This window comes from Pogoniulus pusillus, chromosome 32 (genome assembly GCF_015220805.1).
Source record: "Pogoniulus pusillus isolate bPogPus1 chromosome 32, bPogPus1.pri, whole genome shotgun sequence".
NCBI lineage: Eukaryota > Metazoa > Chordata > Aves > Piciformes > Lybiidae > Pogoniulus > Pogoniulus pusillus.
In genome coordinates this window covers 13,201,912-13,487,240 of record NC_087295.1, presented here as the reverse complement: position 1 = coordinate 13,487,240, position 285,329 = coordinate 13,201,912, and the positions used below count along the sequence as shown (strand labels likewise).

General features: G+C 47.8%; 4 protein-coding genes across 6 annotated transcripts; 2 read left to right on the top strand and 2 right to left on the bottom strand.

Moving 5' to 3' along the window:
• Positions 1-85,557: 85,557 nt before the first annotated feature.
• EOMES (eomesodermin) lies at positions 85,558-90,417 on the top strand. 2 transcript variants are annotated; one of them, XM_064169701.1, is made up of 7 exons: positions 85,558-86,360; positions 86,674-86,828; positions 87,125-87,246; positions 87,734-87,892; positions 87,981-88,042; positions 88,635-88,786; positions 89,030-90,417. In XM_064169701.1, exons 1-7 carry the CDS (start codon positions 85,606-85,608, stop codon positions 89,365-89,367), a joined length of 1,743 nt encoding a protein of 580 aa, XP_064025771.1. In that variant the 5' UTR covers positions 85,558-85,605; the 3' UTR covers positions 89,368-90,417. The 2 variants fall into 2 exon arrangements, with proteins under 2 accessions (XP_064025771.1, XP_064025770.1); XM_064169700.1 differs by having other exon boundaries at positions 88,635-90,417.
• Positions 90,418-151,397: 60,980 nt separating this feature from the next.
• Positions 151,398-261,901, top strand: SLC4A7 (solute carrier family 4 member 7). Its single transcript, XM_064169811.1, has 26 exons — positions 151,398-151,588; positions 191,161-191,242; positions 202,803-202,946; positions 205,668-205,803; positions 207,804-207,964; positions 210,966-211,154; positions 215,764-216,132; positions 222,971-223,086; positions 224,970-225,127; positions 228,236-228,323; positions 231,554-231,700; positions 235,143-235,246; positions 237,327-237,501; positions 241,834-241,967; positions 242,460-242,705; positions 244,826-244,931; positions 245,902-246,063; positions 248,702-248,815; positions 250,113-250,274; positions 250,493-250,744; positions 251,296-251,364; positions 251,717-251,890; positions 252,734-252,865; positions 253,607-253,704; positions 255,200-255,307; positions 257,723-261,901. The coding sequence occupies exons 1-26, from the start codon at positions 151,541-151,543 to the stop codon at positions 257,802-257,804; spliced, it is 3,756 nt and encodes a 1,251-aa protein (XP_064025881.1). The 5' UTR covers positions 151,398-151,540; the 3' UTR covers positions 257,805-261,901.
• A 1,794-nt stretch (positions 261,902-263,695) lies between these two features.
• LOC135189362 (uncharacterized) lies at positions 263,696-272,265 on the bottom strand. Its single transcript, XM_064169620.1, has 12 exons — positions 272,091-272,265; positions 269,025-269,086; positions 267,920-268,076; positions 267,354-267,610; positions 266,638-266,717; positions 266,304-266,401; positions 266,101-266,221; positions 265,756-265,864; positions 265,151-265,270; positions 264,457-264,557; positions 263,988-264,113; positions 263,696-263,842 (listed from the first exon to the last, which is right to left on the bottom strand). The coding sequence occupies exons 1-12, from the start codon at positions 272,263-272,265 to the stop codon at positions 263,794-263,796; spliced, it is 1,455 nt and encodes a 484-aa protein (XP_064025690.1). The 3' UTR covers positions 263,696-263,793.
• A 3,516-nt stretch (positions 272,266-275,781) lies between these two features.
• HUS1 (HUS1 checkpoint clamp component) lies at positions 275,782-284,987 on the bottom strand. 2 transcript variants are annotated; one of them, XR_010308065.1, is made up of 9 exons: positions 284,846-284,987; positions 284,414-284,541; positions 283,252-283,428; positions 282,223-282,330; positions 281,220-281,294; positions 280,807-280,906; positions 279,806-279,937; positions 277,089-277,620; positions 275,782-276,276 (listed from the first exon to the last, which is right to left on the bottom strand). XR_010308065.1 is itself a non-coding variant. In XM_064169736.1 (8 exons), exons 1-8 carry the CDS (start codon positions 284,895-284,897, stop codon positions 277,538-277,540), a joined length of 855 nt encoding a protein of 284 aa, XP_064025806.1. In that variant the 5' UTR covers positions 284,898-284,987; the 3' UTR covers positions 275,782-277,537. The 2 variants fall into 2 exon arrangements, 1 of the variants encoding a protein (XP_064025806.1); XM_064169736.1 differs by having other exon boundaries at positions 275,782-277,620.
• Positions 284,988-285,329: the final 342 nt, after the last annotated feature.

Sequence of the window (285,329 nt, the reverse complement as noted above, 5' to 3'; positions counted from 1 at the left end):
CTTGACGATCTGTGAGGTCTCTTCCAATCCTTATGATACTGTGATACAGATTCACCCAAGCTGAGTTGGTTTCCCTTGTGTCTAGACCTCCACTTCTGTCTGAGAGAGGGCTGTATGCAGGCTACCTGAGTGCTCTTTCTCAATGCTGCCATCTCTGGAGAGGAGAGAAAGAATTTGATTTCAAGTGGTCTCTACTTGGCAGATGTGATTTCAGGCTAAAGATAATCCAATCCTTTGGGTCCAGACCTCCCAAGGCTTGCTCTCTGCAACTAAGGGATGATAGCATCCTACAGTAATGCAATCCAAACCTCCTCCTTCCACCCTTTCTGACCAGAGATGCTGAGACATGCCATACTGTGCCAAACACTTTATAGTGGGTTTGTGATGTGAGCTACTATCAGCTGAAGACGCCAAGCTGAGATGTGAACACATTTCAGAGTGGACTTGACCTGAATGCCCTGAAATGAGAGCCTAGTCCTTTTTACTCACTGAGCTCCCTCTTTTTGTGCTTAATCAAATCCTAAACCCTCCAAAGTGAAAAAATGCACTTTTTGTTTTCAATGACTTGCTGATGCTGAATGCTTCTCACAACCAACCAGGATTTATTCAGGATGAGTGATTTCTCACACTTATTCTCTTTCTATCCAAGACTGCCAGCTTGGTCCACCTGGGTTTCAGAACGTTTCTCACGTCTCATTCCTTCGAGTCCAACCCCCCTGCCAGAGCAGGACAATCCTATCTAACACAGATCACACAGGAACACATCCAGACAGGCCTGGAAAGGCTCCAGAGAAGGAGACCCCACAGCCTCTCTGGGCAGCCTGTGCCAGTGCTCTGGGACCCTTCCAGGAAAGAAGTTCCCCCTTGTGTTGAGGTGGAACCTCTTTTGCTGCAGCTTACACCCATTGCTGCTTGTCCTATCCCAGGGAGCAGTGAGCAGAGCCTGTCCCCCCGACTCCTGGCAGCCTTCAGACACTTCCAAGCATCTATCAAATCCCCTCTCAGTCTTCTCTTCTCCAGACTAAGCAGCCCCAGGTCCCTCAGCCTCTCCTCATCAGCCATGCCCTCCAGTCCCCTCATCATCCTCCTAGCCCTCTGCTGGACCCTCTCCAGCAGATCCCTGTCCCTCTTCATTCAATTGGGCAGCCCAAAACTGAACACAGTATTCAAGATGGGATAACACTTTAAAATGTTTCTGGTTAAATGTCCCGAGCACAAATCCAGGCTGGGCAGTGAGTGGCTGGAGAGCAGCCCTGAGGAGAGGGACTTGGGGGTGCTGCTGGAGGAGAAGCTCAACAGGAGCCAGCAGTGTGCACTTGCAGCACAGAAAGTCAACCAGAGCCTGGGCTGCAGCAGGAGAAGTGTGGCCAGCAGGACCAGGGAGGTGACTCTCCCCCTCTGCTGTGCTCTGCTGAGACCCCACCTGGAGTACTGCATCCAGTTCTGGAGCCCCCAGTACAAGAGGGCTGTGAAGATGCTGGAGTGTGTCTAGAGAAGGGCCAGGAGGATACTCAGAGGGCTGCAGCAGCTCTGCTGTGAGCACAGACTGAAAGAGTTGGGGCTGTGCAGGCTGGAGCAGAGGAGGCTCCCAGGTGACCTTCTAGTGGCCTTCCAGGATCTGAAGGGGCCTCCAAAAAAGCTGGGGAGGGACTTCTGAGGCTGTCAGGGAGTGACAGGACTGGGGGGAATGGAGCAAAGCTGGAGGTGGGGAGAGTCAGACTGGATGTGAAGAGGAAGTTGTTGAGCATGAGAGTGGTGAGAGGCTGGAATGGGTTGCCCAGGGAGGTGGTTGAGGCCCCATGGCTGGAGGTGTTTGAGGCCAGGCTGGCTGAGGCTGTGTGCAGCCTGCTCTAGGGTAGGGTGTCCCTGGGCATGGCAGGGGGGTTGGAACTGGCTGCTCCTTGTGGTCCCTTCCAACCCTGACTGATTCTGTGATTCTGAATGCACTGCAGCACTGGGAGCTAGTGTGGGGTTTTTTGTCTGCAGCATGTATCATCTATCAAAACATGCTGCATGGCAACATCTGGATCTTGTGTTCAAGGCTTCATAAGAGAACTGAACATTTAGACTGTCCTTTTCCATCAAATATGCCATTTAGCAGTGCAACATTGGATGAGTCTAGGACAGCCCCTGAACTGCAGATTTCTCTACTGGCCATCTGCAAAGTAAGAGGAAAAAACAATGACAGGCTGCTGGCAGGAAAATACAGCAAGACTACAATAAGTGTACCCCACAGTTCATTTGATGGGCAGCAGTGCCTGCTCCCATAGAAAAGAGCTGGATTCATGTGGATTAGTTCCTTGTGAGACATGCACAGAAATTCCAAGCTTCTCTTCTCAAACATGCTCTTTGCCATGCTGGGGTTGTTTTATTTCTGGCCACTTACTAATATCAGAAATGTAAGACTGTGAAACCAGAGCTGCAGAGCAGGCATTGTACATTTGTAAAGGTTTGAAGCCTGTATGGGTCCATCCTGCAAAGTTTCCTCCTGCAAAGCTTCCTCTAGTTTTGTGTGTCTGTGCTCATGGATGTGGACTCCTGCTTGTTACAAATGGATCTGTCCTTCTGTCCTCTGTCCCTGATCTAGGGTAGGCTGCCCCTGCCCATGGCAGGAGGTTGGAACTAGATAATCCAGAGAGGCCTGGACAGATTGGAGAGCTGGGCATAGAGGAACCAGATGAGGTTCAACAAGGACAAGTGCAGAGTCCTGCATCTGGGGAGGGATAACAAACTGCACCAGTACAGGCTGGGAGGTGACTGCTGGAGAGCAGCCCTGTGGAGAGGGAGCTGGGGGTGCTGGTGGCTAACAAGTTACCCATGGCACAGCAATGTGCCCTGGTGGCCAAGAAGGCCAATGGCATCCTGGGGTGTATTAGGCAGAGTGTGTCCAGCAGATCAAGGGAGGTTCTCCTCCCCCTCTACTCTGCCCTGCTGAGACCTCATCCTGAATACTGTGTTCAGTTTTGGGCTCCCCAGTTGAAGAGGGACAGGGACCTGCTGGAGAGGGTCCAGTGGAGGGCTAGGAGGATGATGAGGGGACAGGAGGGCATGGCTGATGAGGAGAGGCTGAGGGACCTGGGGCTGCTTAGTCTGGAGAAGAGAAGACTGAGAGGGGATTTGATCAATGTTTAGAAGTATCTGAGGGCTGCCAGGAGTGGGGGGACAGGCTCTGCTCACTGCTGCCTGGGATAGGACAAGGAGCAATGGGTGTAAGCTGCAGCAAAAGAGGTTCTGCCTCAACACAAGGGGGAACTTCTTGACTGCAAAGGTCCCAGAGCACTGGCACAGGCTGCCCAGAGAGGTTGTGGAGTCTCCTTCTCTGGAGCCTTTCAAGGCCTGTCTGGATGTGTTCCTCTGTGATCTGTGTTAGATAGGATTGTCCTGCTCTGGCAGGGGGGTTGGACTGGATGATCTCCTTGGGTCCCTTCCAACCCCTAACATCCTGTGAGCCTGTGAGCCTGTGATCCTGTGGTCCTGTGAGCCTTGTGGTCCCTTCCAACCCTGGCTGATTCTATGATTCTAAGATTCTATGATTCTGCTTAGGGATCTGTCAGAATGGGAGTCTGTACAATGTTCAACTCTGTGCTTGACTGAAAGCTTAAGAAGTTGGAAGCTTTTAGAAGAGTCCCAGAAAGCCCCAACTACATGCACAGATAACTGGAAACACATGAGAGATGAGAGAAAGAGAAACAGCACAGCAACATTTATTTGGAAACTTTATAGCTGTATCTGAGGTTCAGCAAGAGAGGGACCACCATAACCCACGGGGTGTCTGTCAGAAGACACAGCAACAGCTGAGCAGTGCATGAGGGATGAGGCTGCAGGGAAAACCTCCATGAAAAAGGAAGGGAAAGAAGAAAGGAGGAAAAAAAAAGCCCAACAAAACAGTGGTTTTTTAAAGCTCTTTACAGATGCTATGGCAATTTGATGAGTCCTTCTGCTGCTTTTGTTTGCAAGTTGGTATCCTGCTCTTGGGAAAGGTCTGCAGTGCTTGTGAGCATCTCCTTTTGTCTGATTGAAGTTACAAATTGACTGGAAAACGAAGCAAAACACCATTGTGGGAAAGAGAAAAGGTGTTTGGCAGTGTCAGGAATTAGAGGTTGCAGAAGGAAAAATCTCAGTATCCCAGTATCATCAAGGCTGGAAGAGACCTCACAGATCATCAAGTCCAACCCTTTAGCACAGAGCTCAAGGCCAGACCATGGCACCAAGTGCCACGTCCAGTCCTGCCTTGAACAGCTCCAGGGACGGCGACTCCACCACCTCCCTGGGCAGCCCATTCCAATGCCAATCACTCTCTCTGACAACAACTTCCTCCTAACATCCAGCCTAGACTTCCCCTGCCACAACTTGAGACTGTGTCCCCTTCTTCTGGTGCTGGTTGCCTGGCAGCAGAGCCCAACCCTACCCTAGAGCAGGCTGCACACAGCCTCAGCCAACCTGGCCTTAAACACCTCCAGCCATGGGGCCTCAACCACCTCCCTGGGCAACCCATTCCAGCCTCTCACCACTCTCATGCTCAACAACTTCCTCCTCACATCCAGCCTGAATCTCCTCACCTCCAGCTTTGCTCCATTCCCCCCAGTCCTGTCACTCCCTCACAGCCTCAAAAGTCCCTCCCCAGCTTTTTTGTATCCCACTTCAGATCCTGGAAGGCCACAAGAAGGTCACCTGGGAGCCTCCTCTTCTGCAGCCTGCACAGCCCCAACTCTTTCAGTCTGTGCTCACAGCAGAGCTGCTGCAGCCCTCTGAGCATCCTCCTGGCCCTGCTCTGGACACACTCCAGCATCTCCACATCCCTCTTGTACTGGGGGCTCCAGAACTGGATGCAGTACTCCAGGTGGGGTCTCAGCAGAGTGGAGTACAGGAGGAGAATCCCCTCCCTGGCCCTGCTGGCCACACTTCTCCTGCTGCAGCCCAGCATTTGATTGGCCCTGCAGGCTGCAGGTACACACTGCTCCTATTTAGGAGCAGGTGGCTGAAATGCCTGCTATTTTAATGGAAGGTGGTTTTGTTCTTCTTTTCACCTCTCACTCCAGCACAGCCAGCAGTGGAACAACTGGGTCTGCTGCTCTCATTTGGTGTCACCTTCTTTAGTGAGAATTCTTCTTGCTTCTGTCACTGTAAATCAGGGATCAGTTTATTCCATTCAGTTCCCTCTGCCTGATTCAGAAAAGCTACACCAACCACAGAGAAACCTGAAACTCTCTTTGCTCCTTTGGAGTGTGTCACCATAAATCAGCCCAGCTAAAAGGCCATATGCCACTTGCTGCTACATTCTCTCAGTTATAAAATGCATTACAGCTTAATGCCTTGGGGCAAAAAGATGAGTCCTATGGATCACAATTTATCTGCTTCAAGACACCAGGTAAGCTCATAGTTCTGCATAAACCAGGATTGTTTTACCTTAGCTCACACCAAGGAGCCACTTGTGCTAGTTTGAAGCTAGCTAGAGTGTTGTGGTGAGAAGAATTAGATGATAGGCTGTGAAAAGGAAACTATGGTGATGGCTGCTGCACTCATAGGCTTGCTGAGATGGATAAGAACAAGAACATAAATATAGATCATGCAGTCACTGTCTCTGGGGTTGCATGAACTCTCTAACCTAACCTGCCCTCTGGGTGACTAACCCATCTGCTTCCTAACCCCTCTGGCCAACCCTCCAAACTCTTCTTGAAGCATAAGGCAAAGCCTGGGGTAAGGTAGATGGGTGGGGAGAAGGTGGAAGGGTGGTTGGGAGCCCCTCCTGGGGACTCTGGTTTCTGGGAGGGCTGTGGTGTGTCTGTATTACTTTTTAACTTGTCTATTTCTGTCTCTAGCTGTCTAGATTGTAAATACCTGCTTGCATCTTGTGCTAAGCTGTAAATAGAAAGCTTCATTTAATTTCCAGAGCCAGCTGAGTCCAGTCTGGATGATTTTTTTAAGTGTGAGGGAGCAAGGAGCACCCAAACCATCACACCACTGAAGAAAGAGCTAAAATATTTTTGATTGCTATTTAATGCTTTCAGCCACTTGCTCGAGAATAGTCAACAAATGAGCATATTCAGCTAAAAAGCACTGTCTTTGGGAGATGCACAAGCAGATATATTGCACACACATGAACACAGACATATCTTTACATACAAGAAGAGATTGGATGAGGCACTTAGTGCCATGGTCTAGTTGACTGGCTAGGGCTGGGTGCTAGGTTGGCCTGGATGAGCTTGGAGGTCTCTTCCAACCTGCTTGATTCTATGATGCCTTGGAGGAATGTTTCCTTTGGGCTTTTTTATGCCTTTCCATTCACTTTTTCAAGCAAAAAGTTAAAAAGTAGTTTAATTGAAAAGAGCAAAAGAGGACCAAGATCTCCACTTAATCCCAAGATTCAGAAAATCAGTGTTTCACTGATGTTAGGCTCCCAGGGAGTGCCAGGACTGGGGGGAATGGAGCAAAGCTGGAGGTGGAGAGGTTCAGCCTGGATGTGAGGAGAAAGTTGTTGAGCATGAGAGTGGTGAGAGGCTGGAATGGGTTGCCCAGGGAGGTGGTTGAGGCCCCATGGCTGGAGGTGTTTAAGGCCAGGTTGGCTGAGGCTGTGTGCAGCCTGCTCTAGGGTAGGGTGTCCCTGGGCATGGCAGGGGGGTTGGAACAGAATGATCCTTGTGGTCCCTTCCAGCCCTGACTGATTCTATGGAGAGACAAGATGGACCCACAGTGTAAAGTGAGCTGCAGTCTCACTTGCAAGGATTGCTACTGCATTTTCCTTTGGAGCTGCCTGCTCATGCAAGGCTTGATCCAAGTGACTCTTGCTTGAGGTGCAGCACACAGGGGCTGTACCTACTGCTAAGCAGCTGGGTACCAAGGCAGCAAAGCCACCAAGTGAGCATCTAAGTCTTTGGGATGGTGACCAAAGCTCCTCTCATCAAACAGATGCTGGAACTGGATGATCCTTGTGGTCCCTTCCAACCCTGACTGATTCTCTGATTCTAACAACTAACTAAATAATAGCCCAAACTAAATAAATATGAAAGCCATGCTAAAATTGCAGGGTGTGTCAAAGTTGGTAACACAAATCATTGATGCATTTTCACTTTGAAAGACAATCATGGGAGCCCTCCTTTGTTGGATGCTACCTAAACATAAAAGAGGTCCATTGCTGCTTTAAAGCACTCTCCTAGGAGAGGTAGAAAATGCTTTCTTTGGTGTCATGTAAGGAAAAGTGGGAGCTCTCTATTAGCTCAAGCAAAGCTATCGAGGGTGCAGGAGTGTTCACAGATGACATTTCTCTTTTAGCTACACAGTAACACATAAAGCAAAGTGAAAATGAGTGTAGATTTCTTCTGACAGGAGTAAGCAGTAGGCTCGTTTTGTCCCTGAACCATTAGCTAAAATAAGTGACAGAGCACAATTAAAGCATTGCTCTCAATCTAGGATGCTAAAGCACACCCGTGGTCAGCAATGCTCAGAAGTTCTTCCTTCTCATCAGCATTCATTAAATGATTTAATGCTGCCTCTGGTCGCCAAGTGCAAAATGTGACTCTTCACACTTCTGACTCACTGATGTAACTAAACTGTGCTTTTTGGCATCAGAGAGCTTCCTGGGAGCAATGCAAGCTGGGGCCACGAAAACATCTGAGTCATGATTTCCAGGGTAATTCAAACCCACCCCTGTCAAAACTGAACAAACTCCCACATTCTTCCTCTTCACCTCGCCGGCAACCCCCGGCGGTTCCCTTCACCAGCAGCTGGGTGACTGATGCCTTGATCTGGGGCTTTTTGTGTGCCTGATGATTACTCACTGCTCCTACCTCTTCTGACAGCATCAACACCACCTTCCATAGAGGTGTTAAAACACATGTTTTCTTTAGCTAACCGTGCTCCTCTTTGCAGATGACACCAAGCTGGGGGCAGATGTGGCTGGGTTGGAGGGCAGAAGGGCTCTGCAGTGGGACCTTGATCACCTGCACAGATGGGCAGAGTCCAAGGGGATGGCTTCAATAGCTCCAAGTGCAGGGTGCTGCACTTTGGCCACAGCAACCCCATGCAGAGATACAGGCTGGGGTCGGAGTGGCTGGAGAGCAGCCAGACAGAGAGGGATCTGGGGGTGCTAATTGATACCCACCTGAACATGAGCCAGCAGTGTGCCCAGGTGGCCAAGAGAGCCAGTGGCATCCTGGCCTGCATCAGGAATGGTGTGGCCAGCAGGAGCAGGGAGGTCATTCTGCCCCTGGACTCTGCACTGCTTAGATCACACCTTGAGTGCTGTGTTCAGTTCTGGGCCCCCAGTTTAGGAGGGACATTGAGATGCTTGAGTGTGTCCAGAGAAGGGCGATGAGGCTGGGGAGAGGCCTTGAGCACAGCCCTACGAGGAGAGGCTGAGGGAGCTGGGATTGGTTAGCCTGGAGAAGAGGAGGCTCAGGGCAGACCTTATTGCTGTCTACAACTACCTGAGGGGTGGTTGTGTCCAGGAGGAGGTTGCTCTCTTCTCTCAGGTGGCCAGCACCAGAACAAGAGGACACAGCCTCAAGCTATGCCAGGGGAGATTTAGGCTGGAGGTGAGGAGAAAGTTCTTCCCTGAGAGAGTCATTGGACACTGGAATGGGCTGCCCGGGGAGGTGGTGGAGTCGCCGTCCCTGGAGCTGTTCAAGGCAGGACTGGACGTGGCACTTGGTGCCATGGTCTGGCCTTGAGCTCTGTGGTAAAGGGTTGGACTTGATGATCTGTGAGGTCTCTTCCAACCTTGGTGATACTGGGATACTGTGAGACTGTGACTGTGCATCCTCGACTGATGGCTGTACAGGTAAGGGGGAATGGGAGCAGGTACAGTTTCACTGCAGGTCTTTGGCCTGCTAGCTGTGAACATCTCGTGTCTCATGCTCCCCCAGCTAGATGTGCCACATAAAGAGCCATAGTTAAATGCTCAGCTAGACTTCTGTAAATAAGAAAATATGATAGCTGCGAATCTCTAGTCCCAAAATACTGTCTCTGGTGCCAGTGCAATGAGCTAACCACTCATTTTAACCCAATAACAGGGAGAAAGAGAAAGGGATATTTTGTCACATTGAAACTTCCAAACCAGCAACAGAACAAGGGGACACAGTCTCAAGTTGTGCCAGGGCAGGTCTAGGCTGGATGTTAGGAGGAAGTTGTTGGCAGAGAGAGTGATTGGCATTGGAATGGGCTGCCCAGGGAGGTGGTGGAGTCACCATCCCTGGAGGTGTTTAAGAAAAGCCTAGATGAGGCACTTAGTGCTATGGTTTAGTTGACTGGATAGAGCTGGGTGCTAGGTTGGCCTGGATGATCTTAGAGGTCTCTTCCAGCCTGGTTGATTCTATGATTCTATGATCCTTCATTTTTTTCCTCTGTCCTATTTTTCTCCCAGTCAAAAAGAAACAAAAAAAATGTGAAGTCAAAGGAAACAACTTTCCTTTGTTGAGCTTTGATTTTCTCAAGTCTCATCTTCTGGAGTCTTCTAGAATTGTCTGGGCTATCTACTTGACCATGACAGGTTTTTCTTTGCCTTAGAGATCTGGAAAACCATGGGAAGGGAGGAGGTAGGAAGTGAAGGTCCAAGGAAGTGGATGTTGTCCACCTAAGGATCTGTCAAACCTCACATTTCAGAGAATCATAGAATCAGTCAGGGTTGGAAGGGACCACAAGGATCATCTAGTTCTAGCCAATCTGGTGATTCCACAGTGCTGTGATGTGTTGTTTTACCTTGTTGTAACAACATAATGATCTGTTTAAGAAGAACATTTAGTGCCATGGTCTGGTTGACTGGACAGGGCTGGATGCTAAGTTGGACTGGATGAGCTTGAAGGTCTCTTCCAACCTGGTTGATTCTATGAGTCTATGATTCAAGCTGTTATTTAAGAACTGTCTTCTTCCCTGTTTAGCAGACACTTGAAATGTTTCCAATATAGCTGCAGTGTGCACAAAAACAAAGAGGACAAGAAAATATATAGAGTAAACTATGTTCCAGTTAAAAAGTCCACACATGCAGGTGATCCTATCTGTGCATTTAAAGGTATGGGTATATCTTAATATGTAAGCCACAAACTTATGTAGAGCAGATATTGCTGTGCTATACATACAGATACATCCCCATAGATGGGGAGGAATAGAGGGCAGATGGCAAAGAAAAACATTCCTGCTTAGAATCAGAATCATAGAATCAGTCAGGGTTGGAAGGGACCATAAGGATCAAGCAGTTCCAACCCCCCCTGCCATGCCCAGGGACACCCTACCCTAGAGCAGGCTGCCCACAGCCTCAGCCAGCCTGGCCTTAAACACCTCCAGCCATGGGGCCTCAACCACCTCCCTGGGCAACCCATTCCAGCCTCTCACCACTCTCATGCTCAACAACTTCCTCCTCACATCCAGTCTGATTCTCCTCACCTCCAGCTTTGCTCCATTCCCCCCAGTCCTGTCACTCCCTGAGAACCTAAGAAGTCCCTCCCCAGCTTTTTTGTAGCCCCCTTCAGATACTGGAAGGTCACAAGAAGGTCACTAAGGGCCACAATAAGGTCACAATAAGAGTCAACCTCCAAGATCATCCAGCCCAACCTAGCACCCAGCCCTAGCCAGTCAACCAGACCATGGCACCAAGTGCCTCAGCCAGGCTTGGCTTCAACACCTCCAGGGATGATGACTCCACCACCTCCCTGGGCTGCCCATTCCAATGCCAATCACTCTCTCTGACAACAACTTCCTCCTAACATCCAGCCTAGACCTCCTGTAAATAGACTAATAGCACAGGTAAAGTGATGGCACAGCTAAAAGAAGGCTAAGTATTAGTTCTGCCTAGGGTGCAGAGATGTTATTCAGAGTCTTCTGTGTACTTCAGGTGGGGCCCCAAATTTGATAGTTAAAAGTCAAAGTCTTGGCTTTTGGCTACCATCAAAAATGGTGCCAGGGAGCGCCTGGAGAACAGCGGCAGCAGCTTTACCTTAGATGGAGTTGGGCATTGACCTTTCAGAGTAGGATGAAATGGTCTTATGGAGAAAAAGAGGGAATCTTTATTCCTCTGAGACTTTCCTTGTGTTTTGCACTGAGAAACTGCACGGGAAGATACTTGCTTTCAGTGCTGCTGCTGGAAAACTAACTTAGGTATGGTGTCTTGGCTGATGCTGCTTTGTGCAGCAGTCCCTTGTGTGTGTGACCATGTCTTCTTGCTCAGGCTCCTCTTCCTTTTACATTTACTTGCACTTAAAGGCACTTAAATTGCTTTGAAATTCACAGGATCCCAGGATGTCAGGGGTTGGAAGGGACCCAAGGAGATCATCCAGTCCAACCCCCCTGCCAGAGCAGGACAATCCTATCTTACACAGATCACAGAGGAACACATCCAGACAGGCCTGGAATGGCTCCAGAGAAGGAGACTCCACAACCTCTCTGGGAGGCTGTGCCAGTGCTCTGGGACCCTTCCAGTCAATAACTTCCCCATTGTGTTGAGGCAGAGCCTCTTTAGCTGCAGCTTACACCCATTGCTGCTTGTCCTATCCCAGGCAGCAGTGAGCAGAGCCTGTCCCCCCCTCCTGGCAGCCCTCAAATATTTATAATCATTTATCAAATCCCCTCTCAGTCTTCTCTTTTCCAGACAAAAACATCCCAAGTCTCCCAGCCTTTCCTCATCAGCCATGCCCTCCAGTCCCCTCATCATCCTCCTAGCCCTCTGCTGGACTCTCCAGCAGATCCCTGTCCCTCTTCAACTGGGCAGCCCAAAACTTTTCCTGCAGCTTACACCCGTTAGTGTTTGAAGTTAGTATTTCTTTGAGGGCGATGAAGTGATGTACTTAGGTTGCCAATTGTTCTTTTGGTGGCAGTTATTTGCAAGACTGGCTTAGTGAGGAAATGGAATTCAGGCAGTTTCACATTGGCAGTGACTTCTGGAGTCTTCAAAGCCCTGTGCAAATAGGAGCTGCTTAATCACAGTGGCCAGCGTCTGATAGCACAGCTTCTGAAAAGAAAGTGGTTTGGGTTGCACTAAAGCAAATGCTAATGAGAAGCTATTACAAGCTCAATCCATTTACCCACCCAGTGTCTAAATATCTTCAAAGAAATGACAGGCAAAGCCAAAGGTGCATAAATCAGCGATTGAAGGATTGGGTTTTCCTCCTCCAAACTTTCTCATTGTCTTTACATTTCAGACAGTTTGGAAATTTAAAGTGTGGAAAGAAAACAACAAAGGCAGCAACAAAAGCTTCCAAAAAAAAAAAAACAAAAACCAAACCCACCCAAACCCAACAACAAAATTCAAACCCCACAGTCCAGGAATTCAACTCCTTATCCACCTGGCTGCTAAAGCAATCATTGCTAAAAGGCGCTGTTGTTCTGAGAGGAGAGGCAGACAGGCTGCAATAGTGGTGTGTATAAACCTTCCCCATTCACCTCAAAGGTTCTAACACCTCATTAGGATGGCTTAAATACTAAAGCTGCCCTTCTGCTGATTATCACATCAGAAACCTTCACCTAAGGTAATTAATTACTGCGGCTACTGGCTGGGGCTGCAAGCTCTGGCATGTCTTCATGAAGCAGGAGGTTTCACCTTTGAGCTAAAGTGCTGCTGAAGGATGGTGGTCCACATCTGGCTTTGTCAGGGCTTGTAGTCTTCCTCTCTTTTCTGCTTTTGACTTTGTGCTGTTGTTCCATAGAGCAAATTTCTGTTTATCTCATGTCAGATTTGTACCTACCTAACGTTTGTACCTACCTAATATATGAGGACAGACTGAAAGAGTTGAGGCTGTGCAGGCTGGAGAAGAGGAGGCTCCCAGGTGACCTTCTTGTGGCCCTCCAGTATCTGAAGGGGGCTACAAAAACCCTGGGGAGGGAGTTTTGAGGCTGTCAGGGAGTGACAGGACTGGGGGGAATGGAGCAAAGCTGGAGGTGGGGAGATTCAGACTGGATGTGAGGAGAAAGTTGTTGAGCATGAGAGTGGTGAGAGGCTGGAATGGGTTGCCCAGGGAGGTGGTTGAGGCCCCATGGCTGGAGGTGTTTGAGGCCAGGCTGGCTGAGGCTGTGGGCAGCCTGACCTAGGGTAGGGCATCCCTGCCTATGGCAGGGGGGTTGGAACTGCTTGATCCTTGTGGTCCCTTCCAACCCTGACTGATTCTATGATTCTATGTCATTAGCATCACAGCTGTAGCTGCAGCAGCAGTGAACATTTTCAGGCCATTAGGTGTGATGGGTAATTTTGAAGACTGATTTTTTTTTGCTCTTTGTTTTGCCCTCTCTGTCTTTCCTTCTGAAGACTCAAAGCTAGAGGTGCTGCCAAATTCTTCCTCCTCATCCTGTTAGTACAATTTCAGCTTGACAAAAAAAAAAAGAGGCTTTATTGGTGTGGCAAAGTGTGAAAGTGTCACCCAAAAAAATAAAATCAGGATGGAAAAGAAAGATGCTTCTCTGAGTATGAAGCAGCACTGTCAGGTGGGGAAAGATGAACCCTTGTCAGGCTCCAGCTCTATGGATTTAGAATCATAGAATCAAGCAGGTTGGAAGAGACCTCCAAGATCATCCAGGCCAACCTAGCACCCAGCCCTAGCCAGTCAACCAGACCATGGCACTAAGTGCCTCATCCAGGCTTTGCTTCAACACCTCCAGGGACGGTGCCTCCACCACCTCCCCGGGCAGCCCATTCCAATGCCAATCACTCTCTCTGCGATTTGCTGAGGACCAGCAAGAGGCAGCCCTTTGCGAGCGCTTAACTGTGCCCAGCAGTGCTGGGATCTAAGGTGAAGTGGGGAAAAAAAGATGTCCTGAGCAAGGAAAATGTCATGCCCATAACACCTGCGCTGCAGCTTGTGAATTCCCTGAGTCGCAGTCAGATACCATCGCTGTCACTGTGTTAGAAATGCCTAAGTGGACTGAAATTCATCAGTTGCCTTGAAATAACAGGATGGGCAGATAAGATCTCTACCCCATCGCTCCGCCCCTCCCGTAAGTGCTGTCTTTGGGCTTAGCCTGGGCCATCTGCATTTCTACACAACAGCACATCTAAGCTAGCATCTGGATGCTGTCTGAGACAAATTATATATGATAATACTAGACTTTTCCCCACAATGGCTTGCCCTTTTCACTGCTTGCATCCCCAGATTCTTTAGTTTGCATTCCAATGCCCGGAGTGCAGTCCCCTCCACCTGTAAATGGCATTTGAATTCACACGCATTCCCTCTGGCTCAGAGTCCCTGCATTGTGCCTTGCTGGAGGAAGGATGGCTGTTCTGTGGTGCCCAGACACTGCCTTAGGTAACCACCCCTCCCGCTATTGAAGGGGCTCAGCGGGCTTAGCTCTGAACTGGTCAGATCTCTGCTAGTTTGAAGCTAGCTAGAATGTCTTCATGGAATCATAGAATCAAACAGGTTGGAAGAGATCTCCAAGATCAGCCAGTCCGAATTATCACCCAGCCCTAGCCAGTCAACCAGACCATGGCACTAAGTGCCTCATCCAGGCTTTGCTTGAACACCTCCAGGGACGGTGCCTCCACCACCTCCCTGGGCAGCCCATTCCAATGCCAATCATTCTCTCTGTGAAGAACTTCCTCCTAACATCCAGCCTAGACCTCCCTCAGCACAACTTGAGACTGTGTCCTCTTGTTCTGTTGCTGGTTTCCTGGGAGAAGAGCCCAACCCCACCTGGCTACAGCCTCCCTTCAGGTAGCTGTAGAGAGCAATGAGGTCCCCCCTGAGCCTCCTCTTCTGCAGGCTGCACACCCCCAGCTCCCTCAGCCTCTCCTCACAGGGCTGTGCTCCAGGCCCCTCCCCAGCTTTGTTGCCCTTCTCTGGGCACCTTCCAGCACCTCAACATCTCTCTTGAATTGAGGGGCCCAGAACTGGACACAGCACTCAAGGTGTGGCCTGAGCAGTGCTGAGCACAGGGGCAGAATAACCTCCCTTGTCCTGCTGGCCACACTGCTCCTGAGCCAGCCCAGGATGCCATTGGCTCTCCTGCCCACCTGGGCACACTTCTGGCTCATCTTCAACTACTCTCTACCAGTACCCCCAGGTCCCTTTCTTCCTGACTGCTCTCAGCCACTCAGTCCCCAGCCTGTAGCACTGCTTGGGGTTGTTGTGGCCAAAGTGCAGAACCCTGCACCTGGCCTTGTTCAATCTCATCCCATTGGCCCATTTTGGTGAGAAGAATTAGATTCTAGGCTGTGAAAAGAAAATAATGATTATGTCTGCTGCACTCATAGGCTTGCTGAGATGTATAAGAACAAGAACACAAACATAGATATCAGAGTTGCTCTCTGTCTCTCTGGGGCTGAACTTACCTCTAACCTAACCTGCCATCTGTGTGACTAATCCATCTGCTTCCTACCCCACCCCAGCCAACCCTCCAAACTACCTTGAGTGTAAGGCCAAGTCTGGGGTAAGGTAGAGGGATGGGAGGAAGGTGGAAGGGTGGTTAGGAGCCCCTCCTGGGGACTCAGGTTTCTGGGAGGGCTGCTGTGTTTCTCTATGACTTTTTAACTTGCATATTTCTGTCTATATCTGTGTGTATTGTAAATACCTGCATCTGTATTGTGCTAAGCTGTAAATATAAAGCTTTATTCAATTTCCAGAGCCACTGAGTCTAGTCTGGGTGATTTTCTTTAGTGTGAAGGGCCAGGTAACACCCAAACCATCACAAGATCCTTCTTAAATGCTGTGCCAGGGTGACAAGCACAGACGAGCACTCCTGTCTTGCTTGCCACTGAGGTTAGTCGTGACCAGCTAATGCCATCTTGACCCTGTCAGCCCCTGCCTAGGCTGTGTGTTTGAAGTAATGCTGTCTAGCACAGCTTCTTGGGTCTGTGCTCTAGCACAAGCTTTCCCCCATCTACAGGCTCTGTGGCTACCTGTTGTTAGCAGTGGGTAGTATATCTAATGTAAACAGAAAGTAATTCTATTCACTTTACTTGCCAGCTCATCTGTTCACTGCTATCAGAGAGACCAAATGCTGCGAGTTACTCATCATATTTTAAGGGAGAGAAGTGGAAAGGGGAAGAATGAAGCATACATGGGAAGTTCTGACCACTTATGCCTCTGGAGTGTACACAAACCAAGCTTCAAATACAAATAAGCTTGTATGTACCCAGAAGATTGCTTCTCCACTGGGTTATACCATCTTCCTCTGCTCAAAAGGAAAAGCTGCCCATAGGTCATCTATTGTCATGGTCTCTGATTTCCATTTTTTTCCAGCTCACACTGGCTGGATCTGCTAGTTTGAAGCTAGCAGGAATGTTTTGGTGAGAAGGACTAGATTACAGGCTGTGAAAGGAAAACAAGGGTGATGTCTACTGCACTCATAGGCTTGCTGAGATGTATAAAAACAAGAATCAAAACATAGATATGGCTCTTCTGCTGCTGGGGAGCTCTGAGCTGCATCTCTCTCTCTAACCTCACCCTCCATTTCTCTGACTAATCCACTTTGCTTCCTCTGGCTGAACCTCCATTCTTCCTTGGCACTGGGGTAAGGTTGAGAGGGGTAGGGGGAAGCTGAAGGGGTGGTTGGGAGTCCCTCCTGGAGACTCAGGTTTCTGGGAGGGCTGTTGTGTGTCTGTATTACCTTTTACCTTGTCTATTTCTGTCTATAACTGTATATACTGTAACTATCTGCTTGCATATTGTGCTAGCTGTAAATATAAGCTTCATTCAATTTCCAGAGCTGGCTGAGTCTAGTCTGGGTGATTTCCAAAGTGTGGGGGAGGCAGGGAACACCCAAACCATCACACTGGAGTTTAAGCAGTTAAGCACACATACATCCACTAACCTGGCTGTGAAACCTGATCATTGACTCTCCTTTGAACTGAATGATGTAGTAGCTGCACTGCTGAAATGAGACCTGCTGAACTCACATCTTTTATTCTCATAACCAAAAATTATGAAACCTGCATCTATGAAATCTTCATCCATGAAATCTGCATCTACAAAATCTACAGCTATGAAATCTACATTTATGAAGTCTATACCTATGAAATCTATACCTACAAAATCTACATCTATGAAATCTGCATCTATGAAATCTACAGTTATGAATTCTAAATTTATGAAGTCTATACCTATGAAATCTATACCTACAAAATCTACATTTATGAAATCTGCATCTATGAAATCTACATCTACAAAATCTACATCTATGAAATCTACATTTATGAAGTCAACACCTATGAAATCTGCATCTGTGAAATCTACACTTATGAAATCTACATCTACAAAATCTACACCTATGAAATCTACATTTATAAAGTCTACATCTATGAAATCTGCATCTATGAAATCTACATTTACAAAGTCTACACCTATGAAATCTACATCTACAAAATCTACACCTACAAAATATACACCTACATCTATGAAATCTACATCTACAAAACCTACATCTATGCAATCTACATCTATGAAATCTACACCTACAAAATCAACACCTACAGAATCTAAACCTACAAAATCTACATCTACGAAATCTACACCTACAAAACCTACACCAACAAAATCTACATCTACAAAACCTACATCTGTGCAATCTACATCTATGAAATCTACACCTACAAAATCTACATTTATGAAGTCTATACCTATGAAACCTACATCTAAAAAAACTACACTACAAAATATACATCTATGAAACCTACATCTATGCAATATACATCTACAAAATCTACATCTGTGAAATCTACATTTATGAAGTCAACACCTATGAAATCTGCATCTGTGAAATCTACATATATGAAATCAACACCTCCGAAATCTACACCTACAAAATCTACACCTGTGAAATATACATTTATGAAGTCTACATCTATGAAATCTACATCTACAAAATCTACACCTACAAAACCTACACCAAAATCTACATTTACAAAACCTATGAAACCTATACCTACAAAATCTACATCTATGAAATCTGCATCTATGAAATCTACATCTACAAAATCTACATCTATGAAATCTACATTTATGAAGTCAACACCTATGAAATCTGCATCTGTGAAATCTACATCTATGAAATCTACACCTACAAAATCTACACCTATGAAATATACATTTATGAAGTCTACATCTATGAAATCTACATCTACAAAACCTACATCTATGCGATCTACATCTATGAAATCTACATCTACAAAATCTACATCTATGAAGTCTATACCTATGAAACCTACATCTACAAAAACTACACCTACAAAATAGACATCTATGAAACCTACATCTATGCAATCTACATCTATGCAATCTACATCTATGCAATCTACATCTATAAAATCTACACCTATGAAACCTACATCTACAAAAACTACATCTACAAAATATACATCTATGAAACCTACACCTACAAAATCTACATCTACAAAACCTACATTTATGCCATCTACATCTATGAAATCTACACCTACAAAATCTGCATCTACGAAACCTACATCTATGAAGTCTACATCTCTGAAATCTACACCTACAAACTCTACATCTATGCAATCTACATCTATGCAATCTACACCTACAAAACCTACATCTATGAAATCTACATCTATGAAGTCTACATCTATGAAATGTACATCTCTGAAATCTACACCTACAAAATCTACACCTACAAAATCTACATCTATGAAATCTACACCTACAAAATCTGCATTTATGAAGTCTATACCTATGAAACCTACATCTACAAAAACTACACCTACAAAATATACATCTACGAAACCTACACCTACAAAATCTACATTTACAAAATCTACATCTATGAAATCTACAAGTATGAACCCAACACCTATGAAATCCCATCTGCAGTGCAGTTTTCTCTGCACTGTGAGGTATCTTTTTACCACCTTAAGTACAGCAGTTCAAGGAGAGCAGCTGACTGCAAGCATAAAGCATATGTGGAAAAGCCTCAGTCCAGCCAAGAAACTTGGTTTCTTCAACCAGGTGCTGTCATATGGTTTAGAGTTCACCTATGACAGCAGTTGTTCAGGAATAATCCAGGAGGATTTTCCTTATTACTGTGTATGTTTTCACTTGATCCCTCTTTAAAAAACCCAAACAAGCTCTTTGGAATGAGTTCACAGGCTCACAGGATGTTAGGGGCTGGAAGGGACCCAAGCAGATCATTGAGCCCAACCCCCCTGCCAAAGCAGGACAATCCTATCTAACACAGATCACAGAGGAACACATCCAGACAGGCCTGGAAAGGCTCCAGAGAAGGAGACTCCACAACCTCTCTGGGCAGCCTGTGCCAGTGCTCTGGGACCCTTCCAGTCAAGAAGTTCCCCCTTGTGTTGAGGCAGAACCTATTTTGCTGCAGCTTACACCCATTGCTCCTTGTCCTATCCCAGGGAGCAGTGAGCAGAGCCTGTCCCCCCACTCCTGGCAACCCTCAGATACTTATAAACATTGATCAAATCCCCTCTCAGTCTTCTCTTCTCCAGACTAAGCAGCCCCAGGTCCCTCAGCCTCTCCTCATCAGCCATGCCCTCCTGTCCCCTCATCATCCTCCTAGCCCTCTGCTGGACCCTCTCCAGCAGATCCCTGTCCCTCTTCAACTGGGCAGCCCAAAACTGAACACAGTATTCCAAGATGAGGTCTCAGCAGGGCAGAGTAGAGGGGGAGGAGAACCTCCCTTGATCTGCTGGACACACTCTGCCTAATACACCCCAGGATCCCTTTGGCCTTCTTGGCCCCCAGGGCACATTGCTGTGCCATGGGTAACTTGTTAGCCACCAGCACCCCCAGCTCCCTCTCCACAGGGCTGCTCTCCAGCAGTCACCTCCCAGGCTGTGCTGGTGCAGTTTCTTATTCCTCCCCAGGTGCAGGACTCTGCACTTGTCCTTGTTGAACTCCATCTGGTTCCTCTGTGCCCAGCTCTCAGCCTGTCCGGGTCTCTCTGAATGGCCTCACAGCCTTTAGTTCCGTGCATGATGGGTTTTAGGGCTGATCCAAAGTATGGTTAAAGCCATGCTCAGACTAGTTCCTAATGATTAATACTTAAGGCAAAAATGTACAGTCCTTACTCATGGTAGGGAGCATCTGTGTAAGTACTAACCTTGTTTGACTAGAAGGGACTCTTGATTGGCTCAGTATTCATCAGTGTGACTAAGAGTTACAGTCAGGACCTCAAACCCTGAGGAAAGAGTCAAGTATTCTTTCTATCACAGTTGCACACACAACCTTCCTTGAATTTAAACTGACTGATTGCTCATCCTGTAACCAGAAGAGTTTCCACTGTGTAGAGTGACCTATAACAAATTGCTGCTCTGATGTGGAAGTGCCATTCCTCATGCAGTAACATATGGGTTTGTTAGACCAACTTGAGGGAAAACCTGTTCCAGGAGCATTCATATAAACATCAGTTTATAAGCTACTAATAAAGCAGGAGGAGCAGGAAAGTATAAAGCAGATAAAAGGAATTGAAGAGATCACTTTTATGGTCTAGAACATAATCAGTAAGTAGGATAATCCTGTAGATATGGTTTGGTGAGGAGTACACTCAGCAGAGAAGAAACTTCTTCTCCCTTCACCTTTTTTAAAGTAATGGCTTCTTGAAAAAGAGAGCAAAGAACTAAATCTGCAGAGAAACAAAAGAGAAACTAGACTGAGCAACGAGAGGAAGCAGAGCTTTGTGGTTTTAACACTCAACAAGGACCAGCTCACAAGACCTGAGTTCAGTTTCTTGATCTCCAGATGTTTCTTATCTCTGAGCAAGTCACATCTTTGTGCTTCTCTTTACACAAAAGAGTGTAACACTTCATTTGCACTGGAATCTCTCCCAGATTGGGCATGCCTCTTCATCTGTGTGTACCTGTCACATGTAGTGCAGCTATGTTGCAAATAATGCATCCTAATATTCTTAGAGAGTTTTGATAAGCCTGCATGGGCTCTTGTGGAATTCTGGCTCTTGATCTGCTGTCAGTCATCCAAGAACAGCCTGATGGTGTCATTCCTCCCAAGCCCTCAGTTCAAAGTCTCTTGTGAAAAAGGCAAACTTCCAAGGAAAAGGATGAGTCCTGAAACAAAACAGGAAATCACAGAAGCATAGAATGGTCTGGGTTGCAAGGGACCTAAAAAGGTCATCTAATCCAACACCCTCTGCAGTAAGCAGGAGCATCCTCAACTAGATCAGGTTGCTCTGAGCCCTGTTCATCCTCACACAAGGCAGAGCAAGGAATGGCTCATGTATGCCTCAGTCCTGTTCAACATCTTTATTGATGATCTGGACCAGGAGATTGAGTCCAGCATCACTAAGTTTGCAGATGACACCAAGCTAGGAGCAGCTGTGGATCTGTTGGAGGGTAGGACAGCCCTGTGAAGGGATCTTGACAGGTTGGATGGATGGGCAGAGGCCAATGGGATGAGATCTAACAAGGTCAAGTGCAGGGTTCTGCTCTTTGACCACTGGATGATCTTGGAGGTCTCTACCAACCTGGTTGATTCTGTGATTCTATGCTCATCCAGTCCAGCCTACCACTCAGCCCTGTCCAATCAACTAGACCATGGCACTTATGTTAGATCAAATCCTCTCTCAATGCTCTGTTTTTCCTGCCACTCTGTTTTTGCTAATGATTGATGAATTTTAAAGCAGTTTCACACAGTCAACATGTTTATAATTCCCAACTTGCAACAGAGCAGGTGAACATTCAGTGGAAAAAGAAACAAGCAAACAAAACCCACAACAACAAATATTTCAAGGTCTTTTCCTTCGCTTGCTCAGCAATTTGGGTTCAGAAGGTGTCTAAATGCGTGATAAATGGTGTATGTGATTTAAGGCTGTGTTGGTTAACACCACTGCTCTGCAGCAAAGAATATCTCCAAGGAAAAATGAATTATGCAATGGAAGTACTTACATAACTTAAAACATTGGCGTTCAATAGCCCCAAGTGCAGGGTGCTGAACTTTGGCCACAACAACCCCATGCAGAGATACAGGCTGGGGTCGGAGTGGCTGGAGAGCAGCCAGACAGAGAGGGATCTGGGGGTGCTGATTGATACCCACCTGAACATGAGCCAGCAGTGTGCCCAGGTGGCCAAGAGAGCCAGTGGCATCCTGGCCTGCATCAGGAATGGTGTGGCCAGTAGGAGCAGGGAGGTCATTCTGCCCATGTACTCTGCACTGGTTAGACCACACCTTGAGTGCTGTGTTCAGTTCTGGGCCCCCCAGTTTAGGAGGGACATTGAGATGCTTGAGCGTGTCCAGAGAAGGGCAACGAGGCTGGGGAGAGGCCTTGAGCACAGCCCTATGAGGAGAGGCTGAGGGAGCTGGGATTGGTTAGCCTGGAGAAGAGGAGGCTCAGGGGAGACCTTATTGCTGTCTACAACTACCTGAGGGGAGGTTGTGGCCAGGAGGAGGTTGCTCTCTTCTCTCAGGTGGCCAGCACCAGAACGAGAGGACACAGCTAGGCTAGGGCTGGGTGCTAGGTTGGCCTGGCTGATCTTGGAGGTCTCTTCCAACCTGGTTGGTTCTATGATTCCAGATGTGCAGAGGGCAGAGAATTTCAGAAGTCTTCTGAGTAGCCCTTTAGGACTGCCTTGACAAATCCCTGGCATTACAAACTCTCAGAGTCACACTTACAGAAGAAGCAACTAACAGATTCTTAGAGTCCCTTGCAGAAACAGTCCCAAAAGCCCCTAACAGAAGTATTGGCTAACAGACATCTCGAGCAGCATTCCTACATCAAAGCCCTAGCCAAGATCCCTTACCAAAGCATCCCTAACTGAGGTATCTACTGCCAGAAGTACCTGATTTTTATATACCTTCTTATCTTCCACCCCACCAGTAAAATCCAACCACATATATAAGCTAAAGCATGCTCCCAGTGAAAGGTGCTGGAGATCTGGCTCTGTAGCATGTTCCAAACAAAGGGTGCCTACAGGTAAGGATGTTGCTCTTGGCACACATGGAGTGTTACTGTCTTGCTCTTTACAACGTGTAATTGGTCAGCTAAGGAATCACACACTCTGCACTAGTCATAGAATCAATCAGGTTGGAAGAGACCTCCAAGATCATCCAGGCCAACCTAGCACCCAGCCTTAGCCAGCCAACCAGACCATGGCACTAAGTGCCTCAGCCAGGCTTTGCTTCAACACCTCCAGGGATGGTGACTCCAGCACCTCCCTGGGCAGCCCATTCCAATGCCAATCACTCTCTCTGCCAAGACCTTCCTCCTAACCTCCAGCCTAGACCTCCCTCAGCACAACTTGAGACTGTGTCCCCTTGTTCTATTGCTGGTTGTCTGGGAGAAGAGCCCAACCCCACCTGGCTGCAGCCTCCCTTCAGGTAGCTGTAGACAGCAATGAGCTCTGCCCTGAGCCTCCTCTTCTGCAGGCTGCACACCCCCAGCTCCCTCAGCCTCTCCTCATAGGGTTTATGTTCCAGGCCCCTCACCAGCTTCATTGCCCTTCTCTGGACACCTTCCAGCACCTCAACATAGTATAGGCCCTTAAATGGAAGCCTCCTTATACTTCCTGTTCTGTACTACACAAAGTGTGAGTTGTTCTGCTGTTATGATCCTTCTTGTGGCTCACAAGGAAAGCAAACTCCTAGCAAAGGCCACAAAGAAGGAAAATTACAATAATCAAGCCTGGAGAAGACAAATGTGTGAATAAGACTTTCAGCAGAAGTGTGACTGAGACAGTGTTGAATGCAGGGCAATATAGTGCAAGTGTTAATAAGCAGATTTAAGAAGGCTTGGAAGGTGAGAAGCAAAGGTAAGCTCAGGCTCAAAAAAAAGGCAGATTGATTTCTTTCTTCAGACACAAAATGGCAATCAAAGACTTTATAAGTTAACAACTTTTACACAGTGGCCACCACTAGTGTGAAAGGCAAAATGCAAATGTGGTGGTTTGGGTGTTCCCCACTGCCCCCCACACTTTGGAAAATCACCCAGACTAGACTCAGCTGTGCTGGAGATTAAAGAATGAGGCTTTATATTTACAGCTTAGCACAATATACAAGCAGGTAGTTACAATCTATTCAGGAATATACAAGGTAAAAGGTAATACAGAAACACAACAGCCCTCCCAGAAACCTGAGTCCCCAGGAGGGGCTCCCAACCACCCTTCCACCTTCTCCCACCCCTCTACCTTACCCAAGACTTTGGCTTATGCTCAAGGTAGCTTGGAGGGTTGGCCAGGGAGTTAGGAAGCAGATGGATTAGTCACACAGAGGGCAGGTTAGGTTAGAGAGAGATGCAGCCCACAAAGCCCAGAAAGCATCTCTGTTATCTACATTTATGTTCTTGTTGTTCTCCATCTCAGCAAGCCTAGGAGTGCAGCAGACAGCTTGGAGGGTGGGCCAGGGAGTTAGGAAGCAGATGGATTAGTCACACAGACAGCAGGTTAGGTTAGAGAGAGATGCAGCCCACAAAGCCCAGAAAGCATCTCTGTTATCTATATTTATGTTCTTGTTGTTCTCCATCTCAGCAAGCCTAGGAGTGCAGCAGACATCACCATTGTTTGCCTTTCACAGTCTGTAATCTAGTTCTTCTCACCAAAACATTCTAGCAAGGCTCAAACTAGCACAGTAAACTAGTCCAATAAGACTCATCTTTACAACAAGCTAGGCAGCACCTGCTTAGCTGCAATTAATTTATAGGTAATGGATATACACCTGCTGAAACAGCTAGGCAGCATCTGCTTAGCTGCTATTGATTTATAAGTAATGGATATACACCTGCTTGTAATAGAAACTGCTGAGGATGCTTGATAGATGAAGAGTAGAAAGTTTCACCAATGCAATAGGTCTCCAAAAATGTTTAGTGGCAAAAATTGGCATCCTATGGTGAGAGACATTTTCTTAGAATCAACCAGGTTGGAAGAGACCTCCAAGCTCAGCCAGTCCAACCTAGCACCCAGCCCTAGCCACTCAACCAGACCATGGCACTAAGTGCCTCATCCAGGCTTTGCTTCAACACCTGCAGGGATGGTGACTCCACCACCTCCCTGGGCAGCCCATTCCAGTGGCATTATTCCTTGTTTCTGGATTTTAAAGTGTGTTTTCTGGTCAATTCACACTGCTTCAGGTCGCAGTGAAGCAGCTGAGGTGCCTAACAGTGGTGCCAGGATCACCTTCAGCAACTGAGACATGAAAGCCATCACTGCCTTTGACACCTCATGGCTACTCCTGTGCTGCACTTGGGATTGCATTGGTATGGCTACTGTTGAAGAGCATAGTTACTTGGATGAGGTTCCCATACAGCCCTTCTTTTCTGCAGCCTGGTTCACTATGTCAGTAAGTGCGTTCAGGAAGCTGAGGAGAGTCAAGGAGCAGCATTTCTGAATTTCTAGCCTTTGTTTGAAGCAATTACTTCACCCAGCTACGTGCCTCACATTTCTATGGATGTTTCATAGAATCATAGAATCAACCAGGTTGGAAGAGACCTCCAAGATCATCCAGCCCAACCTAGCACCCAGCCCTAACCAGTCAACCAGACCATGGCACTAAGTGCCTCAGCCAGGCTTTGCTTCAACACCTCCAGGGATGGTGAGTCCACCACCTCCCTGGGCAGCCCATTCCAATGCCAATCACTCTCTCTGTGAAGAAATTCCTCCTAACATCCAGCCTAGACCTGCCCCAGCACAACTTGAGACTGTGTCCCCTTGTTCTATTGCTGCTTGCTTGGCAGAAGAGCCCAACCCCACCTGGCTACAGCCTCCCTTCAGGTAGTTGTAGACAGCCATGAGCTCTGCCCTGAGCCTCCTCTTCTGCAGGCTGCACACCCCCAGCTCCCTCAGCCTCTCCTCATAGGATTTGTGCTCCAGGCCCCTCCCCAGCTTTGTTGTCCTTCTCTGGACACCTTCCAGCACCTCAACATCTCTCTTGAATTGAGGGAAAGCATTCTTTGGTTCTATGTTTCTTCATTTACCAAGGAATATGTTGATTTTTTTCATCCAGCATCAGTGCCATCCACTGTGTTCAGGCCAACCAGAGATGATGTGCAGCCATTGCATTTAACAAGCCAAAAATGGTGCTTCAGGAGCTAGGACAGGCTGGCAGTATTTTGAGGTAATCAACAAACACTGCTGTAGAGAATCATTGTGAACAAAACCAGCCCTGAGTATCCAAACTGAATTTCCTGCCCAGTGTCTGTCATCATTCTCAGAAAGGAATCTATTCCCTGGGGGTCCTTTTAACTGTGGTCATGATGTGGCTATCAAATCACACTAATTGATTAGGACATCAAACACTCCTGGGATATCCCAGGTTTCCTTTAGCAGGGAGATTGTACAGGGAGAAGGAAAATCCAGAAGCCATTACAAGATGACAGGCAATCTTGCAGCTTGCTTTTGCCTTCTAAGTTTCACCTGTCAAGGCTAAGAGTTTGCCAGTCACATTTTCCTATTTTTATTACCTTTTTTTTTTCCCCTCCCTGATGCTGTGTGAAGCCACGTGAATAGTGGGCAAAGCAGCCAGAGCAGCCAGGGTGGAAGAACTTGCAATTGATAGGAGACAAAGTGCTGCCAGATGCACGGCATGCACGGATGGAAATGCTGCTTCTAACGGTTGCCCCCCACCGAGGCTAATAATATTCAGTATTGCCTTTCATTGCACCGAACAAAGACTTGCTTGACATGAAGCAAAGCTTCAAGCTTTCACACCACCTTTTTTTTTTTGCAAGCAGCTTAGGTGGGGATCACAGAGGAAGGATGCAGCCTCGGCGAGTCCTCTGACCTTGTTAACACAAGGTATCAACTCAGATAAAACCTAAGTAGAGCTGCACAGAGCCTCCCAAAATCATAGAATCATAGAACCATACTCCTCATACTTTCCCTCTCTCCCCTTCCTCATACTTTCCCTCTTCTCCCTCACCTCATACTTTCCCTCCTCTCCCCTCCCTCATACTTTCCCTCTTCTCCCTTTCCTCATACTTACCCTCTTCTCCCTCACCTCATACTTTCCCTCTTCTCCCTTTCCTCATACTTTCCCTCTTCTCCCTCACCTCATACTTTCCCTCCTCTCCCCTCCCTCATACTTTCCCTCTTTTCCCTTTCCTCATACTTTCCCTCTTCTCCCTCACCTCATACTTTCCCTATTCTCCCTCACCTCATACTTTCCCTCCTCTCCCCTCCCTCATACTTACCCTCTTCTCCCTCACCTCATACTTTCCCTCCTCTCCCCTCCCTCATACTTTCCCTCTTCTCCCTTTCCTCATACTTTTCCTCTTCTCCCCTTCCTCATCCTTCTCCTCCTCAGCTAGTAAATTTTGTCTATTCCCTACTGATCACAGAAAGCAGAAGGCACTGACTGCCTTCCCAGCTGTTCATACTCTACAGCAACACTGAAAGAATCATAGAATCATAGAATCAAGCAGGTTGGAAGAGACCTCCAAGCTCATCCAGTCCAACCTAGCACCCAGCCCTATCCAGTCAACCAGACCATGGCACTAAGTGCCTCACCCAGTCTTTTCTTGAAGACCTCCAGGGATGGCCCTCAAAGGGAACAAGGCTTCCAAATCCAGAAAGTGGAATTTCGGAGCAGGAGGAGATGAACAGGGAGCATTACTTCACCACAGCCACAAGTGCACTTTCTCATCCCTCAACTAACTGAGCAAAGAGGGACAGGTCCCTAGGTCCTAGGGCTGGGAAGTATTGGAGGAGTAACAGATAAATTGTGGTTGAAGAGAGCAAGGATGAGATAAAACTCTTAAGGGTGTTGGGTCAAGCTGTATTTGTCTTTCAGCTTTATGATGATGCTGGAGCTGATAGAACAAAAGGTCTGAGAAACATTTCCCTTTCTGAAGAGTCAAGGTGAGGCCAGTCCCACATCGGGTTTAGAGCTCAGTGCAAGAAGGGCAGCATCATTTGCTGCAGACTCACCTCGAAGTGTTGCAGCTTGAGGCTCAGCTCTGTACCCACCCAAACCGCAGCTACTCGTTAGTATCCTTGCCAGCCTCACAGTCAGAGGGGCAGAAGGAACCTGTGTTGCATCAGTCCACCTCGGACCAAACCCAGCTACATCTGGACGTGGCAGTTTGCCTAGGAAACAAATGCAGCTGCAAATGGTTGGTTTTCTGACTCTCTATGCTGGATTCTTCTCCTCATAGGATTTCAGCAACTATGTCTTAAAGTGACTATGACAAAAGAATTATTAACTGTGACAGTTAGGTGAGAACTAAAAAATGAAAGAGAAAACAAGCCCTAAGGTTCCTTGTGGAGGTCTTCTTTCTGAAGCCTCCCTCCCACCCTGAGCATCAAAACAACCCCACTTTGATAACTAAGACTTTGTAGCTGGTTCTGACTCTACAACAATGTCTAAATGTAAAGCAGCAGTGTGTTTTCCTGGTATGGTTTATACCTGCATATCACCTGCCTGTTCCTCTGCCCTGCTGAGACCTCATCTTGAATACTGTGTTCAGTTTTGGGCTCCCCAGTTTAGGAGGGGCAGGGATCTGCTGGAGAGGGTCCAGCAGAGGGCTAGGAGGATGACGAGGGGACTGGAGGGCACGGCTGATGAGGAGAGGCTGAGGGACCTGGGGCTGCTTAGCCTGGAGAAGAGAAGACTGAGAGGGGGTTTGATAACTGTTTGTAAGTGTCTGAAGGCTGCCAGGAGTGGGGGGACAGGCTCTGCTCACTGCTGCCTGGGATAGGACAAGCAGCAATGGGTGTAAGCTGCAGCACAGGAGGTTCCAGCTCAACACAAGGGGGAACTTCTTGACTGGAAGGGTCCCAGAGCACTGGCACAGGCTGCCCAGAGAGGTTGTGGAGTCTCCTTCTCTGGAGCCTTTCAAGTCCTGTCTGGACGTGTTCCTCTGTGATCTGTGTTAGATAGGATTGTCCTGCTGTGGCAGGGGGTTGGACTGGATGATCTCCTTGGGTCCCTTCCAACCCCTAACATCCTGTGAGCCTGTGTGATCCTGTGATCCTTCTGTCTAAATCAGCCTGCATTGATTTCCCATCAGTTTATCAGTTATTTCTGCACTGCAGCCGTGGGATAAGCACCCTGAGCCAACAGGCAAACATAAATGCTGTTTCCTGTTGAGTTTAGCTCAGCTATGATAAGTATGACCACAAAGATGTCTGCATTCTACTTCAAAATAGTAACACTGAGTTTCCTATGTAAGCCACAGAAGCCATGAAACTCATAACCTTGGTTCAGCATAAAAACATAAAAAGGGGATTAAGAAAAAAAAAGAAAACCAAAAGGAGAAGGGAAGGAGAGAAAAAGAGAAGGAGAAAAAATTAAAGGTAGTAATAGCAGCATCTGAGTGGCAGGATGGAAAAATAGCAAAAGTGCATTAAAATAACTATGGAGGGAGACAGAGAATAAGGGGAAGGGTCCCAAACAGTCATGGTAAAAAGAGAATGAGGGGAAGGGTCCCAAACAGTCATGCTAAAAAGAGAATGAGGGGAAGGGTCCCAAACAGTCATGGTAAAGAGAGAATGAGGGGAAGGGTCCCAAACAGTCATGGTAAAAAGAGAATGAGGGGAAGGGTCCCAAACAGTCATGGTAAAGAGAGAATGAGGGGAAGGGTCCCAAACAGTCATGGTAAAGAGAGAATGAGGGGAAGGGTCCCAAACAGTCATGGTAAAGAGAGAATAAGGAGAAGGGTCCCAAACAGTCATGGTAAAGAGAGAATAAGGAGAAGGGTCCCAAACAGTCATGGTAAAGAGAGAATGAGGGGAAGGGTCCCAAACAGTCATGGTAAAGAGAGAATGAGGGGAAGGGTCCCAAACAGTCATGGTAAAGAGAGAATAAGGAGAAGGGTCCCAAACAGTCATGGTAAAGAGAGAATAAGGAGAAGGGTCCCAAACAGTCATGGTAAAGAGAGAATAAGGAGAAGGGTCCCAAACAGTCATGGTAAAAAGAGAATAAGGGGAAGGGTCCCAAACAGTCATGGTAAAAAGAGAATGAGGGGAAGGGTCCCAAACAGTCATGGTAAAGAGAGAATAAGGAAAAGGGTCCCAAACAGTCATGGTAAAAAGAGAATAAGGGGAAGGGTCCCAAACAGTCATGGTAAAGAGAGAATGAGGGGAAGGGTCCCAAACAGTCATGGTAAAGAGAGAATAAGGAGAAGGGTCCCAAACAGTCATGGTAAAGAGAGACTAAGGGGAAGGGTCCCAAACAGTCATGGTAAAGAGAGAATAAGGAGAAGGGTCCCAAACAGTCATGGTAAAGAGAGAATAAGGAGAAGGGTCCCAAACAGTCATGGTAAAAAGAGAATAAGGAGAAGGGTCCCAAACAGTCATGGTAAAGAGAGAATAAGGGGAAGGGTCCCAAACAGTCATGCTAGAGAGAGAATAATGGGAAGGGTCCCAAACAGTCATGCTAGAGAGAGAATGAGGGGAAGGGTCCCAAACAGTCATGCTAAAGAGAGAATAAGGAGAAGGGTCCCAAACAGTCATGCTAAAAAGAGAATGAGGGAAAGGGTCCCAAACAGTCATGCTAAAATGAGAATAATGGGAAGGGTCTCAAACAGTCATGCAGCGATGCAGCAGCTGATGCCTCACTCAGGAGATCTCTGCAATCAGCCGCAGCATTGCTGGTGGGTGGATTGCAGGAACAAACTCCCTGACAAGTCCCAGGGTAGTCCCAGGCTGGACTGGGGCAGCCCCAGGGCGGCCTGGGACTGCTTTGTTTGCTGAACTCTTAACGAGTCCCAGTCAACACTTAGCTCCCACTTTTGTCTGGCATTTGTTTGGGTTTGACATTTTGTTGTTACAAGAGCTTAAAGAATTTTCTTCTATCTTCCCAATTGTTCCTGTGGGGCTGCTGACAGCCTTTGGTGCAGTCGCATTTCCATTGTTCCTCTCTGCTTAAGCTCTTAGTCAGAGCTGCCCATTTGCTTGTGGGTTCAGCAGCCAAAGATCATTGTAAGTCCTCTTCTTCAATGGAGGAAAATGTGATGCAAATCCACACAGGTTATTATGGGGGATTCGGGGGACAGGTGGAGTAAGTGGGGCTACCTGTTGGCATACTTTGGAAATGGCCTAGCCAAGTGGGGGTTGGGCTCTTCTGCCAGGCAACCAGCACCAGAACAAGGGGACACAGTCTCAAGTTGTGCCAGGGGAGGTCTAGGCTGGATGTTAGGAGGAAGTTGTTGGCAGAGAGAGTGATTGGCATTGGAATGGGCTGCCCAGGGAGGTGGTGGAGGCACTATCCCTGGAGGTGTTGAAGGAAAGCCTGGATGAGGCACTTAGTGCCATGGTCTGGTTGAGTGGATAGGGCTGGGTGCTAGGTTGGACTGGCTGAGCTTGGAGGTCTCTTCCAACCTGCTTGATTCTATGATTCTATGATTCTATGATTCTTTCAGTGTTGCTGTAGAGTATGAACAGCTGGGAAGGCAGTCAGTGCCTTCTGCTTTCTGTGATCAGTAGGGAATAGACAAAATTTACTAGCTGAGGAGGAAAAGGATGAGGAAGGGGAGAAGAGGAAAAGTATGAGGTGAGGGAGAAGAGGGAAAGTATGAGGAAGGGGAGAAGAAGGAAAGTATGAGGAAGGGGAGAAGAGGAAAAGTATGAGGAAGGGGAGAAGAAGGAAAGTATGAGGTGAGGGAGAAGAAGGAAAGTATGAGGTGAGGGAGAAGAGGGAAAGTATGAGGAAGGGGAGAAGAGGGAAAGTATGAGGAAGGGGAGAAGAGGGAAAGTATGAGGAAAGGGAGAAAAGGAAAAGTATGAGGAAGGAGAGAAGAGGGAAAGTATGAGGGAGGGGAGAAGAGGGAAAGTATGAGGTGAGGGAGAAGAAGGAAAGTATGAGGTGAGGGAGAAGAGGGAAAGTATGAGGAAAGGGAAAAGAGAAAAAGTATGAGGAAGGAGAGAAGAGGGAAAGTATGAGGTGAGGGAGAAGAGGAAAAGTATGAGGTGAGGGAGAAGAAGGAAAGTATGAGGAAAGGGAGAAGAGGAAAATTATGAGGAAAGGGAAAAGAGGAAAAGTATGAGGAAAGGGAGAAGAGGGAAAGTATGAGGAAGGGGAGAAGAAGGAAAGTATGGGGAAGGGGAGAAGAGGAAAAGTATGAGGAAAGGGAGAAGAGGGAAAGTATGAGGTGAGGGAGAAGAGGGAAAGACACCCCCTGCCCTTTCTTTCCGACAGAGATTCCCATGGAGGTAGCTCTTCCCACTCAGAGCCTTGCACAGGTTTGTCTGGGAGTGCTGAACATTGCCTGGGCTGATTCTATGCAGGCAGCACTGTTTGTTTTACGGTGGGATGGGTGCCTGGAGACACCTGCCAGTGCTGTTTAGAGGTAGGGCTGGGTGAACAGATCAGATCACCTTGGAATAAGACCACTCCTTCAACCTACACAAGTTGCCTGACCCTGCTGCGGGACACAGCCTTGCCCTGCATCTCCCTTGTCTTGCAGAGCTGCCTTTGTTGTCTGATCTGCCTGGCAGGGAGGAGCAGGTCACCATCACATGGAGCACCTTCATGCTGAGACTTCAGAAAGCATTGGATTGAGGTTGTTGGGTCTGCAGGGGGACAGCTGGAATATCCTTGGCAAGCGGTGCTGAGGTTGCCAGAAGGCAACGAGCATCTGGCCCAGAGATTCTGTGCAAAAGTGAGAGCAGGGCTCTGGAGCAATGGCAGAGGCAGGCAGCAGATTGCAAACTCTGACCATCTTATTGCAGGGAGATGGAAGAGCTGCTAGGATGACTTTGAGTGTGGCCTGTGTGCTAGTTTGAGCCTAGCTGGGATATTTTAGTGAGAAGAATTAGATGTTAGGCTGTGAAAAGGAAACAGTGCTGATGTCTGCTGCACTCATAGGCTTGCTGAGATGGATAAGAACAAGGACACAAACACAGATAACAGAGTTGCTCTCTGGCTCTGGCTGCCTGCACTTCTCTCCCTAACCTGCTGTCTGTATGACTAATCCCTCTGCTTCCTAACTCCCCTGGCCAAGTCTCCAAACTCACCTTGAACTTAAGGCAAAGTCTGGGATAAGATAGAGGGGTGGAAGGGAGGTGGAAGAAGTGGTTGGGAGCCCCTCCTGGGCACTCAGGTTTCTGGGAGGGCTGTTGTGCTTCTGTATTACTTTTTACCTTGCCTATTTCTGTCTGTAGCTGTCTGGATTGTAAATACCTGCTTGGATCTTGTGCTAAGCTGTAAATAGAAAGCTTCATTCTTTAATTTCCAGCTGCTGAGTCTAGTCTGAGTGATTTTCTGAAGTGGAGGGGAGGGGATGTAACACCCAAACCATCACACCCTGAATAGCCTTGCTTTTGATTCCTGGTTTTTAGGCTTCACAGACAGGCCAGAGTCTTGCTGTCAGGCTGCTGTCAGTGTGACTCCTCAGTTGTGCAGTACTCTCCATACTGATAGTGTTCAGGGAAGCACATGGTGAGAAGATCCATCTCTTTCATGCAGCTATATGCATGTAGTAACCTTAGTGTGTGTGAGTGTGGTGGTTTGGGTGTTCCCCACGCCCCACCACCCTCTCATGCACTCTCATGCTCAACAACTTCCCCCACTTCAGAAAATCACCCAGTTTAGGCTCAGTCGAGCTGGGAGTTGAATGAATGAAGCTTTATATTTACAGCTTAGCACAAGATACAAGCAGGTATTTACAATATAGACAGAAACAGACAAGTTAAAAGGTAATACAGACACACAGCAGCCCTCCCAGAAACCTGAGTGCCCAGGAGGGGCTCCCAAACACCCTTCCACCTTGTCCACACACCTCTACTTTACCTCAGACTTTGCCTTACACTCAAGGTAGTTTGGAGGCTTGTGCTAGTTTGAAGCAGGCTAGAATGATTTGGTGAGAAGAACTAGGTTAGAGGCTGTGAAAGGGAAACAAGGCTGATGTCTGCTGCACTCATAGGCTTGCTGAGATGGATAAGAATAAGAATCAAAACATAGATTAAGCTTCTTCTGCTGGGGAACTGGCTGAGCTGCATGTCCAACCTCACCCCTCTCTGCCATCTCTCTGACTAATCCACTTTGCTTCCTAACCCCCTGGCCAAACCTCCATTCTTCCTTGGGACTGGGGTAAGGTTGAGAGGGGTGGGAAGAAAGTGAAGGGGTGGTTGAGAGCCCCTCCTGGGCACTCAGGTTTCTGGGAGGGCTGTTGTGTTTCTGCATTACCTTTTCCCTTGTCTATTTCTGTCTATAACTGTATCTACTGTAACTATCTGCTTGTCTATTGTGTTAAGCTGTAAATATAAAGCTTAATTCAAATTTCCAGAGCTGCTGAGTCTAGTCTGGGTGATTTCCAAAGTGTGGGGGGCTGGGGAACACCCAAACCATCACAAGGGTCGGCCAGGGGGGTTAGGAAGCAGAAGGATTAGTCACACAGACGGCAGGTTAGGTTAGAGAAGTTGATGCAGCCTCAGAGACAGAGAGCATCTCCCTTATCTATGCTTATATTCTTGTTCTTGTACATCTCAACAAGCCTATGAGTGCAGCAAACATCACCATAGTTTTCTTTTCACAGCCTATAGTCTAATTCTTCTTATCAAAATATCCCAGCTAGCTTCAAACTAGCACGGTGAGGTACCACACAAACTTGTTGAGCCTCTAACACCACACATAGAATCATAGAATCAACCAGGTAGGAAGAGACCTCCAAGATCATCCAGTCCAACCTAGCACCCAGCCCTAACCAATCAACTAGACCATGGCACTGAGTGCCTCATCCAGTCTTTTCTTGAAGACCCCCAGGGACGGTGCCTCCACCCTACTGTATAGTTAAGGATTTAGGCTGGAGGTGAGGAGAAAGTTCTTCCCTGAGAGAGTCATTGGACACTGGAATGGGCTGCCCGGGGAGGTGGTGGAGTCGCCGTCCCTGGAGCTGTTCAAGGCAGGACTGGACGTGGCACTTGGTGCCATGGTCTGGCCTTGAGCTCTGTGGTAAAGGGTTGGACTTGATGATCTGTGAGGTCTCTTCCAACCCTGATGATACTGGGATACTGTGATACTGTGTGATACATATTGAGGAGAACTAGAGGGGAATGCCCAATTGTATGTCATATTGGACTTGCACATGCTGAACCAAAACCACATGCACAACCACATCCACTAGCAGAAGAAATAGCCACCTAAAGCAGCTGATCTTTGGGCAGCAGTGCTGGGTGCATGCCTACCAGCATCAGATGGAAAGCGCAGAGGGAATAAGCAGCAGAGGTACCAGGGGCATACACAGTCAAATGTTCCTCTTTTTAACCTCAGTCACCTCTTTTCTTCAACTGATAGCCCACATACCTCCACCCTCACTCTGAACAGCCAACGGGTTTGTGAAGTGAAAAGTGTATTTGTTAGTGACATGGCTCACGATGAGTAATGGAGACTTGCTTGAACAAACCAGAGGGCCTTTATTTTTGTCATGGGTGGTAAAAGTGAAGTGCTCCCAAAGTGCAAACAGGGACTCTTGGAGCTGCGTATCACAGAAATGAAGGGAATGGATGAGCCAAAAGGAGAATGGTCATTTAGGATGAGGTTTAATAATCAGAGTTTCATAGAAACAGTCAGGGTTGGAAGGGACCACAAGGAGCAGCCAGTTCCAAACCCCCTGCCATGCCCAGGGACACCCTACCCTAGAGCAGGCTGCACACAGCCTCAGCCAGCCTGGCCTTAAACACCTCCAGCCATGGGGCCTCAACCACCTCCCTGGGCAACCCATTCCAGCTTCTCACCACTCTCATGCTCAACAACTTCCTCCTCACATCCAGTCTCACTCTCCCCATCTCCAGCCTGACTCTCCCCACCTCCAGCTTTGCTCCATTCCCCCCAGTCCTGTCACTCCCTGACAGCCTAAAAAGTCCCTCCCCAACTTTTTTGTAGCCCCCTTCAGATCCTGGAAGGCCACAAGAAGGTCACCTGGGAGCCTCCTCTTCTGCAGCCTGCACAGCCCCAACTCTTTCAGTCTGTGCTCACAGCAGAGCTGCTGCAGCCCTCTCAGCATCCTCCTGACCCTGCTCTGGACATGCTCCTTCAGAGTCACCATTATTTCTTCCAATAAATTTGTGCTTTTTGCTGTTTATAAAACTCTGTAAAGTTGTCTTAGAAGGCAAGGTTCAAGCAGTGCATTGACTGTGTGAAAAAAAAACCATACTGGGTGGGCTGTTTAAAGAGCATCAGTGGATCGATTTGCTGTTCTGCCTGAAAAACAACCACCCCCCCCCCCCAAAAGACCCCAACCACCCAAAACCCAACCAACCAAAAAATAGCCAAGAACTTCTATGGAGCTTTGTGATTTTAGTCTGTGGGACTTTCAGAGAGGAGCTGTGATGTTTCCTGCCTCTCTCACAGCAACAGCACTGAAAAATCTTCTCTTCTGCCATCTTCATGTGTTGCTCAGAAGCTGTGAGAGATTGGAGTAGCCCTTTGGGCAAGTGTCCAAGTGCTCTAGCATGTAGCAAACCAACCTTAACTTCCCAATCCTGTGTGATGGTCCCAACAGCCAGGAGGAAAGGGACCTGGGGGTACTGATAGATAGTAAGCTGAAGATGAGCCAGCAGTGTGCCCAGGTGGCCAAGAGAGCCAATGGCATCCTGGCCTGCATCAGGAGCAGTGTGGCCAGCAGGACAAGGGAGGTTATTCTGCCCCTGTGCTCAGCACTGCTCAGGCCACACCTTGTGTGCTGTGTCCAGTTCTGGGCTCCTCAATTCAAGAGAGATGTTGAGGTGCTGGAAGGTGTCCAGAGAAGGGCAACAAAGCTGGTGAGGGGCCTGGAACACAAAGCCTGTGAGGAGAGGCTGAGGGAGCTGGGGGTGTGCAGCCTGCAGAAGAGGAGGCTCAGAGGTGATCTTATTACGTCTACAACTACCTGAAGGGACATTGCAGCCAGGTGGGGTTGGGCTCTTCTCCCAGGCAACCAGCAATAGAACAAGGAGACACAGTCTCAAGTTGTGGCAGGGCAGGTCTAGGCTGGATGTTAGGAGGAAGTTGTTAGCAGAGAGAGTGATTGGCATTGGAATGGGCTGCCCAGGGAGGTGGTGGAGGCACTGTCCCTGGAGGTGTTGAAGCAAAGCCTGGCTGAGGCACTTAGTGCCATGGTCTGGTTGCTTGGCTAGGGCTGGGTGCTAGGTTGGCCTGGATGATCTTGGAGGTCTCTTCCAACCTGGTTGATTCTATGATTCTATGATCACATCCTCATAGGTGAGAGAAGGGCAAATGTTTTTGCTTGGAAGCCCGAAGCTTGGTGTCCTTATCCTTTTGTGCTTAGCGAGATGCTGGCAGGGGAGGGCAGTGAGTGGGGAGGGTGAGCCTCAGAAACAAAAGCAGGCACTGAGGTTTGGCTTGCACTTTTCAGTATGCTTATGAGAGCAGTTCCTGGTGAATGAGTGCCATTAGTCGCCTAAGGTCATTCAGCTGAAGACCTTTGGTGAGTCGAATTGCTGTTGGTTAGAAAGTGATCTCAGGGTCTGTGATAGCCCTCTGGGGTGGTCTCTTTTAGCTGTGTGCTTTTCTGCTCTGGGGGCTCGGAGTCACATTTTGTTAAGCCTTCATCAGGCACTGGGGTGACCTGGAAACAGTTAAGTGTTTCTGGAAACTAGGTGGTGGCAGTGGGGGCAAGGGACTTGCTGACTCATTTCTGGGTACCAGGTGTTAACCCCCATGTCACTTCCAGCCCTGAGAGGCACTGCTGCTACCCAGGAAGCCTTGAAGTGCTTGTGCAGGACTTGGCACCAGAGGGTTGAGATTGCAGCTGGGAGAGGCACTGAACTCTTGGCAAGGGGCTGGGTGGTAGACACAGCTTTGGCATAAGTAGAGCAGTCTGCAGGCAAGGATAGGTTCGATACACGCGAGACAAAAGGTCTGGCTCTGCAAAGCAGCAGGATGTGCTTGTCCTTGTGGTGAGTGTCCTTGGCACAGTGCCCGGAGGGGCCCTGCCATTGTCAGCCTCCTCTTGATTGCCCTCCGGGCCTGGAGGGGGATCTGTTGTGTGGTTTTTTTTGGTCAGCTTTTGTTTGCAGCTTGAAGCAATCTGCAGAGGGTAATTGTTGGTTTGTTGCTGACAGCCCTAGCAGAGCATCCTCTGTTGTTCATCAGGCCTTGCTAGTGTGTGTGGGAAGCTGCGGTGCAAGGCCAAGCTGTCCACAGGTTCCTTTGCTCGGTGCATCCAAAGCCCAGCAGTGTGCCCAGACCAAGGGCAACTTGGGCAATGGCTGGCCTTGGCCACCCTGGCTGCCCGAACACTGCCCTGCAGCCCAGGCTGCTCCATCCCCTCAAACTGCCTTGCTGGGTGATCACAGGGGAAGGACAGGGAAGGAGGACCCTGGATGCAGATGAACATGAGCTGGGGACTGAGTGGCTGGAGAGCAGCCAGGAGGAAAGGGACCTGGGGGTACTGATAGAGAGTAGCTGAAGATGAGCCAGCAGTGTGCCCAGGTGGCCAAGAGAGCCAATGGCATCCTGGCCTGCATCAGGAGCAGTGTGGCCAGCAGGAGCAGGGAGGTTATTCTGCCCCTGTACTCAGCACTGGTCAGACCACACCTTGAGTGCTGTGTCCAGTTCTGGGCTCCTTAATTCAAGAAAGATGTTGAGGTGCTGGAAGGTGTCCAGAGAAGGGCAACAAAGCTGGTGAGGGGCCTGGAGCACAAATCCTATGAGGAGAGGCTGAGGGAGCTGGGGGTGTGCAGCCTGGAGAAGAGGCCAGGGTAGGTATAGGCTGGGTGTTAGGAGGAAGTTCTTCACAGAGAGAGTGATTGGCATTGGAATGGGCTGCCCAGGGAGGTGGTGGAGTCACCATCCCTGGAGGTGTTGAAGCAAAGCCTGGATGAGGCACTTAGTGCCATGGTCTAGTTGATTGGATAGGGCTGGGTGCTAGGTTGGACTGGATGATCTTGGAGGTCTCTTCCAACCTGGTTGATTCTATGATTCTATGATTCTATGACCTGTCCGTGGAGGGGTGACAGAGTAGCAGCAGCTCACCACCCTAAAGCTGCCACCAAATCCCAAACATCAAATTCCAGCCACATGAAGTGAAGCTGAGACCATGTTCTGAGTCACCTGCTGGGACTGAGCCTTTGTGGTGGCTCTGCCCATCCCCAGCTTATGTTCAGAGATGGGGCACACTTCTGCTGAGGAAGAAAAGCCAACACTTCCATACAGCCCAACAACACTTCCATACAGCCCAACACTTCCATACAGCCCAACACGTCCATACAGTCCAAATGGCACAATATTGCCACCCTGAACCTGCTGTGGGGGCATGCCCACTGCTGCATGCCCATGGGCTCTAATCATGCCCCAAACTTAACCCACCTCCTGAGCACCTCCTCACTGATGTGAAGGAGAGTTGCTGACAAGGCACTGTGCAGTTAGAAGCTCAAGCCAGGCTGCTGCATGTCACTGCAGACCCTCATACCATGGGGTGGCCACACTCAGTGCACTGAGTATAACAGGGTTGGTTTGTTTAGCTGAAGTACTATGTCTCCTTGATGAGGCTCATGGCAGAACAAAGGCTGTAGAACTTTTGTAGCAATGTAAATTCACATTTGCAGTTCAAGGTCTGCTCCTATCACTGTAGCTGCATTTGCTTATGAGATCTTTCCAATGTATCTGGCTGTGGCAAACAAGACTCCTCTACAGCATGGCTACCACTTCCAATTTAGAGCTTAAGAGGAACTGAGGGCTTCAGCCTGGCTTCATGAACAGATGCTGATCTACTTGTCACCATCTGTCACTAGATCCTGGTCATTTATCTATCAGATTTTGCTTTCTTTATCCTAACATGATTCATCCTTGTAAAAAATGGTTTCCAATAAGTGAGAAATCACTTCTGTTAAAACTATCACAGTATCCCAGTGTCCCAGTATCACCAGGGTTGGAAGAGACCTCACAGATCATCAAGTCCAACCCTTTACCACAGAGCTCAAGGCCAGACCATGGCACCAAGTGCCACGTCCAGTCCTGCCTTGAACAGCTCCAGGGACGGCGACTCCACCACCTCCCCGGGCAGCCCATTCCAGCGTCCAGTGACTCTCTCAGGGAAGAACTTTCTCCTCACCTCCAGCCTAAATCTCCCCTGGCACAGCCTGAGGCTGTGTCCTCTCGTTCTGGTGCTGGCCACCTGAGAGAAGAGAGCAACCTCCTCCTGGCCACAACCTCCCCTCAGGTAGTTGTAGACAGCAATAAGGTCTCCCCTGAGCCTCCTCTTCTCCAGGCTAACCAATCCCAGCTCCCTCAGCCTCTCCTCGTAGGGCTGTGCTCAAGGCCTCTCCCCAGCCTCGTTGCCCTTCTCTGGACACGCTCAAGCATCTCAATGTCCCTCCTAAACTGGGGGGCCCAGAACTGAACACAGCACTCAAGGTGTGGTCTAAGCAGTGCAGAGTACAGGGGCAGAATGACCTCCCTGCTCCTGCTGGCCACACCATTCCTGATGCAGGCCAGGATGCCACTGGCTCTCTTGGCCACCTGGGCACACTGCTGGCTCATGTTCAGGCAGGTATCAATCAGCACCCCCAGATCCCTCTCTGTCTGGCTGCTCTCAGCCACTCTGACCCCAGCCTGTATCTCTGCATGGGGTTGTTGTGGCCAAAGTGCAGCACCCTGCACTTGGAGCTATTGAATGCCATCCCCTTGGACTCTGCCCATCTGTGCAGGCGGTCAAGGTCCCGCTGCAGAGCCCTTCTGCCCTCCAACCCAGCCACATCTGCCCCCAGCTTGGTGTCCTCTGCAAACTTGCTGATGACTGACTCCATGCCCTCATCCAGAGCATCTATGAAGATGTTAAAGAGGATGGGGCCCAGCACAGATCCCTGAGGGACACCACTAGTGACAGCTGCCAGCTGGATGTGGCACCATTCACCACCACTCTCTGGGCTCAGCCCTCCAGCCAGTTCCTAACCCAGCACAGAGTGTTGCCATCCAAGCCATGGGCTGACAGCTTAGCCAGCAGTTTGCTGTGGGGGACAGTGTCAAAGGCCTTGCTGAAGTCCAGTGTCAGAAGTGGGATGTGAGAGCCTAGCACAGAGTCAGTTTGGTGATGTATTGTCTTCAGTGTAAACCATGTAAAGTAGCACCATCAATCCAGAGTTTAGATCTGCTGTGGCCTTAGTCCAGCTTGCCAGTGCTGATGGGCAATAAATGTGCCTTCCATAATCATTCCTTCTATTTAGGGCCACACTGCTGCACCTCTCCTGCTGTGGCTTTTCCTTTTATCCAAGACAATGGAGAGCTGCAGACAAAGGTAGGTTAAGGTGGTTAATACCCAGTTCCTAAAATATAACTGGTACTGGTAAAAGGGAGGCATAGATGCAGAGCTGTATGTGACTCTTGCCTGATAAATGTGCTAGCTGTGCTACTTTGAATGTTTTGGTGAAAGGAATTAGATGATAGGCTGTGAAAAGGAAGCAATGCTGGTGTCTGCTGCACTCATAGGCTTGCTGAGATGGATAAGAGCACAAACATAGATAACAGAGTCTCTATCTATTTTTGGGCTGTACTTTTGTCTCTAGCTTGCTGCCTGACTAATCCCTCTGCTTCCTAACCCCACTGGCCAAGCCTCCAAACTCACCTTGAACGTAAGGCAAAGTCTGGGATAAGGTAGAGGGGTGAGAAGAAGGTGGAAGGGTAGTTGGGAGCCCCTCCTGGGGACTCAGGTTTCTGGGAGGGCTGTTGTGTTTCTGTATTACTTTTTACCTTGTCTATTTCTGTCTCTAGCTGCATAGACTGTAAATACCTGCTTGGATATTGTGCTGAGCTGTTAATATAGAGCTTCATTCATTCAATTCCCAGATCGACTGAGCCCAGTCTGGATGATTTTCCTGTATGTGTGTGGGGCAGGGAACACTCAAACCATCACACAAGCTGTGCAGGGCAGATTACAGGAAGGGAACCCAAAGGAAGATCCCTGACATTGCTCACAAGCTCAGGACAGTAGTCTCCTGGACAATGTCAGCCTTCACATCCTTCTTTCATCTCTCTTTCAGGAGAGGGTAAATTGTTTAGAATGGCACAAAGACTACAACTACAATTCTGTGGTGGATTTGAGGACACAGCACATGGAGGGTTGCTTTCAGGTGTGCTATCCCAGAGGTGATTTTTCCTCTGAAATATGTCTGAATGATTGTGCTGGTTTGAAGCTAGTTAGAATATCTTGGTGAGAGGAATTAGATGCTAGGCTGTGAAAAGGAAACAATGCTGATGTCTGCTGCACTCATAGGCTTGCTGAGATGAATAAGAACTAGAACACAAACATAGACAACAGAGTCTCTGTCTGGGCTCTGGGGCTGCATGAACTTCTTTCTCTAACCTAACTAATCCCTCTGCTTCCTAACCCCTCTGGCCAAGCCTCCAAACTCACCTTGAACGTAAGGCAGAGTCTGGGGTAAGGTAGAGGGGTGAGAAGAAGGTGGAAGGGCAGTTGGGAGCCCCTCCTGGGGACTCAGGTTTCTGGGAGGGCTGCTGTGTTTCTGTATTACTTTTTACCTTGTCTATTTCTGTCTCTAGCTGCATAGATTGTAAATACCTGCTTGGATATTGTGCTAAGTGTAAATAGAAAGCTTCATTTTTATTTCCAGCTGCTGAGTCTAGTCTGGGTGATTTTCCTGAGTGTGGAGGAGCAGGGAACACCCAAACCATCACAATGGACTGGCTAGGGCTGGGTGCTAGGTTGGACTGGATGATCTTGGAGGTCTCTTCCAACCTGGTTGATTCTGTTGCCATGGTCCAGTTGAGTGAATAGGGCTGGGTGCTAGGTTGGACTGGATGATCTTGGAGGTCTCTTCCAACCTGGTTGATTCTATGATTCTAATGATGATGAGATCTGCCTCATCCACTCCAATATTAATAAATGGTAAAAGGAGCACTGCAAACAGTGAAGCAAAAGGAGTATGGAAGCAGAAGGAAACTCAAGAATACCTTAAACAGGGCTCATAGAATCATAGAATCATAGAATCGTGATGTTAGGCCAAACTCATTACTCTAGGTACACCAATGTGGCTGTGCCTATGCCTTTAAACCTCAGTTGAACCTGTAACTGTGTCCATGCGTTTCCAAGAGCACATCTTGCAGCAGGCAGTTAACTTTCCAGACAATGGAAGAGGGGCACTCCTCAAAAGAAAAATCTCAGCACCAACATGGCCTAATTCCTCTGTCTCCTGTAAGAAATCTGCACAAAGCAAGAGTCGTTAGGAAGCTGATTGGATCTGCTCCGCCTCCAGGACAATCCTGGGGCTGCTGCCGATGTGATTTGGTGGCCCCATCACTGTACAGCAGTGGGGATGGGAGAATCTATTTTGCTTGTGGCTTTTAAGTCATGACTCACTTGGGTTTGTGATAACTTTTCACAAGGTAGACAGTCAGGAGCCTGAGAAGCTCTGGGAGGCCCTCCAGCCCTGTGCTTCTTTTTACTCTCCTACACGCACATCTAATGGCCATCTCCCCCGGTGCAAGCTATAGCCTGTGCGTGAACCTTGGAGCCATTCCCTGTTAAACTCTGGGAAGAACTTTAGAGAGATGAGGAGATAGGGAAATGTGATGGTTTGGGTGTCCCCTGCCTCCCCAGCACTTAGGAAAATCATAGAATCAGTCAGGGTTGGAAGGGACTACAAGAATCAGCCAGTTCCAACCCCCCCTGCCATGCCCAGGGACACCCTACCCTAGAGCAGGCTGCACACAGCCTCAGCCAACCTGGCCTTAAACACCTCCAGCCATGGGGCCTCAACCACCTCCCTGGGCAACCCAGTCCAGCCTCTCACCACTCTCATGCTCAACAACTTCCTCCTCACCTCCAACCTGAACCTCCCCACCTCCAGGTTTGCTCCATTCCCCCCAGGCCTGTCACTCCCTGAGAGCCTCAAAAGTCCCTCCCCAGCATTGTTGTAGCCCCCTTCAGATCCTGGAAGACCACAAGAAGGTCACCTGGTTAGTTTAGAGAGAGAAGTTCATGCAGCCCCAAAGAGAAAGAGCAACTCCACTCTGTTACCCATGTTTATGTTCTTGTTCTTATACATCTCAGCAATCCTATGAGTGAAGCAGACATCAGCCTTACTTCCTTTTCACAGCCTATAGTCTAATCTTCCAACCAGAATATCCCAGCTAGGCTCAAAGCAGCACAGGAAAACAAAAGAGTGCAGGCATTGCACATGTGTGTGTGGCAACTGGACAAAAGAGTGCAGGTATTGCACATGTGTGTATGGCAACTGAACAAAAGAGTGCAGGCATTGCACATGTGTGTGTGGCAACTGAACAAAAGAGTGCAGGCATTGCACATGTGTGTATGGCAACTGAACAAAAGAGTGCAGGCATTGCACATGTGTGTATGGCAACTGAACAAAAGAGTGCAGGCATTGCACATGTGTGTATGGCAACTGGACAAAACAGTGCAGGCATTGCACATGTGTGTATGGCAACTGAACAAAAGAGTGCAGGTATTGCACATGTGTGTATGGCAAGTGAACAAAAATGTGCAGACATTGCACATGTGTGTATGGCAACTGGACAAAAGAGTGCAGGCATTGCACATGTGTGTATGGCAACTGGACAAAAGAGTGCAGGCATTGCACATGTGTGTATAGCAACTGAACAAAAGAGTGCAGGCATTGCACATGTGTGTATGGCAACTGGACAAAACAGTGCAGGCATTGCACATGTGTGTATGGCAACTGAACAAAAGAGTGCAGGTATTGCACATGTGTGTATGGCAAGTGAACAAAAATGTGCAGACATTGCACATGTGTGTATGGCAACTGAACAAAAGAGTGCAGGCATTGCACATGTGTGTATGGCAACTGGACAAAAGAGTGCAGGCATTGCACATGTGTGTATGGCAACTGGACAAAAGAGTGCATGTATTGCACATGTGTGTATAGCAACTGAACAAAAGAGTGCAGGCATTGCACATGTGTGTATGGCAAGTGAACAAAAGCATGCAGGCATTGCACATGTGTGTATGGCAACTGAACAAAAGAGTGCAGGCATTGCACATGTGTGTATGGCAACTGAACAAAAGAGTGCAGGCATTGCACATGTGTGTATGGCAAGTGAACAAAAGAGTGCAGGTATTGCACATGTGTGTATGGCAGCTGAAGAAAAGAGTGCAGGTATTGCACATGTGTGTATAGCAACTGAACAAAAGAGTTCAGGCATTGCACATGTGTGTGTGGCAACTGAACAAAAGAGTGCAGGCATTGCACATGTGTGTATGGCAACTGAACAAAAGAGTGCAGGCATTGCACATGTGTGTATGGCAACTGAACAAAAGAGTGCAGGCATTGCACATGTGCGTGTGGCAACTGAACAAAAGAGTGCAGGTACTGCACGTGTGTGTATGGCAAGTGAACAAAAGAGTGCAGGCATTGCACATGTGTGTATGGCAACTGGACAAAAGAGTGCAGGTATTGCACATGTGTGTATGGCAACTGAACAAAAGAGTGCAGGTATTGCACATGTGTGTATGGCAACTGAAGAAAAGAGTGCAGGCATTGCACATGTGTGTATGGCAACTGAACAAAAGAGTGCAGGCATTGCACATGTGTGTATGGCAACTGAACAAAAGAGTGCAGGCATTGCACATGTGTGTATGGCAACTGAACAAAAGAGTGCAGGCATTGCACATGTGTGTATGGCAAGTGAGGCGCTCCAGCTGTGTAAGTGCATAAAGCAGGTTTCTTGGAGAAAGCTCAGTGTTTCTATTTCCCCTAATGAGAAGAAATGTGTCCAGCTTGCCATTCCCCTCAAGTTTTCACTGTATGTTCCCCTGCAAAAACCAGAAGAGGAATGAAATGTGTCATTTCCCCTCGCATGCACAGAGGGGAGTGAGGGCCTGCTGAGAAGCTAAGGTGTCTGGGCTCAAGCTCTTATTTCAGCAGCAAAAAAAAAAAAATGAGGGCAGGAGGAAGGTGAGGAATCCTATTATCAAACAAGTGAGAACTCAGCACTTCCTCTGCACAACACTAAGCACAAGAAAACTTAGCTCCTTTTCACTGGTGTAGGCAGACTTTGAGGCTATGCAAAAATCACGTCTAACAACCTTCAGAGCAGAAGTGTAGCAGCTGTTTTGTGTTGGGAACGTGATGGTGATGCTGGTTTCCTATGTTCCAAACGGGTAACCACTTCTTGAGAGGGGAATCATTGCGTTCAGCAAGCATTCTTTAGCATGAGGCTCTTTAAAGATGCAGCGTTTATTACTGCGCTAAACTGTGAGTGCATCTCTGCAGCCCAGCTAAAAATTGTCCATGTGACACTGTCATTTAGCACTTGCAACAGTGCTGGTAATACAGCACATCTGTCATGATTTGTTTTCACACCTCAGTCACCTCTTAAATCTTTAACAATAACAAAAATCACAAACTGTGGGCAGAATGCAGAAGTGTTTCTAGTTTCTAACCGTTCCGAGTGTTTGGGGGCTTTGTAAAATCCTAGCCTGAGAGCAAGGCACCTGCCTAAAAAGTACCAGCCCTGAGTGGATTCTGATCTAATCAAATTTGATTTGGTCTGATCTAATCTAATCTCGTGTCCAAACAGTAAGACTTTGCTCTGTTATCTGCAGACATGATGCTCACACAAGGGCTTGGGAAGTTATCCCCTGCTTTAGCCATATAGCTACCTTGGTTAGTCCTCAGTCTCTGGCTTCAGGGATTGTGCCATGGAAAGAGAGGCTGATTGCTCTGACACTGGTACAGCTGAGAGAGTGATGGGACACTGGAATGGGCTGCCCGGGGAGGTGGTGGAGTCGCCGTCCCTGGAGCTGTTCAAGGCAGGATTGGACGTGGCACTTGGTGCCATGGTCTGGCCTTGAGCTCTGTGGTAAAGGGTTGGACTTGATGATCTGTGAGGTCTCCTCCAATCTTGATGATACTGTGATAATGCAGCCCTCTGTAGAGAGAGCAGGAGTAGTCTGAGTGGTAAAAGCTGGGCTGGCCTAAGGTAGCCAGCAAGAGTGACACAGTGCCTGTTACTAGCTCAAAGAACAGGGCAAAGGGATCAGCTTTTGGACACATCATTTTTTTTCCCTTCATTTTTAATTCTGTTGCTGCCAGCTGTCTTAGTCAGTCTAGTAATATCACCACTTGTCCCTGCAGAGCTTTCCTTGCCTACAACAGCTATGGAACACAAACCCTGTGAGGAGAGGCTGAGGGAGCTGGGGGTGTGCAGCCTGCAGAAGAGGAGGCTCAGGGCAGAGCTCATTACTGTCTGCAGCTACCTGAAGGGAGGCTGTAGCCAGGTGGGGTTGGGCTCTTCTCCCAGACAACCAGCAATAGAACATGGAGACACAGTCTCAAGTTGTGCTATGGGAGGTCTAGGCTGGATGTTAGGAGGAAGTTGTTGGCAGGGAGAGTGATTGGCATTGGAATGGTGTGACGGTTTGGGTGTTCCCTGCCCCCCCACACTTGGAAAGGACCCAGACTAGACTCATCCAGCTCTGGAAATTGAATGAAAGTATTTATTTACAGCTAGCAGAATATACAAGCAGATAGTTACAGTATAGACAGTTATAGACAGAAATAGACAAGGTAAAAGGTAATACAGACACACAACAGCCCTCCCAGAAACCTGAGTGCCCAGGAGGGGCTCCCAACCACCCTTCCACCTTCCCCCTGCCCCTCTCAACCTTACCCCAGTCCCAAGGAAGAATGGAGGTTCGGCCAAGTGGTTAAGAAGCAAAGTGGGTTAGGCCAAATGGAAGGGTGTGTTAGAGAGATGCAGCTCAGCCAGCAGCCCAAACAAGAGTGAGAGAAAAATGGCGAGAGTGTTATCTAATGGTTCTTCTCTCTTGTTCCCATACTCCTTAGCAAGACTCTGGGTGCAGCAGACATCACCCTTGTTTTCCTTTTACAGCCTGTAATCTAGTTCTTCTCACCAAAATATTCTAGCTAGCTTCAAACTAGCACAAATGTGCTGCCCAGGGAGGTGGTGGAGTCACTGTCCCTGGAGGTGTTGCAGCAGAGCCTGGAAGAGGCACTTAGTGCCATGGTCTGGTTGACTGGCTAGAGCTGGGTGCTAGATTGGCCTGGGTGATCTTGGAGGTCTCTTCCAACCTGGTTGATTCTATGATTCTATGAGATTGTTTGCTGACCTGAGCCTTATAGAGTCCTAATCCTTCTCGCAATAACCCAAGTGAAGATCTTCAGCTCGTGTTGCACTCAGTGCAGACATCTTCTCTGTGTCCATCCGAATCAAAAAGAGTAGCAGGGAGAATCCCCAGGATGGGAACTCAGGCAGTGCTGATATCCACTCCAAGCAGGCAGCAGCCCTCCCAGCAGGTTGTAGGCAGTACTTGGGAGCCAGCACAGGCTGTTCCCAGAGGAAGCCACATAGTTTTGGAAGAGCAGCTGATGCTGTAAATGCAGCCCATACTGTCCTGGCTGGCCTCAGTGGCCACCAGCAGTCCCCATCAGGTTTAATTTAAGCTTAACCTAAACTGTACCTGTACAGCTTTAAGGCTGGAGTGCCTTTGTGTGCCACTGAGATGGTGAATAGTTTCCTCATGCCAACTATTGATGAGTATTTAATATACACTTTGGGCACATGCTGTGACCAGGGAAGAGTGCCTACCGATGTTGTGTGAGTTGTGCTGATTCCTGCAGTGCTGTGCTGTGGTATGAGCACAACAGAGGAGAATCACAAGTGTAAAGTGCTTTAAGATCACACTCCAGCAACTCAGACCAGAAAAATACTCTTGATTAGAAGTGTGATTTTTTTTAACAGCATTTCTATACTAACAAAAGCCCTTTGTGGATGCAGTTACACTAAGGGAAAAGTAAAAGCTTTACCCAGCATAGCTTATTTAGCCTCAGGTATTTCTGTAAGCTGGACTGTTAAAAGCCTGATTCTGTAGACAGAAGTGGCTCTTAGAATCACTAAATCACAGAATCAACCAGGTTGGAAGAGACCTCCAAGATCATCCAGGCCAACCTAGCACCCAGCCCTAGCCAGTCAACTACACCATGGCACTAAGTGCCCCATCCAGGCTTTGTTTCAACACCTCCAGGGACAGTGCCTCCACCACCTCCCTGAGCAGCCCATTCCAATGCCAATCACTCTCTCTGACAACAACTTCCTCCTAACATCCAGCCTAGACCTCCCCTGGCACAACTAGAGACTGTGTCCCCTTGTTCTGGTGCTGGTTGCATAGGAGAAGAGCCCAACCCCACCTGGCTACAGCCTCCCTTCAGGTAGTTGTAAGCAGCAATGAGGTCCTCTCCAAGCCTCCTTCAGGCTGCACACCCCCAGCTCCCTCAACCTCTCCTCACAGGGCTGTGCTCCAGGCCCCTCACCAGCTTTGTCGCCCTTCTCTGGACACCTTCCAGCACCTCAACATCTCTCTTGAATTGAGGAGCCCAGAACTGGACACAGCACTCAAGGTGTGGCCTGAGCAGTGCTGAGTACAGGGGAAGAATAAAGGCATAGGTGCACCAGCCAAAGTTGCCTGAGGTTCTTCTGCCACCACTATTTGTCCATGTGCTGATATTCCTGTTCTCTGGCTCGATAGGATGAAATCACAGAAAGGCAGAGGTTGGAAAGGACCTCTGCAGATCATTTAGACCAACCCCCCTGCTAAAGCAGAGTTGCCTAGATCAGGCTGCACGGGAACTCGTCCAGACAGACCTTGAGTCTTCTCCAGAGAAAGAGACCTTTTCCAGTGCTCTATCACCCTCAAAGGACTTCCTTATGTTTAGATGGAACTTCTACCATCGTTAGCACATACTGCTTGCCAGAATGAGATCGAGGTAAAGTGATGTAGTCAATCTGCCAGGCTTCACCAGACTTGTACTTTGACCATCTCTCACCATACCATAAGGGCTTGATTCAAACTAGCACACCATGTTCCAGGTTGTTCCCATCACACCTTGTCTTGTCACTGGGCACCACTAAAAAGAGCCTGGTCCTGTGGGAATGCAAAGTGAAGAAGGATAATAACAAGTGGATGCTGGAGCATGTCCAGAGAAGGACAACAAAGCTGGTAAAGGGCCTGGAGCACAGCCCTGTGAGGAGAGGCTGAGGGAGCTGGGGGTGTGCAGCCTGCAGAAGAGGAGGCTCAGGGGTGACCTCATTGCTGTCTACAGCTACCTGAAGGGAGGCTGTAGCCAGGTGGGGTTGGGCTCTTCTCCCAGGCAAGCAGCAACAAAACAAGGGGACACAGTCTCAACTTGTGCCAGGGTAGGTCTAGGCTGGATGTTAGGAGGAAGTTGTTGTCAGAGAGAGTGATTGGCATTGGAATGGGCTGCCCAGGGAGGTGGTGGAGTCACCATCCCTGGAGGTGTTGAAGCAAAGCCTGGATGAGGCACTTAGTGCCATGGTCTGGTTGACTGGCTAGGGCTGGGTGCTAGGTTGGACTGGATGAACTTGGAGGTCTCTTCCAACCTGGTTGATTCTATGATAACCAGTTCTCAATCCACCTCACTGTCCACTCATCTAACCCACACTTCCTAAGCTTACCTATGAGGATGTTATGGGAGACAGTGTCAAAATCTCTCACTAATATTGCCCCCTGAGGGGTCAGTTGCCCTGAGTTTGCCTTGCAGCTAAATTGTGTTGCTTGATTTTCCTCTCTAAATTCAGGTGCAATAATTATTCTGAGAACAGGCTGAAGGGAAGACAAACGTTAAGGAAGCTAAGAGCATTTTCTTCAATAAATAAGGGTCTAGGCCATGATTTCTGAGTATTTGAATGAAAAGAAAGGTGTGAATTCCTGACTCCCTGAGGTGGCTCATTTAGCATGTGCCCTTGTAGCCTTAGGCAAGACATTCATTATGCTAATTGTTCAAGCCTTTTCTTTTAGCAAAGAAGGACTTTTTCACTCATGGTTGATGATGATGTATAGATGCTTGCATAGGTGTTTCTGTGAAGTGCTGATAACACACAGCACATTCTGCATCAGATAAACGTTCATCCAGGCCAGTTCCCCATCTGCCCAGCAGTAGATTCACCAGACAGCTTCCTTGTGGTGGAGTCGCCGTCCCTGGGGCACTTCAAGGCAAGGTTGGATGTGGCACTTGGTGCCATGGTCTGGCCTTGAGCTCTGTGGTAAAGGGTTGGACTTGATGATCTGTGAGGTCTCTTCCAACCCTGATGATACTGGGATACTGTGATACTGTGAATTGTGCCTCAGCCCCATCCCTAAGCCCAAGGCAGGGCTTTGGTATTTGGTTTGGGACATGTTTTACATTTATACAGAAATCATTTTAAAAAATGGATCAAATTCTCTTTTTATAATGTTCAGATTAAAAAGTTTTTACAGAATCAGTCAGGGTTGGAAGGGAGCACAAGGAGCAGCCAGTTCCAACCCCCCTGCCATGCCCAGGGACACCCTACCCTAGAGCAGGCTGCACACAGCCTCATCCAGCCTGGCCTTAAACACCTCCAGCCATGGGGCCTCAACCACCTCCCTGGGCAACCCATTCCAGCCTCTCACCACTCTCATGCTCAACAACTTCCTCCTCACCTCCAGCCTGAACCTTCCCACCTCCAGCTTTGCTCCATTCCCCCCAGTCCTGTCGCTACCTGACAGCCTAAAAAGTCCCTCCCCAGCTTTCTTGTAGGCTCCCTTCAGATCCTGGCAGACCACAACATGTAAACAGTTTCTTAAAACCTCCCACTACAACAGTTTGCTGCTTTCAGCTGCAGCACAGCAAACTATCTTCTGATTTATTCAAACCCTCGTTGGATGGAGGAGTTCAGTACATGTGGAAGTGACAGAGCTCAGCTGCAAGCCCATTGCCAGGGAGATATTCACTGTTGTGCCTTTATGATGGTTTGGGTGTTCCCTGCCCCCCCACACTTTGGAAATCACCCAGACTAGACTCAGCCAGCTCTGGAAATTGAATGAAGCTTATATTTACAGCTTAGCTCAATAGACAAGCAGATAGTTACAGTAGATACAGTTATAGACAGAAATAGACAAGGGAAAAGGTAATACAGACACACAACAGCCCTCCCAGAAACCTGAGTGCCCAGGAGGGGCTCCCAACTGCCCTTCCACCTCTCTCCCACCCCTCTCTACCTTACCCCAGTCCCAAAGAAAGAATGGAGGTTCAGCCAGGGGGTTAGGAAGCAAATCAGAGAGACAGCAGAGAGGCTAGAGAGAAATGCAGCTCAGAGCTCCCCAGCAGAAGTGCCTTATCTATGTTTGGATTCTTGTTCTTATACATCTCAGCAAGCCTATGAGTGAGGCAGACATCACCATTGTTTTCCTTTCACAGCCTGCAATCCAGTTCTTCTCACCAAAACCTCCTAGCTAGCTTCAGACTAGCCCAACGTGCAGGAATGTTTTACCTACCTGCTTGCCTAGCACTCTGCATTAAGCAGAGGGAGGAAAAACTGCAAAAGATGTAGGAAGAGGAGGGGGAATGAAAGAACTACAACAGTGAGAGGAGAAGAAATCAGAAGACAGGGATTTGAGAGATGTTTTTAAATGATTTAGTAGAGATGGACAGGAGAAGCAAAGATAAAATCTCTTTCATCCAAGTGCTGGGTCACAGCTCTGCCTCACGTCTGCCTGTGGGGTGCTGCTGAAAGGGAGGCTCCCTTTCCCACACTCCATCCCAGGTGACTGAGAGATGCCCTGCAGTGAAGGGTGCAGCAAGCATTTGAGCAGGAGTTCTGCTGGCTCTTGGCTCAGTTTAGCTGCAGCATCATGCTGCATCTTACTTATTTAGAGACAAATGAGTGAAAGCCAAATACCTCCGAGTGTCTGTGCAGTCTGTGAGAGAAATCACACCTCTCATGACAGAGTGAAACTGTCTCTCTCCCAGGGCAGCTTGGGAGTCTCAATCAGATGCCTAATATCAAGTACATCTATCCTTCTCCCTCTCCAAGGACACCCTGTGTGCAGTGGAAGAATTCCTTCTGGAAATGCACTACATGTAGTATAGGAAAAGAAAAAGACAAATCAAGAGGGACATGATGATATCAGAATCACAGAGTGACAGAAGCATCCAGGTGGGCAAAGCCCCTCAGGGCCACCAGGTCCAACCTAGAACCCTGCTCTACAGGATTCACCTTAAACCATAGCCCTAAGCACCACAGCCAAACGATCCTTAAGCACTTCCAGGCTGGGTGACTCCATCACCTCCCTGGGCAGCTCCTTCCAGTCCCTGACCACTCTCTCTGTGAAAAACCTTTTCTTAATGTCCAATCTAAACCTCCCCAGTCACAGTTTGAGGCCATTCCCCCCTGCTCTGACTCAAATTACCTGTGAGAAGAGCCCAGCAGCAGCCTCTCCACAATGTCCCTTCAGGTCGTTGCAGACAGCAATGAGGACTCTGCTCACCCTCCTCTGTTTCACACTGACCATCCCCAGCTCACTCATAAGATTTATTGTCCAGGCCCTTCCCCAGCTTCGTTGCCCTCCTCTGCACTGGCTCCAGCACCTCCACATCTCTTGTGTTGCAGTGCCCAAAACTGAACACAGCACTTGAGGTGTGGCCTCACCAGAGCTGAGTCCAAGGGGACAGTCACCTCCCTGCTCCTGCTGGCCACAGCATTTTTAATCCAAGCCAGGATGCCATTGGCCTTCTTGGCCAGCTGGGCACACTGCTGGCTCACATTCATCTCCTGTCTATTATCACCTCCAGATAGCCTAGCTGGGATATTTTAGTGAGAGGAGTTAGAAGATAGGCTGTGAAAAGGAACAATGCTGATGTCTGCTGCACTCATAGGCTTGCTGAGATGGATAAGAACAAGAACACAAACATAGATAACAGAGTTGCTCTCTGGCTCTGGCTGCCTCCCTTCTTTCTCTAACCTGCTGTCTGTGTAACTAATCCATTTGCTTCCTAACCCCCCTGGCCAATTCTCCAAACTCACTTCAAACATAAGGCAAAGTCTGGGATAAGGTAGAGGGGTGGGGAGAAGGTGGAAGGGTGGTTGGGAGCCCCTCCTGGGGCCTCAGGTTTCTGGGAGGGCTGCTGTGCTTCTGTGTTACCTTCTAGCTTGTCTATTTCTGTCTGTAGCTGTCTAGATTGTAAATACCTGCTTGTATGTTATGCTAAGCTATAAGTATAAAGCTTCATTCATTCAATTCCCAGATAGACTGAGCCCAGTCTGGGTGATTTTCTTAAGTGTGGGGGGGCAGGGAACACCCAAACCAGTTCAGAGGAACAGCATCAAAGGCTTTCCCAAAGTCTAGGAGTACATTGCCAGCCTTTCCCTCATCCAGTAGCCAGCTTTTGTCATAGAAGATCCGTGGGATGCTATATTCTGTTATGGATTGTGTTTACTCTGCAAGCATCATGAGTCTGCACACATCTACACCCCCTTCTGCCTCTGATATTAGCAACAGAAATTCAAATGCTCATACATATCCAAGCTAAAGCATAAGAGGGAAACTCTTGTGCAAGCAGATTTATGTGTTTGCATCCTGCGTTGATAATGCTGCAGGACTACAAACAGGTAGGTTAGCTCAGGAAGTAAAATAAGGTTAGTGTTAACATTTCATGTTTCTGAAAGTGCAAATTGGTGTGTGTGTGTGTCCCCATGCCAATACACCACTGCTCATGGGCAGGCAGATGCCTACTGTACATTCAGGAGATAGGGCACAGCAGGGAACTGCAGCACTGGCACTTAGCGGATTGCATGTCAGCCTCTTCTCAGTGGGCTTTGCAAGCCCATCAAGGCAGAGATAGAAGAGGGAGGATTTTGCCTCCTACTGAGAGGCTAAGAGAGCAAAACACAGCTACATGAATGCTTTTCTCCTCTGAAGTAAATATGTTGCATGAAAAAGGAATCTCAAGAGCAAAGGGTAATGGGAGCAGTTACTGGCCCCGTGTGATAGGTTTGCCCTGTGGTGTAACAAAGCACTTCAAAGAAAACTGGTTGAAATCATTCTCTTTTTATATGTGGTCCCTGTATGAGAGATAAGCTTGGTCTGTGCCCTGCACACGGGTTAGGGCTCTACATCAGCAGGCTGAGTTTCCCAGCAGAAAGTGAAACTCCTCATCTTGGAGAACTTGTGATCAGACAGATGGATGAGCAGCTCCAAACAGAGACATAACTCCTACCAATCAGTCAGAGAGAAGCAGAGAGTTAATAGTATAAGTGAGTGCTGGAAGACTAATGAACTTACTCATACTTATGCAGGACAAAAGCCATGAATCTCAGGAAGAAGAAGGTGCAAGTCTCAGGGCAGGCAGTGATAGGTATGGGGGGCAAGAAGCGCAACAGGAGCCAGCAGTGTGCACTTGCAGCACAGAAAGCCAAGCAGAGCCTGGGCTGCAGCAGCTGAAGTGTGGCCAGCAGGGCCAGGGAGGTGATTCTCCTCCTCTACTCTGCTCTGCTGAGACCTCACCTGGAGTACTGCATCCAGTTCTGGAGCCCCCATTACAAGAGGGATGTGGAGGTGTTGGAGTGTGTCCAGAGCAGGGCCAGGAGGATGCTCAGAGGCTGCAGCAGCTCTGCTGTGAGCACAGACTGAAAGAGTTGGGGCTGTGCAGGCTGGAGCAGAGGAGGCTCCCAGGTGACCTTCTTGTGGCCTTCCAGGATCTGAAAGGGGCTACAAAAAAGCTGAGGAGGGACTTTTGAGGCTATGAGGGAGTGACAGGAGTGGAGGGAGTGGAGCAAAGCTGGAGGTGGGGAGGTTCAGGTTGGAGGTGAGGAGGAAGTTGTTGAGCATGAGAGTGGTGAGAGGCTGGAATGGGTTGCCCAGGGAGGTGGTTGAGGCCCCATGGCTGGAGGTGTTTAAGGTCAGGCTGGCTGAGGCTGTGTGCAGCCTGCTCTAGGGTAGGGTGTCCCTGGGCATGGCAGGGGAGTTCGAACTGGATGATCCCTGTGGTGCCTTTCAACCCTGGCTGATTCTATGATTCCATGATTCTGTCGTGTAGTGGTCTCAGAGCTGCTGTGGGTGTGTCTCTGGCATGCCTCTGGGCATGGGGAGGGAACATGACTCCAGAGTAAGAGCTCACACCGTTGATGTAAAAACCTGGCATGGAACTTGTCAATGAGATTGCAAATTGGAGAAGGCATAGCTACAGCTCTAGCCTCATAGAAGGCTGCATGTCATAGAATCATAGAATCAACCAGGTTGGAAGAGACCTCCAAGCTCATCCAGTCCAACCTAGCACCCAGCCCTAACCAATCAACCAGACCATGGCACTAAGTGCCTCAGACAGGCTTTGCTTGAAGACCCCCAGGGACGGTGCCTCCACCACCTCCCTGGGCAGCCCATTCCAATGCCAATCACTCTCTCTGTGAAGAACTTCTTCCTAACATCCAGCCTATACCTACCCTGGCACAACTTGAGACTGTGTCCCCTTGTTCTATTGCTGGTTACCTGGGAGAAGAGGCCAACCCCACCTGGCTACAATGTCCTTTCACCCACATGGCTTCAAGCAGGTCGTGTAGAGCACTGAAGGACCTGCACAAGCCCCTGAAGGGCAAGGCTGCAGCAGTGCAAGAGCAGCCAGCTGTACTGCCTCTCACTTCTCCTGGCCACAAACCCCCATGGTCTGATTCCTCCGACTTTGCACTGTGCATATCATTAACTCCACTGCCAACAGTTTGGTTAGTGGCTGTAAAATGCTACCAATTAGGAAGGCATCGTTTTGCCACCACTTCACACCACTGTAAAACAAGAATGGAGGCAATGGAGCAGCAAAGAACCAGGCCCAAATGATTCAGTTCGTTTGAGGGTCACTTGCTGTATGAGTTGGAAATAACAAGAGCAAATCCATCCATGCTGGAATTGCACAGGCTGTCTAAGCTTGGACTCACAGGATCACAGGCTCACAGGATGTCAGGGGTTGGAAGGGACCCAAGCAGATCATCGAGTCCAAGCCCCCTGCCAGAGCAGGACAATCCTATCTAACACAGATCACACAGGAACACATCCAGACAGACCTTGAAAGGCTCCAGAGAAGGAGACCCCACAACATCCCTGGGCAGCCTGTGCCAGTGCTCTGGGACCCTTCCAGTCAAGAAGTTCCCCCTTGTGTTGAGGCAGAACCTCTTTTGCTGCAACTTACACCCATTGCTGCTTGTCCTATCTCAGGCAGCAGTGAGCAGAGCCTGTCCCTCCACTCCTGGCAGCCTTCAGATACTTCTAAACATTGATCCAATCCCCTCTCAGTCTTCTCTTCTCCAGACTAAGCAACCCCAGGTCCCTCAGCCTCTCCTCATCAGCCATGTCCCCCTGTCCCCTAATCATCCTCATAGCCCTCCACTGGACCCTCTCCAGCAGATCCCTGTCCCTCTTCAACTGGGGAGCCCAAAACTGAACACAGTATTCAAGATGAGGTCTCAGCAGGGCAGAGCAGAGGTGGAGGAGAACCTCCCTTGATCTGCTGGACACACTCTGCCTAATACACCCCAGGATCCCATTGGCCTTCTTGGCCCCCAGGGCACATTGCTGTGCCATGGGTATCTTTTTAGCCACCAGCACCCCCAGGTCCCTCTCCACAGGGCTGCTCTCCAGCAGAGGGTTCAATGGGCTAGAGGGTTCAATGGAAAAGGAGAGCAACTAAACAGCCACACAATGCCAGGGGGTTTGGAGCAAGAAGTGAATTTTACTTCCCATTTTCCTGCTCCTGTGTGAAACTCCAACCAAGACTCTGCTGCACTATGTATAAATATATAACTGATACACATACAAGCAGTACAAAGATAAGCTTGGAGATGGCATTGCCCTCATTACACCATTTCCAGGGTAATTTTGCTTGAAAGGGAAATTATTTTGACCTTCAATGTGGATTCTCACACTCTTTGCTTGCATCTTGACTGTGGAAGGTAGATACTTTTGTTGTTGTTGTTGGGTTTACTTTTTAGCTTGGTTTTAGGTGTTCTTTTTTTAGGTCTGCTTTGCCCTAGGCCCTGAAAACAATAATAACAAAATAATGTGGCAGTTCCTTCCATGTGGCTTGCCAAAGGGGTGTTAAGAAATTTTCCTGGTTGTTTTGTATGTGTGATCTGTGAAGAGGTGATAAATTGCTGAAGGAAATTAAAGCAAGAGGTTGAAGCTGAAGTTTTGTGCTCTTCTGATGCGGGCAGCCTTGGATTATAAGCTGTTGGTTGTGTGGGAAACCAAAAGGTTTGTTGTGCTCTCTGACTTAGCCAGGAGTGCTGCAAAGACACCTTAATAGCTAAAAACATCAGAGAGAGTGATTGGCATTGGAATGGGCTGCCCAGGGAGGTGGTGGAGTCTCCATCCCTGGAGGTGTTCAAGAAAAGGCTGGATGAGGCACTTAGTGCCATGCTCTGGTTGACTGGATGGGGTTGGGTGGTAGATTGGACTGGATGAGCTTGGAGGTCTCTTCCAACCTGCTTGATTCTATGATTCTATCATTCTATGAGCATCATTCAGCCTCTGGTGCAATCTGTGCTTGGTTTGCCCAGGTGCTGGAAAAAGAAAAGGCAGTTTGTCAGAGAGGAGCAGCAAAAGTGTTAACCATAATACTCTGGACAAGCAGTCATTTCTAACCACTGAGCTCCCCACAGAGCAGGGCTGCACAGTGCAGGGGCAGCCATCACCTGCACCCATCGGGCGTCGCAGCCTCCTGCTGGTGCCTGCTGGCTGATAGGGAAGGCTCAAAGGTTGAGCAGCTCAGCATCAGCAAAAAAGCTCTTTCTTGGGTTCTATCAGGGCCATGTTGCTTGGGCTCTTTCAGGGCCATGTTGCTTGGGTTCTTTCAGGACCATGTTCCTTGGGCTCTTTCAGGGCCATATTTCTGGGCTCTTTCAGGGCCATGTTGCTTGGGCTCTTTCAGGACCATGTTCCTTGGGCTCTTTCAGGGCCATGTTCCTTGGGCTCTTTCAGGACCATGTTCCTTGGGCTCTTTCAGGGCCATGTTCCTTGGGCTCTTTCAGGGCCATGTTCCTTGGGCTCTTTCAGGACCATGTTCCTTGGGCTCTTTCAGGACCATGTTCCTTGGGCTCTTTCAGGACCATGTTCCTTGGGCTCTTTCAGGACCATGTTCCTTGGGCTCTTTCAGGACCATGTTGCTTGGGCTCTTTCAGGGCCATGTTCCTTGGGCTCTTTCAGGGCCATGTTCCTTGGGCTCTTTCAGGGCCCTGTTGCTTGGGTTCTTTCAGGGCCATGTTCCTTGAGTTCTTTCAGGGCCATGTTCCTTGGGCTCTTTCATGGCCATGTTCCTTGAGTTCTTTCAGGGCCCTGTTGCTTGGGTTCTTTGAGGACCATGTCCCTTGGGCTCTTTCAGGACCACGTTCCCTGGGTTCTATCAGGGCCATGTTGCTTGGGCTCTTTCAGGGCCATGTTGCTTGGGCTCTTTCAGCAACCAGTGCCTCTCTGTGAGCAACGGTTTGCTCCAAATGGGAAGCTCTGGCTGCCAGAGTGGTTGTTTTGAAGTTATTTTGCTCTCGTTGCTGTCTACAACTGCCTATATTTGCCCTTGCTCATACCTTATTTCCACAATACATAAATATGTAACAGGGCCAAGTGCAGGGTTCTGCACTTTGGACACAACAACCCCCAGCAGCACTAATGGCTGGGGACAGAGTGGCTGAGAGCAGCCAGGAAGAAAGGGACCTGGAGGTGTTGGTGGCCACCCAGCTGAACATGAGCCAGCAGTGTGCCCAGGTGGCCAAGAAGGCCAACAGCATCCTGGCCTGGATCAGCAATGGTGTGACCAACAGGAGTAGGGAGGTGCTCATGCCCCTGTACTCAGCATGGTCAGGCCACATCTTGAGTGCTGTGTCCAGTTCTGGGCTCCTCAATTCAAGAGAGATGTTGGTGTGCTGGAATGTGTCCAAAGAAGGGTGACAAAGCTGGTGAGGGGCCTGGAGCACAAACCCTGTGAGGAGAGGATGAGGGAGCTGGGGGTGTGCAGCCTGCAGAAGAGGAGGCTCAGGGCAGAGCTCATTGCCTGAAGGGAGGCTGTAGCCAGGTGAGGTTGGTCTCTTCTGCCAGGCAGCCAGCAACAGAACAAGTGGACACAGTCTCAAGTTGTGCTGGGGGAGGTCTAGGCTGGATGTTAGGAGGAAGTTGTTGTCAGAGAGAGTGATTGGCATTGGAATGGGCTGCCCAGGGAGGTGGTGGAGTCACCGTCCCTGGAGGTGTTCAAGAACAGACTGGATGGGGTATTTAATGCCATGGTCTGGTTGATTGGTTAGGGCTGGGTGCTAGGTTGGCCTGGATGATCCTGGAGGTCTCTTCCAACCTGGTTGATTCTATGATTCTATGAAAGAAGAGAAGCTTTGTTCTCTTGATATATCACAGATACTGCTCCCTGTCCTTGCACAATGCAGTGTGAAATTGATTGTAATTTGTGCTGAAGGGGGGAACACAGTTCCATGTCTCTACTTCACTGTAAACTTACACTCAAAATCTTTTCCTTGCATCAATCCCAGCTTTGATATGCATTAGTAACCATTCCTGACACCAACATTAACCCAGAGCAATCTTAGGGTGATTTGTTACAGCAGATACCAAAGAGCAGCCATGATTTGACAATGTTATCTCAGCATTGTGCAGGGATGCAAGGTTGACTTGGTGACATATCATCCTTGACACATGACACAGAGCCCATGCTTCAATCAACACACCTCTGGGCAGCATGGTCACAGCCTCTGCAAAGGAATGCCACTGTGAGCAAAACTGCCTCTCTTGCAACTAGTGGGGATGGCAGAGGCTATGGAGACTGGGAAGCAAGAAACCCAGCCTGGTGTTCTGGTATCTGATACACCTAAATATAAGTTTCCTGCAAGATTTCATGGTGTTTCATTGTTTGCAGGCATATCTAAGCAGGTCAGAAGGTGGTTTACTTCTAATTATTTCTTCTTCACATAAATACAGGAGTGATGATCCTACTGGCTCATTTGGCATCATTTATGGTATTTCACTTTCCTTCTGCTTTGAATCACTCTGTTAATTTACAGAAGAGTGATCCTGATTTACTTGAGCATGGCAGGACCACCTGGTGTATCTCAAAAGATGTGATGGCAGTGAGCAAATGTATCAATGGGCTGATGGTGTGGTCCATAAAATCATACCAGGTAGGAAAAAAAACAGCATGACCATTATCATTTGCTTAGAAGTGGAGTCAGGATGTGTTTTCCTGGATGTGAGGAGGAAGTTGTTGGCAGAGAGAGTGATTGGCATTGGAATGGGCTGCCCAGGGAGGTGGTGGAGGCACCATCCCTGGAGGTGTTCAAGAAGAGACTGGATGAGGCACTTAGTGCCATGGTCTGGTTGACTGGACAGGGCTGGGTGCTAGGTTAGACTGGATGAGCTTGGAGATCTCTTCCAACCTGGTTGATTCTATGATTCTATGATTCATAAACAGTAGTTAGATTCATAGAATCACAGAATCAGTCAGAGTTGGAAGTCAGCAAGTTTGCTGAGGACACCAAGTTGGTGTGCTGTAGCAGCCAGGCTGGAGGGAAAGGATCATAGAATCATAGAATCATAGAATCAAGCAGGTTGGAAGAGACCTCTAAGATCATCCAGTCCAACCTAGCACCCAGCCCTAACCAGTCAACCAGACCATGGCACTAAGTGCCTCATCCATCCAGAGGAACCTGGACAGGCTGCAGAGGTGGGCCCAAGCCAACCTCAGAAGGTTCAACAAGACCAAGGGCAAGGTCCTGAGTTGGGTCGAGGCAATGCCAAGCACAAATCCAGGCTGGGCAGTGAGTGGCAGCAGGATCTGGCCTTAGCTGTCCATAGGCAAAGAAGCTGCAGGTTCGATTACCGCCCCACACGGATGTCTTCCTTCCAAGAGGAATGATAGGTTGGCAGAACCTTTCCTGGCAGCAAGTGCAACTGGTTGTAACACATCAGCCAAGCAAAAAATACTAGTAGAGGTGCTTCCTCACACAATGCCCAAGCTCTTTTGCAATGTTCTGAGGAGACAACATGTTTTGGTGCTATACACGTGCCTGTTGTGTGAGGTAAGCGCTGACTTTTGGCTACATCAGTGGTAATGAAGGGTTACAGAAGCACAGACACTCAAATATACAAAGACAAATCTCAGGCCTCCAGTCCACCCACTGGGCATTTCTAATTGTCAGGTGAATGGATGAGGACTGTTGTGATAAATGTCATGTATCTTCTGGGTTGTTGCACAACAGTAATGGGGGAAAAAAGGAAGATGCAGAAAGGAGAAAGCTGAGGCTGCCTGTGCCTGCTTGGTTCAAAACAAGCCTTCGATAAGAAGTGTCTTTTAAAATGCTTCCTGGTGTTTTTAAGAAGGTAGCTTTGGTCCTGAAAATGCAATGTTTTAATGCCCCACTGGTAAAGGATCACAGAGTCACAGACTTGCTTAGATTGGAAGAGACCTTCAGGCTCATCGAGTCCAAGCAGTAGTTTCACACTGACAAGTCCTTGACTAAACCAAACCCCTCAGCACAACATCTCATCACTGTGAATCACTATGGTTGCAAAGGACCACCAGCATCAGCCAGTCCAACCTTCATCCCAGCAGCCTTCATCACCAGACCATAGCCTCAAGCACCACAGCCACTCTCCTTTTAAACACCTCCAGGGATGGTGACTCCAGCACCTCCCTGGGCAGCCTGTCCCAGTGCCTGACCACCTGCTCAGGAAAGAACTTCCTCCCAACAGCCAACCTAAACCTGCCCTGATGCAACTTGAGGCCATTTCCTCTTGTCCTATCATTAGTAACTGGGGAGAAGAGACCAGCTCCAGCCTCACTGCAACCTCCTTTTAGATAGTTGTAGAGGGCAATAAGGTCCCCTCTCAGCCTGCTCTTCTCCAGACTAAACACCCCCAGCTCCCTCAGCTGCTCCTCACAGGCCATGTTTGCCAGACCTCTCCCCAGCCTCGTTGCCCTTCCCTGCACCTGCTCCAGCACCTCAATGTCTCTTCCATACCGTGATGACTCAAACTGGACACAGTACTGGAGGTGTGGTCTCATGAGTGCTGAGTACAGGGGCATGGGCACCTCCCTCCTCCTGCTGCTCACACCATTGCTGCTACAGGTTGCTACTAGGATTTTGGACACAGACTCTTTGGGCTCAATGGCAAATGAGCAGGAACACAGGTAAAAGCTGAGCAGGTGAGAAAGGTGCTTCTGAGTTCAGCCTGCACCAGTCACTGCTGGCAAAATACATTTGGTCCTGGCAGGCAGTCGTGGAGTCCCCTTCAGAGTCTCTGATATTTAACTCAAACATCTATGCACACTCAACAGGAGCCAGCAGTGTGCACTTGCAGCACAGAAAGCCAAGCAGAGCCTGAGCTGCAGCAGCAGAAGTGTGGCCAGCAGGGCTAGGGAGGTGATTCTCCCCCTCTGCTCTGCTCTGCTGAGACCCCACCTGGAGTACTGCATCCAGTTCTGGAGCCCTCATTACAAGAGGGATGTGGAGATGCGGGAGTGTGTCCAGAGCAGGGCCAGGAGGATGCTCAGAGGCTGCAGCAGCTCTGCTGTGAGCACAGACTGAAAGAGTTGGGACTGTGCAGGCTGGAGCAGGCTCCAGGGTGACCTCATTGTGGCCTTCGAGTATCTGAAGGGACCTACAAAAAAAGCTGGGGAGGGACTTTTGAGGCTATGAGGGAGTGACAGGACTGGAGGGAATGGAGCAAAGATGGAGGTTGGGAGATTCAGGCTGGAGGTGAGGAGGCAGCTCTTCAGCATGAGAGCAGTGAGAGGCTGGACTGGGTTGCCCAGGGAGGTGGTTGAGGCCCCATGGCTGGAGGTGTTTAAGGCCAGGCTGGATGAGGCTGTGGGCAGCCTGATTTAGGGTAGGGTGTCCCTAACAATGTCAGGGGGGCTGGAACTGGCTGCTCCTTGTGGTCCCTTCCAACCCTGACTGATTCTATGATTCTAACTGCCAAAGTTAAATATGCAAAGGTTTGTCCCTCTAAGCTTTGACCTTGTGTTAGAGACAGTGTTCTGCTGATGCACACTTGAAGAAAATGCATGAGCATGTCATGGCTTTGGTCATGTATTTAAACACAGTGCTTGCTTTGCAGTGGTGCCCTATGTATGTGAAAGATGCAAGGAGATAGAATAGAGTCATAGAATAAACCAGGTTGGAAGAGACCTCCAAGCTCATCCAGTCCAGCCCTATCCAGTCAACTAGCCCATGGCACTAAGTGCCTCATCCAGGCTTTTCCTGAACACCTCCAGGGATGGAAGACTCCTCATTGCTGACAAGTGTTTAAAAAGAAAAGCTGGGTTATTGTTTGAGAGAGAGAAAAGGCTGTGCAAAAGGTGCTTTTACTCAGTAAAAGAGAGGAGGTTTAGTTTCTAAATATGCAGAGACACTATATCAACGATCACAAATGTGTGCTCCTGATGCAGCCAACACTTCATTATCAGCTCTGCAGGAAAATTAAGTGAGAAAAATACTTGTCTTTTTGTACCTCTTTTACTTATACAAGAACCCAAAGACAATGACAATTGTCTCACTACAGTATGTTAGACAGAGCTGGCTTGTCTGTCTTTTCCCTTGGTTATGCAGAATGATGAACTCTTACAGTGCATGCAATTTAATTGGCATAGTCTCTTGCAAAGTGGGGCAGGGAGGGGGTTTGTGGTTTTGAAGGAAGTTGTTTTGGTAGAGATTAAGCAGTCTCTCTTTTTTTATAGTGTCTCAATATAGAAACATTTAGAATCAGAGAATCAGAGAATCAAGCAGGTTGGAAGAGACCTCCAAGATCATCCAGTCCAACCTAGCACCCAGCCCTATCCGATCAACCAGACCATGGCACTAAGTGCCTCATCCAGGCTTTTATTCAACACCTCCAGGGATGGGGACTCCACCGCCTCCCTGGGCAGCCCATTCCAATGCCATTCACTCTCTCTGACAACAACTTCCTCCTAACATCCAGCCTGGACCTCCCCTAGCACAACTTGAGACTTTGTCCCCTTGTTCTGTTGCTGGTTTCCTGGGACAAGAGCCCAACTCCACCTGGCTACAGCCTCCCTTCAGGTAGTTGTAGACAGCAATGAGCTCTGCCCTGAGTATCCTCTTCTGCAGGCTGCACACCCCCAGCTCCCTCAGCCTCTCCTCATAATTAGCAGCAGAACAAGGGGAAGAGCAACCAGCACCAGAACATGTGGCAAATTTTAAGCTAGATTTTAATATGGCAGCCTTTAAAACCACTGGAACCCACCTCAGCATTTGTTCTTCCTGCTTTCTTTTGCTTGCTGAGATAAAACATGCAAGAAACTTAAGTAGGAAGAGGATAGAGAGGCTGAGCTCCCTCTCTCCTCCATCACACTTGGAGGCAGCAGCTGAGATTCAAATGCAAATTACTCTCCAGTAACTTTTGAGTCTTGGTGTCTTACACCTATGTGACAACTTTTAAAGCTAAATTAAAAATCAAAGAGATTTCCCCTGGAGTGAGGTAATTGTTGTTAAGAGTAAGGATATCATAATCAGAGCTGCCAAGAGGAGTATGAGCTCCACTTGCTGAAGGATGCTTCGGGACTGCAAAGCACCAATATCTGTATTTGCTGCCTGGAGCCATCCCAGCCCATCCAGAACCAACAAATGTGCTTCAGATACAATTTCAATGCCAATACACCTCTCTCTTTTGTGTGAGCTTGATGGATGTGAGGGGCTGAGATTATGCACAATCTCCCACCCTGGTGCTGTGGAATAAGATAAGTTCTATGTGCAGGTGCACACTGTAAGGGCTTACAAGAAATCTCTTGTCACATCTCTCCTGATTTGACCTGTATGATGTGACAGATCAATGTCTCAACTGTAGTGGCCAGTTTGTGCACTTGAAAGCTTTGATTTCTCCCCTGGCTTTCCCTTCTGCACTGTCCCCTAAGCCAGCACAAGGTTCTAAGTTGGGAAACAAAGACCTCAGATGGGGCATTCAAAGTCAGTAGCCACACTGCTGGAAACACAGGATGTGTTTAAATCCAAGGTGACCTTCTTGTGGCCTTCCAGGATCTGAAGGGGGGCTACAAAAAAAGCGGGGAGGGACTTTTTAGGCTCTCAGGGAGTGACAGGACTGGGGGAAATGAAGCAAAGGAGAGATTCAGACTGGACATGAGGGTGAAGTTATTCTGCATGAGAGCAGTGAGAGGCTGGAATAGGTTGTCCAGGGAGGTGGTTAGGGTTCTTCTCACTTGCTCCCTGGGATAGGACAAGCAGCAATGGGTGTAAGTTGCAGCAAAAGAGGTTCTGCCTCAACACAAGGGGGAACTTCTTGACTGGAAGGTTCCCAGAGCACTGGCACAGGCTGCCCAGAGAGGTTGTGGAGTCTCCTTCTGTGGAGCCTTTCCAGCCCTGTCTGGATGTGTTCCTGTGTGCTCTGTGTTAGATAGGATTGTCCTGCTCTGGCAGGGGGTTGGACTGGATGATCTCCTTGGGTCCTTTCCAACCCCTGACATCCTGTGAGCCTGTGTTTGAGGCCCCATGGCTGGAGGTGTTTGAGGCCAGGCTGGCTGAGGCTGTGTGCAGCCTGCTCTAGGGTAGGGTGTCCCTGGGCATGGCATGGCAGGGGGGTTGGAACTGGCTGCTCCTTGTGGTCCCTTCCAACCCTGACTGATTCTATGACTCTATAATTCTTCTCCATTTTCCATCAAGCTCCCACTGTTGGCACTCCAGCACCCCTGCACTGTCCCCCATGACTCTCAGGAGTGCCAGCATGTCCAAATACACTCTCTCCTGTTTCCACACAGTAACTTCTGAATGAACATGTGGTTACAGATCTGTCTCTATTACTGCTAAAACATTCTGTGGAGTTTGAGGAGTTGTATATCTGCTTTGAAGAGAGAAAGCAGCCTTTAGAAGTATGTGGTCAGTTTCAGTCCAATGCCACAAGGTTTAATTTTCAGATCTCACTGGAAAAGGATATTGGTGCTTGTGTTGTCCAGTTCCATGGGAGCATCCTCATTTATAGGGACATGGTGGGTTGCCTTTCAATCCACAGGCTAAAACTTAAGTAAGCAGAGGTTAATGTCTCTTTACTGGCTTAATTAACAGCAGATACACGTCTAAAGATAAGGAAATTCCAGTTAAAAGCCATCTCCTTCAACTTCAGATCAGCTGAGAACAGTTCAAATTAGTTTTAGGGTAGGGTCAAAGACTAAAGTTTCAGGGGGGGTCGAAGTTTTTCAGCTGAGCAGATCAACACTGTCCGCTGAGGCAGAATCCACATCGAAGTGAAAAGGAGGAGGTTGGAATTTCCATCTGCATGGAAGTGGATTGTTCGAGGGCTTTAAACAAACGACTTAACGAGGTGCCGCTGATGCGCGCATCTGTCCTCTCCGGCGTATCGCAAGTACAGCGCATGGTCCATTGGAGTCTCGCCGAAGCTGTTAAGTAGGGACTTTAAGATCATTTGCCCTCTTACAAATCTGTTCAACCAGTGGAAGAGGCAACGTTTGGAAAACAAGAGGAAACGCGAAGGGAAACTAATAAAGAGCAGGGCAAACCTGAACGGGTGGTGCTGTTTGCCAAGCAGCAAGGAGGTCATAGAATCATAGAATCAAGCAGGTTGGAAGAGAGCTCCAAGATCATCCAGGCCAACCTAGCACCCAGCCCTAGACAATCAACCAGACCATGGCACTAAGTGCCTCATCCAGACTTTGCTTCAACAGCTCCAGGGATGGCAACTCCACCACCTCCCTGGGCAGCCCATTCCAATGCCAATCACTCTCTCTGACAACAACTTCCTCCTAACATCCAGCCTAGACCTCCCTCAGCACAACTTGAGACTGTGTCCCCTTGTTCTGGTGCTGGTTGCATAGGAGAAGAGCCCAACCCCACCTGGCTACAGCCTCCCTCAGGTAGTTGCAGACAGCAATGAGGTCTGCCCTGAGCCTCCTCTTCTGCAGGCTGCACACCCCCAGCTCCCTCAGCCTCTCCTCATAGGGTTTGTGCTCCAGGCCCCTCACCAGCTTCATTGCCCTTCTCTGGACACCTTCCAGCACCTCAACATCTCTCTTGAATTGAGGAGCCCAGAACTGGACACAGCACTCAAGGTGTGGCCTGAGCAGTGCTGAGCACAGGGGCAGAAGAACCTCCCTTGTCCTGCTGGCCACACTGCTCCTGAGCCAGGCCAGGATGTCATTGGCTCTCCTGCCCACCTGGGCACACTGCTGCCTCATCTTCAGCCTACTATCCACCAGTATCCCCAGCTCCCTCTCTGCCTGGTTGCTCTCAGCCACTCTGTCCCCAGCCTGTAGCACTGCTTGGGGTTGTTGTGACCAAAGTGCAGAACCCTGCACTTGGCCTTGTTCAGTCTCATCCCACTGGCCTCTGCTCACACATCCAGCCTGGCCAGGTCCCTCTGCAGGGCTCTCCTACCTTCCAACAGCAGTCATTGATGGTGGCAGCCCTGAGCAGAGAGGACTGCTTGGGGCAGTCTTTTGGAACCCTCCAGTAAGGACTCATTTCAAAAAAAAAAGGTGCAAATCCTCACTGCCATTTGAGTTTCCTTTGTTGCAGACAGGATCCAGCAGCCACAGCACCTGTGCATCTACAGGGCACGGTGAGTGCCAGGCAGCTGCTGGCCTGGCACTGCAGCCTGTGCTGGCTGAAGACCTCCCAGCAGGGAAGCCACTTGCCAGCAGGGCAGCTGAGCTACACAGGGCTCTCTGCTTGGGCTGAACCAAGCAGCTCACACACTGCCTGAAGATCTGTAGGAACTGAATCCCACAGCTGCATCCCTAACTTGCCCCACAGAGCAATGAGACAGGAATCTTGGCTTCCTCAAGATGCCCTCTGTGCTCTCCTCTGGAGTTGATCTCAAGGCCCAGGGTCCACAAACATTTGTAACCCCTGCAACAGATATTTCTGGAGATGCTTCTTCAAGGAGTGATCTTGAACCCAGGCCAGAGATCCTACCTGCATAACTATGGACCAAGCTGTGCAGGAACTATCATCATGACTCTTCTACCCTATGTTTGTGCTGCTTCTGGCTTATGGGCTTGCAAAGAGGCCAAAGTGATGCTGAAAGGCTCACCCCACTTTTTTGTAGGCAATTGGGTCCAAAGCTTTGAAAGTCTTCAGCTCCAAAAAGTACCTTTTTCAATGTTGTGCTTGATCATTTTGCATGCCCTGTTATCATGCTGTGCTCCTCTTCTCGGTAGCACTGCTCACAGACCTTTGCTGCTGTCCTCCTCTTCTCAGTAGCACTGCTCACAGACCTCTGCTGCTGTCTTCTTCTCAGTAGCACTGCTCACAGACCTCTGCTGCTGTCTTCTTGTCAGTAGCACTGCTCACAGACCTCTGCTGCTGTCTTCTTCTCAGTAGCACTGCTCACAGACCTCTGCTGCTGTCCTCCTCTCAGTAGCACTGCTCACAGACCTTTGCTGCTGTCCTCCTCTCAGTAGCACTGCTCACAGACCTTTGCTGCTGTCCTCCTCTTCTCAGTAGCACTGCTCACAGACCTTTGCTGCTGTCCTCCTCTTCTCAGTAGCACTGCTCACAGACCTCTGCTGCTGTCCTCCTCTCAGTAGCACTGCTCACAGACCTTTGCTGCTGTCCTCCTCAGTAGCACTGCTCACAGACCTTTGCTGCTGTCCTCCTCAGTAGCACTGCTCACAGACCTTTGCTGCTGTCCTCCTCTTCTCAGTAGCACTGCTCACAGACCTCTGCTGCTGTCTTCTTCTCAGTAGCACTGCTCACAGACCTTTGCTGCTGTCCTCCTCTTCTCAGTAGCACTGCTCACAGACCTTTGCTGCTGTCCTCTTCTCAGTAGCACTGCTCACAGACCTCTGCTGCTGTCCTCCTCTTCTCAGTAGCACTGCTCACAGACCTTTGCTGCTGTCCTCCTCTTCTCAGTAGCACTGCTCACAGACCTTTGCTGCTGTCCTCCTCTTCTCAGTAGCACTGCTCACAGACCTTTGCTGCTGTCCTCCTCTTCTCAGTAGCACTGCTCACAGACCTCTGCTGCTGTCCTCCTCTTCTCAGTAGCACTGCTCACAGACCTTTGCTGCTGTCCTCTTCTCAGTAGCACTGCTCACAGACCTTTGCTGCTGTCCTCTTCTTCTCAGTAGCACTGCTCACAAACCTCTGCTGCTGTCCTCCTCTTCTCAGTAGCACTGCTTACAGACATTTGCTGCCTCATGGGTCAGGGAAGAGGTTATGCCATGACACAGAGCCCTCTTGATGCCAGACACCTCGCAGAGATAAGGGAAGTACACAGTCTGACTCTGATAAACTGAAGTCTTTAATGATTTCATTTGGCCAGCTACTGGTTTCTAAAGTACTCCTTGATTAAGTGACACCCTGGGACAGGGATGGGCAGCTCACTGTCAGCTGCTTCAGTCCAGCAAACACTATCACATGAGGACATGGATTCTGAATCTTTCAATGCAGTACTTTGGCTTCACCAAAATCTGCCTTAGACAACTGTGAACTGTCTGTGCCACTCCTCCTGGAGAAATACTCCCTGCAGGGTCACTTGTACTTTGCTTGAGTGTATGTGGACCTTAGCTCCTGAGTCAAGGAGCTAAAGACATTATCATCTTTCCTGGCCATGCTTTTTCACACTCTAAGGCCTGCAGAAAGTAGCATTGGAGATGTTTCTTGGCCTTTTGTCCACCCCTGCTTAGAAAAAACACCTGCAAGATTTTGTCTCCTTTTTTCCTCAGTTGTGTGGAGCAAAGCCACAGACAAATAACTATGATGAGTGAAGGGGCAGGATACAGTTTCATGGCCACTTCTTCCTCTAAGCACTGCCCCATTCTTTGGAGCTATCTCAGACCAAATTTACCCTCTGAAAGCAAACCCTGGGGGTTGCAGTGGAGATGTTGCAGATTCCACGACCCATTTTCATGTGCAGAGCTGAGTTAGTGTACAGCAAAAGGAAAGGAGTTCTTTTTCCATCTCTTCAAGTTAAGCTTGACCGTTGTCTGATGCTGTTCAGTGAAAACCTTGCGCTGGGCAGGGAAGCAGCAACCGAATACTCTAACAAGTGGCTTCTTAGTGAGGAATGTCCTGTGATAAGTATGGAGCAGCCTTGTCACTTCTCAGCCAATCCTCTGAGGACAATAAGGAAGGAGGACAAAATGAGTGCAGCCCTCCTGGGCCTCCCCTCTTAAGAGTTTAAAAGCAAAATATTGATTTTGAGTTACACTGCTTCAACTCAGCTTCGCTCTCCTGATATTTTTATTCCCTTGTAGATTCCTGACTCCATCTGTTTTTTTGAAGAACTCACTGGTGAAATCGTGGTGTGTCCATGTAACATTCTTGGGCCTAAAATATGGGCAATTGACACCTCGAAGGTTTCCAGGCAGCTCTAACCATTTGTGACATCTTCAGCTGCCTTTCCAGTTCAGAACAGATGAAGTGAACGAATTGATTTTAGCTGTATGAAGCCCTTTGCAAAAATCTCTTTGTGGTCATCCAGTTGGTCTCTTGATGATTTGTAGGGTATTTGCTTATGCATGAACTTCATCCTGACCACCTCTCTGCTTGGGTTTGTTGTTTTTTTTCCAGCTTGTTCTGCTGTGGATTCCCATCCTGAGTGCATTGCAGTTGGCAAAGCAAGGCTCACCGTTGTACCCTCAGCCATGGTGTCTGGATGTGTTCCTTTGTGATCTGTGTTAGATAGGATGGTCCTGCTCTGGCAAGGGGGTTGGACTGGATGATCTCCTTGGGCCATAGAATCATAGAATCACAGAATCAACCAGGTTGGAAGAGACCTCCAAGATCATCCAGTCCAACCTATCCCCCAGCCCTAGCCAGTCAACCAGACCATGGCACTGAGTGCCTCATCCAGGCTTTGCTTCAACACCTCCAGGGACAGCAACTCCACCACCTCCCTGGGCAGCCCATTCCAATGCCAATCACTCTCTCTGTGAAGAACTTCCTCCTAACATCCAGCCTAGACCTACCCCAGCACAACTTGAGACTGTGTCCCCTTGTTCTATTGCTGGTTGCCTGGGAGAAGAGGCCACCCCCCACTTGGCTACAAGTGCCTCTAAGTGCCTCAACCAGTTAGGGGTCCCTTCCAATCCCTAACATCCTATGAGCCTGTGAGCCTGTGATCAGGTCAGACCCCATCATTATATATGCCATAATAGATGTGCTAGTCTGAAGCTAGCTAGAATGTTTTGGTGAGAAGAATTAGATGTTAGGCTGTGAAAAGGAAACAGTGCTGATGTCTGCTGCACTCATAGGCTTGCTGAGATGAATAAGAACTAGAACACAAACATAGACAACAGAGTCTCTGTCTGGGCTCTGGGGCTGCATGAACTTCTTTCTCTAACCTAACTAATCCATCTGCTTCCTAACCCCCCTGGCCAACCCTCCAAACTCACCTCGAACATAAGGCAAAGTCTGGGGTAAGGTAGAGGGGTGGGAGGAAAATGGAAGGGTAGTTGGGAGCCCCTGCTGGGGACTCAGGTTTCTGGGAGGGCTGCTGTGTTTCTGTATTACTTTTAACTTGTATATTCCTTCATAGATTATAAATACCTGTTTGTATAATGTGCTAAGCTGTAAGTATAAAGCTTCATTCAGTTTCCAGTTCGACTGAGCCTAGTCTGGGTGATTTTCACAGATGGGGGAAGCAAGGAACACCCAAACCATCACAATGTACCATACAAACAATGCTGGATGGTAGCAAGAAAACATGAAGCAACTTTATCAAGTTGTGCCAGGGGAAGTATAGGCTGGATGCTAGGAGGAAGTTGTTGGCTGAGAGAGTGATTGGCATTGGAATGGGCTGCCCAGGGAGGTGGTGGAGGCACCATTCCTGGAGGTGTTCAGGAAATGACTGGATGAGGCACTTAGTGCCATGGTCTGGTTGACTGGCTAGGGCTGGGTGCTAGGTTGGCCTGGATGAGCTTGGAGGTCTCTTCCAACCTGGTTGATTCTTTGATTCTATGATTCTATTAGATGTCTTAAATTACTGCAACACCCACTTTGGCCAATGAAAGCAGGAGACATGTGTAACCTAATTCAAAACCCTGGTAAAGTCAACATCATTCTTCAGCTTGCTTGAGGAGATAGTTATTGTGTTTGTTGTGCTGATGCAGCTGTTGTTAAGGCTGCATGCTGAACCTGGTCACTGAAGTAAGCAGGATTAAACCCAGGCTTTTTGTGGAGGGAGTCGTTATTAAACAGTCGTTTAAGTATTCACACAGACTGACCTGAGGGGCAAAGATCTGAGCCACAGAGGTGGAGAGGTAACTGGCACAGAACTAGCAGGGAACTCATGGTCTGGTTTTGTCCATAAAGCCAATGCCTGGTGGAACTGCATCCTGAGTCCTTTCACTGCAACTTGCAACAGCAAAGCTGGAGGTGGGTAGGTTCAGGCTGGAGGTGAGGAGGAAGTTGTTCAGCATGAGAGTGGTGAGAGGCTGGAATGGGTTGCCCAGGGAAGTGGTTGAGGCCCCATGGCTGGAGGTGTTTAAGGCCAGGCTGGATGGGGCTGTGGGCAGCCCCTGGGCATGGCAGGGGGGTTGGAACAGGTTGATCCTTGTGGTCCCTTCCAACCTGACTGATTCCACGACTCTATGATTCTCCCCAGCACACTGCACTTGAACCATGAGCCTTTCATGGGATGCAGGACCCATGCATGTACTTCATATTCTTTGTCTAAGCTACATGTACCATTTTGACTCCCTCCTCCCACGGGACAGGGATTTATTGGCTTACAGATTGCATTCTCTCTGACACGGATTTCTTGCATGCAAATCAAGAAGTTGAGAGGAAGGCAAAGTAATAAATATGCTAAGCACAGGAAAGTGATACATTGTTATGGGTATGTTACAGTGCATTTAAAGCAGAAGACAATCAAATAGAACCAAACCCCATCAATTCTGCATTGAAACATAGGAGAATAAAGACAGAATCACAGAAAAGAATCACAGAAATAACCAGGCTGGAAAAGACCTTCAAGATCATCAAGCCCAACCTATCACCTAATGCCTTATAATTAAATAGACCATGGCACAAAGTACCTCATCCAGCCTCCTTTTAAATATCTCCAGGGACGGTGACTCCACCATCTCCACTGGCAGCCCATTCCAATGGCAAATCACTCTCTCTGGGAAGAACTTCCTCTTACCATCTGGCCTAAACCTGCCTCAGTGCAGCTTGAGGCTCTGTCCTCTTGTTCTGTTACTGGTTGCTTGGGAGAAGAGACCAATTCCCACCTGGCTACAACCTCCTTTCAGGTAATTGTGGAGAACAATGAGGTCTCCTCTGAGCCTCTTCTCCAGGATGAGCAATCCCAGCTCCCTCAGCCTCTCCTCGTAGGGCTGTGCTCCAGTCCTCTCACCAGCCTTATTGCCCTTTTCTGGACATGTTCAAGCATCTCAACATCTTTCTGAAATTGAGGGGCTCAGAACTGGGCACTGTACTCTAGATGTGGCTTTGCCAGTGCTGAGCACAGGGGCATAATTACTTCCCTGATCCTGCTGGTCACACTATTTCTGACACAGGTCAGGATGCCATTGGCCTTCTTGGCCACCTGGGAACACTGCTGGCTCATGTTCAGTCAGCTGTCAACCAACACCCTCAGGTCACTCTCTGCCTGGCTGCTCTCTAGCCACTTAGTACCCAGCCTGTAGCACTGCATGGGGTTGTTGTGGCCAGAGTGAGAACCTGGCACGACTTAGACTTAACCAGTGTAGGATTTCAAGTTCTACTGAAAAGAAGTGGTCATGGTTTAAAATCTTTGATGAAAACAAGTTTCTATGATATGAAGATTGGTTAGGAAAAACAAAAAAAAAAAAGGTTTTCCATGTTTTGACCATTTCTGCTTTGTTGAAGATTCCTTCTTTAGGATGAGGAGAAAAGTGATATTATGTGGCCAGGTGAAAGGACATAAAGAGGTGGGAATTTCACAATAAAGCTGCAGGAAAGGTTGTGTTTAGTGATCCTGTCGAGTCATTAAATAAAGGCATAGGCACAGGGGCTTATCCATTGGGTCAGCACAGGATTTCCACATCTCTCACTGCCTTGCAGTGAACATCAGTTATGTAAGTCTATTATTGCCTTCTTTATTCCTGACTGCACACCTGGACTAGTTCAAATGGACTATTGTCTGAGTTAGAATCATAGGATCACAGAATCAGTGGTTGGAAGGGACCACAAGGATCATCTAGTTCCAACCCCCCTGCCATGCCCAGGGACACCCTACCCTAGATTAGGTTCTTAAGGGGTTGCTGGTGGTTTTTCAGTATTCCCTCTTACAATTTATGAGATGTCACTGTCCACAACTATCTGAAGGGAGGCTGTAGCCAGGTGGGGTTGGTCTCTTCTGCCAGGCAACCAGCAACAGAACAAGGGGACACAGTGTGAAGTTGTGGCAGGGGAGGTCTGGGCTGGATGTTAGGAGGAAGTTGTTGTCAGAGAGAGTGATTGGCATTGGAATGGGCTGCCCAGGGAGGTGGTGGAGGCACTGTCCCTGGAGGTGTTTAAGAGGAGGGTGGATGAGGCACTCAGTGCCATGGTCTGGTTGACTGGCTAGGGCTGGGTGCTAGGTTGGACTGGCTGAGCTTGGAGGTCTCTTCCAACCTGGTTGATTCTATAGTTCTAAGGCAGACATAACCAGGGAGTCACTCGCTGCCCAGCCATGATTTTGACTGAAGGTTTTCCTGTTTCTCCAAGACACAGGAGAAAGAGGGAGCAGGGCTTGTCAGCAAAGCAACCTTGGTGGTTTGGTACTACAAGGATCCCACCTGGGTCACACTCCCTGGGGGAAGAAAAGGAAGCTCATAACTCTGGAAGCGAGACAGCAACCTGCTGAGCCCACTCAGCTCAGTATCTAAATACAAACAGACAAGGAACTGGGCTTAGGAAAGCAGCTGGGGTGTGAGGAGCTAAGGGGGCTGAGGAGAACTTCTGTTCATCATGGAGCCTATGTTCTTCCACAGAGCCATTGTGGAAATGACAGTTTCCATCTGACTGCAGTGCTAGATGCCACCACTTTGTCTCCTGTATTTCCTTAGTGTGCCTCCTTTTCTGTTCTCTCAGCATTTCAGAATTTCAGGAAGAAAAGGAAGGCTGTTAAAAAAAAATCACATTCAAAAATGCAGCTTCCATTTTGAGCTTTATATGGCAGGAGCAGTAGAGTGATTCTCTTCTGCAACATAACCTGCACCACCAAGGAACCACATTCTGCAAGGTCACACCATGCATATGTGCTTTGTATCTAAGAAATGCTTTCTAACTAAAATTGAGTCATGCAATCATTAAAACAACTTAAAAGGCAGCAGCACAGTCAAGTGGAACCTAACAAATGTAGCAACCTGACCTTCTCTTCACTGTGACCTTTCAAACAGAGGTGTGCAAGACACAGATTATTGCTTTCTCTTTAATCTTTCCTCAGCACACTCCTAATTATTTCTGGTTTTTTGAAGCTGAGTCTCTTCTTGCATTTGGTAACTAAATTAACTTACAAAGTGCTTCCTACCACATCAAAACTGATAGCAAAACTGCACTTCAGTGGGAATTTTACCTGAGTAGGAACTTAGAGGGTTTTGCCCACTCTGTTTTGAAAGACAGTATGTAGGTCATAGAGTCACAGACCAGGTTGGAAGAGACCTCCAAGATCATCCAGGCCAACCTAGCACCCAGCCCTATCCAGTCAATCAGACCATGGCACTAAGTGCCTCATCCAGGTTTTGCTTCAACACCTCCAGGGATGGTGCCTCCACCACCTCCCTGGGCAGCCCATTCCAATGCCAATCACTCTCTCTGACAACAACTCCCTCCTAACATCCAGCCTAGACCTTCTCCAGCACAACTTGAGACTGTGTCCCCTTGATCTACTGCTGGTTGCATAGGAGAAGAGCCCAACCCCACCTGACTACAGCCTCCCTTCAAGTAGTTGTAGACAGCAATGAGGTCTGCCCTGAGCCTCCTCTTCTGCAGGCTGCACACCCCCAGCTCCCTCAGCCTCTCCTCACAGGGCTGTGCTCCAGGCCCCTCACCAGCTTCATCACCCTTCTCTGGACACATTCCAGTATCTGAGCATCTCTCCTGAATTGAGGTGGGTGTGTGTGTAAATGCCTGTGTGTATGTTGCACATGTACATATGTGTGTGTATATACATAAGACTCTGTGGAAGTGCATCATTTCTTGGCTCTCATTCTAACCTTTGCAACTGGGTGCTGGGCTCTGGATATTCGGTGTGCTTGTAAGCACTTTTTAATGAAGAAGGTGTTTTCTCCCTTGGAGCTGTCATTCTCTACTACATCACAGACTCTTTCAGACAGAAAAATAATTGGCCACTTTCTCGGAGCATAGAATCCAAGAGCCCCAGGGACAAGCAGAGTGATGAGCAAACCGGGACAGTAGCTCACATGGGCACACACTAGTGTCCCCTAACCTAGGCTGGTGCCACTCCCCAGGCAGGTCCTGCCTCCTAGAGCACCACCTAAGCATTTGAATGAGGTGTGATAGACAGTGCCATGAATTGTGGCATGCAAGACCCAAAACCTCGGGTGCTATGAAATGAGACATGCAAGACCCCAGAAGGAGAAAGGTGAAATCAAGTAGACAAGTTATTTCCAGAGCTGTTCTGCTACCAGATGGAAATGCAGATTTACTTTGCTTCCTTGTTTTGAAACCTTGCTAGTTGCTGCATGGTGGGATGTTTTTCCTCATCTGCAGCAGGCTTTATTATTTTGCTTCAAAGGTGGATTTGTAGCAGCATTTATTCTACTCAGGGCTCCCTAGCACCCACCTTTCATCAAATATTCCCCAGTGTTGCTAATATTCAGAAATGCAGTAAAAATTCCTCCCTTGGGAATTCCCACCTTCCACATCACATGTAGAAAAATGATCAAGCAAAATGGTCAAGGCAGACCTCGAGCTCCAGGTGGATATTAAGAACACTTGCCTGGCAGAAGCATGCCAGTCCTCCAAGCCAACTAAATGCTCAAACACAACTACAACACAGTTTACTCTGCTAGTCTGGGTCAAGCACTGGGCTTGGTCTGACAGTGCAGACCATGATCCTGTGACATCCTGCTCCTTTTTCCCAAGGCTGGCAACAGCTCAGGTGCTGGTTGCCATCTCTCTCATCTGTAGCTGCCTCGACCAAAGGAGAGGCTCTCATTCAGCTCACAGGCTGGCTGCTCAGCTCTGACTCTCGTGTCATTTAGGAGGAAAGGCTGGACAGCAAGCTAGAGCGGCAGAGGCAGGAATGCCTCCCAGGAGCCAAGGACGGCCGTTCTGCAGATTCCAGGCTGTGTCATGGTTTACATCTGTTCTGTGATGTTGTCTGTTCTCATCTGTAGACCTCAGACTCCTCAAACTAAAAATTTCCTCATTAATGCGATAGGAACCAACACAATCATCTGTGCCAGGAAAAAATAACATCCATAAACCACAAAAATAACAAAACCAAACCCACCCATGCTCATATTTCAGCCGGAGAAAAGTGGTGCAGGGATCTTTTCACACCCGTCACTGTGTCACAGCAAAGGAAATTCTGATGGCAAAGCAGCAGCAGCCGGTTCTGTTGCAAGGGCTGGTCCGGGGGTTTCTTTCTGCTTTTGTTTGTGTTCGAGGAGGAGTGCATAAGTCACATTATTTTAGTTCTTCACATTATTTTAGTTCTTCATAAAATGCAACTTCCTTCTGCTGTCCTGAGCATGTCTGCTTATAAATAAATAATCGGGTGGACAATTATGCAAGACTGATAGCAGTGGCAAAACCTCTTTCCGTCCCAAGTGAGGGAGCATCTCGCCAGGGTGTCCATAGTCGTTTCCTCCTCAGATAATGTTTTTTCTGGTTGAAGTTTTTTGGGTGGGATGTGGTTTTTGATTGCTTTTGTTTCTTTCTGGTCATTTCACTAGGCAGGGCAGGGTGCCAGCGCCGGTGCCGGTCACAGTGTTGGTGTAGGTCTCGGTCCCAGCTTCCCGGCCCCACCAGCCCCCCGGAGCGGCAATAGCCGCAGCCTGGATTCCACTCCCCGAAGGGCTAAGGCTCCGCAGGTGCGGGCGCCTTTGAAACTGCCGCTGCTGCCGACGGGCTTCCGAGCCGAAATTCACGTGGCAAAGAAAGTGCCCATTTGCTTCGATTGCTTTCTAACGACTCTGCTCGCCTTTGGTCTTACCAGTACCCAGATGGGTGATTTTGGAGCTATTTGCGTGCATAAACTTGTTTTGAAGGCGCGGAGGTCTGCTAGCTCAGGTACTTAAAAACGCTTAGTAGGAATTAGCAACAGAATGAGGAGCTCCGAGCACCCCGACGCGGGATCACATGAGGCACAGGGACTTCAAAGCGGCCGGCGTTAATCTGTCCGGATCGCTCCGGGACTAGGCTGGAGCTGCCACCGCAGCGCCCGCCTCGGCCTCCGCCCGTCGGCCCTCACTCCCCTGGCGTGGGCGAGCCCTCACCGAGGGCTTTGACTCGGGCGGCAGCCGTCGTGGTGCGTGTGCCCGGTCGTTCCGCAGGTCGGAAGATTTGGTGGCGATGTTTCGAAAACGCGTGTTAAAAAAAGAGAAGGGTGGAAGGGGGGGGCGAGCATTTAGCCTGAAACAGCCTGAGAGGCAGCGGGGGATGGTCTGCGGCAGCGCCGGCAGCCAGGCTCGCTCCCGCCGCCCGCCCCGTCCAGGCGGCCTCTTGCCGGCCCTCGCAGCCGGGAGGGGAGCGGTGCGGTGTGGAGCTGTTCCCGCCGCCCTCGCCGCAGACACCCCCCTTCTACACCCGCTTGCGGGGGCATCGCAGGAGTGCAGTCCTCCTGCGGTCCGTTCCCCCGCGCTGCGCTTCCTCTCGCCCTGGTCACCTTGCTCGGCCCTGGCCCTCCCTCCGGATGGTCCTGGCCCCGCTGACAGCAAAGATGCCGGCTGCATCCCGCCCCGGTAGCAACGGGCTGCTGGTGGAATCCGGGGCGAGCAGCTAGTGAGCCAGACACCCCCCCCCCCACCCCGCCCTCCCCAGGAAGGGAAACCCGCAGCCATCCTCTCACATCCCCAGAGAATACATATTTTATTCCTGGCCCGCTTGTTGCTTATTTTTATAGCAAACTCGGCCATCACGGCGGCTATTTAATATGTGGTTCCCTGCTAGGCCTGGCTGTTTGATGGCTGTCACAAATAATAACAGGTGAAATTCCTCGTTGCTGCTGTAAATACACAGCAGCCCACAGCTACTCCTCCTTTCTGCCCCTCGAGTTATTTTTTTCCCCACTCTAAGCCTCATATTGCATGCAAACAGAGCAAACAACCCCCCCAGACCCTCCCAAATGTGTATTTCCCCACCCTAAGCCTCATATTGCATGCAAACAGAGCAAACAAACCCCCCAGACCCTCCCAAACGTGTATTTCCCCACCCTAAGCCTCATATTGCATGCAAACAGAGCAAACAAACCCCCCCAGACCCTCCCAAACGTGTATTTCTCAGCTATTATGTTGTCGGCAGGAAATATCTCACGGTTCTGACATCATAAGCCCCAAGCAGCATGAAGTTTATCACGGCCTTCACATGATGAAATTGTACTTTTTAAAGTGTTAGAAGGAAAAACAGAAGACCTTTTTTATGGGATTCGAGCTGCTAGTTTTGATTGCTGCTATTCAAACAGCCTATTCGAATCCAGGTTCTTTCAATACATAGTTTCTGTTGCGAGGCAGGTGAGGAAGCCAGAATTAGCTGTTTAAAACTGGCTGGAATAGATCTGTAAATACAAATGGGACCAAAACGGCCAAATCACACCCAGCTCATAGATCCTGTTGCATTCTAACACCTCTGTTGCATGACTGTCAGGCTGACAATGGGCACAAATATATAAACCACTAAGTGATCTTGCTTTAAAAACAGGGAAAACCCTGCTAGGCATCACTCAGTGGAGGGTGAAAAGGCAAGCGTTTAAGAAAGGCTGCTTGGGGATCCTTCTGCATGAATAATACAAACTATCAAATGTTGCTTGTGGTTATGGTTGAGTTTGTGATCCTGATTTTAGTCTCTTCCCTAAGTTGATACAATTCCATCGGGATCAAGGAAAGTCACCTGGAAACTAAAGAGAATTTAATTCTCTTTTTCAGCTGCCTTTTTGTAACTCTCTTTAGAAAGAAGTAACACTCTCCTACAGACTTGGGTGTTTTCTGAGGTTGTGTTAGAGGTTTGGGGTTTTTTAGTTGGTCGGTTGGGTTTTGCTTGGGTTCTTTGTTTGTTTGTTGACTGGTTTATTGTTGTTGTTGTTGTGTTTGAGCCAGTAGGGTATCATAGGCCCAAGGACAAAAAGATGTCTTGTAGTCTTCCCTAGCAAACTCATCCATATTCACTCCAAGCACTGAATATTTTCATCCCTCCCTCTGCTTATGTAGCAATCTTTTTATTCTGATTAGGACCAGACCCTGATCATTTTTTTTACTAAACACTGCATTTCCTTTTATTTAAAAATCACAGATAAGGAACTATTTTAGGTGTTGTTTTCATTTGAAGGAGGAGAAAGTGATCTATAAGGCCATTTTGAATACCACTTTCTTTCCAAATACTGAGCTGTTTCTTCCAGCTCTTGATTCCTTGACTCGACTCTGTCCTTTTCATTTTGTATATCTGGGTCAGAAAAAGGCTTTTCTTTGTTTGCTCAGTTTTGCAAAGTAGCCCCACACTTAATATGTGGCTTGAACATTAGTGTGTCCACTTTGTTAATGTATATATCTCTACACTGCTTTTAAAATTGGCTTTGATAGTTAAAAGAGAGGGAGGTAAATGAAATTAATTACCAAGGGGTAACATTGCTTTAATGTCATACCATCCCCAGTCAGTATTAAAGGCATTAGTTCTTTGGATGTGTAGCTCTACTGATCTCTTCTGTTTAAAGTCCACATATATCTGTTTCAACAGTTGCTCCTTTAACCCTCTTAGATTTGAATTCTCACAAACCAAAAGTAGATTTTAAGCTATACTTCTTGAGGGTTGTGTATATCTGCACACTGAAAATCCCAGTTGGCCCAAACTGAAATAGATTGATGTCCTCTGCAGCTCCAGCAGAAATGCCTTTTGTCAGAACATAAGGATAGTTTTCAGTGAATTTAGTCTAACATTCCCATAAAAGAGATGCCTTTGGTCTGCATTTGACAGATGAAGCAGAGCAAGGACTGAACTGAATGTGAGTGGCTTCTTCATAAAAATAGGCACTGAAGTTAAGTGCCAAGCTGAAACGCCAAGGCCTGCACAGATAGATTCATTTCTTCTTGATTTTTCAGAGGGCTGCACAGACTCAACAGCCTGGGAAAGAAAAGCATTGAGATTTTTAATAGGAGGTGCTTGTGTATGGCTTGCCACATCTGAAAAAAGTCTGTTTCAGTGATTAAAAAAAAATAAGACACTGAAAGATGATGGAAGGGTGGAAACCCTACAAATGTATTTAAAAGTATCCTCCTTCATCTGCCTAGTCAGATACTCTCTATCTAGTTGAAAGTGGGGGGGGGGGGGGGAAGACTGCATGACTAGGGCAAAAAAAGGAAAATCTGTAAAATCCCAGCAGAAATTTGAGATGAAGGTGAAATTATTGAAGCCCGTTGGGAATCAAGGGCTAGCAAATAGTGAGGATGGCCAGAAATTGACATCTAGTCTTCAAACAAAGTCAGACGAGGATGAAAGCTGCGTCACAGGTAGCGTTCATTAAACACCTTTCAATCCTGCCACGGTGGCAGCAGAACTTCAGGAAAAGAATGCCACGATGGAACAGCAGGGCAGGTGGTAGGGAAATGTTTTCAAGGTGTCCATGTAGACCCAGTGGGGGGTGGGGGTGTATCCATATCCACATAGGGATAAGACATATATAGGGACATATCCACATAGGGATAGGACATATCCACATAGGGATAGGACATATGTAGGGACAAAGGACATATATAACTATAAACAGTAACATATGGCTTGACACGTATGTCTATGTGTGTGTATTTCTTATGACAGCCTGACAGAATAGAGGTTAAGGTTCCCAACTTCTTTTCCCTTCTTGGGCCCTGCAGACCAGAGTACTTCAGTTCAACAGTTTCAGTTCTGTGAGTTCAAGTGACTTGTAGGAGAGCAGGCTTTTTTCCTACACGCTCTAACTCCAATGAAGGATTAAAGGGCTCAATCCCAGCTCAGAAATAAAGCACAAACTATTTTAGTGCGCTGTGGCTTCACTATAACTTGGGTTGTTCCTCTGGAACAGCTTTTTTAGTCCGAAATGCTCCTTATTTGAATAAACCCCAGGGGTATATTTGAATAAAGCCCAACTAGATTAGATCATCTGTAACCCTTCAATTACTTGCCTTTCCCCCTCCCCCCCCCCCCCTCAAGATTCTTTTTGTGGTTTGAAGGTTATTTTAGCGGATTTAAGAACCTAACATGCTCCTTTCTGTTTCAGCAGACTCCACTGTTTCTGCAGTGCTATCTCTAAGATAATATCTAAAGGGTTGTGGAACGCATTCAGAGATCTCCGATCCCACACATGACTGAAACACTCCTCAGCCACGTACTGGAGAGATCAGGGGCAGCGAGCAAGGCTAAAGCCGGCATGCACGGGGCCGGAGCAATCCCGTGGCTGCTTCCCCAAACCCTTGGGAAGGGAGATTTGTGGGCTAGGGGAATGACAAATACTGCGGTGGCTGCGGTGGTAACTTTAATTTGTGGTCTGTGGAGGGGAGATTACAGAGCGTGGAACGAATGAACGATCTCGCGTTAGAGGCGGGTTCCTCAAGCCCTCGCACGGCCGCAACACCTCTTCAGGGCTCCGGAAAGCCTTGCTCGACGGGGCTCCAGGCGAAAGCACCGCCGGCTCACTCTGCCACCAGCGCCGGGGCCCTGAATCGGCAGGAGCTGCGGGTGCGAGGCAGAGATGAAGGCCAGTTTGCTGCTCTCCCTAACCGGGCTGAAAATAACCGTGAGTATGGAAAGAGCCAGGTGAATCTCTTTGTTCGTTAGGGAGAGCCTCACCTAGGTGTAAACTGAAAAGCTTCCCTTTCCCGGGGCGGCCACGGGTTTTTTCCGCCCCACTTCAGAAACGGTGCAATTCGCAGAAAACCTGAGCAACATCCACACATTTCAGCCTCTCTGTTTAAGAGAGATCTTAGCCCGGTTTAGAAAGAAACAAAAAACAAAACCTCGCAGCACCGTTAAACTAAGCGGCACCTGTCATGTGATGACGTTTTTAATCATGGGGCATTTTCAGTTGCAACACTGTGGTAGAAGGAGTAGCTCTGTAAAATATCGTTCCATCTCTGCCCTGACCGAGGAAAGGTAGAGTCCGAGACTGCCGGAGAGGAGCATCGGGCGGGTGCTGGCCCCGTCGAGAGCCACACCGGGGCTCGCTGGGCTCGGGATGGGATACGAGGTTCAGCCTTCGCGGCGCCGGGCGAACTGCTGCTCGTTCGGTTTTGCATTCAAAGCAGGGCTGCCCGGTCGAGCTTCGCGCCCCGCACCCGCACCCCGCGCTGAATGCAAACACCTTGCGAGAAGCAGTCGAGGGAAAACGCAGCAGCGACCTGTGGCCGGTTCATTTCGAGCCGGAGTGTCGAGCTTCTCTGATACATTTTTTTTCTCATCTTCTGTCGGACGGAAGAACCTGAGTCAAACGCTGTCACACGGAGAGAACCGGTGGCTAGGGCAGGCGGCATCTCAGTGCCGGCTACGATCAGCCTTTCTTAAGCTTCCGCCTGTGTGACCAGAGGTGGACACAGCAGGAGACGGTTTCCCTGTCTCTCGTCTGCAGTCAGGGGCTGGAGTTGAGCCTCGGCTGACCTCAGAACAGCTGGTGCCTCAGCAGGCACCGCCAGGCACCCACCCCCCTCTACCCTCCGCCCTGGCTTGGAGGCCGCGGTCGGTTGTTGGCGATTTATTTCGGTTGCCCCAGTGCGGCACGGCCGGGAGGAAGCAGGGGGCGAGCGGGCCGGGGAGTGGGGCCAGGCGGGTAGTAAAACCAGGCTGCTACAGCCCCAGCCAGGTCTTTCCTTCAGACAACGAAATCCTCGCCTCTCGGTGGGTCTGGTTTAAAATTCATCAGGGAGAAGAAGGCAGGTTCTGCAGTGCTCTCTGCGATCTGCCTGGCGATGAGCAGAGGGCGAGGGGCTGCGGGTTTGTAGCTGCAAATCGTTCACGCAGGCTGTGCCCGCTCCGCAAAGGCATATGGGCATCTACACCTTCCTAGGTGCTGCTTGTTTCCTTACCCTGTGGAGCAAAAGGCTCCTGGGTTTGCGCTGAGCGAAGGCGCACAGCAGACCTGCCTTCCCGGCGATGGATGCTCAGCGGGAGCGTGGGTGGCGAGTGACCGGCCGCCGAGTTCCTGAAAACCCGAGCTGCGAACCCAGCCCGCTGCGAACCCAGCCCGCCGCTCCCCGCAGAGGCGTCGCCGGAAAGGTGAAACATGTCACCCTCGTGATAACGACGCTGCCCACTGAGCGGGGAGGAGGGAAGGCTGTTGTTGGTCTCCGATGAGGCACAAGCCCAACTGTTTGTAAGGCGAGACGGCCAGCGGGAGGGTGGCGGGGGGCTAGTGTCACCCGCCCTGTTTCGCGGCCAGGGGATGGCCGCCCTCCCGCTCTGCTGGGTGTCTGCGCTGAGATGGACTCATCCTCCCTGTTTTCCTCACTCCTCCCTGCATCCTCACCCCTCGCTGGCAGCTGCGGGCCTTCCCCTCTGTCCCGAGCGGTTGCGCACCCAGGGGAGTGATGCCACCTCGGCAAAGGTATTTTTGGGGGGCTAGGGAAAGTCGAGCCCTACACTGAGGCCACCGTGGGGTGATACAGCCGCGTCCCTCGCTCTGAGAGTCGAGGGGCAGGAGGCAGGCCTAGGCCCTCCAGTAGCCGGCTGGGGAGGGGACACACACCCCAGAGTCACAGGTGACTTGTTCCAATTAGTAGCTGTCTAATTAAATTAGTGTCATGCGGCCCAGCCAATGGGCCGGCGGGGGTGGAGGGCGCGATGAGACAGCCCAGCGCAAGCCCCTCCCCGGCGGCCCGCGGGGCCCAGCACGCCGGTATAAATTGCCTCGGCGGAGGCTCGCCGCCGATCTTGGTGGTGGTGGTTCGGTATCGGTTCGCGAGTTCTGTCCCGTCCCCTGCTCCTGCCGAGGATGCAGCTGGGCGAGCCGCCGCTACTGCTGGCGGCTGCAGGGACCCTGCCGGCCCCTCCGTTCTACCCGCTGGAGGGCGGCGGCGGCGGGGCAGGGGCGGGAACTGGGGCGGTCGCTGGCGGCAGCTCTCGTGGGCCGCCCGGGCCGGGGTCGCCTCCGCGCCTTGACCTGGACAAGACGACCAAGAAGTTTGGAGCAGCCCCGGCCATGCTGGGAGAAGCGGAGGCAGGCGAGCCGCCCTTCGCCGCTCCCAAGCCGGACGGCCGCAAGGCCACCCCCTGCGGCGAGGAGGAGCTGCCCCCGGCCGCCGCTGCCCGATACTCCATGGACAGCCTGAGTCCCGAGCGTTACTACCTGCAGTCCCCCGGGCCACCAGGAGCCGAGCTGGGGGGGCCGTGTGCCCTGTTCCCTTACCCGCCAGCCGCTCAACATGGCACCGTCTACCAGACGCCCGGCGGCTCTCGCTATCCCTACGGCTCAGTGCTGTCGCCGGGCAGCTTCACGGGCACCGTCTGTCCGCCCGGTAGCCGGCCGCAGTTCGGCGGCGGCAGCGGGTACCAGTACGGGCAGGCAGCGCCCGGAGGACCTCTCTACGGCCCGTATTCGGCGGCGTCGGGCTCCTGCGGCGGGCTGGGGACGCTAGGGGTGCCTACCGCCGGCCCAGGGTTGAGGGCGCAGGTTTTTCTCTGCAACCGCCCGCTTTGGCTCAAGTTCCACCGACATCAGACGGAGATGATCATAACGAAGCAAGGCCGGTAAGTGGGTAGGGGGTGGTTCGGAACGGGGAGAAGTGGTGGCGGGCAGGGGGTGAGCCGCTCCGTGCTGGCCAGCTTAGCCCGCTCCCTCGTGAGCGTCTCTGGCCGTGAGACGAGTTCCTCAAAAAGCAGCATTTCTGATTTCCCCGCAAGAGCGGGGCCGAGAGACGAGACGCGGGTCGGCTGAGGGCTGCCGCGTGGGTCTGTTTGCTGCCGGGACGAAGGATACTGCGGCCGGCTCCGAACTGCCGCCGGAGCCCCGAGCCGTCTTCCGCTGCCCGCCTCACGTGTTCGCTTTCCCCCTCTTCCCCAGGAGGATGTTTCCTTTCTTGAGCTTTAATATCACTGGCCTCAATCCCACCGCCCACTACAATGTCTTCGTGGAAGTGGTGTTGGCAGACCCCAACCACTGGCGTTTCCAAGGGGGCAAGTGGGTGACTTGCGGCAAGGCAGACAGCAACATGCAAGGTAAGCGATGCTCTTCTAGGCTCATCTCTCTGCTTTTCCCCGCGGGCTTGCTTCCAAGAAAGGGTTCTTTCTTCCACCCCTGCAGAGTCTTCCAGACCCTCGGCATCCCACTGTGGGCAGAGCTATAGTTTAAGGGCGTAGTGCAAGTCTTTGTTGGGTGTTTTTTTCCCCTCCACGGTGTGTGAGGCTGTACGGGAGAAGGAACATTGCGGGGGCTGAGGCGCTGCCTCCGCGCTGACAACGACGGAGCAAAACGGCTGTGCCTGACGGCCGCCTGAACGGCTTCTCTTCCACAGGCAACAAGGTGTACGTCCATCCCGAGTCGCCCAACACCGGGGCTCACTGGATGAGGCAGGAAATTTCTTTCGGGAAGCTGAAGCTAACGAATAATAAAGGTGCTAACAACAACAACGCGCAGGTAAATGAGCGGGGAAGGCAGGCTTTTGAGGGACCCTGATGCTCTGCCAGGGGGTTCGATAGCATTTCACCGACCTGCCCGAGGGTTGTTCTTGCGACTTGTTCCCTTCTTCAGTTGGATCGTAGATAGTTTCCTTGTTTTCCCTTAGAAACATTGGCTTCTCATTAAGAAGCTTGTTTCTAATCTCTGACAACTAGAGATGTCAGGAATAGATGTGTGAATTTCTTTGGGTTTAGCCAATGTATTTGTTTCTGGAGCTAATAAAAAAGTGGGAACGTAGGTGATAGCTCTTGAGTTCCTGCGTTTACAGATTTTCAGCATATTAGTAGTAGTGAAATGGGGCTTCAAACTGAATCTTAACAGTTAAAATCGTTCCATTTCCAAATGCAAAGATTACAATTTACAGAAAGAATGTCAGTCTTTAAAATAAACCTTATGTTACATGGAGTTTATCTAAAGATCTTGCCTTTTCTGTGGTTCCCTTTAGATGATAGTACTGCAATCTCTACATAAATACCAGCCCCGGCTTCACATTGTGGAAGTGACTGAAGATGGTGTTGAAGATCTGAATGATTCCTCCAAGACCCAAACATTTATTTTCCCTGAAACGCAGTTCATAGCAGTTACAGCATATCAAAACACTGATGTAAGCATGGACATACTAGAAATGACAAGAATAAAATTGTGTTGTGAGCCCAGCATCTCCTCTTACTATGTTCTGTTTTTACTTTCAGATTACTCAGCTGAAAATCGACCATAATCCTTTTGCAAAAGGCTTCAGAGACAACTATGACTCGTAAGTACACTTCACTCTTCTCTTACAGCTGTCGATCTGGGTGACTTGATTCTGGCCTGAAACACGTGGAAGAGTTTTGTTTAGATGTTATCTCCGTTATTCAAAAGCAGTAATACTTCCACCGCCAGTTTTTGCTGGCTGATATGCTCCTTTGTCTGTTTAAATAGTTACTATATTATCTCGATCTGCTTTCCAGGAGGCTTCTGAAATTTGGTAATGGGTAGTGGCAGAACCTAGCTGGCCTACAGGTTGGCAGCAGTGTACGGGGAAGCAGGCAGCAGATTTGCCTAATGTTCCTTCTGGTATCGAATGGTCTTTGATAAACTTGAGCAACTGGGAGAAAAGCTCTGTATTCCCATTTAATCTGGTGGGCTGGCAGAGAACAATGTATATTTGTAGCAATAGTGCTAAAATTTTTACTTCACTGGTTTAGGCAAAACAAGCAACTCCTAAAGTGGTCATGAAATGAATAGTGGTCTAGTTAAGCTTACTTGTGACACTTAGTAACTGTTTCTTCCTGCTTGTGCTTTTGTGTTGTCTCGCTGCGATGCTGGAATTGCAAAGCAAACAGTATTTCTCTTTTGTGTTGTAGCATGTACACAGCCTCAGAAAACGACAGATTAACTCCATCTCCCACGGATTCTCCTCGATCCCATCAGATAGTGCCTGGTGCCCGATATAGTGTGCAACCATTCTTCCAAGAACAGTTTGTCAACAACCTGCCCCCATCCAGATTTTACAATGGTGAGAGAACCGTCCCTCAGACAAATGGCTTGCTCTCCCCACAGCAGAACGAAGAGGTGGCCAGCCCTCAGAGGTGGTTTGTAACACCTGTTCAGCAACCCAGTACCAACAAACTGGACATGAACTCCTATGAGTCTGATTATTCTCCCAGCACCTTGCTCCCTTATGGCATTAAATCCCTCCCTCTTCAGACATCCCATGCTCTGGGATACTACCCTGACCCAACATTTCCATCCATGGCAGGCTGGGGCAGCAGGGCCTCTTACCAGCGAAAAATGACAACAGGGTTACCTTGGACCTCCAGAACAAGCCCTCCAGGTTTCTCTGAAGACCATCTTTCCAAGGAGAAGGTGAAAGAAGAGATCGGTTCATCCTGGATAGAGACTCCACCCTCCATAAAGTCTCTAGATTCAAACGATTCTGGTGTCTACACGGGTGCTTGTAAGAGAAGGCGGTTTTCCCCTAGCACTTCCAGCAATGAAAATTCTCCAACCATGAAATGTGAGGACATTAATGCTGATGACTATAGCAAAGACACTTCAAAAGGCATGGGCTACTATGCATTCTATACTAGCTCTTAAAGCATACTTCTGTTCCAATTGGCTTTTTATTTCAGGGTGGCCTTGGGTTTTCTACAGTTGCCAAAAAGACTCTTACCTTCCACCTTGAATTGTTGTGTGCAATTCTAAAGAAGGTACCAAAGCTTTTTGACTGTTGCAGGTGACAAAGTAAGGAAAGAGGGAACTGCAGTAGAATTCATACCCTATTTTAGAAGAAACTATCCATGGAAGCTAGATGGAGCCTAGATTTTTACCATGTGGTTTATTTACTGAATGCAAGTGTGGTTTGTCTTGGCTCACAGGCCTGATCAAATGTATGCACTTCTGGGCAAGGTAATGAGCGGGGGAGGGGGAGGAAAGGAGGGATAGGATCCCAAACTTTCTTCCTTTCTGCTCCTCTAGTAAGAGGGCTGGAGTTTAGGGAGCTGCACAAAAAAAAGCTTTGCTTCACATTGAGTTTTCTTCAACCTTTACCTGCAGCATAGCTGGCTGAGTCGAGTATCATTCAGCTAAGGTTTTCCTTGGGAGAAGATAGCCAAAATAAAGTCTCTTCACCAGGCAGGTTTTTGACTTCATGATGGGATTACAATGACCAAATCTTGACTTGTATTAGTTTAGAAGGTGTATTTAAAAAAACAACAAGCAAACAAAAACCCCACCTCCACCCCAAAAGCCTAACCTTTTTATTCAGGTTTATTCAACAAAGTGTACAGTTGTGTTTTTATCTAGGCACACTATAGAATATTGTGGAATAATGTATAATAGTTGTTCTATAGCTGTTCAATCGGAAGGACCTCTGGTAATACTTTGAAGTTGAAAAGATTTTTGTTTTTAATCAAGCTCAGCAGATGCAACACGTGAAAAACCTGAACAGATTTGTATTTGTGTATGTAAAGTGACTTTTTCAGCTGCCCTGTACAAAACTGGAAGTGATGTAACTTACCTACTCCTCTTGCCTCTACTTTCAGTCTTTTCAATTGATCAGCTCTAGAGCACTGGCACACAAACTTGACTCTGCTTTTCTTTTCTATGTACATAGTCATTTTTAATAAATGTGGTGGTGGTGCCAGGGCTAGGAGTGAGAGTGGTTCTCTGCCTCTTTAACTCTACTGGGTGTCCCAGCTTGGGGAAGGAGTGAGCACCGTCCTTGGGGGGGGCTAAGTTGTCTCTAAATCTAGCTCTCCCTTGCAAGTTTCTCCTTGTTGCTTTATCCTTTGCACCGTGCTTGTCTGGACACTGCTATTTGTGTGGAAGAGCTACCTGGGTTTGGAGGGGGGAGGACACGACACTTTTCATTGGTTTTTGTTTGTTGTAGTTTTAAGGTTTGGTTTTGGGTTTAGTTTGCTTGTTTGTTTTTTTCTTTTGTATCTTCTGCTGGATTGCCACCGTTCTCCCCAAACTCTGAGCCCATGGCTTCTTGGTCAAAAAAATCCGATGATGCCGCCTCTTCCGTGCAACTCCCCCAGTCTAGGGGAGGCAAGTTGTGAGCTCAGCCCTTGTCTCGGGGAGTGCTTTGTGAATTCGCCCACCCCAGCAGCGGCGGGGCTGCCCCTGCCGGCCTCTGCTTACCCTCTCCGTTTCCAGGAATAGGGTTAAGAAATTCCCCTGCCCGCTTATCTGGCGAGAAAGAGCCGCCTGGCAGAGCGGCTGAATCCTGCATGCGGTGGCAGCGGAACCTTTCCTGAGGATATGCAGGCAGTAATGGGATTAAACTGTTTGCGATGCCCAGCTGCAAACAAAATCAACCAGGGGCTCAAGCCACGGCCTTCCCTGGAGGAGGTAAAGGCAGCGGAGAGCACTGGCAGCGGCCCCGAGCGGCCACCCCCACTTTGGGGCGGAAAGCAGCAGATCTCCGACAAGATTCGATCAAATCGTTCCTCCGTGTGAGACTCCGTCTCTGAGCCTTGGCAAACGAAAGAAAGGGGAGGGGGGAGGGGGGAAGAGGTGTCCTAGCAGCTCTCCCCCTGCTCAGAAAGCCTCAGCCCCTCCCGAGAGGACTCGCAGTAATTTTTAAGCCAGTAGGGATGGAATAATTTTTTTATTTTCCAGGCGTTTTTTGGGTCGGTTTGTTTGTTTTGCTTTGGGATTTTTTTTTTTAATGGATAATAGCCCATCCCAGAAAAGCTCTCTGGAAAGGCAGCAGGTCTCGTCTCCATCTCGGCGCATCCTCTTCTTCCCCCGTTCTTCCCTGACTGCAAACACCGATCGCTAAACAGAGCGCTCAGCAGCACGGCTCCGTTGCGCTGCGTTATTAAAAGCGGTGTAATTTCTCACGGGGGCGGTTCAAACAAACACAAATAAGCAAAACGAAACAACAAATAAAACATAAATCGACCACCCCACTCCCCCCCCCCCAAAAAAAAAAAAATCAAAGCCTCAAAACAAAAAGCAGAAAAAAAAACCTCTCACAAAGCAACAACAACGAAACCTCCTTAATACTTGTGAAAAGTCCTCGCACTGTTTAATAGAAACATAAGTGCCTGACTGGCCCCAATTAACACCTTGTGATTTAATGCATTCCTTAAACGGGGTGTCAGACGCCAAATTGTGAATAAAAGTATCTAATTAATCTTCATAGGATGGCACCGATAAACAATTCTATATTTAAATGAAGCTCAAGGAACTGAATGCTTCTTCTTTGTTTACATCAACAGAAGATAAAGTTAAGTACCCTTGCGCTTTGCTTCGTAATGTGATTTACAGCAGGCTCCCGGGAAAGGGCCCCGCCTCGCCTCGGCGGGCTTTTTATCGCGGGTGTGGAGGGGAGGGGGCGACCCCGCGGCTGCCAGCCCCTTCCTCCGCAGCGCTGGCACCCGCGGGCGATGCGGGCGTGTGCCGGGAAACGCAGCACCTCCGCCTTGCAGCTGGCGGGCACAGAACGCTGCAAGAAATGCAGCCGTTGGCCTCCCCCTTGCCATTTCGGGGACGGTCGCCTGAAAACTGTGAGCCTGTGCAACGCACCGAGCGCTCCTCAGGGATGGCAGCGAGCAGGGGCGAAAGAAAAACGTTTCAAGTAGTTATATTGCGGTAGTGAGCAGCGAGAGGTGGGCTGCGAGCTTGCCCGCACAAGCTGCAAACCTGAGCTCTCGGTGAGGGAAAATCCAGCCCTCGGCTGCCGGCTGGAGCCAGCCCGCTTGTGCTCCGTTCCTCAGGGATGGCAGCGAGCAGGGGCGAAAGAAAAACGTTTCAGATAGTTCTATGTGCCATTGCGGTAGTGAGCAGCGAGAGGTGGGCTGCGAGCTTGCCCGCACAAGCTGCAAACCTGAGCTCTCGGTGAGGGAAAATCCAGCCCTCGGCTGCCGGCTGGAGCCAGCCCGCTTGTGCTCCGCTCCTCAGGGATGGCAGCGAGCAGGGGCGAAAGAAAAACGTTTCAGATAGTTCTATGTGCCATTGCGGTAGTGAGCAGCGAGAGGTGGGCTGCGAGCTTGCCCGCACAAGCTGCAAACCTGAGCTCTCGGTGAGGGAAAATCCAGCCCTCGGCTGCCGGCTGGAGCCAGCCCGCTTGTGCTCCGCTCCTCAGGGATGGCAGCGAGCAGGGGCGAAAGAAAAACGTTTCAGATAGTTCTATGTGCCATTGCGGTAGTGAGCAGCGAGAGGTGGGCTGCGAGCTTGCCCGCACAAGCTGCAAACCTGAGCTCTCGGTGAGGGAAAATCCAGCCCTCGGCTGCCGGCTGGAGCCAGCCCGCTTGTGCTCCGCTCCGTGCAGACAAAGGCGTCGCTGGCTCCGGGGGCTCCGCGCCGTACCCCCAGCGCCTCGTCCTACCCTTGGGCCCCGGGAAACCGTGTAACCAGCTGAGGCCGTTGCCCGTGAATTAGCACTTCTGTGGCTTATTTCCCTACCGAGCCGAGAGAGCGTTTCGGTTCCCGGCGTGCATGGGCACCCGGCGGGGCAAATGGAGACGGGCTCGCCTGAGAGATTAGGACTGTTTCTCACTAAGGGTTCTTGGGTTTGTGTGTGTGTGGGGTATTTACTTTCCCCCTTTCCTTACAGCCGATCCGACAGCCTATCTCCTCTCCCGCCTATGCTGTTCGCAGCGGCACGTCGAGGGCAAGCATCTGATATTGTTTTTCCAACGAAACTTTGCTCTTTGTTGTTCGCCCCAAACTGTACCGCCGGTACTTCATAGCAGGGCAATAAAACGAAGCGACCCCCAAAGCCTTCTTCCTCTGATAGCGTCTTCCTGAAGCCCTCGGGAGAAAAGGCTTCTTCCTCGTTGCTCCGGGGAGGAAGGAGCAAATAGTTTCCCCTTGTGTTTTCTCTTCGAGTAATGCGATGGGCTTTTACTTTCGCTCTGAATTTCTTCCTTCTCGCAGCCTCTTCACCACCTACTTGTTTGTTTCTACATCCTTCTGTCTTAGGGGAGCGCGGACTTAACGGGGGGCGGGGGTGGTGGTTATTTTTTCAGCCTTTTTCAGCCGCCGCCGTCCTTCTTTTGGGCCGAACGGGAGGGCTCGGGGGCGGTCGAGACGGGAATAGGGCCCCGCTGTCTCTTGCGGCACCGTTATGCATCAGACGTGCCCCGTTCCTCATCAGACGTGCCCCGTTCCTCCGGCACTACCGGCTCGGGTTGCTGGTGATCCCGGTGAAAAAATGGAGGCGAGGTCAAGGAGATGGGACCTGCTGCTGACACTTCCCCAGTGCCTATTGCACCATTGGTACTGCTGTTGTTGTTGTTCATAGAATCATAGCATCAAGCAGGTTGGAAGAGACCTCCAAGCTCAGCCAGCCCAACCTAGCACCCAGCCCTAGCCAGTCAACCAGACCATGGCACTAAGTGCCTCATACAGGCTTTGCTTCAACACCTCCAGGGACGGTGACTCCACCACCTCCCTGGGCAGCCCATTCCAATGCCAATCACTCTCTCTGCCAACAACTTCCTCCTAACAGCCAGCCTAGACTTCCCCTGGCACAGCTTGAGACTGTGTCCCCTTGTTCTGTTGCTGGTTGCCTGGCAAAAGAGATCAACCCCACCTGGCTACAGCAACGGTGTCCCCCCTGATCCTCCTCTTCTGCAGGCTGCACACTCCCAGCTCCCTCAGCCTCTCCTCATAGGATTTGTTATTGTTATTATTATTATTACTAATAATATTTTGTCACTGTTTGCTTTTTTGTTTGTCATTGTTGGGATTTTTTTTTGGTACATACAATCCCAATTCCCCAGCCCACTCTCTTCCCCTCCCCAAATCTCCATATCTCTGTTCATAATATTATGAGCATGGCTGATATAAATATTAACCTAATCCTTATTGGAAGGATTTTGGTACTTGCTGGATCTCCCAAATATGTAATCCAGAGGAGAATGACATTAGACTGCAAGTGTGGAGTGCAAAATACGATTTGAATAAAATGATGGGGTGGTATCTAGTATTTCCTTTAGGGACTACTATACTCTCAGCTGTCACAACCAATTGTATAAATAGACAAGACTGAGAGATGTGATCCTAATCATATTGATGAAACATTCATCTGAAAGAGTGAGTGCAGCCAGAAGGGACTTACTAGGAATATAATTAAATCCTAATCTGAGGAGGGGGGAATTGTCTAGAGGCTTTCTTCCACCCTGCTGTCCTCTTTCCCATTTTCATTTTGGAGTAAAAAAAAACCAGTAAGGTAGGAGGAGAAAGTAAAGGAGAATGGAGTACTGGGTCATTCACCTGCTTGGAGGAATGCATTAGGAGTTCTTGGTGGGAAGGAGGGAAATCTGCAGCCTTAATCCCACTAATAATGAAGCGTAAAGGTCTAACTTCAGTCACAAGGATAATTAGCTGCTTACAGAGGGTTTCCACCTGTGAGTGGTGTTAATCAGGTGTAAGAGGCCTATGTGTCTGCATGAAGAGTTGCTCTCCTATGAGGACAGACTGAAAGAGTTGGGGCTGTGCAGGCTGGAGAAGAGGAGGCTCCCAGGTGACCTTCTTGTGGCCTTCCAGGATCTGAAGGGGGCTACAAAAAAGCTGGGGAGGGACTTTTGAGGCTTGTCAGGGAGTGACAGGACTGGGGGGAATGGTGCAAAGCTGGAGATGGGCAAGTTCATACTGGCCATGAGGAGGAAGTTGTTGAGCATGAGAGTGGTGAGAGGCTGGAATGGGTTGCCCAGGGAGGTGGTTGAGGCCCCATGGCTGAGGTGTTTCAGGCCAGGCTGGCTGAGGCTGTGGGCAGCCTGCTCTAGGGTAGGGTGTCCCTGGGCATGGCGGAGGGGTTGGAACTGGCTGATCCTTGTGGTCCTTTCAATTGTGCTAGTTTGAAGCTAGCTGGAATGTTTTGGTGAGAAGAACTAGATTGCAGGCTGTGAAAAGGAAAGCAGAATGACATCTGCTTCACTCATAGGCTTACTGAGAGAACAAGCATCCAAACATAGATAAGGCACTTCTGCTGGGGAGCTTGGAGCTGCTCCCATGGCTGGAGTTGTTTAAGGCCTTTATTCTATGATTCTACCACCTGGGCTTTAAACACCAGCTCAGTCCCATGACTTGTGAGCAAAATTTAATCTTCTATCTGTTGCATGTTGTTTAGTTTTCATCTACAGCAGATAACTGTTTCTTGCTGATAAGAGTTGTTAAGAAAGAGGTCGTTTTCTAACCTTCCAGCAGCTGGTTCTTGTCATCATTGCCACAGTCTCATACTGCCTTTCAGTAGCAAAGTGGCATTGTGCAGTTTGTTCCTGTAGTAGTCATCTCCAATAATGCAAACAAAATAGGTTAGCTACAGCTATACAGGGCCTAACCTCTTCTGATTACTGTACCTCAAAAGATGGCCTGAGGATATGGATGGAACAAACTTTTTGTCATGGGTCCTGTGACAGTGATAAAACCAGCCTGGCTACTTTTAATCTCTTCTTTCTTTTGGAGAAGGCATCAAACAAGGACATTTTCCTAGTTCAGACCAGCTTTTACTTTATAGCACTGAAATGAGTTTGAGTTATAAATACCTGACTTCACATGATGATGCTTGAAGCCTGAAAAGCAGCCTGTCTTTGTGCTGCCACTGTCTAAAGTCAGTCTGCCTTTGAGTGCCTAAGTCTTAAGAGTGATCTGATTGTTTATTTATTTATTTAGCTCTTTCAAAGCAGCTAGGCTGTTCTCAGCAAGCTCAGGCAAAGAGCAAGGCGAGTTCTTTCTGCCTGGAGTGCCTAACATGGAAAGAAAGACCCCAAGGACAATGTTCAGGTCTCTTTTACCAGGGTATATTGTCTGCAAAGGAAGAAAGAATACACAGAGAAAGACTTCAGTTAACAAATCTGAACCAGGAGCTCCATGTCCCAGGATATCAGTGCAACCTCAGGCACAGATGCAGGTTGGGTGGCAAATGGCTGAGAGCAGCCCTGAGGAAGAGGACCTGGGAGTCTGTCTTGATGAAAAGCTCGACATGAGCTGACAGTGTGCACATGAAGCCCAGACAGCCAACTGCATCCTGGGCTGCAGCAAGAGAAGTGTGGCAGCAGAGCAAGGGAGGTGATTCTGCCCCTTGGCTTTGCTCTTGTCAAACCCCACTTGGAGTACTATGCACAGTTCTGGAGCCTCCAACACAGGAGGGGCATGGAACTGTTGGAGTGAGTCCAGAGGAGGCCATGAAGATGCTCAGAGGGCTGCAGTAGCTCTGCTATGGGGACAGGCTACAAGAGTTGGGGCTTTTCAGCCTGGAGAGGAGAAGGCTTTGAGGAGACCTTGGAGTGGCCTTCGAGTATCTGAAGGGGACCTACAGGAAGGCAGGGGAGGGACTATTGACAAGGTCTTGTAATGACAGGATGAGGAGTAATAGGTTTGAACTGGCAGAGGGGAGATTTAGACTAGATGTTAGGAAGAAGTTCTTTGCAGTGAGGGTGGTGAGACACTGGCACAGGCTGCCCAGGGAGGTTGTGTCTGCTCCCTTCCTGGAGGTGTTTAAGACCAAGTTGAATGAGGTCTTGAGCAACCTGTTCTAGTGGGAGGTGTCCCTGCCTACAGCAGGGGGCTGGAGCTGGGTGATCCTTGAGGATCCTTCCAACCTAAGCCATTCTATGATTCTATATTCAAGTTCATCTTCTCTTGTACTGCATTATTCTGCTGATCTAGTGTGAGGTGTCCCTGCCCATGGCAGGGGAGTTGGAGCTCAATATCCCTTGAGATCCCTTACAGACTTGACAATTCTATGATTAACTCTGCAGTTTTATAACTTACAAGTCTCCTATGGTTGAAGCAAGCACTACTAAAGTGGCTGTGATATGAAGTAGTACTATTTTAACGGGTTTGGGAATGAAACTTGGTGTTAGGTTTCCTCTGTACTGTGATCCTACATACTGAGGGCAAAAGAGTCAGTTCTGTTGACCCAGTTTTCTTACAGCAGGATTAGACTTTTGTAGTGTGAGTAAGGCAATAATGGCTAAAGTTTTTCAAGCAGTTAGAATCCCACTTGTCCATAAAGCAACACAGTGTTTGTAAATTCTTTGGGCTTACAGGCTCACAGGATGTTAGGGGTTGGAAAGGACTCAAGCAGATCATCCAGTCCAACCCCCCTGCCAGAGCAGGACAATCCTATCTAACACAGATCACACAGGAACACATCCAGACAGGCCTTGAAAGGCTCCACAGAAGGAGACTCCACAACCTCTCTGGGCAGCCTGTGCCAGTGCTCTGGGACTCTTCCAGTCAAGAAGTTCCCCCTTGTGTTGAGGCAGAACCTCCTGTGCTGCAACTTACACCCATTGCTCCTTGTCCTATCCCAGGGAACAGTGAGCAGAGCCTGTCCCCCCCTCCTGGCAGCCCTCAGACACTTATAAACATTGGTCCAATCCCCTCTCAGTCTTCTCTTCTCCAGACTAAGCAGCCCTAGGTCCCTCAGCCTCTCCTCGTCAGCCATGCCCTCCTGTCCCCTCATCGTCCTCCTAGCCCTCCACTGGACCCTCTCCAGCAGATCCCTGCCCCTCTGAAACTGGGGAGCCCAAAACTGAATACAGTATTCAAGATGCATCATTGCAAATATCCTTTGAGGAAGGGAAGAAAAAAAAAAAGAAAAAGTGGGTTTGGGTTTTTTGTTTTGTTTTGTATTCCTGGAAACTAAGTGTTTTGTAAGGTATTAGCACTTGCTTGTTCTCAGGGATATGTTCTCTTACTACATTTTCTCTCTTTACTTTCTATACTGAACCAGAATATAAGAACACTATTTCTGCCTAATAAATATGTAATGTGAGCAAAAAGAGACCTTAAACTCTTCAGAGAACATGTTAAAACAAAGACTTCAGGATCTATTCACAACAGCAGGTAAATTTTATTCTATCTCTTATTCTGGATAGGTCATCTCTTATTTTTTGATAGGTTGATGCTTATTCTAGATGGGGCATTTCTTATTCTGGCTAGGATGTCTCTTATCTGGATAGGGCATCTCTTATTCTGGATAGGGCATCTCCTATCTATATAGGGTGCCTGTTATTCTGGATAGGGTGTCTCTTATCCGGGATAGGGCATCCCTTATTTGGATAGGACATTTCTTATTCTGGACAGAGCATCTCTTATTTGGATAGGGCATCTCTTATTTGGATAGGGCATCTCTTATCTGGATAGAGCATCTTTTATCTGGACAGAGCATCTCTTATTCTGGATAGGGCATCTCTTATTTTTGGATAGTTTGTTGCTTATTCTAGATAGGGCATTTCATATTCTGGCTAGGATGTCTCTTATCTGGATAGAACATCTCTTATTCTGGATAGAGCATCTCTTATTCTGTATAGGGCATCTCTTATCTGGATAGAGCATCTCTTATCTGGACAGAGCATCTCTTATCTGGATAGAGCATTTCTTATCCTGTATAGGGCACCTCCTATCTGGATAGGGCATCTCTTATCTGGATAGAGCATCTCTTACTCTGTATAGGGCATCTCTTATCTGGATAGAGCATTTCTTATTCTGTATAGGGCATCTTTTATCTGGATAGAGTATCTCTTATTCTGTATAGGGCATCTCTTATCTGGATAGAGCATCTCTTATCTGGATAGAGCATCTCTTATTCTGTATAGGGCATCTCTTATCTAGATAGGACATTTCTTATTCTGGATAGGGCATCTCTTATCTGGATAGGGCATCTCTTATTCTGGACAGGGCATCTCTTATTCTGTATAGGGCATCTCCTATCTGGATAGAGCATCTCTTATTCTGGATAGGGCATCTCTTATCTGGATAGGGCATCTCTTATCTGGCTAGGGCGTCTCTTATCCTGGATAGGGTATGTCCTATTCTGGATAGCTCTTCGTATCCACTGATACATCAAGCAGGTTATTTTCCAGTAGCTCTGTGTATTATGTCTCAATATTGTTATTAACCCAGCTCTTCTGTTATTTCTTTCAGGAAAAACAGGATTTGCTCTGCTGCTTTTACATTGCAACTCCACGAGAGGAAAGATTAGGTAAATGTCTTATTTTGGATGGGAATGACTTTGATCCAGAAGAAAAGTGATGGCAAAAATCTGTGACATTTGAATGGGTTTGATTTCACTCACAGAATGACCAAGATTGCTAAAGTTTGTGCCAGCAGCAATTTGAAGAGCAGGTAAGGCTGCATTGTAAGTCTCCATTTCAGATATGCAATGTATTTCTTTGCTTAGTCTGCTTTAATGATATGTACACAGTAAACCTCTGGAAATACCTGCTGCCAAGCTGGGCCAGAAGTAAGAATCATTTTGGGTTTGTTTTTCAGTCAGATCAGATCTCTAATTCAGTTCACTGTGCAGCAGAACTGCTTGTGCTGGCACTGATCAGAAAGAACAAAACCCCATTTCTGACAGGGTTGCTGGTGACTGCTTTCATCTGTTTAAGCAGCAGTAGCTGTGATTAAAAAAACCCTCTAAAATCTCTTTTTCTACAATAACAGCTTGGGTAGTGAAGTCAGTACCCAAGGTCCTGTCCACTTGAGGTATTAGTCTTCAAAAGGAGTTAAGCAGCTTAAATGCTCTACCTAGAAAACGATGAGTGGACTTTTTGATCAGGTAGAGATGCTACAGTGGAACAATCACAGCATTTAGGTAGCTGTTGGAGTACAACGAACTCCACAACAACTGACCACAGGCATGCTCCATAGTTTACTTCTCAGCCTCCCCCACCTATGGTTCTGTCTAGTGCTTTCAGCCGTGAGAAGAGAAAGCCATTGGAAAACAGGGGCTCCTGTTTTAGCTTTGCCACAAAAGCTTACTCGTTGTGTAATAGAATGTGTCTAAGAGCCTCACTGTCGTTTCTGCTTCCAACAGTTATTTTTATGTGGGGTCTCTTCTTGCTTCTGACATTCCCACTGAATGCAGCTCCCCTGTCAATGGTCTGAAATGTTAGGAGTTGCAGGGCAGCCGCAGGAGCTGCAGGAGGGATGCTCTGGTGGGGTGTGTTCCACTTCACATTTGGAGAGATTGTCTAGAAGAAAATCAACAAGACAAGACCAGACAAGAAGTATTTCACCTGAGAGCTAAAAACCCCCACCCAATCAACCCCACAAGCATTGGGATTGCCCTGAATTGTGCACTAACGACTGAGCCCCCATTACAAGGAGGATGTGGAGATGCTGGAGCGTGTCCAGAGAAGGGCCACGAGGATGATCAAAGGGCTGCAGCAGCTCTGCTGTGAGCACAGACTGAAAGAGTTGGGGCTGTGCAGCCTGCAAAAGAGGAGGCTCCCAGGTGACCTTCTTGTGGCCTTCCAGGATCTGAAGGGGGCTACAAAAAAGCTGGGGAGGGACTTTTGAGGCTGTCAGGGAGTGACAGGACTGGGGGGAATGGAGCAAAGCTGGAGGTGGAGAGGTTCAGCCTGGATGTGAGGAGGAAGTTGTTGAGCATGAGAGTGGTGAGAGGCTGGAATGGGTTGCCCAGGGAGGTGGTTGAGGCCCCATGGCTGGAGGTGTTTCAGGCCAGGCTGGCTGAGGCTGTGTGCAGCCTGCTATAGGGTAGGGTGTCCCTGGGCATGGCAGGGGGGTTGGATCTGGATGATCCTTGTGCTCCCTTCCAACCCTGACTGACTGTGCTATGATTCTGTGACTGATTTATGCTAGGCTGAATCGTGGGTGGGTTTGATAAGTGGCTATGGTCTTTCCTCTGCTGGGAGTGGTACTGAGTCCTGGGTCTCTGTAGGAAAGCATGAAGAATACAAGACGAGAGGCAATGCCCTTATGGTCCTTTCTCAATCTAATCAGGAACTGAAAAATTTAAATCCAAACCAAGCAAAAAAAAAAAAAAACCAACCCAAAACTAAACCCAAGCAACAACAGAAAAAAAACCCCAAACCAACACTGAAAAAAAACCCAAACCCACAAATAACCAAACCCAACAGGCAGCTTTTCTTGTTGGGGAGGTATTCTCCGAAGGAAGAGACACAGTGAGAACTAAAGCATTAGCAAACAAGGCAAACTGTGTCCCTCCACCCTATCCACTTCAATTGGATCATTCTCCACCCTGATATTAATATTGTCATGCTGAGAAGTGCTAATGGTCGCCCATAATGTTTGAAGGTCACTGAAGTATAGGGCGAAAACACTACCAAAAGCTTTAAAGATTGGCCATAACCACACCTAAAAAAAGTCCTGATGGAGACTAAGTGGATTATCTCCCTCTTTTGTCTATCAGATAAGGCTTTCAATATCCTCTATTATAACAGCTACAGAGGTTAACAGCCAGGGCAAAGCCGCTCAAGTCTTATGGTATAGCTTCATTGAAGAGGAAGGATGAAGCTGTGGGAGGAGAGCTGAGCTGTTTTAGGGTTCCAGGACTGACCTGGAACCTGCTGCCTCCTCCAAGTAAGAATCAGTCTGAGACCTCCTAGAGCTGTGCACCAAACTTGCCAGCATTTGTCGAAGTAGCTTGTGAGTGGTGCCTGCCCAGCTGCAGAGACAGCACTCTGTGCTCTGAGGAGGAGGAGGGGAAAAACCCAAAAGAAGAAAGGGGAACCCGAAGTAAATAGATAAGCCAACAGTGCTAGGTGGAAGAAAACAACTTTGGAGCTCAATTATGCGACACTAAATTGTAAAGGGAATTTTGCAGGAGTGGAAACCTCTGCAGTTGGTTTCTGACATGAGGAGATTGTTAGGCAAATCCCATTTTATTAACCCTCTACTTCTGTGTGTCCTCGGACACAGATATTCTCACCCTTGCTGTTTTCTGAGACCATTGCATCTATAGGTAGGGCTAATGTAATGAAAAACAGATTTACTGCTGAACTATACCTTGCATGTGAGAAAAGGAGGACAAGGAGCAATGGGTGTAAGTTGCAGCAAAAGAGGTTCTGCCTCCAACACAAGGGGGAACTTCTTGACTGGAAGGGTCCCAGAGCACTGGCACAGGCTGCCCAGAGAGGCTGTGGGGTCTCCATCTCTGGAGCCTTTCAAGGCCTGTCTGGATGTGTTCCTGTGTGATCTGTGTTAGATAGGATTGTCCTGCTCTTCTGGCAGGGGGGTTGGACTGGATGATCTCCTTGGGTCCCTTCCAACCCCTAAAATCCTGTGAGCCTACAGTTGGATTATGACATGATGAGACTATTATTTAAATTCCATTTTACTTACCCTCTACCTCTCTGGGTAGGGGGAAATTGCCTCTGGCACAGATATTCTCACTCTTTCTGTTTTCTGAGACCAACGTATCTATAGGTAGGACAAATGTCATTAAGAAATTAATTTACTGGCCAGGAGGATGCTCAGAGGGCTGCAGCAGCTCTGCTGTGAGCACAGACTGAAAGAGTTGGGGCTGTGCAGGCTGCAGAAGAGGAGGCTCCCAGGTGATCTTCTTGTGGCTTTCCAGGATCTGAAGTGGGCTACAAAAAAGCTGGGGAGGGACTTTTTAGGCTGTCAGGGAGTGACAGGACTGGGGGGAATGGAGCAAAGCTGGAGGTGGGGAGATGCAGCCTGGAGGTGAGGAGGAAATTGTTGAGCATGAGAGTGGTGAGAGGCTGGAATGGGTTGCCCAGGGAGGTGGCTGAGGCCCCATGGCTGGAGGTAGTTTAAGGCCAGGCTGGCTGAGGCTGTGTGCAGCCTGCTCTAGGGTAGGGTGTCCCTGGGCATGGCAGGGGGGCTGGAACTGACTGCTCCTTGTGGTCCCTTCCAACCCTGACTGATTAAGCTAGTTTGAAGCTGATAATTCTGTGGCTGAAGAGTGAGCAAGACTTCTTGAAAATGGAATCACAATTCCATAAAACTCTAAGTCTGGATTTAGGGCACCTGACATCAGATTTCAGAAGGTGATACAAACACATGACATAAACCACTAAGTTTCCATTAAATTATTTTTCTTGATCAGATCTCTTCTGGCCATGTTCTTACAGAAGGCTTCATTTCATGGGTACCACATCTTTACATTGCTCTGAAAATGACCTTGCTCAGTCATCTCAGAATTTTACTCAGTACCTTTCCCCCTCCCAGTACTCAATAATGTGTGCCTGATGTGCCATCCAATGCTCATCCATGCTTCTAAATTTTCTCTCTTCCTTGGCTGTAGCTGAAGATGAGGCAGCAGTGTGCCTGGGCGGCCAAGAGAGCCAATGGCATCCTGGCCTGCATCAGGAGCAGTGTGGCCAGCAGGACAAGGGAGGTTCTTCTGCCCCTGTACTCAGCACTGGGCAGGCCACACCTTGAGTGCTGTGTCCAGTTCTGGGCTCCTCAACTCAAGAAAGATGTTGAGGTGCTGGAAGGTGTCCAGAGAAGGGCAGCAAGGCTGGTGAGGGGCCTGGAACACAAACCCTATGAGGAGAGGCTGAGGGAGCTGGGGGTGTGCAGCCTGGACAAGAGGAGGCTCAGGGCAGAGCTCATTGCTGTCTACAGCTACCTGAAGGGAGGCTGTAGCCAGGTGGGGTTGGGCTCTTCTCTCAGGCAAGCAGCAACAGAACAAGGGGACACAGTCTCAAGTTGTGCCAGGGAAGTCTAGGCTGGGTGTTAGGAGGAAGTTGTTGTCAGAGAGAGTGATTGGCATTGGAATGGGCTGCCCAGGGAGGTGGTGGAGTCACCATCCCTGGAGGTGTTGAAGCCAAGCCTGTATGAGGCACTTAGTGCCATGGTCTGGTTGACTGGCTAGGGCTGGGTGCTAGGTTGGACTGGATGATCTTGGAGGTCTCTTCCAACCTGGTTGAGTTGGTGACTCTGTGATGATTCTATATGCAAGCAGCACAACTACCTAGCATGCAGTGCTCAAGATGCAATCTGGAGAAGGCAAATAACAGGGTGAGAGTAGGAGAAAGACACATGCTCTGCAAATACAAGTAGGAAAACTTTTCCTGTAGAAGCAGGATAATGACTGGAATCAGGAACTTTCCAAAGCCAGGATGCCTTCTGGGTAGGCAAGAGAGACACTGTCACAAAGGCTCAGATGTGGCAGCCTGCACACTGAATAGCACTTCACAGCACCAGGAGTCTCCCTGAATGCTCTTTATTCGTGCATCCCTAGTGAAGTTAATATGAGTAGAATACACTGAATTTGGCCTCAGGTTAGTAACATAAAATGGTATTTCTTTAAAATGCATCTGAGCAGAGAGATATGGTCCCATGCCACACAGGCTTGGAGGGAATTTGGTGGTTTTGTTTTGGCAGGGTTTTCTTTTCAGAGGTGGGGGATGCTTGAGAGAAGAGCAACATCATTGTATTTCTTACTAATGAAATACAAAACCCAGTTAGCCTAGGGGAGGGGGAGAAAAAGCAATCTGCTCACTTAGCTGTTGCCTAAGATGCTGCCTTATTCCTGGAAGAAATGGAGCTTTTATGTGTTATATGACATAGCAGCCCCCCCCCCCTCCCCTCCCCCAAGATGCATATCTCTTGCCTGGGGTGAGCAACTCCTGAGGTTTCTGAAGTCAGGCTAGTACATTAACACCTTAGATTTAGGTAGTGCAGGGCTACAAGCAAATGTCTTTGGATGACAGAAGCAAATCAGACACTGCTTTTTTATGTCACAAGGGATTACTCTATTTTAGTGCTATGCCCTTTGGCTTTACAAATGCACCTGTAGTGCTCCAGATGTTAGTGGCAAAGAATCTTGGCAGAATTCATTTACTGGAGTTGTTTTGTCCTTGTAAATAAGAAATGTTAGAACTGGCTATACACAAATAGCTTCTCAAACCTTACAGGAATTGTTTGCAGCAGTTCCTAGATAGGGAGGTTTTTTGGGGGGGGGGGTTAATGGTAGCCCTGAATTCAGCAGTGTACTTTTTCCATTCACAAAAGGCAGTTTATGTAGGAGCAGGAGAAATCTGTGGCTGTGCTTGGGCACAGGGAAGGTGGGAAGCAATTTTTTAGGCAAGATCACCTTACACCAATTTCAGTTGTTCCTTTGTGAACCTGAAAAACCCTCTCCTGTCATTTCCTGTAATCTCCTGTATTGTTTGTTGTTAGAACAAATGCTTTGGAGAGCTCAGGGTGTTTAAATGCTGCTCTGATCATGTAGTATTGAGATACTAACCAGTATGTGCTGCCTCGGAAATAGAAGTGCTGCCTACAAAGCACTGTGGCAAATCATTTTCACTTGGAATCAGGTCCATGTCCTTACTATACTGAGGGCTCCAGATCTGAACACAGTACTGCAGGACCTCACCAGTGCAGAATAAAGTGGCAGAATCACCTCTCTGGATCTGCTGACAATGAATCTTTTGAGGTAGCCCAGGATATGATTTGGCTTAGAGTCACAGAATCAGTCAGGGTTGGAAGGGACCACAAGGAGCAGCCAGTTCCAACTCCCCCTGCCATGCCCAGGGACACCCTACCCTAGAGCAGGCTGCACACAGCCTCAGCCAGCCTGGCCTTAAACACCTCCAGCCATGGGGCCTCAACCACCTCCCTGGGCAACCCATTCCAGCCTCTCACCACTCTCAGGCTCAACAACTTCCTCCTCACATCCACTCTGACTCTCCCCATCTCCAGCTTTGCTCCATTCCCTCCAGTCCTGTCACTCCCTGACAGCCTCGAAAGTCCCTCCCCAGCTTTTTTGTAGCCCCCTTCAGATCCTGGAAGGCCACAAGAAGGTCACCTGGGAGCCTCCTCTGCTCCAGCCTGCACAGCCCCAACTCTTTCAGTCTGTGCTCACAGCAGAGCTGCTGCAGCCCTCTGAGCATCCTCCTGGCCCTGCTCTGGACAAGCTCCAGCATCTCCACATCCTCCTTGTAATGGGGGCTCCAGAACTGGATGCAGTACTCCAGGTGGGGTCTCAGCAGAGCAGAGTAGAGGGGGAGAGTCACCTCCCTGGCCCTGCTGGCCACACTTCTCCTGTTGTCCAGTATGCTGCCTCTGATAACAGAGCATGCAAAGAGGATATGTTACAGGTTGGTAGTTCTCCTGAAAGCATCCAGCAATCAGCTTTATGGATTTCCTGAGCTGTTTCTAGACTATCATGCTTAACACTTCTTTGATGTGGTTTAATCCTTTAAGTGAACCTCATTCCTCTAGGAACCCCTTGAATTATGCAACCAGACATTGCAATGGTTTGATTGCAGACTTCCCCACTGGAACTCTCAACCCGTGTAGAGATTTGTTCTTTTCAGACCATTTCTCCTAATCATCAGTGCCAAAAGAAAGTCACTCTAAAGCTGCAAGTGGGATCTACAACTCCCTGAAGGGAGGCTGTAGCCAGGTGGGGTTGGGCTCTTCTGCCAGGCAAGCAGCACCAGAACATGGGGACACAGTCTCAAGTTGTGTCAGGGTAGGTCTAGGCTGGATGTTAGGAGGAAGTTGTTGTCAGAGAGAGTGATTGGCATTGGAATGGGCTGCCCAGGGAGGTGGTGGAGTCGCTGTCCCTGGAGGTGTTGAAGCAAAGCCCGGCTGAGGCACTTAGTGCCATGGTCTGGTTGATTGGCCAGGGCTTGGTGCTAGGTTGGACTGGCTAAGCTTAGAGGTCTTTTCCAACTTGGTTGATTCTATGATTCTAAAGATAGGTAACTGGAGAGGCTAAAGTTAGGCACCTGACAAACAAATTGTGTCAGTAATAGGCTGATATTTTAGGGTGCATTGTGCCTTTTACTCATATCTGAATTAGTGGAAATTGTGAACGCTCTGATTAGGTCATTTCTTGGGCAGCACAAACGTGCACACAAGTGGGCAGATGTGATAATAAGCTTTTGATACCTGCCATGAACTCTTTTGCAGTTGTCATCTGAATATCTCTGAGCTTTCTCTTTATCAGCATAACCTAAATATTCCTATTACTATAAGCACAGAAAGGTTTTTTCTTTCAACAACAGGAACAGAGATTTAATGTTTTAAACCAAACCAACCAAAACCACTCCCAAACCAGCAAAACACACAAAACAGCCCCCAAAATAACGAAACAAACAAAACCAACCCCCAAAACACACAAAACAAAGAAAAACAACCCCCAAAATAACAAAGCAAACAAAACCAACCCCCAAAATAGCAAAACAAAGAAAAACAACTCCCAAAACAAGAAAACAAACAAAACCAACCCCCAAAATATCAAAACTAATAGAATCATAGAATCAACCAGGTTGGAAGAGACCTCCAACATCATCCAGTCCAACCTAGCACCCAGCCCTAACCAATCAACCAGACCATGGCACTAAGTGCCTCATCCAGGCTTTTCTTGAAGACCCCCAGGGACGGTGCCTCCACCACCTCCCTGGGCAGCCCATTCCAATGCCAATCACTCTCTCTGTGAAGAACTTCTTCCTAACATCCAGCCTAGACCTACCCTGGCACAACTTGAGACTGTGTCCCCTTGTTCTATTGCTGGTTACCTGGGAGAAGAGGCCACCCCCCACCTGGCTACAATGCCCCTTCAGGTAGTTGTAGACAGTAATAAGATCACCCCTGAGCCTCCTCTTCTCCAGGCTAAACAGGCCCAGCTCCCTCAACGTCTCCTCATAGGGTTTGTGTTCCAGGCCCCTCACCAGCCTTGTTGCCCTTCTCTGGACATGTTCCAGCACCTCAACATCCTTCTTGAATTGAGGAGCCCAGAACTGGACACAGCACTCAAGCTGTGGCCTGAGCAGTGCTGAGCACAGGGGCAGAATAACCTCCCTTGTCCTGCTGGCCACACTGCTCCTGATGCAGCCCAGGATGCCATTGGCTCTCTTGGCCACCTGGGCACACTGCTGCCTCATCTTCAGCTTACTATCTATCAGCACCCCCAGGTCCCTTTCCTACTGGCTGCTCTCAGCCACTCTGTCCCCAGCCTGTAGTGCTGCTTGGGGTTGTTGTGGCCAAAATGCAGAACCCTGCACTTGGCCTTGTTCAGTCTCATCCCATTGGCCTCTGCCCACCCATCCAGCCTGGCCAGGTCCCTCTGCAGGGCTCTGCTACCTTCCAACAGCTCCACAGCTGCTCCTAGCTTGGTGTCATCTGCAAACTTACTGATGCTGGACTCAATGCCCTCGTCCAGATCATCAATAAAGATATTGAACAGGACTGGGCCCAGCACTGATCCTTGGGGCACACCACTAGTGACAGCTGCCAACTGGCTGTGGCACCATTCACTACCACTCTCTGAGCTCTGCCATCCAGCCAGTTCTTGATCCAGCACAGAGTGAATCTGTCCATGCCATGAGCTGCCAGCTTGGCCAGGAGCTTCTTGTGGCAGACAGTGTCAAAGGCTTTGCTGAAGTCCAAATAAAAACAACCCCCAAAATAACAAAGCAAAAAACCCCCACAAACCAAAATAGCAAACAAAGAAAAACAACTCCCAAAACAACAAAAAAAAACCCCAAAACCAATCCCCAAAATAACAAAACTAAGAAAAACAACCCCCAAAACAACAAAAGAAACAAAACCAACCCCCCAAAATAGCAAAACAAACATAAACAACCCCCAAAATACCAAAACAAAGAAAATTAACTCCGAAAACAAAGAAAATCAACCTCCAAAACAACAAAACAGACAAAGCCACCACCAAAACACACCCCCCCCCAAAATCAACAACAGACTAAACCCAACAAAGAACCCCAACCTAAGCCAAGAAACAAACCTAAAGTTGTGTTGCTTTCCCTGACCTTAGCTCTCTGAGCATGCAGGCAAAGAGCAACCCTCACATTTTAGACCTTAGCTCTCTGAGCATGCAGGCAAACAGCAGCCCTCACATTTTAGACCTTAGCTCTCTGAGCATGCAGGCAAACAGCAGCCCTCACATTTTAGACCTTAGCTCTCTGAGCATGCAGGCAAACAGCAACCCTCACATTTTAGACCTTAGCTCTCTGAGCATGCAGGCAAACAGCAACCCTCACATTTTAGACCTTAGCTCTCTGAGCATGCAGGCAAACAGCAGCCCTCACATTTTAGACCTTAGCTCTCTGAGCATGCAGGCAAACAGCAGCCCTCACATTTTAGACCTTAGCTCTCTGAGCATGCAGGCAAACAGCAACCCTCACATTTTAGACCTTAGCTCTCTGAGCATGCAGGCAAACAGCAACCCTCACATTTTAGACCTTAGCTCTCTGAGCATGCAGGCAAACAGCAACCCTCACATTTTAGACCTTAGCTCTCTGAGCATGCAGGCAAACAGCATCCCTCACATTTTAGACCTTAGCTCTCTGAGCATGCAGGCAAACAGCAACCCTCACATTTTAGACCTTAGCTCTCTGAGCATGCAGGCAAACAGCAACCCTCACATTTCAGACCTTAGCTCTCTGAGCATGCAGGCAAACAGCAGCCCTCACATTTTAGACCTTAGCTCTCTGAGCATGCAGGCAAACAGCAACCCTCACATTTTAGACCTTAGCTCTCTGAGCATGCAGGCAAACAGCAGCCCTCACATTTTAGACCTTAGCTCTCTGAGCATGCAGGCAAACAGCAACCCTCACATTTCAGACCTTAGCTCTCTGAGCATGCAGGCAAACAGCAGCCCTTACATCTTAGACCTTAGTTCTCTGAGCATGCAGGCAAACAGCAGCCCTTACATCTTAGACCTTAGCTCTCTGAGCATGCAGGCAAACAGCAGCCCTTACATCTTAGACCTTAGCTCTCTGAGCATGCAGGCAAACAGCAGCCCTCACATCTTAGACCTTAGCTCTCTGAGCATGCAGGCAAACAGCAGCCCTTACATCTTAGACCTTAGCTCTCTGAGCATGCAGGCAAACAGCAACCCTCACATTTTAGACTTCATCTCTCTGAGCATGCAGGCAAACAGCAACCCTCACATTTTAGACCTTAGCTCTCTGAGCATGCAGGCAAAGAGCAACCCTCACATTTTATTCGAGTTTGGAACTGGTATAAACTCTGCCAGGTGTATTTTTACCCCCACCTGCACAAGGTGTGTGACAGCAATGTGTCAGCACATAGTGCGTGTTTGCTACCAGCCCGGGAAGATGTGGGCTCTTAATTCACAAGGCGCTGTTTGAAGTCCGTTCTTGCAGATGAGCATCTTGTTGGGCTGAGACTCTGTCCTGATGTGTGTGGCTGCAGTGCCCTCTTGTGTGAGTCAGCGCCGCTGAAGAGTGGCTGATGCTGAAAGGTTTCCCTTCAACACCTGGTTGCCAGAGAAAGAAGGAAGCCAAGTACAAAATCCTCCTCCATCTGTGGCCTTTTGCAGCTGTGTTTCAGTCACCAGCGGTTTGTCTGGTTCTGTGATATAATGCAGCTATAAGGGCAGCTGTGATGGTTTGGGTGTGCCCTGCCCTCCCACACTTAAGAAAAATCACCCAGACTGGACACAGGGGCTCTGGAAATCGAATGAAGCTTTATATTTACAGCTTAGCACAAGATACAAGCAGGTATTTACAATCTAGACAGCTAGAGACAGAAATAGACAAGTTAAAGAGTAATAGAGAAACACAACAGCCCTCCCAGAAACCTGAGTCCCCAGGAGGGGCTCCTAACCACCCTTCCACCTTCCTCCCACACCTCTACCTTACCCAAGATCTTGCCTTATGCTTAAGGTAGTTTGGAGGGTTGGCATGGGGGGGTTAGGAAGCAGATGGATTAGTCACATAGATGGCAGGTTAGGTTAGAGAGAGAGAGATGCAGCCCACAAAGCCCAGAGTGACTCTGTTATCTGCACAGGGATTCACAGTGATGAGATGTTGTGCTGAGGGATTTGGTTTGGTCAAGGACTTGTCAGTGTGAAACTCCTGCTTGGACTCGATGAGCTTGAAGGGCTTTGCCAGTCTAAGCAAGTCTGTGAGTCTGTAAGATAGCAATGGTATGTGTGATTTTCACAGTCTGTGGTGGGTGAAAATATTAGAAGATGAATATATCTATGACCATATGTATGACTGTATCTATGACCATATCTATGTTGCACATAGGCAGCCAGTGGGGAGCTCAGGAGAAAAGGAAGACACAAGTATCTGTATCAGTTTAGTGCTTGCTGCAGGATCTTGACTAAACCAGCATCTGCCTTCCTGCACAGACTCTAGGTCTGTGCGCAACCAGTGATGCCCTTTTGGTAGGTGGAGTGTTTGAACGTTGCTCTATAGCACTGGATAAAATGAATTATTCGAGGAGAACACACATAATGTAAAGAAGTCATTGTTTATGTACAAAAAAAGTCTAAATGATCCCTTTCAGATTGTACTTGGGGTAGGGTATTTTGGGTGGGTTGTTTCTTGTACTTCCAGCAGAGGGCAGATGTGGGTCACAAACCCTATTTGTCCATGGCTGATTCTGTGATTCTCTGATGCTGTGTTGGGAGATGCCAGTGTGAAGTTTGTCAGCCTGTTCAGTCCTACTCAGAAGAAAAAAAAAATGAAGAAAAAGTTGTATTCTGTGGTAAATTTCATTGAAAATTACATCAGGTGTATATATCACAGAGTCACAGAATTGCTCAGATTGGCAAAGCCCTTCAGGCTCATCAAGTCCAAGCAGTAGTTTCACACTGACAAGCCCTTGACTAAACCAAACCCCTCAGCACAACATCTCATCACTGTGAATCACTATGGTTGCAAAGGACCACCAGCATCAGCCAGTCCAACCTTCATCCCAGCAGCCTTCATCACCAGACCATAGCCTCAGGCACCACAGCCACTCTCCTTTTAAACACCTCCAGGGATGGTGACTCCAGCACCTCCCTGGGCAGCCTGTGCCAGTGCCTGACCACCTGCTCAGGAAAGAACTTCCTCCCAACAGCCAACCTAAACCTCCCCTGATGCAACTTGAGGCCATGTCCTCTTGTCCTATCCTTAGTAATTGGGGAGAAGAGACCAGCTCCAGCCTCACTGCAACCTCCTTTCAGGTGGTTGTAGAGGGCAATAAGGTCCCCTCTCAGCCTCCTCTTCTCCAGACTAAACACCCCCAGCTCCCTCAGCTGCTCCTCACAGGCCATGTTTGCCAGACCTCTCCCCAGCCTCATCACCCTTCTCTGCACCTGCTCCAGCACCTCAATGTCCCTCCTGTACTGTGGTGACTCAAACTGGACCCAGTACTGGAGGTGTGGTCTCATGAGTGCTGAGTACAGGGGCATGAGCATCTCCCTCCTCCTGCTGCTCACACCATTGCTGATCCAGGCCAGGATGCTGTTGGCCTTCTTGGCCACCTGGGCACACTGCTGGCTCATGTTCAGCCAGCTGGCCACCAACATCCCCATGTCCCTTTCCACCAGACAGCTCTGCAGCCACTCCTCCCTCAGTCTGTAGGGCTGCTGTTGTGGCCAAAATTCATGACCTGGCACTTGGCCTTGTTAAACCTCATGCCACTGGCCTCAGCCCATGGCCCCAGCCTGTCCAAATCCCTCTGCAGGGCCTTCCTACCCTCCAGTAGATTGACACTTCTGCTTCATCTGGTGTCACCTGCAAACCTGCTAAGGGTGCATTCGATTCCCTCCTCCAGGTCACTGATGAAGAGATTAAACAAGACTGGCCCCAAGCCCTGAGGGACTCCACTTGTGACTGGTCACCAGCTGGATTTAACCCCATTGACCACAACTCTCTAGGCTTGGCCATATACATATATATAACAAAATAAGAACCTAGACAAGATCCTTCAGGTGGCCTCCAAACACTCCTCTTGTTTTCTGAAATGGCCATTGGTTCATTTCTCCCAGTATATATCTTCTCTGTTCCTATCATTTGAGAGAGATGTTGAGATACTGGAATGTGTCCAGAGAAGGGCAACAAAGCTGGTGAGGGGCCTGGAGCACAGCCCTGTGAGGAGAGGCTGAGGGAGCTGGGGGTGTGCAGCCTGCAGCAGAGGAGGCTCAGGGCAGACCTTGTTGCTGTCTGTAACTACCTGAAGTTGCTGTAGTCAGGTGGGGTTGGTCTCTTCTCCCAGGCAACCAGCAACAGAACACGAGGACACAGTCTCAAGTCGTGGCAGGGCAGGTCTAGGCTGGATGTTAGGAGGAAGTTGTTGTCAGAGAGAGTGATTGGCATTGGAATGGGCTGCCCAGGGAGGTGGTGGAGTCACCATCCCTGGGGGTGTTGAAGAGGAGGCTGTATGGGGCACTTAGTACCATGGTCTGGTTGATTGTCTAGGGCTGGGTGCTAGGTTGGACTGGATGATCTTGGAGGTCTCTTCCAATCTGGCTGATTCTATGATTCTATGATTTCAAAAGATCTAGGATGTTTTTAGCACCAGCTTCCTTTGAAGACAATCAGGTTTTACTGCTGCAGAGGTGAGAAAAGGCCATGTTCTCTTAGGTAGCATACAGCTGTACCAGCAGAATGCAAACATAATTAAAGCCCAGTGGCTAAAAATGGTTAAACTTTTATAATCCTGGCATGCAAAAGACTGAGGGAAAAAAGAATCAGGTGGTTACATCATGGTAACAAGTCTCAGCAAGGTTTAACCACATGGCTGGGGTTTGTGTAACTCTTCTCAGTGGGATTTTGGTTTCAAAGTGACATGTTGTGGCAATGCCAGAGTGGGATGTTCTGAAGCCAAGGAGGTAAATGCCTTTCTCATTCATGTGTCATCTCCAGCAGTCCTGTTCTTTCTGCTGCAGCTACTTTACCCAGTGGTGCATGCGTGTGAATCAACACAAGAGTTTGAACGCATCAGTGGATGCTTTTACTTCTGCAGCCTTAGTGACTCAGCAAAGCTCTTTTTGTCTTCTGTGTGAGCTTGTGTCTTGGATTTTACTTCTGTATTAGTTTAGTTGGCTTCTTCTTGTTGTTGTTTTGAGGTTTTGTTTTCATTTGGTTTGGTCCAAAAGAAGAAGGAAGGCCAATGCCACTTTGGGGTGTATTAGAAGAGTTGTGCTTAGTAGGCTGAGGGAGGTTCTCCTGCCCCTCTACTCTGCTCTGGTGAGGCCACATCTGGAGTATTGTGTCCAGTTTTAGGCCACTCCATTCAAAAAGGAGGGAGAGAGTCCAGCACAGAGCCACAAAGATGATGAAGCTGAACATCTTCCTTATGAGGAGAGCCTGAGGGAGCTGGGGCTTTTGAGCTTGGAGAGCAGGACACTAAGGGGTGACCTCGTTAATGGTCATAAATATGTAATGAGTGAGTGCCAGGAGGCTGGAGCCAGGCTCTGCTGGGTGATGCCCAGTGACAGCCCAAGGGGCAATGGGTGGAAGTTGAGGCATAGGAGGTTCCATGTGAACCTGAGGAAGAATTTTTTCCCTGTGAGGGTGACAGAGCACTGGAACAGGCTGCCCAGGGCGGGTGTGGAGTCTCCCTCTCTGGAGATATTCAAGAACCATCTGGATGCATTGCGGTGTGATCTGCTCTGGGTGATCCTGCTCTGGCAGGGGGGGCTGGACCAGATGATCTTAGGAGATCCCTTCCAGCCCCTGACACTCTATGATTCTATGGTCTTTTGTTTGTTATGTTTTTTCAACTTTCACTTTGCACCCTGTGCCCCCAAATGACACTGTGATGAAAACACACCTCTGCTGCAGGTGTCTACACCCATCAGCCAGCGTTGCTCTTCAACACACACACACACTAATGTCTTCTCTTAAAAACTGCACTGCTTTTGGTGTGCTTTTGAGAAGTGTGGACTGACACAAGAGTAACATAACTGTGATGGTTTGGGTGTTCCCTGCCCCCACACACTTTGGAAATCACCCAAACTAGGCTCAGCCAGCTCTGGAAATTGAATGAAGCTTAGATTTACAGCTTAGCTCAATATACATGCAGATAGTTGCAGTATATACAGTTATAGACAGGAATAGACAAGGTAAAAGGTAATACAGACACACAGCAGCCCTCCCAGAAACCTGAGTCCCCAGGAGGGGCTCCCAACTACCCTTCCACCTTCTCCCACCCCTCTACCTTACCCCAGATGTTGGCTTGTGCCCCAAGGAGAATGGAGGGTCAGGCAGGGGGGTTAGGAAGCAAGTGGATTAATCAGAGAGACAGAGAGTGAGGTTAGAGAGAAATGCAGCTCAGAGCTCAGATGAAGAGCGACTCCCTTACCTATGTTTGGATTCTTCCTCTTATGCTCCTCAGCAAGCCTATGAGTTAAGTAAACATCACCATTTGTTTCTCTTTGACAGCCTGTGATCTAATCCTTCTCATCAAAACATTTGAGCTAGCTTCAAGCTAGCACACATACTTGTCCAGCTAATCATAGAATCATAGAATCAACCAGGTTGGAAGAGACCTCCAAGATCATCCAGTCCAACCTAGCACCCAGCCCTAGCCACTCAACTAGACCATGGCACTAAGTGCCTCATCCAGTCCCAGGTATAATCTACTGCAAAGAAGCTGTGCACTGCTGCATTAGGAATCATAGAATCAGTCAGGGTTGGAAGAGACCACAAGGAGCAGCCAGTTCTGACACCCTACCCTAGAGCAGGCTGCACACAGCCTCAGCCAGCCTGGCCTTAAACACCTCCAGCCATGGGGCCTCAACCACCTCCCTGGGCAACCCATTCCAGCCTCTCACCACTCTCATGCTCAACAACTTCCTCCTCACCTCCAACCTGAACCTCCCCATATCCAGCTTTGCTCCATTCCCCCCAGTCCTGTCACTCTCTGAGAGCCTAAAAAGTCCCTCCCCATTTTTTTTGTAGCCCACTTCAGATCCTGGAAGGCCACAAGAAGGTCACCTGGGAGCCTCCTCCTCTCCAATTGCTTTTCCCCATTCTGGATTTTTTTTCAGTGTTTGTGAACCAATAATCTGGGGAGAAAAAAAACCAAACCACCACAAAGCACAGGACAGAGGAATGCACAACTGATTTGGATAGCTTTAGATTCTGAAATAAAACCACAGCTACCTTAGCTGCTGGAAATGAGGAAATAGGGTTGGGTGGGGAGTTTTTTTGCCATTAAAAGAACAAACATTGGTTTCTTCAAATATGAAAATGAATTTAAAGTGAGCTCCTCTGCAAACAGTTTGTATTGACCTGCTGTCTACAACTACCTGAGGGGAGGTTGTGGCCAGGAGGAGGTTGCTCTCTTCTCTCAGGTGGCCAGCACCAGAACGAGAGGACACAGCCTCAGGCTGTGCCAGGGGAAATTTAGGCTGGAGGTGAGGAGAAAGTTCTTCACTGAGAGAGTCATTGGGCACTGGAATGGGCTGCCCGGGGAGGTGGTGGAGTCGCCGTCCCTGGAGCTGTTCAAGGCAGGATTGGACGTGGCACTTGGTGCCATGGTCTGGCCTTGAGCTCTGTGGTAAAGGGTTGGACTTGATGATCTGTGAGGTCTCTTCCAACCCTGATGATACTGGGATACTGTGATACTGTGAGTTGCACCACCAGGACCTGCCGGCCGCCGCTGCAGCCCGCCCTGCCAGCCCGGGGGCCGACTCCTTGCTGTACGCAGAGCTCCCTCGGACTGCTCCGGCCTGCAACCCCGGACCCTGCTCTGCCCAGGTGGCTGCCGACCACCCCATGACTCCCTGAGAGCCGCGGAAGACCTCTCTCATGTCCGTGGGCCTTCTCAGACGGCCTGCTCAGTCTGCACTGATGTTGAGGTGCTGGAAGGTGTCCAGAGAAGGGCAATGAAGCTGGTGAGGAGCCTGGAGCACAGCCCTGTGAGGAGAGGCTGAGGGAGCTGGGGGTGTGCAGCCTGCAGAAGAGGAGGCTCAGGGCAGAGCTCATTGCTGTCTACAACTACCTGAAGGGAGGCTGTAGCCAGGTGGGGTTGGGCTCTGCTGCCAGGCAGCCAGCACCAGAACAAGGGGACGCAGTCTCAAGGTGTGCCAGGGGAGGTCTAGGCTGGATGCTAGGAGGAAGTTGTTGGCAGAGAGAGTGATTGGCATTGGAATGGGCTGCCCAGGGAGGTGGTGGAGGCACCGTGCCTGGAGGTGTTGAAGCAAAGCCTGGATGAGGCACTTAGTGCCATGGTCTGGTTGACTGGCTAGGGCTGGGTGCTAGGTTGGACTGGATGAGCTTGGAGGTCTCTTCCAACCTGCTTGATTCTGTGATTCTATGACTGAAGAAGCAGCACAGTCCCCTCACACCATTACCAGTACCACGAGTAGTACCACCTGGCTGCGACTCTGCTCCACCTGCTTGTGCTTCTGGATCGCAAACACTGAGACTCCTAACCAGTGAGTAAGCTCTTTACTCAGCTTTCTGAAAGTTTATGTCTAACCTTTAAGCAGCAGTTTGTGCTGTGAGATTATCCAGTTACAGAATCAGAGAATCATAGAATCAACCAGGTTGAGAGAGACCACCAAGATCATCCAGTCCCATCAGCTGGACTTTGGGGTGCTGCTGGATGAGAGGCTCAGCATGAGCCAGCAGGGTGCACTTGCAGCACAGAAAGCCAAGCAGAGCCTGGGCTGCAGCAGGAGAAGTGTGGCCAGCAGGGCCAGGGAGGTGATTCTCCCCCTCTGCTCTGCTCTGCTGAGACCCCACCTGGAGTACTGCATCCAGGTCTGGAGTCCCCATTACAAGAAGGACTCCACCACCTCCCTGGGCAGCCCATTCCAATGCCAATCACTCTGCCAAAAGCTTCCTCCTAACATGCAGCCTAGACCTCCCTGCCACAACTTGAGGCTGTGTCCCCTTGTTCTGTTGCTGGTTGCCTGGCAGAAGAGACCAACCCTACCTGGCTACAGCCTCCCTGCAGGTAGTTGCAGACAGCAATGAGCTCTGCCCTGAGCCTCCTCTTCTGCAGGCTGCACACCCCCAGCTCCCTCAGCCTCTTCTCACAGGGCTGTGCTCCAGGCCCCTCATCAGCTTTGTTGCCCTTCCCTGGACACCTTCCATTTCTCTTGAATGGAGGAGCCCAGAAGTGGACACAGCACTCAAGGTGTGGCCTGAGCAGTGCTGAGTACAGGGGCAGAATAACCTCCCTTGTCCTGCTGGCCACACTGCTCCTGATGCAGGCCAGGATGCCATTGGCTCTCTTGGCCACCTGGGCACACTGCTGGCTCATCTTCAGCTACTCTCTACCAGCACTCCCAGGGCCCTCTCTGCCTGGCTGCTCTCAGCCACTCTGTCCCCAGCCTGTAGTGCTGCTTGGGGTTGTTGTGGCCAAAGTGCAGAACCCTGCACTTGGCCTTGCTCAATCTCATCCCATTGGCCTCTGCCCACCCATCCAGCCTGGCCAGGTCCCTCTGCAGGGCTCTCCTACCCTCCAACAGCTCCACAGCTGCTCCTAGCTTGGACCTGGGTTTCCAGAGGTGGGAGACTAGAAAAACCAGCCCTGGAGACAGAAACCTTTTGTAACTCCCATCACATTTCTTACAGTTAGTAGGGCAGAATAATGTTTCATGACCTTTGGGTTGTCCCATCACCACAACCTAATCCAGCTCTCTGAGCTCTGCAAAGGTCAGCATAAAATTATTTCCTGCTGTGATCCATCCCCTCAAACACAAAAGAAACGAAACATATTAGTAAATGTGGTGACATTTGCACTATAGGCTGCAGCACAAAGATCATTCTGCACTAGTAATAATGTCACCACTTCGTCCTTCTGCAGTGGTTACTGCATGACATTTGTGCTCACGGGGAAAGCGTTGTGAATATCAGGAACTTAAAATGCACTGCCTCAAGGTCCTGCCATTCCCCTGTGGAAGTTGTTGTGGTAGGCCTGATAGGGCATAAATAGGCTTATACATGTCCTGCCTTGCCTAGGCATGCTTTTCTGCTCTGCCAGAGAGGCGAGCGCAGGAAAAGGACACAAAAGGACACAAAAGAACCTGTAGCCACTGAGTGTGGCCTGCCCAGGGTCCTGTGGTAAACAAGGTATCACAGTATCACAGTCCCTGGAGGTGTTCAAGAAAAGCCTGGATGAGGCATTTAGTGCCATGGTCTGGTTGATTGTCTAGGGCTGGGTGCTAGGTTGGCCTGGATGATCTTGGATGTCCCTTCCAACCTGGTTAATTCTATGATTCTATGACTCTATGATCCACAGAGTAGCAGGAATAAATGGATGAGCCAGCAGTGTGCCCAGGTGGCCAAGAGAGCCAGTGGCATCCTGGCCTGCATCAGGAATGGTGTGGCCAGCAGGAGCAGGGAGGTCATTCTGCCCCTGGACTCTGCACTGGTTAGACCACACCTTGAGTCCTGTGTTCAGTTCTGGGCCCCCCAGTTTAGGAGGGACATTGAGATGCTTGAGCGTGTCCAGAGAAGGGCAACGAGGCTGGGGAGAGGCCTTGAGCACAGCCCTACGAGGAGAGGCTGAGGGAGCTGGGATTGGTTAGCCTGGAGAAGAGGAGGCTCAGGGGTGACCTTATTGCTGTCTACAACTACCTGAGGGGTGGTTGTGGCCAGGAGGAGGTTGCTCTCTTCTCTCAGGTGGCCAGCACCAGAACGAGAGGACACAGCCTCAGGCTGTGCCAAGGGAAATTTAGGCTGGAGGTGAGGAGAAAGTTCTTCCCTGAGAGAGTCATTGGACACTGGAATGGGCTGCCCGGGGAGGTGGTGGAGTCGCCGTCCCTGGAGCTGTTCAAGGCAGGATTGGACGTGGCACTTGGTGCCATGGTCTGGCCTTGAGCTCTGTGGTAAAGGGTTGGACTTGATGATCTGTGAGGTCTCTTCCAACCTTGATCATACTGTGATACTGTGATGAGTGGAATGTGAGGCATCAAGCTCTGTGTGTTTTCTTCTGCATCTGCTTGGTATCTCTGTTCCTGATGTGCTGTTTGGAAGCAGTGAGTGGCAGGCAACTGCCCCTCTTGAGCTTCTTTTGTAGAGTAGAGCCTGCAGCTGAAAGGCTGCTGTAACTTTGCAGCATCCTCATGAAAACTGCTGTGCTTCTGCCACGAGTGCTTTTGAAAGCTTGACTTAGCACATCTCCAGCAGCAGCCACAAATACTTTCAGTTCTGGGTCCACAGTTTTGAAGACCAGCTTAGTCATCAAGAGAAACTCAGTCTTCTCACTTGATGGCCTTTATTTAGTCATGCCTGCATACATAAATGCATTGATTATCTACACATGCTACTGCAAATGCCTCACTGGAGTTAATGAGGTTATTCCAAGAGCAAACTATGAGTAATAATGAATCATAGAATCATAGAATCATAGAATCAACCAGGTTGGAAGAGACCTCCAAGATCATCCAGTCCAACCTAGCACCCAGCCCTAACCAATCAACCAGACCATGGCACTAAGTGCCTCATCCAGTCTTTTCTTGAAGACCCCCAGGGACAGTGACTCCACCACCTCCCTGGGCAGCCCATTCCAATGCCAATCACTCTCTCTGTGAAGAACTTCTTCCTAACATCCAGCCTAGACCTACCCTGGCACAACTTGAGACTGTGTCCCCTTGTTCTATTGCTGGTTACCTGGGAGAAGAGGCCACCCCCCACCTGGCTACAATGTCCCTTCAGGTAGTTGTAGACAGCAATAAGATCACCCCTGAGCCTCCTCTTCTCCAGGCTAAACAGCCCCAGCTCCCTTAGCCTCTCCTCATAGGATTTGTGCTCCAGGCCCCTCACCAGCTTTGTTGCCCTTGAATCATATTAAACACTCAGCATGAGTAATAGTGGTAGGAGGGAGACTCTTAATGACTTAGGCAAGCAGGGTCTACTGGGAGCTAGCATTTGATCTGCACAAGCAGTTCCTCTTCAGAGCAGCGAATCTGTTCCTCACTTGGTACCAATCACTAAATTACAGCCTGCCTTTTATTAAGGACTTCTTGATCTCTGTCTCTATGTCTTTCTCGAGGCACAGCTTACGTGTGTGGGAGAAAATGAGTCATGCCCAGGCAGCTGGTCTTCTGATCCCTCTTCTGTTTGATTTTAATGCAGTCTGCATCTTTGCGGCCAGTTTTTAGGTAGAGATCATGTTACAAAAAGCCTGTGACAAAGCTTCTCACAAGAAGCTTTGTTGGTTTGGTTGTTTGGAGTTGTTTTTTTTTTTCAGTTTAATGTGGGAGAGAGCACATGAGAGTAGAAAGTGGTTAAGCAACAGGAGAAAAGCAAAATGAGATCATATTTCAAAAGAGTTAACGGTTCCTGGTCCAGTGCCTTGGAGGCTGTGATGGTTTGGGTGTTCCCTGCCTCCCCACGCTGAAGGAAAATCACCCAGACTAGGCTGAGCCGAGCTGGAAATTGAATGAAGCTTTGTACTTGCAGTTTAGCACAACATAGAAGCAGATAGTTACAATGGAGACAGGAATAGACGAGGTAAAAAATGATACAGAAACACAGCAGCCCTCCCAGAAACCTGAGTGCCCAGGAGGGGCTCCCAACCACCCTTTCCACCTTCTTCCCACCCCTCTACCTTACCCCAGACTTTGCCTGTGCTAGTTTGAGCCTAGCTGGGGTATTTTGGTGAGAAGAATTAGATTACAGGCTGTGAAAAGGAAACAATGCTGATGTCTGCTGCACTCATAGGCTTGCTGAGATGGATAAGAACAAGAGCAGAAACATAGATAACAGAGTTGCTGTCTGTCTCTCTGAGGCTGAACTTCTCTCTCCAGAACTGGATGCAGTACTCCAGGTGGGGTCTCAGCAGAGCAGAGTAGAGGGGGAGAATCACCTCCCTGGCCCTGCTGGCCACACTTCTCCTGCTGCAGCCCAGGATCTCCTCCTTACCCAATGTTTTGCTTTCCCCCCTTTGCATTTCAGGCATGGAGAGAATTTGAATAGGGAATTTTAACAACTTGGATTTATTTTCTGCTATGGAAACTTTCTTTGTGGTGTTAGGAAACTGTGTAAGGAGGTGATGCCTGGAGAGGAGTGGGACTGGGCTGGCAAACTAAATTGCAAATGTAAACTAACCACAAACATACAAATCAGTGTCTGAATCTGTTTAGCTTTTTGTTAATCTATTCATCCTATGCACTGAGCATGTGCTGACACCACACTAACCTAGGAACACTTAGGAATATACAATCCTCATAGAATGGATCCATTTAGACTAACTTAGGAACATTTAGGGGTATGGAGTCTTTATAGACTGTGTCTATTGTATAAACTAATAATAATTAACTCTGTAAACAATAAGAAATTGTAACTGTGGCTTGAGAAAGAAGAGCATAGTGGTTTAGGCTGACTCTGTGGTCAACTTCTCTCATCAACTGCATCTGGCTGCACACACAAAGATGAAGTTGAGCTAAAGGCCCTAAGGATAGGGGGAGATGCAGAATCATAGAGTCAGTCAGGGTTGGAAGGGACCACAAGGATCATCTAGTTCCAACAACCCTGCCATGCCCAGGGACACCCTACCCTAGAGCAGGCTGCACACAACCCCATCCAGCCTGGCCTTGAACACCTCCAGGCATGGGGCCTCAATCACTTCCCTGGGCAACCCATTCCAGCCTCTCACCACCCTCATGCTCAACAACTTCCTTCTCACCTCTGGTCTGAATCTCCCCATCTCCAGCTTTGCTCCATTTCCCCCCCAGTCCTGTCACTACATGACAACCTGAAAAGTCCCTCCCCAGATTTTTGTAGACCCCCTTCATATCCTGGAAGGCCACAAGAAGGTCACCTCCTCTTCTGCAGCCTGCACAGCCCCAACTCTTTCAGTCTGTGCTCACAGCAGAGCTGCTGCAGCCCTCTGAGCATCCTCCTGGCCCTGCTCTGGACATGCTCCAGCATCTCCACATCCTTCTTGTAATGGGGGCTCCAGAACTGGATGCAGTTGTAGGCTCTGAGTGAGCACTGAGGGACCCTCACAGTACACAATGAGCATGTGTGGAGGAGATTTACAGAGGTGATGAATTCCTAGAGCTAATATGAATATGCTAATAGCTTTGTGGTGGAGGCAGGGAATGAACGTGGCCAAGTCAGGAATTATAGAAAATGCAATTATTTTCTTTTCCTGGAACTCTGCCTCCAAACTATATACAAAAGTTAGTTTAGTTTATTAACAGATTCAGTGTGATTGGGAATTATATTATAGATAAATTTAGATATTTAGGAAGTCAGGAAATGGAAAAGGCTAAGCAATAAACACAGCTTTACCTCCCTGTCAGTCAGGCTGAGCTCTCAGCCACTCCGACCCCAGCCTGTATCTCTGCATGGGGTTGCTGTGGCCAAAGTGCAGCACCCTGCACTTGGAGCTATTGAACCCCATCCCCTTGGACTCTGCCCATCTGTCCAGGCGGTCAAGGTCCCGCTGCAGAGCCCTTCTGCCCTCCAACCCAGCCACATCTGCCCCCAGCTTAGTGTCATCTGCAAACTTGCTGATGACTGACTCAAAAGTTTTCATGCCTTTCTTCTCTCATTCAAACCCATGGAGTGAGAGGGAGAAGAGAGGAATTTGGGGTAGCCCTGGACAAGCTTCTTAGAGAAAATATGGTAAAAGATCAGATATTTTTTCCTAAGAAGCTATTAGCATATTCATATTAGCTCTAGGAATTCATTACCCATGTAAATGTAACCACATATTCTCATACCTATGTAGATGTAACCATATATTCTTTAAGTTTTACTGGCTTGGATACACCTAGGTGAAATAATTTGCTAAGTGTCCAGTGCTGAGCCAGTAAAGAAATGCCTGCTCTCTAACTCCTCATGCATCTTAAGGAGCTTCTTTGCCATATTCAGTAATGGTATAAATATCGATCGACTGTTTCCACCGTGGGGAATAATTGAGCAGACTTTGACTTTCCAGATGTTTCATGATGCTTCATATAAAGCTTTTTGCTTGCTGCAAAGAAGGTAAAACAGGAGAGAAAAAAAACCTACTTGAAAGGAGGTTGTAGCCAGGTGGGTGTTTGGTTCTTCTGCCAAGCAAGCAGCAACAGAACAAGGGCACACAGTCTCAAGTTGTGCCAGGGGAAGTATAGGCTGGATGTTAGGAGGAAGTTGTTGTCAGAGAGAGTGATTGGCATTGGAATGGGCTGCCCAGGGAGGTGGTGGAGTTGCTGTCCCTGGAGGTGTTACAGCAAAGCCTGGATGGTACAGGAACAGCCATGAATACTTTGCAACTGACTAATGGATTTACTTGGATGATTAATGCCTATTATCTGTTTTACTTCACAGTTTGATACTTAATAAACTGATTTTAATACCTTAATATGCTGAAATCACCTCAATTTCTTGCAAAACTCTTTCTCATGAAGAGGGTGGTGCTTAGTGCAGGCTGGAACGTGCAGAAGGTGACAGTATTTGGGCATAGGCCTGCAGAGAAAGGAAAACCAACTTTAAAAGTTGCTACATGGTTAAGGAATAGAATGATTTTGGAGCTAGCAGCCACTGGATACAGAGTGTCACAGTATCCCAGTGTCACCAAGGTTGGAAGAGACCTCACAGATCATCAAGTCCAACCCTTTACCACAGAGCTCAAGGCCAGACCATGGCACCAAGTGCCACGTCCAATCCTGCCTTGAACAGCTCCAGGGACGGCGACTCCACCACCTCCCCGGGCAGCCCATTCCAGTGTCCAATGACTCTCTCAGGGAAGAACTTTCTCCTCACCTCCAGCCTAAATCTCCCCTGGCACAGCCTGAGGCTGTGTCCTCTTGTTCTGGTGCTGGCCACCTGAGAGAAGAGAGCAACCTCCTCCTGGCCACAACCACCCCTCAGGTAGTTGTAGACAGCAATAAGGTCACCCCTGAGCCTCCTCTTCTCCAGGCTAACCAATCCCAGCTCCCTCAGCCTCTCCTCGTAGGGCTGTGCTCAAGGCCTCTCCCCAGCCTCGTTGCCCTTCTCTGGACACGCTCAAGCATCTCAATGTCCCTCCTAAACTGGGGGGCCCAGAACTGAACACAGCACTCAAGGTGTGGTCTAACCAGTGCAGAGTCCAGGGGCAGAATGACCTCCCTGCTCCTGCTGGCCACACCATTGCTGATGCAGGAGTGTTGCATCCTGTGCTAGACAGAAGCACTGTCCCAACCAATGGCCTTACCTGTACTTCCACAGAGATTCATGGGACATGCACAAAGATAGAAAGCTCCCAAATTTTAGATGTATAACTTCTATTAAAGCTAATGTGAATGAGTTGCCTAAGTGGATAGGGTTTCAGTGTGTGTACATGGCCTGATGCTATCCTGCTGTGCCCATTTGAGCCTAGCTGGGATATTTTAGTGAGAGGAGTTAGATGTTAGGCTGTGAAAAGGAAACAGTGCTGATGTCTGCTGCACTCATAGGCTTGCTGAGATGTATTAAAAAAAGAATACAAACATAGATAGCAGAGTTGCTCTCTGGCTCTGGCTGCCTCCCTTCTCTCTCTCTAACCTGCTGTCTGTGTAACTAATCCCTTTGTTTCCTAACCCCCCCTTGGCTGATTCTCCAAACTCACCTTGAACGTAAGGCAAAGTCTGAGATAAGACAGAGAGGTGGAAAAAAGGTGGAAGGGTGTTTGGGAGCCCTGCTGGAGACTCAGGTTCCTGGCAGGGCTGTTGTGTTTCTGTATTACTTTTTACCTTGTCTATTTCTGTCTATAGCTGTATAGATTGTAGCTATCTCCTTGTACATTGTGCTAAGCTGTATACAGAAAGCTCCATTCTAATTTCCAGTGGGGGGGCAGGTAACACCCAAACCATCACACCCACATCAAGATTTGTCATACTATAGGGGTTTTGCACTTCCAAATGCATTGTATATTTAAAGCTATACATCATGGTTCTCTCGTGGCTCCATGCTCCCTGGGCTGCTCAGGGAGGTGGTGGAGTTGCCATCCCTGGAGGTGTTGAAGCAAACCCTGGATGAGGCACTTAGTGCCATGGCCTGGTTGACTGCATAGGGCTGGGTGCTAGGTTGGCCTGGATGAGCTTGGAGGTCTCTTTAAACCTGCTTGATTCTATGATTCTATGCATGCCACAAGGTCAGAGCCACATGCAAAGGTGCTCACTTGGTTATCCTGGACCCGAGACGTGTCCAGGCAAGTCTGCTTTGTGTCCAGATCACCAGACTTCAAAACACCCAGCCCATTGTCTGGTTTAGGGCATGTCTGGGGCTTGTCCTTCCAGGACTGTCCCACCTGCCCTGTTTCTTTTTTCAACCATGACCTGTGTTACTTGCACTGCCTCTGTTTCCCAAGGCGGCCATGCTCTTCTTATTCATTCTCTCCTTAACTCCACCTGGCAACATTTTCCTCTTCCTCTAGAGAAGTTGCAGTAAAGAGTTAGATTTCACCAGAGAAATAGTTCCCCAAGAGATCTGAGGAACATCAGCATTATATTTGCCTTAATACCCTGTGCCAGGGACATTTGCCAGCTTCTTGCTTCTCTCAAGGGTCTTGAGGTTGGGGGTTGGAAGAGAAGGATCCTCAACTGACATCCTGTAGGACAGATTCTGCTTCTCATCAGGGCTGATTGATCCAAGTTCTATCAATGTGACTGTCTTCCACTCTAAATTAATCTCAGAGCTAGGTCAGATATTTCCAAGTCCTGCTAAATTATGCCATGTGTCTGTAACTTGATAGCCTAGCTCTGCAAACCAGTAGAAGGTGTTCTGGGGAGAAAGGCTGCACTGTTTTCCTGTCATGCACTGGTTGTTAGGGCACAAAAAGTGCCTTATTCTGTCACAGTACAGAAATAATTGGTTGGCTGTGAACTGAGTCCCAGTGTCTGCAAGAGAATTGTTCCTGATTGTTGTTTGCAACAGGGCACCTTTCATAGAACCAATAGAGAATTTGCTGCAGGTGTCTGCCAAGCTCTTAGAATCATAGAATCAGTCAGGGTTGGAAGGGACCACAAGGAGCAGCCAGTTCCAATCCCCCTGCCATGACCAGGGATACCCTACCCTAGAGCAGGCTGCCCACAGCCTCAGCCAGCCTGGCCTGAAACACCTCCAGCCATGGGGCCTCAATCACCTCCCTGGGCAACCCATTCCAGCCTCTCACCACTCTCATGCTCAACAACTTCCTCCTCACCTCTAGGCTGAACCTCCCCATCTCCAGCTTTGCTCCATTCTCCCAATCCTGTCACTCCCTGATATCCTGAAAAGTCCCTCCCCAGTATTTTTGCAGCCCCTTTCAGATCCTGGAAGGCCACAAGAAGGTCATCTGGGAGCCTCCTGTTCTCCAGCCTGCACAGCCCCAACTCTTTCAGTCTGTGCTCACAGCAGAGCTGCTGCAGCCCTCTCAGCATCCTCCTGGCCCTGCTCTAGACACACTCCAGCATCTCCACATCCCTCTTGTAATGGAGGCTCCAGAACTGGATGCAGTACTCCAGGTGGGGTCTCAGCAGAGCAGAGTAGAGGGGGAGAATCACCTCCCTGGTCCTGCTGGCCACACTTCTCCTGGTGCAGCCCAGGCTCTGTTTGGCTTTCTGGGCTGCAAGTGCACACTGCTGGCTCATGCTGAGCTTCTGGTCCACCAGCACCCCCAAGTCCCTCTCCTCAGGGCTGCTCTCCAGCCACTCACTGTCCAGCCTGGATTTGTGCTTGGCATTGCCTCGAGCCAGCTGCAGGACCCTGCACTTGGTCTTGCTGAACCTCCTGAGATTGGCTTGTGCCCACCTCTGCAGCCTGTCCAGGTCCCTTCTTTCAAGACTTGGCACAAGTGGCTTAAGCAGGTTCATTTGGAAGGACCATGAGTGTAGGCAGCACTGGGAACAGTCAAACACTGTGAGCAGACTGTCCCAACAGTGCTTTGCAATCTCTCCTTGCCTCTGTGGCTGCAGGCTTGGCTCTCCTTTCTCCCAAGCCTCTGCAGCCCCAGTGGATTTCCAACATGTGCTTGCTAACCTGTAGAACTTACAACAGGCTTTTCTTCCTCACAACAGGAAAGCAAAACTGCAGGCTGGGCTGCTCTGCTCTAGAGGTCTATATCCAGTGAAATGAGTGCTGGGAATGTTAGGGGTGTTCTCATCAGGAGAGTGAGAAGCTCTGTACACTGAGGCATGCCTGAGACCAAGTGCCTTCAATGTCAGGGCCTCAGCTGTGGACTGAATCAGCTCTCTGTCTGCTCAGGTGTAGGAATGTGATGACCTTGAGTCCTGTGGTCTTTGTTTAGGAGTCTGAGAGCTAACTCTCAAGCAGCTTGAGGAATATGTCTCTGCAAATTCTGACATGCCTTGGCCTTTCTTCTCAGGCCAAGATGAGACTCCAATTGTGCTCCCAGCACAAATTCAACTTTTTAACCTCTTAACACACCTTGTATATGTGCGTGCACATCCTCATGCTCTAAGGTGAAAGGCAGCCAGGGATGGCAACCACTTTTGGAGAGGATAAGTAGGTACAAGTTGGATAAATCTTCAGGGCTGGTACATCTGTAGTTCAATCAGGCAAACCAAGCAACTGAAGGAGGAGTAATGATGTAACAGTCTATGAGCAAGCTACACAGGTGTAAGGCAACTGCCTGTTACCAGCACAGCAGAAGATAAATTCACAGTATCACAATATCCCAGTATCATCAGGGTTGGAAGAGACCTCACAGATCATCAAGTCCAACCCTTTACCACAGAGCTCAAGGCCAGACCATGGCACCAAGTGCCACGTCCAGTCCTGCCTTGAACAGCTCCAGGGACGGCGACTCCACCACCTCCCCGGGCAGCCCATTCCAGTGTCCAATGACTCTCTCAGGGAAGAACTTTCTCCTCACCTCCAGCCTAAATCTCCCCTGGCACAGCCTGAGGCTGTGTCCTCTTGTTCTGGTGCTGGCCACCTGAGAGAAGACAGCAACCTCCTCCTGGCCACAACCTCCCCTCAGGCAGTTGTAGACAGCAATAAGGTCTCCCCTGAGCCTCCTCTTCTCCAGGCTAACCAATCCCAGCTCCCTCAGCCTCTCCTCGTAGGGCTGTGCTCAAGGCCTCTCCCCAGCCTCGTTGCCCTTCTCTGGACACGCTCAAGCATCTCAATGTCCCTCCTAAACTGGGGGGCCCAGAACTGAACACAGCACTCAAGGTGTGGTCTAACCAGTGCAGAGTCCAGGGGCAGAATGACCTCCCTGCTCCTGCTGGCCACACCATTCCTGATGCAGGCCAGGATGCCACTGGCTCTCTTGGCCACCTGGGCACACTGCTGGCTCATGTTCAGGTGGGTATCAATCAGCACCCCCAGATCCCTCTCTGCCTGGCTGCTCTCAGCCACTCTGACCCCAACCTGTATCTCTGCATGGGGTTGCTGTGGCCAAAGTGCAGCACCCTGCACTTGGAGCTATTGAACCCCATCCCCTTGGACTCTGCCCATCTGTCCAGGTGGTCAAGGTCCTGCTGCAGAGCCCTTCTGCCCTCCCACCCAGTCACATCTGACCCCAGCTTGGTGTCATCTGCAAACTTGCTGATGACTGACTCCATGCCCTCATCCAGATCATCTATGAAGATGTTAAAGAGGATGGGGCCCAGCACTGATCCTTGAGGGACACAGAACTTTGTTTTTAGCAGGTTTATAAGTCTGTGACCAAAGAACTGTGTGCCTTGACCCTCTTTCTGAGAGAGAGAATATGGAGAAAAAATTTATGATCCCCCCAAAAATCTGATGTTAACCTGCTGTTGTTGTCTGCAAGTTTCTAGCTCTGGGTATTTTTTTCCTTCATCTTCTTTTTCTCCCTCTACTCTTTCCTCTGCTGTTTCTACCACACAAAACTCAAGCCTTTCCCAGGTCTTTTGCAAGACTGTCATTAGGATGATCTTGGAGGTCTCTTCCAACCTGGTTGATTCTGTGATTTTATTGCCATGGTCTAGTTGACTGGATAGGGCTGGGTGCTAGGTTGGACTGGATGAGCTTGGAGGTCTCTTCCAACCTGGCTGATTCTATGTTTCTATTGCCATGGTCTGGTTGACTGAATAGGGCTGGGTGCTAGGTTGGACTAGATGATGTTGGAGGTCTCTTCCAACCTGGTTGATTCTATGAGGCACACATGACCAGGGGCCTCATGTTGAGAATCTGATCCACATGGATACAACAAGAATGTGAAATTAGTTCCTGGCAATTTTATGATTGTGGTATAGGAAACTGCAGATGTTTTGTGAGATCCCCATACCTTTATCCACCAGGTGACTGAGACACTTTGTCATACAATATGTGAAGACGGATTTGATTTGTTATATATCTAATACATCTAAGGTCAGTGCTAAAGCCTAGAATTTCTTGTCTCACTTCCCACAGCTAGCCACACCAAGATCAACACTTTAAAGACTGGTTAACACGAGCATGGTGCTTTTCCTCTTTTTGTCTTCACTACTCTGCTCATGAAAACACTACTAGAAGTGCAGTTGTAGCACAGAACCATGCTCTAACTGTTGTTTTCTGCTGTCTCAGCCATACATTCTAAGTGTGTGTGTCCATGGCAAGTAGCAAAGCCTTAAAAGTCCCTCCCCAGCTTTTTTGTAGCCCCCTTCAGATCCTGGAAGGCCACAAGAAGGTCACTTGGGAGCCTCCTCTTCTCCAGACTGCACAGCCCCAACTCCTTCAGTCTGTCCTCACAGTGCCCTATTCACAGAACCAAAGGTCTGTGTTGAAAAGGAAGCAAGAGTCCATTCTGTGAGGTCTCTCACAGCAGCCAGGAGTTAGCAGGACTTCCAAAGGCAGTAATGTCCATTAACCAACCCTATCATTTGCATGGCTACTTGTAAGTGAGTGTCTCAAATAGCCCCCTTTCCTGAGCTACCAGAGTGCTAACAGTTTCCCTCACAACTTGGCTGTAGTCATTTCTTACCTCTTTTTGAATGCCAATTCCCCAAGAACCAGTAATTTCAGCTAGTCCCTCCTGGGAATATGGAAGTGAGATATTATGTTGGTTTTCCTGTTATGAATTCTGCACTAATGATTTCACCCTGCCTTCAGGATGCAGGTAAGAGAAGTTTATACAGAGCTCATCAAACAATGGAAGCAGGGAAATAAAAGGGAAGGAATCACAAATTGAAAAGGCTTTTACAAGAGGGAGAAGAATGAAAATTTCTCTTGCTATGACTAACTTAAAACTTCCAATTATTTCCCTTCTTTAAAATGGCATGAGGGAGGATTAAAGATGTTTGAATTATTTGTTGAATTTCACAGTCTTCTAGTAGGAAAAATATTAATGTCTGTAGCTTATGAATCTGTTGTGTAAGCTGCATTTCAGAAGAGTTGGTGTGAAAGTAGATTCTGGTTTTAAGGGAATGGATGATCTTTTCTGGTTTTCCTTCCCCATATGAAATCATAGAATCATAGAATCAACCAGCTTGGAAGAGAGCTCCAAGCTCATCCAGGCCAACCTAGCACCCAGCCCTAGCCAGTCAACCAGACCACGGCACTAAGTGCCTCAGCCAGGCTTTGCTTCAACACCTCCAGGGATGGTGACTCCACCACCTCCCTGGGCAGCCCATTCCAATGCCAATCACTCTCTCTGCCAACAACTTCTTCCTAACAGCCAGCCTAGACCTCCCCTGGCACAACTTGAGACTGTGTCCCCTTGTTCTGGTGCTGCTTGCCTGGCAGAAGAGCCCAACCCCACCTGGCTACAGCCTCCCTTCAGGTAGCTGTAGACAGCAATGAGCTCTGCCCTGAGCCTCCTCTTCTGCAGGCTGCACACTCCCAGCTCCCTCAGCCTCTCCTCACAGGGTTTGTGCTCCAGGCCCCTCACCAGCTTTGTTGCCCTTCTCTGGACACCTTCCAGCACCTCAACATCTCTCTTGAATTGAGGGGCCCAGAACTGGACACAGCACTCAAGGTGTGGCCTGCCCAGTGCTGAGTACAGGGGCAGAATAACCTCCCTCATCTTACTTCCTTAGTAGGAAGCTTCCTTAACTTCCAGCTGGCTGAGTTTAGTCTGGTGAATTCATGTGGGGGGGTCAAGTAACTGCCAAACCTGTACTGATACAGTGGCTGATTATTAAACTCCCTTTCCTTTGTTTATAGCATGATTTGATTTTTATTAACAGACAACAGGCTCAAGGATCTTTTGTCTCTTTTATTGCCACTCCATTGTCTCTCTGGGGCCATGTTCTGAAACATAAATACTATTCAGTTGCCAATGTATGTTGAAGTTTTTTATGTCCTCAAGATCTCAGGAAGCATCTCACAACCATCTTACCCAAAAACATAAATGCTATTCAGTTGCCAATGTGTGTTGGAGTTTCTTATGTCCTCCCAATCTCAGGAAGCATCTCACAACCATCTTACCCAAAAACATAAATGCTATTCAGTTGCCAATGTGTGTTGGAGTTTCTTATGTCCTCCAGTTCTCAGGAAGCATCTCACAACCATCTTACCCAAAAACATAAATGCTATTCATTTGCCAATGTATGTTGGAGTTTTTTATGTCCTCCAGTTCTCAGGAAGCATCTCACAACCATCTTACCCAAAAACATAAATGCTATTCAGTTGCCAATGTGTGTTGGAGTTTTTTATGTCCTCCAGTTCTCAGGAAGCATCTCACAACCATCTTACCCAAAACCATAAATACTATTTAGTTGCCAATATGTGTTGGAGTTTCTTATGTCCTCCAGTTCTCAGGAAGCATCTCACAACCATCTTACCCAAAACCATAAATACTATTTAGTTGCCAATATGTGTTGGAGTTTCTTATGTCCTCCAGTTCTCAGGAAGCATCTCACAACCATCTTACCCAAAACCATAAATACTATTTAGTTGCCAATATGTGTTGGAGTTTCTTATGTCCTCCAGATCTCAGGAAGCATCTCACAACCATCTTACCCAAAAACATAAACACTATTCATTTGCCAATGTATGTTGGAGTTTCTTATGTCCTCCAGTTCTCAGGAAGCATCTCACAACCATCTTACCCAAAACCATAAATACTATTTAGTTGCCAATATATGTTGGAGTTTCTTATGTCCTCCAGTTCTCAGGAAGCATCTCACAACCATCTTACCCAAAAACATAAATACTATTTAGTTGCCAATATGTGTTGGAGTTTCTTATGTCCTCCAGTTCTCAGGAAGCATCTCACAACCATCTTACCCAAAAACATAAATACTCTTCAGTTGCAACTGTATGTTGGAGTTTTTTATGTCCTCCAGTTCTCAGGAAGCATCTCACAACCATCTTACCCAAAAACATAAACACTATTCATTTGCCAATGTATGTTGGAGTTTCTTATGTCCTCCAGTTCTCAGGAAGCATCTCACAACCATCTTACCCAAAAATATAAATACTCTTCAGTTGCAACTGTATGTTGGAGTTTTTTATGTCCTCCAGTTCTCAGGAAGCATCTCACAACCATCTTACCCAAAAACATAAATACTATTCAGTTGCCAATGTGTGTTGGAGTTTCTTATGTCCTCCAGATCTCAGGAAGCATCTCACAAAGATCCTACCCAAAGGGGAAAAAAATAGGGAAAGGTCAGATACTGCCTCAGGCTTTACTTTGTCAACTCACTCCTACTGATATGCCTGAATAAAAGACATAGGGCATGACCTTGATATCTTCCACTTTAAATGCCTCTATTGAATGCATGAAGATTTCTTTGTGCATGCTTTTTTTTCCCCTCCTTGCTATTTTAGAGGCTTTACTTTTGTTCTTTGGAATACTTTGGGTGCTGACTTAGTAGCGTGGTGTTCTCATGGCAGGAAATGTCTGCATATGGAAACCTTGCAGCTAGACTTCAGTAATTCCCACACAGACTGCCAGTCCTATGCAGGGACTGTATAGACTCTGTTCTCGTGTTGGCATTTGATTGTGTTCCTACAATGGGATAGGATTTAAAGCTTTGAATTGCTTTTGTTTCTTGTGGAAACAATTGCTTCTGGCCATTTGAGTGGAGAGTGGCATGGTCTCTTACACAGGACTTCTGTTCATGTTAGGGAACTGATAGAGCTTGATTTTAAACCAAAATTCCAACCTGATATGAAAGAGGCTCTAAGGCTTGATGTTTTTCCCCTCCCTCCCTGCTCAGGAGCTCAAATTCTAATGTGTATTTACAGAAATTAAAGGATTTGAGCACTGAGGAAAATGTCAGCACAGCCAGCCAGATTTAATTGCTTTCTGACTATCTCCCTGGCCTCCCTGGCAGACAGTGACGAAAATCTATGTAAGCCAACCTCTTACTAGCATGAGAGCACAAGTCTAGTGGGGATTATTGCTTCTAGTATTTATTGTGAAACTTCCTTCAATAAGAGGTGAAAACAGTTGGGAAAACTGGAGTTTAGACTTTTCCAAGTGGGTAATAATCCACACTGCCTCACATTGCCCAGCATTTGACTTGAAGGAAAGCTATAAAATTAAGCAAAAGATGGTTTTTAGCTATGGTTGTGGCCAGGAGGAGGTTGCTCTCTTCTCTCAGGTGGCCAGCACCAGAACAAGAGGACACAGGCTCAAGCTGCACCAGGGGAAATTTAGGCTGGAGGTGAGGAGAAAGTTCTTCCCTGAGAGAGTCATTGGACACTGGAATGGGCTGCCCGGGGAGGTGGTGGAGTCGCCGTCCCTGGAGCTGTTCAAGGCAGGACTGGACGTGGCACTTGGTGCCATGGTCTGGCCTTGAGCTCTGTGGTAAAGGGTTGGACTTGCTGATCTGTGAGGTCTCTTCCCATACTAATAATACTGTGTGATACTGTGATACTGTGAATCATAGAATCACAGAATCAGACAGGTTGGAAGAGACCTCCAAGATCATCCAGGCCAACCTAGCACCCAGCCCTAGCCAATCAACCAGACCATGGCACTAAGTGCCTCATCCAGGCTTTGCTTCAACACCTCCAGGCACGGTGACTCCACCACCTCCCTGGGCAGCCCATTCCAATGCCAATCACTCTCTCTGACAACAACTTCCTCCTAACATCCAGCCTAGACCTCCCCTGGCACAACTTGAGACTGTGTCCCCTTGCTCTGTTGCTGGTTGCCTGGGAGAAGAGGACAACCCCACCTGGCTACAACCTCCCTTCAGGTAGTTGTAGGCAGCAATGAGCTCTGCCCTGAGCCTTCTCTTTTCCAGGCTGCACACTCCCAGCTTCCTCAGCCTCTCTTCACAGGGCTGTGCTCCAGGCTCTCACCAGCTTTGTTGCCCTTCTCTGGACACCTTTCATTATCTCTATGCACACTGCAGCACAGGAGGTTCCACCTCAACACGAAGGGAACCTTCTTTGCTGTGGGGGTCCTGGAGTGCTGGAGCAGGCTCCCCAAAGAGGTTGTGGAGTCTCCTTCTCTGGAGGCTTTCAGGGCCCATCTGGATGCTTTCCTCTGTGACCTGAGCTAGATTGTATGGTCCTGCTCTGACAGGAGGGGTTGGACTCAATGATCACTTTGGGTCCCTTCCAATCTCTGACATCCTGTGACCCTGTGACTGCAAAGTCATGAACACTTTAACAGAAGACGTGGGAGACACCAAAATGCCAGTCTAGTTAGTGCTGGTGAGGAGAGCTTGAGGGGATGGATGGATGGATGGATGGATGGATGGATGGATGGATGGATGGATGGATGGAGACTTGTCCTGGTGAAATTAAACCTCCTCACTGGTAGTTTCAGGTGTGCTCTTGCACACAAGCAATGAGATGACTTTGCACTGAGTTGTTCTGCTTCCCTTCCATTGGTGTATATCAAACCAAACAAGAAGTGCACACCACATCTTCCTGGTCTTGCAGCTGGAGCTGTTCTTCTGCTATCTTTGATGTTAGCTCACTTTTCTATTTTTCAGGTCTTTGCTTTCCAGTTTCCCTCTTCAGTCCTTTCAGCTTGGCTCTCTTTTCTTCATTCTTTGTCCTTTTTTAGTTCTAGTTTTATTTTTTAGGCCAGACACTCTAAGAATTCAACACAAACTCTTCAGAGGACTGCTGTCTGGGCAAGGCATATCTTTTGTGGCCAGGAAAAAAAAGACATTTCAGCTGTATGAAAATATTGTGGCTGAAACCATAGAGCTAGCAGGTGACATGGCAGTGAGGAAACCACACAAACACTAAACACCAGGAAATATCAATCAGCTGCCTCTGTTGCAGGGTTGACTAACCCAGATTCTGGCTTATGTTGGCTGATAGCTTAGAGAGGCTTTTCAATAGCTCCAGCACCCTGAACTGCCTTGTGAGGCCATTCTGATGTTTCTGTGTGCTACCCCAGTGCAGTCCCTGCCATTATGTACTTGGTGTTAATTCAAAAGTAGTTTGTGACTATTGAAGCACTGCAGCCACCTCTGCTCAGTAGAGGAACTATTTTCATTGCCAGGGCAACGAGGCATTGCCATTCTAACCTCTGCAGAGTTGGATAGCCTCTACTTCCTCCTCCTTCCTGTACTGAGGGTTGTGTGGGTCTCAGCAGCTGAAATAAGTCCCTTTTCTGAGTTGGACACAGGACTTGAAAGCGATTGAAAGGAAGCTGTGGTGGTAGGGTTGATGGGGCAAACATGGGCTTATCCATGCCCCTCTCCTTCTGTGCTGGGGAAGCAACCCTGGGAGAGAATCATAGAATCAAACAGGTTGGAAGAGACCTCCAACATCATCCAGTCCAACCTATCATCCAGCCCTATCCAATCAACTAGACCATGGCACTAAGTGCCTCATCCAGGCTTGTCTTGAACACCTCCAGGGACGGTGAGAGGAGGGTGAAAGCCCTGGCTTTGCCTAATGATGAGGGCTGGCAATGTGCCATTCCACTGGCTAATCAATGTCCCATGGTTGGAAAGGACCACCAGCATCAGCCAGCCCAACCTTCACCCCAGCAGCCTTCATCACCAGACCATAGCCTCAAGCACCACAGCCACTCTGCTTTTAAACACCTCCAGGGTGGTGACTCCACCACCTCCCTGGGCAGCCTGTTCCAGTGCCTGACCACCTGCTCAGGAAAGAACTTCCTCCCAACAGCCAACCTGAACCTGCCCTGATGCAACTTGAGGCCATTTCCTCTTGTCCTATCCTTAGTAATTTGGGAGAAGAGACCAGCTCCAGCCTCCCTGCAACCTCCTTTTAGGTAGTTGTAGAGGGCAATAAGGTCCTCTCTCAGCCTCCTCTTCTCCAGACTAAACACCCCCAGCTCCCTCAGCCACTCCTCACAGGCCATGTTTGCCAGAGCTCTCCCCAGCCTCATCACCCTTCTCTGCACCTGCTCCAGCACCTCAGTGTCCCTCCTGTACTGTGCTGACCCAAACTGGACACAGTACTGGAGGTGTGGTCTCACGAGTGCTGAGCACAGGGGCATGAGCACCTCCCTCCTCCTGCTGCTCACACCATTGCTGATCCAGGCCAGGATGCTGTTGGCCTTCTTGGCCACTTGGGCACACTGCTGGCTCATGTTCAGCCAGCTGGCCACCAACATCCCCATGTCCCTTTCCACCAGGCAGCTCTGCAGCCACTCCTCCCTCAGTCTGTAGGGCTGCTGGGGGTTGTTGTGGCCAAAGGGCATGACCTGGCACTTGGCCTTGTTAAACCTAATTCGATCCCCTCAGCCAGGTCATTGATTAAGAGATTAAACAAGACTGGCCCCAAAACTGATCCCTGAGGGACTCCACTTGTGACTGGTCACCAGCTGGATTTAGCCCCATTGACCACAGCACTCTGGGTGTGGCCAGATTCTAACACTGCACCTTTTGTCAAAGGACATCACAGTTTAAGTACTACAGATACTAATTTGCAAAGCAGATTCGGTTTCATTGCTCACATTCAACAGTCACAAAATACTTTTTAACTGGAGTCATCAAGTTAATTAATGACTGGTGTGACTTTTGTGCCTGTGCACACTTCCTGAACAAGAGGAGTTTTCCATCTTCACTGTGGTGGTTTGTCAGGGGTTGGCATGGAGGAAGCATATGAACAAACTATCTCATCAGAGCACTGATGAACACCAGATACTGGGAAAGCTGAAGAATGTGTTTGTGAAAAGGGAGGGGGGAAAAGTCTATTTCTTTATTTTGCTGCTAGTCAAACTATCTGGGGGTGCTGGTAGATGGCAGCTGAACATGAGCCAGCAGTGTGCCCAGGGGGCCAGGAGAGCCAATGGCATCCTGGCCTGCATCAGAAGCAGTGTGGCCAGCAGGGCAAGGGAGGTTATTCTGCCCCTGTACTCAGCACTGCTCAGGCCACACCTTGAGTGCTGTTTTCAGTTCTGGGCTCCTCAATTCAAGAGAGATGTTGAGATACTGGAGGTGTCCAGAGAAGGATGACAAAGCTGGTGAGGGGCCTGGAGCACAGCCCTGTGAAGAGAGGCTGAGGGAGCTGGGGGTGTGCAGCCTGCAGAAGAGGAGGCTCAGGGCAGAGCTCATTGCTGTCTACAACTCCCTGTGAAGGGAGGTTGTGGCCAGGTGGGGTTGGCCTCTTCTTCCAGGCAACCAGCAACAGAACAAGGGGACACAGTCTCAAGGTGTGGCAGGGTAGGTCTAGGCTGGATGTTAGGAGGAAGTTGTTGTCAGAGAGAGTGATTGGCATTGGAATGGGCTGCCCAGGGAGGTGGTGGAGTCACCATCCCTGGAGGTGTTGAAGCAAAGCCTGGATGAGGCACTTAGTGCCATGGTCTGGTTGATTGTCTAGGGCTGGGTGCTAGGTTGGACTGGATGAGCTTGGAGGTCTCTTCCAACCTGGTTGATTCTGTGAAATAAACTGTTCTGTAAAAACCTTTTCTCATGCTCCACATTCTACAGACATGAACTCAGGAAGTTCTTCAGCATGAGAGTGGTGAGAGGCTGGAATGGGTTGCCCAGGGAGGTGGTTGAGGCCCCATGGCTGGAGGTGTTTCAGGCCAGGCTGGCTGAGGCTGTGTGCAGCCTGCTCTAGAGTAGGGTGTCCCTGGGCATGGCAGGGGGGTTGGAACTGGCTGCTCCTTGTGTTCCCTTCCAACCCTGACTGATTCTATGATTCTCTGAACAACATCTGATACAGGTGCCCAGTATGTAAGATGCTACCCTGGTCAGCTAAAAGAAGCTCATTAATCACTCTTACCCCTCGTAATTCATAGATTCATTGGCAGAAGAAGAAGTGAGAAAGGATCACAGAATCATTTAGGTTGGAAAAAAAGCCTTAAGATCATTTAGTCCAACTTGCCTAACCCTTCCTAGTTCTCCACATCCCAAAGTGCAACACCTACAAGTCTTTTAAATACCTGCAGGGATGGTGACTAAAGCACTCTCTGGGTAGTTTGTTCCCATGTTTGGTAACCCTTTCAGAGATGAAAGGATTGTAATAGACAAAGTATTTATTTCCTCTTCAGAATTCATAGGTGTCTGTACAAGCAGTGGTGCATTTCAGTGCCAAAAGGGCATTTTCTGGCCTTTTTGTGTAGCACTGTCTCCTGGGGCACCTGAGGAGAAATGGGCTTGTTGAATTGGCAGTGACACTACCAGATTGAGCAACTCTGGATTCATGCTGTGTGTTCTACCAGCTTCTGGAGAAGTGTTGGTGCCTGGCACATGTGGGACAGGCTGTGGATGTAGTCTACCTGGACTTCAGCAAAGCCTTGGACACTGTCTGCCACAAGAAGCTCCTGGCCAAGCTGGCAGCTCCTGGCTTGGACAGATTCACTCTGTGCTGGATCAAGAACTGGCTGGATGGCAGAGCTCAGAGAGTGGTGGTGAATGGTGCCACATCCAGCTGGCCGCTGTCACTAGTGGTGTGCCCCAGGGATCAGTGCTGGGCACAGTCCTGTTCAATATCTTTATTGATGATCTGGACGAGGGGATTGAGTCCAGCATCAGTAAGTTTGCAGATGACACCAAGCTAGGAGCTGGTGTGGAGCTGTTGGAGGGTAGGAGAGCCCTGCAGAGGGACCTGGACAGGCTGGATAAGTGGGTAGAGGCCAATGGGATGAGATTGAGCAAATCCAAGGGCAGGGATCTGCACTTTGGCCACAACAACCCCAAGCAGCACTACAGGCTGGGGACAGAGTGGCTGGAGAGCAGCCAGAAGGAAAGGGACCTGGGGGTACTAATAGATAGTAGGCTGAAGATGAGCCAGCAGTGTGCCCAGGTGGCCAAGAGAGCCAATGGCATCCTGGGCTGGCTCAGGAGCAGTGTGGCCAGCAGGACAAGGGAGGTTATTCTGCCCCTGTACTCAGCACTGCTCAGGCCACACCTTGAGTGCTGTGTCCAGTTCTGGGCTCCTCAACTCAAGAGAGATGTTGAGGTGCTGGAAGGTGTCCAGAGAAGGGCAACAAAGCTGGTGAGGGGCCTGGAGCACAGCCCTGTGAGGAGAGGCTGAGGGAGCTGGGGGTGTGCAGCCTGCAGCAGAGGAGGCTCAGGGCTGACCTCATTGCTGTCTACAACTACCTGAAGGGATATTGTAGCCAGGTGGGGTTGGGCTCTTCTGCCAGGCAAGCAGCAACAGAACAAGGGGACACAGTCTCAAGTTGTGTCAGGGGAGGCCTAGGCTGGATATTAGGAAGAAGTTCTTCACAGAGAGAGTGATTTGCCATTGGAATGGGCTGCCCAGGGAGGTGGTGGAGGCACCGTCCCTGGAGGTCTTCAAGAAAAGCCTGGATGAGGCACTTAGTGCCATGGTCTGGTTGACTGGCTAGGGCTGGGTGCTAGGTTGGGCTGGATGATCTTGGAGGTCTCTTCCAACCTGGTTGATTCTATGATTCTATGATCTCAGCAAGTTGCATTCAATTAGTGAAGCCCCAGACATTTTCCACCAGCTCAGCTACTGTCCCATAAGAACATGAATTATGTTCCCATAAGAACTGTGCCATAAGAACTATGAATTACTACTTGGCAGCTGTTTGGAACTGCCAGCCTTTTGGAAATAAGTAGTTGAGTTATTTGCTAGAGGAAATTCTAGGATGTGGATTGCAGAGGGCAAAGTGAATAGTCCAAATGTGGTGTTTGAGCTTGTTAAGGATGTGCTCCTGGCAGGACATGGTTTTCAACTATAAGTTTAACGATCCAGGTTGAATCACTGGATAGTCAATGAAGCTTAGATTTGGATCATCAGAGATGCACAGCTGCCCAGAGTCCTTAGATTTGTGTGCCAGTCTGAGCTGGGATATTTTAATGAGAGGAATTAGAAGATAGGCTGTGAAAAGGAAACAGTGCTGATGTCTGCTGCACTCATAGGCTTGCTGAGATGTATTCTGGTGGTCCTGGTGGCGATTCATAGTGGTTAGATGTTGTGCTGAGGGATTTGGCTTAGTCAAGCACTTGTCAGTGAGAAACTAAAGATTGGACTTGATGAGCTTGAAGGGCTTTGCCAATCCAAGCAGTTCTGTGATTCTGCATAAGAACAAGAACACAAACATAGATAACAGAGTTGCTCTCTGGCTCTGGCTGCCTCCCTTCTCTCTCTAACCTGCTGTCTGTGTGACTAATCCCTCTGCTTCCTAACCCCCCTGGCTGATTCTCCAAACTCACCTTGGATGTAAGGCAAAGTCTGAGATAAGGCAGAGGGGTGGAAAGGAGGTGAAGGGTGTTTGGGAGCCCCTCCTGGGCACTCAGGTCTCTGCGAGGGCTGTTGTGTTTCTGTATTGCTTTTTACCTTGTCTATTTCTGTCTGTAGCTGTCTAGATTGTAAATACCTGCTTGTATATTGTGCTAAGCTGTAAATATAAAACTCCACTCTAATTTCTAGTGTGGAGTTTCTGTATTACTTTTTAACTTGTCTGTTTCTGTCTGTAGCTGTCTAGATTGTAAATACCTGATTGTATATTGTGCTAAGCTATAAATACAAAGCTTCATTCATTCTTCAGCTTGGCTGAGTCTAGTCTGGGTGATTTCCTCAAGTGTAGTGGGGCAGGGAACCCTCAAACCATCCCAACTTGGGATAGGGCACCTTAAAAAAATCTACAAGTAAAATACTACTGCCAAGTAACTTTCTGAGCTGCTCTCCATGGCTGATAAGCATGCAGGTGAAAGTTCCCTGAGATGCTGGAGCATGAGTGACTGTGTTTGCTGGGTGTATTTGAGTGAGCTGTTCCTGGCACAACTCTCTGCAGAGCAAGTTTTGACCTGCTCTCACTTATTTTACAACTATCACTGGACTCAGCTCTTCTTTATTTCTTTCTTTTCCTGAGGGATAATAAATGTGTGAACTGGTGTAAGCATGGCAACTGCAGGGTCTGCTCGGAATGCAGCTATCTGCAGGGGGATTCTGTTTCTGTGATTCTCTTTAGGAGGAATTTCTTCAGAGAGAGAGTGATTTGCTGTTGGAATGGGCTGTCCAGGGAGGTGGTGGCTTTTAGTGCCATGATCTGGTTGATTGGATAGAGCTGGGTGCTAGGTTGGACTGGATGAGCTTGGAGGTTTCTTCCAACCTGCTTGATTCTATGATTCTATGGATACCAGGGTGAAGAAACAGTCTCATCTCATCTCAGGAATCAACTGCATAATCATTTGGCTGCAAAAATACTAAGTTTTGGATGTTCACAGGCTCACAGGATGTTAGGGGTTGGAAGGGACCCAAGCAGATCATTGAGTCCAACCCCCCTGCCAGAGCAGGACAATCCTATCTAACACAGATCACACAGGAACACATCCAGACAGGCCTGGAAAGGCTCCAGAGAAGGAGACTCCACAACCTCTCTGGGCAGCCTGTGCCAGTGCTCTGGGACCCTTCCAGTCAAGAAGTTCCCCCTTGTGTTGAGGCAGAACCTCTTTTGCTGCAACTTACACCCATTGCTGCTTGTCCTATCCCAGGCAGCAGCTCAACAACTTCCTCCTAATATCCACTCTGAATCTCCCCACCTCCAGCTTTGTTCCATTCCCTCCAGTCCTGTCACTCCCTGACAGCCTCAAAAGTCCCTCCCCCGTATTTTTGTAGGCCCCCTCAGATCCTGGAAGGCCACAAGAAGGTCACCTGGGAGCCTCCTCTGCTCCAGCCTGCACAGCCCCAACTCTTTCAGTCTGTGCTCACAGCAGAGCTGCTGCAGCCCTCTCAGCATCCTCCTGGCCCTTCTCCAGCATCTCCACATCCTCCTTGTAATGGGGGCTCCAGAAGAACTGGATGCAGTACTCCAGGTGAGGTCTCAGCAGAGCACAGCAGAGGGGGAGAGTCACATCCCTGGCCCTGCTGGCCACACTTCTCCTGCTGCAGCCCAGGCTCTGTTTGGCTTTCTGGGCTACAAGTGCACACTGCTGGCTCCTGTTGATCTTCTCATCCAGCAGCACCCTCAAGTCCCTCTCCTCAGGGCTGCTCTCCAACCACTCACTGCCCAGTCTGGAGTTGTGCTTGGCATTGCCTCAACCCAGCTGCAGGACCTTGTCCTTGATCTTGTTGAACCTCCTGCTGTTGGCTTGTGCCCACCTCTGCAGCCTGTCCATGTCCCTCTGGATGGATCCTTTCCCTCCAGCCTGGCTGCTGCACCACACAGCTTGATGTGGGCAGCAAACTTGCTGAGGCTGCACTCAGTGCCACTGTCCATAGCACTGACAAAGACGTTGAACAAGCCTGGTCCCAGGACTGATCTCTGAGGGACTCCACTTGTCGCTGGCCTCCAGTGGGACATATCCAATTACCATTGCTCCTGCTCTGAGATGTAATGGAATTTATCATCTCTGTTGCAAAGCTGCTCACATTTTTATCTGCTCTGGGTCTGCTCCAGAGATACTATTGGCACAGGAATTTAATTTCAACTGAAAACTCAGAGAAGGGGAAGCCAGCTGTGCTTCTGAAAGCTAATCATTCTGGCTGCAGAAGGAATTGTTTTCTAAATAATGTTAAGTCCTTGAAGTCTGTTCCCACTGGTGCTGGATTTCTTTGGGGAGTTACTCCAAAGGCTAGTCCTCAGCAAAGTAAGCTTTCCTGCAGCCAACTATTAGAGTATTAGCCAAGTATTAGCTTTGTTCTTCTCTACAGTTTTCCTGGCAAGTGATGAAGCTTATGTTTGGTATTTTATTTCTCTCTACAATCTTCTTTCTTTGGTTAACATCACACTTAGAGTTGACACAGGACTTTGAGTGCGTGATGTAAGTTCCCCGAAGTTTCTGTATAATCTAGACTCATAGAATCATAGAAACAACCAGGTTGGAAGAGACCTCCAAGATCATCCAGGCCAACCTAGCACCCAGCCCTAGCCAGTCAACCAGACCGTGGCACTAAGTGCCTCATCCAGGCTTTGCTTCAACACCTCCAGGGACAGTGGCTCCACCACCTCCCTGGGCAGCCCATTCCAATGGCAAATTTAGAAGCCTAAACAAATAAACTTGTGTCGTGTCTTGGAAGATTTGTGCAGAGCTTTTCTGAACTGATGTTAGTGTTAAATGGGGAAAAAAGCAGTGCTTTGCTTTTCTTTTGAATGGAACTCGAATAGAGAAAAGGGGGAGAACAGATTTCTTACTGAAATTCAATACAGTAGTGACACCTAAATACCTTGGCTCACCTGAGAGTAGAGAATCATAGAATCATAGAATCAGTCAGGGTTGGAAAGGACCACAAGGAGCAGCCAGTTCCAACCCCCCTGCCATGCCCAGGGACACCCTACCCTAGGGCAGGCTGCACACAGCCTCAGCCAGCCTGGCCTCAAACACCTCCAGCCATGGGGCCTCAACCACCTCCCTGGGCAACCCATTCCAGCCTCTCACCACTCTCAAGCTCAACAACTTCCTCCTCACATCCAGTCTGAATCTCCCCACCTCCAGCTTTGCTCCATTCCCCCCAGTCCTGTCACTACATGACAGCCTAAAATGTCCCAGCATTTTTGTAACCCCCTTCAGATCCTGGAAGGCCACAAGAAGGTCACCTGGGAGCCTCCTCTTCTCCAACCTGCACAGCCCCAACTCTTTCAGTCTGTGCTCACAGCAGAGCTGCTGCAGCCCTCTGAGCATCCTCCTGGCCCTTCCCTGGACACACTCCAGAATGTCCACATCCTTGTAATGGGGGCTCCAGAATTGGATGCAGTACTCCAGGTGGGGACTCCTAGGAACTTCAGTTTTACAGACAATTTTGGAATGCCAGGTTTCTGAAATCCTTTTCTCTGCAGCTATCCTAGTAATGTTATATAAGAGCAAATCAGTGTGTATGAGTGTGATGGTTTGGGTGTTCTCTGCCCCCACACACACTTTGGAAATCACCCAGACTAGACTCAGTCAGCTTTGGAAATGGAATGAAGCTTAGATTTACAGCTAGCACAATATACAAGCAGGTAGTTACAGTATAGACAGTTATAGACAGAAATAGACAAGGTAAAAGGTAATACAGACACACAACGTCACTCCCAGAAACCTGAGTCCCCAGGAGGGGCTCCCAACCACCCCTTCACCTTTCCCCTACCCCTCTCAACCTTACCCCAGTCCCAAAGAAGAATGGAGGTTTGGCCAAGGGGTTGGGAAGCAAAGTGGGCTAGTCAGAGAAATGGAAGGTGAGGTTAGAGAGAGAGATGCAGCTTGGAGCTCCCCAGCAGGAGAAATGCCTTATCTATATTTTGATTCTTCTTGCATCTCTCAGCAAGCCTATGAGTGCAGCAGACATCACCCTTGTTTTCCTTCCACAGCCTGTAATCTACTTCTTCTCACTAAAACATTCCTGCTAACTTCAAACTAGCACAGTGATGATTGCAGGACTGTATCTTGCAATTGGGCAACAAAAAGTACCTTACAACTGCTGGTTGTGCGAGGTCAGAACTGAAGGCATAAGCCTGTTTTCTGTATTTGATGGTGTCAGTGGATGTTTTACTCAGAGCTTAAGCAGAACTGACTGGAAATGAGCTGGCCAAAAACACTCTAAATCACACCACAGCAGCTGAAGATAAAAAGAGTTGTCTCTGTGCTGAACAAGAGAGTGCTGATGGGGAGATAAGGTGGAATGCCAAACCATTGGCAGTGCCTCTTGCCTTTTAAAGTCCAGCAGGGTGGTGGCAGCTTTCACAGAGTCATTAAGGTTGGAAAGGACCTTTAAGATCATCAAGTCCAACCATAACAGCCACTACACTGAAGTTTCAGCACCCATCAGCCTTTCCAAGCAGCTGCAATGTGATAACAAGCGTTGCAGTGTGCCCAGGTGGCCCAGAGAGCCAATGGCATCCTTGCCTGCATCAGGAACAGTGTGGCCAGCAGGACAAGGGAGGTTGTTCTGCCCCTGTGCTCAGCACTGCTCAGGCCACACCTTGAGTGCTGTGTCCAGTTCTGGGCTCCTCAATTCAAGAGAGATGTTGAGGTGCTGGAAGGTGTCCAGAGAAGGGTGATGAAACTGGTGCATAAACCCTGTGAGGAGAGGCTGAGGGAGCTGGGGGTGTGCAGCCTGCAGAAGAGGAGGCTCAGGGGTGACCTTGTTGCTGTCTACAACTATCTAAAGGGAGGCTGTAGCCAGGTGGGGGGTGGCCTCTTCTCTCAGGCAACCAGCAACAGAACAAGGGGACACAGTCTCAAGCTGTGCCAGGGGAAGTATAGTCTGGATGTTAGGAGGAAGATGTTGGCAGAGAGAGTGATTGGCATTGGAATGGGCTGCCCAGGGAGGTGGTGGAGTCACTGTCCCTGGAGGTGTTGAAGCAGAGCCTGGCTGAGGCACTTAGTGCCATGGTCTGGTTGACTGGCCAGGGCTGGGTGCTAGGTTGGACTGGATGATCTTGGAGGTCTCTTCCAACCTGCCTCATTCTATGATTCCATGATTTATTCAACAATTTCTGCCTCTTCCACCCATGTGTAAGAATGTGGGGAGGAGGAGGGGAAGGGGACAAAGAGGAAAAGTACTATCAGATTACTCTTGGTAAAGCAGGTGCATTATCTTGTTAAAAATACTGATGAGCCTCTTTTGTGCCACACAGTGCTATGAATCCCTTTTTCATATGTCACCCAGAGTGTCAGTCACAGTTGCACTTATGAGGCACTTAGTGCCATGGTCTGGTTGACTGGACAGGGCTGGGTGCTAGGTTGGACTGGCTGAGCTGGGAGTTCTCTTCCAACCTGGTTGATTCTATGTTTCTATAGATGCACAAAGCTGGCCTGTGTCTATTTCAGTAATGGCTTTTGGAAAACATTAAGGTTTGAATGTTGTGAAGTTTGAGTCAACTGGATGTGAACAGAGGCATCACTTTTCACTTGGGCAGCATGGCATGGGGATGCAAGTTTGGCGTTTTCTGCTATAGTTATATGTACAGTGATCAGATGGGATGCAGGAAGCAAACAAGTCTTTGAGCTAGCAAATGACTGTGTGTTCATCTGGGGATATTGTTCTCAGCATAGTGTGCCAAAGGAAGTATGATGAGCACTGCTTGATTTGTCTGTTGGGAATTCTCTGATGCCAAGGAGGAGAGTACCAGAGCATCTCAACAAAGATCCCTCTTTCTTTAATGCCAAAACCTAACTGACATTCATATTGGTAGACTTCTTTTTGATGAGCCAAACATTCTATTCACTCTGGCTGAGCTTTTAGGAACTCACTGTCTGTTGTCCCCATGAGGAACTTCAACAAGTACTGTAGTTTGCTGCTTAATATGGGAAGTCCTTACTTTAGCTATTACTGTTCTCTGAGCTGAGTTCCCACAGAATGGAGAAGTACTGTGCTCATGAAAATGGGTTGTGTTAATCCCAATATGAGAGGAAGGCCTCTGTCATCTGCCTCTGAAGACACATATTTAGTACTAATTATGTGGGACCTAAAGTTACAATCCATGACCATTTTACCCATGCTATCCAGTGCCAAGTCATTTCCAATGGTTTATGTGAGTTTAAACTCCACCAGTGCTGTCCCTAGAAGAGGAAAGGACACAGATCACAGCTGCAGTGCAGGTGCACCAAGGCACTTGATATCAGGGTCATTACTTTTGTGGTAGTCATGCACAGTGCTTTATTTCTGCACAGTGCTTTATTTCTGCCTGTTATCTCTACAAACTCATCTGTGACCTGATCCAGGTCATAATCTTTGATTGAAGAACGTGTTAAGATTGCTCCCTCTTCAATCAGTTCCTCACAGCTTGCCTTATTTTGTCTTCTCAGTACAGTTAAGTAGGTGTGGCTTCCACTAATAATGATCTGTTCAATGGAGTACAGGTTATAGTGACCTGGTGGAGACTCATGTCAAGTGATTAATTTGAAAGCTTCCTCCAAGTTGTATGGGTCAAGAGCTCTGGCCTCATGGCTAGGATTGCATCTGTGCACAGTGCCATCCAACAGTGCATACACCTACTCTTCTTTCCAGGACATCTGCTTCTGCTCACTGAAAAAGAAAGCTGCTTTTATCTCTAAACTGATCTGTTTCTGTCCATGGCTTTCCTGAAAAGCATAGAAAGGACTACTGGTCACCAACCAGCTCTTCTTGCCAAAGCTGAGGAGAAGGTTCAGAGCCTTCTGCTATCCTCTGGCCAGCTTTCAAGCTGAGGTGTCTGAAGCTATGCTGAGCCTCCAGCCAGCAGTCAGTAGGAAAGGCCTGGTTTGTCTCAACAGCCAGGTTTACATTTTTGTCTGTGAGCTCTGCAGAGCCTCCTTTTATAGTGTTCTAAGTCCAGGATGGTGTTTGCTGATGCACACGTTCCTTTCGTTTGCTGCTTCTAAAGCTACTGATAAGACCAGCAGCTCCTATTTCCATTTGAGAGGGCTTAAGACCCAGTTTGGTTCTGATCCCCTTGCCTTGATCTGTCTTGACCCTGCTACATCTGTGTCAGTCAGCCTGCCTTCTCTAACACTGCATCTGTGATTGCAGTCAAGCCCTGAACTCAGAGAGAATCACAGAATCATAGAGTGGGTTGGGTTGGAAGCAATCTCCAAAGGTCATCTAGTCCAAGCCCCATTGCGGTCAGCATCCTTCATTAGAGCAGGTTACCCAGAGCCCTGCAGAGCCTGCACCTCCAAGAACAGGGCCCTCAAACACCTCCCTGCACCTGCACAACCTGCTCCCGTGTTCCAGCACCCCCATGCTAAAGAACTTAGTCCTAACATCCAACCTAAATCTATTCTGAGATAATTTATGCACAGAAAAATAACTCTTTCTTGGAAGCAAAAATGCCTTTTCCCCCTTGTCCATTACCTATAGAGACTCCTCAAAGAAAAGCAAGCAGAAATTGGGACTGGAATGATTTATGGGCCTTGTTCCTTCTTTGCTGATGTGTTATCATCTCTAAGGGATTCACATTTAGGGTTGTCTCGTGTGCCTGTCTCCAAGTGACCCATCCAGACTTTGTAATTTCCTGAAACCAAGCTGGGACAGGGCCTGCAGGGAAGTCTCTGCATTTTCTTCCTGACATATTTGGGCCTTTCAGAGTTCACAAGATATATGTAACAAATTAGCACTAAGCCAAACGTTGCCCGGGGCATTGGCTATATTGCATGCCTTGTGGAGTGATGTGGCCGCTCTGGTGGCCTCTCTGCTGAGACCCCACCTGGAGTACTGCGTCCAGTTCTGGAGCCCCCATCACAAGAAGGATGTGGAGATGCTGGAATGTGTCCAGAGAAGGGCCACAGGGATGCTCAGAGGGCTGCAGTAGCTCTACTGTGAGCACAGACTGAAAGGCTCGAGGTGAGGAGAAAGTTCTTCCCTGAGAGAGTCACTGGACACTGGAATGGGCTGCCCGGGGAGGTGGTGGAGTCGCCGTCCCTGGAGCTGTTCAAGGCAGGATTGGACGTGGCACTTGGTGCCATGGTCTGGCCTTGAGCTCTGTGGTAAAGGGTTGGACTTGATGATCTGTGAGGTCTCTTCCAGCCTTGGTGATACTGGGATGCTGTGATACTGTGAGTTGGGGCTGCTCAGTCTGGAGAAGAGAAGGCTCCCAGGTGACCTTCTCGTGGCCTGCCAGGATCTGAAGTGGGCTCAAAAAAAACTGGGGAGGGACTTTTTAGGCTGTCAGGGAGTGACAGGACTGAGGGGAATGGAACAAAGCTGGAGGTGGGCAGGCTCAGACTGGAGGTGAGGAGGAAGTTGTTGAGCATGAGAGTGGTGAGAGGCTGGACTGGGTTGCCCAGGGAGGTGGTTGAGGCCCCATGGCTGGAGGTATTTAAGGCCAGGCTGGCCGAGGCTGTGTGCAGCCTGCTCTAGGGTAGGGTGTCCCTGGGCATGGCAGGGTTGTTGGAACTGGCTGATCCTTCCAACCCTGACTGATTCCATGATTCTCCGTCCTGCTGGTGCCTGCCAACTAATACCATTTACATAGTGGAGCTTCACTGACAACTCAGTTCAGAAGTCCTGGACAGGCTGCCTACTGGGTGAGGCCATGTGAGGCGGAAAAAGAGGCCATGGCATGCAGCTCCCCACCAAACCGCAGTGAGTGCAGTCAGAAGTCCCAGAGCGATGTAAGCATTCTGCCAGGCAGAGGAAACCTGGAGAGACTGTTCACCTGCTGTACATCCAGTCCTAGCAGTAGCTGGTGTTTTAAAACTGAATGTGGGCAAGAAAGGTGTAATCTTTACAGAGGCAAAGAAGGAGAAAGTTATCTCTGCTAGGCCAGTGTAAACAGCTGCTGCCTCTAAAAGCTTCTCCCGAAGCAAAGCTTTACAGCCAAAAGCATAACCTTGACACTTTGGCCGCCCCTCCAGCCTGTTGAAGAAGGGATTGTTGGGACGTTTATACAAGGGCAAGTAACATTATTTTTGGTAAAGGACTGAACTATTTTGGTTACTTCTTCTTTTTTTTCTTTTTTTCTTTTTTTTTTCCGGGGGGGTGGGGTGGGGGGTGTGGAAATAAAAGAAAAATCATCCCTAAGTAGACACCTCGCATGGAAAATGTCAAGCTTGCATGGTTGGCCTCTTCTCCCAGGCAAACAGCAATAGAACAAGGGGACACAGTCTCAAGTTGTGCTAGGACAGGTCTAGGCTGGATGTTAGGAGGAAGTTGCTGGCAGAGAGAGTGATTGGCATTGGAATGGGCTGCCCAGGGAGGTGGTGGAGGCGCCGTCCCTGGAGGTCTTCAAGAAAAGCCTGGATGAGGCACTTAGTGCCATGGTCTGGTTGACTGGCTAGGGCTGGGTGCTAGGTTGGACTGGCTGATCTTGGAGGTCTCTTCCAACCTGGCTGATTCTATGGTTCTGTGGTTGGCAGAAGTTTCCAGCAAGTGAGAAGTGGTGATGGCTGCGCTCCGGCTCTCGGTCCGGCCGCACAGCTCGGTGCCCGGGGGGGAGCTGAGACAACCGCAAGACCCAGGTGGCTCCGCGTGGGACCGCAGGCTCTGCCGCCCCGCCCCGCCCCACCCCGGCGGGCAGCGCCAGCCCCCTCCAGTCCCCCGGGGGCCGCAGCGGGCGGGGGCGGGGGCGCGCCGCGCCCCTCTCTCCCCCCATTGGCTGGCGGCGCTGCCGATCGCGGGCGGGGCGGGGGGAGCGAGGGCGCGGAGTCGGTTTGGGCTCAGCCCCCGGCACGGCGGAGGAGTTGGGGTCGCCCGCCGCCGTCGGGCAGCACGCCGCGCAGCCACGGTCCCGGCTTGCGTCCGCCTCCTCTCTCCTGGGCGATCTCGGCGGCGCCGCGATGGAAGAGGAGCGGGCAGGCGAGCAGATGAGACCGTTGCTCACCACGGTAAGGCGGAAAGAGAGTGTGAGGAAGGGGGAAGAGCGCACAAAGAGCCACCGCGGGACGTCGCCTGCAGCGGCTTGTGTGGGGCCGTCCTCATTCCCTTTCGGGGTGGGGTAGGGAGTGACCGCGGGATGCGCCGCGGACCCGGGTTGTCTCCCTGTCCCTTGGCGGCGGCGGGGTTTGGAAGCGGCGCGTTAACTCTCTGCGCGCCCGGGGCTCCGCGGCCCCTGTCGCCGCGGGGCGGGGGGCGCAGGTGTGCCCGCCTGCCGGCCTCGTGCGCGCCGCTGCGCCCCCCGGCGCGGCCCGGCGGGGCGGGCTGGGCCGCAGCAGCCTTTGTTGCGCGGCAGGCGCACGGAGCCGTCTCGGCGTGTGCCCGGCGCCGCCGCTGCCCCATACCCCCCTGCCTTCCTTTGTGAGGGCTCCGCGGGGCTGGTGCCGGCGGCGGTGGGCGGCGCGGCCTTCTCTGGCCTCGCCTTTCTCTCTGCCCCCGGCCCCGCTCGCTGACGAGTTCCTGGGCGAGGGAGAAGTGCGCACACATGGCATGCGGCGAGCCTCTCCTTGTCCTTATCTTACACGCTCGCGTAGTTGGGTCAGGTGGTGGGTACGGTTGGCTGCCGGATGGGTGTTGTTGGAGGGGGTGAGGCGGGGGGAGGGAGCGTTGGTGAGCGGAGATGGATGGAAGTAGGGAGCTTGTGCTCGCTTCCTTCCCGGGCCGGTGCCTAAGTAAAGCAGGCATGTGTTAGCCTACTTCCTGTGCTGCTGACAAACGCATGTGGTTCAACAGTTGTAATTTCCCCTCCCTTCGGATGACTCAAGGTCTGGAGTTTTGTGTTTTAATGAGCTTCTGAGCCCTTCCTCTGGTATTCTCCTTCAAGACCTCTTCCAAAAAGAGGTGCCACTTGTTTTCAGTGCCCGAGGAGGAGGTATGTGTAAGTTCGGACACAAAGGATGCTGTGATGGAGAGCGAAGTAACACCGAGGGAAATGCAGGTTTTCAGCGTCTTTCCACTAGCCTTCAAGGGGAGACTTGAGTCACACTGATAAAATGGGCATGCTAATGAAGTGCTGGTTTCCTGTGACATCAGTGTCTTTAGCGTGTCTTGCCTGTGTTATAACAGCAGTGCTGACAACTTAGTAGTCCATGGGTTTTGCAGGTTTCTCGGTTTATTACAGTTTTCCATATGTTGGCATTAGAAATTAATGGATGTACTGACTCCTGAAGGTTTTGTACGTCTAATTCTAGGCTGCTTCTCTACCTTGTCTCTGCCCCTTAAAGGCACAGTCCCAGTTAGCTTGTTCAAGATAAATTGGTGTAGGAGCAGACTACTTGATAGATTTAATTCACGTTAAAACTGCCTTCATAGAATCAACCAGGTTGGAAGAGTCCAACCTAGCACCTAGCCCTATCCAGTCAACTAGACCATGGCACTAAGTGCCTCATCCAGGCTTTTCTTGAAGACTTCCAGGGATGATACCTCCACGACCTCCCTGGGCAGCCCATTCCAATGCCAATCACTCTCTCTGACAACAACTTCCTCCTAACATCCAGCCTAGACCTACCCCGGCACAACTTGAGACTGTGTCCCCTTGTTCTATTGCTGGTTGCCTGAGAGAAGAGGCCACCCCCCACCTGGCTACAATGTCCCTCTTATCTGATGCCCATATGGGAAAGAGATGCTAGTGACAAAAGCATTGGGCTTCAAGTGTATAGGATCTAAGTGGAAAATGTTAATGGTTACTCTCAGGTGACTTGAAATTAGATTGCAGACTTAATGAAAGTCAGTGTGTTCTGAGCACATTTAGGTTCTCTTGTAATAGAAATCAGCTAGAGATTTTTGGGACAGAAGGATAAACTGCTGTACTGCTGTAGCTGTACGAACAGAGGTGTTCAAGAGAATGGTCTAAGTTGGTTTCCTCAACAGCAGTGCCTAGTCAGGAGCCTGACCTTGATGCCAAAATATGTTCAGGAGGTAGCTGAAGATAAAACTGAAATGGTTAGGAAAGAGAGAGAGCGAGCAGAAAGAATGGTAGGAATTACAAATGAATTTCTAGGGAAACCACATGAACTAAATGGCTTAAAGAGACAATAGGATGAAATGGCTTTGTAGAAAGTATGGATCAGATTTGAGAATGTAAGTACCGTGACTTAAAATGCGGATGTATGACCAAACAGCTCCTCAACACTTCCTCCACTGTTGGTAAATCAGGTGGGTCTGTGTTTATGTAGTATTAGATAAGTAAGCTCTAGTGCTTCTTGTATGGAGGTACACCTCAGTCAACCCTCTGCAGTTTATTTCAGCAGAAGTATGAAATGCACTTTAACCTTGCTTGTTTTGTGGTTTAGGTCCAGTCTTAAGAGAATCATCCACTGTTTAGCACAGTGGTATTTTGAGGGGACTCTTTAGGGGGAGTTGAAACAAATGTCTGATATAGTTGTTACAACCAAACAACAACTGAGGATTGGAACATCTGGGATGAGTAGAGGATACAACAGGAAAAAGATTTGTAACTGCATAAATCCATGTTTCTTTTCATACCTTACATACTATGAGCTGTTCTTTGTTATCATTGAAGGCTGAGGGAGCTGGAATTGTTTATTCTGGAGAAGAGGAGGCTCAGGGCAGACCTCATTGCTGTCTACAACTACCTGAAGGGAGGTCATAGCCACGTGGAGATCCATCTCTTCTCCCAGCAACAGAGCAAGGGGACACAGTCTCAGGTTGTGCCAGGGGAGGTCTAGGCTGGATGTTAGGAGGACGTTCCTCACAGAGAGAGTGATTGGCATTGGAATGTGGAGCAGTGAAGTTGTTGTCCCTGGAGGTGTTCAGAAAAATACAGCACAAGGCACTTAATGCCATGGTCTAGTTGGTTGGACCGGGCTGGATGATTTGTTGGAGTGACTGATCTTGGAGGTCTTTTCCAACCTGGTTGATTCTGTGAAAGGGCAACAAGATACAGATTGGTTTCTGGATGAGAAATGATTATACAAACTTGTTGGTCTAATAGAGAAGGTGGGATAAAGATATGATAAGGCTCTCTTGAGACTCCTGGGGTGAGAGCAGGTGAAGATGGAAGAGGAGCCACACAATTGAATCAGAGTTATGTGCTAGGTTCAGGAGAAACAAAAGGAGACTGTTCACTTACTGTAGGGAATTCAGAGGTGTGCTTGCCATACAATGTGTACACAAGTTTTTGCAGAGTTAAGAAGAGGTTGGGCAAGTACTGAAAGAAAGATAATCTGAGGTGAGTAAATGGATGAGCAACAGCCTCAGAAAGTGTATGCTGGAAACCAGTGGAGGTTGTGAGAGTGTAAAGAACTTCTTTTGTTTTTTTCTCTTCCCTTGACAGCTAAAGTCACTATTTTTTTTGCTCATTGAAGTAGGAGTGTATTAGTCTGCTTTTTTAAGTCACAGTGGTGAGATTGACAATTACTGTGGTGGTATTGAAATGCATAGTACTGTGTAGTGGTGATCATTCTTTTAGCTTTATGGTGTTCATTACTGAATAGTTTGGTGGGTTTCTTTGCAACAGCCAAAAGTAGCATTTAAAGGAAGATACATTGCAGTTCTGGCTAGGTATTTTGCAGTTAGTATTTTCAGTGTACTTTAATCTTAAAGGGTTTTCTTTAGTACTTGTTACTACTTTGTGTGTATCATAAAATGTTTACAAGATTATATCTCAGTATGGCCTTGTAGTGGGTTTCTTTGTGTCCTTTTCTTTCAATGAAGCACATTAGGTTTTATCACTGTTCTTCTGGAGATGCTGATAAGTGGCTCGTGTTGGAGTGGAGCGTATTTCCAGGCTGCTCCTTCTGTCATTCCTAAGTTGAAGTTATGTGGTTTGCCATACCTCACTGAAGAGAGCTTAGTGTCCCTATAACTTTTTCTGAAGTGGCTCTATGGTTGACTATGACTTGTAATTTTTAACAGCTCTGCATGCTCAGTATTAGATGGGTTTTAGACCTTACTATTCATCAGGGCTTTACTGTAAAACAAGCATTTACAGAATTGAGTGCTTAAGATCTTTCTCCCTACCCTGGGTGACTTACTGGTTTAAAGATTAAATAGTTGGAAGTGTTCTTTTGTGTTCTTACTTGACATGCAGGTTTTGTGATGGCAAGTCAGATGACAACTCTGAACAATATTACACTGATAACATAATTTTTTTTGTTATATTAACATCTTAAGCTTGAAGCAGTGATTTTCCATTTGTGACTAGCCAAGGATAACTGAGGGTCTATTTGTACTGTGTAATTGAAGGCTGTGCAGGGAACTTCTCCCCTGTGAGTTTGTGGTGTCTGGCCTGAGACATGCACTCCTCAAGTTAAAGCAATACACTTAACACTGGTGTGGTAGTGCCTTAACTAAATAGCCCTGAGGAGAGAGAATTTTGCTAGCCTGAAATCCTTGTGGACTTGAATCTGAGTTTTGAGGCACAAGCTGCTTTTCTGTGTTGCACTGTTTGGGTAGGGTGCATGCATTTTACAACCTCTACCATGCAGTGGGCTGTGAGCAATGTCTCTGATTACCTCAGAGTTCAAGTACTGTAAGCTACAGTGAAGTGTTTGGGCTGTCAGGCTTTTTGAATTCTTAAAAAGTTACCATGGCTGTCAAAAACTTGATGTGTTACCTGAGAACTTTCATTAGGCTTTGTTGCAGTAGTTTTATTTGCTGTCCAAAACAAGCTGTAGGGTGTACTAAATTGAGTAGTTGTTGCCTTGGACCAATGTGATTGGCATGTCACTGCATTGGCTTTTGAATGTTGATATTTGGTGTAGTGTATTCTGCAAGAATGAAGTTTAAGGCTCTTTCTAAAATGAATATAGCTGTCTAGCCAAGATTTTTAAATAGTTCTATGAATAGTGAGCTTCAAATGGAATAAGCAGACAGAGACAAGCACCATAAACTGCTGAACTGTGTAGATCATCAAATGTCTGAATTCAAAAATGAGATCATAGAATCAAGCAGGTTGGAAGAGACCTCCAACATCATCCACTCCAACCTAGCACCCAGCCCTAACCAGTCAACAAGACCATGGCAATAAGTGCCTCAATCAGCCTTGAAGACCTCCAGGGATGGTGCCTCCACCACCTCCCTGGGCAGCCCATTCCAATGCCAATCACTCTCTCTGACAACAACTTCCTTCTGACATCCAGCCTAGACCTCCCCTGGCACAACTTGAGACTGTGTCCCCTTGTTCTGTTGCTGGTTGCCTGAGAGAAGAGCCCAACTCCACCTGGCTACAGCCTCCCTTCAGGTAGTTGCAGACAGCAATGAGCTCTGCCCTGAGCCTCCTCTTCTGCAGGCTGCACACCCCCAGCTCCCTCAGCCTCTCCTCATGGGGTTTGTGTTCCAGGCCCCTCACCAGCTTCGTTACCCTTCTCTGGACACATTCCAGCACCTCAACATCTCTCTTGAATTGAGGAGCCCAGAACTGGACACAGCACTCAAGGTGTGGCCTGCCCAGTGCTGAGTACAGGGGCAGAATAACCTCCCTTGTCCTGCTGGCCACACTGCTCCTGATGCAGGCCAGGATGCCATTGGCTCTCCTGGGCACACTGCTGGCTCATCTTATAAATTATTTTGCAGCTCATCTTCAGTAAATATGTGTTGCTAAATTTACATTTGGCCAATTAACAATAAGTATAAATACATTATTTTTGAAGTGCAACATTTACATCTGAAAATTCAGTCCTGCCACATTTTGCTCCTTTTTGTGTTACTGAGAATAAGCATCCGTTACACAAGCATCCCAAATCTACCTTGCCAGCGTATCTCTGTGGTTATTAGAAGGTATTGTCTGCCTTATTTTGTGCTTGGCAACCTCTGAGTTCTTTTTTTTTCTTCCACTGGGAGTTAAATTTGCTGCAGTGGAGAGCATGTGGTGACAAAGGACACATGTGTTCTAGCCAGCAGATGGAGCCTTTTCAGTTACACACTGGCATGTCTATTGACTTAAGTTCTGGGAAACTCTTTTTTGGGCTTTTCAGTCTTTCTGTCTTTAGAGCATGACTCAGTTGTTTAATAATTGTTTATCTACAGAGAAGACTCAACATTTTATATTTCCAATGACAACATCAGGATTGTAGAGCAGGAAAACGATTTAGCTTTCATAAACGTGCAAAAAGAGTGAATGTTTATTCAGTATGGAAATTGCAGTTGTCTCTCTAAATTGTCCACTGTCACACAAGTAGAGTTCTGTAGCCTTTGTACACCTTGGGTTGTCTGAAGTAAAGTTCAGATTTTGATCTGCAGTACTCTGGATGCTCTCCTGACTCCTGCCCAGGAAATGCTGTTAGTTGAAACAGATTCTTTTTCTTCTGCTTTAAACTAAACTGACTCAAAGCTATGGAATGGTTGTCTTATTTGGGCATATTGGCACAAGCTGTCTTACTTAACCAGTGCTGGAGTTTTGTAACCTTGAAACACCCCTGGCTTGTTAATTGCAAGTCTCATTTTAGCAGAAGTATTTGCAGTGCTGTACTTGCTGTGTTGTCTTGTGCCCTCCTTCAGCCTCCCCTTCAGGCAGATATATTTATTTTTTTCCTTAGATTTTAGATTCTTTCCTCCTCTTTAGATTTTAGATTCTTTCCTCCTCTTTAGATTTTAGATTCTTTCCTCCTCTTTAGATTTTAGATTCTTTCCTCCTCTTTAGATTTTAGATTCTTTCCTCCTCTTTAGATTTTAGATTCTTTCCTCCTCTTTAGATTTTAGATTCTTTCCTCCTCTTTGGATTTTAGATTCTTTCCTCCTCTTTGGATTTTAGATTCTTTCCTCCTCTTTGGATTTTAGATTCTTTCCTCCTCTTTGGATTTTAGATTCTTTCCTCCTCTTTGGATTTTAGATTCTTTCCTCCTCTTTGGATTTTAGATTCTTTCCTCCTCTTTGGATTTTGGGTTCTTTCCTCCTCTTTGGATTTTGGGTTCTTTCCTCCTCTTTGGATTTTAGATTCTTTCCTCCTCTTTGGATTTTAGATTCTTTCCTCCTCTTTGGATTTTAGATTCTTTCCTCCTCTTTGGATTTTAGATTCTTTCCTCCTCTTTGGATTTTAGATTCTTTCCTCCTCTTTGGATTTTAGATTCTTTCCTCCTCTTTGGATTTTAGATTCTTTCCTCCTCTTTGGATTTTAGATTCTTTCCTCCTCTTTGGATTTTGGGTTCTTTCCTCCTCTTTGGATTTTGGGTTCTTTCCTCCTCTTTGGATTTTGGGTTCTTTCCTCCTCTTTGGATTTTGGGTTCTTTCCTCCTCTTTGGATTTTGGGTTCTTTCCTCCTCTTTGGATTTTGGGTTCTTTCCTCCTCTTTGGATTTTGGGTTCTTTCCTCCTCTTTGGATTTTGGGTTCTTTCCTCCTCTTTGGATTTTGGGTTCTTTCCTCCTCTTTGGATTTTGGGTTCTTTCCTCCTCTTTGGATTTTGGGTTCTTTCCTCCTCTTTGGATTTTGGGTTCTTTCCTCCTCTTTGGATTTTGGGTTCTTTCCTCCTCTTTAGATTTTGGGTTCTTTCCTCCTCTTTAGATTTTAACTTTGCTTAGATTTTTTTTTTTGTGAACACAATGTCACCTTGAAGGATAGAACCTTTTTCACATCTTCGTTTTGAACTCTCACTAATGTGTTTTTTGGAGGTATAAGTGTGTTGTCTTCTATCAGATTGCTGCTGAGAGGTACTTTGAGATTTTGTGACTCGTATTTTTTGTGCTGTGGTTTGTGTGGGTTTTGTTTTTTTGGGTCTACTTAGTGTCATTGAAAGTTTATATTTTTCTGCAAATGATACATGCAGTGGTTTGGGTGTTACCAACCCCCACACACTTAGGAAAATCACCCAGACTAGGCTCAGTCAATCTGGAAATTGAATGAAGCTTTATGCTTACAGCTTAGCACAATATGCAGGCAGATATTTACAATCTAGACAGCTATATACAGAAATATACAACTTAAAAAGGTAATACAGAAACACAACAGCCCTCCTAGAAACCAGAGTACCCAGGAGGGGCTCCCAACCACCCTTCCACCTTCTCCCCACCCCTCTACCTTATCCCAGACTTCACCTTATGTGCTAGTTTGAAGCAGGCTAGAATGTTTTGGTGAGAAAAAGTAGATAATTAGCTGTGAAAAGGAAAACAATTGTGATGTCAACTTCCCTCACAGTCTCGATGAGATGTATGGGAACAAGAAGGGAAAACATTAGATAACACTTTGGCCATTTTGTCTTCACCTTTCTGGCTGGCTTCGGACTCAGCTGCAGCTCCCTAACCTCACTGCCACTCACCTTTGCTTCTTAACCTCTTGGCTGAACCTCTTTTCTTCCTTAAGGCTGGGGTAAGGTTGAGAGGGGCAGGGGGAAGGTTCAGGGGTGGTTGAGAGCCCCTCCTGGGGACTCAGGTTTCTGGGAGGGCTGTTGTGTTTCTGTATTACTTTTTACTTGTCTATTTCTGTCTATAACTGTATATACTGTAACTATCTGCTTGTATATTGTGCTAGCTCTAAATAAATAGCTTCATTTATATTCCCAGAGTCCGACTGAGTTAGCTGGGTGTTTCTAAAAGTGTGGGGGGGCAGGATAACAGCCAAACCACCACACCTTACGTTCAAGGTGAGTTTTGAGGGTGAGCTGGGGGGGTAGGAAGCAGATGGATTAGTCAGGCAGCAAGTTAAGTTTGAGAGAGAAGTTCATGCATCTCCAAAGAGCCCAGAGACTCCCTTACCTATGTTTGTGTTCTTATCCATCTCAGCAAGCCTATGAGTGCAGCAGACATCAGCATTGTTTTCTTTTCACAGCCTATCATCTAATTCTTCGCACCAAATCATTCTAGCTAGCTTCAAACTAGCACAATACAGAATGGGGACCAATATCATAATCCATAGCTGTGCTAAAAGGCAGTGGAACTTGTCTCATTGGCAGTATGACTAAGGCAATATCCTGAAATACCAAAATAGCTTTAAACTCAGGAACAGACTCGGAGGGTGGTTGTTAGTGTGTGTTTGGGTTTGGGTTTTGGCTTTTTTTGGCTAAAAGGCAATCTTCAGTAGAAGTTTCCAGTTGGGGCACCTGCTGTCAACCTGTTGCCCCAGCTTAACAGAACTTCTGCAGTCCACCTTGTGTTTTTTTTTTTAAGGAGCAGGCAGAATAATTTTACTCCCCTACAAGAATAGAATTGAAACACTCTCAGGCTGGAAAGAAACACAGAATTATATTTGCAAAGAAAGACACAGGGAAATTACAGAGCATATGCAGGATACACGATGAGCCCCTTGAACACTGCCCTGAGCCAACTGATCTACACTCCCCAGTGCTCCTCTTCTTCCTCTCCAAGGGCCTCTGCTGCCCGCAGGTCATGAGCAGGCCTGCTCCTTATGTATTTACCTAGATAAGAAGCTCCTGCTGGAGACAGCAGACAGGAGGGAGAGAAAAGGAGGACGAGGTGGCCTTGCTGCCAGCTTATAAAGAGAGCAGGATTATGGAATCGAATAATAATATTACACTTTCCTGGATCCACCCCCTCTAGTTCCTGGAGGATTTTTAACTCTGTGCTTCCCAAACCTACAACACACCTCCAAACTGGAGCCTCTCTAAATGATGTATGTGAGCAGAGGCTGCAGAGAGGAAGGGAGAATTGCTTAGAAAGCAGTATCCCTCATCCTCCCACAATCTAATACATGTTGGAGTTATCACAGTATCATCAGGTTTGGAAGAGACCTCACAGATCATCAAGTCCAACCCTTTACCACAGAGCTCGAGGCTAGACCATGGCACCAAGTGCCACGTCCAACCTTGCCTTGAAGTGCCCCAGGGACGGCGACTCCACCACCTCCCCGGGCAGCCCATTCCAGTGTCCAATGACTCTCTCTTCTCTTTGACCTGCTATTCTGCCCTCTGCTACTGTTCCTCCTCTACTGCAGCTATAATACTGCTAGCTGAAGTCTGCTTTTAGGTAAGAACTGAGGAGTCTGTTATCTTTTTCATTATGGGGATGTGTGTATGTGAACAGTGTGTCTTGAAACACTTTGCTTCCCTAAAGTGCAAAGTGAAGACGTGTGTCATTTGTTTTCCTTTTTCCCTTCTCCCTGGTTATTGTACTGGGCTGATCTGTCTGGATTTTCCATGACTTAACATCTACTAAATTTATGCCAGTGGTGTCTTGGCTGGGATCTATTTTAGGATGAAAAAGAGACAGCAAGGTGATTGTAAAGACCTAGGTTATGGCAAGGGTGATGATTCCCTGCTAGAAAAAGTTTGCTTCGATGAAGAGTAGTGCTGCTTCTGAACACCATGACTTTACTGGCAGAATACTGCTGCAAAAGGCTGGAGGATCTCACAGTATCCCAGTATCATCAGGGTTGGAAGAGACCTCACAGATCATCAAGTCCAGCCCTTTACCACAGAGCTCAAGGCCAGACCATGGCACCAAGTGCCACGTCCAGTCCTGCCTTGAACAGCTCCAGGGACGGCGACTCCATCACCTCCCCGGGCAGCCCATTCCAGTGCCCAATGACTCTCTCAGTGAAGAACTTTCTCCTCACCTCCAGCCTAAATTTCCCCTGGTGCAGCTTGAGGCTGTGTCCTCTCGTTCTGATGCTGGCCACCTGAGAGAAGAGAGCAACCTCCTCCTGGCCACAACCTCCCCTCAGGTAGTTGTAGACAGCAATAAGGTCACCCCTGAGCCTCCTCTTCTCCAGGCTAAACAGGCTGTCTTGTTTGTATATGTTTCTTACCGAAGAACAGAAAGAGAAAAGCAAACCTGTGTTTGTAGAGGTGTTGTAATAGGATTACATTTGGTGCCTGTTTCTGGAATGTGATTGCTTCTCAGTTGCCTCGTTAAGAGATTCAGGTTGCTGTATTCTAGATCTCAAAAGCCAGGCAAAGCAGAAGCATGCCTGGTTTCTTCCTTTTGAGGTAGGGTTATGAACAAGCTAGTAGCTAATATTTATTGCTAACTGATCAGATTTGAAGTCAACATTCAGAAGCTCTGATCATTTTCTTACATTTGCAAGAAAAGGATGTATAGTAGATGCTAATATGTGTAACACCTCGTTGTACAATGATGTGTTTTCTGCTTGTTGTATAACTTCAGTTTTGCAGGGAAAAATTAAAAGGTGTTTTCTCCCCTTCATAGTTGCCCTCCACATTCATTGCTCGTTTCAAATTCAGCAGAGCTTTGGCTTGTCTAACTCCACTCTTGCACGACTATGTAACGCCAGTATGTTTTTCCTGTCCCTACTGCCACCTTCTGTGTACTATGTTTTGCATTTGGGCTCAGTCACAGCTTCTCTTTCATGCTGGCCCATTGTCAGGGCTGCTTGAATTCTTTGAAGCAGGAATGGTCTCTCTTATGCTTTGCTGAGACTGTCCTTGAATATCAGTCAGCTCTCACAGGCTTTTCCCTTTGCCATCCGTGGTGGTCTTCCATGAGCTTGAATAAGATTGCTGAGCAAGCTGAAATCTGCTGTCCTGAAGTGTTATGCTGTAACTGTATCTACTGGTTCTTGCAGAAGGTTCTTGAAGCAGGAATGGTCTCTCTTATGCTTTGCTGAGGCTGTCCTTGAATATCAGTCAGCTCTCACAGGCTTTTCCCTTTGCCATCTGTGGTGGTCGTCCATGAGTTTGAATAAGATTGCTGAGCAAACTGAAATCTACTGTCCTGAAGTGTTATGCTGTAACTGTATCTACTGGTTCTTGCACTGTGTGCTATGTCTTTTGCAACCCACCTTCTATGGGTTTTCTGACTTAATTTAAGTCACAGGAATCATTGCATGCTCTTTAATTAGTATTCTAAACAGTAAGGATTATTTAGACTACTGCTAGATGCATTGCTTCTCTTGTTTGCCATTTTGTTTTTAATAGAAACAAAAAAAAAACCAAAGAAAGAAATTATTGGAAAGATTTTGTTTCAAATACTGCTTGTTTTAGGCTGGTGACTTGTTGCCTTTCACCCTCTTTGGCTTTTACAGCACTATTGTGTGGGTATACTATTATGTAAGCACATGCCTTTCTTTAATGTATCAAACACACTTCCAGATGGACTTTGTGTCCAAAAAATGAAAAGGAGAAACTTCTTAGTGAGTAGCCACAGTTTGTGACCACATTATTGATGGCAAATTCTTAATGACTACACCCAACCAGTCATGCATTTTAAAACTTAGATGAAAACAAAATAATAGCATCTGGTCATTATTATGACTCATTTAAGGAAGAGATAAAACCAAAGCATAGCAGAGATACTTGCCTTTTTCAGCTTGATTTTTAGTAGGATTACTGCACTTGCCTGCCACTGAAAGATATTAAAAGGAAATTAAGGATGTGGATACTCTTGTGATTAGTATTTTGTTGAATTGAAGGTAGTTAGTTTACAAGCTGGAACACATCTCTGTCCTATCATAGAATCAACCAGGTTGGAAGAGACCTCCAAGGTCATCCAGTCCAACCTAGCACCCAGCCCTATCCAGTCAACCAGACCATGGCACTAAGTGCCTCATCCAGGCTTTGCTTGAACACCTCCAGGGACGGTGCCTCCACCACCTCCCTGGGCAGCCCATTCCAGTGGGAAATCACTCTCTCTGGCAAGAACTTCCTCCTAATATCCAGCCTATACCTACCTAAGTGTAGAAAACCAGTCCCTGGGACAGGTTTAGATTGTAAATACAAGCAAATTTATTAAAGCTTTGGTAATTCTTTTTGTATAAAGTCTTGAGTTTTGAAAACTGCTTGTATATGCTAATCAATAAAAGGAGGGACATCTTTTTTGTTGGCATCATTATTGCCTCCTGTTGCCTGCCTTAACTACTGGTGCTATAAAATGCTTACAATTACTTTATATGTTTTAGGAAGGTAACCAAAGTTGAATTTTTTTTTTCAGTGTATTTTGTATTGACTTTGCTTGTTTTTACTGAAACATGTCATGTATACAATTCTGTGCATGGTAATGATAAATATTCTTAGGTCTTGTTTTATACTCACATGTTCTAGGTGGAGTTGCAGATGATGAAAATCAGTTTGTATTTTCTTACAGTCAGTAGAATAAATGTCTATTTTTAAACTAAGTACTATTAAGCATTCAAGCCTTCAAACAGGGGACTTAAAAAGGATTTCACAGTATCACAGATTTAACTATCTGATCTCCAAGAAAGAGAACAACTTAGAGGTAGGATGCTAGCTTTTTTAAATGGAGCTACTGCTCACCAAGGGGTTGATTTAAAAAGCTGTTTGTCAAGCAAAACATTTTGTTTGACATAATGTACCATTTATAGATACAAATAAATTACAGTTGCTAAACTGCATATGTGCTTGGTATGTAGCTTGATGAGCTTACAGCTCAGAGGATCACAGGATCACCAAGGTTGGAAGAGAATTCATAGATCATCAAGTCCAACCCTTTACCACAGAGCTCAAGGCCAGACCATGGCACCAAGTGCCTTGAACAGCTCCAGGGACGGCGACTCCACCACCTCCCCGGGCAGCCCATTCCAGTGTCCAATGACTCTCTCAGGGAAGAACTTTCTCCTCACCTCCAGCCTAAATCTCCCCTGGCACAGCCTGAGGCTGTGTCCTCTCGTTCTGGTGCTGGCCACCTGAGAGAAGAGAGCAACCTTCCCCTGGCCACAACCTCCCCTCAGGTAGTTGTAGACAGCAATAAGGTCTGCCCTGAGCCTCCTCTTCTCCAGGCTAACCAATCCCAGCTCCCTCAGCCTCTCCTCGTAGGGCTGTGCTCAAGGCCTCTCCCCAGCCTCGTTGCCCTTCTCTGGACACGCTCAAGCATCTCAATGTCCCTCCTAAACTGGGGGGCCCAGAACTGAACACAGGACTCAAGGTGTGGTCTAACCAGTGCAGAGTACAGGATGGCTGTAGTCTATTCAGCAAAGACACATAGTTTTAATCTGAGGCTCTTAATTCTTGACCTTTGCTACGAAGAAAACACAAAGAGCCAACTGTAAGGGGCTGAAGGAATGTGATGCTTAAGGCTAAAGAGTATACTTATTACTTTTATTCTGTGCTTTGAATGCACAGAACCCTTTTAGAAGACAGGCAAACAAGAAAGTTCAGTGTACTTCTCACTGGTGATGGAGCTGACTTACTGTAACACTTTTGATGCATGTGATTTTATCTAACTCTAGTACAGTAAATACCTGGGCATATGCTGGTTTGGTAAATAAGGTGACTAATATTTCTCTGTTATGTTCAGTGGCTGGTATTATGACCAGATGTTTACTGTGGGTGGGTGGATGTCTGATGACTGTAAACTTCTGGATCTTGGAGGCAACGTGGAGATGAGAATTTGCATGTTAAAGTATTTCTCAAACCAATTGTACTTTTCCACATCACATTCTGTATGCTTCAGTATGTACAGGGCATGAGCACTTACCTGCTAGTCCACTTCTCAGCTCTACAGCTGTGTGTGGAGTAGATTGACACTTCAGACACTATATTATAGACTAATGCACTCAGAAATAGTTAAGCCTTCTGTTAAAGAAGATTATTCTTGCTTTGCTGTCTAGAAGAAATTTGTAGGGCTTGATGGTCTCTGGTTAGGTAATGAAGTTTCAAGTGGCCAAGGCTGCAATCTTTTTGTTGCTCTGAGAGGTTGCTGCAGAGTGCTTTGAGTTGACATTACAACTGATGCATATTTTGAATAAGGTCACATGTCCACTTTCCAGGACTGGGTGATGTCATAGCCACAGGGTGAACTTGGTGGCAGTGAGGATGCCAGGGAACCAGGAAAAAACGTGGCTGCTTTTAGAAATACCTTGAACTCAAAACAGAGGTCTGAGTTTGGTTTACAAGTTGCAAAAGTGGCAAGAGCTGAGGAAAGACCTGGGCAGTGGCTGTAAAGGTATCAGGGCTGGAAGTGGTCCTGTGGAGGCTGAGCCCAATAGGATTCTGGTTAGGCAAGGCAGTGACACTGCATACAGTGAAGATACAGAAGGTATATCTGTGTTTGTATGCATGCTTAGTTCTGGAAATGAGTGTAGGATGCACATCTTTTCCTGCTTAAGAGTAATGAGTACCTGTCTCCTGGATGGCTTTGTGACCTGCATTACTTCTATTTCTTCTCAAGCTCAGAGGATTACTTTGTGTGGTGGTGTGAGGTTTTTGTTGTTAGAAGCAGCATTGCCTGTTTTTTTTCCCTTAACCTCACCTGTTGACAGATGACCTCAAAGGAATTGGATTGTCACTGAGTGCCCTGTTCTGTGTGAACAGCAAGGCTTATATTCCAATGATGTGGAAGGATCCCCAGGGGATATCTCCTATTAAAAATGTTTTGTGACACTGAAAAATAGGTGTGCTTTTTCCACATGCCTGCAGAGACCAACAGCATTGGACAGAAGTTTTTCCTGGTGCTGGCTGTAGGCAAGTGTCCCTTCTTTAGGACGAGAATGAATTTGCAACTCTACAATACTCCTGTTTCATATACTGCTTTGTATATAAATAAATAGGGTCTTCCAAGCAGTGTAGTGCCACCTTTCCACATGTTACTGTGCTAGTGTCTTTCAACTTTGTTGTGACTTTCTAAGCTCTAAGTGTGTACCTTGTTCCTTCTGATGAATGCCATTTTAAAGCTTCTCTAGAGATAGCTGCAGAAAGTAATAACATTTGAGTTGTAACTGATCTCCTGGATCATAGAATAGTTTGGGTTGGAATGGACCTCTACAAGTCATCTAATACAACCTCCTCTGCAGTAAGAAAGGGCATCCCCAACTAGATCAGGTTATCTAGAGCCTTGTTGAGCCTTACCTTGAATATCTTCAGGGATAGGGCCTCAACTGCCCCTCTGGGCAACCTGTTCCAGTGTTCCACTACCCTTATGGTAAAGAACTTGTTCCTAACATCCAGTCTAAATCTACTCTTACCGTTTGAAACCATTGCACCTACAGGCCTTTGTAAGTGTGGCTGTATTTCACAGTATCACCAAGGCTGGAAGAGACCTCACAGATCATCAAGTCCAACCCTTTACCACACAGCTCAAGGCCAGACCATGGCACCAAGTGCCACGTCCAGTCCTGCCTTGAACAGCTCCAGGGACGGCGACTCCACCACCTCCCCGGGCAGCCCATTCCAGTGTCCAATGACTCTCTCAGGGAAGAACTTTCTCCTCACCTCCAGCCTAAATCTCCCCTGGTGCAGCTTGAGGCTGTGTCCTCTCGTTCTGGTGCTGGCCACCTGAGAGAAGAGAGCAACCTCCTCCTGGCCACAACCACCCCTCAGGTAGTTGTAGACAGCAATAAGGTCTCCCCTGAGCCTCCTCTTCTCCAGGCTAACCAATCCCAGCTCCCTCAGCCTCTCCTCGTAGGGCTGTGCTCAAGGCCTCTCCCCAGCCTCGTTGCCCTTCTCTGGACACACTCAAGCATCTCAGTGTCCCTCCTAAACTGGGGGGCCCAGAACTGAACACAGCACTGAAGGTGTGGTCTAACCAGTGCAGAGTCCAGGGGCAGAATGACCTCCCTGCTCCTGCTGGCCACACCATTCCTGATGCAGGCCAGGATGCCACTGGCTCTCTTGGCCACCTGGGCACACTGCTGGCTCATGTTCAGGCCTGGTATCAGTCAGCACCCCCAGATCCCTCTCTGTCTGGCTGCTCTCCAGCCACTCCGACCCCAGCCTGTATCTCTGCATGGGTTTGTTGTGGCCAAAGTGCAGCACCCTGCACTTGGAGCTATTGAAGCCATCCCCTTGGACTCTGCCCATCTGTCCAGGCAGTCAAGGTCCTGCTGCAGAGCCCTTCTGCCCTCCAACCCAGCCACATCTGCCCCTAGCAGATGTTTGGTGTTCCTTGCTTTGTGGTGGTTGTGGTGTCCCTTTCACCACAGTGATCATACTTAGAGATGGTCATTGGCAACAGTGCCAGTAATTTTGCATCACCTGTGTGGACAAGTTTTGAAACAAGTTATAGGCTTTATACTCTGACAGGCTAATAGTGCTCTATCAGCCCATGTCATAGGAAATCCAAACCCCAGAAACTTTGTAGACAGTGAAATGAAGCTGAATGAGCTTATGTAGTGTTGAAGGAGCAAAACTCTTGGTGATCCTGGAGCTCTTTGTAGATAAGAAAGCAGAGGATGCTTAAAAGACCAGCTAATTATATAAGTTAATGTGTTAAATTTTACTGGCAGTGAGTAACTTGACAGAAGTCTTATTAATGGGAGGAGTAATAATTTATATCAGAAGTTGTTCAGAAACTAGATAATAATAAAGAGGTGTAAATACTTGCTTTAAACTGGGCATGGTCCTGTCACAGTGTTTTAAGACTCTACTTGAGCAACAAAGAAGTTGTTTTTTCTTTGTAGAATGTGCCACCTGGCATACAGCTATGGCACAATAGAGAAGTCTAGAATGGAGCACAGGGGTGGTTTATCTTCCCTTGAATCTGAGGGCTGAGTGAGGTTTCAGGCTTTAAACACTTACTAGTTAGGTGCTGACTTTAATAGTGTTGAAAAGTCCAGGTTTATGCTTCATGTGAAATCACAGTGCTCTAACATTTGTTGAGGATAAAAAGAGTCTCAAACATGCTGAAATGCCTGAAGATGCATTTAGGTAAATTAGCAAACTGTGAAGAACGTGTTGTAAATGGAACAGCTTTGACTTTAGAAAGCATTCTCATTTTGCCCAAAAAAAAACCCAACCCAACCCCAAAACAGCAACCCACCCCTAAAATGAAACAAGAAACCAACACCAACTGAAGCCACAAAAAAACCAAACTCAAAAAACCAGTAACAAAGCAGAAATCCCCCCTAAATAAAATCACCCCAATCTCTTTGGCCAGCTCAGTGCCATTTGCATGGTGACCACATGCTCACATGTGTTGAATTCAAATTCTTGTTAGTTTTCTGTATGAACATGAATTTCTTCCATCTCTGTCTACTGAGAGATGGTTTTCAGTACAGAAGTGAGTGAAGTATTTTAAAACATAGTGTACATGTTTTGTTTTTCACCTTCAATGTATTTGAATCATGATGTGATGGTTTGGGTGTTCCCTGCCCCCCCACACTTTGGAAATCACCCAGAGGAGACTCAGCCAGCTTTGGAAATTTGAATGAAGTTTATATTTACAGCTTAGCTCAATATACAAGCAGATAGTTACAGTATATACAGTTACAGACAGAAATAGACAAGGTAAAAGGTAATACAGACACACAACAGCCCTCCCAGAAACCTGAGTCCCCAGGAGGGGCTCCCAACTGCCCTTCCACCTTCTCCTACCCCTCTCAACCTTACCCCAGTGCCAAGGAAGAATGGAGGTTCAGCCAGGGGGTTAGGAAGCAAAGTGGATTAATCAGAGAGACAGCAGAGAGGCTAGAGAGAAATGCAGCTCAGGCAATGCCCCAAGAAGAAGCAGTGCCTTATCTATGTCTGGATTCTTGTTCTTATACCTCTGAGCAAGCCTCTGAGAGAAGTAGGCATCGTCACTGTTTCTTTCGTAGCCTGTCATCTAGTTCTTCTCACCAAAACATTCTAGCTAGCTTCAATCTAGCATTAAGTCACTGCAGGGTGACTTAATGAAGTGGCCTACACAATAGAGAGTAATCTTGCTGTTGATGCCTATTCAGTTCGCAGATTTCAGTGATATTCTCTCTAGAGAATAAGTATGTAGCTCTCACAATGATGTGGAATTCTATAGAATCACAGAATCAACCAGGTTGGAAGAGACCTCCAAGATCATCCAGTCCAACCTATCACCCAGCCCTATCCAGTCAACCAGACCATGGCACTAAGTGCCTCAGCCAGGCTTTTATTAAACACCTCCAGGCATGGTGACTCCACCACCTCCCTGGGCAGCCCATTCCAATGCCAATCACTCTCTCTGTAAAGAACTTCTTCCTAATATCCAGCCTATACCTACCCTGGCACAACTTGAGACTGTGTCCCCTTGTTCTGTTGCTGGTTGCCTGGGAGAAGAGGCCACCCCCCACCTGGCTACAATGTCCCTTCAGGTAGTTGTAGACAGTAATAAGGTCACCCCTGAGCCTCCTCTTCTCCAGGCTAAACAGGCTTGAGGAAGCCTCTTCTTCCTGCACATACACAACTTGAACAAACCAGCTTTTATACTTCTGGTAGAAGCAATTCCAATATGGATTTACACTGAGGAAATCTGTGCCACCAGCACACAGTTCAGCATAGCTGTGTCAGGATTCATCCAAGCAGCCAAAGAACTGTATGAGTCTATACTGTGCACTAGGGAAATATTTGGTTAAAGATGCTTAGTTGAGAAAAGATCCATGAGAAAGTATCTGATATCTTTGTTTAACTTTGTTCTTTTGTATATTAATTATTTAATATATGATAATTTCCATAGCTGATCTGTTTGTTCTTTTGTATATGAATCATTTAGTATATGATAATTTCCATAGCTGATCTGTTTTTTCTTTTGTATATGAATCATTTAGTATATGATAATTTCCATAGCTGATCTGTTTGTTCTTTTGTATATGAATCATTTAGTATATGATAATTTTCACATAGCAATAGAGAGGCCTTTAATAACTTGGAAGTGAAAAGATTCACCTACATGTTGAATGTCTATTTAAGGAGTGGAAACAAACTCCTCTTAACTCTTGCCAGTACTATCTGAGAATATTTTTTTTCTTGATCTATGCTTAGATAATTTTCTGCACTGTGAAATGCAGTAGAAAGCTGAATGTGGCCTTCTGATTTCTGAACTACTAGGTAAATGAAATCTAGATAATAAAGCAAATCTTCACAGTTGCACTGTATATTCCTTTGGCACTATTTGCCCCAAGTTTATGAACAGTGAAGTATTTGCTTTGTTTTGTCTGATTGTTGATGGGTTGGAGTGGCAGCAGTCCAGTTTGGTTCATAGAGTTCTCTTCATCTAAGAAGTAAGAATGAAGGAACTAAAAACCAAGACAGGCCATGTCATGACATGAAGGTTAAGTTGTAGATAATTCCTTAAAGAGACATTTTTCCTATGCATTATATGATGGGACAAGGAGATTAAATTATGTTAGTGATGAAGAGAGAAATGAAGCTCTGAATTTGATCTGCTAGAGTAGAGGTCGTGTTTTTTGAAGGTTGACTTAAGCAAGGGAAAAATGTGGCTACTTATACCTGAACCAGAGCCATTTCATTCTGGAAGGAGACATAGAATCATAGAATCAACCAGGTTGGAAGAGACCTCCAAGATCATCCAGTCCAACCTAGCACCCAGCCCTAGCCAGTCAACCAGACCATGGCACTAAGTGCCTCAGGCAGGCTTTGCTTCAACACCTCCAGGGACGGTGCCTCCACCACCTCCCTGGGCAGCCCATTCCAATGGGAAATCACTCTCTCTGTGAAGAACTTCTTCCTAATATCCAGCCTATACCTACCCTGGCACAACTTGAGACTGTGTGAAACTAATTACACCTAACAGCATGTGTTTTCCCCTTAAGCAGAGAAAAAAAAAAGAAGTGAGGGTTTCTTTAAGGAACCCTGGTTTATTTTTCTGAACAAGAATATATATGGCTAATACAAAACAAACCAACCTGCTTTGGCACGAGTATTTAGTGAAAGCTTGATAATGCAGCTATAAATCCACTTAACAGATGGTTTGACTTCTGGGATTTGAGGTATGAACGTGCTTTTGTTTTGTAGTGTTAATAAAGTCTTGGAAGAGAGCTAAAACACAGCCTCGGAGCTATTCTTAGCTGCTGTTCACGCAGAAAACGTTAAGTCTTGAACTCTGTTTCAGTTCCTTTTTTGGTATTCCCTGAGCTGGAATTGAAGGCATGCTGTCTTGCCCATTTTGCTCTTGGGTGACCCTGAAGTAGCTGTAATCAGTGGCTTGGGAGATGAGACTGCCGGTGGAGTGATTGGCTGCAGGGCTGGGGAGCAATTTACTGAGTACATCTGTGTGGATCAGAGCAAGCTAAAGCAAAGCAGCCATGTACGTGCAGTCTCTCATCTCTTGGGAGATTCACTGCAGGGTCTCCGGCAAGGGCATTCTCTGCTCCTACACATCAGCATGGAGGAGGAGGCTTGTCTAGGGAAGAAAATGCAACCTGTATGTAAACAGCAGCTGTGTATAACTTTGATAATGGTTCGAGTGGGCTTTGATGCAAGTAATACTTAGCAACTGTGTTTCAGAATGCTGTGGTACCTTAGACTCAGGGAAGACTTTTTTTTGGGGGAGGTTTTCTGATAGAAATAATGTTTGAAGTAGAGATTTCTGCATTAGGGAAGCTATTTTTGGTGTAGTTAGAATTGCTGTAGTAACTGGCTTATCTCAGAAGGAGAATCATGAGTATATGATCATATTTTGAGAGCATCTGAGTGTGGAGTGTTTTGTGGGGGGGGTTTACTTTTATTCTTCTGCATTACTTGGACTTGGCTTTTTTTAATTGGAAGGATAGTAGCTATGGCTTTGAGTAATTCCACACAAGTACAGCAGAGGAGTTTCTATTAAGGAGTATGAAAATGACTAATTGAATCCTGTGACAAAACCTGAAGGGTAACTTAAGGAAATCTGTAGCTGATGTAAAATGTTCCTAGAGGTAATGTTTTCTTCAGACCTCACTAGCATAGCTCCAAAACAGCATTTGTAGTGACTTGTGCAATGAAGTGGTGAAATGTGGTGTTACCATTATAAGGATTGCTTAGCTCTTGCCTGGATAATCTTTATGGCTGCCATTTAGCTTCCATGCAGTGTGTAACCGATGGCTGCTTTAGAGTTCCCTGGAAAACTACAGTCTGTGGAATGGAATTTTCCTGGATTTGTTTTCTCTGCATTGTTCTCTATACCTTTCACAAGACTACCACTGAAGTTTGTATTTTCCTTCGTGAGCATAAGTGAAATTAGAATTAACATTAGCAAGTTCAGTTGTTAGGAAGCAAAACATCACTGCTTTTTTTTCCAGAAGTGTGGGTTTTTTCCTTCCAAAGGTGTGACAGACTGGTTGGGGGTTTGTGTGTGTGTGTGTGTGTTGGATTTTTGGGGTGTGTTTGGGTTCTTTTTGTGTGTGTGTGTTGGGTTTTGGGGTGTGTTTGGGTCCTTTTTGTGTGTGTGTGTGTGTTGGGTTTTTGGGGTGTGTTTGGGTCCTTTTTGTGTGTGTGTGTTGGGTTTTTGGGGTGTGTTTGGGTTCTTGTGTGTGTGTGTTGGGTTTTTGGGGTGTGTTTGGGTCCTTTTTGTGTGTGTGTTGGGTTTTTGGGGTGTGTTTGGGTTCTTTTTGTGTGTGTGTGTTGGGTTTTTGGGGTGTGTTTGGGTTCTTCTTGTGTGTGTGTTGGGTTTTTGGGGTGTGTTTGGGTCCTTTTTGTGTGTGTGTGTTGGGTTTTTGGGGTGTGTTTGGGTTCTTCTTGTGTGTGTGTGTTGGGTTTTTGGGGTGTGTTTGGGTTCTTCTTGTGTGTGTGTGTGTTGGGTTTTTGGGGTGTGTTTGGGTTCTTTGTGTGTGTGTGTGTTGGGTTTTTGGGGTGTGTTTGGGTTCTTTTTGTGTGTGTGTGTGTTGGGTCTTTGGAGTGTGTTTGGGTTCTTTGTGTGTGTGTGTTGGGTTTTTGGGGTGTGTTTGGGTCCTTTGTGTGTGTGTGTTGGGTTTTTGGGGTGTGTTTGGGTCCTTTTTGTGTGTGTGTTGGGTTTTTGGGGTGTGTTTGGGTTCTTTGTGTGTGTGTTGGGTTTTTGGGGTGTGTTTGGGTTCTTTTTGTGCATGTGTGTTGGGTCTTTGGAGTGTGTTTGGGTTCTTTGTGTGTGTGTGTGTTGGGTTTTTGGAGTGTGTTTGGGTTCTCTTTGTGTGTGTTGGATTTTTGGGGTGTGTTTGGGTCCTTTTTGTGTGTGTGTGTTGGGTTTTTGGAGTGTGTTTGGGTTCTCTTTGTGTGTGTTGGGTTTTTGGGGTGTGTTTGGGTCCTTTGTGTGTGTGTGTTGGGTTTTTGGGGTGTGTTTGGGTCCTTTTTGTGTGTGTGTGTTGGGTTTTTGGGGTGTGTTTGGGTTCTTTTTGTGTGTGTGTGTTGGGTTTTTGGGGTGTGTTTGGGTCCTTTGTGTGTGTGTGTGTTGGGTTTTTGGGGTGTGTTTGGGTCCTTTTTGTGTGTGTGTGTTGGGTTTTTGGGGTGTGTTTGGGTCCTTTTTGTGTGTGTGTGTTGGGTTTTTGGGGTGTGTTTGGGTCCTTTTTGTGTGTGTGTGTTGGGTTTTTGGGGTGTGTTTGGGTCCTTTTTGTGTGTGTGTGTTGGGTGTTTGGGGTGTGTTTGGGTTCTTTTTGTGTGTGTGTGTTGGGTTTTTGGGGTGTGTTTGGATTCTTGTGTGTGTGTTGGGTTTTAGGGTGTGTTTGGGTTCTTTTTGTGTGTGTGTGTGTTAGGTTTTAGGGTGTGTTTGGGTTCTTGTGTGTGTGTGTGTTGGGTGTTTGGGTTCTTTTTGTGTGTGTGCGTTGGGTTTTAGGGTGTGTTTGGGTTCTTTTAGTGTGTGTGTGTTGGGTTTTAGGGTGTCTTTGGGTTCTTGTGTGTGTGTGTTGGGTTTTTGGGGTGTGTTTGGGTCCTTTGTGTGTGTGTGTTGGGTGTTTGGGTTCTTTTTGTGTGTGTGCGTTGGGTTTTAGGGTGTGTTTGGGTTCTTGTGTGTGTGTGTGTTGGGTTTTTGGGGTGTGTTTGGGTTCTTTGCTTTTTGTTTTATCACAGCACACATACATGTCTCTTTTTTTTTTACTGTACTTCATATACAGTGATGGAAAAGTAAAAGCAAAATGTGTTTTCTGGAGAGTCATATTGAAGTCTGTTGATGTCTTTTTGAATGTACTTGTCCAAATAAGGTTTGTAAAGCTCCTGTGTTGTTCTGTAAGTCTTCTAGATGATTGGTCAGACTTATTTAGTAGGGTAATCTGAACAGTTAACTGGAGGATTAGTAGGCTACAAATGCTTCTCTAAATATTCCTAACCCCTTTCATTATAGCTATGGTCTTAGTGGAGTCTAAGTGTGAAACCTTCCTGTGAGGCTTTGTTGCTCTGATTAGGAGGGATCTTTATTCACATGTGAGAATAATTGTATATAAAAGAGTATTTGTATTAACCACAGATAAAATTCACTGAAAAAGGAAGGGTGGGAGTAGAGGATGATACCAAAATCCTTGAGCTATAGCAAAATCTTTCCTCTAGTGCCTGGGCAATACCAGTTGCCATGATAGTAGGGGAAAAAACCTGACCTAGAAAGCAGCTGTCTCTGTGCAAATGAGCCTATAGCAAACATAATCAAGGGGGAACCTGTCAGTGTGGTATACTTCTGATGAGTGTTCTACTTGTGAATTGTTCTTAACCTTGCTGTTATTTGTATATATTTAGATGTCAAGGCCAGCTGAAAGTTGTATGGTGACCCAATGAAACTGGCCCTGTTTATATTTGGTGCATTTTCCCGTGGCTGTTAGGCTGTGTGCTTGATTTAGAACTGGTCATGTTGTGCTTCATCACTTTGGCAACATCTGAAGACACAGTATTGCTGTGTATACCATGCCCAAACAACTGGCTTTTACAGGATTGTTTGTGGCATTCAGCTAAAGCTGTTCCATAGACTGCACAACACCTTCAGCTACTACTGTTCAGGAAAAAAATATCATTTTTTTCATATCCTAGCTGCTTTCCAGGGAGGCAGCAACTGGAGATGCATGCCTCTCTGTGCACCATAGGCTCATCTTACCCCTGGTTTAAAAACAGAACCAGCATGACAGAAGTTATAAATAAAAACTTACAAAGTGCCAGCTGTTAGTCATCCCTGAAGATGAACCATGTCAAAAAGCAGTGCTACAGGCTGGGGACAGTGGCTGGAGAGCAGCCAGGAAGAAAGGGACCTGGGGGTACTAATAGATAGTAGGCTGAAGATGAGGCAGCAGTGTGCCCAGGTGGCCAAGAGAGCCAATGGCATCCTGGGCTGGCTCAGGAGCAGTGTGGCTAGCAGGACAAAGGAGGTTATTCTGCCCCTGTACTCAGCACTGCTCAGGCCACACCTTGAGTGCTGTGTCCAGTTCTGGGCTCCTCAATTCCAGAGAGATGTTGAGGTGCTGGAAGGTGTCCAGAGAAGGGCAACAAAGCTGGTGAGGGGCCTGGAACACAAACCCCTGTGAGGAGAGGCTGAGGGAGCTGGGGGTGTGCAGCCTGCAGAAGAGGAGGCTCAGGGCAGAGCTCATTGCTGTCTACAACTTCCTTTCAGGTAGTTGTAGCCAGGTGGGGGGTGGCCTTTTCTCCCAAGCAACCAGCAATAGAACAAGGAGACACAGTCTCAAGTTGTGCTGGGGTAGGTCTAGGCTGGATGTTAGGAGGAAGTTGTTGGCAGAGAGAGTGATTGGCATTGGAATGGGCTGCCCAGGGAGGTGGTGGAGTCACTGTCCCTGGAGGTGTTGAAGCAAAGCCTGGCTGAGGCACTTAGTGCCATGGTCTGGTTGACTGGCTAGGGCTGGGTGCTAGGTTGGGCTGGATGATGTTGGAGGTCTCTTCCAACCTGTTTGATTCTATGATAAGCCTTTCCTTAATATACTCACTCTAAACTTAAGGCTACTTGATGCGCTCTGTATGGGTAACAGAGGGAGAGCTGTAGCACAGACCTGATGCTGATGACTGCCAGGGGTAGGATGCTTGTCACTGAACTCTGCATACATCACAAATACACCAGCTTTCTGGTTTGTAGCTTCGAGTTGCAGTCACTGTTAACACTTCTAGTCCTACAAAATGAGGAGACATCACTGGTCTTGTCTGTGGTTTTCTGTGGCTTACTTTTGGTGCTGTGTTTGGGTGTGTTTTCTGTTTTCTTTCTCCCGAACCTTAGTGCTTGATAGCTTACAGTTCTAGGAGGTAAAATAGAGAGGAGCCTGTGGTTGCACTCTGTAAATTCGAGCTATGTTTTATTTCCTGACAACGTGGAGCACTGAGTGCTTTAAACAGCAATGCAGGCTTCTGAAGCAAACAGCTGAGGAAATGCTGCTGTGAAAGTGAGGCGTGAACGATCATCTTGGGTAATGCATTTCTGCAGCTCGCTGAGGAATCCAAAGGAGCTCTGTGTACCTGTCACAAGTCACTGGTAAAATCCTTTTTATTTTTCTTAAACATGTTCATGCACATCTGGAGAAGAGAGCAATGTTGGTGATTTTCCTTTGTTATTTTTGTCAGTGCCTTGAAATGGCTGTCATATGGGCAAGAGTCCAAGGGGATGGCATTCAATAGCTCCAAGTGCAGGGTGCTGCACTTTGGCCACAGCAACCCCATGCAGAGATACAGGCTGGGGTCGGAGTGGCTGGAGAGCAGCCAGAGAGAGAGGGATCTGGGGGTGCTGATTGATACCCACCTGAACATGAGCCAGCAGTGTGCCCAGGTGGCCAAGAGAGCCAGTGGCATCCTGGCCTGCATCAGGAATGGTGTGGCCAGCAGGAGCAGGGAGGTCATTCTGCCCCTGGACTCTGCACTGGTTAGACCACACCTTGAGTGCTGTGTTCAGTTCTGGGCCCCCCAGTTTAGGAGGGACATTGAGATGCTTGAGTGTGTCCAGAGAAGGGCGACGAGGCTGGGGAGAGGCCTTGAGCACAGCCCTACGAGGAGAGGCTGAGGGAGCTGGGATTGGTTAGCCTGGAGAAGAGGAGGCTCAGGGGAGACCTTATTGCTGTCTACAACTACCTGAGGGGTGGCTGTGGCCAGGAGGAGGTTGCTCTCTTCTCTCAGGTGGCCAGCACCAGAACAAGAGGACACAGCCTCAGGCTGTGCCAGGGGAGATTTAGGCTGGAGGTGAGGAGAAAGTTCTTCCCTGAGAGAGTCATTGGACACTGGAATGGGCTGCCCGGGGAGGTGGTGGAGTCGCCGTCCCTGGAGCTGTTCAAGGCAGGATTGGACGTGGCACTTGGTGCCATGGTCTGGCCTTGAGCTCTGTGGTAAAGGGTTGGACTTGATGATCTGTGAGGTCTCTTCCAACCCTGATGATACTGTGACACTGTGATATTGTAAGGGGCCGAACACTGAATAGAGATTGGTCTCAGCATCCTTGGGAGAATCGTTTGAGATGGAAGGAGCCTGGCCTTTGCCCCCTGGAGTCGACCAAGTGACTCTGGGGACTCCCCAGCAATGGCATGGGGCATGTCTTCCAACACTGAGTGGAAAAGGACAAGGCTATTTTTAACAGTGTGAAGCTATAAAAGACGTCACACTATGGTGTGGAGAATGAGAATCTGCTTTAGAATCACAGAATCAGCCAGGCTTGGAAGGGACCACAAGGATCATCTAGTTCCACCCCCCCTGCCATGCCCAGGGACACCCTCCCCTAGAGCAGGCTGCACACAGCCCCATCCAGGCTGGCCTTAAACACCTCCAGCCATGGGGCCTCAACCACTTCCCTGGGCAACCCATTCCAGCCTCTCACCACTCTCATGCTCAACAACTTCCTCCTCACCTCCAGGCTGCATCTCCCCACCTCCAGCTTTGCTCCATTTCCCCCAGTCCTGTCACTCCCTGACAGCCTTGAAAATCCCTCCCCAGCTTTTTTTAGGCCCCCTTCAGATCCTGGAAGGCCACAAGAAGGTCACCTGGGAGCCTCCTCTTCTCCAGACTGCACAGCCCCAACTCTTTCGGTCCTCATAGGAGAGGACAGAGTCACCTTGAGAGTGATGTGCTGGGCTAGGGCTGCTGCTGTGGCTGCTGGGAAGCGTTGGCTATGAGAGAGAATGAGCTGAACTTAGGCTGCAGCTCCCATAGAGACTGCTGCATGGGGCTGCTAAAGACTCTGCTGAGGCTGCTGGAGATCTGCACGGGCACTTTGAGGTGCTGGTGTCACCTCTGTGCCTGTGCTGCTCCTGCTTGTTGCTCCCACCCACTGTTCCCAGTCGTGGTGCAGTGCTCCTTAGGGATTGGATCACCGTGGTAGCTGTACCTGTAGCCTGTGTAAGGCAAGTTAGTCCCATCCAGTTCATGCTCACAACAGAGGAAGAGGAGTCCTGTAAAAGTTTATTCACATAAAGGTGGAGTCCTCAGGGCAAATCCCCGTGGAGTGTCTGAAATTGCTGGAAGGTGCAGCTTCCCTTTTATCTTAAATTCCTGAACACAAATTTCCCTTCTCCCTTTCTGCTTTGGCTGAGGTACTTAGAATTGACAATCCTCCCAGCACACCTACTGCATCACCTTTACATGCAACCCCCCTGCATCTATGTGTTATGGTATTTAAATTAGGGTCTTCATGTCTCTGAGTGGAGAGGTTAATATTCAGTAGTCTGTTAAGCCTGTACTTTGTCCTGGAAGTTCAGGCTGTGTTCAGTGTCTGTTATCTTCACACAGCCCCCCACTGATTCACAGGGAGACCCCAGGTGAGGCATGTAGCACAGGCCCTTTGTGATTTGTATCACAGTACCACCAAGGTTGGAAGAGACCTCACAGATCATCAAGTCCAACCCTTTACCACAGAGCTCAAGGCCAGACCATGGCACTAAGTGCCACGTCCAATCCTGCCTTGAACAGCCCCAGGGACGGCGACTCCACCACCTCCCCGGGCAGCCCATTCCAGTGTCCAATGACTCTCTCAGGGAAGAACTTTCTCCTCACCTCCAGCCTAAATTTCCCCTGGCACAGCTTGAGGCTGTGTCCTCTTGTTCTGGTGCTGGCCACCTGAGAGAAGAGAGCAACCTCCTCCTGGCCACAACCTCCCCTCAGGTAGTTGTAGACAGCAATAAGGTCTCCCCTGAGCCTCCTCTTCTCCAGGCTAACCAATCCCAGCTCCCTCAGCCTCTCCTCGTAGGGCTGTGCTCAAGGCCTCTCCCCAGCCTTGTTGCCCTTCACTGGACACGCTCAAGCATCTCAATGTCCCTCCTAAACTGGGGGGCCCAGAACTGAACACAGGACTCAAGGTGTGGTCTAACCAGTGCAGAGTACAGGGGCAGAATGACCTCCCTGCTCCTGCTGGCCACACCATTCCTGATGCAGGCCAGGATGCCACTGGCTCTCTTGGCCACCTGGGCACACTGCTGGCTCATGTTCACATAACACAGACAAAGGTAGGCTGTCTGCTTCCTTCTTTATTATCCCATCTGCCTCTAGCCGACTCTCCATTTGTAAAGACACCACCCACCTTCATCCTATTCCCTGTTAAATGAAGTGGTTTTGCACTTGGCTCCAACTGGAGTCTTTATTTTGTTCCTGAGAATTTTGAGCTTGTCACACTAAAAGATACAATTGGACATCACCCAGAAGTTAAGCTCAAGCAGCCCCTGTGGTATCTGAGGACAAGCTGGAAAGCTTGTGCCAAATTCTCAGACCAAATTGATTCAACTACATTTCAAGTACATCTAAAAATGTGTTGCTACTAGGCTCTATCTCTTGAAAGCAGTTACTCAGTAATGCACTATGGAATGGAGTCTGTTGTGTGTGTGACTGCATAATCTTATGGGAGTTGCCCAGCGAGAAGAGCTTGCACAGCTGACAGTGGAAAATTTCTTCTAGGTTTAATACTTTGTGTGTTATATTTGTGCCAGTCAACCAGACAGTAATTAACACAAGCTGCTGGAGGTTGACAGGCTGAATTCCTGCAAACTCGAATACTTTTCTTAATGACTCATGCAATTTAGGACTCTGACCTTTCATAAACACTACTCTTAAAAAGCACACCTAGTGCATTTTAGATATGAAAAGTGCACTGTGCTGGAAGGCAAAGCTTTGAGAAGGTAAACAGGTAAAGTGTAACCAATTTCTGAATGCATATTTGTCTGCAGTGGAAGTTAGATTGCTCCTTTCTCACAAAGTGAGAAGAGATGTTTGAAAATCAGAGCTATTCTGCCAGAGCTGAGAGTAGTTGAAAGTCTTGTCTAGCCTGCATCAGTTGAAAAGGGGTTTCATTTTCATGCTGGGGAAGGTTGGAAGTCTGAGAAAACATCTTGTGGTATATGTAGGTGCCTCTCACCGAATTTGAGGGTTTTACTGGAAGGTTGTGTTTACATTTTGTGTGTAGTGGTTGCCTGCTCTCCCAACACACAAGTAAAACACAAAACTCGGGGCTGAGATGAGGAGATAAGAGTTTAATGTAACGTAAGATATCTCCCTGAGAAGAGGAGGCTCAGGGGTGACCTCATTGCTGTCTACAACTACCTGAAGGGAGGCTGTAGCCAGGTGGGGGGTGGCCTTTTCTCCCAAGCAACCAGCAACAGAACAAGGGGACACAGTCTCAAGTTGTGCTGGGGTAGGTCTAGGCTGGATGTTAGGAGGAAGTTGTTGTCAGAGAGAGTGATTGGCATTGGAATGGGCTGCCCAGGGAGGTGGTGGAGTTGCCATCCCTGGAGGTGTTGAAGCAAAGCCTGGATGAGGCACTTAGTGCCATGGTCTGGTTGACTGGTTAGGGCTGGGTGCTAGGTTAGGCTGGATGATCTTGGAGGTCTCTTCCAACCTGGTTGATTCTATAGGCATAATGTGTAATTTCCCATTGGAATGGGCTGCCCAGGGAGGTGGTGGAGGCACCGTCCCTGGGGGTCTTCAAGAAAAGACTGGATGAGGCACTTAGTGCCATGGTCTGGTTGATTGGATAGGGCAGGGTGCTAGGTTGGACTGGATGATCCTGGAGGTCTCTTCCAACCTGGTTGATTCTATGATTCTATACCTTAGCTAACAATCTAATTAATAACACAGTACATGGTTACCTTAGATTAGCCTATTTGCAAAAGAAGCACAGTGAAATGAAAACCACAAACACAACCCCAAAAAAACCCAGCATCAACCAGAAAACCCAAACTAGCATCTAGATGCCTCCCACCCATCCACCTGTTCTACTGTGCACCCTGGAGAGCTGACCACACCTAAGAAGCCAGAACTCTGAAGCAGCTGGAACAGAAAGCCTCCCATGTTTCCATCTGAATTTCAAGCCCCATGTTACTTCAGTTTTTGAAGCTGGCATGACTGCATGGTTTGAGTAGCAGCATAGGTTCACCTCAATCCATGATAGTAGCCACAAAGGGAATAGTGTTAGTGTGTTTGAATTCAGTGTCCTGGGATATTTGTTTAACGAATATATGCATGGATGTGTTTTTCCTTGCAGCAGTCTGTTCTGGTCTTGTACAAGTTATTCTCTTTATGGGGGGGAAAAAAAGCCTTCCAAAATGAGCAAACCAAAAGTGAGGGCTTAATGTCTCTCTGGGGCACCTTGATTTCTGCTTGTGTTGTTCCTTCCTTGATACATTGCAACCTTTAAATGTTACCTTTTCTCCATCAGATGTTCTCTTTGCATCTGTGGCACTGTTGCACAAAAAGTTTCACGCAGATGGATGATAAACTGCGGAGAAATGCTTGCTTGAAGATGAAGTAATTCTCTCTGCCTAAAAAAGGGAACTTGATGAGTTTTAAACAATCCTACCTCTAAGTATTTAAAGAGCTCCAGAAGTAGAAAACTAAAATGACACTATTTAGATTCAGCAACTGTAGCAGCTTCCACTGTGTCTTAACCTGACCTGGTGTGCTAGTTTGAAGCTAGCTAGAATATTTTGGTGAGAATTAGATTGGAGGCTGTAAAAAGGAACCAGTGCTGATATCTACTGCACTCAGAGGCTTGCTGAGATGTGTAAGAACAAGAACACACAGATAACAGAGCTGCTTTCTGGCTCTGGCTGCCTCACTTCTCTCCCAGCTTGCTAACTAATCCATCTGCTTCCTAACTCCCCTGGATGATCCTCCAAACTCACCTTGAATGTAAGGCAAAGTCTTGGGTAAGGTAGAGGGGTGGGAGAAGGTGGAAGGGTGGTTGGGAGCCCCTCCTGGGGACTCAGGTTTCTGGGGGGGGAGGCTGTTGTGTTTCTGTGTTACTTTTTAACTTGTCTATTTCTGTCTATAGCTGTATGGATTGTAAATACCTGCTTGTATCTTGTGCTAAGCTGTTAAGTATAAAGCTTCATTCTTCAATTTCCAGCTCAGCTGAATCTAGTCTGGGTGATTTTTCTTAAGTGTGTGTGGGGGCAGGGAACACCCAAACCATCACACATGGTAGATCTACAATTACTGGAAACCTATGAATCGTAGAATCAACCAGGTTGGAAGAGACCTCCAAGCTCATCCAGTCCAACCTAGCACCCAGCCCTAACCAATCAACCAGACCATGGCACTAAGTGCCTCATCCAGGCTTTTCTTGAAGACCCCCAGGGACGGTGCCTCCACCACCTCCCTGGGCAGCCCATTCCAATGCCAATCACTCTCTCTGTGAAGAACTTCTTCCTAATATCCAGCCTAGACCTACCCTGGCACAACTTGAGACTGTGTCCCCTTGTTCTATTGCTGGTTGCCTGGGAGAAGAGGCCACCCCCCACCTGGCTACAATGCCCCTTCAGGTAGTTGTAGACAGTAATAAGATCACCCCTGAGCCTCCTCTTCTCCAGGCTAAACAGGCCCAGCTCCCTCAACCTCTCCTCATAGGATTTGTGCTCCAGGCCCCTCACCAGCTTTGTTGCCCTTCTCTGGACACCTTCCAGCACCTCAACATCTTTCTTGAATTGAGGGGCCCAGAACTGGACACAGTACTCAAGGTGTGGCCTGAGCAGTGCCGAGTACAGAGGCAGAATAACCTCCCTTGTCCTGCTGGCCACACTGCTCCTGATGCAGGCCAGGATGCCATTGGCTCTCTTGGCCACCTGGGCACACTGCTGCCTCATCTTCAGCTTACTATCTATTAGTACCCCCAGGTCCCTTTCCTCCTGGCTGCTCTCCAGCCACTCAGTCCCCAGTCTGTAGTGCTGCTTGGGGTTGTTGTGGCCAAAGTGCAGAACCCTGCACTTGGCCCTGTTAAATCTCTTCCCTATGCCCTACAGAGTCTATTATTAGAAAAGGTTGTAGCTTGGAATTATTTTATTGCATAGTTGAATTATTTAGGGTTTTTTTACCTGCTGTAAGGCAAAAGTAGATTATGGTGAGACTTACTGTTGGCATCACAATTGGTTATGATTTGTAGATTTGGGGATTTTTTTAAAACAAAGGCTATAAATTATATGCTTGCTTCATGTGTGATATTTGTGGTTAATAATGGTTTATTCTTGGAAGAGTCTTTGCATAGGCTGAGTACTTTGAGGTAGTAATAGAATGGTTTGCAAGGGCATGCATGCCTTTCTCTAATCTCAAAAGACATTACACAGGCTCACAGGGTGTTAGGGGTTGGAAGGGACCCAAGGAGATGATCCAGTCCAGCCCCCCTGCCAGAACAGGACAATACTATCTAACACATCCAGACAGACTCCAGAGAAGGAGACTCCACAACCTCTCTGGGCAGCCTGTGCCAGTGCTCTGGGACCCTTACAGTCAAGAAGTTCCCCCTTGTGTTGAGACAGAACCACTTTTGCTGTAATTTACATCCATTGCTCCTTGTCCTGTCCCAAGGAGCAGTGATCAGAGCCTGTCCCCCCACCTCCTGGCAGCCCTCAGATACTTACAAGCATTGATCAAATCCCCTCTCAGTCTTCTCTTCTCCAGACTAAGCAGCCCCAGGTCCCTCAGCCTCTCCTCATCAGCCATGCTCTCCTGTCCTCTAATCATCCTCCTAGCCCTCCACTGGACCCTCTCCAGCAGATCTGTGTCCCTCTTCAACTGGGACAGGGATCTACTGGAGGGAGTCCAGCGGGGTGTGACAAGGATGATTACTTCATGTGGCTTTGAAGGCTGCTTCTATGTGAGTTTGGCAGAGTACATTTGCTATTGCAGTAAAGGATAATAATAACATAAGGTATTCAGAAAGTGCAGTGTGAAAATGTTATTAGGAGGTTATCATCTTGCATGGGTATTTTCTGCAGTTTGCAATGTAACTTTAGCATGCAGTAGCTCTTACAAGCTGGAGGAAGATTCTTGTTTTCTTTTGTTGCTCAAAGCCTGTGTGTTTGGTAACCTTCTAAGTATCATAGAATCAACCAGGTTGGAAGAGACCTCCAAGATCATCCAGGCCAACCTAGCACCCAGCCCTAGCCAATCAACCAGACCATGGCACTAAGTGCCTCATCCAGGCTTTTCTTGAAGACCTCCAGGGACAGTGACTCCACCACCTCCCTGGGCAGCCCATTCCAATGCCAATCACTCTCTCTGACAACAACTCCCTCCTAACATCCAGACTATACTTCCTCTGTCACAACTTGAGACTGTGTCCCCTTGTTCTATTGCTGGTTGCCTGGCAGAAGAGGCCACCCCCCACCTGGCTACAATGTTCCTTCAGGTAGTTGTAGACAGCAATGAGGTCTGCCCTGAGCCTCTTCTTCTCCAGGCTACTCACAGCTCCCTCAGCCTGTCCTCACAGGGCTGTGCTCCAGGCCCCTCACCAGCTTTGTTGCCCTTCTCTGGACACCTTCCAGCACCTCAACATCTCTCTTGAGTTGAGGAGCCCAGATCTGGACCCAGTAGTCAAGGTGTGGTCTGATCATTGCTGAGTACAGGGCCAGAATAACCTCCCTTGTCCTGCTGGCCACACTGCTCCTGAGCCAGGCCAGGATGCCATTGGCTGTCTTGGCCACCTGGGCACACTGCTGCCTCATCTTCAGCCTACTATCTATCAGTACCTCCAGGTCCCTCTCTGCCTGACTACTCTCAGCCACTCAGTCCCCAGCCTGTCGCACTGCTTGGGGTTGTTGTGGCCAAAGTGCAGAACCCTGCTCTTGGCCTTGTTAAATCTCATCCCATTGGCCTCTGCCCACCTATCTAAAAGGACTGTTGGGGGCAGGGCAGAAGTCAGGTACAGGCTATTTCATCAGTCTGTGGCTGTAACCATGAAGCTAATTGTGGAAGAGGTTTTCATAGTTTACCCTGCGTTAGGTGGTTTTCCTCTCTTAAGACTCTCAATTTAGAGAGTCTGTAATACTTCATCTGTTTCTGTCTCTGAGTTTTCTGGTAACAGGCAGTATTTGTTTGTATATGTGTTTCTGTGAGCTGGAGTGTACTACAGTCCTATCATTTTCTATTTTTGTGTCACCAAAATAAATTGGAAAGTAAATATGTTTGACTCCCCCTTGGTAGTGTTGCAGCCTTCCCAGTGCAGCTAGGATGCCTCCAAAAAACTGTCAACTTAGGCTTTCTAATGTTGCTGCTTGTGATGCTTTGGGTGTTCTCTGTGCCCCTACACTGTGGAAAATCACCAGGACTAGACTCAGTGGCTCTGGAGGTTGAATGAAGCTTTCTATTGACAGCTTAGCACAATATACAAGCAGATAGTTGCAATAGATAAAGAAGTATACAAGTTAAAAAGTAATATAGAAAGACAACAGCCCTCCCAGAAACCTGAGTTCCCAGGAGGGGCTCCCAACCACCCTTCCACCTTTTCCCCACCCCTCTACCTTACCCCAGACTTTGCCTTACACTTAAGGTACTTTGGAGGGTTGGACAGGGGAGTTAGGAAGCAGATGGATTAGTCAGGCAGCAAGTTAGGTTAGAGAGAAAAGTGCAACCCCAAAGAGAGAGAGCAAACAACTCTGTTATCTATGTTTGTGTTCTTGTTCTTTTACATCTCAGCAAGCTTATGAGTGCAGCAGACATCAGCATAATTTCCATTTCACAGCCTAGCATCTAATTCTTCTCACCAAAATATCCCAGCACACTGATAGATAAGGAAACAAAGTGTGTGCCCAAGGGAGCAGAAAAGAGCAAGGAGAATATTCTTTAGCAAATAGCCTGGTTAATATATTGTTAGGTGTTTAATAAAGGATTTACCCTTAGGGTAGGCAGCAGTCCTTTTGGAGAACCAGTCCTGACAGGAGGCTATAATTTGTGAACTGTTAAACAGTGAATTGTATGCAAAGGAATGTAAATATTTTGAGAGTCACAGAGGTTTACAGGTTGGAAGGGGCCTCCAGAGATCATTGAGTCCAACCTCCCTGCCAAGGCAGGATTGCCCAGGGTAGTTCATGCAGGAATGCATCCAGGTGGGTTTTGAGTCTCTGGAGAAGGAGACTTTGCAGTCTCTCTTGGCAGCCTGTTCCAGGGCTCTGTCACCCTTGCTGAAAAGAGGTTTCTTCTCCTGTTGAGGTGAAACCTTCTGTGTTCCAATTTGCAGCCATTGCTCCTTGTCTTACTGCTGCTGACCAGCAAAGAGATTGGCCCCATCCACTTGACCCTCACCTCTCAGATATTTTGTCTTGGGTTCAAATGCAAGTTCCCAGAGACTCTAATAAATTTAATAGACCCAATGACAATTTATAGAATTTATAGAGTGCCCTCCCTTCTTTCCCCTCCTTTTCCCAAAGATAGGGAGAGAGAGAGAGAGAGAGGTAAGCACACCCAAATAAATCAATCTCACTCGATTTGGAAGTTAAAAAGGAAAAGTTTAACAATAACTTAGAAAAGGTATTGGAGGTAGGGGAGTTTACAAAGGATAAGGAAGGGAAAACAGCAAAATACAACAAGGGATGGATACAACCCAAGCAATGTGATGGTGTCTCTGCCTCGTGGCTGCCACGGGGTGTGCTGGTATGCAGTGTGAGTGTGTGTGTCCAGAGGGAGCGAAGAAAAGAGGAAGAGGAGCAGGAAGCTCCTCTGTTTTATAGGACAGGGAGTGGGGGCAGTGGGCTAACCATCACCTGGAGTGTGGCCCACCCCTGGGGAGGGGCCAAGACCCCTAGGGTCAGGTTCAGGGTTACTCCCCTAGGAGTGTTAACCCTATACATATTTGTATACATTGATCAGATCTCTTCCCAGTCTTCTCTTCTCCAGACTAAACAGCCCCAGGACTCTTAGTCTCTCTCCATAGTGGAGATGCTCAAGTCCCCCAATCATCCCATGGCTCTCTGCTGGACTCCTTTCAGCAGATCCCAGTCTCCTGAGCTGGGGAGACAAGAACTGGACACAGTATTGCAGGTGTGGTCTCACCAGGGCAGAGTAGAAGAGAAGATCCTTCCTGAACCTGTTGGGTGCACTTTTCCTGATGCACCCCAGAATGCCATTGGCTCTCCTGGCCACAAGGGCACATTATTGGCCCACACAGAACTTGCTGTCCACCAGGACAGTCTTTCTCCACAGAGCTGCTTTCCAACAGGACAGCCCCCAGCCTGCACTGGTGCCTGTTGTTGTTCCTCCCCAGATGCAGGGCCCTGCACTTGTCCTTACTGAACTTCATAAGGTTTGCCTTCACCCAGCTCTCCAGCCTGCCCAGGTCTTGTTGGCTGGCAGCACAATCTGACAGGCTGTCAGCCACTTTCCCCCCTAGTTTGGCATTATTGGCCATCTCAATGCCCTCATCCAGGTTGTTGATAAAGATACTGAACAAAACTGGACCCAGTACTGATCCCTGGGGAACACCACTGGGCACAGGCCTCCAACTTGATTCTGTGCTATTGATGACCACTCTCTGAACTCTGTTGTGGAGCCAGTTTTCAGTCCACCTCACTGACCAGCCATCTATGCCACATCTGAGCTTATCCATGAGGATGTTGTGGGAGACAGTATCAGAAGCCTTGCTGAAGTCAGGTAGATGACATCCACAGCTTCATCAACTCATTTGGTCATGGTATCGTGGAAGGCTGTCAGGCTAGTTAAGCAAGATCTCCCTTTGGTAAGTCCATGTTGGCTACTCCTGATAACCCTCTTCTTTGCCATAGGGTTAGAGATGGCCTCCAGAATGAGCTGCTCCGTTGTCTTTCCAGGGATGGAGGTGAGGCTGACTGGTCTGTAGTTGCCTAGGTCTTCCTTCTTGCCTTTTTTGAAGACTGGAGTGTCAGTGGGCTTCCCACTGTTGGGCACCTCTCCTGTCCTCCATGAGTCTCCAGAAGTTACAGAGGGAGGCTCAGCAACAATTCTCTCAGCACTTGTGGATGCAACCCATTGGGCCCATGGATTTGCACAAGTGACCTCTAACCCAGTCCTGGCTGACTGGTGGAGTGTCCTCTTCTCTCCAGTATTACACCCTTGCATCCAGAGACTGAGGTTCCTGAGGGCTGGCCTTAGCAGTAAAGTCTGAGTCAAAGAATGCATTCAGCAACTCTGCCATCTCTGCATCTTCAGTTAGCATATCCCCCACGTTGTGCAGTAGTGGACCCACCTTTTCCTTCATCTTTTGCTATCAGTGTACTTGAAAAAGCCCTTCTTGTTTTCTTCCACCTCCCTGGTAACTTCAATCTCATTTGATGTCAAGTTTGAGGTGAGATTCAGTTTTCTACTGCTCAGTTATTTTGAGGTTTAGTTTTGTCAAGACTGAGCTTAAAGGTCTGCTGTAGTGATGTGCTCAGTGTGAGCACATGTGGGGACTCATTTGGGGGCATAAGTGTTATTTTTGAGCCTCTAATTTCAGTGCTGTGTTTTTGTGATGTGACTGGGATGGATTCAGTAGTAATGGGATATGAGCAGATCATCTTGCAACTGCTGTTTTCTGATTTCGTGCCTATAAAAGGGGAATTACATAAGAGTGCAGTTAACAGTCTGAAACCTGAGTGAAAATGTTGTTTTGATCTTTACAAAACTGTTGGTCTTGGAGAGACCTCCAAGTTGTATAATGTTTTTTGCTGCTCCTTTGTATAACTTTAGGTTCACAGAAGCTTCTCATTTATTGTGCTAGTTTGAGCCTAGCTGGGATATTTAGGTGAGAAGAATTAGATGATAGGCTGTGAAGAGGAAACAAGGCTGATGGCTGCTGCACTCATAGGCTTGCTGAGATGGATAAGAACAAGAACATAACTATAGATAACAGAGTTTCTCTTTAACCTGCCATCTGTGTGACTAATCCTTCTGCTTCCTAACACCCCTGTCGTAGAATCATAGAATCAGCCAGGTTGGAAGACACCTCCAAACTCAGCCAGCCCAACCTAGCACCCAGCCCTGGCCAATCAACCAGACCATGGCACCAAGTGCCTCATCCAGGTTTTTCTTGAATACCTCCAGGCATGGTGACTCCACCACCTCCCTGGGCCAATCACTCTCTCTGCCAACAGCTTCCTCCTAACATCCAGCCTAGACCTACCCTGGCACAGCTTGAGGCTGTGTCCCCTTGTTCTGTTGCTGGTTGCCTGGCAGAAGAGACCAACCCCACCTGGCTACTCATCTTGAATGTAAGGCAGAGTCTGCAATAAAGAGGAGGAGTGGAAGGGTGGTTGGGAACCCCACCTGAGGACTCAGGTTTCTGGGAGGGCTGTTGTGTTTCTGTATTACATTTTAACTTGTCTATTTCTGTCTATAGCTGTCTAGATTGTAAATACCTGCTTGTATATTGTGCTAAGCTGTAACTATAAATCCTCATTCTCCAATTTCCATTTTGGCTGCGTCTAGTCTGGGTGATTTTCTTAAGGGGGACAGGACAGGGAACACCCAAACCATCACACTTTGGAAAATCTCACACAGGACTTGTTCCCTAAGCAAATGGGTTCATGATCTCTGAATATTGACTTACATAATGCTTTATAAAATCACTGCTGCTGAATGTAAAACTTCTCCCTCCTGAAATGTGTCTCCATCACTTACACAGTGACCTCAAGAGCATTGCAGAAGGTGCATGGTATTTAGTGTGTCTCTTGATTTTACACTTCTTCTTTCAAAACATGGTAATGTTTTCTTGAAGGACTACCTGGGTAGAGGTTTAGTAATGTTTTCTTTCTAAGGCATTTAAAACATGTGCTATTTTAGACAGCTTCAGAAGCACAGAACTTAGTTTGGAATGAGATGTATGAATTGTATTTATATTTAAAGTAGATGTGTAAAAATTCTATTTAGTTTTTAAGTTACAACTTCTGTCTTTCTTTTTTTTTCAGGGTCATGATGAAGAAGCCATTGTGGATATGGGCAAAATTAGCTCTACTATCAATACAAACTTTGAGAAAGAAGAGCTAGAAAGTAAGCTTACATTGGTTTTCTGTTTCCATGACATGGGATTTTTTGCCTCAGGATAAAAGATATATTTTCACAGTATCACCAAGGTTGGAAGAGACCTCACAGATCATCAAGTCCAACCCTTTACCACAGAGCTCAAGGCCAGACCATGGCACCAAGTGCCACGTCCAGTCCTGCCTTGAACAGCTCCAGGGACGGCGACTCCACCACCTCCCCGGGCAGCCCACTCCAGTGTCCAATGACTCTCTCAGGGAAGAACTTTCTCCTCACCTCCAGCCTAAATCTCCCCTGGCACAGCTTGAGGCTGTGTCCTCTCATTCTGGTGCTGGCCACCTGAGAGAAGAGAGCAACCTCCTCCTGACCACAACCTCCCCTCAGGTAGCTGTAGACAGCAATAAGGTCTCCCCTGAGCCTCCTCTTCTCCAGGCTAACCAATCCCAGCTCCCTCAGCCTCTCCTCGTAGGGCTGTGCTCAAGGCCTCTCCCCAGCCTCGTTGCCCTTCTCTGGACACACTCAAGCATCTCAGTGTCCCTCCTAAACTGGGGGGCCCAGAACTGAACACAGTACTCAAGGTGTGGTCTAACCAGTGCAGAGTCCAGGGGCAGAATGACCTCCCTGCTCCTGCTGACCACACCATCCCTGATGCAGGCCAGGATGCCACTGGCTCTCTTGGCCACCTGGGCACACTGCTGGCTCATGTTCAGGTGGGTATCAATCAGCACCCCCAGATCCCTCTCTGTCTGGCTGCTCTCCAGCCACTCCGACCCCAGCCTGTATCTCTGCATGGGTTTGTTGTGGCCAAAGTGCAGCACCCTGCACTTGGAGCTATTGAAGCCATCCCCTTGGACTCTGCCCATCTGTCCAGGCGGTCAAGGTCCCAGAGAAGGGTGACTAAGCTGGGGAGGGGCCTGGAGCACAGCCCTGTGAGGAGAGGCTGAGGGAGCTGGGGGTGTGCAGCCTGAAGAAGAGGAGGCTCAGAGCAGACCTCATTGCTGTCTACAACTACCTGAAGGGAGGCTGTAGCCAGGTGGGGTTGGCCTCTTCTCCCAGGCAACCGGCACCAGAACAAGGGGACACAGTCTTAAGTTGTGCCAGGGGAGGGCTAGGCTGGATGTCAGGAGGATGTTGTTGTCAGAGAGAGTGACTGGCACTGGAATAGGCTGCCCAGGGAGGTGGTGGCGTTGCTGTCCGTGGAGGTGTTCAAGGGAATCGGGATGGGGCACTTAGTGCCATGGTCTGGTTGATTGGCTAGGGCTGGGTGCTAGGTTGGTCTGCATGATCTTAGAAGCCTTTTCCAACCTGGTTGATTCTATCATTCTGTCCTGTTATCAAGTTTTGTAAAATTAAAGCTTGAGGAACAAAGACCATGAGGGAGATGTTTCTGAAAGTTAAGTCCACTGTGGTGTCACCACGCACTTGAAATATTAAGAGAATGAACAGATAACAATAAATGAGGTTCCATGGTAAACTTTACATCCTGCAGTCTGCTTCTGTCAAACAGTATGGAATCCTATTAATCTTCATTCAGGTAGTGATAGGACTGGGGGAATGGAACAAAGCTAGAAATGGTTAGATTTAGACTGGATCTTAGGAAGAAGCTCTTTAGCATGAGGGTGGTGAGACCCTGCAATGAGTTGCCCAGTGAGGTAGTGGAAGTCACGTCCCTGGAGGTGTTTAAGGCCAGGCTGAATGAGGCTCTAGATAGCTTGATCTAGTGTGAGGTGTCCCTGCCCATGACTGGAGGCTTGGAACTGGGTGATCCTTGTGGTCTTTTCCAACCCTTTCTGATTCTGTGGTTGATTCTGGGATTCATTATTTCACTCAGGGTCCTGCATTTAGCAACAAAAATAGCTTTGGGTTAGTTTCATATAGCAAAATTAGTTACTTCATCTAAGATACAGTTTCTTACCGACTTGAAAAGGGAGTATATTTGCATGACGGTTAGTTGATGCTGTTTGGTGAAGTCAGGGGGAAAAGTTAAGTGAGACCTAGTACTAAAATCTTGTTTATTCACCTTTCACATAGAACATTATGTAAATGTTAAGTTTCACTATGCTAGAAGACTATCAGTATATTCACTAAGTAATTCCTGACAGTAGTGTTACCACTTTTGAACACCAAAGAGCCATTATAGTAGTAGTTTCTAGCTGAGAAAAGTTGGTTTAGGTTTCTGTCACTTTCTTATTCTGTAGTCTAACAAGAGATAGGCTCAAGTGGTTAAAATTGTTTGTTGCTGTTGCTCTGTTCCTTCAGTCTCTTACTGGTTTCCATCTTGTACTGAGATTTATTTGTCTGACCACACCGTAAGCTTGGTTAAGTATATTAAGGTAGCAGAACATGTAACAGACCTAATGACAGAGGAATAAGAAATATCTCAGCAGCTGAACACTCCAAACCAATTTGCCACACAGATGGATATGTACTAGTGCTGAACAGAAAGAGGAAGTACATCTCTGAAGCTAAGAGGTGAAGTGGTGGAGACTGCAACAATGCCAATTTAGATAGGGTTGAGCTGTGGTAAAGTCATTTCTGTGGCTGTAGTCGTGGTTACAATTTTGGTGCAGGTTTAAGCTGTCTCCCCCTTCATTTCCTTCTCTTGCTTTTCTCTGGAGTGATGACCCAGAAAAAAGCATCTGTGTGTTTTGCAAGGAGGCACAGGTTAAGAGAAAGCAGGCATTCAGCTTCAAATAGTGTGCTGTGCTTCAGCATGAGCAGCTGCAATGTCTCAGCCAGGAGAATGACGTGGGAACATGCAGCCAGACCACTTCCTTGGTCTCTCTTGTAGTTGTGAAAGGTACTGGGTGGGAGGAGAGGGGATTCAGGCTACCCTTACATTGCTGACTATGGAAAATAGTCCTGTTTTACCCACAGCTAAGGAATAAATTAACATGAAACCAAGTCCTGTTTTACCCACAGCTAAGGAATAAATTAACATGAAACCAAGACTTGTTTCATGAGCAATTGAGTTAATGTCACATTTGTTCAAAGGTGGAGAAGAAGAGACCTCACTGTCCTCATCTTACCTTTAGCCATACAGCCTTTACCTTTCCTTTTGCTACTTCTCACTCTTTGTAGTCACCCAGTGCAAGTCACAAACTGAGGGAGAAGCATGACTCCGGATAGTGTCCTTTTTATTGACTTGCAAATGCTTCCTTGTAGGTGTAGAAAGACCTATAGTAAAGCATTAAGTATTTTAAGTGTTGTAGGACCTGAAACTGTTTCAGTCTAGTTTTCTAACTTGTTTTCTTGGTGACTTGAGAAGGACTTTGAGGAATGTGAAACTTTTCCAGAAGTGTGTGTTGATTCATTTTCAAGGAGAGGAAGCAAACAGTTCTTAGTTCATCTATAATGCAGAACACCAAACCTTTAAGTGCTAGCATGAACCAGGTGATCTTTAACTGCTTTCAAGCCTGTACAAACGAATGGTGGTTGATTTGATGCTGTAGAAGGCATAATTTTGTTGCTTATACTGAAGCAAAGGTTTCTTGGTATTATCAGTATTTGATAGTCCTATTTTCTGGGAACTTTATGATGAAGTATTAATAGAGGGATTGGGTTAGGGTTAATAGAGGGATTGATGAAGTGGAAAACAGATCTTGAAGTTAGAACTTCCAAGCTTTGCATTCTGTTTATATGATGGCTGGGAAAGTGTGGTACCTATCTGCTGGTGGTGGTGTTTAGCTTAAGAAAGGTTAGGTACAGGCTGCTTGTTTCATAAACTCTCTTCCTGTAAAGGTTAATGGATAGAGATGGTAAATGATAATTGTGGGTAGATTGTGTATATATACTAAATAATGTACTGCTCTTTACTGAAGCTGTAAGGCAGTAACAAATGTCAGTTTACAGAGGAACTAGAAAAGGGAATAATATCTTAAAATAACATTTTTAAGAGCACAATGTTCTTAACTAGATGCCAAACTGAGCTGCACTGAATGAGAATAATAAACTAAGGCAGGAGCTGGAAATAGGATAAGATATTTCATGCCATCTTGTAAAAGGCATTTTCTGATGTAAACCATGTTTTAAGGAAAGCTTTCCTAAATCTAAATTAATAAGTTTTTCTTGATGCTGTTGTCATGGAAGACCTATAGGCCCAAAACATGTCCTGGCTTGCCCCACTCTTCTGCTGATAGGCTGGATGTTAGGAGGAAGTTCTTCACAGAGAGAGTGATTGGCATTGGAATGGGCTGCCCAGGGAGGTGGTGGAGGCACCGTCCCTGGAGGTGTTCAAGAAAAGCCTGGATGAGGCACTTAGTGCCATGGTCTGGTTGACTGGATAGGGCTGGGTGCTAGGTTGGGCTGGATGATCTTGGAGGTCTCTTCCAACCTGGTTGATTCTATGATTCTATGACTTGGTGCCATTGTGCCTCCTCCCAAAGTGAAAAGCATACACCCACAGGTGTTTATGCACTTGTTAGTGTCTTGCCCAAGTTAAGGGTAAGCAAGCCCTGGTTTTACCTAATGTGGTCAGTTTTGGCAAGATGCCATTCTGCTGGTGAATCTCTGTGGCTAAAGGAGCCATTACACTTGGGCAAATAATCTAAATGGAGCTAAATTGCAAGCAGTGTGCTCTGCTCTGACAGCCTGCTCTGACTGACAGCCTGCTCTGACTGACAGCCTGCTCTGACTGACAGCCTGCTCTGACTGACAGCCTGCTCTGACGTGCTCTGCCTGCTATGTAATAACAAGCCCTGATGTTTGGGCTTGAACTACCTGGAAACTTGCTGTGCCTCAAGTTTACCAGGAGAAAGCATTAAGAGCCTCACAACGTGGTGAGAAATGCTCTGCACCTCTGCAAACCTCTGTGCCAAGTCTGGAGTCCAAGAGAAACCAGGAACAGGTCAGAGATAGCTTCCTCTTTTCCAGCACCCCATTAGAGTCTAGGAAAGTCTAGAAGCCTGAAAGGTTATTAAGACACTGACAGAACTCCTTTCAAGTGTTTGGATACTGTCTGGAAACTAATTCAGCCCTGGGAGTCTGGAGAGAATATTTTGTGAGTAAGTACTCAAAAGCCTCTCGAGTCCCTTTAGTGGACAAGCTGTATCTACCACAAGGTTCTCTTTCCAATTTCTAATGGCTGAATTGATGGTTGTTGCATTATTGCTAGTTATTCCTGAAGTGTCCCCAGGTTCCCTGTTTTTCCCTCTGTGTAACACTTTCATGAGTGTGCAAAGAACCTATTAATAATGAAGTATTGTGGTGAGATCCCTGAATGTCAAAATTAATAAACTGTGTTCATTTTGGAATAAATCCCACCCATACAATTACACTTATCAAGACCTACATCACAGAATCAACCAGATGGGAAAAGACCTTTGAGATCATAGAGTCCAACCTGTTACTTAACACCTTCTAATTAACTAAACCATGGCACTAAGTGCCTCATCCAGCCTCCTTTTAAACACCTCCAGGGATGGTGACTCCACCACCTCCCTGGGCAGCCCATTCCAGTGCCAATCACTCTCTCTGCCCACAACTTCCTCCTAACATCCAGCCTAGACCTCCCCTGGCACAGCTTGAGACTGTGTCCCCTTGTTCTCTTGGTGGTTGCCTGGCAGAAGAGCCCAACCCCACCTGGCTACAACCTCCCTTCAGTTAGTTGTAGACAGCAATGAGGTCTGCCCTGAGCCTCCTCTTCTGCAGGCTGCACACCCCCAGCTCCCTCAGCCTCTCCTCACAGGGCTGTGCTCCAGGCCCCTCACCAGCTTTGTTGCCCTTCTCTGGACACACTCAAGCACTTCAACATCTTTCTTAAACTGAGGAGCCCAGAACTGGATACAGGACTCAAGGTGTGACCTAACCAGTGCTGAGCACAGGGGCAGAAGGAATTCCCTGCTCCTGCTGACCACACTACTCCTGATACAGGCCAGGATGCTGTTGGCCTTCTTGCCCACCTGGGCACACTGCTGGCTCATGCTGACTGGGCTGTCAGCCAGTACCACCAGGATATTGATAGATTTCAAATGCTTCCTCCTAGGGTAAAGTATTTGGGTATTTCAGTTAAAAGACACCAAATAACTGTTTTTTCCCTCCCCCCATGCCCCATTTTAAGGTCCTAAGGATCAGGTTAGGATTTCTTGTGCAGAGTCCTGTAGTTTTTTCAGTACTGGAAAGCTCCATGCTGGGACAGTACAAATTTATGACACTGATTAAATAAAGGTTTCTGTGTGAGAGAAATGCTCTCTCTTCAGGCTAATGTTTGATGGGGTTTTGAAAAACTAATTCTTGTCCTGAGGATTTTGTTCTCATCATGCCTGTAGAGAAGACGGAGTTAAGCTGTTCTTGGAGGTGCATTGCAAAAGACCAAAGAGGAGCCCACACATATTGGATGTGTTGTTACTCTTCAGAATAGGTTGCTTGGAGAGGCTGTAGAATATCTGTCCTTACAGGTACTGAGAGCTTGCATTGTTGTTGTCCTGACTGAAGTTCATCTTTGAAGCTGACTATACTTTGAGCAATAACTGGACCAGCTACCCACCTCCAAATGTCCCTTACAACTGTAGTTAGATATAATCTTTGCAGTTCTGATTTCTAAGTAACAGGATTTGAGAACTCACACAGATGTTGGCTTTCTTTAATTCCCTTGTTAATATGGGCAAGAATATCTTCTAAGGAAGCTTTAAAAGGAGTCTAGCTAACAAAAAGATAGCTTGAAAAGAAAGTTCTGTGTGGAATTGCAGTTGCAGTGTGGCCACAAGAGAAGATTTTTGATATATGGTTTTGATCTCTCAAGACTAAGTCTTCTGTTACACTGTCTTTGGGTCTTGGGGGAAATGAGGGTGCCTAACAAGTTACCCATGGCACAGCAATGAGCCCTGGTGGCCAAGAAGGCCAATGGCATCCTGGGCTGTATTAGGCAGAGTGTGTCCAGCAGATCAAGGGAGGTTCTCCTCTCCCTCTACTCTGCCCTGCTGAGACCTCATCTTGAATACTGTGTTCAGTTTGGGGCTGCCCAGTTGAAGAGGGACAGGGATCTGCTGGAGAGGGTCCAGTGGAGGGCTAGGAGGATGATGAGGGGACTGGAGGGCATGGCTGATGAGGAGAGGCTGAGGGACCTGGGGCTGCTTAGTCTGGAGGAGAGAAGACTGAGAGGGGGTTGGATAAATGTTTATAAATATCTGAAGGCTGCCAGGAGTGGGGGACAGGCTCTGCTCACTGCTGCCTGGGATAGGACAAGGAGCAATGGGTGTAAGTTGCAGCACAGGAGATTCTGCCTCAACACAAGGGGGAACTTCTTGACTGGAAGGGTCCCAGAGCACTGGCACAGGCTGCCCAGAGAGGCTGTGGGGTCTCCTTCTCTGGAGCCTTTCCAGGCCTGTCTGGATGTGTTCCTGTGTGATCTGTGTTAGATAGGATTGTCCTGCTCTGGCAGGGGGGTTGGACTCGATGATCTGCTTGGGTCCCTTCCAACCCCTAACATCCTGTGAGCCTGTGAGGGAACTTAAACAGGGCATCTTCTCTTATGTCACCTTTCTAGGACTCAATAAAACTGACCTTAGGAGTAAAAGCAGTCATTTGATGGAGACATATGTAGCAAGCTCTTAACATTTAAATTTGTTTCATACTGATAAGAACCTTACATAGTAAATGCTCTGGTGGATTTGAACAGCTAAGCTTGGATAAAGTCATGTTAGATTAAAATGAACAATTAGCTTTTGGGCTTTGTGTTCCTAAATTTAGTATTGGCAGCATCCTAATTCTGTTGGTGATTGGTTTAAAGTAGTTCTGTAACAAGCTTTGCTTGAGAATGGTACTGTGGTACAGATGTTTGTGTGAATATAGCGATGAAGGTCACAGTTGTACCTCTTGAGCTTTTACAAACCAGATCAAGTAAAAGGTTGTGTTCCTTTTAGAAATAATAATACAAGTTTCCACCTTTTCATGAGTTAATTTTTCCCCATTGTTACTGAATTATCTGTCTCTCAGGGGTTTACTTCTTGTTTTTCTTGGGAACCCAATTCACTAAGAATGAAGGGGAAAAATTCCTGTGGTGGTGTTTAGGTTCATTTTTTTATGATAACCTATATTAGTAAAGAAATCTTTGTCCATCTCCTATGTGAATAATCACAGTATCATCAGGGTTGGAAGAGACCTCACAGATCATCAAGTCCAACCCTTTACCACAGAGCTCAAGGCCAGACCATGGCACCAAGTGCCACGTCCAATCCTGCCTTGAACAGCTCCAGGGACGGCGACCCTAATGACACCTAAAGAATCACAGTTGTACTCAATTCAGCTGTTAGTAGTTTTAGAGGACTACTCAGTGCTTTGCCTTCTGGAGTCAGCTAAACAAGTCTAACATGAAGTCTTTTATTATGCATTTTTGCCCTGTGTTTTAGACTTGAATATACCTGCAATGTGGTTGTGGGTAGCTATAGCGGTGTAGTCATAGTTTTAGGTTTTTAAGGTTGATATCTTGTGATGGTTTGGGTGTTCCTCCCTGCCCCCCCCCACTTTGGAAATCACCCAGACTAGACTCAGCCAGCTCTGGAAATTGAATGAAGCTTATATTTACAGCTTAGCTCAGTATACAAGCAGATAGTTATAGTATATACAGTTATAGACAGAAATAGACAAGGTAAAAGGTAATACAGAAACACAACAGCCCTCCCAGAAACCTGAGTGCCCAGGAGGGGCTCCCAACCACCCTTCCACCTTCCTCCCACCTCTCCACCTTACCCAAGACTTTGCCTTACCCTCAAGGTACGTTTGGAGGGTCGGCCAGGGAGGTTAGGAAGCAGATGGATTCATCATACAGACGGCAGGTTAGGTCAGAGTGAGAAGTTCAGCCCAAAGCCCAGACAGAGAGCAAACGACTCAGTCAGGGTTGGAAGGGAACCACAAGGATCAGCCAGTGCCAACCCCCCTGCCATGCCCAGGGACACCCTACCCTAGAGCAGGCTGCCCACAGCCTCAGCCAGCCTGGCCTCAAACACCTCCAGCCATGGAGCTTCAAACACCTCCTTGGGCAACCCATTTCAGGCTCTCACCACCCTCATGCTCAACAACTTCCTCATTGCATCCACTCTGACTCTCCCCACCTCCAGCTTTGCTCCATTCCCCCCAGTCCTGTCACTCCCTGGCAGCCTAAAAAAGCCCCTCCCCAGCTTCTTTTTGTAAGCCCCCTTCAGATGCTGGAAGGCCATAATAAGGTTACCTGGGAGCCTCCTCTTCTCTAGACTGAACAGCCCCAACTCTTTTAGACTGTACCAAGCAGTTTTGAGTGGAGTGTGGTGAGAGATGTAGCTGCCTTTGAATGCTGTAGTTTTGCTTTCCCTTTACATAAGTTTATTGTACTGCAGTGACATCAAGAATGTGATCATTGTCAGTGGTGCCACCTAATCATATTGTGTCAAGCAAGTTCATTTATGTTTAGGTGCCACATTTCACTACATCACTGGGAACTGCTTTGCATGTGTTAGTCATGCAGGGTGGAGTTCACACTACCCAGTAGGGGCTGGGTGTTATTGCTAGGAGAAACTCGAAAAAGAAAAGGTTCTCCCTATAAATAGGACTGATGAATGCTTAAACAAATTAATCTATTTTCCACTCTTACATGGAAACAAATAGCTTTGTGCTGGAGCAGGTCCAGAGGAGGACAATGAAGCTGGAGAAGGGCCTAGAGAATAAATCTTATGAGGAGTGGCTGAGGGAGCTGGGGATGGTTAGTGTGAAACAGAGGAGCCTGAGGGCAGACCTCATTGCTGCCTGCAACTACCTGAAGGGACATTGTGGAGAGGCTGCTGCTGGGCTCTTCTCACAGGTAGTCAGAAACAGAACAAGGGATAAATGGTCTCAAGATGAGACTGCAGAGATTTAGATTAGCTATTAGGAGAAAGTTTTTCATGGAGGGAGTGATCGGGGACTGGAATGAGCTGCCCAGGGAGGTGCAGTCACTCCCCCTGGATGTGTTTAAGGGTGTTCTGCATGTGATGCTTGGGGATATGGTTTGAGGTGAATCCTGTGCAGTAGTTATAGGTTGGGCTCGGTGATCTCAAGGGGCTTTTCCAACTTGGATGTTTCTGTGTGATTCTATATGTGTGTGACAAGCTTCTAGTGTGCTTGAGTTCAGATTTGTAACAGTGCCAATCAGTTGATTCTAATTTATTGATGATCTGGACCAGAGGGTTGACTCCAGCATCATTAAGTTTGCAGAGGACACTAAGCTAGGAGGAGGTCTTGGTCTGTTGGAAGGTAGGAGAGCCCTGCAGAGGGACCTTGCTAAGCTGGATGGGTGGGCAGAAGCCAATGGGATGAGATTGCACAAGGCCGAGTGCAGGGTTCTGCACTTTGGCCACAACAACCCCAAGCAGTGCTACAGGCTGGGGACAGAGTGGCTGAGAGCAGGCAGGAAGAAAGTGACCTGGGAGTGCTGGTAGAGAGTAGCTGAAGATGAGGCAGCAGTGTGCCCAGGTGGGCAGCAGAGCCAATGGCATCCTGGCCTGGCTCAGGAGCAGTGTGGCCAGCAGGACAAGGGAGGTTATTCTGCCCCTGTGCTCAGCACTGGTCAGGCCACACCTTGAGTACTGTGTCCAGTTCTGAGATCCTCAATTCAAGAGAGATGTTGGGGTGCTGGAAGGTGTCCAGAGAAGGGCAACAAAGCTGGTGAGGGGCCTGGAGCACAGCCCTGTGAGGAGAGGCTGAGGGAGCTGGGGGTGTGCAGCCTGCAGCAGAGGAGGCTCAGGGCAGAGCTCATTGCTGTCTACAACTACCTGAAGGGAGGCTGTAGCCAGGTGGGGTTGGTCTCTTCTGCCAGGCAAGCAGCACCAGAACAAGGGGACACAGTCTCAAGTTGTGGCAGGGGAGGTCTAGGCTGGATGTTAGGAGGAAGTTGTTGTCAGAGAGAGTGATTGGCATTGGAATGGGCTGCCCAGGGAGGTGGTGGAGTCACCATCCCTGGAGGTGTCCAAAAAAAGCCTGGATGAGGCACTTAGTGCCATGGTCTGGTTGACTGGCTAGAACTGGGTGCTAGGTTGGACTGGATGATGTTGGAGGTCTCTTCCAACCTGGTTGATTCTGTGATTTTCTCTACCTTGTCCTGGTGTTTCTCATGCAGCTTCGTTCACTGTTACAGGTCAAGCTTGTGTGTTTGTGTTACTTATTTCACAATTGAATTCTCAAATTGGGCTGTATTCATTTAGCATCTTGTCAGTATGAGTATAGCACTAGTTTCTTGGCACCTGGGAAGGACAGAAGGAGGCTCGAGGTGAGGAGAAAGTTCTTCACTGAGAGAGTCATTGGACACTGGAATGGGCTGCCCGGGGAGGTGGTGGAGTCGCCGTCCCTGGAGCTGTTCAAGGCAGGATTGGACGTGGCACTTGGTGCCATGGTCTGGCCTTGAGCTCTGTGGTAAAGGGTTGGACTTGATGATCTGTGAGGTCTCTTCCAACCCTGATGATACTGGGATACTGTGTAATAGCAATACTGGTTCACTAAAAGTAGATTTGCCAAATGCTTTTAGGTTTCTTTTTGTTGAGTTCCTTGTCTTTCTTAACTTACATTCTCAGTTTTGGCTGGAAGTGGGTTTCTATTTAATTGTTTCCTCTCAAACTTTGTTGAAAAGGCCACAGAGCTGTGTATATTGGAGTTCATGTCCCCTTTGGAAAGCAAGGGCGTCGACGACATAGACATCGTGGGCACAGGCATCACAGGAGGAAAAAAGAAAGGGAAACTGACAGAGAGGATGGTCGAGAATCCCCATCGTATGGTAAGAAATCTGTTGTGGAAGCTCAATGTGTCTCTTGAAAAATCAACATGGAGTAGCTGCTATGCTTAAAAACTGTTTGGTTGCTGCTGCTTGTTTTCACTGAAATTGATATTTTCTCATATAAAATTGGGCAAGGATTTTGTGGTCATATTTCATCTAAATCATAAGTTGAATTCCATATTTCTTTTATACAGAATTGGACAAGGATTTGGGGGTCATGTAGTATCTAAATCACAAGTTGAAATTCATACTACTTTTATGTAGAATTGGACAAGGATTTTGTGGTCATGATTTGTCTAAATCATAAGTTGACTTTCATATTGCTTTTATATAGAATTGGGCAAGGATGTCATGGTCATGATTTATCTAAATCATAAGTTGAACTTCCTATTTCTTTAATATAGAATTGGGCAAGGATTTTGTGGTCCTGTTTTATCTAAATCATAAGTTAAACTTCATATTCCTTTAATATAGAATTGGGCAAGGATTTTATAGTCCTGTTTTGTCTAAATTATAAGTTAAACTTCATATTTCTTTAATATAGAATTGGGCAAGGATTTTATAGTCCTGTTTTGTCTAAATTATAAGTTAAACTTCATATTTCTTTAATATAGAATTGGGCAAGGATTTTATGGTCATGATTTATCTAAATCATCAGTTGAAATTCATATTGCTTTTATATAGAATTGGGCAAGGATTTTGGGGTCCTGTTTTTTCTAAATCATAAGTTGAAATTCAGATTTCTTTTATGTAGAATTGGGCAAGGATTTTGTGGTCATATTTGATCTAAATCATCAGTTGAAATTCATATTGCTTTTATATAGAATTGGGCAAGGATTTTATGGTCATGATTTATCTAAATCATCAGTTGAACTTCATATTTCTTTTATATTGAATTGGGCAAGGATTTTGTGGTCATATTTGATCTAAATCATAAGTTGAAGTTCATATTTCTTTTATATAGAATTGGGCAAGGATTTTGTGGTCATATTTGATCTAAATCATAAGTTGAAGTTCATATTTCTTTTATATAGAATTGGGCAAGGATTTTGTGGTCATATTTGATCTAAATCATAAGTTGAAGTTCATATTTCTTTTATATAGAATTGGGCAAGGATTTTGTGGTCATATTTGATCTAAATCCTAAGTTGAAATTCAGATTTGTTTATATAGAATTGGACCAGGATTTTGTGGTCATATTTCATCTAAATCATAGGTTGAAATTCAGATTTCTTTTATATAGAATTGGGCAAGGATTTTGTGGTCATATTTCATCTAAATCATCAGTTGAAATTAATATTGCTTTTATATAGAATTGGACAAGGATTCTGGGGTCATATTTCATCTAAATCATCAGTTGAATTTCATATTGCTTTTATATAGAATTGGGCAAGGATTTTGGGGTCCTGTTTTTTCTAAATCATAAGTTGAAATTCAGATTTCTTTTATATGGAATTGGGCAAGGATTTTGGGGTCATGTTTTATCTAAATCATAAGTTGAACTTCATATTTCTTTAATATAGAATTGGGCAAGGATTTTGCGGTCATATTTGATCTAAATCATCAGTTGAAATTCATATTGCTTTTATATAGAATTGGGCAAGGATTTTGTGGTCATGATTTATCTAAATCATCAGTTGAACTTCAGATTTGTTTATATAGAATTGGACCAGGATTTTGTGGTCATGTTTTATCTGAATCATAAGTTGAACTTCATATTTCTTTTATATAGAATTGGGCAAGGATTTTGTGGTCATATTTCATCTAAATCATAAGTTGAAATTCATATTGCTTTTATATAGAATTGGGCAAGGATTTTGTGATCATATTTCATCTAAATGATAGGTTGAAATTCAGATTTCTTTTATATAGAATTGGGCAAGGATTTTGTGGTCATATTTCATCTAAATCATAAGTTGAAATTCAGATTCTTTTATATGGAATTGGCCAAGTATTTTGGGGTCATGTTTTATCTAAATCATAAGTTGAACTTCAGATTTCTTTTATAGAATTGGGCAAGGAATTTATGGTCATGTTTTATTTAAATCATAGGTTGAACTTCATCCAGGTTTTTATGTGAATGTCCAGTGGCCTGAAATGAATAGATTGGACTAGAGCTTTGTAATACTGTTGTGGAGACAGGGAATTAATGTGGCAGAGTCTGGAATTATAAAAATAGAATTATTTTCCTGAAAACCCTACCTCTAAACTAGATACAAAGTAGGTTTATTTATAGGTTCTAATTTGGGAATTCTTCAAAGGATGTTAAGGACAAATTTACAGAAGTAGGAAGTCAGGAAATGGAAAAGGCTAAGCTACAAACACAGCTTTATCCCACTATCAGTCAGGCTGAGCAGAGAATAAAGGAACTGCAGGCTTTACTAAATGATGGCATCATATAGTTTGACTCAAATTGGAAAGAAGTTTCCAACCCTTTGCTGTATTAATTTTAACTCTTATACCAGCTTTGCTATTGCTATTTTCCTGTTGTTAACCTATAGAAGAGCTAAAAATGCCTAAGTGCATTGCATGAACATGTATTTCCAGATGCACTGTTTTTAGAACCAATAACACATTTTTAAAGGACCTCCTTTTGAACAGAAGAAACATGGACATTGCTTTCTCACCTGTCTTGAAGAGGACATTGTGCTGTGTATCTGAGTGTGGTGTTTCATGCATAATAGGAGTATGAGTGCTGTTGCTTCATTTTTCCTCCTCAAGATACACCATCACAGCGAGTGCAGTTTATCTTGGGTACTGAAGATGATGATGAACACATTCCCCATGACCTCTTTACTGAAATGGATGAACTTTGCTTCAGGGATGGAGAAGAATATGAATGGAAGGAAACAGCTAGGTATGCTTACAATGAGGCTGTATCAAGGTATATCTTTAGTGATTTTATTTCAAGGAGCTGCAAACCAGGTTGTGATGGTTTGGGTGTTAACCATCACCTCACCCCCCATAGAAAATCACCCAGACTAGACTCAGAGGCTTTGGAAATTGAATGAAGCTTTATATTTACAGCTTAGCACAATAAACGAGAAGGTATTTACAACACAGACAGAAATAGACAAGTTAAAAAGGTAATACAGAAACACAACAGCCCTCCCAGAAACCTGAGTCCCCAGGAGGGGCTCCCAACCACCCTTCCACCTTCTCCCCACCCCTCTACCTTATCCCAGATCTTGCCTTATGTTCAGGGTAAGTGTGGAGGGTCAGCCAGGGGAGTTAGGAAGCAGAAGGATTACTCACACAGATGGCAGGTTAGGTTAGAGAGAGAAGTTCAGCCCAAAGCCCAGATAGAGACTCCCTTGCCTATGTGTTCTTGTTCTTACCCATCTCAGCAAGCCTGTGAGTGAAGCAGACATCACCACTGTTTTCTTTTCACAGCCTATCATCTAATTCTTCTCACCAAAATATCCCAGCTGGGCTCAAACTAGCACACAGGTGTAGGTTAGAATTTTCATGAGTTCTAGTAGTTGCTCACTCAATTCTCACTCACAGAATCAAATACTTGTTAAATGCTTATCCAACTTTGTAAGAATCAGTATAGTTTGTGAAATGTTGCCTTGCTGAAGCTAGTCATGCCAAGCACTGTGAAAGCTACAACTAAGTTATAAATACAGATGTTCTGCCATGGAGCACAGTATTTGCTATCTTGGAAATATCTTTGATTATTGCTGATATATTAATGTCAGGATTTTGTGCTCAAATGTAGTGAACATTGCATATTTATGTTCTTTTTAGGTAGCATTTGAGTAATTTTTTACAAATGGCACACATTAATATTACAGGATGCTGTGATTACTTTTGGCCCACATTGGTTGTGTTAACTTCTACATGGTCATAAATTCTTCCTCATTCAGTACTTCTAATTTATGGCATGTCTGCTTTTGCAGAAGCTTAGTTTACCTAAGACCAGCAAGTCAAAACCAAGATCAATTTATAGTTGCACATATTAGTATTACCTGGTGTGATGGTTTGGGTGTTCCCTGCCCCCCCACACACTTTGGAAATCACCCAGACTAGACTCAGCCAGCTCTGGAAATTGAATGAAGCTTAGATTTACAGCTTAGCTCAATATAGAAGCAGATAGTTACAGTATATACAGTTATAGACAGAAATAGACAAGGTAAAAGGTAATACAGACACACAACAGCCCTCCCAGAAACCTGAGTGCCCAGGAGGGGCTCCCAACCACCCTTCCACCTTCTCCCCACCCCTCTCAACCTTACCCCAGTCCCAAGGAAGAATGGAGGTTCGGCCAGGGGGTTAGGAAGCAAAGTGGATTAATCAGAGAGATGGCAGAGAGGCTAGAGAGAGAAATTCAGCTCAGTCAGTTCCCCCAGGAGAAGTGAGTTATCTGTGTTTAGATTCTTGTTCTTGTATCTCTCAGCAAGCCTGGGAGTGAAGTAGACATCAGCCTTGTTTTCCTTCCACAGCCTGTAATCTAGTTCTTCTCACCAAAACATTGCAGCTGGGCTCAAACTAGCACACCTGGTGTGTCTGCCTGGGCACTCCAGGAGACCCCAACGTGGCATACAGTGTGTTTCAGACAGCTTTCTAATGCTGATATACTGATGAAATCAAGATATGCAAATGAAATAACAAGGCACAATCCCACACTGTTCACAAGAACTCATGAGTAGACAGGTATTGTTCAAAGCAAAAGAATCAAAATGTATCCCACAGCAGAGTGAGTTGGCTTTGTTGTATGAGAAAATGAAAGCTGGTACGAGCTGAAGTGATTTCCTTTTCTGTGTCATGCAGTAGCTACAGGGAGGAGTGAGATTGTTTTCCAACTCACCTGTCTGCCAGGAGCAATGTATTTATATGCATGCATGTGCCTTTCAGGTGGCTGAAATTTGAAGAGGATGTTGAAGATGGTGGTGATCGATGGAGCAAGCCTTACGTAGCAACTCTGTCTCTGCACAGCCTCTTTGAACTGCGAAGCTGTATTCTTAATGGAACGGTCATGTTGGACATGAGAGCAAGCACACTAGATGAGATAGCAGGTTGCACCAACACTTCTGAAAAACACTTTATTCTTCAATTTGTAACTAACTTGAGATGATTTCTGGTGGTGTGTATGCTTCATCTGGCTGTCAAGATCTGATCCTAACTTTACTTACTCATCTGAGTAGGACCTCTTCTATGTATCTTAATATGAGGTCCAGAGTTGGCCTTTATGTTCTGATCCCTGAATGTGTTCTTTGTTTCTGCAGATGCAATGTAAATCTCATGGAATCATGATTCTATGATCCTTACATTGCATCTGCAGAAACAAAGAACATTCAGGGAAATGTAAAGCTCATAGAATCATGATTCTATGATCCTTGCATTGCATCTGCAGAAACAAAGAACACATTCAGGGAAATGTAAATCTCATAGAATCCTGATTCTATGATCCTTACATTGCATCTGCAGAAACAAAGAACACATTCAGGGAAATGTAAATCTCATAGAATCCTGATTCTATGATCCTTGCATTGGATCTGCAGAAACAAAGAACACATTCAGGGAAATGTAAATCTCATAGAATCCTGATTCTATGATCCTTACATTGCATCTGCAGAAACAAAGAACACATTCAGGGAAATGTAAATATCATAGAATCAACCAGGTTGGAAGAGACCTCCAAGATCATCCAGCCCAACCTAGCACCCAGCCCTGTCCAATCAACCAGACCATGGCACTAAGTGCCTCATCCAGGCTTTGCTTCAACACCTCCAGGGACAGTGCCTCCACCACCTCCCTGGGCAGCCCATTCCAATGCCAATCACTCTCTCTGCCAACAACTTCCTCCTAACATCCAGCCTATACTTTCCCTGGCAAAACTTGAGACTGTGTCCCCTTGTTCTGTTGCTGGTTGCCTGGGAGAAAAGGCCAACCCCACCTGGCTACAACCTCCCTTTCAGGTAGTTGTAGACAGCACCCCTGAGCCTCCTCTTCTCTAGGCTGCACACCCCCAGCTCCCTGAGCCTCTTCTCATAGGGTTTGTGTTCCAGGCCCCTCACCAGCTTTGTTGCCCTTCTCTGGACATAGAATCATGATTCTATGATACTTACATTGCATCTGCAGAAACAAAGAACACATTCAGGGAAATGTGAACCTCATAGAATCATATCAGACTATAATTCTTAATCTTAACTTGGGTGATTGTTAATGATGCCATTAGTGCAGCTGATTGTAACATATCAGGTATTCTTTTTTTCATCTTTAAAAGAGGTGAGCAGAAATTTGTCCAGGTTGTTTGATCTACTATGTTGAGTAGTTGACCACTAATCGTGGGGTGATTTTGGATGCTATAAAATCAACTTGGCTCTTTCACCTGTATATGTGCATATTTGCCCTGTATGTGTGTTTATGTGTGTTTGCATGCACACACACCTGCTTTAGCTTGAATGTCTTTGAACTAGTTTTAGACAATTTTGATACTCTTGCTTGTAGGTACCATAGAGTGGAATGCTTTATCAGGAATTATGTTAGGCTTTGAGCAGACCAACATGTCTGTGAAAGACAGCTGCTTTGATGTTGAAAGCTTTGGCAGTGCTGAAACTGTTTCCATGTTTTGTTTTCATATGTTTGGAATTCACTCAGGGGCTGCCCAGGGAGGTAGTAGAGTTGCTGTCCCTGGAGGTGTTCAAGCAAAGACTGGATGAGGCACTTAATGCCATGGTCTGGTTGATTGAATAGGCTTGGGTGCTAGGTTGGACTGAATGAGCTTGGAGGTCTCTTCCAACCTGGTTGATTCTATGATTCCTATTTTTCATAGTTGAGGAAGTGTTCAGTAGGTAGTCTGTAAAGCTAATCTCTTGGTTTAAAATGTTGAATGTAGCAATCTTAGTACCACCTCCATGGGCAGCCCATTCCAATGCCAATCACTCTCTCTGCCAACAACTTCCTCCTAACATCCAGCCTAGACCTGCCATGGCACAACTTCACACTGTGTCCCCTTGTTCTATTGCTGGTGGCCTGGCAGCAGAGACCAACCCCACCTGGCTACAGACTCTCTTCAGGTAGTTGTAGCCAGCAATGAGGTCTGCCCTGAGCCTCCTCTTCTGCAGGCTGCACACCCCCAGCTCCCTCAGCCTCTCCTCATAGCATTTGTGTTCCAGGCCCCTCACCAGCTTTGTTGCCCTTCTCTGAACGAGACACTTAGTGCCATGGTCTGGTTGATTGGATAGGGCTGGGTGCTAGGTTGGACTGGATGATTTTGGATGTCTCTACCAGCCTGATTGATTCTTAGATTTAATTCTTCTTGTTTGGTGCAACTACAGTGCTTGAGTGTGGTGAAGAAGAGATTTTATAGGTGTTTGTGTGTATGCATATGAGCCAGTGGTGTGCCCAGGTGGCCAAGAGAGCCAGTGGCATCCTGGCCTGCATCAGGAATGGTGTGGCCAGCAGGAGCAGGGAGGTCATTCTGCCCCTGTACTCTGCACTGGTTAGACCTCACCTTGAGTGCTGTGTTCAGTTCTGGGCCCCCCAGTTTAGAAGGGACGTTGAGATGCTTGTGCATGTCCAGAGAAGGGCGACGAGGCTGGGGAGAGGCCTTGAGCACAGCCCTACGAGGAGAGGCTGAGGGAGCTGGGATTGGTTAGCCTGGAGAAGAGGAGGCTCAGGGGTGACCTTATTGCTGTCTACAACTACCTGAGGGGAGGTTGTGGCCAGGAGGAGGTTGCTCTCTTCTCTCAGGTGGCCAGCACCAGAACAAGAGGACACAGCCTCAGGCTGCGCCAGGGGAGATTTAGGCTGGAGGTGAGGAGAAAGTTCTTCCCTGAGAGAGTCATTGGACACTGGAATGGGCTGCCCGGGGAGGTGGTGGAGTCGCCGTCCCTGGAGCTGTTCAAGGCAGGACTGGACGTGGCACTTGGTGCCATGGTCTGGCCTTGAGCTCTGTGGTAAAGGGTTGGACTTGCTGATCTGTGAGGTCTCTTCCAACCCTGATGATACTGTGACACTGTGATATTTCTGTATATTAAACATATTAAATTGTTCTTTTTTGTTGTTTTCTAGATATGGTTTTGGACAACATGATTGCCTCAGGGCAGCTGGATGAATCCATACGAGAGAATGTGAGAGGAGCCCTTCTGAAAAGGCACCACCATCAGAACGAGAAGAAGTTCAGCAATCGGATCCCCTTGGTTCGGTCTTTTGCTGATATAGGCAAGAAACATTCTGACCCTCACTTGCTTGAACGAAATGGTGAGATAAGTTGTAGCATCCACTTTGCTCTAACCTCTTAAGTAATGTTCTTACTGGGAGATGAAGGAAAAGTCGACTCATAATAACAGATAAGTGTTTCCTTCTTGATAAGCAGAGAGCTAATGGTAACAGTGTGTGCTGTGTGTAAGCTGTAAATGATGTTTCTGTGGTTTTGCATTTACTCAAACATTCTGCTCCTTCCTGCATATATGGCATGTGCTAGTGTTTGGAACTATTGAGATAGACCTACACTGGTCCTAATCATAGAATCAGGGTTGGAAGGCCTTAAACATCTCCAGGGATGGGGCCTCAACCACCTCCCTGGGCAACCCATTCCAGCCTCTCACCACTCTCATGATCAACAACTTCCTCCTCACATCCAGCCTGAACCTACCCATCCTCAGCTTTGTTTCGTTCCCCCTAGTCCTGTCACTCCCTGATAGCCTAAAAAGTCCCTCCCCAGCTTTTTTGTAGGCCCCTTCAGATCCTGGAAGGCCACAAGAAGGTCACCTGGGAGCCTTCTCTTCTGCAGTCTGCACAGCCCCAACTCTTTCAGTCTGTGCTCACAGCAGAGCTGCTGCAGCCCTCTGAACATCCTCCTGGCCCTTCTCTGGACATCCATGTTCTTCTTGTAATGGGGGCTCCAGAACTGGGTACAGCACTCCAGGTGAGGTCTTAGCAGAGTGGAGTAGAGGGGGAAAATCGCCTGTTTCTGCTGTCCATACTTCTCCTGATGCAGCCCAGGCTCTGCTTGGCTTTCTGGGCTGCAAATGCACACTGCTGGCTCCTGTTGAGCTTTTTTGTCCACTGGCGCCCCCAAGTCTCTACCTGCTGGCCACACTTCTCCTGCTGGAGTTTTATAGGATATGAGAAATGTGCAGTGTCTGAGGAATTTCAGCATCATGGCATAGCTTTGCTTTGCCATGTGGATCCTGCTTGTTTGGTCAGTCTTTATACTAGAGGTTTACTTTTTGGTCATGTTACAAGGTCAGCAGTGCTGACAATTGCTGTTTTAACCCAGTGTGGTTCTCTTAGAGACTTTCTAATTATATTATGCTAATGGTGAAGAAAATACTTTTAACTAGGACACTTTATGTTGTTTTGTAGAGAAGGATAGCAAAAAACAACAGTCCACAGAAAGGTATCTGTGTTTTTATAGGTTGGACTACATCTGTTATGAAACCAGTTCCTGAAAACATTCTGGAGTATCCATGCCTATAGTCCAGACATCCAGATCTAAAGTCCAAATAGAAATGCATACTGTAGAGCAGCACACCTTCATTGTTGTACTTCTTGTGATCTCTGCTTCTGATCTTTGTTTTCTTTTGCATTTCAATTGAAATTCTCTAGTGAAAGCATAGCACTGATCTGATGAATTACTCCTTGAAAGGAAGCTCCTCTCCTGTCTTGAAAGATGTCTTATTGCTTAGAACATGTTCCATTTGATGTGCATGCTGGGAGCATTCTCCAGGGAATTCCAAGGTTGCTGATTAATTTCTGTTGGCTGGTGAATGTATGATGTATCCTTAAATACTTCCCAGATTGCTTCTGAATTATATTTTCTGGAATTAATACAATTACTTTGTATAAAAACAGAACTCCTGAATTTACTGTTCTGGTTAGCAGATGACAAATTCAGAACCAAACCAACTGGTTTTACCAATCCTTGAACACTTCTATCACCAGTTACAATTTTGAGAACTCTATGTTTGAGTTTTCTTGCTTGTCCATTACTTTTCTTGTATCACTTCCACTTTTAAGTGTGGTTTTTTTTTTTCCTCTTAATACTGTTCCTACAACAGAGCATGGGGTATATGATGAAACAAGAAATCAAGGCAGTCTGACAAACTTTCTGCCACTGTGTACTGACTTGGTCTTTATAATCCTATGGTGTCTCTCTGGTAAATAAGTAAACCAAACATCCATATGTGCATAATAGAATCAGTCAGGGTTGGAAGGGACCACAAGGATCAGCCAGTTCCAACCCCCTTGCCATGGCCAGGGACACCCTACCCTAGAGCAGGCTGCACAGAGCCTCAGCCAGCCTGGCCTTAAACACTTCCAGCCATGGGGCCTCAAACACCTCCATGGGCAACCCATTCCAGCCTCTCACCACTCTCAGGCTCAACAACTTCCTCCTCATGTCCACTCTAAATCTCTCCACTTCCAGCTTTGCTCCATTCCCCCCGGTCCTGTCACTCCCTGAGAGCCTTAAAAGTCCCTGCTCAGCATTTTTGTAGCCCCCTTCAGATCCTGGAAGGCCCCAAGAAGGTCACCTGGGAGCCTCCTCTTCTGCAGCCTGCACAGCCCCAACTCTTTCAGTCTGTGCTCACAGCAGAGCTGCTGCAGCCCTCTCAGCATCCTCCTGGCCCTGCTCTGGACACACTCCAGCACATCCACATCCCTCTTGTAATGGGGGCTCCAGATCCGGATGCAGTACTCCAGGTGGGGTCTCACCAGAGCTGATTAGAGGAAGATAATCACCTCCCTGGCCCTGCTGGCCACACTTTTCCTGCTGCAGCCCAGGCTCTGCTTGGCTTTCTGGGCTGCAAGTGCACACTGCTGGCTCCTGTTGAGCTTTTTGTCCACCAGCACCCTCAAATGCCTCTCCTCAGGGCTGCTCTCCAGCCACTCACTGCCCAGCCTGGAGTTGTGCTTGGGATACTTCTTAGGTTCTTTTTTACATCTGTGTGTTAGGATATTCTGTGTTCATGAGATACATTGACAGAAGCCTACTCATCACAGCAGCAATTAATACAGACAACACAGTTTGCACAGCAAACTGCACAGCAGTTTTAATAGTTGACATTTGAGGCTTCTGCTTTTAATCAAATTTGTACCTGTAGAATACACTCTTCCCTTAGGCCAGGGGGTGTTGAAGTTTGTGACCTTTACTTAGGCATACTTTTTGGTGTCTGCCTGTAAATGGTTCTAGCGTTGTTCAGAGTCTTGATTTCTGTTGTGCCTAGTATAGAAGCAAGACCAAATGTGTCTAGTTTGCCATTTCCTTGCTTGGTGGCATGGTGTGTGGAACAAAAAGTGCATTTTTGGTTTCAGCTTTCCAGTACTTCTCTCAAGGAGACTGCCATCTCAGGAGAAGTCTGTGATAAACAGGAGGAGAAATGCTATCACTAAATCTCCCAGTGGAAGTGCTGTTATGAAGATAGATAATCTGTCTTCCTGTTTAAGAAGGACCTGAAGTCTGTTACAAACTTAAATCTGAGGGTACCATCACAAAGACTATATTCTGTATTTATTAAATCAGTAGGACATTGAAACTGGATAGGGCAAGAAAAGTCTCATGGATTATGGAGAAATGTATTTGGGTTTAGTTAAATGGGGATATGTGATAAGTCACAGCAAGAAGAAATGTAAGAGGAACTGTGACTTGTCCTTGGGCCCTCTGCAAAAATTTATATGGAGATTACAGCTGGCCAGGAAACTTCCTGTGAAAACAAGAGTGTTGAATCTAACACAGGTAGTTGTGTTTGAGCATCTTCATGTAGGAAGATTTTTGTTTGAAAAGAAACTATGCTTTGTGTATGATGAGTGCAGTTAACTCTGAAGTCATAGAAACATAGATTTAGTCAGGGTTGGAAGGGACCACAAGGAGCAGCCAGTTCCAACAACCCTGCCATGCCCAGGGACACCCTACCCTAGAACAGGCTGCACACAGCCTCAGCCAGCCTGGCCTTAAACACCTCCAGCCATGGGGCCTCAACCACCTCCCTGGGCAACCCATTCCAGCCTCTCACCACTCTCAGGCTCAACAACTTCCTCCTCACCTGCAGTCTGAGCCTGCCCACCTCCAGCTTTGCACCATTCCCCACAGTCCTGTCACTCCCTGAAGCCTAAAAAGTCCCTCCCCAGCTTTTTTGTAGGCTCCCTTTAGATCCTGGAAGGCCACAAGAAGGTCACCTGGGAGCCTCCTCTTCTCCAGCCTGCACAGCCCCAACTCTTTCAGTCTGTGCTCACAGCAGAGCTGCTGCAGCCCTCTGAGCATCCTCCTGGCCCTGCTCTGGACACACTCCAGCACATCCACATCCCTCTTGTAATGGGGGCTCCAGAACTGGATGCAGTACTCCAGGTGGGGTCTCAGCAGAGCAGAGTAGAGGAGGAGAATGACTTCCTTGGCCCTGCTTCAACCCATTCCAGGCTCTCACCACTCTCATGCTGAAGTCTTGTAATGACTTTGGCTGCTCCTGTTTTCTTACTGTGCTTTTTGAATGGCTTTGAAGTTAGCAGTAATTTGGAATAAGACAATCTAGGAAAACTTAGGAATTGGTTTTAAGAGAGGCAGTTTTAACTCTGGGGTTTGTTTGTGGTTTGGGGTTTTTTGTTTGTTTTATTAACATGTCTCACTGCCTTAAAGAGAATACCCTCTCCCACCTGTTCTTTGCCCTCTAATCTGTACTCATCAGTCATTCCTGACTTTTCCTAGTGTGAAATGAGATTTGCTCTCATCTCATGTCTTTCTTGCATGTGGATGACCCCTCTCCTGGAAAGCTTGCAGCTGACTATGTTAATGCATCTTTGTGTCTACATTTCGTGGGTTTTCCTAGTACATTCCTGTTGTAAACCTCATGGTGTCTCCTTTGTTTTGTCTCAGGGGAAGGGCTTTCAGCCTCCCGCCACTCTTTACGAACAGGTCTCTCTGCCTCCCACCTTTCCCTGAGAGGAGAAAACCGTTTGTCGCTTCTTCTCAATTACCTTCTTCCTTCTTCAAGAGCTGGAACCCCAGTAACCTCGAGGCCTACAACCCCCATAACCACCCCTCAAAACACACCACCCTCCAGTCCTACCTGCAGCCACCTGCCAACCACAAGTGCCCAGCCAAGCACACTTCAGGGCAAGGAATTGCTAGTGTCACCTGCCAGTGATGATATTCCTTCAGTAATAATCCACCCACCTGAGGAGGACTTAGAAGTTCAGGAAAGCCAAGAAAAGAAGACAGAGGAAAATGTTGACAAAACACCAGGCAACTATCAACATTTATGCTGTCCATGTGTGATGCTCTCTGCATCTGGAGCACTTGCATTGTGATGTGTTTGGCACATAACCTGGGCACAAAGGAATATAACAGTTACCTCTGCCTGCATGTTTTATTTCCTCTCAGTTGTGACTGTTTTCTCATTCAGTATTTTTAACTCTCTTCAGCTTTTACATGAAGTCAGATAAGAAATCCTCTTTTTTTTTTTCTTTGAAATGAAAAAGGAATATAGATTTAAACTAGAACATAGATGCAAAGTTCCAAAAATGGTGGCCTTTTCCTTTCACTCACCTACAGTCAGGTGTTTGGCTTGGTTATGGTTTGGGTTTTGTTGTTTTGGTTGGTTGGGTTTTTGGATGTGAATTTTTTTGGCTGTGGGTGTTTTTTTTTTCTGTCTCCAGTGGTGGAGTTAGTATTTTAAATGAGTGATATCCTGAGATAGCTACAACAAAAGATGTACTGAAATATTAGAGATGAACAGGAAAATAATCAGGAGGGCTGCAGTTATTAGTGGTGGTTGTAATTTAGTTGTACTGTGAAGTCTTTAAGCAGTTTTGATGTTGCTTTTGTGCTTTTGAAACCCAGAGCTGTTAAAACCAGTAGTAGTTTACAGTGAGCAAGTTCATTTCACCTGCAGTTGTTTCCAAATAGCTATCTATTGGTGCACTGCTTCAGCACCAGACATCTGAGCTTTGTCTTACTTGATATGAGAAACAGCATAAGGTATTTAAGAGCTTATAATAGTAGGTCATGGAATCAGTCAGGGTTGGAAGGGACCACAAAAATTATCTAGTTCCAACCCCCCTGCCATACCCAGGGACACCCTACCCTAGAGCAGGCTGCACACAGCCTCAGCCAGCCTGGCCTGAAACACCTCCAGCCATGGGGCCTCAACCACCTCCCTGGGCAACCCATTCCAGCCTCTCACCACTCTCATGATCAACAACTTCCTCCTCACCTCCAGGCTGAACCTATCCATCTCCAGCTTTGCTCCACTCCTCCCAGTCCTGTCACTCCCTGACAGCCTGAAAAGTCCCTGCTCAGCTTTTTTGTAGCCCCCTTTAGATCCTGGAAGGCCCCAAGAAGGTCACCTGGGAGCCTCCTCTTCTGCAGCCTGCACAGCCCCAACTCTTTCAGTCTGTGCTCACAGCAGAGCTGCTGCAGCCCTCTCAGCATCCTCCTGGCCCTTCTCTGGACACACTCCAGCATCTCCACATCCTTCTTGTAATGGAGGCTCCAGAACTGGATGCAGTACTCCAGGTGGGGTCTCAGCAGAGTGGAGCAGAGGGAGAGAGTCACCTCCCTGGCCCTGCTGGCCACACTTCTCCTGCTGCAGCCCAGGCTCTGCTTGGCTTTCTGGGCTACAAGTGCACCCTGCTGGCTCATGTTGAGCCTCTCGTCCATCAGCACCCCCAAGTCCCTCTCCTCAGGGCTGCTCTCCAGCCACTCACTGCCCAGCCTGCATTTCTGCTTGGCATTGCCTCGACCCAGATGCAGGACCTTGCCCTTGGTCTTGGTGAACCTCCTGAGGTTGGCTTGTGCCCACCTCTCCAGCCTGTCCATGTCCCTCTGGATGGATCCCTTCCCTCCAGCCTGGCTGCTGCACCACACAGCTTGGTGTGGTCAGCAGACTTGCTGAGGGTGCACTCGGTGCCACTGTCCATAGCACTGGTCAATGCTGAACAATTAATTAGTCTTTTGTCTTGCAAAGCTAGTGTTGTTTACATGTAGCAAGGCATGTAGATGTGGAGGTGAGTTGAGATAGGATGGGCCGTGACTGTTTCTATAGTGAATGTTTCCTATCCCCTGCATTCAGCACACATCTTATTTTACTTGTTTTCTTTTTCAAAATTACCACGTGTTTAGAAACTTTGGATTCTTCTGGATGGATCACTTTTGCTTTTAGCCTTCCCACAACTCCTGCTGTTACCTGCTTACCTCCCCTTCATTCATCAGCAAGGCATTTCTTAGTTTCCTTCTTCACTTGTTTAAGTGAGAGAACACTGCTGCAAACCTCCCTGAAAATATGCTGTCAGAGAAAAGACTGATTATCTGCCTCCTCACATTTTGCAGCCAGGTCCCTGAAGACAAAAGAGCAAACTGTGCTGTGGACTATCATCTTGAGTTCACAGAATCATATAGAATACATCTGGTAGGTAGAGACTTCAACCCTTGACCCAGCACCAAAGGACAAACACTAAACCATAGAATCATAGAATCAGCCAGGTTGGAAGAGACCTCCAAGATCATCCAGTCCAACCTAGCACCCAGCCCTAACCAATCAACCAGACCATGGCACTAAATGCCTCATCCAGGCTTTGCTTCAACACCTCCAGGCACAGCCACTCCACCACCTCCCTGGGCAGCCCATTCCAATGCCAATCACTCTCTCTGTGAAGAACTTCTTCCTAATATCCAGCCTATACCTACCCTGGCACAACTTGAGACTGTGTCCCCTTGTTCTATCACTGGTTGCCTGGCAGAAGAGGCCACCCCCCACCTGCCTACAATGTCCCTTCAGGTAGTTGTAGACAGTAATAAGATCACCCCTGAGCCTCCTCTTCTGCAGGCTAAACAGGCCCAGCTCCCTCAACCTCTCCTCATAGGATTTGTGCTTCAGGCCCCTCACCAGCTTTGTTGCCCTTCTCTGGACATGTTCCAGCACCTCAACATCTTTCTTGAATTGAGGGGCCCAGAACTGGACACAATACTCAAGGTGTGGCCTGACCAGTGCTGAGTACAGGGGCAGAAATAACCTCCCTTGTCCTACTGGCCACACTGCTCCTGATGCAGGCCAGGATGCCATTGGCTCTCTTGGCCACCTGGACACACTGCTGGCTCATCTTCAGCTTACTATCTATCAGTACCCCCAGGTCCCTTTCCTCCTGGCTGCTCTCAGCCACTCTGTCCCCAGCCTGTAGTGCTGCTTGGGGTTGTTGTGGCCAAAGTGCAGAACCCTGCACTTGGCCTTGTTCAATCTCATCCCAGGTCCCTAAGTGCCCAGGTCCACACACTGCTTAAACTCCTTCAGGGACGATGACTCCACCACTGCCTTCAGCAGACCATTCCAGTGTTTGATAACCCACTCTGTGAAGAAATACTTCCTAAGATCCAGTCTTAACATCCCCTGGCACAGCTTGTAACTATTTCCTCTAGTCCCATTGCTTGACACCAAGGAGAAGAGCCTGGCCCCCTCCTCGCTCCAACCTACTCTCAGGTAGTTGTAGAGAGCAATGAGGTCTACCCCTCAGCCTCCTTCTCTCCAGACTGAACAATCCCAGCTCCCTCAGATGCTCTTCATAGGTCATGCTCCAGGTCCTCCATGAGCCTCATTGTGCTTCTCTGGACATGCTTCAGCACCTTAATATTCCTTAAATTAATAAATAGTAGTTCATAAAGCTCATAGATTCCTAGAGTGGTTTGGTTTGAAAAGGACCTTAAAGATCATCTAGTTCAAATCCCCACCTCATGGGCAGAGATGCCCTCCACTAGGCCAGATTGGTCAAGGTCTGATCCATTGAACATTTCCAGGGAGGGAGAGTAGGGACCTGACTCTTACTTAATTAAAAAACTGCCCCAAAAAACCGATTAAAAAATAAGCCCAAAACCAAAACACTTTAATCTGACTTCCTTATGGGAAATGAAGAGAGTTCACATGAAGATCATTCTCTTTCATGGGTGTTCTTTCAAAGGTAACTGAAAACATACAGCATTTAGTATGTGAAAATGACATATACACAGAACAAGGGGACCCAGTCTCAAGTTGTGGCAGGGGAGGTCTAGGCTGGATGTTAGGAGGAAGTTGTTGTCAGAGAGAGTGATTGGCATTGGAATGGGCTGCCCAGGGAGGTGGTGGAGTCGCCGTCCCTGGAGGTGTTGAAGCAAAGCCTGGCTGGGGCACTTAGTGCCATGGTCTGGTTGACTGGATAGGACTGGGTGCTAGGTTGGCCTGGATGAGTTTGGAGGTCTCTTCCAACCTGCTTGATTCTGTGATTCTATGATGATGATTCTTCTGGGTTTCCCTGCCAATACCAGACTCTCTGATATGCATAGTGAAAGAAGTATCACATGGAAATACTTGCTCAGGTCTGAACATCTGTAAGCAGTATTCCTACGTGAGCACTGCAAGAGAGGAAAACTATTGACAGGTGGTTTAGGATCACATAGATGTGAATCTGAGCTGTGATTGGTGGCTGGAGAAATTTGGAAGGCAAACCTTTTAGAAGAATCACTATCACTTCAATACTGAAAGGATAATTTATGTTAAAATGTAGAATCATAGAATCAACCAGGTTGGAAGAGACCTCCAAGATCATCCAGTCCAACCTAGCACCCAGCCCTATCCAATCAACCAGACCATGGCACTGAGTGCCTCATCCAGGCTTTGCTTGAAGACCCCCAGGGACGGTGCCTCCACCACCTCCCTGGGCAGCCCATTCCAATGCCAATCACTCTCTCTGTGAAGAACTTCCTCCTAACATCCAGCCTATACCTACCCTGGCACAACTTGAGACTGTGTCCCCTTGTTCTATTGCTGGTTACCTGGGAGAAGAGGCCACCCCCCACCTGGCTACAATGCCCCTTCAGGTAGATTCTTTATTCTTCCTGGTTCTAACTCCACTTTTTGTTCTGGTGTCTGCTTGCTCTTGCTCACAGGGCATTAGCACAGAAGTGCTGCACTGCTTATCTTTCATCAGTCATACATCTTAAGTTACCTTTGTAAAGTAGTGGGGGGGGAAAGGCAAAGATTTTACTAATCTTCTGCAAAAAAACCCAGTTAAATATTTCTGCTCTACTTACACACTTACCAACACTTAGGCAGTGAACAGCTGATTTCACAGGTTGATTGCTATTGTGAGTATCTCTACATCTTGGAGCAAAGGGCAGAATGTGACTTGATTTTTTTTATGGCCTTTCAAAAAGGCTTTTTTTTTCCCCCCATGACATGGTTCATAAAGGAAATGACAGCTTACTAACTTTGCTTAGGTTCTGATTCAGGAATTGATATCCCTATGAACTGTAAGCACCTGCCTATAAGCCATTGATACAATGTCTCTTTGAAATGTGTCTCTTGAAATAAATGTTGGGATCAAAAAAAACCCTAAATTTAGTTATTTGATATGCTGTAAAAATGCTGAATTATAAATATGGAAGGATGCAAGTAGTTGTGCTGCAGTAGTTAGGATAGAGCAATAGTTGAAAAGATTGCCAGTGAAGACTTTGGTTTTGACTAGATTGGAGCTTGACCTAAGTAGAAAACTTCTGCCCTTAATATAATGTTTAGACTTCAGTCTAGATGTGGCTTTGAAAGCATGTTAAGATGTGGTGCTAAGGCACTGTTTAAAGGTTTAATGTGAATAAACTGGGCCAAATGTGCTTCTAGTACATGTTAAACTGAATAAGTAAAAGCTCTGTAATCCTAAAGATCAGGATTGGACTTCATTTTATATACCTAGACCAGCTTTTAAATGATAGATGTGTAGAGTTAACTATGGCACAGCATGGAATTCATTGTGGATGAGCATGTGGGCTACATGTCTTATGCACCCTTCACTAAACCTGTAAGTCAGTGTAGTAAGCTACATCAAATGGATTTGTTGTTTGGTGTATGTTTAGCTTGAATACCTTTGTCGTACATGTGCCTTCAGCTCATGTCTTACAGAGACCATTTGATGCAGTGACATCTGGTCAGATCAATAGTTGGAGCATTGATCCAACTTGATCAGACTTCAGATTGAAGATCCAACTTCAGATTGAAAGCTTGCAAGCTATCTAGTCTTTGTGTAGCACACTAGTTACTAGTACAGGTTAACTACCAGAGCATCATTTGTGGTAGCTAATGTCTTACAGAGACCATTTGATGCAGTGACATCTGGTCAGATCAATAGTTGGAGCATTGATCCAACTTGATCAGACTTCAGATTGAAGATCCAACTTCAGATTGAAAGCTTGCAAGCTATCTAGTCTTTGTGTAGCACACTAGTTACTAGTACAGGTTAGTTAACTACCAGGGCATCATTTGTGGTAGCTAATGTCTTACAGAGACCGTTTGATGCAGTGACATCTGGTCAGATCGATAGTTGGAGCATTCATCCAACTTGATCAGACTTCAGATTGAAGATCCAACTTCAGATTGAAAGCTTGCAAGCTATCTAGTCTTTGTGTGGCACACTAGTTACTAGTACAGGTTAGTTAACTACCAGGGCATCATTTGTGGTAGCTAATGTCTTACAGAGACCATTTGATGCAGTGACATCTGGTCAGATCAATAGTTGGAGCATTGATCCAACTTGATCAGACTTCAGATTGAAGATCCAACTTCAGATTGACATCTGAAGGCTTGCAAGCTATCTAGTCTTTGTGTAGCACACTAGTTACTAGTACAGGTTAGTTAACTACCAGGGCATCATTCTTTGTAGCCTGAGAGCTGCTGAGTCTTACGATTGAACTACTGCTACACAGACTGGAGAGCAGAAGTGTTTCAGAGTTTCGAGAGCTGAATGCAGTCAAGATGCTATCTACTAACTACTGGAGCAGCTATGAGTAAAATGCCAACAACTGTTATTTTTTTCTGCAGGCAGGTTTTGTTTGCTGGTGACTGTTGTGCAAATGGCCATGGCAACACCTGACTTTAATATTTTCTTTAATACTGTTGTTGTGAGAAGACAGTGACTTGTTCATGTTGTGTTTATGATACTAATGTGGGATGCTTTTACTGAATAACTTGCACATTTGCTTTAAGCTGTCACTATGGGTTTTGGTAGTGTCACCTTCTTGGTTGACTTTTATGCACTATTTTGAACTTGATTCCTTTGTTTTAATTTAGGGTTATTAGCATCTCCACAGTCAGCACCTGGAAATCTAGACACGGGGAAGAGTGGAGATGTTAAAGGTACTGGGGCAGGAGGAAGCAGAGAAAACAGCACGGTAGATTTTAGTAAGGTAAGTAACATTGAATACCTTAATGTTCAGCACAAAACAAGTGTGTAACAAATTATGTTGTAGTTGTAACTTCCCTTTTAGATATATCTAAGACATCTGTGTATTTATCTCTGTTACCCTACTGAGATATAACTTGTAGGTACAACAGGGACATCTGTGTATTCATGTCTGTTACTCTGCTAAGGTGTAACTTGTAGGTACAACAGGGACATCTGTGTATTCATCTCTGTTACTCTAAGGTATAACCTGTAGGTACAACAGGGACATCTGTGTATTCATCTCTGTTACTCTGCTAAGGTGTAACTTGTAGGCAAGAGTGTCAGAATATGGTGTAGCTTAGATATGTCAAATGTTTTGAAGCTTATCAGTGAGACTGAATGTTCACTTGATGATCTTTTCAGTATTTGGTGATTTAAGAGTGCAGACCCTTCATCATATAGAGGGGAGATATCTTAAGGAAACAGTTTTGTAGCTAATGCTGTGATATACTTTTTCTAGAGCTGACTTTCTTAGAGGGCTTTCAAAGGGGATTTGCTTTATGTGTTTGCTGTACAAAATTTACTGTCCATGTTGATCATTAAGAGCATATTTTCTGAAGGAAATCTTGTCTAATGCTGCAAATCTCTTGTATTTCTATCATAATTTCAATTTGCTGGGCAAGTTCCACTGTGGTTTTTACTGTAAAACTCAGTCCATAGTGTTGCCTGTAGTGTGAAACACTAAGAAAATGCATTTGCCACCTTAAAAGGAAAGCTAACTTGCACAGTAGTTCTCATCTAATCATGGCAGGTGCCATATGTTCCTGCTTCTCTGTCACAGTTTGTTATCACTTGGTCTGTCCTTCTGTACACCTGCCTTGTCTCCTGTTGGCCAGGTTTCTGCCTCCTGGCATTGTAGTTGTGGCACACTTGGTGTGGGACGCAAGAGGTCATCTGTAAGTCCGTTTAGAGAGCAATGTGATCGGTGCTTGTGCCTGTAGGTGTGTGAACAGAGTTCATGTGCCATGCCACTTTTTACTGTGTTTCTGGAATTACACACAGAAATCCATGTTAAAACTTTCAGCCAGCATGTTCCTTACAGATGAGAACATCCAACTGTTTCTTCTGTTTGAATACAGAAGCATGCAGCAATAGCATGCCATAGAATCAACCAGCTTGGAAGAGACCTCAAAGATCATCCAACCCAACCTATCCCCCAGCCCTATCAATAGAATCAACCAGGTTGGAAGAGACCTCCAAGATAGAATCATACAATCAACCAGGTTGGAAGGGACCTCCAAGATAGAATCATAGAATCAACCAGGTTGGAAGAGACCTGCAAGATCATCCAGTCCAACCTAGCACCCAGCCCTAGCCAGTCAACCAGACCATGGCACTAAGTGCCTCATCCAGGCTTTGCTTCAACACCTCCAGGGACAGTAACTCCACCACCTCCCTGGGCAGCCCATTCCAGTGCCAATCACTCTCTCTGTAAAGAACTTCCTCCTAACATCCAGCCTATACCTACCCTGGCACAACTTGAGACTGTGTCCCCTTGTTCTATATCCAATTAACTAGATCAGAAACACTGTGTAATTGCATGAACTCTCCATAGTTAATTGTCCTTTGATTTTATGTCCTATCACAGAGTGCTTGTCATTGTAAGTAATAGTAGAAAGGTGATTCTGCAGTTTTGGAGCCTTCTAGAATATAGTAGGTGCTAGTACTTTGGACTTTTAGAAGCTAGTTTGGTATTCTTTGCTGCATATCTACAAATCCTTGTCTTTGCTGTGGGTCATTTGAATTTGAATGTTTATTTTTCTGTCCAGTAAGTACTGATATGTTACAGAATTGCTGCTGATAAATGTAAAGGAATAAACACTTGTTTCATCTTTGTGTGAATAGGTTGATATGAACTTCATGAGGAAAATTCCTTCAGGAGCAGAAGCATCAAATGTGCTAGTGGGAGAAGTAGACTTTTTAGAAAGACCTATTATTGCTTTTGTGAGGCTCTCCCCTGCTGTGCTTCTCTCAGGTCTTACAGAGGTTCCAGTTCCTACACGGTAAATAAACACCTGGGAAGTCTAGCTTAATAAATAAGTAATAAGATCTCAAACAGTTGTGATTTGGTGTACATTATTAAGCTGAATAAGTGCAGGCTTTTGTTCAATATGATGTCAGTCATCTGCTGGAAAATTGGAGGGAATGAGATCTCTCTCTCCACACTGTATATATGTGTTTATATGCTGTATATATGTATATGTACTGATGCTGTTGAAACTGGTAGCTAACTTGAAGTAAAATCTGAATCTTCTAGGATTGTGTTGCCATTTTAAAGGCAGATATGAAGACTGTTGTAGTTCCTTTCAGTGCAGTACAGTGACAGTGTTTAAGTCCATGAAATCTGAAAGTCTAATTAAACTGAAGCTCTGTATAGGAATAATCCAGGTGGAGGAGAAACTTAGAAGGTGTGTGATTGACTCTGGGGTGACCAATTTGCAGCTGATCCCAGGCTCACAGGATGTTAGGGGTTGGAAGGGACCCAAAAAGATCATCCAGTCCAAGCCCCCTGCCAGAGCAGGACAATCCTATCTAACACAGATCACAGAGGAACACATCCAGACAGGCCTGGAAAGGCTCCACAGAAGGAGACTCCACAGCCTCTCTGGGCAGCCTGTGCCAGTGCTCTGGGACCCTTCCAGTCAAGAAGTTCCCCCTTGTGTTGAGGCAGAACCTCTTTTGCTGCAACTTACACCCATTGCTGCTTGTCCTATCCCAGGCAGCAGTGAGCAGAGCCTGTCCCCCCCCTCCTGGCATCCCTCAGATACTTCTAAACATTGATCCAATCCCCTCTCAGTCTTCTCTTCTCCAGACTAAGCAGCCCCAGGTCCCACAGCCTCTCCTCATCAACCATGCCCTCCAGTCCCCCAATCATCCTTGTAGCCCTCCACTGGACCCTCTCCAGCAGATCCCTGTCCCTTTTACACTGGGGAGCCCCAAACTGAACACAGTATTCGAGATGAAGTCTCAGCAGGGCAGTGTAGAGGGGGAGTAATAATAATAATACATGGAATGGATTTTCAGTCTGCAGTGTGCCATCCAGCCTGGTGTGGCCAAGCCCTCAAAATCCTGTGTCTGGCCAGTGTACTGTGAATATATTTACCACAGATGATCAAAATGTCAAGTTCCCATGATGAAGATAGCAGGTCATTATATCAATCAAGGAGGTCACTTAATTCTCTATTTTGATGCTTTGGGCTGCTTTCTGCTGTTTGGCATAGCTTTTGTTGATGTTAACTTGCTGATAACTTAATGTTTGGGGTTTTTTTAAGTTTAAAGTCATGAAAGCACTTGTTCATATTTGGAATTTTCCACTTATACACTCTAAAGAAAGGCAAAAATAGATTTGACATTGCTCTTGCAAATAGATGTGGGAGTTTTCAGAGGGTAGTTGACTTCAGTGTTTGAGAAATTCCAGAATGTCTGGATACAGATTGAATCATAGAATCATAGAATCAACCAGGTTGGGAGAGACCTCCAAGCTCAGCCAGTCCAACCTAGCACCCAGCCCTATCCAATCACCCAGACCATGGCACTAAGTGCCTCAGCCAGGCTTTGCTTCAACACCCCCAGGGACGGTGCCTCCACCACCTCCCTGGGCAGCCCATTCCAATGCCAATCACTCTCTCTGTGAAGAACTTCCTCCTAACATCCAGCCTATACCTACCCTGGCACAACTTGAGACTCTGCCTTAAAATTTGCAGAATGATGTGGACTTGCAAATTTGGATTTAACATATTTGATTCTGAAGATGCAGTCTCAGCTTGGGTTAGAGTACTCCACTTGCAAAAGAAAACAGGGTGCTTGCAAAAAAACTTGCAGAGGTCAAAGGAGGTGCTACTTCTTTTCAAACATGCTGTCCTTAGGAACTTAGTTTGTGTGGAGTACAAGAAGGAAAGAATTAGAATCATAGAATCAGTCAGGGTTGGAAGGGACCACAAGGATCAGCCAGTTCCAACCCCCCTGCCATGCCCAGGGACACCCTACCCTAGAGCAGGCTGCCCACAGCCTCAGCCAGTCTGGCCTTAAACACCTCCAGCCATGGGGCCTCAACTACCTCCCTGGGCAACCCATTCCAGCCTCTCACCACTCTCATGCTCAACAACTTCCTCCTCACCTGCAGTCTGAGCCTGCCCACCTCCAGCTTTGCTCCATTCCCCCCAGTCCTGTCACTCCCTGACAGCCTAAAAAGTCTCTCCCCAGCTTTTTTGTAGTCCCCTTCAGATCCTGGAAGGCCACAAGAAGGTCACCTGGGAGCCTCCTCTGCTCCAGCCTGCACAGCCCCAACTCTTTCAGTCTGTGCTCACAGCAGAGCTGCTGCAGCCCTCTGATCAACCCAGTGGAATTACTTCTTTTCAGATATGTTGAGCTTGGGAACATAATTTTTGTGGAGTATAGGAAGAAGGTTGTGGAAAGAGGGATTCTGTCTTTGGTTTGTATCCTTTTGAATTTATAAGATGTTATCCCTATTCAAGTCTGGTGTGTTTTGGTTGTGATTTCTTGTGGGAGGTTTTTTGGGAGGTTTTGTGGGTTTGGTTTGTTGTTGTTTGTTTTAAAGTGTGGTAGCTATAACTATGATTGGAAATGGAGACTGTCTATTAACATATGCTGTGACCCAACTCTAGATTGGATTTCCTTCTGATAATGCTACTTCTGCCTTAGGTGTTCAAAATGCAGCTTCCCTTCCACTAACACAGGACCAGGACATGCCTTTATGAGAATGGCCAATTGTGTTGCTTCAATTATGCCTGTGCAGTTAGAGCAAGGGAGAGGGTTTAAATCCCTTGGAGAGATGATCATCACAGAGGCTAGAATAGGTCATAAAGCTCCTAAGCCCTTGCTAAGTAGTCTTTAGCAGTGGGAACGTCAGAAGGGTTTATAACATGGAGAAATGTTTATTGAGCTCTAGCCTGTGCAGTTATGCTGCATTTAAAGCATTATATGAAGTTGAAAAATCAGCCTTGCTTATGAAGATTCCTGAGTCATTTTAGTTCAGGATTTGAGTTCCTTCCAGTAATGACTTCACCACCAAATGTTTTTTCTTAAAGAAGAGTTTGAAAAAACCCTCTGAGTATATTTGAATAAGTTCACCTCAACTGCTTTCTCCACAGGTTTTTGTTTTTATTGTTGGGACCAGCAGGAAAAGCTCCACAGTACCATGAAATTGGAAGATCAATAGCAACACTTATGACTGATGATGTGAGTGATGTATTTTAAACACTTGTAGTTGTCTAGGGTAATGTAGTTACTGACTGTTTGCTGTAAAAGTGTACTGTGGACTGCCAGGTTAAAGAGAAAAAAAAGGCAAAATGAAAACCTGTTTAAACAATGAGTTGCTTAAATGAAGGACTGTAAACATATTTACATGTTTAGTGAACTAGATGTTAGTAAGTGACCTTGCTCCTTGTCTTTCTTGAAGAAATATGTGATGGTTTGGGTGTTACCTGCCCCAACACACCCTTAAAATCACCCAGACTAGACTCAGCTGAGCTGGAAATCAAATGAAGCTTTGTATTTACAGCTTAGCACACTATACAAGCAGGTATTTACAATATAAACAGGAATATACAAGTTAAAAAGTAATACAGAAACACAACAGCCCTCCCAGAAACCTGAGTCCCCAGGAGGGGCTCCCAACCACCCTTCCACTTTCTCCCACCCCTCTGCCTTACTCCAGACTTTGCCTTATGCTTCAAGGTAGTTTGGAGAATCGGCTTGGGGGGGGGTTAGAAAGCAGATGGATTAATCAGGCAGGTTAGAGAGAGAAGTGCAGCCCAAAAAACCCAGAGAGCAATCTCCTTTATCTGTGTTTGTGTTCTTGTTCTTATCCGTCTCAGCAAGCCTATGAGTGCAGTAGACAACAGCTTTGTTTCCTTTTCACAGCCTACCACCTAATTCTTCTCACCAAAACGTTCTAGCTAGGCTCAAACTAGCACAGACATCAGCACTGTTCCCTTTTCACAGCCTACCACCTAATTCTTCTCACCAAAACGTTCTAGCTAGGCTCAGACTAGCACAGACATCAGCACTGTTCCCTTTTCACAGCCTACCACCTAATTCTTCTCACCAAAACGTTCTAGCTAGGCTCAGACTAGCACAGACATCAGCACTGTTCCCTTTTCATAGCCTACCACCTAATTCTTCTCACCAAAACGTTCTAGCTAGGCTCAGACTAGCACAGACATCAGCACTGTTCCCTTTTCACAGCCTACCACCTAATTCTTCTCACCAAAACGTTCTAGCTAGGCTCAAACTAGCACAGACATCAGCACTGTTCCCTTTTCACAGCCTACCACCTAATTCTTCTCACCAAAACGTTCTAGCTAGGCTCAAACTAGCACAGACATCAGCACTGTTCCCTTTTCACAGCCTACCACCTAATTCTTCTCACCAAAATATCCCAACTAGGCTCAAACTAGCACAAAATCTTACTCTATTTCTGAAAAAAAACCCTTTTTAAGTGTGATGTGCAGATTTAGCTTTTGTGTTAAATGAGGAAATAAAACTTCTTAATAAATACTTACCTGTGAGGTTGAAAAGGACACTGCAGACTGTGTAATTGTTCAGGACAAAGTTGTAAGAATGCATGCAGCTGAGTCATCACAGCTGTCTTTTTATCAAAGTGAGGTCAAGTGATTAAAATTAGAGCATTTGAAGTCATAGAATCAGCTGGGGTTGGAAGGGACCACAAGGATCATCAAATTCCAACTCCCCTGCCATGGCAAGGGACACACTGCCCTAGAGCAGGCTGCCCACAGCCCCATCCAGCCTGGCCTTAAACACTTCCAGGGGTGGGGCCTCAACCACCTCCCCAGGGAGGTGATGGAGGCACCATCCCTGGAGGTGTTCAAGCAAAGCCTGGATGAGGCACTTAGTGCCATGGTCTGGTTGACTGGACAGGGCTGGGTGCTAGGTTGGCCTGGATGAGCTTGGAGGTCTCTTCCAACCTGGTTGATTCTATGATTCTGGGTAGTCATATGCTTAGAGCTGAGGTGGGCAGTTTTATTTAGGCACAGGAGAAATAGGAGTTTTTGAAGACTATTGCCTTACTGGACAGAACCAAGATGCTTTAATTCTGCCTTGGTGTCCAGCGCCATCTACTGAACTGCTCATCATTTTTAGGGTTGTCTGACACAAATTCTAAGAGGTCTTCAGAACAATTAAAACTTTGAAAGTATAAACCAGAAATTGCCTATTTTACAGTTGAGAGGGGTGTGATGGTTTGGATGTTCACCACCCCACACGCACACACTTTGGAGAATCACCCAGACTAGACTCAGTCGATCTGGAAATTGAGTGAAGCTTTCTGTTTACCGCTTAGCACAAGATACAAGCAGCTATTTATAATCTAGACAGCTCCATACAGAAACAGACCAGTTGAAAAGTAATAGAGAAACACAACAGCTCTCCCAGAAACCTGAGTCCCCAGGAGGGGCTCCCAACCACCCTTCCACCTTCCTCCCACCCCTCTACCTTACCCAAGATCTTGCCTTATGCTTACGGTTGTATGGAAGATCAGCCAAGGAGGGGTTAGGAAGCAGGTGGATTAGTCACACAGACAGCAGATTAGGTTAGAGAGAGAAGTGCAGCCCAAAGCCCAGACAGCAACTATGTTATCTATGTTTGGATTCTTGTTCTTATCCATCTCAGCAAGCCTATGAGTGCAGCAGACATCACCCTTGTTTCCCTTTTCACAGCCTGTGATCTAAGTCTTCTCACCAAAACATTCTAGCTAGACTCAAACTAGCACAGAGGAGCTAGTCTGTGAATATAGTAGTTGTTCAGGGTGAAAACTGAATATTAAAGGCTTTAGTTCTAATTATCTATGTATTTTTTTATGACTGCTGCTAGTCCTAATTAATTGTGTAATCTTTTTCTTAGGACTGCTGCTAGTTCTAATTATTTTATGTAATCTTTCTGTTTTAGGAATGCTGCAGATCATAGGAAAATATAAGTTATTCAGTGCTTTAAAAAGACCTCTAAAGAAGATCTTCTCTAAAAAGAGAAGACTTAGAGGGGATTTGATCAATGTTTAGAAGTATCTGAGGGCTGGCCAGGAGGGGGGGGACAGGCTCTGCTCACTGCTGCCTGGGATAGGACAAGGAGCAGTGGGTGTAAGTTGCAGCAAAAGAGGTTCTGCCTCAACACAAGGGGGAACTTCTTGAGTGGAAGGGTCCCAGAGCACTGGCACAGGCTGCCCAGAGAGGTTGTGGAGTCTCCTTCTCTGGAGCCTTTCCAGGCCTGTCTGGATGTGTTCCTGTGTGATCTGTGTTGAACAAGACTGATCATACTAAATGCAAAAGGATGCAAGTCAAGCAGAAACCTAACTTTTGAGAGCCTTTCCAAGATTTCCCACGCCTCTTTAAAAATAATGAACTTCTCCTTCTTCAGAAAAGTAACACAAAATGTTTGCTACCTCCTCCTTGCAGGTTTTCCATGATGTTGCCTACAAAGCAAAAGACAGAAACGATTTGTTATCAGGAATTGATGAATTCTTAGACCAAGTGACAGTGCTGCCTCCAGGAGAGTGGGATCCATCTATACGAATTGAGCCGCCGAAAAGCGTTCCTTCCCAGGTAAAAGAAGCAAAGCCACCAGTCCAGCAGGGAATTCCCATGGTTTTTTACTTGGCAGATTTCATTTCCAAAAGAAAAAAAATTTGTTAATTTTCATTCTGTGCTTCTAAGTTGGTTGCCAAAATAAGGATGTGATGGTTTGGGTGTTCCTTGACCCCCCCCCACAACACTTGTGAAAATCATAGAGTGGTTTAGATAGGGAAGGGACCTCAAGGATCATCCAGCTCCAACCCCCTGCTGTAGGCAGGGTCCCCCCCCACTAGAACAGGTTGCTCAAGGCCTCAGCCATCCTGGCCTTAAACATCTCCAGGGAGGAAGCAGCCACAACCTCCCTGGGCAACTTGTTCCAGTGTCTCACCACCCTCACTGTAAAGAACTTCCTCCTAACATCCTGTCTAAATCTCCCCTCTGCCAGTTTAAACCTGTTACCCCTTGTCCTGTCATTACAGGACCTTGTCAGTGGTCTCTCCCCAGCCCCCTTCAAGTGATGGAAGGCCACTATAAGGGTCTCCTCAAATCCTCCTCTTCTCCAGACTGAAGAGCCCCAACTCTCTCAGCCTGTCTTCATAGCAGAGCTGCTGCAGCCCTCTCAGCATCTTCATGGCACTTCTCTGGACTCACTCCAGCAGTTCCATGTCCCTCTTGTGTTGGGGGCTTCACAACTGTACACAGTGCTCCAGGCGGGGTCTGATGAGAGCAGAGTAAAGGGGGAGAATCCCCTCCCTTGCCCTGCTGCCCACACTGCTCTTGCTGCAGCCCAGGACACACCCAGACTAGGCTCAGCTAAGCTGGAAATTGAATGAAGCTTTCTATTCACAGCTTAGCACAATATACAAGCAGCTATTTACAATCTAGACAGCTCCATACAGAAATAGACAAGTTAAAAAGTAATACAGAAACACAACAGCCCTCCCAGAGACCTGAGTCCCCAGGAGGGGCTCCCAACTGCCCTTCCACCTTCCCACCCCTCTACCTTGCCCCAGACTTTGGCTTATGTTTAAGGGGAATTTGGAGAATCGGCCAGGGGGGGTTAGGAAGCAGAAGGATTGATAACACAGATAGCAGGTTAGAGAGAGAAGGGAGGCAGCCAGAGAGCAACTCTGTTGTCTGTGTTTGTGTCCTTGTTCTTATCCATCTCAGCAAGCCTATGAGTGCAGCAGACATCACCATTGGTTCCTTTTCACAGCCTGTCGTCTAATTCTTCTCACCAGAATATCCCAGCTAGGCTCAAAGTGGCACAACTACTCAAACTGGCACAACTGCTCAAACTAGCACAACTATATTTCCTTTTGTAGTGCCTAAAGGAGTTCATTTGAGTTCTAGGAGAACTGGTCTGGTACCTGAGTTCCAGTGAGCTGCAAGAGTGCTGCAATTCTTACAGACTCTTTCATCTGCATGCAGCAGTGTGATGGTTTGGGTGTTCCCCAACCCCCACACTTGGGAAATCACCCAGACTAGACTCGATAGCTCTGGAAATTGAATGAAGCTTAGATTTACAGCATAGCACAATAGACAAGCAGATAGTTAGAGTAGATACAGTTATAGACAGAAATAGACAAGGTAAAAGGTAACACAGAAACACAACAGCCCTCCCAGAAACCTGAGTCCCCAGGAGGGGCTCCCAACCACCCTTCCACCTTCCTCCCACCTCTCTAGCTTACTCAAGACTTTGCCTTATGCTCAAAGTAGCCTGGAGGGTCAGCCAGGAGGGGTTAGGAAGCAGATGGATTAGTCACACAGATGGCAGGTTAGGTTAGAGAGACAGAGGAAAGTTCAGCCTAAAGCCTAGACAGCAACTCTGTTATCTGTGTTTATGTTCTTGTTCTTATCCATCTCAGCAAGCCTATGAGTGCAGCAGACATCAGCATTGTTTTCTCTTTCACAGCCTGTAATCTAGTTCTTCTCACCAAAACATTCTAGCTAGCTTCAAACTAGCACAAGCAGTGACTGAGCCCTTTTGATGCATGCAGAGTAGCATTTAATGTTCACAGTATGTTCATGAGGTAGATAGAAGTGCATCATTTCACTCAGCTGAGATGCAAGCATAAAGTGAGAGCTAGGGAGAAGCTGGACTTCAGAGGTATGCTGGTTTTTCACTCTGTCTTTGGAACTGAGAGGAATTTCTGCTGGCAGAGTCCAAAGTAGGGGGAGAGACCAGTGCTCTTGAGTTCAGAAGTGGACATTTGGTGTTAAATCCAGTGGTGCTTTGGAAGAGCAGCTGGTAAAGAAGGGGTATGATCTTGGAGGTCTCTTCCAACCTGGTTGATTCTATGAAGACATGTGGGTAACAGCAGCAGAGTTTATTCATTAATGGCTTTAGGCTTTTTTCTGTAATAAGCAGAGTTTGAGGGCTTTTTGGAAGACAATTTGGGATGAAAAGTCTTTTGGGAAGCTGTGGACAGCACACTTGGTACAGGAAGGAGTTCTCCTATCTGATACCTGTATTCTGTCGGGTGAGACCCCAACGAGTTCTCACTCTGATATGGGTCAAGAGCTGGCTGGAGGGCCAGGCCCAGAGAGTGGTGGTGAATGGTGCCACATCCAGTTGGCAGCTGTCACTACTGGTGTGCCCCAAGGATCAGTGCTGGGCCCAGTCCTGTTCAGTGTCTTTATTGATGATTTGGACAAGAAGATTGAATCCATCATCAGATGAGGTGACACCAAGCTAGGAACAGGTGTAGATCTGTTGGAGGGTAGGGGAGCCCTGCAGAGGAACCTTGCCAGACTGGATGGGTGGGCAGAGGCCAGTGGGATGAGATTTGACTTTGGCCACAACAACCCCAAGCAGCACTACAGACTGGGGACAGAGTGGCTGGAGAGCAGTCAGGCAGAAAGGGACCTGGGGGTGCTGGTAGAGAGTAGCTGAAGGTGATGCAGCAGTGTGCCCAGGTGGCCAAGAGAGCCAATGGCATCCTGGCCTGGATCAGGAGCAGTGTGGGCAGCAGGACAAGGGAGGTTATTCTGCCCCTGTACTGAGCACTGGTCAGGCCACACCTTGAGTGCTGTGTCCAGTTCTGGGCTCCTCAATTCCAGAGAGATGTTGAGGTGCTGGAAGGTGTCCAGAGGAGGGCAGCAAGGCTGGGGAGGGGCCTGGAGCACAGCCCTGTGAGTAGAGACTGTAGCCAGGTGGGGTTGGTCTCTTCTGCCAGGCAAGCAGCAACAGAACAAGGGGACACAGTGTGAAGTTGTGGCAGGGGAGGTCTAGGCTGGATGTTAGGAGGAAGTTGTTGTCAGAGAGAGTGATTGGCATTGGAATGGGCTGCCCAGGGAGGTGGTGGAGTCGCCATCTCTGGAGGTGTTGCCAAAAAGCCTGGCTGGGGCACTTAGTGCCATGGTCTGGTTGATTGGATAGGGTTGGGGGGTAGGTTGGACTGGATGAGTTTGGAGGTCTCTTCCAACCTGGTTGATTCTATGATTTAAATGTTTGTTTTGGTTTCTGTAGGAGAAAAGGAAAGCACCAAAATTTCCAAATGGATCTACTCCTACAGGAGAGCCTCTCAAAGAAGAAGGCCATCATGCTGGACCTGAACTTGAGAGAACTGGAAGGTGTGTTCACTTCTCTGTAAATAATTAGTTACCATAAAGAAATAAGTGAAGATTATTCACAGTTATTTTTTTTTAATGACATTTGAACTTAAATCATTGTTAAAGTTTTCCTTTTCAAAGTGTTGAATTCTTGCCTGTAGCTCTCAATTTGCTTAAAGCATTTTCAAGCCTTTGGGAATGTTTTCTTCAGCACATTTATGAAGGATTTCATATAAGATGCTGCCTAATTTGACTTTTTTAAGAGTTGGAGTTTAAATTTTAATTGTCAAGCACATGCATTTGTCATAATTAAATCAGGAGTTATAGTTTTCAGTATTGGGCTAGATGCTAAAAATCTCTATTAAGGCAAATCTGTTGAATTCATTAAACATGTACCAAATGGAACAACAAGAAATATCAAGTGGGGGGAAAAAAATGTTTTGCTTAGGTTCCTTTTAGATCTAAAATTGAATCTTTCTGAGTTGTGTTGTTGTTTTTCCTGTTCATTCTGAAGTGCTTGCCAAAAAAGTCCCCCCAAATTAATAACTGGTTAAGATTAAATATTACTATCTCATGTGAGAGAGCAGAGATTAAATCAACTGAGAGTTTCTGGAGGGGAAAAAAAAAGTACAGTTCCTAAAATAATACACTTCTAAATGAAAAAGATCTTTCAACTGGGTGTAAGGAGGAAGTTCTTCACCGTGAGAGTGGTGAGAGGCTGGAATGGGTTGCCCAGGCAGACAGTTGAGGCCCATCCCTGGAGGTGTTTAAGGCCAGGCTGGATGAGGCTTTGGCCAGCCTGATCTAGGGTAGGATAAAATAGAATCATAGAATGGTCTAGGTTGGAAGGGACCTCAAGGATCATCCAGTTCCAACCCCCTGCTGTAGGCAGGGACACCTCCCACTAGAACAGGTTGCTCAAGCCCTCATCCAGCCTGGCCTTAAACATCTCCAGGGAGGGAGCAGCCACAACCTCCCTGGGCAACCTGTGCCAGAGTCTCACCACCCTCGCTGGAAAGAACTTCCTCCTAACATCCTATCTAAATCTCCCCTCTGCCAGTTTAAACCTGTTACCCCTTGTCCTGCATTACAAGACCTTGTATATAGTCTCTCCCAGCCTTCAACCAGGTTGGAAGAGACCTCCAAGCTCATCCAGTCCAACCTAGCACCCAGCCCTATCCAGTTAACTAGTCGGACCATGGCACTAAGTGCCTCATCCAGGCTTTTCTTCAACACCTCTAGGTACGTGGGTGTCCCTGCCCATGGTAGGGGGGTTGGAACTAGATGATCCTTGTGGTCCCTTCCAACCCTGACTGATTCTATGTTTCCATGATTTCTCACATCCTTGTGAGAACCACAATCCCTATTTGTCTTCTTTTTTTTTTTACCATTTTGGCTTTTTTTATTTGCTTTTTTTTCCATACAGTGTATGGAGCTGAGAAGTTCATTTTCCACCCACAAAAGTGTCTCTCTAGGAGGCTAATTTTTCATTATTTCCCTGTAGGTGCAAATTACACCTATTGTTTGGAGCCTTGAGGGGTTTTATTTAGTTGCCAAAAGCTTTTTATTTTCTTATTAAACTTACCCAGTTGAACTGACTTGTGTTTGATTTTTGCCGTTGTAGAATGCACTCCAGATGAAAACAGTGTTAAAAATCAAACCTAGATTTAGCTATGAAACTAAACTTATATATGTAGATAATTAAAGTTACAATTACCTACTGAAACAGCAACATTGAAATGTGTCCTGGTTGAGCTTTAGCCTATTTCTTCTGTTTCTTGTTTGGAATATCTCAAAACAGATCTAATTGAAAGCATTTAGGTCAAAATCTTACTCCATTATAAAACTCTTTGTAAGTATCTAGCCCGTAATAAAATACACCCAGCCAGCTTGATTGAAAAGAAATGGGGACAACCTGCTTTGATTCTATTCACAATTGGGAGTTAAAGAGTTGCAAATGTGATATTACATTTTAATCTGGGTTATGAAATAGCTAATTAGTGCTGGCAATAGGCACTCGCAGTCATTTGTAGCCCATAGTTTTTGAACTAGCTAGAATCCTTTAGTGTACAGTTTGACGAGTTTCATCTCACCTATTTAGGCTTTTTGGTGGTTTGATACTTGACATCCAAAGGAAAGCACCTTTTTTCTTGAGTGACTTCAAGGATGCATTAAGCCTGCAGTGCCTGGCCTCGATTCTTTTCCTATACTGTGCCTGTATGTCTCCTGTAATCACTTTTGGAGGGCTCCTGGGAGAAGCTACACAAGGCAGAATAGTGAGTACAAAGAATGGTAGTGGCCAGGCTTTTTAGACCTTCAGAGGCAAGTCACTGTGTGCATTTGTCTCATTTATTTATACTTGTATTTGAAGAATTTACCCACAGCACTTGATTAGCCTGCCCCAAAGCAGATCTTCCCCAAAAGGTAATTGCTGTGGAAAGTGTGGGGGAACCCATGTGAACAGGAGAAGATGCACAGTGGAGGTAAAAAAAATGATGTTTATCCTGCCTTATTGGATGAATGGCTTCATGAATTGAGAAAAGGCTTGCATTGCCTTCTTTTTGGCTGCTTAAAAATACTGAATAGTTGTAAAGGTGCACCATCCCACTAGGCCTACTTTAGGCATAAAGTCAGAGGCTCAAGGTGGATAGCCAAGAACATGCACTGGCCTTGAGTAGTAGGCCTATGAGGATGATACTGCCTGCAGTGTATGGTGTGTTTAAGTGATGGACAGGATATGTGTATGCTTCCACTGATGGTACCTTGTCAACACAATAAGGTTTATGAGCAGAAAATACCCTTCATTTTAACTGACTTGAATATATAAACTCTACCTATGATCCTGTTGGGCAATAGATAACACCAGAACCTTTTTAACCAAAACATTACTGCACTTGGGTTTTGGAGCAGGGAAAGAATGTGAACATCAGCCAAGTTAGCAACTGAGGTTTGCCTTAATTGGCTTGTGAGTAAACTGGTTGGATGTGTATTTTCTGTTTTTAAATCTATTGGGACAAAAAGAAACAAGGCTTTGTGTTTCTGTGGGAGGGAAGGATGCATTCAGGCATGTCCTTTACAAGTTTTCAGATTCTGGTAATAAAATTCTTCTAGATGCTTAGGTTTTTAAGCTTGTACTATATTCAAATTCAACTATATCTATATGATGCTATAAAATTCTTGATACTTAAGTTTTTAAGCTTGTACTATGTTCATATTCAACTATATCTATATGATGCTATAATATTCTTCTTGATACTTAGGTTTTTAAGCTTGTGCTATATTCATATTCAACTGTATCTATATGATGCTATAAAATTCTTCTTGATACTTAGGTTTTTAAGCTTGTGCTATATTCATATTCAACTATATCTATATGATGCTATGAAATTCTTGATACTTAGGTTTTTAAGCTTGTGCTATATTCATATTCAACTGTATCTATATGATGGTATAAAATTCTTCTTGATACTTAGGTTTTTATTCATATTCAACTGTATCTAAATGATGCTATGAAATTCTTCTTGATACTTAGGTTTTTAAGCTTGTACTATATTCAAATTCAACTACTATCTATATGATGCTATAAAATTCTTGATGCTTAAGCTTGTACCATATCAAAACTTAACTATTTCTATCTATATGATGCTATAAAAATCTTGATACTTAGGTTTTTTAGCTTGTACCATATCAAAACTTAACTATTTCTATATGATGCTATAAAATTCTTCTTGATACTTAGGTTTTTAAGCTTGTGCTATATTCATATTCAACTGTATCTATATGATGATATAAAATTCTTCTTGATACTTAGGTTTTTAAGCTTGTACTATATTCAAATTCAACCTACTATCTATATGATGCTATAAAATTCTTGATGCTTAAGTTTGTAAGCTTGTACCATATCAAAACTTAAGTATTTCTATGTGATGCTATAAAATTCTTCTTGATACTTAGATTTTTAAGCTTGTACTATATCAAAACTTAACTATTTCTATATGATGGTATAAAATTCTTCTTGATACTTAGGTTTTTAAGCTTGTACCATATCAAAACTTAACTATTTCTATATGATGCTATAAAATTCTTCTTGATACTTAGGTTTTTAAGCTTGTACTATATTAAAATTCAACTATATCTATATGATGGTATAAAATTCTTCTTGATCCTAAGGTTTTTAAGCTTGTAGTATATTAAAATTCAATCATATCTATATGATGCTATAAAATTCTTCTTGATCCTAAGGTTTTTAAGCTTGTAGTATATTAAAAATCAACTACTTCTATCTATATGATGCTATAAAAGTCTTGATACTTAGGTTTTTAAGCTTGTACTATATTCATATTCAACTATTTCTATATGATGCTATAAAATTCTTCTTGATACTTAGGTTTTTAAGCTTGTACCATATCAAAACTTAAGTATTTCTATATGATGCTATAAAATACTTCTTGATACTTAGGTTTTTAAGCTTGTACCATATCAAAACTTAACTATTTCTGTATGATGGTATAACATTCTTCTTGATGCTTAGGGCTTTAAGGTTGTACTATATTAAAATTCAACTCTATCTAGGTGATGCTATAAAGTTCTTCTTGACACTTAGGTTTTTAAGCTTGTACCATATCAAAACCTAACTATTTCTATCTATATGATGCTACAAAAGTCTTGATACTTAGGGCTTTAAGCTTGTACTATATTCAAATTCAACTATTTCTCTATGATGCTATAAAAATCTTGATCCTTAGGTTTTTAAGCTTGTACTGTATTAAAATTTAACTATTTCTATCTCTTCCAAGTAATGCTGTTGACTGATTTTTGTTTATCAGTGTAGCACTTCAAGCTGACAGCAAACAGAAATGAATGAGTTGTTTTTTTTCTGTGTTGTGTTGGCACTTTAAATACAGAAACAGTTATCAAAATGTTGAGGTAACTTTAGAGTGTACATCATGTGAAATTGTTCAAACATGCTCCTTGTAAAGCTTGATTCTTAAAACACCCTTCTTTCTTTTAGCTGTCTGGAATCATTTGCAGGTTTGTTCCTGCCTTTCAGGTACTTGGTGTGCATCATTGAGCATAAAATTCAGTTTCTGCGCACACACTGTGGTGGGTTAGGAACTTTACTCCCCCTGGCCCCAGTTAAAATTTACCAGACAGATTGCAAGATAAAGCTATATTTACAAGCATTGGTACAAAATGTATTTACAATTAATACAGAAATCCAGTCTTCCCCCTAGACAGACAAAGTCCAGAAGGGGCCAACACCACCCTCTCTCTCTCCCCAGATAGAAAGCAACCAGCAAGGCTTATGTGGTATTTAATCAGCCAAGGTTAGTGGGAGAGATTAGAGAGAGTGTCCATATCAAAGAAGAAATAATTGCTTATATATTGATTTTTTATCCCACTTATCAAACCAATGATTGACACAGGCTTTATCATGATGTTCTTTTACAGTCAGTGATCTAATTTCTCTTAGTAGAATATTCCAATAAGCCTTAAACCACTACACGCATGTTCAAGCGCAGTAGCTGACGTTGTAAGGTACACAACTTGTGTTTGAAACCTTTCCTCACCTACCTCCACAGCACTCCTGTCCTTGCCACTCTGAGAGCCCCAAGGTTTAATGCATTGCCTAACCAGAAGCACTAATTCCAAGGTATTAGAACGAGAGACTGGGACCATAGATGCACTTTTTTGATCTGATGTAATGAACCAAGGGTTCATGTTTGCTGAACTGGGGCTATTAAAAACTGTTTTGCCCAATTTTAGACATTTTCCTGGAGATTTAAGTTTGAATAAACATTGTTTTCATGGGACTACATCACTGCAAAATAGCAGACCCTTAAATTCCACCAGAAGCCCATTAATCTGTGATCCATGACTTTTCTAGCAGTTGTAAATGGTGCAAGTTAAATATTTTCAAGTGACTATAATCATTTTAGTGTCTAAAAAGTCCTGCCCCCCTCTTTTGAGGTACATTTTAGCCTTTTATTTAAAGCAGAACAGCTTACAGTAAAACATCTACTTCTAGAACTGAGATAGAATGAAAACAAATGCACTACCATGTGGGACATTGCTTTCCTCTCATCTGTTTCTGGTGTCATGCATACATAAACCACTACTGTTCACTACTTTCCCTTGCATCTCTGCCTGTTAGTTTTGCCTTTTGTACTGTTTGATGGGCTGAGGGAGGTTTGATAGGGCCTGTCACACTGTAGCATGTTTTTGGTACAGGTATGTTAAATCTTTCTTTGCAGACACAGATAATTCTTTCCCTAAGCCAGGTGCTGAGTAACTTTGTTAAACAGAAATGTAGTAATTGTTGATATGTTTTTCCTCTATAGCTAACAGGAGTAGTAACTTCTTGTCATGGTTCTGGGTGGCTTTATGTTTTTCAGGAGTCAAGATTTAAGAATCTTTTAACCCTGTGGTATTGCCACTGCAAAGTTGTGTTAGCTTATTCCTGTCTCCAATGTCAGTATTAATTGCAATGTTTTTGCATCTTGTCTTGTTTCCAAGTTAATGTATGTTTTAAGCTGTATGCAGATGTGATGCTAAATGCTTCACCTGAAGGGCAGCTTAGTTATAACAGCTTCTTTTCCCCCAAACAGAGTGCAATAGAATCTCTCTTTGGAGCCTCATTAACTGGGGTTGCCTATTCTCTTTTTGCTGGGCAACCTCTTACTATTTTGGGGAGCACCGGACCAGTTCTAGTATTTGAAAAGATATTATTTAAGTTTTGCAGGTAAGTGATGGTTTTGATGCACTTCCTAACTTCCCAGCCTATTAGAATAGCTCTGATTGAAAGCAGATGTGCTTTAAACATGCATGCCTGTAAAGATGCAAACATGAGGCAAGAGACAGAGAGGAGGATGTGGGTTGGCAAAGCCTTAGTGAGAAAACAGATGATTAGAAGTGGCTGGGGCCTAAATGTTTTCCTGCCCCTGTGTGTGGGTGTTTGAATTCTGCAGAGGTAAACAGTGATTGCTCTGCCCTCTATTAGAAAGCATCTAGATAGTTCTAGAAGTGTCATCTCCATGATGCTTCCCAACCCTAGGTAGTTGCACCTTCAATCCTAGAAATACCCTGGCAGTGTTATTTTGGTTCAGCAGAAAAGTTTCAGCTTCCTTCATAGTTAAGGTCAAGGAGGAGAAAAGCACTGAGTGCCTCTGGAGCTTGGCCCATAGGATCACTGGCTTTTGGCTCAGTTAACACTTCTGTCTCTTTCTCCACACAGGGATTATGATCTTTCATACCTCTCTCTGCGCACTAGCATTGGTCTGTGGACTGCATTTTTATGCATAGTGCTGGTAGCCACAGACGCCAGCAGCCTTGTGTGTTACATCACTCGATTTACTGAGGAAGCTTTTGCAGCTCTTATATGCATCATATTTATTTATGAGGCATTGGAGAAGCTTTTTCATTTGGGAGAAGTGTATGCCTTCAATATGCACAATGACTTGGATAAACTGACTTTGTATTCGTAAGTATCACGTTTCCCTGGTAGTAAAATGCATGGTTATGGTATGGAGGCATTCCATGTGCTAACCTGTCATGTGTGCCCCTGTAAAAGTGCAGGGGGAACGTTTGGGTTGGTGCAGGCGTGAGAAACCTCAGGGAAAACTCTGTTCAGCACGTTGTGGAATTGAATATTTCATAGAATCAAGCAGGTTGGAAGAGACCTCCAAGATCACCCAGTCCAACCTAGCACCTAGCCCTAGCCAATCAACCAGACCATGGCACTAAGTGCCTCATCCAGACTCTTCTTCAACACCTCCAGACACAGTGACTCCACCACCTCCCTGGGCAGCCCATTCCAATGCCAATCACTGTCTGGCATAGATAACAGAGTCGCTCTGGCTCTGGGCTTTGGGCTGCACTTCTCTCTCTAACCTAACCTGCTATCTGTGTGACTAATCCATCTGCTTCCTAACCTCCCTGGCTTACTCTCCAGACTACCTCGATTGTAAGGCAAAGTCTTGGGTAAGGTACAGGGTTAGGAGGCAGGTGGAAGGGTGGTTGAGAAAACCCTCCTGGGGACTCAGGTTTCTGGGAGGGCTGCTGTGTTTCTGTATTACCTTTTACCTTGTATATTTGTGTCTAGATTGTAAATAGCTTCATTCAGTTTCCAGATCGACTGAGCCTAGTCTGGGTGATTTTTCTAAAGTGTGGGGGGGCAGGGAACACCCAAACCATCACCCTACCCTAGAGCAGGCTGCACAGAGCCTCAGCCAGCCTGGCCTTAAACACCTCCAGCCATGGGGCCTCAACCACCTCCCTGGGCAACCCATTCCAGCCTCTCACCACTCTCATGCTCAGCAACTTCCTCCTCACCTCCAGTCTGAATCTTCCCATCTCCAGCTTTGCTCCATTCCCCCCAGTCCTGTCACTCCCTGACAGCCTAAAAAGTCCCTCCCCAGCTTTTTTGTAGCCCCCTTCGGATCCTGGAAGGCCACAAGAAGGTCACCTGGGAGCCTCCTCTTCTCCAGCCTGCACAGCCCCAACTCTTTCAGTCTGTGCTCACAGCAGAGCTGCTGCAGCCCTCTGAGCATCCTCCTGGCCCTGCTCTGGACACACTCCAGCATCTCCACATCCTTCTTGTAATGGGGGCTCCAGAACTGGATGCAGTACTCCAGGTGGGGTCTCAGCAGAGTAGAGTAGAGAAGGAGAATCACCTCCCTGGCCCTTCTGGCCCCACTTCTCCTGATGCAGCCCAGGCTCTGGTTGTCCCTCCAGGCTGCAAGTGCACACTGCTGGCTCCTGTTGAGCTTCTCATCTACCAGCACCCCCAAGTCCCTCTCCTCAGGGCTGCTCTCCAGCCACTCACTGCCCAGACTGGATTTGTGCTTGGCATTGCCCTGACCCAGCTGCAGGACCTTGCACTTGGTCTTGTTGAACCTCCTGAGGTTTGCTTGTGCCCACCTCTGCAGCCTGTCCATGTCCCTCTTGATGGCATCCCTGCCCTCCAGTGAGTCTGCTGCACCACACAGCTTGGTGGAAGTATGCTTACTTCCTAACTTTTTCCTTTCCTAGCTGCTAATCCTTCTCTTTCAGTGGCTCTGGGACACCACTGGACAGTTCAGCAAGCACCTGAATGCCAATGGCAGGGGGGTTTTAACTAGATGATCCTTGTGGTCCCTTCCAAGCCTGACTGATTCTATGTTAAAGTCACTGATCTGGCAGATGCTGTGCTGTTTTCTGACCCTTGCCACCTGACTGGTGTTCTGCTGCAGCAGCAGTGAGAGTGGAGAGAGGAAGGTGCAACATTTGGTTTAGTGCCAGGAGTTTCAGGACATGCCACAGCCCTCAGCTTTGTTTTGCTCCCTGCTTTAACTCCTACCACAAAGCCATGTGAGACCTGGCCTTTTATAATTGCTTTGGTTTCCCCTCTTGCTATGTTATTAATCTCTTCCCCCAGTGGGGAATAGGGTATGAAACAAGCATCTTGCCTGACCCCTCCATCTGAGGAGTCACCTTGTACTCTGCCTCTGTCACAAACTGGACCAAACACATTTAAACTTGCCAGAGTTTTTGAAGTCACTGCAGATTGCTGCATTTGCCACATTCAACCTAAAACATGTCTTCTTTTTTTCTTCCCTTCAGATGTGTGTGTTCTGAGCCTGAGAAACCCAGCAATGAAACTCTGCAAGTGTGGAAGAGTAAAAATAAGTCTGTGGACAATATAGCTTGGAGTAACCTCACAGTTTCTGTGAGTATCTAAAAGCTCTGTGTGTGTATGTATATAAATATATGTATATATCATATAGATGTCTGTTGTATGTATGAAAAAGAAGCACCCAGGCAGTACTACTCTCACTTAATACCTTCCATCTCTTTCCTCTCTTGATTTGAACCTGGACTGTTTTCTTTAACACTGTTTTTAGCTCTTCTGTTCCTCTTGTCATGCTCAACCAGTCATTGTAGAGGCTTGGGTAAGTGAGTTAGTAGCAGGGAATGGTAATATCCATACATTCTAGCCTAGACATTCAGTTTGGAAGGAGGTGTTCTGCACAACAGAAATAGTGGGGGAAATCTCAGTGCTTTATGTAGAAAAGTAAAAAGAAGTCTGTGGACAATAGAGCTTGGAGTAACCTCACAGTTTCTGTATCTAAAAGCTCTCTGTGTGTGCATATACATATATATATCATATAAATGTGTGTTGTATGTATGAAAAAGAAGCACCCAGGCAGTACTGCTCTTACTTAATACCTTCCATCTCTTTTCTTTCGTGATTTCAACCTGCCCTGTTTTCTTTAACACTGATTTTAACTCTTCTGTTCCTCTTGTCATGCTCAACCAGTCAGTGTAGGGGCTTGGGTAAGTGAGTTTCTAGCAGTGAATGGGGACACAGTCTCAAATTGTGCCAGGGGAGGTCTAGGCTGGATGCTAGGAGGAAGTTGTTGGCAGAGAGAGTGATTGGCATTGGAATGGGCTGCCCAGGGAAGTGGTGGAGTTGCCATCCCTGGAGGTGTGGAAGCAAAGCCTGGCTGAGGCACTTAGTGCCATGGTCTGGTTGATTGGCTAGGGCTGGGTGCTAGGTTGGACTGGCTGAGCTTGGAGGTCTCTACCAACCTGCTTGATTCTGTGAGTCTATGAAATGTTTCATATTAGTAACATGTTGAATGCAAGGAATGAATAGAACCTAGAAATTAAAGGAGTTTTTTTTTCCCTCTTTGCAGGAATGTTTAGAATTTCATGGTGTGTTTCGTGGATCAGCTTGTGGCCATCATGGACCATATATTCCAGATGTTCTCTTCTGGTCTGTCATATTATTCTTTACAACATTTTTCCTCTCCTCTTTCTTTAAGCAATTCAAGACCAAACGTTATTTCCCAACTAAGGTAATTCTGATTAGAGACTATTCTTGTCTTGTGATAAATATTAGTATATCTTAATGGAGTTAAATTCCCTATTCTGCATCAGACCTTTGTGTTGACAGATTTCTTTGAAATCAGGAAGAGAAATTAACACCTGCAGATTACCTAATTAAAAACAGTAATGGAGATTGGCTGTAGAACATTCAGTGCTTGCTCTCTACTTTTCTGTGTTACAAGATATAAGCCTTAGAAGCCCCTCAAATAGTCTGTCTCCCTATATTAATGGGAGAGCCAATGGCATCCTGGCCTGGATCAGGAGCAGTGTGGCCAGCAGGACAAGGGAGGTTCTTCTGCCCCTGTACTCAGCACTGGTCAGACCATATCTTGAGTACTGTGTCCAGTTCTGGGCTCCTCAATTCAAGAGAGATGTTGAGGTGCTAGAAGGTGTCCAGAGAAGGGCAGTGAAGCTGGTGAAGGGCCTGGAGCACAGCCCTGTGAGGAGAGTCTGAGGGAGCTGGGGGTGTGCAGCCTGCAGAAGAAGAGGCTCAGGGCAGACCTCATTGCTGTCTACAACTCCCTCAAGGGAGGCTGTAGCCAGGTGGGGGTTGGTCTCTTCTGCCAGGCAACCAGCAATAGAACAAGGGGACACAGTGTGAAGTTGTGGCAGGGGAGGTCTAGGCTGGGTGTTAGGAGGAAGTTGTTGTCAGAGAGAGTGATTGGCATTGGAATGGGCTGCCCAGGGAGGTGGTGGAGTCGCTGTCCCTGGAGGTGTTGAAGCAAAGCCTGAATGGGGCACTTAGTGCCATGGTCTGGTTGATTGGCTAAGGCTGGGTGCTAGGTTGGCCTGGATGATGTTGGAGGTCTCTTCCAACCTGCTTGATTCTATGATTCTATTGCCAGGTATCATTTGGAGAGAATACTGTTGCTGTTACCCTCTCCTAAATGTGCCAAACAATTGATTGCTTTCTCCATGCTGCTAATCTCTGACAGGTTCAGAGTCATTCCTTGAGTGTTTGCTATTGCAAACATAAGCTAATGTAGTGATTATCCTTCAACTGATTTGCACAACTCATTTCTGCTAGCCAGAGCAAAGCAGTTAGATCTTTTATAACATCAGCTCATCTCTACAATGACAGACCAGGGAGGTGGTTGAGTGACTGGACTAGGGGGAATGGAGCAAAGCTGGAGGTGGGGAGATTCAGGCTGGAGGTGGGGAGGAAGTTGTTGAGCATGAGAGTGGTGAGAGGCTGGAATGGGTTGCCCAGGGAGGTGGTTGATGAGGCTGGGCTGGATGAGGCTGTGGGCAGCCTGCTTCTAGGGTAGAGTGTCCCTGGGCATGGCAAGGGGTTGTAACTAGATGATTCTTGTGGTCCCTCCCAACTCTGACTGATTTTATGATTCTAGAATCATTTAGGCTGGAAAAGGCCTTCAAGGTCATTGATTCCAGCTGTCAACCCAATACTGCCAATGCTAAAACATGTTTCTCAGCATCATAAAGTCCAAGAGAGGGCAGTCAATTCCATTTCTTAAACAGTCCTTCACCACAAAATGCATTTCAGCACAGCCCAGGGCCCTGACACCATTCAGCTTCTGGAGAGGAATAAAGTCATGTTTGACCACCTGGCTCTCATTGCAAGTTACCCTCCCCCTATATATTAAAATGAATGAATATTGACTTCAGAGCAACTCAGTGGTGTTACTGAATTAAGCTACAAGAAGCACAGCTTCCTGGTAGGGCTGAGGGGACAGGAGGATGAGGAAAAAGTGATTTTCTTCTTGCAGTAGCTCACTTCTAAACGAGATAACTGCAGAAGCAGTTGTGCAGAGTACTTGTGCCACTTCATGGTATGCTGACAGGTATCTTAACTTTGGCAGCAAATATGCAGGTGCTCCTGTTTCAATATAGATTGTCCAGTGGTGTAGTATAACTGCAGTATAAATAGATTTCATTATTCATAGAGTTAAGTGTGCCCAGGTGGCCAAGAGAGCCAATGGCATCCTGGCCTGCATCAGGAGCAGTGTGGCCAGCAGGACAAGGGAGGTTATTCTGCCCCTGTGCTCAACACTGGTCAGACCATATCTTGAGTGCTGTGTCCAGTTCTGGGCCCCTCAATTCAAGAAAGATGTTGAGGTGCTGGAACATGTCCAGAGAAGAGCAACAAAGCTGGTGAGGGGCCTGGAGCACAAATCCTATGAGGAGAGGCTGAGGGAGCTGGGGGTGTGCAGCCTGCAGAAGAGGAGGCTCAGGGGTGATCTTATTACTGTCTACAACTACCTGAAGGGGCATTGTAGCCAGGTGGGGGGTGGCCTCTTCTGCCAGGCAACCAGCAACAGAACAAGGGGACACAGTGTGAAGTTGTGCCAGGGGAGGTCTAGGCTGGATGTTGTTAGGAAGTTGTTGTCAGAGAGAGTGATTGGCATTGGAATGGGCTGCCCAGGGAGGTGGTGGAGTCACTGTCCCTGGAGGTGTTGAAGCAAAGCCTGGATGAGGCACTTAGTGCCATGGTCTGGTTGATTGGTTAGGGCTGGGTGCTAGGTTGGCCTGGATGATCTTGGAGGTCTCTTCCAACCTGGTTGATTCTGTGAATGAATGAAAAGAACTGTCTTTCCATACATAGAAATCATCATGGTGAAGATTTAATCATGACTCTCTTCTTTCTAGGTGCGTTCTACCATCAGTGACTTTGCAGTGTTTCTGACCATAGTCATCATGGTTTTAATTGACTATCTGGTGGGAGTACCTTCTCCTAAACTTCATGTTCCAGAGAAATTTGAAGTAAGGAAAAGAAACTTAATTTTTTTTTAATGCTTTTAAGTTCATAGACAGTATAACAATGGAATTGTTGAGCGTGGTGAGAGGCTGGAATGGGTTGCCCAGGGAGGTGGTTGAGGCCCCATGCCTGGAGGTGTTTAAGGCCAGGCTGGATGAGGCTCTGGCCAGCCTGATTTAGGGGGAGGGTGTCCCTGGGCATGGCAGGGGGGTTGGAACTGGCTGATCCTTGTGGTCCCTTCCAACTCTGACTGATTCTACAATTCAATGAATTGTGTAGAAACAAATAGATCTTTTTAATTTAGGATGTGGTGGTTGAAGCAATCTCCCTTTTTTGTTTTGAATGTATGTCTCATCTGACAGAAGAAGCTTCTGTTTATATCATGTCACTGGAAAGGAAACAGTTCAGGAGCAGTGTGGCCAGCAGGACAAGGGAGGTTATTCTGCCCCTGTACTCAACACTGCTCAGGCCACACCTTGAGTGCTGTGTCCAGTTCTGGGCTACTCAATTCAAGAGAGATGTTGAGGTGCTGGAAGGTGTCCAGAGAAGGGCAACAAAGCTGGTGAGGGGCCTGGAGCACAAAGCCTATGAGGAGAGGCTGAGGGAGCTGGGGGTGTGCAGCCTGCAGAAGAGGAGGCTCAGGGGTGACCTCATTGCTGTCTACAACTACCTGAAGGGAGGCTGTAGCCAGGTGGGGTTGGACTCTCCTCCCAGGCAACCAGCAACAGACAAAGGGGACACAGCCTCAAGTTGTGCCAGGGGAGGTCTAGGCTGGATGTCAGGAGGAAGTTGTTGTCAGAGAGAGTGATTGGCATTGGAATGGGCTGCCGAGGGAGGTGGTGGAGTCGCTGTCCGTGGAGGTGTTGAAGCAAAGCCTGGATGAGGCACTTAGTGCCATGGTCTGGTTGACTGCCTAGGGCTGGGGGATAGGTTGGCTTGGCTGATCTTGGAGATCTCTTCCAACTTGGTTGATTCTGTGATTGGACAGGGCTGGGTGCTAGGTTGGACTGGATGATCTTGGAGGTCTCTTCCAACCTGGTTGATTCTATGATTCTTCTGTGCAAATGTGCAGAAAGAAAGGAAAGTTTTTATTCATGTAACTATTTTATGCACATGTAACAGCTAAATATAACTATTTTATGCATATGTAACAGCTAAAGAAGTCTTTTGGCCAGAGCCACCAGGAAGAAAACTCTAAATGCATCCTTCAGACTGTTAGTGGGGTCACTGCAGCTGCTCATAGCAAGAAATCAGTTTTACCTTAGTTAATTTTTCTTCTTCATACCTCTTTTTTTTTTCCAGCCCACCCGAAAAGACAGAGGATGGTTCATAGATCCTCTTGGAACCAATCCTTGGTGGACACTTCTGGTAGCTGCTATCCCTGCTTTACTCTGTACCATTCTCATTTTCATGGATCAACAAATAACAGCTGTTATTATAAACAGGAAAGAGCACAAGCTGAAGGTAAAAGTCATTTTTCCCCAAACTCTAATGCTGTGTAAGCCAAATTCTGCAAGTTTGGGCAACGCTGCCAATGGCTGCTAAATAAATGTATGTATCAACTTCATGAAGTACAATATAATGTTGTGGGTGCTCTGAAATGACCTGATTTATGTACCAGCCAAGCTACAAATCTGATTAAAAAGAAGTTTATCCCATGATTTCTTTGCTTCATTTTTCAGAAAGGCTGTGGTTATCATCTTGACCTACTCATGGTTGGTGTCATGTTGGGAATATGTTCTATCATGGGGTTACCGTGGTTCGTTGCTGCAACTGTCCTGTCTATAAGTCATGTTAACAGCCTTAAGGTTGAATCTGAATGCTCAGCCCCAGGAGAGCAGCCAAAGTTCCTGGGAATTCGGGAGCAGCGAGTGACAGGATTGATGATTTTTGTCCTGATGGGGCTGTCAGTGTTCATGACCTCTGTGTTAAAGGTAAGTGTTTTTGTTTGCTTTCCTCATGCCTGGGAGTTTTTTGATAGGGTAATTTAGCATTTCATAAGAGTAGGATGTTCTGTATGTTAAACCTGAGGGAGCTGGGGTTGTTTAGCCTGCAGAAGAGGAGGCTCAGGGGTGATCTTATTACTGTCTACAACTACCTGAAGGGAGGCTGTAGCCAGATGGGGGGTGGCCTCTTCTCCCAGGCAACCAGCAATAGAACAAGGGGACACAGTCTCAAGTTGTGCCAGGGTAGGTCTAGGCTGGATATTAGGAAGAAGTTCTTCCCAGAGAGAGTGATTGGCATTGGAATGGGCTGCCCAGGGAGGTGGTGGAGGCACCGTCCCTGGGGGTCTTCAAGAAAAGCCTGGATGAGGCACTTAGTGCCATGGTCTGGTTGATTGGTTAGGGCTGGGTGCTAGGTTGGGCTGGATGATCTTGGAGGTCTCTTCCAACCTGGTTGATTCTATGATTCTATGAATATTGCCTGCAGTATTATTCCATGTTTATTCCAGCAATAACTCTGTGGGTGTGTTTTCCCTCCTCAGTTTATTCCAATGCCAGTTTTGTATGGTGTCTTTCTTTACATGGGAGTATCTTCATTAAAAGGCATTCAGGTAAAGTCATTTTTTACTGAGCAATTTGCTTTTTGTTTGATACTAATGGAAGGATGAAGCTGTAAGACATTACTTTGAGAAACAGTGGAAGTTAGCCTATGTTGTCTGAGTAGTACAAAGGATCATGCTGGAATATTTCCTCTTGCCATGCAGTGCTTTATTGCCCCTTCTTTTAGCTGTCAGCAGTGTAGCTGAGCAGTGCATTTTCTGATCCCACCCCGCTGAATCTCATCTGCCTTTCGTTAGTAGTTGATTTGGGATGAACTTAACATTTCTCAAGTTCCCTACAAATTTTGACTCCCTTCCAGAAGCAAATCATTAACTGAAGGATGATTTTTGTTTCCCAATGCAGTTTTTTGACCGTATAAAGCTGTTTGGAATGCCTGCCAAGCATCAGCCTGACCTGATTTATCTCCGTTACGTGCCGCTCTGGAAGGTTCACATCTTCACAGTCGTTCAGCTCACTTGTCTAGTTCTGCTCTGGGTGATTAAAGCATCTGCAGCTGCTGTTGTCTTCCCTATGATGGTAAGTTTTCTGCTGGGTCAGGTAGTAGTTTTCCAAGAACATGTGCATCATCCAGAGTCTCTTCAGAAAATCTTTTGTTGCCTTAAGGAGGGAGTGGGTGAGATGTGGAAGAACCTCTAGTGCAGATTTGTTTTGAAACAGAAGGACACAAACCCTATGAGGAGAGGCTGAGGGAGCTGGGGGTGTGCAGCCTGGAGAAGAGGAGGCTCAGGGGGGGCCTAAAAGACTGGATGAGGCACTTAGTGCCGTGGTCTAGTTGACTGGCTCGGGCTGGGGGATAGGTTGGACTGGATGAGCTTGGAGGTCTCTTCCAACCTGGTTGATTCTATGATTCAATGCTGTCTACAACTACCTAAAGGGAGGCTGTAGCCAGGTGGGGTTGGGCTCTTCTGCCAGGAAAGCAGCAACAGAACAAGGGGACACAATCTCAAGCTGTGCCAGAGGAGGTCTAGGCTGGATGTTAGGAGGAAGTTGTTGTCAGAGAGAGTGATTGGCATTGGAATGGGCTGCCCAGGGAGGTGGTGGAGTTGCCGTCCCTGGAGGTGTTGGAGAAAAGTCTGGCTGGGGCACTTAGTGCCATGGTCTGGTTGGTTGGGCAGGGCTGGGTGCTAGGTTGGACTGGATGAGCTTGGAGGTCTCTTCCAACTTGGTTGATTCTGTGATTCTGTGACTTTTGCATTGCTTGAAAATGAGCAGTTCAGTTGTGAATAGTGGAATTTGTGTAACTCTGTAGCAAGATAAAACTAGTACAGAAAAAGGGCTGAATGTCCTGCAAGTGTGTGTGCATTTTTGTTCATTTCAGTGACTTAATAGAAATTATTCCATTTGTGGTTCCCTTTTCAGGTTCTAGCATTAGCGTTCATCCGAAAGCTCATGGATTTGTGTTTCACCAAAAGAGAGCTTAGCTGGCTTGATGATCTGATGCCAGAAAGTAAAAAGAAGAAAGAAGATGACAAAAAGAAAAAGGAGAAAGCAGTAAGTGTGTGTGGTGAGAATCAAACTGGGAGCCTCCTCTTCTCCAGTCTGCACAGCCCCAACTCTTTCAGTCTGTGCTCACAGCAGAGCTGCTGCAGCCCTCTCAGCATCCTCCTGGCCCTGCTCTGGACACACTCCAGCATCTCCATGTCATTCTTTTAATGGGGGCTCCAGAACTGGATGCAGTACTCCAGGTAGGGTCTCACCAGAGCGCAGTAGAGGGGGAGAATCACCTCCCTGGCCCTGCTGGCCACACTTCTCCTGATGCAGCTCAGGCTCTGGTTGTCCCTCCAGGCTGCAAGTGCACACTGCTGGCTCCTGCTGAGCTTCTCATCCACCAGCACCCCTAAGTCCCTCTCCTCAGGGCTGCTCTCCAGCCACTCACTGCCCAGCCTGGAGTTGTGCTTGGCGTTGCCCCAACCCAGATGCAGGACCTTGCCCTTGGTCTTGTTGAACCTCCTGAGGTTGGCTTGTGCCCACCTCTGCAGCCTGTCCAGGTCCCTCTGGATGGATCCCTGCCCTCCAGCCTGGCTGCTGCACCACAGCAGCTTGGTGTGGTCAGCAAACATCCTGAGGATGCACTCAGTGCCTCTGTCCATGGCACCTGCATCTCTTGCATTGAACTCCTGTACCTGCAGGGAAATGCCTCTTACTCCTGTGGAGACAAAGTGTCAACATGAGATGCTGCTTAGATTTCTCCTGTGTGAGTGATTTCATAAACATTTCCCTTACAATGTACAGGAAGCAGAGAGAATACTTCGAGCAGGGGACAATGAAAGTATTCATCTTGCCTATGAAGAAGCCAACTTGGATTTTCCTGTAAAACCCCTAAAATACAGGTATAAAAAGGTGTTGGTGATCTTTAAAGTGTTTTTATATCCTGTGCTGTAATTTGCTGTCTGTGAAGTTGTGAATTGAATCTTTTTTCCCCCCAGAGCTTGTAATGAAGGTGTACCTGATAGTGCTATAGTAGCGTTTTCATGTTGCATTGCTCTTTAAAACTGAATCTTAATTGTCAATTTACATGATCACCTTGAACAGATCAGATGACTCAATTTTGACCAGCAGTACTCAAGGTGAAGAAGCTTCTTTGGTCAGTTTTCCTGGAATACTTTTGTGTTGCTGTGCATGAAATACTGAGTGTTAAGCAACTAATCACATCAGTTGAGCCATGTGCATACCAGCCACTTGGATTCCTCAGGAAGGGTCTGAAGTGTGCAGCTGTTGGTTAGTTATCTGAAGGCTGAAGTCCTTGGTTTCTGTTCTCCACAAATCTTTAGAGGCTGCTGTTTTTAAGGTCGTTTTGTGAATGGAAATATGAGGACAGGGTTAGCAGTTGTCTTCTGGAAAGTGAGTGCTGGCATTTCACTGATGGAGTTTCTTCAGTGCTAGAAGGCAGCTTGTTACAGAAGCACAGTTTCTTAGACTGGCAAAGCCCTTCAAGCTCCTCGAGTCCACGCAGTAGTTTCACACTAACAAGTCCTTGACCAAACCAAACCCCTCAGCACAACATCTCATCACTGTGAATCACTATGGCTGGAAAGGACCACCAGCATCAGCCAGTCCAACCTTCGTCCCAGCAGCCTTCATCACCAGACCATAGCCTCATGCATCACAGCCACTCTCCTTTTAAACACCTCCAGGCATGGTGACTCCACCACCTCCCTGGGCAGCCTGTTCCAGTGCCTGACACCCACGCAGGAAAGAACTTCCTCCCAACAGCCAACCTAAACCTCCCCTGATGCAGCTTGAGGCCATTTCCTCCAGAACTGGATGCAGTACTCCAGGTGGGGTCTCAGCAGAGCAGAGTAGAGGAGGAGAATCACCTCCCTGTCCCTGCTGGCCACACTTCTCCTGCTGCAGCCCAGGCTCTGCTGGCTCATGTTGAGCTTCTCCTCCAGCAGCACCCCCAGGTCCCTCTCCTCAGGGCTGCTCTCCAGCCACTCACTGCCCAGCCTGGATTTGTGCTTGGCATTGCCCCAACCCATCTGCAGGACTTTGCCCTTGATCTTGTTGAACCTCCTGAGGTTGGCTTGTGCCCACCTCTCCAGCCTGTCCAGGTCCCTCTGGATGGATCCCTGCCCTCCAGCCTGTCTTCTGCACCCACAGCTTCTCAATGTCTTAGTGCTGCCTGTGTGCAAAACTGTTCTCAATGCCATGTGATTAATGCAGGTCCAGTTAAACTGTCAAGGTTTTGTGAAACACGTTTTTAAGAGATGAATTCAACTTGTGGCTGAGTAAATACTGAATGAAGGCACAACTGATGTAAATGATGAGTGACAAGAAGTGTTGCAAGGTACTGGATACTAACCACAAAGTATGTTTGTTCTTTAGTGTTGATCCCTCAGTTGTAAACATATCAGATGAAATGGCCAAAACTGCACAGTGGAAGGCTCTTGCCATGAGTACTGAGAATGCCAAAGTAACCAGAGCTAACCTGAGGTAGCTATAATTAATCATGCATTTCCTAACTGTGATCTTGTCTTTAGCAGCTAATAACTGTACTTGTGTGTCTTGAAATGTATCCCAAAAAAAAAGAGCATTCAGGGTTTGCAAATCTGCACTGACTTCTGGGGGAGGTGAATTTTCTTTTTGCTCTTCAGGTAAACTTTGAGTCCTTACTCAGTTAGAATTATTTTATCAGAGTAAGCTTAAACTATGATCCATTTATTCACTTAATGTTATCTGATGCTTCTCAGATGGGTTTAGAGTTTCTAAAAGCTTTGCTGGTGTATATATGAGCATGGGAATTGTTTGATCCTGAACATTGCACATGCCCATGGGAATAAAAGCTAAATCCAGCACTGTATTGGTTAATGCTGCCCTAGGATCTGTCTCCTGGTTTTATGGCTTGGTTTGGTTGGTTTTCCTCAGCTCATTTTTAATCTCCAATTATGAAACCCGGGTCAAATGTTATATTTACTGGGTATAAAGTATACTTGAATGAAGGATGGGGCAGATCAGGAGTCCTTGGTGCTAGGAACACTTCCTCTAAGCTGATGTGCATCTGCTGCCTTCTCAGCGAGCTCTCCATCACAGCAAGTCTGTGTGCAGAGAACCATTTTGCTGTCCTATCCTGGTTTCTTCCCTGTCTCTCTGAATCTCTCAAGAGGAACAAAGGGCTGAATTTTTACATGAAACAGCCACAAACGCATGGAATATTGTAACTGAAAGGTGCTGGTATCTGTGGACTGTTCTCTAAGAATGCAGCTGTTGCATGGTTGTTGTGATGCAGGAAAGAGGGGAGAAGAGGCCAGGGTGATGCAGCTTATGAAAGGCTGCTGTGATCCGTTTCAGCCAAATCTGTCACCGGCAGGCAAGCGTCAGGGAAACAAAACTGTGACATGAGAAAACAAAGACGAAACTTGCATTGTAGTGGAAGAGTTCATGGTGAGGGAGTGCTAATATGTAACTGGCCAAGCTCCTGGGTAGTGTTGAGCTTGGGTCGTGAAAGCAGCAGTTGTGACTGGACGCTCAGCACTTGCATGTGCGGCATAGGCAGTGTCCACGCTAGGGAGCGTGTGCGGCACAGGCAATGTCCACGCTAGGGAGCGTGTGGGGCACAGGCGTTGCTCCACGCTGGGGAGCGTGTGCGGCACAGGCAGTGTCCACGCTAGGGAGCGTGTGCGGCACAGGCGTTGCTCCACGCTGGGGAGCGTGTGCGGCACAGGCAGTGTCCACGCTAGGGAGCGTGTGCGGCACAGGCAGTGTCCACGCTAGGGAGCGTGTGCGGCACAGGCATTGCTCCACGCTAGGGAGCGTGTGCGGCACAGGCATTGCTCCACGCTAGGGAGCGTGTGCGGCACAGGCGTTGGATGTTTTTCAGGAGGGGGTTTGGGAGGTTTTTCAGGAGGGGGTTTGGGTATGGTTTTTCAGGAGGGGGTTTGGGTATGGTTTTTCAGGAGAGGTTTGGGTATGGTTTTTCAGGAGGGGGTTTGGGTATGGTTTTTCAGGAGAGGTTTGGGTATGGTTTTTCAGGAGAGGTTTGGGTATGGTTTTTCAGGAGGGGGTTTGGGTGTGGTTTTTCAGGAGGGGGTTTGGGTGGATTTTCAGGAGAGGTTTGGGTATGGTTTTTCAGGAGGGGGTTTGGGTATGGTTTTTCAGGAGGGGGTTTGGGTATGGTTTTTCAGGAGAGGTTTGGGTATGGTTTTTCAGGAGGGGGTTTGGGTGTGGTTTTTCAGGAGGGGGTTTGGGTGTGGTTTTTCAGGAGGGGGTTTGGGTGGATTTTCAGGAGAGGTTTGGGTATGGTTTTTCAGGAGGGGGTTTGGGTGGATTTTCAGGAGAGGTTTGGGTATGGTTTTTCAGGAGGGGGTTTGGGTATGGTTTTTCAGGAGAGGTTTGGGTGTGGATTTTCAGGAGGGGGTTTGGGTGGGTTTTCAGGAGAGGTTTGGTTATGGTTTTTCAGGAGAGGTTTGGGTGTGGATTTTCAGGAGGGATTTGAGTGGATTTCAGGAGAGGTTTGGGTGTGGTTTTTCAGGAGAGGTTTGGGTGTGGATTTTCAGGAGGGATTTGAGTGGATTTCAGGAGAGGTTTGGGTGTGGTTTTTCAGGAGGGGGTTTGGGTGTGGGTTTTCAGGAGGTGGTTTCGATGGTTTTCAGGAGGGGTTTTGCAAATGGTATCTGGAGATGAGATATTCCTTTAGATGATTTCTTTCTTTAAGCTTATTTCTCTGCATAATATTTAACACTGACCAGAATGTAATAGAAATAGATGATTTTCAAAGTAGTAATTTATGTTAGTGTGTGTACACATCCTGCATCAGTACTTGCATTATTCTCTGTTAAGCATAAAGCGCTTGAAAGTTAACCTTCACTGAAGTGAAACAAACCTCACGTTTTCCTCTTTGCTTTCCAACAGCCCTGAAAAACCAGACAGTGTGACAATAACTGTGGAACCTTCACCTGTGGTGAAATATGTGGATGCTGAGACCTCTTTATAGGACCGAAGCGAGGGGAGCGGAGTAGGTTTGCGTGCGTATGTAGACCGCTAGGGTATGATGCTGTCCCGTGGAAGTGTGATTCCCACCCTGTGTCTGATCCTGTCTTTGCTTAGAGCACCCTAGAGATGTTTGCAGAACGAGGCTGGCATTTTATCACCTACAAGTGGCAATCACACTTCAGCTATTTATTTTATTGGACCTTTTGAAATAGGAAGATTGTCCTGAATGCATCTTTTCAGTACCCAATACCTGCACCCAGGTTGCATCTGCTTTTACTGAGGATTACTGCTCTGCATTGCTTACAGTTTTTATACCTCTGTTTTATAATGTATGCTACAAAAGTGTTTTTTCTATGCAGGCAGTTGCTGCTGCTTGCTTTTTTGTGTGTGTGTGTCTGCAGGGTATACTACTTTTTAGTGATTTCATAGAACAAATATTAATGTGCTGTTGACAAGAACTACTGTTTTACATCTCAACTACGTGCTAGTGTTTTCTGCAGTCTATATTGTTTTCCAGAGTGGCATAAAGCCCCCAATCAGGTGGTTAGCTGATCTTTAAAATGATCCCTTCCTGCTGCATTGCTCATTTGTTTTGTTTTAATTCATTACTGTCCGATAGTAGTATGAATGCAGGAATTGTAGTTCCTGTCCCAAATCAGTATTTGCCATGCTGGACACTCCATGTTTACACAGTTATCAATTGGATTTACAGGCAGCAGTTCAGTGTGTAGGTGGTTGCACATCCTTACCACGCTCTCTTTTTTCCCCCCAGCAATCCTCAGAATCCCCAAAGCTGAGTCTGACATACTTAGCCTCACAACACAATCTTTAGGTTATTTCCCATGCTCATCAAAATGTGTTTGTTTGGGGGTTTTTTTATGCTTAATTTTTAAACTTACTGTGTATTTGATTAACTTAGCTGTAGTTTCAGCATGTAGGAGCTTTCTGATCAGTGGTATTATGCTTGTGGCATTCATGTGTACAGTTCTGACCTACATTGTAAAGGGCATATGTGATAGCACCCCAACTTATTTTTAAACATTTTATTTATTTTAGTATAAAATTTTATTGTATAAGTTGAATTGAAAAAGTAAATATTAAAGTAGATAGGATTTGGGGCGGGGGGGAGGGGAGGGAAAACTGACAAAGGTACAGTCAGTACGGTTCTTGTACTTCTGTTTTCAAGTTCTAGTGTTTAGTATTATCCTGTTTGAAATACTGAGAGTTTTATGTATAAAGATGATTTTGATCACTTGCCTGCAGTTTCTATTATAAACCAGTTTTGCCTTACAGCTTAGTTTTTTTTGGCTTTAATTTCTGCCGTGATCTCTTTACCTACCGAGCTGCCACTAGCCCTTTCTGAAGGCATTACAATGGCTTTCATTAGAATCTGGGCTCATTTAAAATTGGAAGGTGCTGTTTGCTTCATTCTGCTTTTGGCAAATTGAGGAGCTTTACCATAACCAGCAGGCTGAAGTTCTTAAGGCTGATTCTAGAGGAAGGCAGAGTTAATCTGAAAAATACCCCTTGAGGTGGAATTTTGGTGCTCTTCTGCCAGTTGTCACTTGGAGAGAAGAGAATTGGCTGTTTCAAAAAGCCATCAGTGGGAATGAATAGAAACATTTCCAAGTAGCATTTAAGTCCCACTGTCTGTTCTCATTAAGTGTAATGGAAGCTGACAGTTTAATTGAAAGCAAGTCATAGTGTACAGCAACATGAATAATGGTATCCAAACTCACAGCAGAAGTTCAGGTCAGTGGCAAGAAGGTGAGGTCTGTATTACCAGTTAAACCAGTGCTGTGGGATAACCTATATAGATGTTCCTTTTGTCTTAGTAGCCTAGCTTGTGCCTTAGCTTGTGTATGTGCTCTTTGGGAGCTTGTGTATGTGCCCTCCAGCAGTCAGACTGAGATACAGTGAAGCTATAGCAAATGGTTCCCCAAAACCATCTGCAAACTTTGCACATCCTGTCAGTTACTGACTACTAAGTAGCTCTTGCTGAATCAACAGAGGGAGGATAGTTGGGGCAGTTTACACAACACAGGTTACTGGGATTCTAGTTCAAAAGTACTTTTGTATTCATGTTCACAGTCCTGCAGCAACTTCCAAAGACACAAATCACTGGAGGGCTCTTTTTAAACTCCTCAGTACTGGAAGTCAGGCACACCTTGTATCTGGCTTCTCCTTCTGAAAGGTTAAGTTCTGTTCAGTATTACAGGAAGTGGATGTTAAGTTGAAACAGAACCAAAGTCCCCCCAAGTCTAGTCACAGTATTTCATTGTAGCTGTGTAGAAGTTGTCACTGATAGCAGAAATACCAAGTCTTTCAGAGTAGTTTACAGTGACCTTTAGTCCATTGCTCTTAGTCAGTGGCATGATAATGCTTGCACTTTTTTCCCCCATATGAAGAGCAGAAGATCTGCTATTAAGTGTGTGAGCCCCTTAAGTGATTGGCTGCTCATTTTACACCTGCTTCAAAATCATGCCTAGAATTAAAGTCAAACAACAAAGGATGTCCTTTACTATCTATAGGTATACATTTTGCCTTAATAGATGCAGAAGAGCAGTGATAAGTGCGTGCAGTCTCTGCTTGATTTGGGTTTAGTGGCAGGCTGTGGTCTGTTTTCCACAGGGGTTAAGCCCTGTAAAGACTACACCAACACATTCCCGTTCCAACATCTGGAGGAAAATAAAACTGCCCTGCACTTCTTTTTGATGTCTTGCTTTCTTGGGATGGAACTTAGTGCCACCTTGTGCCTGCCTGCAGAGCCACCTCAGGAAGTCCCTCTTTTTATTTCTTCTAACTTATTTATGAATCTGAATGTTTACACAGAGTGTAGGGCTTCATTTTGACCGCTCCATTTGAATTGCCATCACGTCAAAACGTAACCTTCACGTTTCACTTCTACTCTGCAAACCTCAGTGTTCTCAGTGACATGTTTTGCGTTCAGTTTGCCTATGCCCCCAGTTCATTCCTTCCCAGATCAATTTTGCAGCCGTGATGCATCTGTTTGTGCTTACTCAGTGAAACGTTCCCAATTGCCAAGTTTGTCACCGTGAGGCTTTGGAGTAGAGTTTGATGCCCTGCGCGGGGGTGTTTCAAGCAAACATCTTGGTCATTTTTTTTCCCTGTGTTTAGTGCAGTTTCTCCTGTAAGTTACAATTCACTCCACCTGCAGTTCAGTAGGTTCCCAACTTGTGCCCTGAGCATGGATGGGCTGGACAGGCTGTGAGATCTACCTGCAGCAAAGGAGCGCCTGTGTGGCGCTAAAGGATTGTCACGTACGTGTGTTGCGCACGCCGCAAGAGGAATGGTTGGCGGTTTTCAGGGTAGGCTGTCAGATGAACACCACTGTGATTTTAGTTCCCTCTTAGCCTTACAATTAGCAATGCTTTTATTATTCATCTAGGTCAAACAAATCAAGTAGAGTTGAAATGTGTGAATTTCAACTGATTCTACCAACAGTCATTTGTTTCCAGCAGACTTTAACAACTAGAGGCACGCAGCTTTTGAGTCCACGCAGGAGTAGTGCTACTAAAGCAAGCAAATTGCTTTAGTCGTTTGAAATCCACTTCATTTTGTTACCTTTTTAGCAAGACCTTGTAAGATGGGTGTAGTTGGCCTTGAAGTTAATCTCGAGATGCACTTTGGTATTGAGTTTGGTTGACATTTCCTTGGAACAATGAATGAAGTAGTTTGAAAATCAGCACCTTTCCTAGGTTACTTCAGTAGCAAGACTCATTTACGTGTTCTTTCTCAGTTCTTGGTGATGCAAAGGTGTCTTCCAGGCTTCAGCACCTGTAGCTGAGCCACCCTTTTGGTTTTCATACCGTTTCAACTATGATTACGGAGCGTCCTGCTCAGATTTGATGACTGCTTTTCTAATTGCAGTAATGTTTTCTTACAAAATCTGAAGCAAATGGGAACATCAACCCAAGTGCAGACTCAACATCCAGTTTATACAGAAAACACAACTCTCGGACTTGTCTTTTCACGTGAAAGATGCAGCCCTTGTTGGTTTAATCACTGCTAGAACGAAGTTCTCTTTTGTAACGTTTCAGAAAGTTGGTAAAAGCAATAAAAATCTCCTGAACTACCTTCAGGGCTTTTCTGCCTTTCTTACGTGTGAGCAGGGCACAACGGACGCTCTGCCATCGAAGCCCGCAGCCGGGTGGCTGTCGCTGCGCCTGGTGGCTGTCGCTGCGCCTGGTGGTGAGATGTTGTGCTGAGGGATGTGGTTTAGTCGAGGCCTTGTCAGTGTGCAACTGCTGCTTGGACTCGAGGAGCTTGAAGGGCTTTGCCAGTCTGAGCAGTTCTGTGAATTCTTTTCTTTCCAAAAGCAGGGGGCGAGGAGAAGGCCTCCTGTTACTGCACTGGTTCTCTTAGCTACAGTTGGAGTCTATGGGAAGCTTAAACTGGAAGCAGTACAGTCCCCTGCCCATGTTTGCTGCAGGTGGTGTGGTGGAGCGCTTCAAACTCCCTTCCCCTGCCTCTGTCAGCAGATAGCTGAATGGGGAAAGGTGAAGGTGTGAAACTGCTCTCCCCTCCCCCTGCGGGGTTGAACGGGGAGCAGAAGGCCTTTTCCTGCCGCTCCCACGCAGGTACTCTGCTGGGAAAGCCTGTGCGGGGATCTGGAAGCAGGACTGGCTGTGCTCTTGGTGCCCAGGCTGTGCTGGCTCTGGACACTTGCTCTAAGAAGAGGTTAAGCAGAGTGGCCAGAACACCTGCGTGGGGGCCTTGGTCCACTTGAGCCATTCAGATTCACTGCAGAGGTTCTCCTGCGGCACCCATCTTGGGAACCCCAGACCTGTCCTGGGAAGCCTTGAAATATTCTGGGGACCCCCAACCCATACTGGAGACCCCAGACTCATACTGGTGACCCTTTACCAATTCAGGAGACTCCAGACCCATTCAATGAACCTCCAAACCATTCTGGGGGCCCTTGGACCATACTGGGAACCCCCAGATACCTTCTGGGGATGACAGACCCATATTGAGGACTCCAGACACATACTGGAGACCACAAACCCATACTGGGGACCTCCAACTCATCCTGGAGCCCCCATGTAGCATTTGGTAAGGCAGGGGCTGGAGTGCACAAGGCTTGCCCAGTGGAGATGTTTATCTGCACAGCTTCTCCTTCTTACCCACACCTCCAGCTCTGTTCACCTGGCAGCCTCCAGCCAGTGCTCACACCACAGCCTTTGTTCCCTGTGCATGCTAATTACCTCAGTTAATTAGGTCGGGCCTGCACCCACACTCCTGCCCTTCACACTTCCACCTGTCTTAGCTGCCAGCTACACCTTCGCTTCATACTGAACTGAACCCCTAGTGGGGTCCCCAGACCCATTCTGGGCACCCTCAACCCATATGAGGAACCCAGACCCATACTGAAGACCCCAAGCATATACTGGGATCCCCAAACCACGCTGGGGACCTCAGACTCATTCTGGGAACCCCAGACCCATACTGAGGACCCCAAGCATACACTGGGACCCCCAACCCACTCTGGGGACCTCAGACTCATTCTGAGAACTCCAGACCCATACTGAGGACTCCAGACCCATACTGGGGACCCTGAATCCATATCAGGGTCCTCAGACCCCATACCAGAGTCCCTCCCAGTGCTCCCAGTACAGTCCCAGGGTCCCTTCCACTGCTCCCAGTACAATCCCAGGGTCCCTCTCAGTTCCTCTGCAGTTTCAGGTCTCTGCCTTGAGACCTCTGGAGGTCCAAGGCTGAAGGTCCAGAGGCCTCCATGGAAGCCACCTGAGATGTCCACCTCTGGAGACAGCTGAGGAGCTCCAAGCTCATTCATGGAGGCCACCTGAGAAGTCCTCCTGGAGGAGCCTTGGATCTCCTTGGTCCTCTTTAGAGCCCTGCCCCTGCCCCACTTCACCCCAGCTGACAGACCCCAGCCTGGAGCCTCCTTAGACCTTTATTTCCTCCAGGTGAGACCTCCACAGCTGAAGAACCTTCCAGAAAGTCTTCTAGCAGCTCCTGGCACCTCCACCACCACCATGAGATAACCACCGGGCACTGGTGGCAGGGAGAAGGGGTCAGGAGAAGGTCTTCAGGGACCACCTCTGGTGAGATCTTCTCACCAGAAAGCTGAAGGCCATGAGAAGGTCCCAGAAGCCCTCTGGTGGGCCCTGGTGGCCAGGAGCTGCTGGCAGACACCAACCATGGCCTCTGGCTCTGCTGCTGCTGCTGCCTGCGGCGGCTCTGGGCCACACTGCTGTAGATCTCCCTCCTGGCCTGGAAACCTTCCAAGCTCCGCAGGACCTGTGTGGCTCGAGGTGGGAGGAGGCTGCCAGGGGACAGCAGAACCTCAGCTCTGCTGACACCTCCTGGGCCTCCATGGCCCCACCTGCCCCCACCTCATCCTTCATGACACCACCTGGACCTCCATGGCCTCACCTGAACCTTCATGACCCCATCTGGAGCTTCACAGTCCTACCAGGTCCTTCAAGGCCCTACCTGGTCCTTCATGACCCCACCTGGTCCCTCAAGGCCCTAGAAGGTCCCTCCTGGTCTCTACCACATCACCCTAAGGTAGGATTTAACTTTGGCTGGCCCCAGTCCACCAGCAGAAGACAACCCCCAGGGTGGCTTTGGCAGCCAAGGTGGGATGGGGACAGCTCTGGACTCACTCAGGGTGGTGCAAAGTCTTCTGCTGGGCTGCTGCTGCCTGCTCCTGCACTGAGAGAGGGTCCCCACAGGTCATCCACCTCCTGCTGGCCACCTTAGGTTGCTGAGGGGCAGGGTGGGACAAGAAGCTGCCAAAGCCACTGGAGAAGACCTCCAAGGTGCATCTAGCCCAAGCCCACCAAGCCAGGGCACCACCCAGCCGTGGCCTTCAGCACCACCACAGCTCCTGGACCTGTCCTGGTGGATCTCCAGGAGCCACCTCCTGGACCTTCATGGTCCCACATGGCTCCAACAGGTCCTTCGTGACCCCATCTGGACCTTCATGGTCCTACCTGTCCTGGTGGATCTCCAGGGGATTCTGGAAGACCTCCAGAAAATGGAGGCTCCAACCTGGGCCAGGCCTGGACAAGTCTTGGAGGTCTCCTTCAGCCTCCTCCAGACTGAACCACTCTAGATCCCTCAGAGGTTCTCCAGACCTTTCCCCACCCTTGGTTAACCTTCTCTGCACCTTCTCCAGATCCTTAAAGTCCTCCTTGTGTTGAGGAACCTCAGCCTGACCCCAAAAGGCCACCAGTGAGGAGGCTCCTGGAGATCCACCAGGACACATCCTGGAGGTGGCTTCAGAATGTCCAAGGCAGGTCCAAGAGGTGGTTGCTGAGCCTCTCCCCCTACTGCCCACCCCAGAGGTGTCTCTACCTGTGCTGGCCCAGGCTCTTTTCCTGCCCTCCAGAACCCCCAGGTTGTCTTCTCCTGCTGCCACTGCTCCTGCCTCTGCCTCCTGCTGCGCTGCCACTCTGCGGCCACCTCCCAGACCTCCTGTAGAGGACACCAAAGTCAACAGGTGGCACCAGTAGAAGATTCCTCATCTCCTCCCTAGGGACACTTCCATGGTCCTCCAGAGGTCCTGAGACCTTCTGAGGTCATCCAGTGACATTGAGGGCTTGGAGAAGGTCCTGGAAGGACAACCAAGGTGAGGAAGGGGCTGGTGAAGGTCTCCAATCCACCCAAGGCCACCACTCATTGATTGCCTTGGAGGTCTTCTCCAAGCCAAACCCATCCATGGTCAACCTGGTCCAGGTCCAACCACTCCTCTCTTGTCCTACCACACCAGGTCCCGCTAGGAGGACACTTGTGGAGCCTCCCTGGCCAAAAGACCTTAGAGAAGACCTCTGAGCCCCATGAAGTCCATCTTTGACCCCCCAGCATCCTGCCCAGGGAGTCAACCCATGAGGTGAAGAAGCTCTGAAGGTGGCACCAGAAGGCTGACCAATAGGAGGTGCCAGCGAGGACTGAGGAGGTACCTTCAGGGCTCTCCTATTGGCTTCAGCAGCTGGAAGCTCAGCAGTGGGATGGGCTGCAGGAGAAGGCTTCTGTGGCCTGCAGGAGCTGCCCAGATGTTGGGGAAGTGACCTGTGGAGGACCCAGATGGGGTTGGGTTGGAGAAAACCTTTCAGGGTCAAGCAAAGGCCACCCATGGCCATCCCCACAGAGGACCACATTCATGAGTGATTACTCCACCTCCACCACCTCCAAAGCAAAGGCAAGGTCCACCCTGGGACCTTCTTCACTCAGGAGCTTCTGGTGGTGGCCTCCGTGAGCGCCTCCAGCTGGAGAACCCCAGCCCAGGACATGTCCTCTCCTCTCACCTGCCAGGAGCTTTCTCCTCTTGGTCCTGCTGCCGCCTCCTGCCTGGGTCCTGCTTGGGCACCACAGGGCTGGAGCCCTTCAGGTGGATCTCCAGAGGCTGCCCAGGAGACTTCTGAGAGCCTGGGGATGGAGCAAGGACTTCAGAAGAGCTTCCTGGAGGTTTGGTGGTGACCCAACATGAGGGTGGGGTGGGGGTGAGGACCTCTTCTCCTATCTCCTGTGGTCCTGTCCCTGGTGGAGACATTCTTGTGCCACCTGGAAAAGGCCTTGGCCACTGATGGGATCGTCAGGAACCTAAACCTGGAAGGCAGGACCATGGATGGTGACCTCGGATGGGCACCAGGATGGGCACCAGAGCCACCAAGCTGCCCCCACCCACTATGGACACGAAAAGGTCCTCCTGGTGAGGATGAAGAAGAGGAGGTAACGGTGGTGGCCAGAAGGTGTTGTGGAGTCTCTTACTCTGGAAAACCTCAACCCCAGCACTGTGGCACTGGTGGGGCTGGGTCCACTCCAGCTGCCCCTGGAGGACTCACCTGGGGAAGGCCTTGGCAGGCCCAGCCTGGGGCCAGCTACTGTCTGTGTTGTAGGCCTCCAGCTGCGGCAGCCACAACATCTACAGGAAGACATCAGGAGGTCACCTTCAGGAGAAGGTCACCTTCAGCCCCTTCCCAACCATTGTTGACCTTCTAGGACCTTCTCCAGCCCTTCATAGTCATCCTTGGGCTGAGGAAGCCAAACCTGACCTCACCACTGAAGCTCTCCAGACACTTCCACCCTGGTTGCCCTGAAGGAGACCTCCTGGGTCTCCACAGCTCCATGGAAGGAGCTGGGTGGAGAAGTGGCTGAAGGGCACAGCTCAGAGGGTTGTGGCCAGGCCCAATTGGAGGTTGCCAGGCCTCACCCCTTGGCCCACTCTTGGTCCAACCTCTCCAGCAGCAGCTCCATGAAGGAATGGAGAGGACCAGAGGGGCCCAAGATGCTGGCACCACCTCAGCTTCTGCTGGACACCAGGTGGAGAGGAAGTTGCCAGCTGTCCAAGCAGGGCAAGGCTCAAGGTCCTGCTGCTGGGGAGGGACAGGGCAGGGGAGGGAACAGCTCCTGGGAGAAGGTCCTGTCCATGCTGGTGGACAGCAAGGGTGAAGCAGGAGCCCAGGAGGCCCCAAAGGCCTCCTTGAGTGGTGGCCATGGAGGTCAGCAGAATGTCCAGGGAGCAGAAGGAGGTCATGGAGGCCACTCAGGCCCAGCTCACCGTGCGCAGCAGAGCACCCATGGTGGCCTTGGGCTCCAGCCTGGCAACACAGGACGGGTAGAAGCGCAGGCAGAGGAGGTCCCTGAAGCGGCAAAGGACCCCCAGGTCCTTGAAGGTGAAAGCCACCTCTTGCCCAGCCTGCAGCTGGAGGCTGAAGAGCAGCAGAGTCTCCTTCAGGCAGCCTTCCACCACCTTCTGCGGCAAGGAGGTCGCCCTGGAGAGCCAGGAGGTGTTGAGGGCCTTTGGCTGGGGGTCTCCTGGTGGCAGTGGGAGGAGAACATCATCATGGCCATCACCATCCTCATCATCACCACCACCACCATCCTCATCAACATCATCACCCCTTTGAACCTGGCCACCATCATCATCATCACCATCTTCACGGCCACCACCCTAAGCATTATCACTATCACTGTCATCCACACCTACATTATCATCACCGCAACCATCATCATCACCATCATGGAAGGAGAACATGGAGGAGGAGGAGGAGATGGAGAAGATGGAGGAGGAGAACTGGGGGTGGGGGAGGAATGGGCGAGGGGGCGAGGAGGCCTGCTGCTGACCTGGGCTGCCCTCGCTGTGCCAGGCCATGCCCTGCAGGCTGCCCTGGGCCATGTCCGGCCAGAAGCTGGGCCTGCGGAGCAGGGGGGAGTCCTCCTGGTGCCTGCAGAGCTGCTCCTGCAGCATGGCAAAGGTGCCCAGGCCTGGCACCTGCACCGCCTGTGCCAGGAGAAGAACACAGAGGTGCCAGAGCTGTGCCAGCTGCCTCCTGCCCAAGGGATTTGGTGGGCTCTACCCAACCCCCAGCCTCACCCAGACCTCTGGAAGGTCTTATCCAACCCCCCCCCCCCCCCAGAAGGAAGGTGGCTGTGGGAAGCCATCAGAGAAGGAGGCTCCTGAAGCTATGTGGGCAGGCTCCTCCAGGCTTCCTTTCAAGTCCACAAGGGTCTCCTGCTGGCACCTCCTGAGGTCCTCTCTTGGTGAGGGCAGAGCTGAGGGGCAGCAGAAGCTGACTGGACCAAGCCCTTCTTTATGACCACCACCCGAGATGACCTTTGGGGCCTCCTGGGCTCCTGCTTCACCCTTGCTGTCCACCAGCACGGACAGGACCTTCTCCCAGGAGCTCTTCCCTCCCCTGCCCTGTCCCTCCCCAGCGGCAGGACCCTATGCCTTGCCCTGCTTGGATCTCTGGCAACTTCTGCTCCACCTGGTGGCCAGCAGAAGCTGAGGTGGTGCCAGCAGCTTGGGCCCCTTTAGTCCTCTCCATTCCTTCCTGGAGCTGCTGCTGGAGAGGTTGGACCAAGAGTGGGGTGAGGCCTGGCAACCTCCAGCTGGGCCTGGCCATAACCCTCTGAGCTGTGCCCTTCAGACACTTGTTGACCTAACTCCTTCCATGGAGCTATGGAGAGCCAGGAGGTCTCCTTCAGTCTCCTCCAGGCAGAGCCACCACAGGTTCCTCAGCTGCTCCTCAGAAGTCCTCCAGAACCTTCTCCACCTTCTCCAGGCCCTTCCCCACCTTGGTTGCCCTACTCCAATCCCTCAAAGTCCTCCTTGGGCTGAGGAACCTCTGAGGATCTCCTGGCAGGTGGTCCCCGAGATCTTGCTGACCTCCCAGGGCTTTCCACCACCCCTGCCCCCAAGAGGAACCCAGGAAGCCACCAGCCCTACCTTGTCCTGCTCCAGCTGGCCCAGGATGAAGGTGGCCACAGTGTCCCAGATGGTCACTACATCTGGAGAAGGGACAGGAAAGGTCCAACCTGCTGGCCCCAGAGGACCTCCCAGGGCAGCAGAGCTTCTCCTGAAGGCCACCAGGGCCTGAATGTCACCTCCAGGCCTCAGCATGAAGACTCCCAAGAGATCCCAAAGAGTCTCCTCGTGATGGGACCCAGCAAGTCCTGTGGCCCCTCTAAGCCCCAGGGCGGGCAACCCTGGAGGAGGCCTCTCTGGGAGGAGGAAGATCTAAATCCTCACCTGTGCTAGACCTGTGTGGGAGGAGGAAGATCTAAACCCTCACCTGTGCTAGACCTGTGTGGGAGGAGGAAGATCTAAACCCTCACCTGTGCTAGCTTGAGGCTAATTGGAACGTTTTAATGAAGAAATGAGCTGATAGGCTGTGAAAAGGAACCAGTGCTGATGCCTGCTGCACTCAGAGGCCTGCTGAGATGTGTAAAAGCAAGAGCACAACACTGATCAGCCAGAGAGTCTCCAGCTGTTGGAGCTGGTGCCTGCCTTTTCTCCCGGGGCTTTTGTGGCTGTGTAACCCAACTAATCACTTTGGCTTCCAACCTCCCCTCGCTCCCCTCCGAAGTCACCTTGCACGTAAGGCAACCTCGGAGATAAGGCCGAGGGGTGGAAGGGTGGTTGGGAGCCCCTGCTGGGGACTCTGGTTTCTGGGAGGGCTGCTGTGTTTCTGTGTTGCTCTTAACTTGTAGCTATCTGTCTGTAGCTGTAAATGCTGTAATGCATTGTAACTATCTGCTTGTATCTTGTGCCAAGCTGTGGATATAAAGCTGCACTCCTTAGCCTCCACCTGGCTGAGTCTAGTCTGGGTGACTTCATGTAGGGGGAGGGAGGTGCACAGCTCCCAGACCTTCACTCCATCCCCAGCTCCTCACCCTCAGTGCGGAGCCGCAGCAGGGTGGGGAACAATCTGCTCTGCTCCGCGCTGAGTGCCACATCCCAGCAGCTTCCCATCCTGCCTCCTGTTGGCTCGGAGGCGGAGATGGAGGAGGGGGAGATGGAGGAGGAGCTCGAGGGAGGACCTTCTCCAAGGCCTCCTCAGCACCACCTCCAGCCCATCCTGCCCTGCACCTCCGTGTTGCTGCTGGAGGACCCTTCTGTGATGTCACCTCTTTGGGCGAGCTTTCTGATGCCATCCGGGAGACAACCAGGAGGGGAGAAGTCCACCCTGGGCCCCCCCCCTTGGACATCTTCTGCCTCTCCCAAGGATCCCACTCAGCTGTAGGCCAAGCTTGGGGAGCTGAGGACCTGCTCCAGCTTATCTGCTCTGGGCAGGCTGGAGAGGACCTTTTGGGGGCCTCTTAGCTGCCCTTTCCCACTCATTTTTATTCCCATTTTGCTCCATTTTATCCCAGATTTATTCATTTCCTTGCTTTTTTCACCATCTCCCCTCTTTTATTCTTCATCTTCCCCTTCCTTCCTCATTTTCCCTCTTCTAATTTCTCTCCTTTCCAACCCATTTTTATCCCCATTTTATGCCAGTGTTGCTCCTGCCCTGCCATTTCTCCTCATTTCCCCTCTTTTCTCCCTTCTTTCCCTTTTCTCCCACTTTTTGCCCATTTTCTCCCTTTCCCCCCACATTTTCTTCCCATTTCTTACCCTTTCCCTCCTATTTTCTTGCTTTGTCTCCTAATTTTCCCTCTTCTCTCTTTTACTCCCTTTCCCCACATTTTCTCCCCTTATCTTCTCATTTCTCCCCTTTCCCACTCATTTCCATCCCCATTTTGCTCCATTTTATCCCAACTTTGCCCCTTTCCTTGCCTTTTCTCCTAATTTTCACTCTTTTCTCCCCACTTTTCTCCCTTTCCTTCCCATTTCCCCCTTTCTTCCTCCTCTTCATGCCCTTTCCTGTCTTTTCACCTCACCAAACTCTTTCAGGTGGGAACGGCTCCTGGGGGTGTCCCAAGCAAACCTGGCAGCTGGCAGCAGAGCATCATCATGTCACAGAATCACAGACTCATAGAATCAGCCAGGCTGGAAGAGACCTCCAAGATCATCCAGTCCAACCTAGCACCCAGCCCTAGCCAGTCAACCAGACCATGGCACTAAGTGCCTCATCCAGGCTTTGCTTCAACACCTCCAGGCACGGCGACTCCACCATCTCCCTGGGCAGCCCATTCCAATGCCAATCACTCTCTCTGCCAACAACTTCCTCCTAACATCCAGCCTAGACCTCCCCTGCCACAACTTCACACTCTGTCCCCTTCTTCTGGTGCTGGTTGCCTGGGAGAAGAGACCAACCCCACCTGGCTACAGCCTCCCTTCAGGGAGTTGTAGACAGCAATGAGCTCTGCCCTGAGCCTCCTCTTCTGCAGGCTGCACACCCCCAGCTCCCTCAGCCTCTCCTCACAGGGTTTGTGCTCCAGGCCCCTCCCCAGCTTTGGCGCCCTCCTGTGGACACCTTCCAGTACTGCAACATCTCTCTTGAATTGAGGAGCCCAGAACTGGACACAGCACTCAAGGTGTGGCCTGACCAGTGCTGAGTACAGGGGCAGAATAACCTCCCTTGTCCTGCTGGCCACACTGCTCCTGAGCCAGCCCAGGATGCCATTGGCTCTCTTGGCCACCTGGGCACACTGCTGCCTCATCTTCAGCTACTACCTACCAGTACCCCCAGGTCCCTCTCTGCCTGCCTGGTCTCAGCCACTCTGTCTCCAGCCTGTAGTGCTGCTTGGGGTTGTTGTGGCCAAAGTGCAGAACCCTGCACTTGGCCTTGTTCAGTCTCATCCCATTGGCCTCTGCCCACCCATCCAGCCTGGCCAGGTCCCTCTGCAGGGCTCAATCCCCTCGTCGAGATCATCAATAAATACACAGAACGGGGCTGTGCCCAGCACTGATCCCTGGGGCACACCGCTGGTGACCGCTGCCAGCTGGCTGTGGCACCATTCACCACCACCGTCAGTGCCGCCCTTAGTGCTACACCCACACTGCGCTTGCGCGCAGGCTCCAGCAGGGGAGCGCAGCTGCCCTGCACCCGTGTCCGATGAACGGTACCGTCTCTATCGCGGAAGGTCGTCCTCTGCGGGCGGTGAGGAAGGAAGGGGACACCCGCCCGGCCAGCCAGCGCGGCCGAACCAGCCCTGGCGAGCAGGGCGGCGACAGGCGCCGCAGCCAGAGCGCCCGCACGGGTGGCGCCCAAAGTAAATATGGCGGCTCCCCTAAGCGTCATTACGTCAGTTCTGCCCGTCCCGCTAGGCTAAGGGGGCGCGCAGCCCCAAGCAAACATGGCGGCTCACGCCGCAGCGTCAGCGCGTCACTTCCGCCCGTAGAGCCCCGTGGCTGCCTCATGGCGCCCCGCAAGCCCGATACAAACTCTTAGTGCTATGGCTACCCCACAGGGCCCCACAGGCCGTCACAGCTGCCCCACAGAGCCCCGCGGTATCCCACAGACTCACACAGCTGCCTCACAGCTCCCCACAGAGCCACACAGAACCTCACAGCTCCCCACAGAAACACACAGCTGCCTCACAGCTCCCCACAGAACCTCACAGCTCCCCACAGAGCCACACAGAACCTCACAGCTCCCCACAGAAACACACAGCTGCCTCACAGCGCCCCACAGAGCCACACAGAACCTCACAGCTCCCCACAGAAACACACAGCTGCCTCACAGCTCCCCACAGAGCCACACAGAACCTCACAGCTCCCCACAGAAACACACAGCTGCCTCACAGCTCCCCACAGAGCCACATGGAACCTCACAGCTCCCCACAGAGCCACACGGAACCTCACAGCTCCCCACAGAAACACACAGCTGCCTCACAGCGCCCCACAGAGCCACACAGAACCTCACAGCTCCCCACAGAGCCACACAGAACCTCACAGCTCCCCACAGAAACACACAGCTGCCTCACAGCTCCCCACAGAGCCACACAGCACCTCACAGCTCCCCACAGAGCCACACAGCACCTCACAGCTCCCCACAGAGCCACACAGCACCTCACAGCTCCCCACAGAGCCACACAGAACCTCACAGCTCCCCACAGAGCCACACAGAACCTCACAGCTCCCCACAGAAACACACAGCTGCCTCACAGCTCCCCACAGAGCCACACAGAACCTCACAGCTCCCCACAGAGCCACACAGAACCTCACAGCTCCCCACAGAGCCGCACAGGACCTCACAGCTCCCCACAGAGCCACACAGAACCTCACAGCTCCCCACAGAGCCACACAGAACCTCACAGCTCCCCACAGAAACACACAGCTGCCTCACAGCGCCCCACAGAGCCACACAGAACCTCACAGCTCCCCACAGAGCCACACAGAACCTCACAGCTCCCCACAGAAACACACAGCTGCCTCACAGCTCCCCACAGAGCCACACAGCACCTCACAGCTCCCCACAGAGCCACACAGCACCTCACAGCTCCCCACAGAGCCACACAGAACCTCACAGCTCCCCACAGAAACACACAGCTGCCTCACAGCTCCCCACAGAGCCACACAGAACCTCACAGCTCCCCACAGAGCCACACAGAACCTCACAGCTCCCCACAGAGCCACACAGAACCTCACAGCTCCCCACAGAAACACACAGCTGCCTCACAGCTCCCCACAGAGCCACACAGAACCTCACAGCTCCCCACAGAGCCACACAGAACCTCACAGCTCCCCACAGAGCCACACAGAACCTCACAGCTCCCCACAGAGCCGCACAGGACCTCACAGCTCCCCACAGAGCCACACAGAACCTCACAGCTCCCCACAGAGCCACACAGAACCTCACAGCTCCCCACAGAAACACACAGCTGCCTCACAGCGCCCCACAGAGCCACACAGAACCTCACAGCTCCCCACAGAGCCACACAGAACCTCACAGCTCCCCACAGAGCCACACAGAACCTCACAGCTCCCCACAGAAACACACAGCTGCCTCACAGCTCCCCACAGAGCCACACAGAACCTCACAGCTCCCCACAGAGCCACATAGCACCTCACAGAGCCACACAGAACCTCACAGCTCCCCACAGAGCCACACAGAACCTCACAGCTCCCCACAGAGCCACACAGCACCTCACAGAGCCACACAGAACCTCACAGCTCCCCACAGAGCCACACAGAACCTCACAGCTCCCCACAGAGCCGCACAGGACCTCACAGCTCCCCACAGAGCCACACAGAACCTCACAGCTCCCCACAGAGCCACACAGAACCTCACAGCTCCCCCATAGAGCCCCACAGAAACACACAGCACCCCGCAGCTGTTGCATAGAGCCCCATAGCCACCTTGTAGTGCCCCACAGAGTCCAAGAGCTGCTTCATAGCTGCCCCATAGAGTCCCATAGTATCCCAAAGAGTCACACAGCTGCCCCATAGAAACACACAGCACCCCGCAGCTGTCACATAGAGCCTCATAGCCACCTTGTAGTGCCCCATAGAGTCCCAGAGCTGCTTCATAGCTGCCCCATAGAGTCCCATAGCACCCCAGAGTCACACAGCTGCCTCACAGCTCCCCATAGAGCCACACAGAACCTCACAGCTCCCCCATAGAAACACACAGCACCCTGCAGCTGTCACATGGAGCCCCATAGCCACCTTGTAGTGCCCCACAGAGCCCCAGAGCTGCTTCATAGCTGCCCCATGGAGCCCCATAGCTGCTCTGTAGTACCCCATAGTCTCATAGCTGCCTCACAGCTCCCCATAAAGACCTAGAGTGCCCCACAGCTAACCCGTAGAGCCAGACAGAGTGCCACAGCTGTCCCACAGACCCCACAATGCCCCATAGAGCCCCACAGCTGCCACTCCCTCCCCCCAAGGCTCACGGCCCCCAAGCTGTGGCACCTCTGGGGCCACAGTGCCTGGCAGGGCCTCTCCTGCCCCATGGATTCACCCCCAGAGATGCCCAACACGCATGGAGTGAGATCCTGCCACATCCATCCTGACCCATAAGATCTTCCCACATAGATCCCTCCCTCATATATCCAGACCCTTAGAGCCCCATCAATCCCACCCACGGATCCCTCCCTCACAAGTTCTGCCCCATCCACCCAGCCCCACTGATCCTGTCTCATAGATCCCTCTGATTTGATTGGGAATGGTTTGAAGAGGCAGGAATTATCCAAACAGAGTTGTGCTTCTTTTCCCAAAGCCCTACCCAAAACAGTTACCTTCATGCTCAGGTCGGGAATTATCCCCAGGATGCTTATGGCAATTTTGGCAATTTAGGCAAGGCAGAAAATGGCAGAGGCCAAGCCACAAAACAGCCTCACCTCACTGCGAGAGCAGAGGCAGAGCAGAGCCCTAGGGAGAGGCTGAGAGCGCACAGCATTCACTCGCGAGAGTGGTGCAGAAGCTGGAGATGCTCCCTGGGTCTCCTTTGCAGCAGCCTCTGCAGGCTGCAAGTTGTATCACAGTATCCCAGTATCACCAAGGTTGGAAGAGACCTCACAGACCATCAAGTCCAACCCTTTACCACAGAGCTCAAGGCCAGACCATGGCACCAAGTGCCACGTCCAAGCCTGCCTTGAACAGCTCCAGGGACGGCGACTCCACCACCTCCCCGGGCAGCCCATTCCAGTGTCCAATGACTCTCTCAGTGAAGAACTTTCTCCTCACCTCCAGCCTAAATTTCCCCTGGCACAGCTTGAGGCTGTGTCCTCTTGTTCTGGTGCTGGCCACCTGAGAGAAGAGAGCAACCTCCTCCTGGCTACAACCTCCCCTCAGGTAGTTGCAGACAGCAGACTTCTTCTCTGGAGCCTTTCAAGGCTCCCACTTTTATTTATTTTGTATGAAAGAAACAGACCCCCAACACCTCCTCTGGCACTTGTAACTTCTTTCAACACTAGCAGAGCCCCCATAGCCAAGAGCCATTATTCCTAGCTCTTCTGCTACACCAGCAGAAGCCATTTCTATCAGCTTAGGCAGAAGGCATTTCTCAAAGGAGAACAAACTACATTCACAGTGTGTGCTCTGTACCATACTCTGCAGCTTTCCCTTCTCCTCAGGAGAAAACCCAGGACTATTTCCCACACATCTCTTACCCTGCCATTACTGTAACCTGCTTTACAGCTGTTTTCACCTCACACAGACTTTGTGTGCAAATGCAGGTGCCAGTCTAAACCAACAGGGTTTTGAGGATGCTTTCTGTTTAGTCTGATAGAAATGGTGGAAGAAGGCACAGAAGCATAACATTTTCAGGCCACTGTTTCTCCTTCATCCTTCTCTTGACCACTTGCACCTGCAAGAACAGAAAGAGTTAATTGCTCCATTAAGCTCAATATCCCCTGAAAAAGAAAACCAAAACCTCCAAACCCAACACTCCTTGCAACAAGAGCTAGGCAATAGTCTAGCAGAAACTCCTGGACCCATTTGGCAGCAAAGATCATTTCCAAAACAAGAAGTTTGACAAGATACTTAAAACACTGAAGGCTAAAAGAACACTGCCAAGTAACAAGTACAGTCACAGCTGGAATGAGAAGGAAAGCACCTCAGAACATAACCAGAAAGTAGGAGCAGGGGCACTACTCCTGGCAGTGAGACTTTAGGTCATGCTCTTGGCTGCTCAGTATCAGGGCCTAGCTGCACTCTCTCCATGTCTGGTGCCATGATGACACAGGTTGTACAATGCTTTCCATCCAGAGACAGAAAAATGTGATGCACAGAAAATGTGCCCTGTGTATGTCACTCCAACTACTGTGTTCACACATCCTCACAGGACATTCATTCTGTACATGGAGATTTTCACTGCCCACATGAACGAGGTAATTCAGATTGTTTATCTCCTCCTCTCAGGCCAAGAGCTAAGCACACAACAAGTTCAAGTATTAACAGATAGTGAAGTATGTTGGAACAAATGAGATCAAACAATAAAACCAGCTACAAACAGGTGCTGTTCCTTGACATTTGTTCAATGCTGTGCCATGCTGGCAGCCACAAGAAGCTTCTCTGCCTCAGACACATTTCTGCTGATGCAGCAGCAACATTCTGTTCATATATATCACTGATGGAACAGAAGGCAATCCAGTACCACTTCAGAAAGTCTGTGCTTACCTGTCCAGGCAAACACCAATCTGCTAGCCCTCCAGAGGGCTTTCCTGCTCCATGGAGGTATAAAAGGTTGCTCAGAGATCCCCTATCTTGGACCTGAGTACACTCAGCAGAAGCTCCAGGCATCAATTCTACCTTTCTTGGCAACGAAATAGACGGCATTACATTGCTTCCCTGCAGCTCAAAACATCCCAAAAGCACATAAAAATATCAGCTTTGCCCCCTGTAAGGCTCATGCATTGCATGTCAGCTTCCCAGCACTGCATGCTTCATAGGGTGTAACTCTTCACAGAAATGGCTTTCCAGATGAGGACATCTCAGCAGTTTCATAAATACAGAAGTACTGTCCATCTGATGGCTGCATATCACCACACCAGTTCCCCAATGACTCCAAGTTGTCAGGCATCGTGGAAAAGGCTTCTGCTTGGAAAACAACCTACATTCCAAAACATTCAGGCAAGTGCTGGAATAAAATACTGAAGTGAAACATCCTCGTGGAGCAAGATGAAGTGGACAATTCTTTTACTTACAATATCTGTAAAGAGAAATAAACAACAACAAAAAAATACCCACACCATGCTAATTCAGTTTAAGGCAGGAAAATACAGAATCATAGAATCAACCAGATTGGAAAAGACCTCCAAGCTCAGCCAGTCCAACCTAGCACCCAGCCCTAGCCAATCAACCAGACCATGGCACTAAGTGCCCCAGCCAGGCTTTGCTTCAACACCTCCACCACCTCCCTGGGCAGCCCATTCCAATGCTGACAACAACTTCCTCCTAACATCCAGCCTAGACCTCCCCTGGCACAACTTGAGACTGTGTCCCCTTGTTCTGGTGCTGGTTGCCTGGGAGAAGAGACCAACCCCACCTGGCTACAGCCTCTCTTCAGGTAGTCATGGACAGCAATGAGGTCTGCCCTGAGCCTCCTCTTCTGCAGGCTGCACACCCCCAGCTCCCTCAGCCTCTCCTCACAGGGCTGTGCTCCAGGCCCCTCACCAGCTTTGTTGCCCTTCTCTGGACACCTTCCAGCACCTCAACATCTCTCTTGAATTGAGGGGCCCAGAACTGGACGCAGCACTCAAGGTGTGTCCTGACCAGTACTGAGTACAGGGGCAGAATAACCTTCCTCATCCTACTGGCCACACTGCTCCTGACACAGACCAGGATGCCATTGGCTCTCTTGGCTACCTATACCCTAAAATTATATCTTCTGTGGAATGCTACCAAAAGAATGATTCCACCTCTTCTGTCAGAAAGATGACTAGATGTATGTGCTACAGTTTGAGGCTAATTGGAATATTTTTGTGAGAAAAATTAGATTACAGGCTGTGAAAAGAAACAATGCTGATGTCTGCTTCACTCATGGGCTTGCTGAGATGTATAAAAACAAGAACACAAGTACAGACAAGACAGAGAGTGTGCGTGTCTGTTGCAGTGGGTGCCTGTGCTTTTTCTTCCTGCATAACCCAACTAATTCTGCTTCTAACCCCCCCTTGCCAACCCTCCAAGTTCACCTTGCATGTAAGGCATACTCTGGGATAAGGTAGAGGAGTGGAAAGAAGGTGGAAGGGTGGTTGGGAGCCCCTCCTGGGGACTGCTTTCTGAGTGCTGTGTTTCTGTGTAACTTTTCACTTGTCTATTTCTCTATAGAGCTGTCTATATTTGTGAGGTATTGTAACTATCTGCTTATATCTTGTGCTAAGCTGTGAATATAAAGCTTCATTCCTTAACCTCCAGCTGGCTGAGTCTGGTCTGGGTGATCTTCATAAGGGAGAGGAAGCAGTAAACTCCTAAATCATCACAATGTATCAATAATGTAATCTTTGATACTAATAATGTAATCTTCAAGTCCTTGAGGGTTTATGAAACACTCTGAAGAGTCTAATGAAAGCTGGTATCAAAAAGTGTATATATATACATACACACATATACACAATCTTAGAACAGTTTAGGTTGGAAGGGACCTCAAGGATTGTCCAGTTCCAATCCCCTGCCACAGGCAGTGACACCTCCCACTAGAACAGGTTGCTCAAGGCCTCATCCAGCCTGGCCTCGAACACCTCCAGGGAGGAAGCATCCACAACCTCCCTGGGCAACCTGTGCCAGTGTCTCAACAATATATAGAGCTATAATGCTATACCCAAGACTTAAATCCTCAGCATCTGCCCTAAACCATAGCACAGAGATGTTCTCAGGAAAAGCACTGCGAGTTAAACCCCAGTGCAGACTCCTGGTATAAAGAACATATTATTTCTCTTCCAACCTGGTTGATTCCATGATTCTATGGCTGGAAACACAAGCTGCATCAAAAGCATTTTGGTCATTAGAATTGATTTGGGGGTGAATGCAAGAAGGGAAAAATCCCAACTGAACAAACACATCAGTAAATCCCAGGTTCTCTGCTAGAAACTAGGGTTGTACTCTCAGAGTTTGAAAAAAAAATACCCCCTCAGACTTCAAAAGACTCCTCCTGATTAGTCAGCCTGAGTATTCAACTTGATATGGCCTGGCTGAACTGGATTTTGAAGACTTTTTTTCTTTCCCCAAACACATAAAGCCTGAAGTTTACTGCTTAGAAACAGCAACATTACTAAGTCTTCATGTACGGTAAACCCAGTCAACAGGCAAACCAGAAGACACACTGGTCCTGCTGAGACTACAGGAATGACAAACACACCTCCAGAACTGGCAATTGCAAGCAGAGCTGTTGAACTTACTGCACAGTGCTTTTGTGGGGTTGACCTGCTGTCCAGCAAGCAGCTGCTGCAGCTTCTTGATATCTATGCGTGCCTCAGCCATACTTTCCAAATCTCTGTCTGGAGCAGAACTCGGGCACCCATCCTCTGATGCTAAAAGCACAAGAACACAATGCTTCATCAAAACATCAATCAGAAGGAGTACTGGGCTAGTTTGAGCCTAGCTGGGATATTTTAGTGACAACAATTAGATGATAGGCTGTGAAAAGGAAACAATGGTGATGTCTGTTGCACTCATAGGCCTGCTGAGATGTAGAAGAACACAAACACAGATAACAGAGTTGCTCTCTGGCTTCAGCCGCCTCCCTTCTCTCCATTCTGCTGTCTGTGTAACTAATCCCTCTGCTTCCTAACCCCCCAGCCAATTCTCCAAACTCACCTTGAAAGTAAGGCAAAGTCTGGGGTAAGGTAGAGGAGTGGAAAGGGAGTGAAGGGGTGGGTGGGAGCCCCTCCTGGGGACTCAGGTTTCTGGGAGGGCTGTTGTGCTTCTGCATTACTTTTCAACTTGTCTATTTCTGTCTGTAGCTGTCTAGATTGTAAATACCTGCTTGTATATTGTGCTAAGCTGTGAATAGAAAGCTCCATTCTAATTTCCAGCTCAGCTGAGTCTGGGTGATTTCTTAAGTGTGGGAAGGTAGGTAACACCCAAACCATCACAATATCAACACCTACTTGGACACAACTGATCATCACCAAAGAACTGCAGCCAATCAGTTTTCAGAACAGCAGTGCCAGGAAGAGAAAGCCCACTTCTCCTACAAAGCTGTTGAGGATACTGGAATAGATTCCCTCCCCAAAGAGGAACAGGCAGCACCCACTTTTCTTTTCAAGGTTGCATTTGAAGACCTCAAAGTACACAATGGCACTTTGTAAAGACTAACAGAAGGTGAATACTGTTATCAGCACCACACTTAAGTGAGGAGAACAGACAGACAGAAGAGGCAACAAGAAGGGAAACTCACCCCAGGGAGGATTTCCTAAGTCTTTAAAATGTGTTGTTACAGACACTAAGTCAGTTTCTATTTTCAGGTTCATTTCTCCATTCAAGTTTGCCTCAATCACCTGCAATGCAATCAGAACTTCAGGCAGGTCACCTTCACACTGCAGAATTACAGAGCAGCTTTGCTCAAATACAAGGCTCCAGAAGCACTTCAGTGCCTTCAAAGCTCAACTGTACTTTTTGAACATTTGAACGTTCAGCCGTAAAACACATTCCTCATTATTCCTGTGTGAATTATCCTAGACCAACCTCTCTGAAATTACAAACAAAACACCCTAATTTGTTCTTCAGTACTTTGAGAACAAGTACTGGCTTTGGGAAATTCAAGTGCTGAGGAAAAGGCTTTAGAAGAGACCGAAGCTGGCCTTAACTTACAATGGAATTGCTGAGATTCTTCATTCTCTCCACAACACTCTTCATTGTTTTCAGCACTGGTAGGTAAATACTGACCTAGGAAGACATAAAAACTGCATTCACACAAATATTTCACCTGTGCCTGGCACGTGGTGCATTTATTCCTCCCTTCAGTTCTGGTTTATTTTGTTCCCTATCACCTACTGAGTGCACAAGGCACACTAGTCAACTGAAATCAGCAAATGACTCAGGAACAGAGGAACTCTTTCCCACTCCACCAACGACCCATCACACTAACAACTGCCTCAGCTAGGCTATTCCAAATCTGTGTTCAAAACAAAAGCAGTGACACGTTTTTGGAGACCAGATTCTCACAATAACCAGCATCTGTGTTACTGAGCAGTTAATAGTTACTCTGGTCAAAAAGGAAAGAACATGATTCCTGCGGTACTGTCACCAGCACAGAACTGAAAGAACAGAACAAAGTACATTGTGCTTCTACCAAGTCATGTGTCTTCAGAATTCAAACACTCTCAGCTGCAGAGGTAGCAGACATCTACAACCTCAAAAGGGAACATATTTGCACAAAGACTTCTCCTTGCAACTCTGCTAGAAGTCAAAATAAATGATTTTTATGTAGCCCCTCTGTCTTATCTAACACTGCCAGGCAAGCCACAAGTAGCTGAAAGAACAGATTATTTGGACCACTTTGTACCCACACAGCTGAAACAGTCTAAACCTGTGTGGTTTGGAGGTGCTCCTACCTAAACCCATGCAACTCCTTTGCCCCTCCTTCCCTCCACCCTACCCTGTCTATCATCCCAAAAACTAGTAACCACCCACTACTTTTTCACAGGTTCTGAACTCTCTTGTCGAGATGGAAACCAAGTCCTAACCCTTTTCAAAGTTCTGGCCTCCAGGCTTCCCTCTTTCCTTTCACCTCCCCTCTGGCAATATACTCTGCAGCAATAGCATTCCACTTGCAGCCTCCCACTCCCTTAAGGAATACAAAACAGTGGCTTACATCAAAGTCTGGCATGCTGGGCTCTCTGAAGTCATTCCACAATCTTCTGGGAATAACCCCCACGGGAATGTCATGTGTCACAACCCTACTGCTGCTTGATAAGGATGGCTTGAGGGAGAGAGAGAAGATGCTCTTGCAGTTATAAACAGCTCTGGAATTCCAACTTGTGTCCCAAACACTCAGTCCTAGTTTTCCATAGGTTCCTAACAGTCCACTATTAAGTGGACCTCCCTTTTTTTAATAGGGAGGAGGTTGTGAGCTATCAGTCACTACTATCTCTAAGCTACACTTAAAAGTTGAAGAGGTGAATCAAGTGTTGTTAAGGACAACCACAAAATTAATTGGAAGACAGCAGTTTGAGATCCAGTGGCAGGACAGCCAAAAGAAAAACAGGAGAAAAAAGAAAAGGGTGTTTCAACCACAGAGCTTTCACTCTTCCACCATCTCCTCCTTGTGCTTTGGAAAATACAGCACTCACTCTGTGTGCCACGGTGGAGGCTAATGAAATGGAAAATGGCATGGCTGCTCTTTACTTGGTTTTCTAGACTTACATCAAAGACTGCAACAGTTTCTACTTGATCTTCGGAAAGATCTAGTAGATCAAGTAGGAAAGGCACTTAAAGAGCTCTTCCTTAATCATAGAATGGTTTAAGTTGGAAGGGACCTCAAAGATCATCCAGTTCCAACCCCCTGCCATAGGCAGGGACACCTCCCACTACACGAGGTCGCTCAAGGCCTCATCCAACCTGGCCTGGAACACCTTCATGGAGGGAGCAGTCACAACCTCTCTGGGCAACCTGTGCCAGTGTCTCACCACCCTCACTGCAAAGAACTTCTTCCTAACATCTACTCTGAATCTCTGCAGTTTAAACCCATTCCTCCTTGTCTTGTCATTACAAGACCTTGTAAATAGTCCCTCCCCAGCTTTCCTGTAGCCCCCTTCACATACTGGAAGGCCACTATAAGGTCTCCTCGAAGCCTTCTCCTCCCCAGGCTGGACACTGGAGATAAAAGCATGGTTGCACTTACTAGCTCCACAGCAACTCTGAGACAGGGGCAGTGTTTGTTTGTCAACTTCATCTTCACCGTCTTAGCACTCTGGGCAGTTTTTAATGCTCTTGAAAGGTTTTCAGGCACCAACTCTAAGTAGATTTCATTGTGGTCTGTAGCTACACCTTCCATCTGAAATTCATCGAAGAAATTCCCCTGCAATTAATTAGAAGTTGGGAAATAAAACAAAGCCACCAAAAAGGAGGGACAAGTTCACGTTTGCCTATCTGACCTTATGCTTACAACTGCATGCTTACAATTGGTAGGTTCCCTCTACCTGGCACCGTCTGCAGGAGCCAAGCCAGGCTGCGTCAGAACTAATTAACCTCAGATCCTCCCCTAGCATTTATCAGGCCTCAAAGCAAGGGATCTGATGAGTGAATTAATGTTTTCCTCTTTCCAGCTTTGCTCAGGCACACACCAAAGTTTTATGCTGAGGTGACAACAAAGTTAAAGAGGATGCCTGGCCGGACAGCAGCCCTGTGCAACCAACAGGAGACCCTGCCAAAGAGTGCCCCCAGCACCCAGCCAGGCCTCCAGAGCCCTGTGCAACCAACAGGAGACCCTGCCAAAGAGTGCCTCCAGCACCCAGCCAGTCCTCCAGAGCCCTGTGCAACCAACAGGCGACCCTGCCAAAGAGTGCCCCCAGCACCCAGCCAGGCCTCCAGAGCCCTGTGCAACCAACAGGCGACCCTGCTAAAGAGTGCCTCCAGCACCCAGCCAGGCCTCCAGAGCCCTGTGCAACCAACAGGAGACCCTGCCAAAGAGTGCCTCCAGCACCCAGCCAGGCCTCCAGAGCCCTGTGCAACCAACAGGAGACCCTGCCAAAGAGCACCTCCAGCACCCAGCCAGGCCTCCAGAGCACTGTGCAACCAAAAGGCAGCCCTGCTAAGGAGCACCTCCAGCACCCAGCCAGGCCTCCAGAGCCCTGTGCAGCCAAAAGGAGACCCTGCTAAAGAGTGCCTCCAGCACCCAGCCAGGCCTCCAGAGCCCTGTGCAACCAACAGGAGACCCTGCCAAAGAGTGCCTCCAGCACCCAGCCAGGCCTCCAGAGCCCTGCCCCGTGCGGCCTTGCAGACCGGACCCGACTCGGTGCTCTGCTCTGCAGCGGCACAGGGTGACGGCACCTCCCGGGGCTTACCTGGCACAGCTCGCACCACATACTGACACCTCCGTTCGCTACTTTATCGGAGAGGATGAAATACAGCTTGCTGGCAGTGAGGCGCAGAGTGCAGGTCTTGGCTAACTTGGCGATCGTGTTAATGACACCTGGCGGTGAGAGGGGAGGGTCACGGCGGTAACCGCTTCACACGTCCCGAACCAGAGGGGCAGGAGTGAAACGTGGCCGGCTCCGAACAGGCAACCGGCGCTGCTGCTGCAGCTCCCAGACACCGGGGGCTAAAAGGAAGCGCCCAGCGCTGCCTCCCCCCACGGAAACGGCCTCTAGGCCCGCGGCCTGGGCCTCACGGTGCCGCCAGCGCGCTCAGCCCCTCCGCTCTCCCTTCCCCGGGAGAGGCGGCCCCGGCCGCCCGCTGAGGCCCAGCCGCTCTCCGGCCCGGCCCGGTACACTCACGGCTGAAGTGGTTGAGGCAGGCGAGATCCACGATCTTAGCCCGAAAGCGCATGGCGGCGCCTGAGCGCGGCGCTCGGCCGCCAGGCGCCGGTCAGCGGAGCGGCGATGCCCTGCGCCAGCCCGGAAGCTGCCGAGGGGCCGCGGCGCTGCGGCGGGGGCGGGCGGGCGGCGGGGGCGGGGCGCGGCTGGCCGCTCCCACAGCACCGCTGCGGCCGGCGGGGAGGAGCTGCCCCGGGGCAAAGCCTCGCTGCGCTGTGGCGGTGTGGATCCAGGCAGCTGTGAGTTCTGCTCCAGGACCTTAAAAGGTCATCCAGCCAAGCACTGCCTATGTCTGCCGAGTCAATCGTGCCCCTCAGCACCACATCTTTGCACCGACATCGAGGTGTCATTGTTACGGGTGAGTGTTGGTACACTTGTGGCAGTTTCCATCCCTTCACTTGTAAAAGCTGGGTTTCTCTTTATTCTTTTGTTGTAAGACCATAAA

Coding starts and splice junctions, on each gene's coding strand:
- EOMES (XM_064169700.1), top strand. CDS start 85,606: ATGCAGCTGGGCGAGCCGCCGCTACTGCTGGCGGCTGCAGGGACCCTG. Junction 86,829..87,124: donor GGCAGACAGCAACATGCAAG/GTAAGCGATGCT, acceptor TCTCTTCCACAG/GCAACAAGGTGTACGTCCAT. Junction 87,893..87,980: donor CAGCATATCAAAACACTGAT/GTAAGCATGGAC, acceptor TTTTACTTTCAG/ATTACTCAGCTGAAAATCGA.
- SLC4A7 (XM_064169811.1), top strand. CDS start 151,541: ATGGAAGAGGAGCGGGCAGGCGAGCAGATGAGACCGTTGCTCACCACG. Junction 228,324..231,553: donor CAACACTTATGACTGATGAT/GTGAGTGATGTA, acceptor TCCTCCTTGCAG/GTTTTCCATGATGTTGCCTA. Junction 252,866..253,606: donor AAAAGAAAAAGGAGAAAGCA/GTAAGTGTGTGT, acceptor TACAATGTACAG/GAAGCAGAGAGAATACTTCG.
- LOC135189362 (XM_064169620.1), bottom strand. CDS start 272,265: ATGACGCTTAGGGGAGCCGCCATATTTACTTTGGGCGCCACCCGTGCG. Junction 268,077..269,024: donor GCCAGCTGGAGCAGGACAAG/GTAGGGCTGGTG, acceptor CTCCTGGCACAG/GCGGTGCAGGTGCCAGGCCT. Junction 264,558..265,150: donor AAGAGCCTGGGCCAGCACAG/GTAGAGACACCT, acceptor CCTGCCCCTCAG/CAACCTAAGGTGGCCAGCAG.
- HUS1 (XM_064169736.1), bottom strand. CDS start 284,897: ATGCGCTTTCGGGCTAAGATCGTGGATCTCGCCTGCCTCAACCACTTC. Junction 284,542..284,845: donor CTGCCTCAACCACTTCAGCC/GTGAGTGTACCG, acceptor TCTCACCGCCAG/GTGTCATTAACACGATCGCC. Junction 282,331..283,251: donor TCAGAGTTGCTGTGGAGCTA/GTAAGTGCAACC, acceptor CTCTCCCTCAAG/CCATCCTTATCAAGCAGCAG.